Source organism: Rousettus aegyptiacus, unplaced genomic scaffold, assembly GCF_014176215.1.
Source record: "Rousettus aegyptiacus isolate mRouAeg1 unplaced genomic scaffold, mRouAeg1.p scaffold_m13_p_3, whole genome shotgun sequence".
In the NCBI taxonomy this organism is placed as follows: Eukaryota; Metazoa; Chordata; class Mammalia; order Chiroptera; family Pteropodidae; genus Rousettus; species Rousettus aegyptiacus.
The window spans coordinates 136,414,208-136,665,555 of NW_023416306.1; the positions used below are offsets into that span (position 1 = coordinate 136,414,208).

General features: G+C 38.9%; 3 protein-coding genes, 1 long non-coding RNA gene, 1 other non-coding gene and 2 pseudogenes across 13 annotated transcripts; 1 reads left to right on the forward strand and 6 right to left on the reverse strand.

Annotated features, from left to right (window-relative positions):
• The first annotated feature begins 9,154 nt into the window (after window positions 1–9,154).
• On the forward strand, window positions 9,155–35,978 carry ABHD12B (abhydrolase domain containing 12B). Its single transcript, XM_016145811.2, has 13 exons — window positions 9,155–9,291; window positions 13,428–13,555; window positions 14,411–14,513; window positions 16,191–16,310; window positions 18,223–18,253; window positions 20,580–20,625; window positions 20,731–20,860; window positions 21,289–21,326; window positions 24,202–24,281; window positions 32,173–32,255; window positions 33,383–33,461; window positions 34,052–34,170; window positions 34,282–35,978. The coding sequence occupies exons 1-13, from the start codon at window positions 9,230–9,232 to the stop codon at window positions 34,307–34,309; spliced, it is 1,047 nt and encodes a 348-aa protein (XP_016001297.2). The 5' UTR covers window positions 9,155–9,229; the 3' UTR covers window positions 34,310–35,978.
• PYGL (glycogen phosphorylase L) lies at window positions 34,775–69,289 on the reverse strand. The gene is made up of 20 exons (XM_016145810.2): window positions 68,887–69,289; window positions 64,161–64,262; window positions 61,785–61,863; window positions 58,763–58,866; window positions 52,671–52,802; window positions 49,388–49,499; window positions 48,869–48,951; window positions 44,519–44,662; window positions 44,228–44,320; window positions 43,329–43,475; window positions 42,819–42,982; window positions 42,218–42,332; window positions 41,544–41,645; window positions 41,268–41,415; window positions 41,097–41,155; window positions 40,853–40,994; window positions 39,250–39,457; window positions 38,205–38,339; window positions 37,695–37,761; window positions 34,775–35,119 (listed from the first exon to the last, which is right to left on the reverse strand). The coding sequence occupies exons 1-20, from the start codon at window positions 69,127–69,129 to the stop codon at window positions 34,943–34,945; spliced, it is 2,556 nt and encodes an 851-aa protein (XP_016001296.1). The 5' UTR covers window positions 69,130–69,289; the 3' UTR covers window positions 34,775–34,942.
• An 18,949-nt stretch (window positions 69,290–88,238) lies between these two features.
• Window positions 88,239–187,936, reverse strand: TRIM9 (tripartite motif containing 9). 9 transcript variants are annotated; one of them, XM_036239222.1, is made up of 13 exons: window positions 186,673–187,932; window positions 135,686–135,781; window positions 133,315–133,437; window positions 121,958–122,068; window positions 120,708–120,861; window positions 112,495–112,652; window positions 111,154–111,292; window positions 98,975–99,163; window positions 96,384–96,425; window positions 95,943–95,966; window positions 94,847–95,096; window positions 92,160–92,322; window positions 88,239–90,300 (listed from the first exon to the last, which is right to left on the reverse strand). In XM_036239222.1, exons 1-13 carry the CDS (start codon window positions 187,492–187,494, stop codon window positions 90,238–90,240), a joined length of 2,334 nt encoding a protein of 777 aa, XP_036095115.1. In that variant the 5' UTR covers window positions 187,495–187,932; the 3' UTR covers window positions 88,239–90,237. The 9 variants fall into 9 exon arrangements, with proteins under 9 accessions (XP_036095115.1, XP_036095113.1, XP_036095111.1 ...); XM_036239220.1 differs by having other exon boundaries at window positions 94,793–95,096; window positions 186,673–187,931; XM_036239218.1 differs by having other exon boundaries at window positions 88,239–92,322; window positions 94,793–95,096; window positions 112,495–112,640; window positions 186,673–187,936.
• Window positions 114,957–115,075, reverse strand: LOC118600573 (annotated as a pseudogene).
• Window positions 187,937–205,579: 17,643 nt separating the features above from the next.
• TRNAA-UGC lies at window positions 205,580–205,653 on the reverse strand. The gene has a single exon. It is a non-coding gene; the product is annotated as a tRNA-Ala (tRNA).
• A 50-nt stretch (window positions 205,654–205,703) lies between these two features.
• Window positions 205,704–208,306, reverse strand: LOC107521619. Its single transcript, XR_001599602.2, has 3 exons — window positions 208,228–208,306; window positions 207,488–207,601; window positions 205,704–206,564 (listed from the first exon to the last, which is right to left on the reverse strand). It is a non-coding gene; the product is annotated as an uncharacterized LOC107521619 (long non-coding RNA).
• A 4,778-nt stretch (window positions 208,307–213,084) lies between these two features.
• LOC118615101 lies at window positions 213,085–220,222 on the reverse strand (annotated as a pseudogene).
• Window positions 220,223–251,348: the final 31,126 nt, after the last annotated feature.

A 251,348-nucleotide genomic window follows, 5' to 3' on the forward strand; every position in this document is an offset into this window, starting at 1 on the left:
CACAATGAAGAACGTGTCAATTTGCTGCTTTGCAAATAAATGGATGGAAAATCCCCACTCGTCTATTAGCTCCCATGACAATAAATTGTATGAAATTAAAGCAGTGTTTTCACTTGTTAATGAAAGCTGTATAACGCAGGTGAGTTTTCACCAAGTCTTTCATTTTAGAAGACATCATTATATCACCTTTCTCTTTCTCTTTTTTGCAATTCATTGTGACTTCCCTGAAGGGATAAATTTAATCCTTAGAGGGAGTGGTTATGATCACATTAACGATATAAATTCTACTAATGAGACTCCCTTCCAGAGAAACCATGTGACTTATTCATTGATATGCATTAGATGTTATTTTATTAGCATTCAATAAAAATCCTATATTCATGGTGATTGTAAGTTTGCACAGAGTCTCTGATGTGTCATGATTTCTGGTGCATGGCTCAAACAATTCCACATCTAAGTGCAGTCTCCTCATGTTCACCTGCTACCTTTGTCCTCAGTAAGCAGATTGGATCCCCATTTTGATGTGAAACTAGCTACCTCTGTGGGTTTGTTTTAATTGCCAGTTCTTCCCGTTTCTTGCTTGTTCATGTAGTTTCTTGGATTCACTTCTTGTTTCATAGAAACTGAGACCACACAGAATATCACGTCGTCCTGGATGGAATTTAGAAAGCAGCCTCCATCTTGAATAGATCAAGGGGCTGCTCCCTTATGCAGAAAGGTTGCAGCAGGCTTCTCTTTGGCATTTTAGAGGAGATGGCCGCTTGCTCCTACTACTTACCCCAGAATCTTTCTACACTGCAGTGGCAGTTTTGGTGTCACTTCCCGAAGTCACCTGCTAAAGCAACCTCTATGGTTCCCGAGTGCTCACCTATCGATCTTATTGATAGGTAAGCACTGACCTTCCACTGTTTAATCCAGAAATAGCTCTGAGGGACAGAGCTCAGGCTTTATCTCCTGCAAAGCAACCCAATAACTCTGGTCAAATTCTGTGCCTACGCAGGACCCATGTGGGCAGACTCTCTTAGACCCAACACCATGTCTGCTGCCAAAGCAAAGTTGTGAAGGGCAGGGTCTGAATGGGCAGTCAGTATGACTGAAAGTAGAGCACTTGGTGGGATGGTCACTGTGTTTCATCATTCCTTCAGTCACCTGCCTGAGGCTTCTGTGACTAGATCAAGATTCACTTTATGACCCGGGACGGTAAGGCAGAGATTCTAAGATACAAACTGAGATACAAGTCCCGTATTCCTCGGCCATTTAAATTGCTCTGAACAAAGCCTTCCCTATAATTCTTGTGTTATTACAGATTCGGCTCATCTGTAGACATTTAACTCTAAGAGTTAAGGTGCCCGTCAACATCTGCAAAGGCAGCTGAGAACCTGGGCAGTAGGGGCTCCGGAATTTCTGTGCAGAAGGAGTTTTGGGTTACTATCTGATTGAATGTAGGGACTTTTGAAGAGAATCAGTCAGTCCTTCAATATTTCAAAAAATATGCTTTTTCCAAGTATAAAAACCTGGTGTGAAGAGTTTAATCAGCCCAGGTTGAAGTCTCTTCAACAGAGCAAGAGATGTGTGATTGCTTAACAATTTTAGAAGTCTCAGAATTGTCTGGGACAATGCCACCTGGACTTCAGGCTTGGCAGCTCAGCGTGGAGGAGTCCATTTCTCCGCCTGGAGGGAGGCAGCAGAAGGCCCGCCCCCCAAACTTACCTTTAGCCTTGCACCTTTGCCTTTGCCACTGGCCTCTGCCGTGTCCTCCCTCCTTGCCACTTTCCAGTCAGGGCCATGATGTTTTAATCGCTGTATGTGTGTCCACAGAGGAGGGGTGGAGAGAGTCAGGGCTGAGTGGGAGTTTTTTGAAGCTACAAAAGAAATAGAGCATACCTTCTTGGATTGTTAGTTTTATATGGTACAAGATAGCTGCCGGAGAAGTAGGCTTTAAACTTGTATTCCAGATAGCAGGAAGGAGGAAAGGATGTCCCTTTAAGAACACTTCTGGGAAGTCACATATATTACTTCCTTTATGTTACATAGCCACAATTATCTGCAAGGAAGACTTTGAGAAGTGGTCTTTATCAGAGGCAGATATACGCCATCCGAAATCTGATAGTCCTATGGCTTTAAAAAAAAAAAAAAGAAAAGAAACGAAACTGGAGACTAGGGGTTATTTTTAACAAACTCGCAGGTGATACTGATGCATAGTCCATAGACCACACTTTGCGTAGCAAGGGGCGCAATTTTGCATGACCTGGCGACTTCCTACCTCTCCAACCTTTGTTTCTATCTCTGTCCCCCTTATTCCCTATGCTTCCTGCTGAGGTGTGAGCACTTCAAGCTTGTGTTCCCATCTAGGTGACTTTGAACTTGCTATTCTCTCCGGCTGGAACTCTGCCCTCAAATCTTGTTACTAAGATCTTAGATAAAATAGTTTCTCTATGACCCGATTTCATTTTAATAGCACTTATTTGAACTTACCTTATGTTTTTTTTTTTTTTTTTTTGTATGACTGTTTTTTTCCTCCACTCTCTAGAATGTCAGCATCATGAGAGCAGGGAACTAACTTATTTGTCTTGGTTAACATTGGATTTCCAGCACTTAGAAGAGTACTTAGCACAGATGCTTAATATGTTTATAGAATAAATGAAGAATAATGCAGAGTTTTCCTAACTATAATATTAGTTCTTGATATCAGGAGCCATAGCTTATATTTCCACTCTCCTCCACAATGTCTAGCATGATATAACATATACAGTTGACATTTAATAAATGCTTGTTGGGCGGGCTTGCACGAGTGAAGGGATACTTGTTGAATCTTCAGATAGGTCAAAGGAAGAGTAAGGCAGGATCCCACCTTTACATAGAGCATGCTGGCTATGCTACGCTCGGAAGTTGGTTCAGGCTGGAGAAGGAGAGAACAAGTCCGTGGACCCTGCAACAGGCCTCCACAGTAGCCCTTCCAGCACTTTTATTTTTCTTAGGTTCTTCTTTCCCATCATCATGCAGTTCAGATTTCTGTAGGTGTGAATCAGAGCGTGCCAGAGGAGCCTACAGAGAAAGCATGTGATGGAGAGATTGGAATTTTGTGTCACTGGACTTGCTGCTGTACAGCGCCAAGTTTTTCAATTATCCATTCATCCTACAAAATACTTATTGAGCACCTGCCTTGTGCCAGATGTTATGCTAGGTGCTGGGGATACACATAGCTTGCATGTATGACATTTTCTCCCAAACTTGACAAGTAACACTGAACACAACAAGGACTCCTGACTCATATAGTGCAAGACTCTGGACTGCATGGTACACATTAAAGCCCTTCTGCCTAAAAATTGTGTAGCAGGTCACCTTACAATGCTACTCAACGCTCTCAGATGCTACTCAACGCTCGCATCTGGATTAACAAGCTGGAGTTTGCCAAGTAATTTGTGAGGTCCGGGTTGTGAGGAGGGCTCCTTTGGGAACTCCTTAGCAGGCCGGAGAAGGAAGAGCATCCCCATCCCCACCTTCTCACATTTCTTTGTCTCTCGCACTGTAAGGAAGGGAGGGGGCAAGTCTCCTGCTGATATCAATTTTTAATTCCTTTTGATTAGTGGTGAAGAAGAAAGTAGCTGCATAGCCTCCTTGGTATATTAGTGTATGCATTCGTAGTTATTGGTAATTAAACTTCTACGTTAGTCTATAAGCCATAATGCTGATGATTGTCTTTTTAAATGAATGTGGCTAGGAGCCTGACAAAGGCAGTATCAAACATATTCAGTAATAAAATAACATCACTACTGTGTATTTGTAGGCTGAGTTTTTTTTTTTAACTTCAAAGAAGAGCTTTCATATCTATGATCTCACCTCGCACTACATATTATTATTTTAAAACCCCTCTCTAGGGGCAGGTTGTTCCATGCGTGCAAAACCAGGTGGGGCGAGGATAATGAAGACCCGCCTCAGGCTACCCAATACCATTCGCAGACAGTTCAGCCCACACGCCACAGAGGCCCCGGGAGGGCAGGGTTTCTCTCCCTGCTTGTTTAAAGACTAAAGGCAAAGATGAAAACATACACTAATTTCGAGCTGTGCTGGGAGCACACAGACACTCAGGCCGCGAACAGGGGAACTAAGAAAACGAGGCTACTTTCAGGAACACCTTCGGAGATTCTACAAACAAGGAAGAATGGATTACTTCAAGCTAATGTCAGGCATCTCTGTATAGCCCAGAATGGGGAACCTTTGGTTTCCTGGGACCAAGAAGCCAGTTCTGTTTACTTTACCTATGAACGTGACTTTTTCTTGTCTTCCACAATTTCTCCATGCATGAGCTTTCATTTTTAGGAAGATTTTTAAATCTATTCTTGTGTAATCTTTTAGCTATTCTTGTTTGACTTCCTCCAGGGTATAAAAACAATGTCATTGTTTTCCCTAGGGCTGGACTGTGTGGAGTATGGAGGTACAACTACTCTGAATTTGTTAGAGGGACATTTTAAAAAATAACTCAAATAGAAGTCAAGAAAAAAATAATCCCGGATGGTGAGGCACTCTGCCTACCTGTCTATATTGTTCCGCTTCACAAAAATTCAGGCTGTGTCACCTTCCCTGGGGTGGACACTGCAAAGATTGCTTCAGAATATCCTCCCTGGAGATCCGAGGAGATGAATGGACACTGTAGGCGGTGGTAAATTCTTCCACCCTGATTACTCACAAAGCAGAAATAACTAACCTGTGATTAACTATTTTAATTCTCCTCATTTTAAGGGTGAGTGGAAGAACTAGTAACCCAGTTTACAGCTACCAGTTCGTCCCATCTACTCGCACAGCTCTGGCCCTGGGAATGTTTGACACAGGTAATTTTCTTACTAGATACCAGGTGCCCTTTGACAATTAGTCTCACCTTGCCTGCTCTTTTGCATAAGTGTAGCCAGTGCTGTACCTTGTATGCAGTGGGCACTCAATAAGTACTGTATAAATGCAGTTTATCATCTGTCATTTGGTCTCTCTGGGTCTCAGTCTCCTCTGTGTAAATTGAGAGTACTGGCAAATGATCGCTTATATACCTTCCAGTTTTAATATTCTATGGGTCCTTTTGGATAGCCTTTTAAAAATATCTCCCATCTCCAATGCTGTTTCTAAGCAACAAAACAGTACTTCCCTGGCCTCCTTGCCTGACCTCTTCAGCCCACAGAGATGTTTCTCACTAAGCCCGCAGCAATATGTCATCCGTAACACACATTTATTTATTATCTGGTGTTATTTAGCTTTTCATCTGTGTAGATTCTATCCTTACGATTAGAGTGTAAGCTTCCCAAGCCAGATACTATATAAATGTGCTCAGCAAATATTTGTTAAATAAATAAATAAATAAATAAATAAATAAATAAACAAACAAACCAAGAAATAGCCATAATTCTATCTAGAGGGAATTCTGGGCTATGGGAGCAGAAGAATCAAGGATGAACCCTAAGTTTGTGGTTTGGGACACTTGGGGCTGATGACACAGTTCTTTTAAGGTAGGGAATCCTGAATATGGAACTGGTTTGAGGGAAGGAGAGGGGAGGCAAATTTAGTGAAAAGCTGCATTCTCTACCTTTTTCTTGGAGATTCTCAAAGGATATTAGCCAAGTAATATTGAGACATGAGATATTGGCAAAGGAGCACATTTTATTGAACTTAGCTCAAAGCTTCCCAAATAACTAAACATGATTTTGGAAAGACTGATGTAACTTAAGAAGAGAAGCAGGGCTAGGAAGAAAGGCTTCAGGACAACTAACTTTTAAAGAAGGGCAGGAGGAATTTGAAAAGCAGTGTGCAGAAAGGTAGGAGGGAGTTTAAACCCCTGGGCTTTAATCCTGGCTCCATCTTTCCACTGACAGAGGAACAAACTCAGGCTCATCTCTTGTCATGGAACAACAAGGCCACATCTTGAACGTGCAGAATTCTTTGGAGAAAGAAGGCACTCACGAGCACTCCTACATTCAACTCTCTCATCACCCTTTCTTCCCAAAAAAAACACCTTTTTTTTTTTTTTGCCAAAAAGAAGCCTATATTAACACTCTCAAGTTCAAGGACCCAAGAATAACTCAACATCTAGTCTTGTAACTATAATGAATTGTCTTATATTAGATCTCATATAGGCAAAGACAATACAAAATCTTAAAACAACATGGAAGAAACAAATGTTGAGTTAGTTAGCGTGCTCACTCCCCATCATCTGGGACTATGCTCAAACTTCCCTTTAACCTTTCATTTCAATCTTGACAGCATCAATTTTTAAAAAATTCTTTATTTGTGTATGGAAAGCTGAGAAAGGGTAAAAAAGATGACGAAGGGAAAACACAAGGTACTAATTTCCATTGTATTCATGCTGGTGGGGTTGTGCAATGGGGCTGCCACTTTGAAAAGCAATTTAGCAGTTCCTCACAAAATTACACAGAAAATGACCGTATCACTCACCTGAAACTAATATAATATTGAATGTCGACTGTAATTAAAAAGTAACACAAATTTTTAAAAAGAAAATAAATAAATAAATAAATAAAAATAAAAGGAGTAAAAATGACCATATGACCTAGCGAGGGGTCTGGGGCTTGCTTTTGGTGTGATGAAATGTTCTAAAATTAAATAGGGGTGATACGTGCACAACTCTGTGAATCTACTAAGACCGCTGAATTGCTCACTTTGAAAGGATCAATTTTACAGTGTGTGAATTGTCTTAATAAAGCTGCTATTCAAAAAAAAAAAAAAGAAAACAAAACAAAAGAAAATGCAAAGAGGATGAATACTTCTTTTTCAAGATGAAATTTTCTCCAAATAGTAAAAAAAATCAGTGATTTGTTGTCTGTTCCTTCTTCGTTCCTCAAATGCTTTATTTACTTCCACAGCTATGTAGCCCCTGAGACACTCACTCTTATCCCCCATTCCTTTTTTCCAGAATATTTTCAGCTGGTAAAATTAACCCGTCTTTAATTAAGGTATCTTTTTCGATTTGAAGCTCAAATAACATCCTATCTTTGGTTTCTGACATGTTTGCACCCATGTAGAGCTTCGTCTTGACATTTCCATGATGTTACACAGAACGTTTGTTTATATAATTTATGTGTACATTTCTTAGATCACTTTTCCAGGAGTCAGGTTGTGGCGGTATAATTCACATTCAGTCAAATTTACCCTTGAAAGCTTTCCAAGTCTGTGAACTTTGGTGACTGCGCGTAGTCTGGTAACTACGAGCACGCTTGAGATATAGACTATTTCCATCACCCTAAAATGCTCCCTTATGCTCCTCTCCCAATATCTAGGCCCTGGCACCTCTACTCTGATTTCTGCCTTTAGGACACTCTTCAATTTTCATTCTGTGTTTTAATGATTTGTTCTGAGATAAATCTCTCCACCAGGCAGACTTTGTATCCCTATAGTACCCAACGTGGCACCAGACACCTAAAAGTTGTTCAGTGAATAGATGTTGAATAAATGAATGAATCACTTGTTTTTTAGATAGTGTCCAATCATACCAGGGACTCTGGTCTCTGATTTCCAGGATGTTCCATTTGAAAAGAGGCTATTAATGTGGGAAAAGCTTTCTCTTAGCATTTAATTTATACAGTCTGTAAAAAAAAAAAAAAAACAAAACATAAGCCACAGTGATTTCCAACTGCAGAGATTTTGCCGAGCATTTCAAACATTTCCTTAGACTTGAGGCTTACAAGTTTGTTTGCTTAGTCAGCATGCGAACTTCTATCCTCTCAACCTGAATAAACAGATGGAAATAGAATCTGGGACCAAATGCAGCTGCTGCTCTCTCCTCCCTTATCTACTGCTCATCTCTGATCCTTCCACCTCCATCCACATAGCATGGTCCAGGCTCTCATCCAGAGCTCTTCTGAGTAAGTTCTGTGAGATTCCAGACCCACTTCATGAACAATTCCAGCCGTGGAATCTGATGTCTGCTGGAGCTGGACTTTAACCTTTCTCATCAGTCAAGATGTGGCCCTGTGAAAACCCTACTGCAGCTGGCTTGTCAGTCAGGCTGTGGTCCCTTGGTCCTTCTGATTTGATTCCTCTTTTACCTCGATGTGAATTAGAAAATCAACATTCCCAGAGCAATTACAAGCGGCAGGGAATAGAATTCCCCCTTGCCTGACCAGTTCTGTGAAATGGCCTAGTCCTTGAAGAGAACTGCTGTTTCTTGAAAGGTGTGGTGCTTTCTTCTACACTAGCCTACTAGCCCCGCGCAGATGGGTCCCTAGGCACTTTCTGTGGGTTGGCAGTCCCCTGCTGTGTCCTTCGCCCAGCTGGCAAAGCCCAAACAGCACAGGAGCCACTTGATATCTGGGAGGTTGCAGCTTGCCCCCAAGATGGAGACTTGATGCTGGCATCAAACTGCGACCAAACCTCATTCAGTCTCTTCTTTCTTTGACCCCGCACTTCGCCCTGTGGCTTCCCTGGAGCAGCACTGGGGGAGGACAGTTCCTGCTCCTAGGTGGCAGTGTATTATGAGAGCCAGTGTCCTGCCAAGCCTTTCGAGGTGTCTCTTGATGCAAGGGCGGGGTTCTATTATGTGCGTCTCAATGAACAAAACACCCAAAAGGAGTTAATTGTGGTTTCATGGAATAGCTGTGTAGTTCATAAACCGTGGACAGATAAACCATTTCTCAATAGAAGGGAGCCAAAGAAATTCTTTGTACAGTAATGATGATAGGGGTTGTGTGCTTGTGTGAAAGAAGTGGGTAACTGGGGATGAGGACACCTCCAAAAAAAGAGAAAGACGGAAGAAAGAAAAAAAAAAGGTCAAAGTAGAGGAAAGTTTATATTCTTCATGAAGATCTTCTATAGCTGTGATTATTAAACTTTTATTTTATTACTACCATAGTAAAAATACATTTTACTTCGTCATGCAGGGTATGCACACACATATACAGATGTATAAAATAAAATAGAAAATAAAATTATGTAGAGCTAGCTACAGGCACGGGAAATTTGTTTCTATTATACATCTGTGTCAGAGAGAGAGAGTGTGCGTGTGTGTAGAGGGCGGTGCCCCGCGAGCAGCCCCAAATCCCGCTCCAGGCCGTGTCCCACTTCCGCGGTGGGATCAGGCCGCCTCCGTCGCCCCGCGGTTGCCGCCCTGCCCAGCTGCCGCCCCGCCGCGGGGCTGGCGGGCGGGCCGGCTCCGCGGGGGCGGGCGGGGCGCGGCCCGGCCCGGGGCTCCTGGCGGCAGCTCTTTCGGTGGCTGTTCGGCACACGGTGCGGGATGGAGACCGACGAGCAGGACTGCGTGGCCGACTGGTGGGACATGGTCGTGCGGAACCTGCGGTGAGTGCGCTCTGTCCACCCGGGAGCGCAGGGACAGCTCGGGCTGCCCCGGGATGGGGTAGAGAGGGCGGGGCAAGAGGGCCTCGGAGGCCCTCGAGCTCTGCGAACCCCAGGGCTCTTTGGATGAACCCTCTTCCTCAGCCTCAGCCCCTACTTTGGGCGGGGAGACTCGCGGGTTTGATTTTTTAGTAATATATCCCTTTGGGTCGTCTGAAACAGAGATTCCAGAAAGATGGTACAGGTTGCAAATAGCTTATCTGCCGTGACCATTTTACTGATATGCAGGACAAATTGAAAAATACTAGTAATAGTGATAATAATAATCTATGTTGCAGTCTGGGATGAAATCCTTTTAGGTCAAGGACCTATCTGGTGGATGGAGAAGGATGGGAAAGACAGCTCCCTGAGTGTGGACTCTCTGGCATGCGTTTAAAAAACGAACACACCTCCACAATGCCGGAGAGGAATTCCAGGGCCTTGAAACCATAACCTGGCATCGCCTGGGCCAAGTTCTTACATCCTTTAAATCTGAAATGTCTAAGTCAATGGATTCTTTATTTTCTTCCTCTCACGGATCCTTGGCCTAAACAGCAATCTTAAACTACCTGGATCCACCAGCAACATCTCACCAGTCTTGTTTGCAGTGAAGCCAGGTATTAGTTGGGGACACTGGACCCAGGAAGTAGGGTATCTTGTTTTGTTTCGTTGGAGTGGGAAAGTATTAGCATTTTTGTTTACTTTTCTTCTTGCTATTCCTTGGTTTTTGTTTAATTTTTGCTGATTACAAAATATGCAAGAATTGTATCCAGGCACAGGAGACTTCACTTTGGAATGTCTGAGTGGTGAGGACAAACACCCGTCTCCTCTCTCCTATTCCTTCTGCAGCTCAGGGCAGGGAGCAGAGAGCAGCTCTCCCTGGCCCCACAGTGCAGATCCAAGCCCCGCTTCTGGGTTGGGTCTGACCACTACTCAGACTATCCTGACTGCTCTTTTCAAATTTCACATTCATGGGCCTTACTTCCCTAATATGGCTGGTTGTCCTGGCAAAGCTGGCATTTACTGACTTCCTCTCCTGTGCTCTGTAAAGCAGATAGCTAATTACTTAACATATATTTGGCAGAGAATCAAAGTTGCAGTTTGTGCTTTTAGAGAACGACTCACTTTGTTGATAACGGAGTGGGAAATCGGGAGTTGGGGACCCTCTATTACTCGCCTTACTAATTACCGAAACTTAAGTCTCAAGAGATGCTTCTTGAAGGAATAAAATACTAGTGCATTTCTTCATCCGAGCAGAAAATTACTGATCTAATTTAAGACGTGCTGAGGCTGATATCCAACATCTGGTATCCTTTTTTGTTCCTTGGAGCCAAGTTAGTTTAGGTCAGCATACATTGATGGAGGGCTCACTGTGTGCCCTATTTTTCAGCTCCAACATGTTGCTCAACAAATATTTATGGAGCTTATCCCTATGCTGGACCCCGTGGAATGTAAAAGAACCATTACATGCCATGTGGTTCTTGTCCGGGGCCAGGCGTAGAGTTGGGACGACGGGGCTAATGGTGAGAAAACAATCGGAAAATAAGTAAGGGTCAAACTGAAGCCCTGATTATGATTAGTGAGAGGGACGAAAAGAGAAGAGCCTCTAGAGAGGCTTTGACACATGAATGGATGCGAAGGAAAGGGAAGATTTGGTTGGGAGGAAAGAAGAGGGGAGAACACAGATGTCACTTGGTGCCTGGTGATCAATACATGCTGGCTGAACGAATAAACACAGAGGATGAATGTGCAGCATGTCTTAATATTCGGAGTAGTTGTCTTGCCAAATGCAGTTAGATTTGGGTTTCCTGAAGCTGCTTTGTAGATACCTCTGAGGATGGAGCATGAATGATTTGCCCTGTAGCACTCAGGCTCCACCAGGTTTCTCCAGGAAGAATCATCCAGCTGGGTTCTGTGGGCCCTGCGGGATGCTGTGCAGTTATAGCCACAGCTGATCAAAGGGCAGGCAAAGGAACACCGGAACATCAAGGTGGCCATTTGATGTGGCTGGCCGTTACTGGGGAGTGGACTGAAACTGCACCCTCTGCGCAAATAAGGTCTATTAGCCACTGGTGACTTTTGATCCCCTACTGATCTAGGAGAAGTCAGATTGACACCTCCCTAGTTGAAAGAAGCCGCTGTGCATTATTGATGCTCTAAGGAGTCCGGTTGCTGTTTTCTTCCCACAGTGCTTCTCAGAGAAGTGCCTTGAGCTATTTGAGAGAAGAGTCCTGTATGAATTATTCTTTAAAAACAGAAACATATTTCCTTCTACTGCCTCTGCCTCCTAAGCACCCTGCTACCTTCAAAAGATGACCTAGCGGGAGCCTAACAGGTGAGGTAGCTGGAGTTCAGAGAGGCAGGAGAAAGACAGCCAGAGCCGGCCAGCTGGAAGGGAGCAGAAGAATTCAAACTGTGTTCAGTTCTGCCCATTTTGGTTTGATCTGTGGGTTTTGATTTCTTATCTCTAAAATCAGAACAACAATGTCCTCTCCTTCCTATCACCTTCGTGGAGGCTATTTTAAAGTATTATGCAACAAGCATTTTCATTCCTTTCTTGCTGATTTCATGAGTCGGCAGTTGCCCATGTCTGATGTATTTGAAGAGCTATTCATATCTTTTTAGCCCACATATCTGTTCCACTCCCTGCAGAATAGCTGGAAATTCATCAGAGATTCATTATCTTCTCCCTTCATCCCTCTTCCAAACATACATAAGCTCTCTGACCTTTAAGTGATTAACACTTGAGGGAGGATTTTTTTAGAGGTCTTTCTTGGATACTTTGGTATCAGAAAGCTCCTGAGAATACAGGAGCAGGAAAGGGGTGGGAAGTGGGATGGAGGAGGGACTCTGACAGGGCAAAGGCACGGAAAGGGACATGGGTTTCCTGAAACAGCCTCCTCTCAGAGCCGAATTTGGCGGAGAGCATCCTTGTTCCTGGGGCTTATTTTTGCTTGCATGGATGGCAAGTTAAACTCACCAGGAGTATGACAGCTCACTAGGGATCATCAGAGAACTCTGGGGTCAGACAGATCTGGGCACAGGTGGCTCTGCAGTTCACTGGATTTGTCACCCGGGGAAGATTACTTAACTTTTCAATCTCCTCATTTGCAAAGTACAGGTAATAATAATAGTTATCTTCTAAAATGCCTATGGTCTAGCAGAGAAATCAGGGCAGGGGAAACAGTTCATCAAAAATGCTTTCCAGCCCCCCACAACCTCACAGTTTGATTACGTTGAACAGTGTTCACATTGACAGCTCCCAGTAAGGAAAGGGATTTGTTTAATGGATGATGTGGACAAAACTGGAAGCAGGAGATGGAGACACTAACCTCTTGTATCCCTTGTTTCTCAAAGGTAGGAGATAGTCAATCCTCATGAGAGATATGGCTAGAGACAGAGGTGGCATTAGTGATCCCTCATGGATCATAACTTGTCTACCGATGGCTCCCAGTTTGTGTCTCAGGGAACAGCAGGATAAACAAGGTGTGCATGGGCCCGCTGCGTCCCACTCTCTGGCCCCAACTCTGCTGTAGCCAAGCTCCAGGTCCTCCCTCACTCCCTACCCTGCTCTCTCCAGGGATGTCATACCCGGAAGTGGATGTTTTCTCTCATTGGCTCATTTATTCCTAAGACCCAGGCACAGGAGTGGGGATCTGATGATGATTCGCTCATTGCGTTACTACTACCACTAGCTCACACATACAGCACTGAATTGTGATATGATTGAAAACTGTGGCAACTGTTAGATCGAATCCTGTTTCCTGATGACTTCAGGTCCAGCCTTGGCCTTCTATGGGGCGGCACTAAGGGAAAAAGCCTGACTGTGGTGTATCCATGTTCCCTCCTCCCCTGTCCTGTCACGCTTGGGCTGTTCCAGCTGCTGGTTGGAGCCATGTCTTCTCGCTTTCCTCACTTGGTTGTACCTGAGTGCCCAGTCCTGATCTGCCCTAATTACATATAGTTCTGTAAATTCTTAAATGCCAAATCACCTATAATTCCCCACGTTAGTCTCAGAAATTTGATTTAGACCTTAAAAGAGAGAGAGAGAGAAAAAAGATTCATTTTGAATATCTTGTTTGTTTCATAATATTTTGCAGATCTTTCCCACAATGCTGCGCAACACTTGGAAGAAAAATTGCCACTCAGTACAATAGCTTTACTAGTAAATCATTAAAAGAACACATTTTCCCTCCTCTGATGGACATGCTAGTTTTTTTAAATTTTTGTAAGTATATACCCTTCATGAGAGTGCCTATATATATTTTCCCAAACAGAGAACTGACTATCCTGAAAGTTGTGGTACAATGAAAAAGACATGTCAGTTATAAAGTTGTGGCTAGGGTTAAATGTAGCCTGAAATCTATGAATATTGACTTTGGGCTCTAGCATGGGTCCTTGCAAAATCTGTTGTACACAGATAGAAAAACTTGGCCTGTGGGTAGGGTTTCAGTTCCGGGGCCCAGTCTTCAAATCGTCTAACCGTATTCTCTGCTTTTTTACGAGAGAGAGAGAGAGAGAGAGAGAGAGAGAGAGAGAGAGAGAGAGAGAGAGAGAGAGAGAGAGAGATAGAGATAGACTATTCGCTTTTATGCTTTTCCCACTGAGTGCTGTCAGTCAGTGTGAGCCACAGTCCTTCCAGCACATGTGTAATATTCTCACCCGCATGTCCTCAGGTATACGTTTATCCTGGACGTTTCATGGCTTGTGGCTAATGATTAGGTTTCACTTTAAAAAGAATGCTTGACATTAGCAGAACACTCATTATTTGTTTCTAGGTCCTCTTACCTTTTTAGGGGAGTGGTCTCCTCTGCTTTCAGCTTGAGATAAGGATAAGGATCGAATAAACTATTATGAGCTACTCTACTGGTGCTATTTTAAAGTCTAGTTTTAGATATATTTTTTTTTGGCAACTCTTCTGTGGGCTAGCCTAGTTTATAAAATATGATACTTTGCTAAGAATTTAGTGTAGTAACTTGCAACTGGGAAACATGTTAACTGTGAGGCTAATTACTTCTTTTTGATTGTGATTAAAAGACTTAGAATGTGATTCTGGGAGTTGATAATGATTTCTTCTTTCCAGTCAAAGCACCATTTCTTGTGGATTTAAAGAAACCAGAGCTGAAGATACCTCACACAGTGAACTTCTATATCAAAGTTGAACCTAGGGTGATTCTGGGAATCTGGTGAGTGCCCCGATTGGATACTGGGTAACTTGATGGATGGAGTTTTCAAAGTACAAAGGCAAGGGTGAGCAGTGCTGTGTTACTTGCCCGTGGAGAGGTTGGGGTTCCTTGGAGGCATCTGGAAGCTACCTATACACCTTCCCTTTGTACTGACATTTGACCTGCTTGAATTTGCTTTTCAGGGACTTTACTTTGGAGTTTTAGGTGTTGCCTTGTGCTTTGGGTCTTTCACAGGCCGGAAGGGCCTGGCTGTGGCTCACTCTCCTGCTTTATTCCACACCACCCTTCCTACTCTACTCCAGACCCACTGGTCTCCTTGCATTCCAAGCCACTCTCACAGGACACACTGTCTGCAACAATTCTTTCTACCCTCTGCTTCCTCTGTGTCCGCCTTCTGCCTAACTGCCTACTCATCTTTTGGGTCTCAGACTGGTAATTTTCAAGGAAGCTTTTCCTCATCCCCATTTTAGTTAGTGGCAATTTGTGTTTATCTCTTATGGCATTTCTTCCTATTGTGATTAAATAAATGTTTGTGTAATTGTTTGGTTAATATTTGTCTTTCTTATGAGACCATACTTTTGAAGGTGACTTTGCTGGTGGGCTTTTACTGCTTAGCACAGTGCTTGCACAGAGAAGGCATTCAATAAATATTTGTTAAATGTAGTCATGAGCAAGCATTCTATTATCTTTTTTTGCTATGCTAATCTCAATATTTTCTTCTCTTTGGTTCTACTACTTTTTCTTGGCTGCCAAGTTTCCAGGGCCTTGTTTTATATTTTGTATGATCACAGGTGATCATAGAATGTTTAGGAACCAATATTGGTTCATATAATTTCTTCCTAATCTTCAGGGTACAGTTCAGCTAAGAATGTGGAAATTTGAAAATTTTTTAATTCTTTGCTCTTGCCCCATTGGTCCTTGGTTTGGTGAGTCAGCCATCTAGGTGGCTTATCTAGCTGGCAGTGATGCCTGTCTTCTCAGCACGGAGGCCCTGGGATTTGATGTCAGACTTAAAACCCCTAAAGATTGAAGGGACTGAAGACTTGTCATCATGTGGCTAGTTCTCCAAGTCACCTTATGACATGTCATAGGGCAGTGCTTATATATTCAGCGTTCATTCATTAGTTTAACAAGTGGAGAGACGGGAGCTCAGACAGGTGTTTAAAACCACAAGGTCGCTGGATTTCTTCAGTAGAAGAGCTTAGTTTCATGTTAAAGTTCTTATTTTCTACCTAAACTGGCTTCCTTTACATTCTATCCAACTTATCTGTTCAGCCAAACCAACAGTAAGTGGCAATATCTATTATCTTTCACTTGTTTTTCACTGCATTTTGATGGATTGCATTTAAGGATTGCAGTGTTGGAAGATTATGAGGCGTAGGATTCAGAAGTAAAACAGTAAATAGTCCAAAGGAGTTGTCTCTGTGCATGGGGGAGGTGGGGCAGGGCAACGGTGGTTTTCATTACAGACGTCTTGTGGTATTCTGATTTTTACCACGTGTGTATATTCCTGCGACAGTTTATATCTATAAATTTATGTAAAATATATTTATATCTATCTCTCTATCATCTATCTATCTATCTAGCTATCTGACTGTGATAAGGAGTGTTTGGAATTCAGCACGGGTAGAGAATTCTCTCTGTACATGTTTGTTAAAACCTTTCCTTGCTCTTCAGGCACACAGTTCCCAGCTGCCGGGGGGACGAAGCCAAAGGGAAGGATCGTTGTTGGTATGAAGCCGCCCTTCGTGATGGCAACCCAGTTGTTATTTATCTTCATGGCAGTGCAGAGCACAGGTCAGAGCCTTCACTTGGATTTTTTTTGTTTGTTTGTGTGTTAAAGAGAGAGCATTTCAGCCCTGTGGGAGAGTGAAAGGTTTTCAACTCTGTAAGCATGTCTCCACATTTTTTTTTTCCTTTAAATTTGAGGGTGTTCTGGAGGTGGACTTCTCCTTTAAAAAAATCTATGTAGTCTATATGTATAATAATGTGGATCCTTAACTGAGAGGGGCACTAACTTCCAAAATTTAGATATTAATTTCAAAGAAGGCAGTGGTTTCTTTACTAGCTAAGAGTGTCTGAAATGATGGATTGAACCCATGGATGACAGGAAAGGGAATAGGCATGAGATATGGGGAAAGGAAGAGCAATTTACATATCAATAGCGTTTTCACAAAACTACATGGAGATTTCTTTATTGAGCATGAATCCCTATGAGAGATCACCTGGAATTCTGACTGTAGGTACTGGGGACCATCTGACGAATTCTCATCTAGAATACAGATGCCTCAGCTTACTCTCTGTGGTCCCAACCTTGCTTTGTAACAAAGAAGCCTCCCAGAAGCCTGGCTCTCCTTTGATGTGCTGCCAGATCCTTCAGTGGGGCCTGTGTCATTATGGTGGGTGATGATTATCAGCTCTGACTGCCTTGGGGGAGGGGCAGCATGCCTCAGAGACCCACAGACCTTCTTCTATCTCTGGAGGGACACTTCAAACTATGTGACAAGCCCTGGAATCTGCCCCTGGGCTTCCTTGCTTATGTCTCTTTTTCTCACTGTCTTTTTCTGTCAGATGATGGCTTTCTCAAGGCTTGCCTTTGCTCAAGGGGCTGTCTCGAGATGTCCATTTTAGAGTCACATTTATAAAGATTTCTTATGAGTTTAACATTTCCCACCATTGTTTAATATTGTTCAGGTAGTGCAAACTTGGATATCGTGTTTCAATGTCCTTATTTAAAGAATCATGTGGACCACGCATTCATGTGTGCCCCTTTGTGTGAATCTGCTTGTGCATATTTACTGGCTCTGGGGTGAGCCCCGCTTACTCCTGTCCCCACCTGGAAGTCTCAACTTGCTATCAACAGTACTGAGTTGAAAGGAAGCCAAACTGGAGGTAATGGTGAACCTTGTTGAAAACAGTGGCTCTAGACTTGGGGTCCACAAAAGCCCTAGAGGGTCCATGAACCCCCTCACCAAATTTGTACATAAAATTTGAAGTATAAATACACTTTTTCTGGGAAATGTGTCCATAGCTTTAGCCATATCTTCAAAGCCTTCATGATTCACTCAAGTTTAAGAAACTTGGCTCTAAGTCAATATTCAAATGGTTTTTGAAACGTCCGCTGCCTTTCGAATCATCTTTGTCTCTTTTTTATTAATGTAGTCAATACAGTGTTGACAACATGACTATTTTTGGAAAAGCATATTTCTTGAACCTCCAGTGCTATGAGTCTCTTTTTTCCACTTCGGCTCATGCTTAATGGCAGAGTGGACATGGAGCAGGCAGGTCTTAGTTTACTGAACGTGACTGCATCATCTTTTCTGAAAAGTCACTTTATGGAATTTACTCTCCTTTAGCTTCTAAAAGTATTCTTAGAAATAAGTTTTACTGCGTAGAAGTGTAGGGGATGGACTCGAATGCTTATTCATCAAATGCTCATGTTGAGAAGCACAAGGGGCCTGCGATCCAGCACTCACTCCGAGGAACAAGGCAGCAGTGGGGAGCCATCCATCATTCACCATGACACATCCAAGTGGGCTGTGACACCAAAAACATTTCCCTTTCCCCTAGTTATTTATTTCTCTAACCTGAAAAAGATAGGTGTGAGATCAGATGTCTGCAACATGATAGTGATTTTTATTGGACTTGTCATCCCAATTCCTAATTCTTGCTCTCTCTCTCTCTTTTTTTTTTTAAACCTTTTTTACAGGGCAGCTTCTCACAGGCTTAATCTAGTCAAGGTATGTCTGAAGGGGCCTTGAGGCACCAATTTTATGTCTCCATTTATTCTCTTCTGGGCTACAGCCATAAGATCTTCTTCAGCATGGTTATCCACTGAAAGCTCCCCATAGTGGATTTGATGTCTGGGGCCCAGAATCCCAAGAATGGGCTTCTCTTCCTGCATTGACCATGGGGGATATAAATAGATGTGAACATCTGAGTCCTAAACACTTTTATAAACTTATTACCTTCTTCATCACCAGATGGAGTTGAAGACATGTTTATTGCTTTTTCTGAGGAATGAGGGATGGGTTAAGAGACTATCCCTAAGTGTGAAAGTCACTCCTTCTAAGAAACAACTTTTTTTTTTTTTCTTTTGTGGTATAGGATAAAAACATAGAATTATTTGCTTTTAAAAGTCATTCAGGCTCTGGCCTCAGCTCCCTAAAAGGTTTTGCAAAGTGGAACGGTGGCCACACTTTGCTCTCCTCACTAGCTTGCGACTCCAGTTTGCTGGGGGCAGCCCCTGCATTTCCAAGTGTGAGGGACATGGCAGGCTTTCCACTTAGCCATCTCTGAATCAGAGCTGGCCAGGCAAGCTATCTGTTTATCCTCTCCCACACTCTAGTTAGGTAATCTGCCATAGATGATCAGGCAGCTTGTCTAGTTACTGACCACAGGACAGGATCTCTCCTCCCACGAGGCAGCTCTCACCTCAGCCCTTTCCTGATTTAACAGGATGAGTGGGGCCCAGAACCCTTCCAGGCCCAGCATCTCCAGTAGCTTCCCTGTTCAGACAGGAAGCCCCTCTTTCACCACAGCCTTGTCAGAGCTGACTCTGGATGAGGAGTGATGGTCCGGATGCAGTTTTGTCTAAGAGGATGATGCTTGTATTTTTTAGGTTTGCTTTCTGTTCTGTACCCTACTCTTTGCACACTCCATGTGGGATGGTGGTGAAGCCGATGTCCGTGACAACATGTATTTTTTCCTCCTCCTACTCTTGGCAAAGCTGAATTGTATGTCCCTATGTGCACAGAAAGAAGAGTTGGAGGAGTAGGTGTGAAAAGTGGCCAGATCATCCTTATGGTAGTTGGGATGGGTGGAGAAGGTATGATAAGACATCTTCCCTGAGGCAGATTCTGGATACCACTTACCACACTATCATTTCCCAGCCCAACCAACCCAACCAAACTTCCTTAGCCCTTCCTTGGTATTGCTACAGAAAACTTTTAAGTATTTAGTTTATTCTTCTTTGGGGATTTTTTTTGTTTTCCCCTAGAGATAAATTCTTAGGAGTAGGATCTGTTGCTGCTATTCTTGAGCTGTATTGGCAAGTGGTCCTTCAATTTACAGCACCACAAACAACACACATTTTCCTGGATGCTTAACTGCCATTTTTGTCACATAACTTTTTTTGAAGGGAATATAGTTTATATTGATATTAATGAATTTTAGTTAGTTCCTCATTATTAGTTCAATTTGTATTTAAAAGTTCCCAATGAGATTTAGCCACCTAGATCTATGGTGTGGGAGAAGCACAGCATTCAGACATAGGCAGACCCAAGTGTGAATCTTGCTTGGTTCTGCCTCTAACCATTTGGGTGACCATGAACAAACTACTTAAACTCTCCAAGGCTCAGTTTCTTTATCTGCAAAATGAGGGATAATACCTGCCTTATAGGACTGTTGTAAGAGTTTAGTTTTAAAAATGTCTGCACAGTAAAGTTTGTCCTTTTCTCTCTCTTCTCTTTCTCTAGCTATATAATTAATTTTATTTAAAATTTTGTTTCTTATTCTTTGCTCGTTAATCTGCCTGGAGCTTGGAAGTGGTTTCACATATTCCAGTGATGTCTGTATTTTCAATATTTATATTTAATATAAGTATCTTCCCATTCTTTAATTGCCTCTCCTACAATTCCATATAGAGTTCTTACTCTCAAAAGAATTCTTAAAAAAAGACATTTACTATGTACCAAGATATTTTAATGTCATCTCATGTAATCTTCCAAAAATCATGAAGGCAGTTACTATTGTTTTTTTACTTTTCAGAATAATATTCACATATGTAAATGTTAAGTGGCTTGTCCAAGGTCACACAGCTGATAAATGGCAGAGCCACAGTGCGAACCAGGCTGTTCGACCCTGCTCTGCCATGCTGCTTTCCTTCCTTCCCCTCGAGTCCGATCTTCTAAAGGTTGAAGTCGAACACCAGATTTCAAAAATATACCTTCTCCTTGCCTATTAGACCGTCACAGCTAGGGTTATGGGACTGTCGAAGAGGTAGGTTATACCACTTTTTCTTTTACATCTTCTAATTAAAGTGATAACAGCTCCTTTGTCACCTAGGTGCTGAGTGATGGTGGCTTTCATGTCTTGTCTGTTGACTACAGAGGTATGTGTTAAGAACAGTGTTCAAAGACTTTTCAAGAGGCAAGAGGCTTTTGATGACCCTCACTTCTGAGGCGGTGATGCTGTGCTTACCTTTCCTTACTGCCAGGGTTCGGGGACTCTACGGGTAAGCCCACAGAGGAGGGACTGACTGCGGATGCGATATGTGTCTATGAGTGGACCAAAGCGAGAAGTGGTACCACCCCTGTGTGTCTCTGGGGCCACTCTCTGGGCACAGGGTAAGTGGGGTCTGAAGCGGGTCCCCAGGTGGTCCTTGAGGCTTTAGGCAGCAGTGCACAGTGGAAGGAGCACTGATCTAGAGACGGGGACTCTTTTCTGGTCTCTTTCTCTTCCCACATGTGGCTGGAGTCCCAGCCATCTCTGTGTCTGTTTATAAAACAAGGGAGGGTCCCTTCAGCTCTATGGTTATCTGTGACTCTGAAGCCTATTCCAGAACTCTCCTTGAGAGTTTTAGAGGAAAGGATTCTTACTGTAGGGTCAGTGGAACCCCCTGAAATCCTGTGCAAAATTTTGTGTCTATGTGCATTTTCTAACCAGAGGGTCCAGAGCTCTCATTAGATGACCATACCGGATGCTGAATTTTGTACTATTTACTTGACTGTTAAGTCACTGCTTCATAGATGTACTAATTTTTATTGTTTTACAGAGTTGTAACAAATGCTGCAAAAGTACTAGAAGAGAAAGGTACTATAAAATGCTTACATGGTATAATTTCTTGGCTTGAGGTGGGAAATTACAAATAATCAGGAGACTATTGTGCACACTTTGAACACAGAGATACCTAAAACACTCCAACTTTAGACAGTTTCTGATAGTGAAACAAACTTTCTTTTTTTCTATTTAATATAAAACAATAACTGCTTTTCAAGATTATGAAATTAAAAATAAATACTAAGGAAAGAGTTAAAATTATTTTTAAAAGAGCCCTCATTGTGAGGTGACAATAAACGGTATTATGGAGTAATTTGGATTATAGGAGAGGGCAATAATTATGAAATAATAGGAAGGGCTTGCTTTCTGCAGCCCTTCTTACATAATATTTATGTTAGCATTTCTCAAAGTATGCTGAGAACTGCCTGTATTGGAATCTCCTGGGGGGTGCTTTTTTAAAACACAGATTTCCTGGATCCCAGCTATTTTAATAAATTAGAATCTCTGTGACTAGGACAAGATGATTTTGATGTGCATTAAAAGCTTGTAATCTCTCACATTATATCAGACTTTACTTGGCAATACAGGTCAACTGAGTTACGTAAACATTTTAAAACAAGTCACCTGCTATACACCCTTAATCACTTACGTAACTAAATTAAACATTATTTCAATGCTCCTTTAAGCTCTCATAGCTCTCTGTGGACATTCCCTTCACAGTGCCAACAATGCTGTCTTATCTGAACTAAACACCTAAATGAATACTTTGCTTCTTAGACAATGCCATGACTTTGGAACACTTTAATTCCATTTATATCATCAACTTATGAACTCTTGCTATCACGTGTTTCAATTTTCTCAATATTGCACGCTCCATAAAACATCATTATTCTTGTGTTATAAAGTCACTATTTAGATTTACTCTTTTTTCTTTGCTCCTTATTCTAGCACTTCTGCACTTCCATCTGGGATTTTTGTTCTGCCTGTCTGTTGGTGATGAATTCTCTAAGTTTTGGTCTGAAATGTCTTTATTTCATCTTCATTTTTGACGAATATTTTCACTGGGCATAGAATTCTAGGTTGGCAGCAATTTTATTTCAACATCTTGAAGATGTTATCCATTTTGTCCTGGCTTTCACTGTTTTCTTAGGAAGCCAGTCTTACTGTTGTTCATCTGAAGATAATGCTTACTTTTTTTGGGGTTGTTCTTGAGATTTTTCTTTTTGTCTTTGTTTTTCAGCAGTTTTACTATGATTTTTCCAGGTGTAGGTTTCTTAATACTTATCCTGCTTGGGGTCGATAGCGTTTCTGAACTCTGGCTTGATGTTCATCTAGTTTGGCAAAATGTTGGTCACTGTATCTTCAAATTTTGTGCTTGCTCCATTCTTGTCTCCTCTTCTTCGGGGACTATAATTATATGTATATATTTTTAGCTCTGTTCCCATGTCCTGTATGTCTCCAATGTTCTTTTCTGGGTTTTCCAAACTTTTTTCTCTTTGTGCTCTAGTTCAGGTATTTTCTTTTGATCTATTACACAGTTCACTAATTCTTTGCAGCTGATTCTAAACTGATGTTTAACTAATCTGTTGATTTCTTAATTTCAATTAACTTGTATTTTTCAGCTCTAGGATTACTATTTGATTATATAGAATTTATAGGTTTCTTTTAAAATTTTTCTTGTCTCTGATTTCATGAATATAGTAATCACTAGTATATATTTAAATTATGTGTCTATATATGTAATAAATGCATGTAAATTTGTGTAAATAATTTTAAATGTGAGACTTTTAATACTTTAATATCAATATAGTAAAGCTTTAGTAATTATTACAATTTTAATAATTTTACTATTTGCCATTTACCATAAGTTATTTTAAAGTCTATATACAATAACTCTAATATCTAGATCTTTCATTGATCTATTTCATTATTGGCTTTTTCATTTTGGGATGGCTATTTTTCTTTTTTATGTCTAGCTATTTTTAATGAAGTGGTAGCCATTGCTTATAGAAAATTGTAAACATAATTTGAGGCTAGGGGTAATGTTATTTCCAGAAAGAATTAATTTTTCTCATGAAAGTCAGTTATAGTAGAAAGATATTACTTTAATCCAATCAGAGATTGAGCTGATTTTAAGCTGGGTTTCAGTCTTTATGAGGGCTGGTTTCTTTCTAGTTCACCATTACTTCCAAGGTGTCATCCTTTGAGGTCAAAACAAAAAGCCTGAGAAATTTACTAAGGCTCTCCTCCTTGTCAGATCCTGAACTCTAATTTTGTGTTTTCGGTACCATGAGAATGCTGAAAGTTCTGTCTAGTTCTAAGCCTCTTGGCCACCATTGTTGCTTTCAAAATTTCAACTGCTTTGAGGGACAAGGCAGCTCAAACTCTTGACATTTTCCTTTTGGTATTGGCTCTCCAAAATCTCACTGATTTAGTAGCTCTCAGATGCCTTCAAACATACACATATATATATACATTCACATATCTCCCTCTGACACACATTTTCTAATTTTTCTCAGAGGAAGTGTTGGCAAAAAAACCAGCCTACTCAGGCTCTGGCACATTCTTAACAATAGACTGTAGAACACTCTTCCTTCCCATAGTTCTTTGCTCTCTTAAATGATCCAAGCCATGAAAATTTGGTTGTGTTATAGAAGTTAGTGGTTTGCAACTACCACATACATTAAAATCTCTTGGGTGGGTGGGTGAGAACTTGTTAAAAACGTACTGAGATTCTGAGTTCTGACTTGATAATTCTGATGCGCGGTCTGGGAATTTGCATTATTAATGAGCTTCACAAATGATTTTGAGACAGGTAGTTCATGTACAAGACCTTGAGTGCCCTTTATTAAGGAAAAGTGATATTTAAACATAATAGGGGAATTATTTCTTTTTATTTTTTTTCAAGGATCCCCAGTTGATGCTATTGTCCTGGAATGTCCATTTACCAATTTGTGGGTTGCAAGTATCAATTATCCCTTGTTAAAGGTGAGGCTCTTATCTTTGCAAGATGTCAAAGTATTTCCGCACACATATTTATTAATTACTTTCCTTTTCTTAACAAATTTTATATGTTTCTAAGTTATTCTAACTTGAGACAGGTTATTAGCTCATTGCTATTTAAGGATGGCACAATAGATTTTGGGTTTGGTAGTCCTTTTGTTTTCTTCTAATAGATTCAGTGGTTTATTAAGAGCCAAAGCTTTATCTCTTATCTTTTACAATTTTTAAGTAGATAAACTTGATTTAGGTTTATTGTTGTTCTTTTTTAAGTGCCAATAAACCTCTCATACGTCATTTTGGGCCCTATGAATTTTAGCCATATATCTTTCATGATGTTATGATAAAAAGTCTCTATAGAGAATTCAGGGAAGCTGCCGAATGGTTTTACACAGTATCCGAGATAGAGAAGACAATCTTTCTAAGAAGATAAAGTATAAAGAATTGAGTGACAAGATGTAGTTTTTAAAAATCTGTTGTGTAGATTATCCCAATGTTATAATTTTATTTTCTTTTTTCTTTTTTCTAACGTTATAATTTTTTTCAAGTCTAATGCTCAATTGCTTATAATCATACCTCCATATGAATGTCAGAAATGAGAGACAGTCACACAGACACACACAGACACACAGACACAGACATGCGCGTGCACACACACACACACACACACATTTTGGAAGACATCATAGGAATATTTTAATCCAACTGTCAACTTTTGGAATCTTTTGTATAATAAAACATCTTAGAACTTCTTGGAATTTGCTTAACTATTTCAGAGAAAGTTAGCTCACTACTTCTGGGACGACTAGTTCACGGAATCATATAATCCTGAAAATGCCTGTACTATTTAAGCTCCAACTCAATACAGGAATTCTCTCTACAATCTAAAATACTGAATGCTGACTAATTTAAGATTTAATAAATAAAACATTTTCAAACATGGTTCTAGACAATTGGATATTCACTTTAAGATAACCATTAGTTGAGCATCTATTATATTGCTACAAGCAATTACTACTAAATTCACTGATGTGTAGGTATTTAACAATTCAGATATGATCTTTCTATTTACTTTTCTTTTTTGAAATTTTATAATTTAAAAAATTAATATAATAGGGAAATACATGATTTGACAAATAACTATAAACTGAACATCATGTAACCAACACCTAGGTCAAGAAGTTAGTATCAGCATCCCAGAAGTCTCCTAGATGTTACTTCCCAATCCAATAAATCTCATCTTAGATATAATCCTTAGCCTGAATTTTATGGTATTCATATCCATGCTTTTTTTTATAGTGTTATCACCCATGTGTGCACCTCTAAGCAATAGTTTTGTTTGTTTTTGAACTTTAAATTAGTAGAATTACGTAAGATGTATTCTATTTTTTTTTATCCAACATATATTAATAGGATTTTATCTATGATGTATTGCTGCAGTTTGATCATTTTTGTTGTTATACAGTATTTCATTGTATCAATATACTACAATTTATTGATCTACTGTCTGTGGACAGAGTGGCTTTCTGTTTGTACAATTAACAATATTATTGTTATATATTCTTGAACAAATATTCTGTAACATGTACATACTTCACTGGAGTACACCCTGGGAGTGGAATTGCTGGATAAAAAGGTGCACATATGTTCGGCGTTAGTAGTTATGGTGCCACACAGTTTTCCAAGGTGACTTTGCCACTTTACTCTCCCACTCACTGCGTATGAGAGTTCCAATTGCTTAATATCCTTGCCTCATATTGATATCTCATTGTGGTTTTAATTTGCATTTCTCTGATGACTAATGAAGCTGGGCATTTTTTCATATGTTATTAGCCTTTTAGATATCATCTCTTATGAGATATTTGTTGATGTCTTTTGCTCATTTTTAAATTGTCACCTTTTTATTTGTAGAAGTTCTTCACAGGAAGAGTCATTAAAGATTTATTTGCACTATTTTGTTTTGCCTTTTTACTCCCTTAATGGTGTCTTGTAATGAAGAGATGTTCCTAAATTTCATGTGAACCAGTTTACCAACATTTTTTAGTGGTCAATACTTTTAATAAAAGTCTCCTGTTTAAAACTCTGCTCACCCCAAGATTATAAAGATACTTTTCTATGTTATCTTCTAGAAACATTTATCTTTTACATTTAGAGCTATATCATAGGTATGTATTTTTGTATATGTAGGATATGGCTATCCACTTGGCCCAGTACTATTTACTAAATGAACCTTCCCCGCCATTCTGGAGTGCCAATGTTTGTATGTATCTGTCTCTCTGTCTCTCTCTATGTATATATGAATCTGTTGGTAGATTTTCATTTCTTTCCATGTCTATCTGTCCATGCTCATATGAATACTCCATATTTAATTACTGTAGTTTTATAATATGTCGATATCTGGCTTTATAAGTTCTTTAGCTTTGTTCTTTGTATTCATCACTGTCTTGACTATTCTTGACCCTTTGCATTTCCACATACATTTTGAAATATACTCGTCAATTTCTACAAAAAAAAACTTTCTGGGATTTTAATTGGGATTACTTTGGATCTACAGATCAATTTTGGGGAATTGACAGCTTTCTAATAATGAGTCTTTCAATTCGTGAAAATGGTATTTACAAATTAATCTTTAAATTAATTATTTATTATTTGGCTTTTTAAATTGCAGTTTTAGGTCAGGTTCTACTAGTAAGCAGAGCCTATGGCAGAGATTTGGTGTGTATGATTTATTGAAAGAGTACTCTTCAGGAAAACCTACAAAGTCATTTGAATGAGGGCTGTAGGATAGGAAGGACAAGATGTAACCTCCGGTAAAGTCTAGCTTTGGCCTGATCTACATAGGACTCTAAGGTTTGAGTAAAGGGAGATAGTGAGAGGGTTGGGGGAAGGTCACATAACCTCCCAGAAGCAATGGCTTCTGTCACAAAAGGGCAAGGAGAAGGGGGGCAACCAAAGCTTATAGCAAGAGTTAATTAGTTTGTTTCAAAGAACCACTTACACTTTGTTGATCATCTGTTTTGTAGGCTATTTTTATTAATTTCTGATCTTAACTTTATTATTTCCTTTTATTTTCATTAATTTGTTGTTATTTAAACATTTTCTTGAAATGGTATTTGGATAATTTGTTTTCAGTGTTTTCTCTTTCCTAATTTATGCATTACAGGAGACTCCACCTAAGCCACTCTTCAATGGCATCTCACATTTTGAAATATATTTTAATTATAATTTAGTTCAAAATATTTTATAATGTTGTCTCTTCTTTGATCTATGGGTTACTTAGCAGTATATTTCATAATTTCTATACATTTGGGGATTTGATATTTGTTACTGATTTCTAGTTCAATTCTACCATCATCACATTGAGAATATACTCTGTATGATTTTAAGTTTTAAAATTTCTTCCGAGTTTTTTTATGTCCTGACATGTAGGCAATGTTGGTGAATGTTCCATATGCTTAAAAAGAATGTGCTCTACTGTTTCGGGTATAGTGCTTTATATGTGTAAATTAGGTCAAGACTGTTGATCATATTATTTAATTCTATATCCTGATTTTTTTTGACTAGTTGTTTTATCAGTTACTTGTGGGGAGAGTATTAAAATAATTACCATAATTGTGCATTTACGTCTATTTTAGTTGTCAATTTTTGCTTTAGATTTTTTGAGGTTATATTATTAGAAACATATATCTATTAATGTAATTTTTATATCTTTCATGTGAGTTGATCTTTTTTTCATCATGAAATACCCCCTTTTGTGATTAACAATGCTTTTCGACTTAAAGCTAACTTTGTCTGATATTAGTATACTTTTGTTTTGAATAGCGTTTGCATGGTACATCATTTTCCATCCCTCGACTTTCAATTTTTCTGAATTTTTATATTTAATGTAAATCTCTTATAAGCAGCGTATAGTAGGGTTTTGATTTCTTTTTCCAGTATGACAAATTTTTGTCCATTAATTATAGTGTTGAGTCTGTTTAAATTTAATGTAATTATGATATATTTAGGTTTAAAGCTACTCTCTTACTATGTTCTCATCTATTTGTGTCAGCTGTTCTGAATTCTTGAGCCTTTCCTTTCTTGCTCTGTTCTGACTCAGCAGCTGTGTCTAATGGAGGACAGAGGCATTGAAGGTCAGGCTTAACCCTCTGAGCTTCCCTTCTCTCTGGGATCTAGACCATTCAAGAACTCACTGCCTTGGTAGGCCTCTGACCTTCAAAGAAAAGTTTCAAAAACATCTTTTCCAGCTTTTCTAGTTGTCTTTGGCACAAGATTTGGTCTGTAACAATTCCTGTATTATTAGAAGCGAGAAATCTCCCATTAACTTAAAGTTGGAATTTAATTTTAAATGCCATAAAACCTTAGTTTAATTGGCACTTTGTGGTGGAGAAGTGTTGCACCCCTGCAGTAGTGTGCTGTCTGTAAGAATCATGCCTCTGGTGTGACACTTCCTGGGTTTGATTTCCGGGACTGTCATTTAACAGCTGAGTAACCTTAGGCTAATTATTTTTGATGCTCTGCTTCATCTGTACAATGGGGTATTAACAGCATTTAAGATTGTTGCGATAATTAAATGAACTAAGAAATGAAAAGCATTTATAATAGTGCCTGGCACGGAGTAAGCATTCAATGGCCATTAGCTGTTTTTATTATCAGTGGAGTGCCATAACTCTGAATGTTACTGTTAAATAGGAAAATGTATGTTATGGGAGACATACAGATGTAGTAAAAGGCATAGATCCTTACCCTCAAGAAGCTTCCTGTCTAGTTGGGGAGTAGGAAATTAATGGGGGATATAAACCAATGACAGAGATTTCCAGGTGTCACTTTGGAGTCAATTTCATTACTCAGAATAGGAAGGCAGCGTGACACAGTGGAAAAACAGCATGGGCTATGGAGCCAGAAAGATCTGAGTTCAAACTTGGCCTCTGCCACTAACCAATTATGACCTAGGTAAGTTCATACTGATTGATAGGACCCTAAGCTTTTTTTTCTTGAAGGTGAGGGAGAGTAGTTAAGTAACATAGAGAGGAAGGGAGAATGTGAGTCAAGGCACATGGCCAGAATGGGGCAATTATATGTTATAAGATAGCTGAGAATCATATAGGCCTTTCATATAAGCCCTTTCACACTTGTTACCCTTTTACATCCTCACAGTGACTCTGTGAGTCTGGCATCACTGCCTCTACTAGAGCTGAGGGAAATGGAGGCTCAGAGGCTTGCCCAAGAGCCACGTACCCTTTTAAAGGAAATGGGACTCAGTCTTGCAATTTCTAACCTCAGGCAGACAGACTGAAGGTGTATAGTCTCTGGAATGAAAGACTGTGGCCAGATCTGGATGGGCCGGAGCCACGCTAGGAGTTTGTTTTGTTTTTTTAAAGTACTGTAGCACTCCCAAAGCTTTGTAACAGATTTTGTGTAACTGTAACTGGTATTTTAAGAATATTTATCTTGCAATAGTCTAGAACAGAGAGGAGGCAGGGAGACCAATTAGAAGCCCATCGCTGTGGTCTGGGCTGGAGGGGATGGCATGACCTCTGAGTCTCAAGGGGCAGCCTGGCTGGTGAGGAGTGAGGAATACGGGAGTAGATTGACTTGGGCTGGCCTTCTTCCTACTCTGTTGGAATTTGAGATGAACTGCCGAAGGGCTTCTCCTATTGAATTTCCCTCAGAGGAGTCCTGATTCCAGGTGTGGTAGAATCAGAAGACAAAGAAAAAAGAAAACGAAACAAGAAATTTTGCTCTTAGTATGGGTAAAACGAGGAAAAAGAAAGAAAGGGAAGGAGAGGCAGTGTCGGGATCTATAGATGGCACCTGAATTAAAATCTATGATGCCAGGGGAAAATATGCAGACCAGACAAACCCCGACACCCCGGAGGTTCTTGGAATCAGCAGGCCGACACCAAAACCGAAGCAGAAGCCTGTCTTTACTGGCCCCAACCTACAGATTCTGTACCCAGTTTCCTACCGAATTCCCTACAATGTACCAGAGCTCCTACAATGACATGAATCACCTTTTAAAATCAGAAAAAAGGTTTTATTCTTTTTAAGTTTCATAGTGGAAGACTACAACAAATGACATGCTATAGCAACTATAATTTCTCCATAGTCATAAAGGAGCAGTGATATGCGTAATCTAAAAATTGCTTCTACAGTGAACGCAATTCTTTTCTTTTTAAAACTGTGAAGCTGGTGCTTGCTGGCCGCAGCCTACCTATTCTGTACCCATTTCCTTCCCTAGGCAACGTCCCATTTACTACACTTAACTCTCTCCCCACTCCCCTCTCAGGCACAACCAGACATGTAATGCTTTGCTAGTTTTTCCTCTTTACAAATTTATTCCAAGGAATAAAATCTGAATAAAATTCTGTCACACTAAGATAAAAATGACTGATAATAGCTTAAAGTTTACACCAGGGTTATTTACATAACAGATTGAATCCATGTTTAGCAAATATTTATTGAATGTTCATTAGGTACCAGGACCTCTTCTAGGTTCTAAAAGTACTACAGGGAATAAGAAAGTTGCGGTCTGTCCTATGAAGTTTATACACTGGAGAGACAGAGAAAAGACAAGTACACAGTAAGAGGAATTTCAGTAGTAAGAAGTGCTGTGAAAGTAATAGAATAATGTGGTAGAGAATGACTGGGTGGTGGGAGGGTAAGTTTCAATAGCCGGTTAGGGAAAAACCTTTCTGAAGAAATATCACCTGGGCTGAGACTTGCATGATAAGGTGGTCTTGGGGTGAGGGAAAAGCAAGGGCAAGGGCCCTGAGGTGTGATCAAGGCCGATGTGTTTCAGGAGCAGAAGGTAGCAGTGCCCGAGCGTGGACAGGAAGGCGTTTAGTGAAAGGGGGCGAGGCTGGAGATGGCAGCAGCAGCTAAACTGTTGGGCCTTGAAGGTCAAAGTGACATTTGAGTTTAATCCAAGTACCTTCAGAGGATGTGAAGCAATAGAGTGATAGGATGTGATTGGCACGTTTCATCACTGGTTTACCTGTGGGAAACAAATTATAGTAGGGCAAGGGTGGAAGCAGGTGGCCACTTGGAATTGTTGGTGTAATCCAAGAGATGAAGGGTGGGTTAGGCTGGGTGATTATAGAAATGGAGAGAAGTGAATGGATTTGGGATATAGGCTGGAGGTAGGATTGAAATTTGTGAGGAAGGTGCAATATTGTTCAGGGTTTCTGTTCCTTCCTCATTTTCAGTTGAAGTAGAGGTTTTTAGGGGATATAAACCAATTTACCTATTGACTTAATAAACATACAGTAAAAGCTGATTTAATTAGCATTCTATTTACTGGAATTTCCCATAAAGAGAAAATTCAGTACCTTTAGAATGGTAATTGTGGTCATTATTAAAATCTAAAACACCTTTAAAATAAAAACATGGCAATATTAAGTCCTAGTTAACATTTTATAATGTTTAAGTCCTACAAAACCAATGATCTATGTATTGCATACGTTACCAGAATTTTTAACTAATCAGAATATTCTCTCCCCCAACTAAACCAGTTAATTATGTTCGCTGTAGAAGCAATTTTTAGTTTATGCATACCATTGCTCCTTTAAGAACATGAAGAGATAAGTTAGTGGTGCTACTTGTATTTTAAAGAAAGATGGTAAGTAAAAACAACAAAATGTTATCAGTGATAGTCTATGGATGGTGGGATTATATGTGACTTATTTCTCTTGTGTTCCTTTCTGTATTTCTCAAATTCCCTACAGTAACATAAATTACTTTTAAAATTATAAAAGTTTTTTTTGTTTTTTTTTTTAAAGAAAAGTTTATGATATTTTGAAAGGTACTACTCCCTGTATCACCATAGCTCATCATGGGAAACTATAACAAATGACATAATTTTTTTCCTCTTTAATAGATTTACCGGAAACTCCCAGGATGTTTATGCACACTTATGGATGCCTTGAGAAAGGACAAAATAGTCTTCCCTAATGATGAAAAGTAAGCTAATGATAAAAAGATGTCTATTATTATATTACCATATGTATAGGATTCTGGAGGGTAACTATCATGTGACCTACTGGATGGATAGATGAGAAGTCTGAAAGAGTAAGTGGGTACTAGGATTTGGGGTAATATATCTACACATTTTTAGTATTTGATATTTTCTTATGAGTAAATGATGACTTTGCAGATTCAGAATTGTAGATGTAGGGCCCATTGGGACCTTGGAAAGGTCCTCTAGGGACTAGCCTAACATTCTTCGGGCGAATCCCCAACTTCTAGGTCTTATGTCCCATGTAACCATCTGCTATCCAGTCTACTAACCTGAGAGCAAGTCCACTAACGAGAATTTGGCAAGTTACTCTCTTGCAGTTGGAGAATTTGAGTGATTGCAAACAGGTTGTCATTATCAGTATTTTTTTCCATTTCAACACACTTGAGGGATGTGCCATTACCAGGAGTAACAGTGCATCATGGTGGCACAGATGGATGGCTATTAGAATTTGGGTGGGGATTACTGTTTGAGAATGCCACTGAAGGGAGGAATAAGCCATTCTTCATGCCACAGTCTTTTTAAATTACCATCCTAGGAGGCTGACCAGGAAGCTAATCAAATCTGTTTCTCGTATGTTCATCCTGTGCATTTATGGGGAAAAGTAAATAAATTGCCACAAAGCATTCTCTTTGGTCTATGGTAGTTCTTGTTATTTTGGGGTTTTGAGTTATTTTGTTGTCTTGAACAGTCTTAATTACAACATCCCAAATATTATGAAATAAGGTAGAATAAGGAAAAAGATGAGGTTCCTCTAACTCTGAACAAATTCAGTCTTTCAGTGTTTTTATTCATTATTCAGTAATAAAAAATCACATAGAAGTAGATTAAATTAAGTAAATACCTAATAAATTGTACAAATAAATAGAAGAGGGAGGGTCTTATCTAAAAGAAAAAAAAAGTTTATTATATATGAAGTTTATTATATATGAAGTTGTTATTCTTGAGAGGGAAGGAAAGAGCTCTTGTATTCTGGGCAAACCTCATTTTTTTGCTAAAGCTTTAACTTAGAAGAGGCAGAATCCCAATGTATAATTCTTGAACTGAATGCTTTTCTTCTACTTTTTCCTAGTGTTAAATTCCTGTCTTCTCCCCTTCTCATCCTTCATGGTGAGGATGACCTCACAGTGCCTCTGGAGTTTGGAAAAAAGGTAAACCAAGAGCTTGGTCCTTACTGAGACATACTGTACTTATTTCACCATCTTCTCTTCCAGTCAAACTTTGATTAGAGTCCAAAGCAGGGTCTTTGACAGGATACAGGATTCTCTACGGTCCTAAATAGCCATGCTGCCTGGTGTATAAGCATCAGTGCCCTTGCTACTCAGCTCAAAGGAGCGTCTGTGGTGGACCCTGGCTCCTCATTTGGGGGTCTGTAAATCTACAAGTGTCAAGAAGATCCCACACTGCTATGGGAACCTCCACGTAGTCTCTCCTGTAGTACCTCTAAAAGTGGGGATGCAGTTTCTTTTCTTTTAACCAAACAGAATGGGTCCATCGCAATTTCCTTTCTATTTGCAGGGAGGTATAGGCAGTGGAGGGACGAGGCTCTATCATTATTCTATATTAGTTGTACAGCTTTTAGTTCTTTAGGCAGTCAGTTGGGAATGTGGAGAGTCCCCATACCTCTGACTTAATGGGACTAACTCCACAAGTTGGCAGTTTCTGTACCCTTTTGGGAAATAAGATTAGAAAAACAACAGCTTTGATGATCAGCCTTTGTGTTTCTTTCTGTCCCTTGCAGCTCTATGAAATTGCATACAATGCATATAGGAACAAAGAGAGGGTCAAGATGGTGATCTTTCCTCCTGGCTTCCAACACAACTTGCTTTGTAAACACCCCACACTGTTGAAAACTGTGAGGTAAGAGTTGCTTTGCTAAATGTGATCTTTCCTTAAACGCAATTAGGGTTGTCTGGCTTAGACCATGAGGTGGGGAAAGCATATGAGCTGATCTAGGTCCTTTTTCTGCAGAGATTTCCTGAGCCAGCAGTGGGGCTGAGGTCTGAGGGCAGTGGAAATCTTCAGTGAAGACTTGGTCCAAACACCACCTGTGATGTTTATTTTTTTATGTAAAATTCTATTGGGGTGTTTGGATGAGCTGAAGTCATTGACATCTCTACAAGTTACTTGACATCTACAAAGCATGGATACTAGGCTTTATGGAAAGTTCTTTAACAAAGTGGAATATGCTGAAACTTCACTGTGGAATTTGGTAAAAATTGGATCCCATCTAAAACTCTGTAGTTACCAAACATCCTGGATATTTGTGAATAAGGTGGTCTCTGGTTTGGACTTAGCGGTGTAAGAAAGGTGCCCCAAGGTAGTTAAGTAATTTATATTTTAGTTTAGTTAACTAAATGGCATTTAAAAATTCCAAGCAGTTTTCTAGCTTTCTGAATGGCATCAGGGAGAGTCCTAGCACGCTACTCAATTTGTCATAAAATAACACATTTTGGTACTCATGTAGCCCCTGGAAATCGACACTTTATTTTTTTAGCCCTAATATAGTTACACATTTTTCCCTCCCAATTCCCAGAGATACTTAACTAGATTATTAGCTAACAAAACAAAGAATGTTGCAAAAATGTTCAAGTCCAATAAGAAGATATTTTTCTTAGAGACATTTTACAACTTACTTTCCATTGGCCTTGTACTCCCCATTACTAGATTCATTAGATAAGGAAATTTTTAGATCTGAAGGCTCCATGTTCCAGATGTCTCTGGCATATTCCTTAATTGTTCGGTCGCTGGAGAATTTGCCCGAGGCAGCTATGTTTTTGAGTACCATCGTGTTCCAGGCTTTCGGATTCTGTAAACAACACAGGAATATAAGGCCTAGAACCTGAGCTTAATGACAAATATCAAGCCAAACATATCCAAGCACATTTCATGGAGAAAATGACCAGAGTAAAATACAGTGAATCATAAATACATTTGCTTCACAGTTAAGAACTAAATAGGGCAGATTGTGATTTTCTCCTATTTAGAGTATATCTTTCTCTAAAGAATGAAAACATATTTTTTATTTTCAGAGAAGCCATGGACATAAATTATATAATCGATAGTTTTTGCTATAGTTGCAATATTTTGGCATGTAAGTCATATTTCTCATGCTTTATTTTGAAGGAAGACACCTTCCTTTAAACTACAGGGGAAGGGAAGGGACTACCATTCATTATCTGCTAGATGCCATGTCAGGAGATAAACTCTGTGACTCACAGAGTTTGAAAAACAGTAATCAAGAATGTTAGCTGTCAGGCAAACCATCCAATGAGAGACTTTATGGACCTACTTCTCTTGTTCTTTCTGAAGGAAGATACCCCAGGAGGGTTATATTGAATCCCAAATACTCCATTGGAGTTTCAAAACAAGATCAATTAAGGCTTTATCTTTAACAAAATACTGTACTATCCAAATCTCATAATTTTATAGAAAAGAACATAAGAAATGATTGATTTCACAGCCTCATGATTTTGTAAAGAACTCTTAAGAGTTCATTGGAAACGACCAGAACATTATTCAAAACCAATAGCAATGCATTGTAAGCATTTGAAAGAAAAACTGAAACTACCATTATTCCTTACGGTACTGCAGAACAGAGTCTGAAATCAGTTTATTCAGATTCTGGAAACTTGCTAAAATAAGAGAATAAAAGCTTCCCCTCTGCACTTTCTTTAACTGTTTATTTAAATGTTGTTAATGACTAGACTTCCCAACCACGTGGGATTGTTTTCTAAGCCTCAATACAATACAATTATTGTTAAGAGTTAGAACTGCAATTTGCACTAATGAACAAGAAAGACTGAACCAGATGCTTGGCTTCAGATGGGTGCCCTTTGGATGGGGGCCATCATTTTAACAGAAGAGACCCATTGTACAAATCCAACATTCACATGTGTGCTTGCCCATGCTCATATTTTCCTTTCCTGCTGTTTCATTTCTATTTCTTTTCTCCTGTAGCCTTTCTACATACAAGCATGGGTTGAAACCAAGAGAAAAGAGCTAGAGGCTGCCATTTTTTCCCCTCTGTCTTTGTGTTCTTGCAGGCTGTATGTGGCTGCTCTCTGCAGTACTCAGAAGCAGGGACTCAGCCCCGCCGCTTAACCGTAGTACTGCCTCTCCTTGCTTAACTTGAATTTACTCTGATCTGTACATTTTTGGCGGACTGGATATGACTTTACTAGAAGATCCTAGTTTTGAACCCCGGTGGGATACCCGGGATGACTTAGGAACTACCCTGTTATCTACTTTAGGAAAGGAAAGAAGAAACATTAGTAAAGTAGGTTTCTGTTCGAAGTAGTTACTGATGTGTCCAAAGGGCAGAAGGTGGTGATTTTATGGAACCCTGCGGTTCTGCTGTATACTAGTTTTCTAGTTGGAGGGAAAAATGGAGACTATGTGGGCAAAGACAACCATGCCCAGAAGGCTCAAGGACACTGACCTCAAAAGTCTTGGCACAGAGCCAACCTCTTCCGGCATCTATTCTGTTCACTAAAAGTCTCCTGTCAGAGATAATCAACCTTTCCATGTGTTTACTAAATGCATGGAGGACTGCATTTAGTAAATAACTGAGATGTAGAACTTTGCCTGTGAAACGTTACTCACATGACTCTGGCCTTTTTCTTTTCTTGTTTTAGTATAGTCTTTTTTGTTCCTTTCCTTTTCTTTCTTTTTTTTTTTTTTTTGAATCCAAACATGAAACTTCCCTTCTTCGTATACATTTACAGTCTATTCATATAGCCCCATTCCATGGGTAGTCGAGAAGAGGTACTTAATTTTGCAATTTTCAAAGACTAGGGGGTCAGTCTTTATCCCAATAAACTAAGGCTCAGCCTTAGAATCATTTTAGCAGGTTTTTCCAACACTGGTGGTGATCCTGCCCACTACTGGGTTAGGATCTCTCAGAGAGGGGCTGGCACCTATATGTATTTTTAAAAAGCTGCCTTAGTGATTCTGATGTGCACTAAACAGTTTCCTTGAGGTAAGGGAAGGAGGGGCTTGACTTGGTCTAGGCTGGGGTCCCAGTGCCCAGCACAGTTCCTGACGTGGAGAAGGCCCCAATGACTCTCTCTTGAATAAATGACTGGGTAAAATGGATATGCCTGCTGCATGGTAGGTGCTCAATGAGTATCAAATTATTTGTGATTTTTTAATTTGGATTTAAAAAAATTTACAAGTGCTACTGAACTGTCAAGTTGGGATCTGAACTCTGCCTGAACTTGGGAAAAATCAAGTTTTGATCTGAATAACCTAGACAGTTGCCTCGCTTCCCTTATTTGATTGGTCAGTGGGGCCCTTTTTATTTAAAATCAATAAAAAGAAACAAAAGTTTTAATTAAGTATAATAAACTGGTTTCCTTTATAAGTCTCCGCAACATACTCACCATGTAGAGCTGACTGACTTTTTCTTGACACTTGACATAGGCTTCATAGTCTGCAAACACTTTAAACCTGTGTGTGTGTGAGAGAGATTGGAAAGAAAACAAAACAAAACAAAAAACATAATTAACTGATATGAGCTAAGGTTCCATTAAAAATTCTCCTTTGCTTAACATCAGGCATGGCTGGTTCACCAAACTCATATTTCTATTGACGAGAATTTTAAATAGCTCTCAACCTTTCTATGGTTCTTCCACACATAAGAATGTCATCAAATGGATGCATCTGAAAGCTAGGCACACCAGTGGGAGGAGAAAACGAATATAAGATTTGTAGGTCTTATTCTTAAAGCTTCCTAGCATTGCTAGTGGAAAATATTTCATTTTTCTTTCTACACCTAGGTTAGTTTATCAAATCACAGATCTTTGTGAATCTACATAGTTGGGTTGTACCTGGCTTAAGATGTTCCTGTCCCTTTTTCATGGCCCAAATAATATCTTCTTGGGGGAACTCACCTATCATGATAAAACAGCATGTTGATTAAGTCTTTGAAGAGGTCAGGCTGCTTGGGAGAATAGAAACCATTGTCGATCTGATCAATGGCCAGCTTCAGCTCTGGAAGTGCCTCATAATATTCTTTTGCCTTGTACCTGTGGGGTCAGGGTGTGGGTGCGGGTGCAATAAGGAAAATGTTCTGTTAGTCTTTGTGATTGACAGCACACTAGATACCACATTAGCTGTGAAAAATGCATTCAGAAATATTAGCATTTATAGAAGTTGTTGTAAAGCTCAATATGGGTATAAATAATCTCTGACTAGATCCTGAAAATTCCCCCCCCCCATTAAATTTGATTAGTTCTTTGTAACTGAAGACATTAAGGACAGTAGATAATAAAAATTCTAGTCACAGACCAATAGTCTGTTCTGGTAAAATATAATTTTCCTTTCAAAGCAGACTTTACTGCTCTATACGAGCATTGTGTTAAGGGGACCATTTGCCCTCTGGACCCCCAAATTTGTTGCTGAGTAAAAATTTACTTCTAAAAGTCAGGAAGCGTATCTGACACCCTCCAAATTTTGTGATCCCTATAGTTCCTTTGGTCAGCACTCTTTATTTCTTATCTGAATCCAGGTTAATAAACTTATTCAGAAATTAAGTGAAATGAGTATTCCTGGGGCTTCTGTACATCCGTACCATATCCTCTCCCACACTTCAGACCATCTCTTTGCAATTTTAAGGGGATACCAAATGCTTTAAATTATATGCAAAAACTTCTATTAGAAACTGGTTCATATTTTGATCAAAGTAAAAATCACAGATGTGGAAAAATGACTAGCTCCTCAGGCCAGCTCTATAATGGCTGATAACACAGAGCGATAACCCCGTGCACCTGGGTCCAAGTTGCTTTTTCTCTTCACTTGCTGGGTTTAATAAGACTAATCTGTGGCCAGGAGGCACCCCAGACTCAGGGGGATGGTCTGCTGCCACCTTTCATGTGACTCCACCTGGACGGGATGCCTGGGTGGGCAGGTACCCTTCTGGGAGAGCTGTTTTCTCACCCTTTCTTGTCCAAAGCAGCCACGTCATTTACTCTCATGCCAAAAATGAACAGGTTCTCTTCCCCAGCTTCCTCTGCCATTTCCACGTTGGCCCCATCCATGGTCCCGATAGTCAGGGCCCCATTCAGCATGAACTTCATATTGCCTGTCCCTGAGGCTTCGGTGCCGGCAGTAGAAATCTGCTCCGACAGATCGGTGGCTGGAATGACTGCATAAGCAGGCGTGTTAAAATGAGTGATTCTGTCCCTCTGGATCTGCATATATTGTAGCTGAGCACTTATCTAGCTGGCCTGTTTTGATTACTGAAGTAGTATTGTCATCACGACAAACAATGAAATGGTGAAGGACGGATTTCACTCTTCCTTTTGTCCGTTTCTGATGTGCTATCTTGGTGGTTATGGCCACAGTGCTAAATAACTATATGCTTATACTACTCTCTCTTGTTCTATAGAGAGCAGCAACTGACTCTGCTATAAAAGTGGACACTACATTTCTCTTCTCCTCTTTCTTCCTTCCAGTTTTTGTTATAGTTTGATTTTTAGTTCTTCTACTTCTAACTATAAAATTTAATATATTGAAAATTCTCCTTCTTGATCCTTAAAATTCAGAGTCTCTCCTGGCTCTTCTTTTGCAATCTGAGGGGACTGAATTGTCTATGTTCCTTGCACTTTCACTGCAGGGACACAAGCCACATGCAGTTGAAGTGTGTCTCGGAATAGACACCAAGCCTCTGACTTTTCAGCCTGATTTACACACAAATTAGTGCTGCTTGCAGCCTCCTACCCGCTTCCCTTTGACTACAAAGGTCAGGACAAATTCTCTGCTTTACTCTGACAGCTTGCTTGTGGATTACATAAATCTTCATTTGCATCCATAGGAATCTAGCTCTTTTTCCTTCATGCAGACAGTTCTTAAACAGTAACATCAGAGGACCCAAAGACACCTCAAAGACAGAAAGGTCCCTTTTCAATTTGGGAAACACGTGAATACACAGTTGGCATTGGCATAGGGATGGGGCTCTGTGAGCATGGAATGAAAATAAGCAAAGGTCGCAGTGGTAGAGAAAGGGACGTTGGCTTCTCGCCAGTCTGGCTGTCCTCATGAGGGAACTCCATGCTTGATCTCAGAGTGTCCATCTGAGGCACATCTAAGCCTTGGGCTCTGGAAGCCTGACTTCATCCTCATTTCCTGTTGCCATATGAACAAATGACAGCTCTTCCTTCCACAAAGTGACCAGAGGAATATCTGGGGACTGGGGAATTGGTTTTCTGTTGCAAAACTGGGGCTGGGAGCGGAAGACCTTTTTTTTTTTCTTTTGTAGAGTACAGTCTGTATCAAAACCTCAGGGCCACTCCCCAGTCTCACTCTCTCAGAGGAAAATGTGCTTACAGATGTAATCTGTGATATTGACTCTGAGGAAAGCAATCTCATTGCTAGCTGGGTCACCTAAAAGCTCTTAGCTGAGGTCCTTATGCTGCCCAGCAGTGACACCTTCTATCCCAAGTTCCTGGCTTCCTGAGCTCAGCCGTCCCATTTTTCCATACTGTATAATCCTTCCCTAGAATTTGACCTGGCCACACATGGTTTGTGGTGAGAGCATTACCTCTTTCAGCAAGAGACACTCTGTAGTTCTCCAAGAAGATGACTTTCAACTTGTCTCCAACCACAGGGTCATTATTCACCACATCCGCCACTGAAGTGATCAACTTTATGATCAGTTTGGCCATGTGATATCCTGGGGCAGCCTTGGGGAAGAATGTCAAACACAATGACAGAATGTAGGCATGATGTAGAAAAATGACAAGAGATTAGAGGCCCCGAGTCCCCACTGAATAGACTCAACTTACTTTGCCACCAATTATAACTGTTCTGGGCACAAATAACTTCTTAGGGTCTTTCTTAATGCCTAAAAAAGATGGAGAAGTGGATGGAACAGAGGATGGCCTGGGGTGGCGAGATCTGCACCCAGGGGGCTGCTTCTGCCTCCAGGGGGGTTGGTGGCTACAGGGCTGACTCACGGTTGTACATTGTGACCACATGCAGGCAGTTCAAAAGCTGTCGCTTATACTCGTGGATCCTCTTCACATGCACGTCAAATATGGATGATGGGTTGATCTTCACTTTGTACTCCTTCTCCAGAAACTGAGAAAACTTCAGCTTGTTCTCCTGTGGAGACAGTGTACGGGGCCAGAGCTCTTTTGACTTAGGAGCATCGGGTGGTCTGTTTTTAAAAAGGTGAGCATAAACCCTCAACGCAAGTGCTGGGGGAAAGGATCCACATAGAGAAGCCTCACCTGCTTCACATTGGAAATTTCTCGAAGGAAGATGTCATCACCCAGGAAGCTGTGTAACTTTGTCAGCTGGCTCAAGTCTTTCACGTAGTCTTCCCCAATTTTCTTTTAGTTTAAAGGAAGAGGTAACTAATCAGCGATGGCAATCAAGCCCAAATGATCATTTTTTGTCACTCTGTGGCAAGTGCTCATGCTCACCTACAACAGGATAGCTCACCTACCACAGAGTACACAGAATGGATTTATTCACAGAAGAGGCTAGAATTGCTGTGGGGGAAGAACACTTTGCTAGTATCTTAAATGTATTTCAGTGGTAGTAAGTGTTAAAAACAGGACATCTACTTAAAGAAGGTGACAAAGAACCCAGGTTCCACTAGCTATTTATCTGACCTTTGTTTCCTCTTTACTAAACAGGGTTACCTCTTCCATTTATGAGTCTTACGAGTACTGTTAGTGAGGACCAGGTATATAATTTGTGGGGCCTCTTGATCAAATACTAAAAATTTCATGGTGGCTACATCAGAGAATTAAATCAAGCACAGAGCCTTGTGGGGCTGCACAAGTCACATGCTGATGAAGCTGACCCTGCTGCAGATAGGATCTGCAAATTTGAAGTGCATTCATATGCCTCCTGCATTCCAGCCAGGCTTCCCTGCCTCTCCACCCTTCTGAGTTACCTCTGCTATTAACTCTGCAAGCCCAGGGTTGCAGAGTAAGAGCCAGCGCCTTGGAGTGATCCCATTGGTTTTATTCTGAAACTTGTCTGGTTCTAGCTCACTGAAGTCCTTGAATCTGGAGATAGAAGAGACACACCACTGAATTTGGCTGAAATGGCAGGTTCCTACATGAAGTAAGTTGAGTTACATTCAAGAAGCCAAGTGTAGGTTTAGAAACATTAAAGAGAGGTGGAAGGAGGGACTGACAGCAGCTACAGCTGTCCTTCTAAATAGAAACCCATTTGCAATTCAAAGCAGTTACAAGAAAAATTCCAAATCTAATCACCTCCATATGATTTCTTGGCACTGACATATATACCAGACTTTTCAGCAGAATAGTTTGTTTTTGTTTGTTTGTTTGTTTTTGCTCCTAAGTCTAGAATTAAGATGGTTCAGAGAGAAAGGCTTTTTCTTTTTCAAGAGAAGGGTACTTTGTACAGAAGAAAATACTTTTAAATATTTTGATGGGGCCTTGCCTCATCTCCAAAGCAACCCTGTGTATACCAGCACTATCCCCTACTGGAGTAACGCTAGACCCACAACCACAAAAAGGAAAGCTCACACTTGGGTCTTCACAATGTCTGAGTGGATTTTAGCTACGCCATTCACAGCATGGGAGCCCACAATGCAAAGATGGGCCATGTTGATCCTTTTGCCTCCATCCTCTTCTACCAGAGACATCCTTCTCAGACGGTCGACATCTTTAGGAAACAAGGCCACGATTTTCTAGCCAAAGGAAGAGAAAGAACTTACTGGTCACTTTCAAAGTTTAAAGCAACACTGGGATAATGCTGTTCACTTTCCAAGTAGAATCTTTGATGGAGTGAATATAAAATTCCCCCGCCCCTCACCCCCCCAGAGAGGTTGGGTTAGCCTTAGGGAGATGCCATCCTCTATTGTAGTGCTTTCAAAAAGGTGCCTAACATAGTCCCACCCGACTTGGATACTTTTTGATGTATCAATGATTGAAAGATGGCTGGGCCTCAAGTTTGGTAAGAGGGAACATCGTGGCCACCCTTAATATCTCAAAATCACATTCTCAAAAGGAGTAGAATCTCTCAAAACGACTTACATCTAAATGCTTCTGATTTATCTCATAAATAATTTGCAAATGTCGAGGAAGCAACTTCTCCACCAGCTCTACAGGCCAGCGCTCCAGGGCTTCTGGGAGCACTGTGTGGTTGGTGTAGGCGAAGGTCTTCTGGGTAACTTCCCATGCCTGAGGGAAAGGGAAGGCTTGGCTGCTTTCCTCTGCAAGAAAGACTGTCCTGCAGGTGCACACTCCACCCCACAGGGCCAAAAATTTCCTCAGCTCTCCCGGTCCACAGCGGGACAGGTCTATGTGCTTCTATACACGCAGACATACTCGATTCCACCAGGTCCTTGAATGGTCCAGAGAGTGGAACGTGTTTTCTTTTGTGTTTTGTTTTTTTGTTTTTTTGGTTTTTTTGGAGGGGAGGGGAAAGGTAGCTCTTGGAAAAACTAACTGATAAAACTTAAGACAGCATGCTGAAAAGTCTCCTCTACTATTCTAACATGTCTTTTGTTTATTAAATAAACAAAATTTGAGGAATAAAAACTTAAGGAATATTGTGAGCAGGTACAAAGTATGTTTAAAATGTTGACTCTCAAAGCAATGGAATGCTTTCAATTAGCTGTAGTCTGAGGTTACAGAGCTTAATTTAGAATCTTTTTAGAGACAAAAATGGTAAGCACAGTATAAGCCGCAATACAGCTAGTGAGCTGAATCCCATTAGGAATGTGTTTATTTCTTAGCCTTACTCCTTGTAAAGCAGTAAAGACAGAGAAATGTCAGCACCAGGGTAAATTTTACCGTTAACTGTTGGCAGTTAGCTACAGTAACTTATTAAAAAAAAAAAAAAAACAACCCACAAAAGGAGCTTTGGGAAAAATCTCCCAAGCACATATATTTTGGTTAATTAAAAGAAAAAGAAGCCAAACGATCCAGACCTTGGACCAGGGCAATTTTTCAATATCCACAAAAATCCTCATCAGCTCAGGGATGGCGAGTGCGGGGTGCGTGTCATTCAGCTGGATGGCCACCTGTGTGGGGAGAAGATGTCGACATGAAGGTCTGGCTTCCTGGACCGCATACCAAGACCGAACAACATGCCACTTTCTTAGGAACGTTTTAGCCTTTTATACCTACTCAACATTTTTAGACATGACAGAGGAGTAAATCTGATCGAAGTCCTCGTCCCCTCGGCTGTCCCCACCTGTATTCACAGATTGAACACTTGCCTGATCTGGAAAGGCATCAAATGCAGTTTCGGCATTATTGGTGGAGCCAAACTTGGATGACTTGAAACGTCGGATGATATCTTGCAAGGTAGCGGCCACCACGAAGTACTCCTGCTTCAATCTTAGCTCCTTCCCTTCAAAAAACTTCAAACAAGAGACTGAATGAGCGTGGCTCACACAGTTAGATGTGGCCAAAACTTGTTTGGTGTCTCCTGTCCAGAAACCCTTAAGGCTAAAACACACTGGGCTTCTGGTGGAAGACGGCAGGCTGGACACCAAGCATTAGCCCTTGCTCCTTTCTGACAGTAAAGAGATTTTAAAAAGGCATACTGATAAAGGATGAAGGGAATGGGAGAGAAGACAACAGCAACAACTGTTTAGAATGTGAAAGAAAGGATGAGTGATAATTGAGCCAGAAGATCCAGGAAAGCTGAATACTGATCTGGTAGTGGAGAAGAGCTCCTAAGCAACTCAATTTAGACACTGAAGCCCCCAAAGGATCAAGAAATGGCAGCACCAGTGTCTTTGGAAGTAGAGGTGAAAATGGGACAAAAGGTCAGTTGAGAGTCTGTCTGAGATACAGTTGGCTTTGGACCTCATCCCAGTTCCCTCGGCTGAGCAATTTCCTTTCCCAACTGAAGCAGAAGCTGGAGGTATATTTTGTGGACATGGTAAAACAGGGGTCTCTGGACTGGAAGGCAGCAAGTACAGGTGAAGGTGGGGTACCACACTAGACTGAAAATGGGGAAAAGGGGGTTAAAGTAAAAGTTAATAGTACTGAATATGTTGAGACTCTCAGTCTTCTCTTAACCAGATTTCAGAACATGGCCAGCCAATATTGATTCCACGAGGAAAGAAGCTGCAAGAGTCTTCTCTAGGGAATTCGAGCAGCCCAAGAGGGAGACCCAGAGACAATGACATGAGGTGCCACCCCAGGACATGGCTCCACAAGATCACAATAGAGTGAAGCCCAAATAGATAAACCCCACTCAAGTACAGGGCTACTCTAAAGCTTGTGGGTACCTCCCTTATACTTTAGTGGGCAGCTAAGGATCACTAGACATCTAAGAAAATGTTGTAAAAGAAAGAGTTCAGCATAAACAAACAAAAGCCAACTTAGAGGAAACAGAGATTAGAACAAAGAGTATTACAAGAATACTATCAATATCCTCAGATAAATTAGAGAAGATATTGTATTCAAGAAGTAAGATTAAGATGCTTTAAGGAAATATCTAGAGAAAAAAAGATTACTTCGAAATTAAAACATGATATACAAAATGAGAAACCCAATAGAAGGATTGGAAGAGAGATTTGTGATCGCCCAGAAAATTGAGCAAGAAGACAAAGAGATGATAAACATAAAGAAAAAATGGTAAGAAAACTAAAGGACTTGTTGAAGATGTTCAGTAATTCTAGGCCATTTCTAAGAGAACTGTAGTCCTGTGTTCCCAGAATGAAGGATACCTAGGCCTGATGGGGGAAAACAGACTCACAACAAAGCACCCCGCGCCCCATTCAGTGCACTCGGCTGTAGGTGGCTAAGGGAGGGATACAGGAGGAGGTGAGAGAAGTGGAGGGAGTGGGGTGTAGAGTGATAGAAGCAGACAGGAAGCTTTCAAAAGGGAAAAAAAGTGGGATTCAAACAAAAGATCAAGAATTAGAATTGCATTGTGCTTCTTAGCCACACTGAAAACTTGAAGACAAAGCAAAGAATCTGTTCTGCATCCAGGCAAACTATCAATGTGAGGGCAGAATAAAGACATTTTCCAATACGCAAGGTCTCAGAAAAATCGACCTTACATACATTCTTTCCCAGGAAGCCCTTGGAGCATGTGCACTGCCAGAACAAGAGAGTAAACAAACAAAAAGAAAGACATGAAATCCAGGAAACAAATGATCTCAGAAAGTAAATGAGCACTGGGGTTCTCAGAATAATGGGGAAGAAGATCCCAAAATGACAGTGGAGCAGGCAACCAGAAGAAATTAAGAGACTTTTCAAAAAGACCTGGTTAACAGAATATCTAATGTGTCGAGAAGAAATTTCTGCAGTTGAGGTAAGGTGTAGGATAAATTAGGGCAAACTACTCAGAAGCTTAAGCAAACAAAATAATTACTAACTCCAGAAAAAACGAAAACTTTTTAAGAAAAAATAATCATTATATGATGACACATATATGCACAGATCAGGATCCTGAAGCATTTACGTAGTCAAAATAATTTGAACACTGATTAAGGAGCTACTGAAAATTATGCTATAATTATGTTAAGAGAATGGGGACAGGAAATATGTGTTTGTGTGGTAGAGGTGGGAGTGTATGTGAAGGAGTGAGCTATAGTTTCATCTTCAATAGTGGCATGTCAACAAACAATTGTAAAAGCAGGAAAACTGAGAAGTAATAACAGCATGTTATTAGAACTATGGAGGCAAGAATCCAGAAAATTAAGAGCGAAGGGATGTAGCTTCTGGGAAGTGGGAAATGGAGACTGCGTTATTATATAAGCCTCACAGAACTGTTTTTCTCTTTAAGCTATGTGTACATATAACTGATAAGAATTTAAAAACCAAACTAAAAATTAGAAGTCATTAATAGGAACTGTTTTGATTGATATCAGCAATGGGAATTTATATGTGGAGCTTGGAAATTTTTTTACTTTCTTTCGATCCTTTTTATATTGTTTACATTTTTTTCTAATGGTATGCATCGTGGTAAAATTATAATGAAATCATTGTTCTAAAAAAAGCATTATGAATCCATCTAAAATACAGTTAAACATTTAGGGAATTTTTAATGTCCTAGAAATAAAATGATTAATTAAATAATCACTGACCTCAAAAAGTTCAAACTAGTGGGTAAAGAGTGATGTGTAAAAAAGGCTTTAAATAAAATGCAATGGTTTTTTTTTTGAAAATTAATGTTATAGTTAAGTATATATACAGTATTTTTGGAATCTGAATACTCAGGTAATTCTTTATCTGAGCCCTGAAAGATGAGTAGGAATTTGTCAAATGAGCACAGAGTGCCAGAGTATTCTCTGCAGGCAGAAGAAGCTTGGGCAAGGCATTCAGGTAAAAAGAACAGGGCAAACAGTCCTGCACTTCTGGGGCCTCATTGCCAGGGCCAGATCATGGAGGATGCGTCAGACAACTCATGCCCATGTTAATGAAGAACTTAGGGAGCACATCTAAGATTCTGTGTTTCTCTCACATGTGATTAGAAGCCTTTAAAGAACTTCAAGCAAGAAAAAATACCTAAGTATAGTTGCAGAGGGAGGACAGTTGCAAAATTCTTGGAAGACAGACTAATGTCTGGACTATGGCTATGGGTAAGTTGGGCCAAAGGAAAGAGTTTGTTCTTGTAATTACAGTACCACAGTGATTTATCAAGTTGTACTTAAAAATAAGCATGATCCCGAGAGCTACCTTTTACCCAATGAATTTCGTCAACTTTGTTCTCATGTTAACTTCGTATATGCTATCAGTAGCTGCAGATGATTATTTCCAGGTAAAGTGAGGTTTGGTGCTTACTAAAGAAAGGAAGATGAAGTTCAAACCCCTTCCAGTTAAAGAGTCCTGCAGGCTGGGTTTGGCTATGCATAATGGCCCCAGACTTGGAAGGATTCTTACTTTAACTGACCATGAAACAGAATAACCTTTTGCTTTTGGGTTAGAGATTTTTCTGAAATTAATAAAGTCACAATGTTTCTCCCAAAGGAAAGAATAACATATAGCATTTTACCCATATAGAAGTCAGAGCTAAATATATTTAAACCAGCAAAGAATCTACAGCAATCATCTGAGATCCATTTCCAAGTGTTTTTACTTTTAGCTGAACTATTGTTAGTGTAAAATTGGGAATAATCACCTATAAGAGTAAGTATAAAGAGATGAATAAGTGGCATAAGGGTCCACTCTGAAGTTCATGGCCCCACCTCGCCTAGGGGCAGAGGGCTGGAAGAGCCCTGTCACCAAGAGGAAGAGGCCAGGTGGGAAACCTCCAGGGACTCTGAGTGTGGATGAAATTTCTGTTTGGAAAGGAAGTAGTGCCTTACCTCATCTTTTATATCCAAGTTTGTTTTGAAATACAAAGAACTGGTACACAGACCTTGCCAATTAGTCATGGGGTCACTAATCAAGGGCATAATACCAAGTCTGATTTCGTGAATTACACAAATTTGTTTTCCTTACTTGGTGGGAGGGGAAATCTAGACAATTCCAGAAGAGATGTGGAGATTATTTTGTGCTGAAAAAAATACATCAACATTAAAGCTGTGCTTTATAGGGCTACTGAATAGGTGCCTCTGAAATAAGCTGCTTCTGTTTCCACTGAGACAACAAGCTTGAGCACTCACGTTATCATTGGGATAGAGGACCCGAGAGATGTTCTCGGCCAGATTTCGGTCCAGCACAGCCTGAATGTAGTCTCCGACGTTAACTGAGGGAATGTTAGAAAAATGAATAAATAGAAAGGCCAGCCATTGTTATCAAAGTCCCTTGATCTCATCTGATGCTTGCTGTCTAGCATGTGGGATTCCTAAAATTCCTAAAAATCCAAAAGGATTTCAACCAATTTCAACAAATCTTCATGGTCTGATTCACAAGAAAGTCTAAGAAGGCCAGATGGAAGGACTGCTTTAAAAATGTCCTCCATACTTGCTCCATAAATTGGCTCTGCTTAGTCACTGAAGAAACTCAAGGCCTTTTTTTCAAGCTCAATTTGGTTCTAACTAGTGTTCAAAAAGAAACCAGTGATGTCGTACTTCCCAAGACTCTCTTTCTGTGTCATCTTTGTAGAGCGGAGTACTAATTTGCATCTGAGATAAAAAGATTAACCATACACACAAAGAAACAAGAGTCCATGCTGTACTCACAGTCTTGGAGATTAAAGTCCTTGGGGGCCCGAGCAGACCAGAGGCGCATGGTGTTGACGGTGTTATTCATATACCCAGGCACTGGGGTGTCATATGGCAGGGCCAGGACCACCTGTGGGATTAAATCAAAGCAGCTGCTCACTGTTTCCCATGTGTGATGATGTAGGTTGAACAGTGGGCTGGGAGGTGGCAATGGGAATTCTGTTCCTGGCTGTTACTGATTCAAATTGTGTGATGCCTAAACCAAGACAAGAGTCCCAGGACTGGAGTGATGGGTATAAAAAGCCATTGTGCATTCTCCTCCCACTGGAAATAATCTGATGGCTGGAACCATCTAGACTGATGGTCTACTGTATCATTTTCATGTTGACTTCTTTGTGTCCCTTGCCTGGATCTGGATGCATATCTTTTATGTTTCAGATCTAGCCATTGCTTTAAGAATAAAATATAATGTAAAAACCAAATGAAAAATGTGAATCTGTACTCATTAAAAACATTAATCAGCATAAATTTAGTGTAAGTTATTCAATGATCTGATTACAAATATGATAAAAATCAATGGAACAGAAAATTTGTGAAGATAGATTACATATGATGTTTAAAATGCTATGCTAGATTTTTCAATGTTGCATGATTTGACAAATTAGCTGATAATTAGCAGAGATGGGTCTAAGAAGTGAGCTTTGGAAAAACTAGCTCAATCTTTGTGATAGTCATTGAAACAGAGAACAGGAAGATGAACTGTGTTTCATGTGAATTTAAAATTTATGTGGGAAAAGACTCATTTCTATTCCCTGCCTCATCAGAGTCAAGTTCTAAGGAAGATAATTGACAGGTTAATTGAACAGGAGGATGCTAGAGATCATTTAGTGTAACCTACTCATTTCAAAATTGAGGAGAATGAGGCTGAGAGTGAAGTGACTTGTTCAAGGTCACAGTCAGTGTTAGGGTTGAAATCTGAACACAAATCTCTTTAATTGAGTCTGCTGAATTATGAATGAATGAAGCATTAAAGCCTATATCAATCAATCACACATATTCAGTCATGCTTTTATGAACTCTATGACCCTGAAGTAATAAACCACCCTCTTTGAATATCTTTCACTAGGAAATATGGGTCTCTAGAGATTTTTAAAGCAAGTTGTGATCAATCAGGAAAAGTTGTTTACAGAGAGTGGGTTGAGCTGGGTTCAAACCCTTTGTTCTCCTGACCCTTAAAGCATAACTAAGAAGGCAGGGGGCACATAGCTCAGATGTCCCTTTAGAGAACTTCAGGCATAACTGCCATATCTGAACTCCAGCCAAGGCCATGCTTTCTCTGGGATGCTTCTATTGTGAAACATGAGAGCTGGGACTCGTCTCATGAACAATCTTTCATCTCGGACCCCGTCAGCCTGGCCGTTTGCTCAGAGCTACACTGCTGTCTGAGGCTCTTTCAGAGAATCCTCCTTCTTTCCTCTTTCCTTTTCACTGGTGTCACATCTGCACTGCAGTCTGAAAGACTTGCTTCTGCTCCCTCTCTCTTTATCTTGGCTTTCTCCAATATACAACTTACACTTCTAATTCTCTCTGGGGTGTGCTTCTCAGAGGAACTGAACTGACACAAGAATAAACTGAATTGCTCAGTCTACTGGAAGCTGCCCAGAGCATGCATACACCACGTCTGACCTCATGCTTTCTGACGTTACCAGTTACAAATTTGGCATGTTGCATAAATCCATAAAGTTCTGCACTGCCTGGGTCACTCACCTTATATTACATCAGCCCCATAACCTTGCCTTGTGGGCACATAAAAACATACTCTCCTTAACTGAATTTCTGGTTTTATTAGGAAAATGTTTAGAGGTACTCTGTAAATACAAGGGAACTCAACAGTGAGAACTATAGTGCAAACAGAATGCTCCCAGGGTTGACTGTGCAAAACTGTATACATTTAAACAGATCAGAAGTTACTGGAAATTTTAGATATCAAATCTATAACAGGTACCTGCTAATTTAATACCAAATATATGTATGAATTATTTGGGCATATTAATGACTGATTTGTTTGCAGCTCTCTTGGTCATATTTGTAACCACTTGTGACTTAGATTGTTGCCTGTATAACCAAAATAAAAAAAAAAAAAAAAACAGAAAGAGACTTATCTTGGAATCACAGTATTATTATTCCTTATACCATTATACTATAATGACCTATTTTAGCTTCTAATCTGTTATTTCGTATGCTGAATAAATTCTTGTTTAGATAGGAAAACCCTTTTTAAAAAGTCTTTTTTCTGAACTGTGACTAGCTCTACATGGATTAGCAGAATAGAGCATCATTTTAAAAAGTCAGCTATAACATGGGTCTAGGCTTTTCTAAGACCAAATGAAGCATTTATTCATGGAGAATAATCCACAGACCAACTGAATTTAGCATTACAATACTGAATTCCACTCCTGATTTTGGTTTGTAAGAACAACATTTACTTGATCCTTACCATTTTCTTTAAGATTTTAGGGAATGGCCAATGATATATCTTTTCCAACCTGAGGCCATATTTATTAAACAAATATCTCAGGTGGAGCCTTCAATGACTGGACACTGCAGTCCAGTAGTTAACAGAGGTTATTTTTCTATCAGGAAGTATGAGGGCAGCAAAACACAAACCACCTTTGGGCGTGCTGAAAATGAACTGTTCAGAGACAGGGCAGCACTCAAATCTAGTGGCAGGATAAATCTACTGACCATGAAGTAAGTATACTTGGATTGATTAACACTAACATTGTTTCTCTAGGAGTGATTTGGTACAAAATAACAGAGTACGTTTCGCAATATTTTGCATTATTTTTCTTTACTCTGCAATAACTATGAGCTTTGGAAATTCTTCAAATAAATACTTCATTTTAAAAACACTTTTTAGAAGTTACAAGTAAATGTACACGTGGTGGTGGAATGAGGAAAAATATTTAAATTTATTCGATCTCGGTATCAACAACTTTATAGAAAGTTGGAGAGCTAAACATTCTGGGATTACAGAACTGATTAATCTCTGGCAAAGCCGATTGCAAAATGCTCTGGTAAGTCACTGACCCTGGGAAAGTTACTTCTCTCTTGGCATCAGCATCCTTGTCTCCAAAATGAGTGGGTTGCACTAAGAGGAATAACACATCTATTTATAAAAATGTACTCTATTATTCAGTACACAACATATTACACTCAATATCATGTACACATTACACTCTATGCTTTGTCTTCACTGGGCTGTACTATGGAAAATGCTCAGTATAAGGACTCTAAGTACCTGAGTGTCGACCCACTTGGTCCCAGTCTTGCTGTTCTCCACTTTTCCGTAGAAGTGCACGGGCAGCATGAACTCAGGGCGGGCTTTCTCCCAGGGGTTTCCATGCCTGAGCCAATCATCTGCCTCTTCCACCTGCAAAAAGAATATGCCTTAGAATTTGTTTTTCAGGAGATCTTGACCTAGTCTTTTAATTAAATTGAATTAAAAATATCTTTAACTGAATCAATTTGAGAATACTGTTTTGGCAAGAAAGTGTGTGTTCTGTCAATCTCAATTCACTGTTCTTATTGGCTTACAGCCTAAATCAACAACGATAATACTTGTTAATACTGTTCTCATGTTTTATATTTATTATTACATTTAATCCTCAGCAATCCTATAGAAGGAAACTATGATTCTCGCTTTATTTATTTTTAAAATTTTTAATTTTTCAATGAGTTGATATACAATATTACATTAATTTTAGGTATACAACATAGTGATTAGACATTTATACAACTTATGAAGTGATCACCTCGATGAGTACTCATCTGACATCATACACAGTTATCACAATATTACTGACTATATTCCTTATGCTGTACTTTATATCCCCATGACTGTTTTTACATATGATTCTCCTTTTAAAGATGAGAGAATTGTAACTTGCTCAAAGTTGCACAGATAGTGAATGGTACAGCTGAGATTTGACCTTAGGTCTATGTGTTCTAGAGCCTGTGTCTTAACATCTTTGAATGCAACTGTCTAGCTGGAGTGAAAGAGAAAGGCCCTCAAGGTTGTTTACAGTTAGATATCTGGACCCGATAAATCCACATGACGGTTTCAGTCAAGATTCTTGTCTATAATGCACAGACTGGTTAAGAAATGCTACTCGTAGAAAGCTCCCTTAATAAACCTTATTTCAGTATAGGTACAGAAGACTATTACATTTCGTTGTCTTTCTTTAATCTGTATGTAATTTTGATTTGTAATGACCATTCATTATAGTTCTTTTTGAAAATAACGTAGGCAGAGGTGATGAATTTAAAACATTTTGTTTATATCGACAATTTTAATATCTTATAGTTTGCATTGAGGGTACACTAAACATCAAATGAATTTTGGTTTGCAAAAAACAAACAAGAACAGCAAGAATAATAAAAAAAACATCCAGGGGAATGTATTTTCAGTGCAAAGATATCAGTGAAATCTTTACAATACATAAATTAAAAAAAATGGAATTGTGTTCTGACAAGAAGGGAGAGATACAAAGTACCCTTGCCAATGAAACAATGCACTATGGTTATTTTACCTAGTTGAATCCTGACTTTCTCCTCTGAGAAAACTCAGCTTTAATTTAAGATATTGCTTATGAATTAGGACACACCGTACCAGATGCCTCAGAACACCTAAATATAAGTTCAGTGCTTGTTCTAGGCACAGTGTGGAGAGAGAAACAAACACAGCTAATGTTTTTTGAGATATTAGACAAGACATTAATGTCAACAGCCAGATAAACAAATATTTATTCAAACATTGACCATAACTTTTTATCAAGAAAGCCAGTAAGCCAGCCATTAGTATTAACTACCAGCATAATGATGAATGAAATTGGGAACTCAGAAAACAACTTAAGGTAGAAAATCTGGGAGTTAGAGAACTGCTGGAGGCAGGAGGGTGTATCAGAAGCAGGATGAAGCCTAAGGGAAGGCTGGAGCAGATCTGAGTTAAATGGCAAATTGCATCTTGTTAAACTGTAGATTCTTAGTCCCAGAGAGGTCTGAAATTCTGCAGTTTAACAAATTCCCAGGGGCTACATGGTGTAACCAGGAACTACATGGTGATACAAAGTCGGTAACTGTAATTCAGAATTTAGACTTCCACTATCCCAATCATAAAAAGAGCGACAAATTTAATTAAAATTTAACAAGGAAATAACTGAATTTTATCAGCTGATAAGAAACTAAGTTAGAGTCCACTAGCACGTGTTAATAACTAGAGACTCCACAACAAATAAATGAGGATATCCACAAAAGATGAAAACATCCTCATTTACAAAACACTCTACGCTGCCCTTAGTCAAGGGCAGGTTTAAGGTTTTCAAAATCTGGCCAATGTGAACACTTCCTGTAACAGGAAAGGATTGTAAGGCCCGTTTGTCTCATTTCATCACTGGACTGTTGTAAAACACACCTAAAGGTAATATAGGAAACAGGAAGATGCTAAGGCAGGAACAGTTTTCCTCTTACAAGTCATAGGAGAATGGACAACATATTTTCTGCTGAGAAACGGAGCAGGCTCACACTGTTCTGCCCTCCAGCAGCTTGAGATGCTCCTAGGAGAGAGAATGGGCTCTGGGCTTCCTGCCAGCACTTCCAGCTTCCTACAGAAGTCAGAAGCTGCCCTCACTTTCATGAGGGTACACTGTTAAGTGACAAGGGACTAGTCAGCTGATTACTCTTAATGCCATCCAAAGTTGGTCTGATTTTTCCTTGCCAAATAATGGCTGATTTTAATGTCACTGGGTTAACGAGCTCTGTAGGAGAACCAAATGTCAAGCTTGCTTTTCTTAATTTTTCTCTCTTCCTGATTCAGCAAATAATCAGTTAATAACTCCCTCAATTTTACAAACTTTGTTTTTAAAGTAAATTGGAAAACAGATATTTCAAAACCACAAGCTGGTCTCAGCAGATCAGAGGAGAAAGAGAAAACTGTCCCCTCCCGCCCTCGCTATATCCACAGAAACTGCAGGATGGTGATAAACCTCCTGTACCTCGCTTTCTTCCAATGAATCAACAAAATGGTCTATAAATTTAGATTTCCATGTAGCCAGTGGTCCCCACACTAACGTGCTGAGCCATATGAAGGGTGGGGGCAAGATGAGAGAAGAGCTTTCATTTACAGCTAAGTGGGCTGTCGGATCTGAACATCCTGGGTGAAAGAGAGCTGAGACAAAGCTAGTGTGCCCCTGCGGAGTGAGGGACAGTGTGCCAGTCTAGGTGAGGGGCGGCAGCCTGGACTTGGCATCTCCCTAGAGGAATTACGCAATGCAATCTGTATTCCAGCAGTCATGGAAGCAGAGGTCAGCTTAGGGGGCTCTGCCAATCAGTGAATTCTAAGTAATGCTTTTCCCCTCAATTGTGGGATACACAGGACATGAGCAAACACCAGGAATAGTCAACAAAATTTGCTTTCTGATGGTAAATAATTGAAAAATGTTTCTGGGAACACCTAGTATTCAACAGCAGTAACCAGAAGATTGCTGGGTAATGGAAACTATGGATGACTAGTTATAGCAGGTTTGGCACAGGTTCTAAGAGAAAGAAAGGTTCAGTAGGTACTATTTGGTTCAGCTCCAAAATACCTACTTTGAGCACCTTTCTACGCAGAATGTGGGCATGTGATCGTCAAACTTTAATGGGAGGTTGTTGCAATCTTCTTTCCCCTTCTTCCTCCCAATCGCCAGTTATTTTCAGAGGACTATTACTGATAAGGTTTCAATCAATGATCCCCATTAGAGTTCAAGGTAAGTCAAGAATTTTAGCAATGAAATTATTTTACTTGCGGGGGTGGGGAGGTGTTGGTTCAAAATGAACATGTTATTACTGTAAATCTTCCTTGAGAAGAAATTTCAAAAATGAAAAGTCTATCAACCTTTAAAATCTCCCCAGCTTGTACAATTTTCCTCAGCCTTCTCTGTACCTGCCTTTGAGAGAGTAAGGACATATCTGATGTGAATGGGGCATGACTGTACCCTGAAGAGCCATGCTGCTTTCTGGGAAAATACTTTTTGTTTTTTCACAGAAATGGTTTCTTTTTTATGGTATGGTGTATTTTATGCTTCTTCTTTAAAACCCTATCTCAGCAAACAATGAATGTGGCAAGTAAAATTATGTGGCAAGTAAAATGTGCTTCTGACTCAATTTCAAGTCATAATGAAAGTGATAATAGCTAGGGAAGCTAGCTTTGGAGACTAGCAAAAGCCATTTGGTCTCTCCTTTATCTTTAAGAACACTGGATAATATATACTTTCTTGGTATGATAGGCGAGAAAGGGATGGTTTCTTGGAATAAAGAGCATTTAAGAGTAGCAAAGATAGTATGCATGGTTAATAGTGACCTTTTGTAAATTTTGAGGTAAATGAACTTGAAAAAAATCTTTTTGAGATTGCTGAGTTTCTTTTAAATCTTTCACACAACAGTAGTTAAAAGATAAAAAACAAAATCCTTCAACATTCTGGGGTACAATGTCCACTACACAGGACACTTTCAAAGATTAAGAACGGGTACCATGTATTGCTTAGTCAGGTTGTGTCAAAATGCTGGTCATACTGAAAGTGCCTGCCAAGCTAAGCTTCTCACCATGTAATTCTAGATTACTTGGTTGGGGGAAGGGAATCGATTGTTTTGTTTTCACAGCTCTTTGTGATTATAAAATACACATTTCTTATGGTATATGAAACATGTAGAAGTGTAAACAGAAGACAGTAAAAGCAACCTGTAATCCTATCTCCCAGAGATAATTACTGTTGGAGCTTTGATGTATTTAGTTTATATCACTTATATAAGTCTATACTTCCTTTTTTTGACTAACAGTTCTCATTTTATTAAAATTAATAAAAATATAATGTTACTGGCTACTTCACTATTTTATCATATGCCATAATTCATTAAATTATCCATTTTTTAGGCAAAATTAACATTTTGAGTGCCTATTTGTGTGCCGAACATTATTTTACATATTTTCATAATAATTCTGTGAAGCTAGTATCTCTATTTTTCAAATGAGAAAACTGAGGCTCAGAGAAGTTAGGTAACTGAATTGAGGTAATGTACTTCATAAGGGTAATGAATCACAATCAGTCCTCAAATTAGAAATTAAATCTCAAATTAGGGCCCAAAATGTTTTTTTCTACAGAATGCTACCACCTAATTTATTTAGGAGTAGCTAAAGATACATTGGCCCTTAGCAAAATTTGGAAGTTTATCTTTTAATATGTTTTCAAATGTTCTTCTGAGACTTTTTCCTTGGTGCATTTTCTCATCATAGCAAATCTTTAAGTGCCGTCCTTCTTCAGACCAGAGAGCGCCCAAATATCAAGGGAGGGAAACGAGGATAGCAGTCACACTAAGCTTAATGTCCCTCCTCTCCCTAGGTCCCCCCCATCTAACCCCTGAGCATGTTGCCCTCAGAAGGACTCTTGGAAGTGTAGGTGGGGCTTAGGGAACTCAGGTGTTCTGGAAAACGATTCCAGTATCTTTTTGTCGATGTTGTATGTGGGACAAAGGTAGGGAGAAAGTGTAAATCTAATTTAGCATCAGGGAAAACTGTCCACGGTAGGTCTCGCTGTAGACTCAAAGAGTTCCCAAAGATAACAGAAACAAATGCCTAAGAGCTGGTTTGGCTATATAAAACTAGAATCATTTGTATAGATTGATTACTCTTTGTACAAATATATAGAGCACTATAATGATATATATTAAATATATGCCAAATTTATTTGATATAATAGCTAACAAGATTGCCTTCTTTCACCTTATTAAAAAATTAGAACAATGAACTTACATATCTTGTAAGATAGGCATGTTAAGGAGAGCAAGACTGAGTGTATTAAAGAATACTGAACATGGCCCTGGAAATCTGGAGATAAATCCATGTTTGCCAGCAGTGTGATCCGAGGTAACCCCATTTCTTAAGAGACTCAGTTTTCTCACCTATAAAACAGCAACATGTTCCCTACCATGAAGGGTTATTGGGGGAAATCATGAGTTACAAGATGTGCTTCTCCATTTTGCATGCTGCAGAGAATGAACGTCACACATTATAGGTGGCCCACATTCAGACAGTCAGTGATAAATATTTTCAGAGCACCCTCATGAGTGAGGCACTGCATAAGATGCTGCGGATCTGGTGGTGAATGACAGTGGCAGGCTCTCTGCTTTCAGGGAACTTATATCTCAAAGAGGGAAGACTGACAGTATTCACTGATATCAACCAAATGCAAGAGAAATTAGTGGAGCACTATGTTAAATATCTGTAAATCATAAATCATTCAGAACACTATGAAGGAGAAGTATTTTAATGACAAAACTTAAAAAAGATGGCTCACATACCTGCCATCCATCTCGGATCTTCTGATTAAAGATTCCATATTCGTATCGGATGCCATATCCATAGGCTGCAAGTCCCAGGGTTGCCATGGAATCCAAGAAGCAGGCTAAATTAATCAAAAGGCAGAGTCATTAAGATTAGTCAAAATTTCAAGTCTTTCTTTAAAAGACATGGCAGCTGCAGATCATTTTTCTATAAGAAACCACATTTGTATTTTAAAGCACAGAGACTACTGCATAGTGGATATTAATTTTTTAAATAACATTTTTTAAATTATAAAAGGAATACTACAGAAAGGTTAGAAAATATAAAAATGTGTAAAGAAGAAAACAAACATCACTTATTACCTCATCATCTAGAAATAACCATTGTATACATGTTGGCATTTCATTTGAGAACCGATAAGGAAGCTGGCCTGCATTAGATATGTCCATTATTGTGTCTGTCACTCACACTGCCCTTTCTAAGAAAGCTGTCTGCATGGCTCCCTGCTTGAAAAGATAGCTCCAGAACAGTATAATTTACATGTGACCACCTGACTAGCTGGACATCTGTGGCAGGCTCTCTCTAGCTAATGAAATTCCAATGTTATTCAGATAGCAGGTGGGCATATGCTTCAGGGAGGCCGAACTAGAGGTGACTGACTCTTGCTTCACCCAGTCGAAGCCTCTACACAAATCATAGTAATTCTGTTTACTGGCTTTGACATGGATATGCAATGATGTTCAATACAATGAGAGGTACTAGAGGTCTGTTGGGTGCAGTGACTTCCTTGTTGCTGTCATCTTTTTCCCATGAGGGGAAAGCCAAAAGAACCACAGAGACCCAGAGTCCCAACAGAAATACCCTGCTGAATAAACTAATCTTGGAATGGCCCAACCTCTGAACTGCTTGTACTGTGATAACATATGTCCTTGTTGATTAAACCATTTTTTGCTAGGTTTTCTGTTACTTATAGCCAAGAGCATTAATAACAGAGCACCTAATCCAGAATGGCCAACCAACAGGCCGGGTAGAGATCTATCTTGTGGCCTGAGGCAACTGAGGGGTTATACTAATCGAACTGCCCACTCAGAAATTTGAACTGAGAAATACACAGAGAATAATGAAATATACAGTAGAATCTAAAGCTGAAAAGAACATTAAAAATTGTAGATCAAAGAGAAGGGGACTGAGTAAGGTTCATGGTGGAGCCCTAAAACAGAGAAACCCACAAAGGCCAATGGCTAATCCTTTAAGTTATTGCAACATCACAATGGTTTTCTAGTCCCTGTGTCACGTGGCCCAGCTCTGTTCTAGTTCCTGTTCTCTTGGAGCTGTGGCTATTCATCTTTTCCTGGGTCCTGATCGAATTATCCGTAGAGCATAACCAGAATGGGGTCCCAACATTTTCAGTCAGGTAAGAGATGAGGTCATCTAATGAGAATTACTCAGCCTCATTCGCCACTTCACTCTTTGACCTTATCAGCCAACTTAAAGAGCAAGATCATTAATGTCAGGCAGAGTCAGGTTAATCCAGCCAACAAATATTGAAGGTCTGGGGCTTTATATAAAAGGAAGGCAGGCTGGTTGTCATTTTTAGATGTGCATGCCATTGGCTCTGCTGTTCTTCCTACAATCCCATGGAAAGTCTATTAAATAGCCCAGTGATTGACTTCATAAGGTAGCAAGTATCCTGAAGGAAGTATTTTCTATTACTAATGGCGATGTTAAAGCACACTGCAGCTAAAACAGTAAGGATTAAATAATACGAAATACATGGAAATAGATTTCTAGTAACTTGACAGTGTGTGTAAAATTAAGAGATTTTGGAATCATTTTTAAAAGAGAAGGAATAGATATTTATTTTTCATAGAGTACAATCTGATACATACATGTATGGTGGCACATTTTTATTATTAAATTTAAATTCCACAAGTAATAGATTAATACATCTTCCTTATAAAAAGAATTAAAATGTTACAGACAGAACTAGCATTCCCCCTGATCTCCACTCCCAATTCTGCACTCCTCTCTAGGGAAGATCATGGGGACAGTTTAGTATTTCAAATTCTAGATTTTTTTCTATTTACATATATGTACATATATATACTAACAGAAGATACTGATTTTTAAAAAACCTAAAGGGTAGCATGTTGTGCGACTTTTAATGCAAATTGCCTACCACCTCCACTGGAATTACATATAGATCAATTCTATTCTTTTTGATTGCTGCATATTATTCTGACATGAATGTTTCACTACTTATTTACCTATTCTCCTATTGATGAACATTAGGGTATTTCAATACTTGGCTTTTACGAATAATACTATAACATTTTTTTTCACACGCCTCCTTGTGCACATATTTGAGTGTTTCTTCAGGAAGTAGAATTGCTTGGTCATAGGAATGCATATATTTAACTTAATGGAGTTGATATTATATTTTTAATATCTTCCTCTATATTTGTTGAAAAATAATTTCCTGAATTCCTCTATATTTGTTGAAAAATAATTTCCTGAATTCTTCTATATTTGTTGAAAAATCATTTCCTGAATAAAGCAAAACTCAAATTGATCTATACAAAAAAAAGAATATTACCTAAATCATATCAATAATATAACAAGTATATCATTACCTACTAGTCAATCAAAAAGCAAACTGTCATGTGCACAAAACAACACAATGGTTAAACAGCCCAGGTCCTATCACACAAGTAGGTGAATTGAGCAGCCGTGAACAAATAACCGTGAAGGGGCCACTTAGGAAACCCTTAAGTACACAGGAAGCATCTAGTTAACTTTAGGGTTTTAAGCAATGTCTTCAAGGGTTTTAAGCAATGTCTCTTTTGTTCAAGTTCCCTTCTTTGTTGTTTACTTAGAACTGATTAAACCACAGTGCAAACTCAAAAACAAATATTCGTGTAACCAAGTCACACCTTACACTTCTCCTAGGAAGCCTGTCTGGTTCTTAGCATGGTCATGTACAACATCTGAGACAGCATCAACGGCTAGACACTATAACACACTAACCATGTCACTTACCAGCAAGCCTCCCAAGACCACCATTGCCAAGCCCAGCATCTTCTTCCATTTCCTCTAACTCCTCCATATCCAATCCAAGCTGGGGATGAAAGGAAAACAACACTGGATATGGATACGACTACAGGCCATTTCAGAGAGAATAGTCATTTCTTAAAGCCTTGGATCAGGCATGCAGGTTTCCACGTTTACTCAATCCTATCAGCTCCCTTGTAACTTACTCTGGCACAGTTTGCAGATGCAAACTATGAGATGGCATAGCAGCAGCTTGGAGAAAAGCATGGGCTCTAAATGTCCAATACTGACTGTTGTTATTTCTCAGCTATATGATCCTCGGCAAGCTATGAAATCTCTCTAGGCCTCACTTCCTTGATTTAAAACATGAGGACAATAGTATGTATCGCATGTAGGGTTGTTGTGAATTAAATGGGATTATTTAAACAAACCATTTAAAATTTTTCCTGGGCAAATGTTCCTCAATAAATATTACTTACTATTATGTCTTAAAATTATTTTTTTTGTACTGATGGGGTAAAACCTCAGAAATAGTCTAGTTCCAAGCTGACACTAATTGGGCTGAAGGATTTTAAAAATTGTCCAAACATATGAGGTCAGATTTTCCAGGCTGGAGTAAAGTTCATCTTTTCATGACCAAACATATTTACTCAGTAGGGTCAACGGTTGTTAACCCAAAACCAGTTAGTGAGTCACCTGCCCATGACCAGGGGCCAGAGAGTAATCAGAAAAACTTCAGTCTTATGGTCTACCTGGATGGAGCTAAAATCTACTTTTCTTTGGGGTGAAAAAGAGGCCGTGGGAGGCCAAGGGGCATTTGTAAACTTGGGGATGGATGCAACTGGTTGCCAGTCAGCTCCCTGATCCAAAGTGTTGCGATTTGCACAGCCAGAGGCCACTAGCACCACTGTGGACTCACGTCAGAGTGCTGCAGCCCTGGAGATCAACCCTTTGGACTGCTCATTCTACATTGTGAAAATTGGTGGCCAGATAAATTAAGTAACCTGTCCTATGTTGACAAGACAATAATCTAGCCCATGCTTGGCTGATGATGGTCTGTTGTGAAATGACTGCATTCTTATCTGAAAGTTTAAAACGGAAATATAATTTGTACCTTTGAAAACATATGCATAAGATGAAGACATGTATAAAGTATGCTTGAAATTGATGCCCCAGTTTCCATGGCCACCTATTTGGATCCTTACCCTTATACAAAAAGTTGCTTTCTCACACAAGTTTGATAACTAAATCTTCTAGGCGTTCAAAAATGGATTTGCTTCTGTTCATTGTTGAAGGGGTTTTCAAATTTGTTCCCTAGTATGACTAGACTTTACTGGGGTCCTTGTGCAAATTAACTACTAATGTTAACACATTCAGGATTTTTTAAATTCTAAAAAAATAAGGTTAATGCAGAACATAAACCTTGAGCAAGTAGACATGGGTCACTTTATCCCACCTGGTTATATGCTAGTCCAAGGGAGGTATATTATTTTCAATTGATATCAGGGGAAGACAAGAAAAGGGAAATGGAGGGGAGCTACCACGAGTCTTTCATAGGAAACATTCTACCTAATCCATGTGAAGAAAAACAGTCCTCAGTGACAAGTAGCTGACCACACATGAGGGAACAATCTCATATCGAAGAAAAGGAGCAGTCTGAATAGTCTCTTATTTAGAATGTGTTTTTGCAAATATCCATTCCTTTCAACTACATTGAAAAGGTTAAAGACTATTTGTTTTTGGTATGGGCATCCCTGAAGTTCAGGGGAGAAACGGCTGACTATGTTCATAAAAACAAATGGGTATATTAATTTTATGGCCTGAGGCTTCTCATTTAAGGAGGAAATATATTTTATATCTCATTAAGCAATAGAGAAGGTATGATGATAGAATTTTAGGAGTTTATTATTTTCATATATTGCTTTGAATAACAGTTGAACTCTGATCACTTTTTAAAAGTAGATAGGATCCCAAAGCAAACTTGTGATTCTGATAGCAGGGATTCAAGCATTTATAAAAGGCTTGTTCAGATGCTAATTTCTAAAATGTAATTTGCTGGGGAATGCTGTCAGGAATGTTGACTGTAAAAAGAAAATTCTCATTAGGCGAAAGTAGTTCTCTAACTTTGTTTCTCTTAAATCGGAGATCACTAGTAGTTTATATTTCTAATATTTAACAATTTGTGATAGCCATGTCTATAGAAGCAGATTTTCTCCTCTCCTCCCCTTCCCTTCCCTCCCCTTCCCTCCCCTTCCTTCCCTCCTTCCTTCCTTCCTTTCTCTTTTGGGTGCTGTATCCCCAAGGTTCCTGAATTGAATTTGAAATTTAAGGGGAGAGAATAACAGAAATACAGAGACAATGTACCTGGTAAATGGCCTCATCACAGGCATTTTGCAGGCCAAGGTTGATCATGGTGTTCTGTAATGTTCGGCCCATGTAAAATTCCAAAGAAAGGTAATAAACCCTCTGAAACAAAGAAAAGAAAGGTCATGTTAACTTTATGAGGCCAATCTTACTTGTCAACATAAAAACTCAAGGTCATCAACGAGAAACACAAAGGCAGGACTACTTTGATACAGGTTCAAGTGAAACTCCTATAGCATACCAATAACTGGCTTTGGGAAAACCATATTATTCTATTTTTGGAAAAGTAGTTCGATGTCTTTTACTCCTAGGGAGAAAAAAAAGTAAACTCTTTAAACAAGGTTCAGTGTTTTCTGTGCTTTCTTCCTTCTTGCTTATAAGCCTCCTGAATTAAGCATATGTTTCAGACAAACAGAAGTCAGATTGCCATAGCTCATCTTTCATTTGGAAAACATTTATAGGGTGAGAGTCAGGTGGGGTTGGCTGTGACCATGTCAAGCCATCTAAGAAACACAAAGATTAACTCCTTCAAAGTACATATCATGGCTAGAAACAGTCAAATCCTCCTTCACATTGCCGTAAACAATATTATAATGAATTATTTTAGAATTAAATTATTTTAGAAAGTCTATGAACTAGCAACGACAACAGACTACCTCAGGTTTATTGATGTTTGTTCTTGATGAAATGAGAAATTTCTCTATCAACTTAGAAACTGGCTTTCACATAGTAAAAGCCAGCTAAATACAGTCATAGTTAAAAGGTACAAAGGTCAAAACTTTAAAATACGAGTGCAGTTTACCGTTTTTTAAAAGGGGTCAGTGAGTAACTTCATCATATCCTTTTACAATATTTTTCTCTCCATATCAGTTCCCCTTTTCTTTTCCATGGAACAGAAAACAAAAATCTATAAATGCATCAATATAAAGTAACCTCAAATTTTAGGGACTCCTCCATTTCCGAGTGAAAAGAACTAAAAAGTATTTGGTCAACCTGAAAATATAATTCAATATAACAAATGCCTGTTATAATATTTAATTCATTAATTATATAATTTTAAAATATTATATGAAAATGTCAATTTAGAAATTTCACTTTTTCCTACTTTCCTTTTATGAAACACTGAAATTGTCTTCACATGGATAGTCAACATCCATATTTCATGGGTCACCTAAAACTATTTTCCAGAGCACATCAATATTTTTATCCAAGTTGTTTGAATGTCTAGAATGCTACCATTAGGACCCTCATCAGCCTATTGGAGACCTTTGTATGAGCTGAGAAAAAGTATCTTTTCTGGGCAGATGTGGCCAAAGGCGTACGTGGTGCCACTCACTTCCATGGCTCGTGCCCTCGTACATGAGGCCACTTAGTCACAGGAAAGAGTATGATCTCAAGCTACAAATACCCATTTGCGTAACATCAGGGCAGTTTTCTTCACTTTTCCCTGGGTGTATTTTTAGGATCTCTATAATATAATCATTCTGTATTGCTTTTTACTTTTTAGTGATCTATAAAAAGATTGCTTATAAATATAGTAGACATATATTCCATACCTGCAATTGTGAAGTCATACTCCTTGGAATAATGTCTATATCTGTTAAATTTCTTGGTCTCCCTTTTAATTATTCCAAATTAGCATGAACTTAAGACGTTTTAAGATATTTCAAGGACTTCCTAAAAAATGTTGGCTGCTTAAACTAATTTACAGAGCACCTTATTATATGACAGACTTTACAAAGATGTGTATTTAAGATGATTCCCTATTTTTTCACAAATAACTTTTTTGGGGACCTCACTTTATATTTGGAGATATATAAGACCTCAAAAAGCAGATCTCCCCTATTCCCTGTGACAGAGAATAAATGTTTAGTGGGCTCTGAACATTTATCATATACTCTGGTGGTAAAATATTTGAACATCTATGCCGTACTTTAAAAATTATATGCAAAAAATAAATAAAAATTATATGCATGCACTACTACTAATAATCTATATATATTTTAGAAAAAGTGGACATTTTCAAAAAGCATACAAGGATAAAGATAAACATAATGAATATTTAAAAAATAAGTTTAATTTTATCGATAGTATTAACTAGAGGACTTGGGTACTTCTGGAAGACATATGGAACAGGCGGCAACAAAACTGAGACCTGCGGGACTGGCGAGAGCTGAGCATAGAGACGCAGACAGCAAGGGCCTTCCAAGCGAAGGGTGCAGTGCAGGCAGAGTCCCGGAAGCAGGAAAAACAGAGCATGGATGAGGATAGCACATTGGCTTGGTAAGAGAGCAAGGTAAGTCCAGGAAGGTAATGGGAGATAAGATGGGGAGTACAGGTTCACCTGGACTAAACCGGGCCTTAAATGCTTAAAGAGTGTGTCAGGAAGTGTGAGCCAATGATATGTGAGCAGAGGGCAAGACGTGTTGCTTTTTAAAGCTTAATTGGACTACAAAGTATAGAATGAGATAGAATTACAACTTCAAATACCTTCCGGAGCTAGACAGAGAAAATACTTGCGTAATGGAGGTCACTTAAAACAATGAATACTGGGTTAAGAACTGGAGTATACAAGTCCTGCCTGCCCAAAGGCAGTGAAAACTAAACTGCCTAAAGACGTCTTGCTGGCCAAACAAAACATGTCTGCTAGCCATATTTAGCTGCACACTGCCAGTGTTACCACTTCTGGGAAGCAAGGTAACCACTAAGAAGTCTAATTCATAGGCCAGTAGCCAGGGTCTCAGTTAGGCAGAGAACTGAGACTGCAGGAGAGAAATTTCAACGGAACCTACAGAAACCAACAGATTTGGCAACCTGTAGAATGAGGACTACAGAAGAAAGTCGAAAGTGAGACTAAAGTTTTGTGTCTGGGTGACTGTCACAATGGCACTTCCATTAAAATAAGAAACAGAAGATGGGGCAGGACAGAGGAATAATGATTTCGGTTTGAGGAAACAGGAAGAGATCTAGGTACGTTCACCAAGAACTTAGAAAAACGTAGAAACAGAGTTTGAAAAAGAATTCAGATTAGAGATCCAGATTTGGGATTCATCTGCATAGTTACTAGAGAGCAGAGGAGGTGGGAGAAGAGCTTGGACACACTGACTGGCTCTATGAGGGCAGGGACCTCCTGTTTAGGTGAATGACTGTCACAGAGTAGATACTTTATTATAACATGTGTGGAATGAATCTTGTTCACTGTCGTATCCCCAGTGTATCTCTATCAGAATAACTGGTTTATACCTGCACACGAGTAGAGAAGGAGAGCCCAGTGAAGAAATTAGCTAAAGAACGAGGAAAACTGTAAAGTACTAGAAGGGCCACAGAGAAACATGCAAGGCGAGTGCGTTCTATGGTACTTGGTGATAAATGCTGTGGAGGTGTGTGTATGTGTGTATGTGGGGGGGGGGGGCGGTGGAGATGGAGGTGAGGTTCTTAAATACGACTCATCATCTCACTCTCCAGCTTAAAGATTTAATAATTTTTAATGCAAAGGACAATCCCCTCTGTGCAAATAAAAAATACGCAGTAAATATATGTAGACACAATGTGTTTCTTTCTAAAGGATATATTTTAGCAGTTGCTACCTGAGGTAGAGGCCTAGGCCTCTGGAGTGAGGGAGAGTTACTTTTTATTTGAAAACTTTATTGCAGCTGCAGCCTCTTAGTACCAAAATTTACTTTCTTTTCCTCAGAGGTTCCTTGGGCACTGGGATTATGGACCATTCTTTTCTTTTTCATGTTTTACATATTTTAAAAAATTCCTAATGTATTTCTCACTGCCTGTTTCACCCTTTCCGATATGCCTCCAACCAGCTTTTCCAGTTTCCTCTCCCAACAGACTCAGACCCACTTCACTGCAGCAGCAGCAGGTACTCACTCACCCTCACTCTAACGACACAAGCTCTCTCCTTGCCATGTCCTCAACTTTCCCCATCTCGCCTTCCCAGATTGGCCAGAAGCTCTGTCCGCCTAAAAGCTTCCCAAGGAGGGTTCCACCCAGCCCGCGCGCAGTGGATTGGGATGACCTGTGAACAGCCTTCCTCAGCAGCTCCCAGGGTAACTCTCTTGAGTCCAGCGCATGCCCTGGCCCACCGCCTGTATCCCGCAGGAATCAAGCAGTCCAAGAACGCTGCATCCCACTCACTGGAACTGGGGGAAGGAGCGGGCTGAGTTCTGTCCTTGGGGTCACCCTCAGGCAGTGAGGCACCTTCTTCCAACTCCTCTTTTCTGCCCCGCCCCGGGCCCTTCAGTGCCTACTACCATTGGGTGAACTCTATATTCCTGTCTCCCCTGCCTAAATATTAAGCTTCTCCAAGGCAGGACTTTTGTCCATTTTGTTCAGGGTGGACTGCCTGAGGGCCTAGAACTGGGGAGTGGGGAGGATGTGTTAGAACTGGTCTTGGAATACAGACAGGAGGGCCCAATACTTCTCGATAAAATGTTGAAAGTAAAAAGAGTTTGTGAGATAAGTGGACAGACAGATGAGGGAGGCCTGAGCATTTGCGGTACCCAGGAGCGGACAGTAAAGTGGTTTGGATGGGGCTAGCTGGCGTCGCGAATGGGTGTTGGATCGCCGCACTGTTCCCTGGGCGGCCCCCCACAACGCCCAGACACTTCTCCCCAGACTTTGGAGGGCGCTTCCTCGCTAGGGGGAGGAGGGGTCACCCACGACGCGCGGCTGCTAGAGGAGCCCCCTCCCGGCCCCGCCTGGCCCGGGCCGGTACCTTGGGGCACTTCTCGTAGTAATACTGCTGCGTGCGGATCCAACGCCCCACCAGGTGGTCGCGCACCGTGTGCGCCAGCGCGAAGTAGTAGTCGCGGGGGGTGGCCACATTGCGGTCCTTGACCAGCGTGAAGTGCAGGTGCCGGTTGAAGCCCTTCTTCAGCTCGGCCACGTTCTCCACGCCCACGATGCCGCGGATGCTGATCTGCCGTCGCTTCTCCTGGTCAGTCAGGGGCTTGGCCATGGCGGCGGCGGGAGGCGCAGCGCAAAGGACGTGCGGCCCGAGGGCGCGGCAGCAGGGCAGGTCGGAGACGGCCTTGCGGCGCTCGACCTCGCAGCTTTTGAGTCGGAGGAAAGTTTGAACCGCCCCTGGGTGCGGCGTTGTTCTTGCTCCTGGCCTCCCGCTGGGGCGACAGGGGAAGGACCTGGCCTCTGCCCGCCCCCTGGGGCTGCGGGGCGGGCGCACGCCAGACCCCAGCCGGCGACCATTCGCGCCCGGCGCGCCCGGACGGGGCGGGACTCGGGGCGGGACTCGGGGCGGGGCGGCGGGGCCCCGGGCCCTGGCCCATCCCTCTCGGAGGTTGAAGGAGGAACCTTCGGCAGGTCACGTAGCCTCCAGAGGCTCACTTCGGCATGTGCGGCGTCTGGGAGGGCATCCTTTGTCCTGCCTCCCCACTCGAGGCTTTTGGATACTAGAGGATATCTGTGTGTGAAAGCATGCTGCTGGCTAACTTTGGTCGTACAGATATTTATTTGCTATGTCATTATTTCTCTCCTGGAATAGGTTACTATGAGCATCGCAAGGGAATCTTGAAGGGTCATTTTTCTTACTTCGGTTGTCCTACCTCCCTTGTCAGTCCTGGGCATTGCCTCGTTTTGGATCCCAGACCTCAGAAAGTAGTTCCTGGGCGTCCCCTTCCCTTCCCTTTCGTTTTTGAGGACTCAGGGAGTTGGGTTTCTTGACTTCTCACACACGCGCTCGCCGTGTCCAAGGTTGGTAAGAGTCAAGAAGTCCTGAGCTGGACCTTCCGGCCGACTGGGAGGGAGAGACTATTACCTTGAATAACTTTAACGGTAGCGGGGCAGAGTAGGGAGGAGAGAGAAAAAGAGAGGGAGGGAGGGAGGGAGAGGGGAAGGGAGGGAGGGAGAGGGGAGAGGGAGGGAGAGAGAGAGAGAGAGAGAGAGAGAGAGAGAGAGAGAGAGAGGAGAGAGGAGATTCACAGAGCCACTTGCCTCGTTTACACGAAACAAAGCAGTCTGTGTTAATTTGCAGTGCAGGCTGATCATCTTTTCAGAGTTCACCTCCAGCTTTAGTGGTATTTATTTGTACATGTTGTTTTCCCCCCAGACCTTGGCAAAAGCAAACACATGGTATTTTAGGATGTCAGAGGCTTTTTCTTTTTCAATAAGAGGTAGTATTAATCTATTATTTTAGAAACAGTTTATTGCCAGAATTGAGGTTTTGTTTTTTTTTAAATCTTAGTAGAACTGATGAATAGATTTTACTTTTAATAGTAAACCAAAGCTGATTATTTTGAGTTGATGCATTGGCGGGGATGGGATTATTTGACTCAGGCTAAATGTAACCCTCACCATAAAAATGCAAGTTCAGATCTCATAGATCTGATAAAATATTCAATCCCTTGTCCTCCCAGCTTCAGAGGTTTAGGACCTAGGCCTTTGGGGGCAGAGCTGAGATTGATTAGGCCTCATGCAATATCTGCAATACCGATGACTCACATAAAACAACATTTATAGGAGACATGGAGATGCAGATGTGGCCATCTAGATGAGGCCAGACATATCCTGAATTAAGAGTGAGAGTGGAACAACATCAAAACGATTGATCTTAAAAATAACTAGGTCTGTATGGTAACGTTTAGGGGCGGGGGACTGAAAGAGATGTTCCTTTGACAAATTAGATAATAAAAAATGTGCTTTTAAAAATCAGCTTTGAATCCCCCTTGGATGGTCACATTAGCCAGTTTTTGGTTATTCACATGTTGATGTGAAATAGCTCAATCAGCTTTAACAGCTTCAAGAATGAATGGGGTGGAGCAGTGGAATGGGGGGAGGGTTAAGCCTGAGCAGATCTTACTCCCAGGAAGATCTCTGAGCAGCAAAAGGCAAAATAATGTCTGGGCACTTGGATGGGCAGTAAGGAATTAGGGGGTGCAAAGGGAGAAATGGAAAACCCCAAAGGCAAATTTATTGTTTCTTTGTTTTGCTTAAGGCAGTTTCAAATAGGTGGATCCTAGCCCTGGTATCTACTTAAATGTAGTACTAAATTCTTGTTGGAAACCCAGGATAATGAGGAGCTAATAAACACACTATTTACTTGGTTCAGTATCTGGTCAGTGATCCAGTACCCCTGAGTTGAACATCTCTTGAAGGGGAAAAACTGAACTACGGAACATTCCAACTGTATAGAATGTGGAGAGGGCCCATCCAACCTCATGTTATGGAGAACATGATGGTACCAGGTGATTTGGGTACTCCATAAATCCAGTCTTAAATGATAATAAATCATATGGTCAGATGGTCAGAGAGTTGGTTCCTTTTACTTCTCTATTAGTCTTTCTGTAAGGTCTTTGGTGTTAGCCTGTCTTTAACAGTCATTAATTTGTACTTCTAAGCAGGCTCAGACTCTAAACTCTTTTCAGGTTTTAGCATCTAACTAGAATTTAATCACATTGTCTTCCTTTTACAGTAAATGATATTTTCCCAGTTAGCATTCTGAAATAAAATTTACTTTTTAAATGTTGAGTCCAAGTGAATTTACTTAAAGAAAAACAATGTAGTTTGGGTGGCACATGAGTTGGCCAAAAAGTATAACTGAAGTTTGGGAAACAGTCTTCCAGATCTTTTTGATATCTAATATCCACTTGTTCTGTACTGGTCTTAGGTCATTGAGGCCTAGAGAGGTTAAGTTATTTGACCAAGAAGATTATCTTTAAAAAACTTCCTTTCACTTGTCCCTGACCAGAAACACCAAAAACTGTGGTTCACTGGAAAAGCATGAGATAATTTGCTCACATCTATTTACACCAGCCTTACCAACAATGACCTGTGTTGTTCTTGTTTCACATCTGCTTCTTCCCTGGGATTACTGTGGTGAAACTGTACTTACGAATAGCTGAACAAGCTGTTCAGACCTCACAGGACAAGTATAAGTTGCCTACTGTTGGAAAAGAACCTTGGGAAAGTATGTTAGTCCAGGTCTTCAGAGGAGCAGATGCTAAGATAGCACTAAACGTGCCGGGATCCTATTAGCACAAATTCCTGTGGGAGAGAAAATGAGGAAGGAGCCAGGTTAGCCTGGGATAGTGTCCAAATGTGATGCAAGTCTGACCTCCAATGAAGGAGAGAGGGAGGGAAGAATGGGAGGGAGCAGCCCAGAATGCCTTGCAGTGCCAGGAAGATCCCCCAAGGCCACTAGGCAGCTCCTGAACAACAGTCAGCAGTCACAGTAGCCCCCATGCTCTTAGTCATTGGCGGGAGCACTCCCCTGGGAGGTGTTGCTTCTGCACAGACACAGCAAAGGTATCTGGGGCCCTTGGTCAGTTATGCTCCCTGCAGTTGGAGTTCTGTGAGGCCCATTCTAGTGGCCACCTCGGAAAGATTTTAGAGAAAGAAATATAAGTTAACAGCGACTGTGTTTCAAAGTAGGACTTATTGTGTTAGCATGCGCCTCAGAAGTTCATCAAAACAGGCAACTAGCACTTTTCAAGGGCTTTGGCTAGGTTCTTACTGTGCATTCTCTCTCATTTAATCCACTCACCAACTTTCTAAGGCAAGTTCTATTTTTCCTCCCATTTTACTGATGAAGAAACCAAGGCTTAGAGACATTGAGTAGCTTGCTCAAGAGCACTTAATAAGTAAGTGGCTGAAGAGGTTTTCAAATCTTTGCATATTGTTTTTCCCTCCTCTGAAACAGGGTTTGGGATCTGTTAAGTAAACCTGAATGCTATCTGCACTTCATCTGATCTACTTACCCTGTCTACTAGGTTTGTTTTGAACTGTTCTCTGGCCTTTTGAACTACTCCTGCTCAGTTCCAAAATCCAGGGAAGTGCCAGAGGTCCAAAGTGGCCCCACCAAAAGGTCATTTGCTCCCTGGAGTTGGGCAGAGTGAAACATGAGCCGAGCTTTCTGTTGGAAGAATGCATTTAAGTATATTCCATTCAGTATATTTAATGTACAGATCTGTCAACCAAGGTTACTACCTAGGTACTGCTGTTTTAAATATTTAGTGAGATAACTGGAATGCTAACTGGATTTTTTTAATATAATTGAATACCTTTAGAACCTTCGACAGCATTGCTGACCTCACTGCATCTCTATAATTGGCTATGACTGTGACCATTCACTTGGTGCCTGAATATGTTTGGCTTGTCTTGAAGCAAGCAGGGTTTTCCTGGCATTTTCAGGTCCTGCCATATTTGATTTGCTCAATAATACAGTAGTTTGGCTTGTTAGGTGTGGTCCAGTGGGAGCTCCTGAGAAGCCAGAAATATTTAATAATCCATCTTCTCTCCGTCCCTCAAATCACTTTCAATTTTAATATGTCTATCAGGGAATATGCTGAGACTGGAGAATCACTTAGTGCCTCAATTCGATGTCTGCGTAGTAAGGATAATGCTCTCTGTTCTATTCACTCCACAAGATCACTAAGCTCAAAAAAGGTATGAGTGGATAAGTGCTAGGAAATGTTAAAAGCATTATTAAGATGTCAACTTTTGAGTTGAGATTATATTTTGAAATGTTAGCCAATGTTTGCCTTTTCTCTTGGTAGTTAGTTTACTTTTTCCCTATCTACCTTGAGAAGCCACTCTAGCGCTTGTGCTTATAATCTCTAGGGAAGGATGTGAGCCTAGGTTAATGTCTGGGAGACACACTGAGAGTGTGGGCCAAGGGCCTGAGAAGATGATACAGTAGGTGCAGTGGGAGTAGAGATGGCAGTGGTCGTAGAGGGAGAAGCCTGGAGCCTGCTTCTGTGGGGAGACAGTGGAAACACCAGGTTGCCCAAGTATGTGAGAACAGCCTGGGACTTTACTCTGCATCCTGGGAAGATCCAGAAAGTAACAGGACCCCAGGGAGGAAGCAGCTGCTTAGAGGCTCTCAGCCGTTGGGATTAGACATGTTTACAAAGACTCCCCATCCCCAGGGAGGCAAGGGGCAGCCCTTGGCTGAAGAGTGGGTGACTCAGAGAATATCCAAAGGAAGAGATGTTAAGGCCTGGGGCTTAACACCTCTGTCACTTGTGCCTTGGTCCTCAGCTGAATGGACCAGTTGGCTGAGATCACAGTTTTCCCCTTCCTGGAAAAATGAAGGTTCAAATTAGAAATTAAGCTGATTGCATATACACACACACACACGTGTGTGTGTGTGTGTGTGTGTGTGTGTGTGTGTGTGTAGATGGGTTGATAGATAGATAAATAGATAAAATAAAGCTGTGTTTTTGCACACCTGAGTTTATACATCATTTGTATTTGCTTTGCCCTGTAGTATTGTTACTCATGCAGCAAGACTTAAGTTTTAGAGAAAACTTTCAATTTGTTATGGAAATGAATGAGGATACTAATTCTGGGAAAATTTTGCAAAGAGATATGAACAAATGCTGACAGAAAAGGGAAGTGAGAAATGTGCTAAGTATAGTTTCAGCAGATGATCATGATGCAACAAGCGCTAGAGGCAGCCTCCCTGTCACCTTATCTCCTGGGGCCTTTGTCATGCAAACCCTTAGTAGGGCCCACGTTTTGACTTGCCCTTTGTGCCCCGTTGATTAATTGTGGGATTGACCATATAAAACATATAGCTCCCACACAAATATTGTTGGTTTTTAAAATTTTGTTCTCTTAATGGGTAAACCTAAGGAATCACAAACACCAGTTTTTCAAATACCAACTACTCTGACTTCTCTGAGCTGTTTAATTACCCATATTTAAAGCTCTAGAGTGAGATGTTAGATGCTGAGGGGTAACATTTATTAGCTTACAAATATATAATGCAGAGAAAATAGCTTCTATTTCACTTAGTATTTTCAAGGATGGAGCCTGGGATTCTGGATGATTTATTGAAAGCCGATCTTATGCACACATGCGGGCCTATCGTTTTGTATTTCTTGTTGTCTTAGATGGATTATAGTTCATTACATAGTTTTGCATAGCATAACCTATATCTATTTTTCACATTCAATGTTTTAATTTATTGATTTATTAGGAAAATATTTTTATTTGTTAAGCACCTACTATGGGTCCAGCATTGTGCTGGGCACTTGGAATACATGTGCAAACCAAATTGACAATAGAGTAGCCAGACACGTTGTTTCCCTAGTATCCTGTTTTCTGGGAACTTTCTCGTTCTCTTTATCTGCCTCCCATGCCCTTGTACTTAAATATAAGTTCATACACTTATTGTGCAAGTCATCATTTTCTAACCTGAACTAGGTTTTACAACCGTGACTAAAGAAGGACCAGGAAGTATTGGCCAACTTGGAAAGTCAATGATACTATCATTCAAGAGGATGGAGGAGGAAATAGAACTTCCAGGAAGAAAGAGAGACACCTGTAATCATTTGCCTTCAAGACAAATACAAAATGCTCTTTCCTTCCTATGAACTTATATAGCACGTAAGGTGTGAGCTAATTGCTTTTTTCTCTAGCATATTTTGTCTTGTATTTTCATTTGAGTATGGTGCCTCAACCTAGTTTAAAAGTTCTTGGTAAGGCAGAGAGCATGGCCTATAATTTTTGTACCATTAACAGAGAATACCATGTCTTCTATACAGTGGGAGCTCATTCAATGATGTTTTGTTGACATTTCCAGTTTAAGATAAAAGTGTGAAGTTCACTCAAAACTGTCATACATTTTTGAGGAGGAGTCGGTGTGAGAGCTGCAGAGACAGGCTTAGACCAGCAGGTGGGGGAGTTGGCCACGTGAACACCACATCTCGATCTATCGAGTGGTTCGGCAAAGGACATCATTGTAATTTCAATGACTGCTTTTTTTCTCTTTCTTTGCTCCAGATATTTATGCATCAAAACATCCTGGGAAAATTACCTACATTCTGAAGATGATAAATCAAAATTGATTATTCTCATCATTCTGGTTGGAGCATTAAGTAGATGCCACTTTCTCCCTTTCAAAATCTTAATGTGAAAGAAAAATCTTAGATGTAAATATATTGAAATCTAAATAAATAATTTGTCCTGATATAGAACACTGAAGAAACCTTAAAAATGAAAAAAGCATGGGATCTTAACACGCTCGTGCTCTATTTGTAACACACTCAAAGCTGGCTGTGCTGGTGGCTTGAGCTTCCCAGTCAACCACGTGAGTTTACAGTGCAGATTAGTGGGATCTTGGTATCGCTTTATCTGGGATCTATCATGGGTTTTGAAGCCTGTCAGGGCATATCTGTGAACTGGTGAGACAGGCCTGAGTGAAGTCAGTGTGCCCAGGGGTGGTTGGAGTCATCCGGAAAAGAAGTCAGGCCAGGCCCGTTGCCGGGGTTTGGATAAATATGGGCCTGTCTAGCAAGCCTTGGGTGGCTGGTGGAGGCTGAAGAGCTTCCTGGGTGAGAACTCACCCTAAGGGTGGAAGGAGTGTGGTGATTAGCTTGAGCTAGGAAGAAGCTTTATTTGTCAGAGGGAAAGAGGACGTCCAATTTGGGCATTGTAGCAGTTTCTTAATTCTGCTCTCTGGTCTAGGTGCCTAAAGCATATGTTCCATTGGAGAAAGGGGACTGTCAGTAAAAACTGAAAGAATCTTCTTACTAAGCTTTAAAAAATACTCAGATCCCAGAAACACTGTCTTACTTTGCAACATGAAGAGACAAGTTATCCTCTTGTACTTCACTCCTAGACAGCTCAGAGGAGGGTTTGGAGGAAGTGCTGTGCTCAGTGGGCTGAGGTGTTGCCAGCAGGACTGGGAGGACGGGGAGACACCTTCTGGAGACTCCCAGAAATACAGGACTTGGTGCCGATGGGTTGTAGGTGTGGTAACGCAGGCAAGTGGGAGCAAGACCAGTGACATTTGTGTTGGAGTTAATGAGATGCCCTCTGACTCAAAGTCTCTTACGAATTGAAGAAACAGGCATTACCTATATACTGTTAGGGTCTTAGATTTATTGAACACTTACTAAAAGAACTTTAATAACTATGCCTGCCTTTTGATGTATAAGCTCTTTGAAAATCCTTTTTTTTGAAAACGCTTTTTCGGGTAATATTTTTGTAGCTGTAAAACATACTTAGAGATAGGTGTATAAGTCTTAAGTTTGTATAGCAATGAAATTGTGCAAATGAATAACTTATATAATCTCCACCCAGACTGAGCTACAGACTGTGCTACAGTTGGAAGTCTCTCTTGAGCCCCCTTCTATTTTCAAGGTAACCACTACCCTGATTTCCAAAATTGCAAAATACTTTTGGCTGTTTAAATCTGGTATAAATGGAATTATGCGGCACAATTCTACTTTGCCTGACTTCTTTTACTCAACATTATGTCTGTAAGTTTCATTTATGTTCTTGCCAAACATCATGTGTTTTCATTGTTGTATCATATTCCATTTTATGAATGCAGCACCATTTTATTCTTGATAAATCCTGGGCATTTTGGTTTACTCTCCAATCCTCAAATCACTTAGTCTCAAGCATAGAGGCACTTCTCACTTAAGATTGGTACTAATTTATATAAGTTAAGGAAGCTTCTTTAAAGACTTGGCAGAGAAGGTGGTAATAGAAGAGAAATATCTCGCAACACAGGAAATATCTTGAAATCAGATATCAGACATCACTGTGCCCGAAGACCATTAGGCAAACAGTGTCAGAGGAAATTTCTTAGTGGCTGTTTCTTTCCTTGGGTCCTGGAGACCATCCTTTTGGAGCGGCTTTTTCCACCTCTTCGTTCCCTTGAAACCCCCAGCTGAAATCTCTGGGCTGCTAGGAGAAAAGAAAGTCCCTTAAAATGAACAAACAAAAAACAAACTCTGCCTATGACCAAACTCTGTCTACCCATAAACTAAATACTCATATTGTTGCACAGAACAATTTAGCTCCATGTTCACTCAATCGTTCTTACTGGGCTGCGCTGGGGCTTTCCTTTTACACGATCAGGGGTTCTTTTAAAGCATTTTAACAACAACAACAAAAAGGGCGGGGGAATAAAAAACAGTTTTTCCCCAAAGCAGTTGTCTACAGCGTTCTCAGTGCATCAGTGGCTGCAGTTTTAAAAATTCTTACTTTCTAGGCACTCTACTTTTAACTCCCTCTTGTTCCGTTTCACTGAGAAAGATAATTTTTGTTTTCAAAAATATTACCAAAAGACCCTGAGCATGGCTGGCCTCTGAAGACCTTTCTTCCTCAGCCCTCATGTGCCAGTGTCTTCTCCACGGCAAAGCATCCCCTCTGTCTACAGCTGTGGCATATGCTGAGAGGCATGGTCCTGAACAGACATACAAAGAGGAGGTGGCTGCCCTCTTGGCTACAGCAGGGCATTCCCTGGATGTTATTTTGTGCAGGTCTTGCATTTCTGATTGCAGTGCTGATAGTGGGGTGACTCAAGCTTCTTGCTCTTTCTTTTCCAGCTGACCAGATTGCTCTCTCCCAGAGGGTGGAGTCTGTTTATTTCAACAAATTCCCTTTGCATATTGGCTGCAGTTATGTTTTGCAGGCTAGCCTTTTCTTTCTTTCTCTTTCTCTTGCTTTTTCTCTTCCTTCCTTCCTTCCTTCCTTCCTTCCTTCCTTCCTTCCTTCCTTCCTTCCTTCCTTCTCTTTCTTTCTTTCTTTCTTTCTTTCTTTCTTTCTTTCTTTCTTTTCTTTCTTTCTTTCTTTCTTTCTTTCTTTCTTTCTTTCTTTCTTTCTTTCTTCTTCTGGCTTAAAATAATAAGCATTTATTTTTCCCGCATGGGTCTGCAGGTCAACTGCATCTTGGCTGGACTCTAGGCTTTGGGTTGCCTTCACATGTTTCTCATCCTCTTTTTATTTATTTGTAATTTTTAAAATTAGAAAATAATTTTAAATTTATTTTTCAATTACAGTTGACTAGTCCAGCCTTCTTTATGCTGACATTGGTCTAGAATTTTTAGGTACTGTCAAATGGTGGATAGGATTTCTCATACTGTCGAAATATTTGTATTTTAAGAAGCTTATATGGATATTTTAGTGGGACATCATAAGAAACTATATTAGGGATTTTCACCCTGATATAGCAATTATCCAGAAATTGAAGACTGGGAGTTTTGATTAAGGAGGTGAATGAAACAGTATGGCTCCTGAGGCTTGGGGTAAGTTATAGCTGTTAGAAGCTTTCAGTACTTTGGATACTGTATTCTGGGTGAGAAGTGATGGACACAAAAAAGAAAGCGAGAGAATGTCAAAGAGACCCCTTGTTTACTTTGGAATTTTGGAACGTGGAGTTGATTTTATTATCTATCTTCTAGGATGGTGGATGGGAAGTAAAGCCTAGAGAAGAGAGCCTCTGCCCACCAGCTAGGTGATGCTCCAAGAGGGCCAGGATCAAAGGTCAGATTGCAGGGAGGCCAGGGATCAGAATTTCTCCAGGTCCTGGACATAAACCTTTAAATTTTTAAAAACATTTTATTGTGGTAAGAACACTTAACATGAGATCCACTTTCCCGACAAAATTTTAAGTGCACAATATAGTAGTATTGTTAACTACAAGTACAATGTTGTACAGCAGCGATATCTAGAACTTATTCATCTTGCTTAACTGAAGCTTTATGCCTGTTTATTAGCAACCCCCCATTTCCCCCTCCTCCAGCCTCCGGCAACCACCGTTCCACTCTTTGATTCTATGTGTTTTAGCACTCCCATGTTCATTATAGTATTATTCACAATAGCTAAGCTGTGGAAATAACCTCAATGTCCATCTGTGAATGGATGGATAAAGAAAACACGATCTATACGTACAAAAGAATATTATTCAGCTTTGAAAAAGAAGTAAATTCTGTAATATGTGACAACATGGATGACCGTTGGGGATATATTCTAAGTGAAATAAGCCAGTCATATTAGGGCAAATACAGCATGATTCTACTTACATGAGGTATCTAAAATAGTGAAATACATGAACATACGCCATTTAAATCCAGGAAATGGGGAGAAGGCCTATTTTCTCTATTCCCAGATCACTGTCCAATCCCAGTTGATAATATCACCTTCGTGCCCCTCTTAATGAACAGATGTAGCTGAGAAGCTTGACCAATATCAAGTGTTGAAGATTTGTGCTCGGTAGTTGTGACTGGTTTGCTTACATGTATATGGAACAGCTTATAGGGAACAGTGGATATATGAAATAATATTGAAGAAGACATGATCCTTCTCCTCAAAGAACTCATATTCACATAAAGGATTTATCTAGTAAAACTTAAAACTTGAAAAATTTTAAATCTATTCTTGAGGATCCACAAAACACACGTAATTTTTAAAAAATGGAGCTTTAATTTGTTACGCCAGATCTCCAAAGGATAACTTCGTGTTTAAGCGGGGAAGCTGAGCAGCCCACTGAGTGTGCGATCGGTGCTTCTTCGCTAGTTGGGGACTAAAGCAGGATCATTAGGCATGAAGGCCCCAGAGCTGACATGTGGGGGTTCAGATCCTAGCTCTGTCACTTACTGGCTATGTGACCTTTGACAAATTATACAAACCTTATTTGCTTTAGTTTTCTAATTTTTAAAGTGGGGGGATAATAATAATGCCAACCTCAGGGTTGTTATATAGATTTGAGTTAATAAATACCAAGTAACAGCAGCAATTATTATTATTACTTGCCCTAAGAAACACTAGTGAACTATGCTGAAAGAATATCAGTCTTTTAACGTTATTCAAGCCCAAAACCCTTTGTAAGTCTTTTCTCCCCCTCCATGTCCACACTGAAAACATTCTAGAAATGTATATTTAATTGTATACTGACCATTCTCCTTTGCTAAAATTGATCATCCCAGTGAGGTTCTGTATCAGGCATTTTACTTATTTTCTAACTTAATTCTCACAATCACACTATCCTGTAGGCATCAATACCTCCGGTTTGTGACCAACTAAGGCTATTTGAGGTTAAATTAACTTGTCTAAGTTCATATCAAAGAAGCGGTTGACCTGGGCTGGAAACCTGGTTTTTGTGATTCAGAAAGTCCACGTTGAGACATTTTCAGATCAGCAATATCCAAAGAATGAATTTTTTTTCTTATCAACTTTGAGGATCTTTACGCCGTGAGAAAAAAATTCCTAGTTTAGTTTTGAGTAGAGTAGAGGCAGTAATTTCTTTGGTTCATTGCTTGGAAAAGATGTAGTAAGTAATATTGGCTGTGGCCCAGTTTTGACTTAGTTGCGGAAGCTCTGTTGTTTTTTGAGCTATACCAGTTATGAGTGTTTGGTATTCTGAGACATAAAATCAATATGGAAGAGAATTTCTCTCTTCACTGTTTATTCTCCGCTGAGATTGAAATTGAGGCTTTTTGCTTCCTGCCATTTCTAAAACATTTGCTTTTGTAAAACAAAGAACACATCCCAGAAATTAAAGGCACAGACTTAAACAGCACTTATTCATTCAAAGCATGACGCTTTGCTCATTTTGCTGCCAGTACCCATCTAAGTCATGATGTCCTGCCCTCCCTCAGCTGAAAGGCAGACACAGGACTCAAGCAAAATCAGACTCTGTCTCTCTGGAATCGAATCTGGAGCAGAGACAAAAGATGAGAAGGAGCTTTTGTGTGGCCTTGAGGGGTCTTGGAAAAGACGAATTGTTCACTGGTTCCTGCTTCCTTGATACCCAGAACTGCCCTGGTTCCCGTCTTTCTGAGCTACCTTATACCATTTTCATACTTTCCTTCTGTGCCTTTAGGTCAGCCAGAGTCAGGTTTGTTTTTTTTTTTTTTTTTTTTTTGTAACCAAAGACTCCAAACGGTGTACCTGGTCTGCAGGGGCCCTCGTGATATCACCTCCTGCCAGCCTCATCTGGCCCATTCTCCTCCCTCTCTCTCCCTGCAAAAGGTGAGCTGCACTGACGCTCATTTTGTTTTGGGGTAGAACGGTCTTTTATTATTTCTTTAAAGTTTGCCAGAGAGTATTTATTTGATTTTTTAAAAATTGTCTAGAGTAGGCAGAAGAAATTCATGATCCTGGAAAGTGTTTATCAGAAGGTAAAAGCTGGCCCTGCCATAACTGGTTGGTCAGGGAACAATCACAAATTGATCGAACATGAAAGATGTTCCTGCTTCCAGGCCTTTACCCCTGGCTCTTCAGCCCAAATGTCACCTCCTCAGAGAGGTAATTGAGGTAGTTGCTGACCACCCCAAAACATTCTATCTCATTAGCCTGTTCGATTTTTGGTTTGGTATTCATCACTATTTAAAATTACTTTGAGCTTTATTTATTATTTGCTTTTCTCTATTAGAATAACAAGTGTAAGAAAGTAGAGACCTTGTCTATTTTATTCACTGATACCCTTAGTAATTAACACTGTTTAGCACATAATAGATGCTCATTAAGTATTTATTGAGTGAATGAGTGTTTTGTATGTGGTATACCCTTTGTGTGGCAACTATGATGTCCTGTGGTTAAGAGCATAAGCCCTGAGTGAGGCTGTTTGGGTTCAAATCATGGCTCTATCACTAGCCTGCTGTGTGAACTCGGGCAAGTTATTTAACCTCTTTGTGCTTTAATTCCCTCACTTTTATAATGGTAATAGTAAAAATGCATAAATCAGATGAAGATTAAGTAAAATGATTTACATAAAGTCTTTTGTACATTGCATGGAAAACAATAAGATTCCATATATGGCTCTTAATATTATTTGAGTATTTCGCAATTGTAAAAAGTTTTGTCAGGTATTGTAAGATGCAAAACTGACTTAATATTGACTCTTTTGGGGGAAAAAAAAACCAAGTCAAATACAACATTAAATGTACACAACTTTAAAAAACTTAATTTATACTAATTTACATTTATCCCCACAAATACATCCTACTTTCCTCTTCAGAACGACAATCATGATTAGGGTCTAAAATGCTTGTATACCTGCCTGATTTCAAATTATACAAAGCAATAATAATCAAAACAGCATGGTATTGGCAGAAAAACAGACATAGACCAATGGAAGAAAATTGAGAGCCCAGAAATAAACCCCTGTATATTTGGGCAAATAAGTTTTGGCAAAAGAGCCAAAGACATACAATGGAGGAAAGAAAGCCTCTTCAATAAATGATGCTGGGAAAATAGGAAAGCTATATGCAAAAGAATGCAACTAGACTGTGATCTGTCACCATATATCAAAATTAACTCAAAATGGATCAAAGACCTAAATATAAGACCTGAAACAATAAATTGCATAGAAGAAAATATACTAAACTCATGGACCTTGAGGATTTTATGAATTTGACCTCAAAAACAAGGGAAGTAAAAGCAAAAATAAAAGGACTATATCAAACTAAAAAGTTTCTGCACAGCAACAGAAACCACCAACAAAACAAAAGACAATCAACTGAGTAGGATGAGATATTTGCAAACAACAGCTTTGATATGGAGCTAATATCCAAAATATACAAAGAACTCATACAACTCAATAACAAAAAAATAAACAATCCAATTAAAAAATAGGCTGAAGACCTAAGCAGACACTTCTCCCAAGAAGATATACAGATGGCCAACAGACATATGAAAAGATGCTCAACTTCAATAGTTATTAGAGAAATGGAAATCAAAACTGCAATGAGATACCATCTCACATCTTTTAGACTATCATCAACAGGATAAGTAATAACAAATGTTGGAAAGGTTGTGGAGAAAAGGAACCCTTAAAACTGCTGGTGGGAATGTAAATTGGTACAGCTACTATGGAAAACAGTATGGACGTTCCTCAAAAAATTAAGAATAGAATTATCATATGGCCCAGCAATCCCTTTTCTGGGTATCTACCTCCAAAATTTGAGAACATTTACCTGTAAAGATATATGCGCCTTGTTCATGGCAGCATTATTCATGGTGGCCAAGACATGGAAACAACTGAAGTTCCCCTTTGGTAGATGATTGGGTAAAGAACATGTGGTACATATATACAATGGAATATTACTCAGCCATAAGAAAAGATGAAATACTGCCCTTTGTGACACCATGGATGGATCTCGAGATTATCATGCTAAGTGAAATAAATCAGACAGAAAAAGTTCCACTCATATGTATATTCCACTCATATGTGAAATATACAACTAAAAACAACAAATGAACAAGACAAGCAAACGGACAACAGTTTACTACTGGTTACCATAGGGAAAGGGGGAGCAGGGGAGGTAGATAAGGGTAAAGGGGGTCAAATATAAGGTGACAAAGGGAAATTTAACTTTGAGTGGTGAGCATACAATATGCAAATGATGCATTATTGAATTGTACATTTGAAACCTATATAATTTTATTAACCGATGTCACTCCAATAAATTTAATTTAAAAAGTGTTGTGTATTAAGTATGGCCATAGCAGTTTCATGTGGCATAATGGTAACACTTGCTCATGGTCTGGACCTTGTTAGCAGACTTGTGATGCTACAGAATAATTTAAATACATATCGAAGAACACTGGGTTGTGTGCATTTTTGTTTTTTTCTATTTGAATTTACTTTTTGGCTACATTGTATTGTTGCTATTAATTGTTATAAATATAGGTAAAGAGTTTTTCTGGGCAATAGCTGGAAGCTTTTGACAGATTCGGACATCTGAATGGTGGTTTGTGACACATCAGTTGGTCCTAACAATTAAAAATTTGTGATTTGTTCTCAAAATTTTGGCAATTTTTACTTTCTTCAATCATACTATTCAGTGTATGATTATTAATTTTGTGCATATACAATACATTTTTTTTCTATTTTGCATTATAGTCATTATAGTGGAATCTTTTAAAAGATCTTTTAAATGACAATTATGATGTGAATTTAAATTTTCCAACTACCACTGCAAATAACTCCACAAAAGTAACAGACTGAAGAACCAATGCTCCCCTATTAATTTCCCAAATGTACAGGCAGTAACAACCATCTGAGTACATGCCACCCACTCATTCCTTACCTCTGAATTCTCAACCCAGGCTGCAGGTTGGAGTCAGCTGGGGAACTTAAAAAATCCCACATTCTCAGGCTGTGTCCCAGACTAATTAAGTTAGTAGCCAGGTATCAATATTTTTAAAGTTCTCCAGGTGATTTCAACGTGCAGTGGAGGTTGAGAACCACCATTTCATTAGTAGCTAATGAGTTTCTTTTGACACATGTAAGATGTATCTTCATTGCGGAGATATTAAAGTGTAAAAACAAAAGTCAAAAAATAACTCTTGCATCCGTGAAATAAGAAAAAAGGTATTATTGTTGTGGTTATTATTAATCTAGCCCCAGGAAGACTCAGAACTTGAAAAATATCATACTGGGTACTTGAAAAATATCATATTGGGTCAGACTCATTTTGTGGAAGAACAATGTTCCTTAGTTATCTTCTTTTACAGCATCTTTGAAAGTTTCCACTAGTAATGTGCCCCAGGGGTTATTAAGTTTTCTTTAGTTACTCCCAAATACCTGCAAGAGGCTTAAGCATGAAGCTTCTTAAAGAAAAGAAGCAGGTGTGAAATTCATCTGAATATCTTGTTATTGAGTCTGCCCCTGTGTACTTTTCTCTCTTGTTTCCTTTGGGCCCTTAATTTGACATCCCTATTGCCTATGGACTGGCTGTCAGTGCTTCATATACTCCACTGAGATTCTCTCTCTATCCATCCCCAAGGCATGGAGAACAGATGCTCAGATTTTCTTAACATCAAGTGTGCCCTTAGCTTGATGGGCAACTAGCTTACACATAGTGTATGTATTATAGGTGGTAACTACACTACATCTTAATTCTTGGTCGTAGTTGAAATCTTGAAGACATGGAATTTAGTAGTGATGTGAAGTTTTGTCCGGTCCTCAGAAGTTTCTAAGATTGGCTAATTTCTTTCTGATAGATATTTGTAATATTTTATGAGGGTATATCAGGTCTGAGTACATCGCTATACCTAGATAGTTAAGGTTTGCATATTCTGCAACGCCTCTGGTATTGCCAACTATGGAACCTACCCCTTGAGAAGCTGCAATTAACCCTCACCTACTCATCATTTTAAGCCTGCCCAACTGGTAAGACTGGAGACTTATTTCTTCACATCTGACAGCCACACAGCCTACCAGGCAATTAGGAAAATATATTGAGTGGTCTTCTCACAGATCACATGTGGAAATCAGCATTACAGAAGGAACTATTAGGGTCCTCATTTACCTCAGATAACCATTTCATTATATTTTTATGAAGTTTCTCTCATCGAGGCAATTTCTTGTGATTATATGCATTAAAAATCATGGCCAACTCAAAAGATGGTTTGTATGTCAGTTGTTATCAGGTAACTAAAATTTAACGTGCAGCCATGCTTATTAATGAAATTATCTTTTTATCTTCATTAATTTTAGAGAATTTTAGAAAAAATATTGGAAGAAGAAAGCAAAATTACCAACCAAAATATTAATCCTTTTAGACTACTCGGTGAATGTTTATTTTTGCCTGGTGGAAGAAGGAAAAAAGATGTGAACAAGATTTACAACCACTGGGGGTTATAAGAAGTATTTTGAATTGCTTCCTTAATGGTAGCCAGGTTTTGACTCTCTCCATCACGACAGCCCTCAGGAAAGGGGCAGGTGAAAGTCCATGACAGGAAGGCTTAGAAGGAAGTGTAGATGCGATCTTCACCATTCAGGAAGAGTGAGCAAGCCAAAGCCCTTCCACTGATTGAGGGAAGGTGGGAAGGGAAAGAAAAGGTAGGGTCTGGAGGTCAGCAATTCTGCCTTGGGCTTAGCCTCACATCATGGGTAAGGTAAAATAGGTACAGACGCCTAGGGACAGTGTGAGGGAGGCTATAAGGAGAGTCCTGGCCATGTCCAACATGACCTTTTTAAAGTGTACAATTCAGTGATTTTTAGTATATTCGCTAGGTCATGCAATCATCACCATTATTTAATTCTATTATAGCTAATTCTGTACCTGCAAGTTTTCTTAGCACGGCTGTGGCCAAGTGGAGCAGAAAATAAATTCAAAGGATCAGATTGTTGTTTCTGTGTGTTTAATTAGGTGTTTCCATTGTTTACTTTTATTCAGTACCTCAAATTCTGTGTGTATCTAAAAAGCTGGTTCTTCAGACAAAGACCAGAGTTAGGTAGTTTCAGTTATGTGTGATGTCAGACTCAAGTTTCCCTAAACACCGGTCTCGGTGGAAGTAGCTAGTATATATATTTGAAGAATATATACAGGTGTCTTTAGCATGCTCATATAAATTATATGGTAGTGTGATCCAAGAACTTCTTTGTTTAATTACTACAGTTCCTCTGATTCATAAGCAGAGGTCTTTATTCAACAGTAAGCCTTCCTTTCTTCCCAGTGAGTTGACTACATGGGCAAAAGATTAATGTATGCTGCGTGAGAGGCAGAAAAAAAGAATCTTGTTTCCAGAAAATGGGGTGATTTCTTGTAAATAACTTAATCACTTCTATGAGGAAACAGCAGGGATCAGAAGTTCCATGAACCTTAGTACCATGAAAAGAGTAAAAAATGGCTAAACTGTTCCATTAGGGAGTGAACAGAGGAGGAAGAAAACAAAACAAAACAAAACGAAAGAAAAATGGGACCAATAGAGAAAGAAGAGAAAAGCATCAGGATAGGGAGTGAGGGAAATGAGCAGAAACCTGAAGAGACGCAGAGCAGCAGCTGCTATCAATGTTTCGCTCTGAGATTATAACCTTGATCATATACCTCTCGGTGGTGTTTTTCTTTTAATCCATATCAAAGGTGGTTTATCTTAAAAGGCTATTCACAGCGTAAAGGAGATCAGTAATGTAATTATTTAAAAACAATCACAGGGTTTAGCTATACAAATGTACAAAACATAATTGTATTATTTATGTTTTGTACATTTGTATAGCTAAACATTCAAAGAAACGTTGAAGGAGCCAGGTTGAAATAGTCAGCGACGCCGTATTTTGTGGTACCAGTTTGTGGCATCTCGAGCAGTAGGTTTGTTAAAGTAAATCCCCCATGTTGGGAGGCAGACTCCAAAAGCATCCCAACTACGAATGTTGCTGCTAAGTTAAGACTGAGGAACTAAGCACCACCAAGAGACAGTTCCCGTGCTCTGGAGGTATCTGGTGAAGAACTCGTGCTTTCAAGACCTCTGGGGGATAGCTGTGTAGTTCCAGTTACACTTTACTAAAGAAATATCGCTCTGACAAAGGTAAATTGTCATCCCCAATAGGCAAAAAAGTCTAAAGAAATTCTAAAGAGACATATAATGTTCTCTCATAAAAACTATTTATTGGCACACCAGAAATATCATTTTCTTTTCTAGTACAGTAGCTGTATGCATTTCTAATTGTAATTCTGTGTAAAGTACATGTTACAAGTCACTAGAAATCTAATTAGCAGGATGAATTTAATAAAGAACAGGAGTAACTATGAGTCTACAGCGGCACAGCCATCAAGTCTCATTGGAGAGTAAATCAAATATCAAACTAGTGTTGCCCTGCAACAGAGTTCTTCTACAGCCGAGAAAAACCAAGATGAACATCAACAGGATAGCACCCAGTCAATAAATTAGATACACGTGACTAGAAAATAATCTAAATCAAGTAAGCACAAAAGTAAATAATTAGCTATTTACATATATTACTTTTTGCCAAAACTTTAATTCAGTAGCTTTCCCATCCTATGACTTCCCTTCTATTTGTAATTCTTGTTTTTGTTTGTTTGTTTTTCCTAGTGAATTTCTTAGCTCGCTGGCAAATATTTAGATAACTAATGAGAACTTCTTTTGAGATCCTACATTTTCTAAAATTTCATGTCAAGCTAAAGAAATTGAAGAGTAACTCATGTAAGCCTATCTCTATAATAGAGAAGTAATAAGCGTTATTATTCTGTTCTCAGTCTTAGCAATGACATACAGTTCCATTTTCCCCCCAACATTATTTGAAGTACTCTAGAAGGTTAGTTTGTAAATGGCAGCTGAGTAGATGGATTTCTCATTTGTAACAGGCACAGAGAGTATACATGGAGACAGGCGTGTTTATCCTGAGAATGTGAATGCTGTGGACTGCAACTTAAGATCCCCCGTTACTGACGATGGGTCCTTCTCCTTCTGGCCACTATCTTTCTTTCACATTTAATTTTAAGGCTAAGTATCATGTCAGCATTAACAAATAAGAATGCTGACATAATTTCTACCAAAGAAGGGCTCTGTGATGGATGGAGGCAGGTACCAGAATTAAAATAGCACGGTTGAAAAGGCATCGAGTTGGTATGTTTCTGGTGCCATGGCCAGAATAAGTGGATTTTTAGCATCATTCTAGCAGATTTAAAAGATCTTGTCAATGAGCCTCTTTGTCCCGTGTTTATTTCCTTTCTAGTTACAACAATTTGTAATTATTTTATTTTTGTTTGTTCTCTCAGAATATAAGCTCCAGAGGGCAGAAACCACACCTGTGTATTCACCGCAGTTGCTCCAGTATCTAGAACAGTGCCTGGTCCATAGTAGGCTCTTAGTTAAAAACTTGGATTAAGTAAATGAACCAAATTGTTAAGTCCCCTGGTCTGCCTGTGTCTAGAGATTTTCCAGTTTCACTGAGTGACCAGTGTTCCTGGTCCGCCCTAATGATCCTACCCACTGTGAACTTTTGGGGTCGCTGTGTAGCTGATACTTTTGTGCTCCGATGGGATAGTTAAAACTTTTCAATGCTACATTCACTCTGCCCACCTCCCAAAGATTAGTTATGCAGAGTTATTAACACTGCATGGGAGGTAACAGGGCAAGAACATTCTAGGAGGTAAACTGTAAGCTCCAAAATTCAGCTCATTCTTTCCTTCCTCTTCCTACAACCTCTTTGACAGGAGGTTCAAGAAAAAAGCTATCAGGAGAATTTCCTCTTGACACTGCCATTTCAGTAAGTCGCCAATAACATGATCAGAAAAGAACCAAATATAACTCACCCACATAAAAAATTAAGTTAAATAAAAGCAAAATCTGGGAGTGGAAACAGTGGCATGGTGGGCTGTCTAGGTCTTCTGTTCGTTGGAATTGCTGAACTTGGAAGCAAACGCAGGCAATTACAGCAGTAGAGAGGCTGGAAGAAAAAGGGATGGAGCTGTGGGGTGTAAAGACTGTAGAGGACCAGCTTTTCTCTCCTCCTTCTCCCTCTCCTTCCGGCTCTCTGGTGCTCCTCCACTCTCTGGCTGAACTCCTTGCTGTTGCTTTTCAGGTGGAGGTCAGAATAGGCAGCTGGCGCCTCCACCGCACGTCCTTAGGCGATTGATGCTCTGCTGGAGTAGAAGTCAGGGACTGGGAGCCCGGTGTGAAGCGTGACCTGGAGGGAGAGACTGTGAGTCCTGGAGGCACCCTAGAAAACACCCCTGCATCCTCCTCCCCAGGGCGTGGTGGATATGCTCCTACTTCAAAAGGGGGTCTGCTCACTTTAACATCTATCTATTCTAGAACACATTAAAGGGAAGTCTAGTAGAATTCAGCTTGTGCTAAGAGCCTGGCCACCATGGTGGGCTCCCAAATCCTGGAGATAATATGGTTCTTATCCACCTGCCTCTTTTAAGATTCTGGGGGAGACTGTATTCCTCATGACTGTAGATTCAGGCATTAATCTGCAGGTAGCAAAGCCTATTGGCCACATCGTAGTGATCACTGCCAAATCCATAGTTAGAGAAGAGATGAGCAGACAATGCTTCCTTTGTTATTTGTCCACTCGTTATTCCAATTAGGATAAACCTTTCATTTTGAGATTGCGTAGATGATTGCCAGCTATGAAGAAACATGGGCACTTATCCTGTTCACTGACTTCTGTCTGACCTCAGTGGACAAGGCTAGGACCATGAAACCACTGTCATCTCTCCCTTTCTTCCCCAGACCATCTCGGAACAGTTGAAAATGTGGAAAACTTTGAATGAGCTTTTTCTAAGATTCACTTCTAGAGTAATTTATGGTTTTCTTTCCTTCAATGTGAGGGCTAAACCTGATAGACTAGATTTCAGCCTCCCAGAAAACCCCAACTAGCTGCAGGAAGAGAGGAGAGCAGAGGTCACTGGGTTGATTACTGTACATACTGATTCTCAAGCCTTAACTAACTTAATTGCTGAATGAAGTTCACAGCTGACAGTGCAAGTTCCAGCTCAAGAGGGAAATGAAGCAGTGGCTGGCAGGGCGCATCCTTCCCCACAGGGCTCTGATCTTTCCCACTGCCCCCTACCGCCATCACTCTAGCCCATGGCCTTTTGGTCCTTCCGTGCCCATGTAAGGCCCCTCATGGCTTAGAAGCTTTGTCCTGGCTGTTCCTTCTGCCTGGAAAGTTCCACACAGCTCGCTCCCTCACCACCTTCAAGGCTCAGCTTACCTGTGACTACAATAAGGCCCACCCTCACTGACCACCCAATGCCCTCCCAACCCCAGCATTCTTGATCCCCATTACTCTCCTCCTGGTCTTTCCTTTATTGCACTATTGCCTTCTAACACACTATGTAATTAATGTAGCAATTGTGCTTCTTATTTGCTGTCTGTCTTGTACAACCAGAACATGAGGGCGAGATTTTTACCTGTTTTGCTTTCGCTGATAAACAAAAATACTTATAACAGTGGCTTACATATTAAAGGCACTCAATAGGTAATTGTTGAAGGAATGGATAAGAAGAAACTTGTTTTCTATTTTAATTTTCTAAATTATAAGTAACTAACTTTTAGGCAGGAAATGTGTTTTCTATCCCCGTAGAAGCAAATAAGAGTGCAGAGAAGACGCTCAAAATTTCTGATGAGGGCGTTAGTACTTCAGTCCTATACCTCCAGCCACCCCTCCCACGACTCCTCCTCCCCTGCCCCAGGCACTCATGGAACTTTGCACAAGTCTTTTGTTTTTATGCCAGCTGGTTTAAGGGTTCCATTTCTACTAGAGATGAAATCAAGGCTCAGAGGGACGATCATTAGCAAACCATGAATATAATTCCAATTTCCCACTTGCTGTTAACTAGACTGTGACCAAGTATAACGAAGGGGCTCAGGCTGGTTTGGAATCATGTCAGTTGTCAACATTGATCCCTCTCCTTCCTCCTACCCTGCATGTCTAACACGGTTGGCTTCCCTCTTCTCGGGATGGATTTGTTTACCTGCCAGGAGCAGCCTCTGAGACTCAAGCAGCAGAAGCCTCTTCAGGGGCACGGCGCTTACCTGCACGTTCCTGTTCAGGCTGACTGCCGGGAAGAATAGGCCCTCCACGTTCTCGAACGCTATGGGCCCTTGCTGCTCATCGTTGATAAAAAATGTCAAAGTTTTTCTATTTAAGTCAAGGAGGACCCCTATTGTGGCCCCTTTTGTGATCCCTCCCTCAGTTCTGTGGGAAAAGAAAACAATTAGGTTTCACTCGCCTGTCGTCCTTCTAGAAACTTCCCTTTTGTATGGTCAAACCAGTGTTTCTCAACCTGTTTAAAAGCATCATCCCCCAATCCCAGGAGCCTTTTAAAACATATTTTTTCCTAATCTCTCCTCCTCACATAAAATTTTAATACCACAGATATACTCTGTATCTGTTTATGTGCTGTATGTATATCTGTGCTTTATATATAAGAAAGGTAAGGTTTTGTTTTGTTTTGTTTTTATTTGTTTGTTTTTGTGCTCATTCTCCACATACAAATTTCACTCCCTTGGGGGAAGTGTTAGCCTGAGTTGAGAATATATAGGTTCAACCACGCTGCTGTGCTACTGCTGAGAGGGAATTCATTCATATAGAGTCTCTACCTCTAGACACAGCTCAGAAAACAAAACATTACAAACCAAGAAATGGGCTGTCAGAGTTCTGTCCATAGCAGTGTTATACCCCTCACACAAAAGGTGTGAATTAAATGTCATTTAATACAAAATGGTTTAATTTAAAAATCAAAATAAATAAGCACTTTAGCTGAACCTAAAACACATGCATGAAAAATTGGATTTGGAGGTTTATGCTACCTATTAAATAGAGACACTCATTCCAGAAAGATGGTAGTTTTTGACATGTTGAGTTTGAATTGGGAAATTGAAGGCTTTCTGTAAAATGACATCATTGAAGAAGAGGATTCTCCTTTATAAAGTAATTATGCTGTGGGAGATGGAGTGATTTTTAAAGAACCCACATTCAAATGTCATTTTACAATGAATTGTGTCTTATGCTTCAGTTGATGGTTTCACAAAAGCTATTAAGCATGATGATCAGATTTGTCTTTTTTCTCCTCTTTGTGATCTAGTACTATTGAATTTCTTCCTCATCTCAGCAGAGCATGGAAATTTAAGAGTGTTGTTCTGTTCCCTGGCATGCAGAATACAGACTGCACATAGTTGTTAAAAAAATAGGTTTATAAATTGCATCTTGTTAATTCACAGCTTCAATGACAGCACAAATGACATGCAGTTTGCATGCAAGCAGACGTGTTCAGGTTTAAGAATGTGTTTCTTTTTATAGCGTGAGTTTTGTTATTATTCGCTCCATCACTCCAAAATAAAGAAGCTAAAAGGGAAAAGATACATGGTACATAGGTGATGGCATCAGAGATCTAGTGCCAGAGGGTTCCCCCAAAATGTAAATCACTGAAGATAATGGCTTATCTAAACCTAGTAGGATTGATATCAGGCTTAAATGGTATGTGTGTTCACTTAGAGTGATAGTGAATAATACACACCGGAATGGAGGTATATAAAAAATATCCAAGGGAATGGAAAGTGGAGGACCTAGGAATCCTCCTGGCTGGAGAAGAGGCAGCAATGAGCATATAGAAAAAGCTGAAAGGGTTGAATTCACTGTCTTACCACTGCCTGACTCACTTTCCTTTGACTTGGCTGAATAAAATCGAATTTTTTTTTCAGAGACATCGATGAGAATGTACCCTAAGGAAATCTTCAAGAATAAAAAGGACCAGTGTTCATGAAAGACACTTATCTATCTAGGAAGGTTTTGAAAAATATATGTGAGGTAGAAAACCAAATGAAAAAAGGAAGTCTAAGGAAAATATTACAGTATGGGTTAAATTATAATTGCCTATATTTTGGTGTTAGAGAAAAACCTAAGGAGATCACTATGTTCTCTTTCCTCAGTCAACTGAATCCATACAATCATTAAGACAGCTCTTCAAGTACGAAGCTATCCAAATTGGTGCCCATGACATTTAGTCTATTAAATAGCTTCTATTCTGAGCAGTGGTATTGATAACAATCATCATAATAATAACAATGGCTTCTATTTTTAGGTGCCTCTGCTGTGAGGCATTTTTGCATATCCCATCTAATCTTGTGAATATTCCTGGAAAAATATTATTATCCTAATTTGGTGGATTTGAAAATCCAGGTTTAGGGAAACTCAATAACTTGTGCAGAAGTGCTTTTCTGATAAGTTATAGGACTGGATTTTAGAATCCTGGAATGTTTTCCTATAATAGATACACATGGTGATTCCTAGTTTCCAGCCATGGGTAGAATATAGCAATGAATAGCCTAGGAAAACACTCATGTCTCTGTCATTATGCAAAAAAAACCACCACCACAACAACAAAAACAACAAAAACCAAAAACAAAACAAAACAAAATGAAAAAACAAACAAAAAAAACAAACCAAAACAAAACAAACAAAAAAACACAACCTCCCCCAAACAAATAAAAAAACCCCTACTAAGATGGACTCAGTTAAGACTAGTAAGTAGACATCTGTTGCTACTAAGTGAAGACCGTCTGCCTGACTTCCTTAATGTTGTCTATTTGATAGGTCTTTTAACTTGGGCTCTCATTTTGACCAGAAGCCAACGTGAAGAAGGCTTGGTTTGGGGGCTATAGGGTACCTGTTGGTGTGCGAGTTGTTGTGCATGAACCAGCTCCGGTTATTGTCCACGTACATTGCCCAAGCTTTGTCGTCCTTTCCTAACATCACATCCTTCATCACATCCATGCGAGCCACGCCAAAAGCAGGGTCGGGGTGGTTGTCATAGCGATCCACAGTTAATTCCCAGTAGTGGACACCCTTGGAGAAGCCGGTCTTCCCCAGCACCACCCGGTCATCATAGCTACTGCAGGTCACAGTCAGGTTGTCATTGGAGAAGATGATGTCAGAGTGTGCCGAGCCAGGGTCAAAAGCAAACCAGGCCACTGGGAACAAGAGAAGGGAGTGGGTTACTAAGATGGACCCAATGAACTCAACACCATAACAGGCTCCTGGGTGGGAGAGGAGTGTTGTGTCCTGTTTTCATGCTGCTATGCAGGAAGGAGGCATCGAGGGCCAGAAGGGGCTGTGAGTGTACAGACAGGGGCCACCTCCTGGGAGTTGGTACTCTCTGTGCTCAGAAGCAGATGGAGGACACACGACTGATTCAGCAGGGGTTACCTGGTTCAGACTGCACTCCCAACCAGGGGATCCGGGAGTGAAGTGGCATTGATTTTGGAAAGTGCAAGTCCCTTCACCTGGTGACTGGCAGAACAGTGCACCAGAGACATAAAGGGAGAGGGATGTGCTTCGGGTGCTTGTGTAACCCTGGGGCAGGGAGGCTAGGATCTAGAGTCCCAGATGGAGGAGGGATAAAACACACCATGAAACCAGAAAATATCCATCAGCAGGATGCTAAAATCTAGTCATTGTGAAAACGTCCTCACCGTTAGTGAAAGCTCAAAAGCCATAAAGCTATCAGCAACATAAACGAATTTTCATGCGTGATTGCTGACTTGGACATAAGACAGGTTGCTTCGTAACTTGAAAATACAGTTTGTATGTTAGTCCTAACACTAACATGTAAAATATTTTGCTAGCACAGTCAGTATTTTGGACATTAGGTGCAAAGAGAATGATGTCTTTGTATACATTGTTATGCCCCGAATTCTAAATGCTGCCTACGAATAACACACTCTGGAAAGATGTCACTGCTGATTTATTGAACCTGTGAGTCACCTCACGTGCACATAGGTCTTTGTTATTTGTAACAGAATAAGGTTATTCCATACCTGCCAACAGCTTTTTAATGTCAACTGTTGTCATTCCAAGTGAAAGGCATGGGAGAAAGAAATAGGAAGCAAAATTGACATTGATAAGAAAACGGCTCTTTTGATAGGCTAATATCAAAAAACAAGTTTAATTTAAAACACTACAAACACTACAACAGATGGTCTGACTGTACCTTCACCACATTTAGCGCTCATAAAGAGTGCTTTGCATTGACATATAAGAAAACTGGGAGGAAAGTAATCTTCTTGAGGTATAACATTTAAAAATACAGGTATCTCTGATTTTTCTAATTATTTGAGAAGCTGTTATAATGAAATTTGAATGACAATTAGACAATTTTATTGACATAAAATAAGCTATTGCCATTTATTTTGTGAAGGAAATTGGTGAGCATACCAATCACATAAGTAAAAGATAACAATTACAATAGGTATACTTGCCTAATTGAGAGTAAGGTGCAGATTGTGTCTCAAAATTGCATCCTATAAAGAGATACTACACATCAAAGCTATGAAACAACAACCAGGTTGATAAAAATTATTTGTATACATTTACAAGCACCAGCTGAACAGAGTTACCAGAGGCCTGATTCATGAAAAACCAAAGCCCTTCCTATGTTAGTTTACTTTGCTGGGTAAAAATTGTTTCTCTGCCTTTTGAAATACAAAGTATATCTTTTTTTCCATTTTCAAATCCTCCTCCAGTTGATTCTAAACTGTATAGCTTAAATTTCCATCATCTTCCAAGTTCAATCTTTTCCACTAAAGTTTCCACATCAAGAAAGCTTACTGTTTAAAAATGAGAAAAATTCATTCAACTAAAATGGAGAAAATACTGGGTCTTGATAAAATTCTATTCTACATCACTATTCCATGAACTTCTAACTTGAATTATGCCAAAAGGCCTTCATTGTGACTTGGGCCCAAGTTAAACGAAACATATTTAGCTAAATGTAAATGTAATACATATGTCAATAAATATACCTAATGACTATTAATAATGACATGAAGTAAATGTAGTAAAAACAAAAATTATCTCATCTTCTTAGATTTACTACATCAATCCTTCTCAGCTAAGAGAGAGGAGGTGAGATGGTGGATGATGGGGTTGGGAGTGGTCCCAGAGATATATTAAAATCACCTGTGGAACTTTTTCAACCACTCTCCCCGCTGCTTTAAGATCTGGATACCCCTATCTACCCCATGAAAAGTTACATTGGGGTGGAAGAAGCAGTCTTGTCTTAAAATGCTCAAAGGTGTATAAACTACTGTTTCTAGTGGTGTCAGGGACAGATCTAGAAAATGTGTTTTTGTTGAACTAACTAAGGTATTCCCTGGAAAAGATCGCTCACTTTTTTTCAACTTGGTAAGGCCCTTACATGCTAATTTCTAATACAATTAAAGGACAATAAACTGAATTAAAAGAATTTCAGAAGAATTAAAAAAGCAATTTAAGGAGGTCTAATGATGGAGTCAAAAAACAAAATTTAAAGATTATGATCTTACTTTTTGGCTACTTCCTTTTACTCAGAGATGAACTCACAAAAGAATCATTTTCTCCCAACTCCATGGCTGAATTTTATGTTCAGTTTCCATCATCACTTCAATTCCTGTTCTTGAATTAGAGCTTAGCAAGTACAGAAGTTTTAAAATGGAATGAGTTTTAAAACTGGATCTCCTATCCACCTTCGAAAGTAAATTTGTAGAATCTGAATAGGGCTTTTAAAATTTTTAAATGAATCATGCCTTGTGCAAGTCTTTTTCAAAACAAATTTTCTGAAGTATTTTTACATTAAACACACCATCATACATTTAAGATTCAACAATACAGTGATAACAGTGCTGTCAAATGCAGCCATAAAATATCCCCAAACCCACATTTCATTTTATTCTTGAGACAATGTACATTACAAAGACTATTACAATATTTCAGTACATTAGACACAAGTGAAAAGGATTCCATAACAAAGCATGTTTAAAAGCCAGTAGTGCACAGAAAAACAATAAGAAACATAAAAGCACAAAGAAAAATGTCATTTTAAAGAGAGCTTGAAGTCCCTGCACCCTTTTTGCACTGCCATGCTGTGGCCTTCTTCATTCCAGGATGTGGGATGAGCAAAAAGAACAAAATAAAAAACAAAAGAAATCTTTGGAAATGTGAAATGTGCATCACGTGTATCCATGATTACAATATAGTCCTGAAGAGATCAAATAGGTTTGCACTGTAGATATTTAAAGATTCTGTTTGCTAGACAATTCACTGTATGGTAACACAAGTCTAGCTTCCCTGAAATCGGCCTAATGCCCTGTCACAAGTCATTTGCCTGTGGAAAACTTTGGGGAGGCCAGACTTTTCTATGATGCCGATCTTTGGGCCTTAGGCTAGTTAAAGGTTTCTGATTCAGCTAGTGGTGGTCCTGCCCCTTTGCTTGGGGAAAAACAGCCGTGAGCCAGACTGTCCTACCAGTGAGCACAGGCTTTGGCAGAAAAAAACTCATTTTCTGCTCTCTGATTTTTCTGCTTTGTGTGATGCATTCTGCTGCTGGTGGATTTTGACTTTTATTTTTTCAATAAAGATCTCTTGAGTCTATGTTTAATCAGACCACTCCAGGCTGGATGCACTGATCCAGTCTCCCAGCCACAGCTGGTTTCCTGGATACAGCAAGTGTTGCAAACCTCCAAACTAAGGCCTCACCTTAGCCAGCACCTGTGCCATGCTATGCCACTGCATGTAATGATAGAACAGGCTATCCATGGCAGTTCAAGCTTGTGCAAAAAGAACAACTTCACTCATCACTTTCCAATGCCATTACACATTGACCACAACTCGACGGTGGGTCCTCACACCACACAAACAAGAATGCCACAAAGCTCCGTCATCCAAATGCCCCTCATAGCAGAAGCAGGCCACAGACACAGAGACCAGCTCATCGCCCTCTCCACACACATGAATGGCAAGAACAAAACAGGAATTTCAGAGATGCCCTCAAGGCACAGAGATCAAGAAGAAAGGTCAGAGGAGCTCAGCTCACCCGGTGCATTGAGAGACTGTAAGGAGGAATGCAAGCTCAGCTGGTGGGGTGAGGATCGGAAATCAAAGTAGGATCTCCCGGGAAAGCTGGGTTGTAGATTAAGGGTGGAGGAGAAAGGACTCATTCTACGGAGCGGCATTCTTTCCGAAGGCACTGGAAAAGGGGGTGTCTGTTCTTCTGAATCTGTGTCTAAATGTAAGATCAATGCAAACTGGAGATCAGAAATCTGCCACTTGCCTGTGCACAGTCTCCCAAGACCTGCCTCACCAGTGTATCTGTACAAAGCCTCATCCAGCCCACACGTGACACAGGCATTTACTAATCCAAAGTGGCTTGGGACTGGGAGGGAATTCTTGGCAGGTCAGAACCCACGACCAGAGGACCCTTGGAACGTCACAGACAGTTGCGGTCATCTCCTCCCAATTTTTCATAGTAAGGAATGTATTCTGGAATGTTTTCTTTTAATTGAATGTCTTTAGAGTTGAATTTGGAAACTTTAGAGGGAAACTTTAACTATCGATGACCAAGAGGAGATTACTTCACTCCCTTCAGCTGCCTGGGAAGTTACTACCTGTCCAACAATGGCCTCGCAAAAGGTGTCGTCTATTTAGGAGATGATGGTTTTTACCAATCCCGCACTGTTCCATATTTTTCCTTTTCTCTCTTAATATATTTCCCATTTCTAAATAGATGAGATGATTTTTCTATACCAGCACACTCAAGACTTGCTCTTCGAATAGGAGAGGAAGAGAGGGCTGAGCAAGTAATCAGGGAAGGAACACTTCTTCTATTTCTGAATTAGGATCAGGCCCTAGGGACGCCACTTGAACATCTCTGGTCTAATAATTAACAACCATGGGCAGCAGTGAGGTGCGTTGGCAGCAAAAAAAAAGTATTTTCAGATATTCAGGTCTGGCATGAAGATCACTATTATACCAGAATAACAACTTAGCAATTGCTTGATACAGTTTTAGAAAGGCCTGTGAGGTAGTTTCTCTAAATTACTAAAATTACTCCTTTCTCTTTTGTCAGTCAGTAACTGGTTCTTTGCAGTAGCGTGGCCTGATCAGAGATAGAAGTTTTACTGATTGAGGCCTTCTCAGAACTCAGTTTGATAGCTATAATTTAGAAAATACAGACAATATGTCCAAAACCTCCAAGGAACTTTCTTTACACTGAAAAAAAAAATTACATTGGTGGCAGAGGGTATTCCTGGGAATATTTTTCTAGATTGAGTCTGTTAGCTCACCTTCTGTGTTGAATCCACACTTTATCCTTTGAAAATGCTATTCTGGGCACATTTGAGCAAAAAAAACCTGGAGTGCATGTGTGTGGAACATGATCCTACTTGAAAAGCTCAGAACAAGGGCATTGGCAAATTTTAAATTTAATATGCAATAGCTTGCCCCATTTTCATTTTTGAACTTAGAATATTAAAGTTGGCATTTCAGGCTTTAGACTTATTCTTGAGGGGATTTTTTTTTTTTTTTTTTTAAGAAAAGTATAAACCAACTCTCAGAGAAAGGGAATTGCTATTTATAGAGTTAAGGGGTTGTGATCCTAATAATACACATAAATTTTCTTCTGCCTAAACTTTGTATGGTTTGGATGACTTGACATATGTGATGATTTCTTTGTTCATAAACAGTAAATCAGAAATAATTCCCATTATAACTGTCTCATGGGGAAATTAGTCTTTTAGTTTAATGGAAAAATCTAAAATACAATAATATAGTAATATAGCAACAAACTGACATGAGCTTCTTTTAGGAAGAAAAGGCATTTACAGTGATATTTATGTCAATCAAAGATTTTATTTACAAAAATTGGCTTGGAAATGTATTTTTTCACCAGGTGGTAATATTCAATTAATTACATTGCAAATACTTGCTGTTTTAAAAATTAAGGGAAAGGATATATATAGTAAAATGACTTTCAGAGTATACTGAAAGTAATCATCTGAAAACCAGTGAAGAGATGTGTACTGAATCCAGACCTCGGGGAGCACGTACGAGCCCATTAGGGGTTGTACTTACCTTTTCTAGTCTCAGCACCAGGAAGAAGAACTTAAAGTCGGTAAGGATAGCACTTTGCGGGGTGGGCCTGAGGGTAGCTATGCTTATTCATGGGGCTAACAACTTGCCACTAAAACAGTTACTGTTTTTCCTATCCTTTTATGTGGCTCCATTGTGGATTGATGACCCAGCTTTCCTTGAGTCGTCTCACTCTTGAACTATGCCCTCTATTCAGGCGAGATTATTTAATATCTACGTTATCCAACCATTCCATTTCTGTCTTTGAATTTTTCCCGCCTATGGCTTCCCATGCCCTACCAGCTGGGCTCTTACCCCATTTTCTCAATCAGCTCCCAAATAAAAAAAAAAAAAAATTTTTTTTTCTACCTTGTCATGAAAACTTTCCAAATGAATTGCAATAGAGAGAGCACGTCCACTTGATCCCGGCCAGACTAAACAAACAGTGCCTTTTATGCTCATCCTCATGGCATATAGTGCAAACATTTGGTCAGTTGCCTATGGGTCATCTATGCCATTTGATATTATTTTAAATTGCAGGAGTTTTAGAAGACACTTAACTCAATAACATATAAAGAGCAATCATCAAGTTTCCCTTTGGAATCTCCTGGATCGAGGAACTCAAAGTTTAGGATTATTTCTTATATTGGTCTAGAGATACCTCTTTGGAAGCTCAACTCATCAGCTGGGGCCACAAAAAACAGATTGCTATTTCTTAAAGTATTTGAGGGCAGTCACCAATCTCCTTTGAATCTTCCCTTTTCTGGGATAAATAGAATCTATTTCCACTTTTCTTCTACGGTATGGATTTCAAATCTTTACTTTTGTTATGCCCCTCTGGACATGTTCATAGATATGAACAAAAGATGATAAGACAATATCAGAAACATTACTGCCGCTCCCTGGTTTAGCCAAATAACACAGACTCACACTGAGCATACACACAGCTACCCAAGTGTGTATCTGTGTTGTACCTATGGGATGCAGGATGTATATCCTGCTTCCTCCCCTCCAAAGTACAACTGCTGAGATCTGGAGAAGGCTATTAGTCAAGACAAGCAGGAACGAGGTTATTATTTTCTTCAGAATACACAATATGAAGCTATGTTTCAGTTCATAGCTAATATCCAGGATGATTATCATTAGTTTTTAATGTATAGATCATTAGAGAAAGACAAATATCTCCTTAAAAGATTTTAAATTTCTTGTCTTGTTTCATCACATGCAGTGATCCTGTCTGTGGAAGAGCTTGCTAAGTAAAAACAGTTTAGCAGGAAAGAGCAATGGAAAACAGCATGCTGGCTGAATACTGGTGTGGCCACTCTAGACATATCTGTAGCTCTGGGATGGGGACTGTCTTCATAACAGAGATCCGTCAAGACACACTTTCCGTCAACTCTGTCAATAACCACCATTTTCCTTTTGCCCTTGTCTGGGCTGTTTTCCTTTCCCACCTGGGATTCCTGGATTCTGGAGTTGGAGCCTCTATTCAAAAGAAGTAATCAAGAATTATCAAAGCAAAGGTTGGCTGGGGGATCTCACTTACTATTTACTGACTTTTGGGAGAAAAAAGAATATCTAGGTGGTGTACTCTGGTTTGGTTTACTGTATACTTCTTTTATTTGTTCGCTAGCTAACATTTATTGAACACCTACCATGTGCCAGACATTATATGAGAACCGAGCAGCTGGGAAACACATTCACAGGAGAGCTGATCATAAGAAAAATAATTTAGAAAAAATCTGTGTCTTACTGACTGATTTTTACACTCCTGGGAGTAGAAGTTTTTTTGACTGATTCCAACGTGCACAGAGTACTGAATATTTCTATGAATGTTGTAGAGTATTTTGGAAATGTAAAGTATGGTCTTTGAGGTGCTATTTTTGAGTTCAAAGAGGAAAAGCAAAGTGATGGGGGCTCCTTATGACAGCACACACTAATCCAGCTTCCTCTGTGCCCTGGTAAAAGTCTCGGTTGCCTTCCTGTCTGGTAGTGAACAGCTTCATAACTTAAGCAGCCCTTGGGCACTAGTCCAACAAGGTGGTTGTATTTCCAAGTGTAGTAAAGCAAGATATGTCACTAAGGGCTGCACGTGCAGCAGTAAATATGAGTTTCAGTTTAATTACAAACCAGCTGTAAAGGAATTTCCTTTTGTTGGGAAGATTTTAAAAGAGACAAAGAAATGAATGAAGAAGGCTCAGTTTCCTTCAGTGATCTAATAAGCATCTAAAGTCACAATTATGTCCGACTGGTACATAATTTACAATGAAAGGTGGTATTTTAAGCTTTCTTAAATGTGGCATTAATTGCAGTTGAGAAGTAAGAAACAAATCTGTTTTGAAAACCTCCCTTTAAAAGAAGAAATGAAACAGCCTCTTACCACCCCTGGGACAGTTACATGTTCTGTCACAATGTCCTCCACTACAATTTAGAATACCATGGCACTATTTATAAGGAACTATTATCAGCAGAGCTGAAAATTCCTATATTTCAAATAGATACAGGAGATTCCAAGGGACTAAACTGCTCCCCAGAGTGTCAATTAAAAAGCACATTCCCCAGAACCAAAAATAGGGTCTGGATCCAATTCCGTCCTATGGAAGAATTCAGGAAGTTCCCTGGGTTATCATGCACATTGTCAAAATTAAAAGGAACAAAATCTCTCTCTTTTCTGGGCTCTGAGAATTACCATCATGCCTTTCACCTTGGCTTTTTAAAAAAATCTACCCAAATTTGTTCAGGTATGATTTACTTCCCTTGAAGGATTTTTGTCCTGGAAATGCATATTTTTTTAACTACGTTATTTTGGGGGAGGGTGTGATTCTCTGGATCAGGAAAAGCGAAGTCAGAGGCATAGGAGAAATATCTCCAGTGGACCATATACTTTTTCTGATCTGATTCCCTATCAACTATTTCCTATTAGCGTTGAATTTTCTGTGTCATGGCAGATCTCTAAGACCCACTAAAACCCTTGGAGGAAGCAGGAGGTATCTACATCTATTCATAGTAGCTTTTTCTGAAATAGTTAACAGCTTTCAGCAGTAATTTTGGAGAAGCAGCAAATGAAAACCAGGGAATACAATTGTAAAGGTCTTAAAGATCATTTGCTCTAGGTCTGTACTATTAGGGACAAAAAAAAAAAAAAAATAACCCACAAAAAAACCCAATAAACAAAAAAACAAACTCTGAAGTCCTGAGAGGTTAAGGGACACATCTGATCTCACTGCCAGCTGTGGTGGGGCTGGATAGGAACCTTGGCAGGGTCGATTCCTGGTGCATAAAACTTTGGAGGTGACAAGGCCATCGCTGCTCTTTTATACCTTGGAAATGTACAAAAGGTAAAGTGCATGCTACAGGCCACAGGGCACATTTTAGTGGTCTCAGGGGTGACCAAGTTTTGCGTAGGTGACCTAATATCATTCTCTAAACCCTGTTCTATAATGAAGATGAGTCTTTCTTCTCTAGATAGAGCAGTTCCATGGACTGTGCTAGTCAGGGATTGAAAGGCAAACACATCACCCTCCCCTTTGGGATTTTGGCCACAGGAAGAGGGCGAGTTGAGGCATTCCCTGTTTTTTCTCTGAAATCAGATGAGGTTCTTTCCCCTGCCCCACAAGGTTACAGCTTCTCTGGGGGAGGCTCTCAGTACATCAGGGTTTAAGAGTATAGTACTTATGCTGGTCCAAAATCACCATGAAATATCTGCAGAGATTTTGGATAGATGCATCTGGGGCCATTCTGGGGCTATACTCTGTCTGCACCAGTTAATATTCTCTGGGTTATTTCCTTTGATGTGTGGGAGGAGCTATCACATGGGAAGGTGTAGTGTGATGCTGAGAGTCTAATGGGTAGAAAGAAGGTATTTTAATCTTTATGAATAACACCTTCTCTGCCCCCTTTTAGAAAGCAATTTCTACGATGTATCTTCAGGAATCCCAACCCTTTTATTGTTAGTAGATAAACAGTCCTGAAAAGTGCTGGGGAGATGGTGCCTATGGATAATCAAAGAAGAGGATGTGTGAGAGCACACTTTTTTTTCAGTGCTCTGAGCGCCTCCTTGCTGGGAATGCTGGAATTTGCAGCCTTATCTAAAACTGGATTTGCTAATTATCACTAGACCTTCTCCCTGATTTTCCTCACGGTTGAGATCTGAAGGGCTGAGAGCTTTTGTGAATAAATAGCTTTGTGGTTTCTACCCAAACAAGAGCTCTGAGTCCCAGACCTCATTTGGCATGGTCTTTCAAGGACCTTGAAGATGTGGCTCCAACATTCCTTTTCCTCCCCAGGTGGCAACCCATCACTGCCAGCCAAGAGCATCCGCTGGTACCAAATGAGGAGTAGGGGCTCTTTAGGTGAGCACTCATGCAAGGGTAGAGGTGGGGAGCTAGAGGAAGTGCAGACACGTGAAAAAAGGACAGGACCTGAGAAGGAGCTTAGGTATTATGCTGGAAATGACAGCTACTCCCACACCTCCTTTTTAAAAGCAGAATGCAATTCTTTTCAACAAAACTCTAACATGACTTTTTCAAAGTGCTAAATTTCTATATCTGGCTGGGGTTTCTGGATAACCTCATGAGGCAGCTACACACTACTGCTTCATTTTGACAAGATGTTTCAGACACCTAGCAGACAGACTTAGGGTAGTTTTCCCTCTTTCCTTCCTTTTGGTTGAGTGCAAATCGCACTGTTGTAATATCAGCACCAAAGTGCACTGCGCTGGGCATTGGAGGATGAAAGGTCTGGTCTGACATATTACTTAACCTCTCAGAGGCTCAGTTTTCCCATATATAGAGTGGGACGATGATAATTGATAATAGTAATAATAATAATAATAATAATAATAATAATAATAATAATAATAATATAATACTTTCCTCATAGAGTGTGGTAGGTGAAATAATGGCTTGCCCCAAAATGTCCACATCATCACCCCTAGAATCTGGGACTATGTTACCTTACAGGGCAAAAGGGCCTTTGCAGATGTGATTAAGTTAAGGATCTTCATTTGGGAAGATTATCTTAAACGATCCAGGTGAGCCCAAGGTAAAGACCTGCATCCTTATGAAAGGGAAACAGGAGGGTCAGAGTCAGATTGGAAGATGCTATGCTTCTGGCTTTGAAGATGGAGCCATGAGCCACGGTGGCTTCCAGAAGCTGGAAAAGAAAAGGTTGGACCCTTCCTTAGAACCACCTGAAGGAGTACAGCCCTGCTGACAGCTCACTTTAAACCCTTTTAGGATTCTGACCTCGAGCACTATAAAGTGATAAATTTGTGTTATTTAAGCTGCTAAGCTTGTGGTAACTTGTTAAAGCAGCAATGGGAAACTAATACATGGGATAAATCTGGCATGTTGCGGCAACAGAACAGAAAGGGGCTTAGACATGAACGATGTGTACAGTGGTATAATCTAAAGTCTATATAGCTGTAATTTTTCATGGGCTATTTTAGTGGACAATGAAGAAACTTAGAAGCTTGACGCAAAAACGGATTAGGGTTTATTATCATGGTTTTTTGGCTTATTTCATATTGTGATTCCATAAAGCCTTAGATATGCCTAAAATCCTCATTACCAAGGGTTCCAGATAACATACTGACTTTTAAATGCCTTAGGTGGAAAATTTACTAAAATGCATTATATACTTTCTAGCTTTCTTAATCAGAACATATGTCACAGAATGTTCTCTTTTTATTTTTATTTTTATTTTTTGGTCCATTCAGTTTTTCCAGTTACCTTCCCTGCTCAATGCTGCCAATAGCCTCAACTCACTTCTGTACAAAATCCTCCTTCTCTCTTCTAAAGTGATGGATTTAGTCTGCTGTGCTCTTTGCTCTTTGCAAGCTCAGTGGAACTGTGGGTAAACCGAGCTAAGTGAGACCAAGGGCTCTGCTGTGAGGACAGCGCAGGAGCTTCTATGCCTGAACTTTGTCTTTTTTTTTTTTCTTCTTCCAATCAGAGGTCATTGTGGCTTAGTTCTTAATTGTAAGAAGGCTATCTAGATTGTAGGGTAGATATTGTAGTTCTAGAGAGGTGAGATGGTACCACAGTATCTAGGCTCTTGGAGTCAGGCACCATGAAGTTCAGGAAGGAGGAGTAAGATCCATATGCTCTAGAGCCAGAGGGACCATACTTTATGCATCTCTGAGTTCCTTTTTCATATTTAGATCAAGGTCAATTTTGAAGTTTTTGCGTTGCAAACAGTTATTCCCTGTTTGGATCTCTCTCTTTCTCCCCCGCCCCCTCTGGAAAGTCTTCCTTCTTTAGTTTATGGTCATTTTGCATGCACCATGTTGTAACTTATTTCACGTAGCTCTTAAATATAAAACAACCAGAATATTATTCCTATGAAAAATAAATTTAAAAAACCCTCTTTTAGGAACATTTTTACTTTCAGAAGAGGCAGCTTGCAGGTCAAAATTAAACCCTAAATAGTAGAATTAAAGTGATAAAAAAAAAAAAGTGGTTCATACATTTCTGGTGTAAAATCTATCTGAAAAGCAATTTAAAAGTGTTCATACTCCTTGGTCTAGTAATTGCATTTCTAAAAATTTGTCCAAGGAAAATAATCCTTTTTACACAAAGATTTTTGCTAAAGAGTATTTATTGCATAAAGAGTGCAACCCTCCACGTTCTAATTCCCTGCAGGCTTAGTGAGCTGAGCTCCAGGTCTGCTGAGAAGGCTGCGGGAAGCAATTCCCTGGCTCTGAGAGCTGAGGCGAGTGGGAAAGAGACCTTCTCTTTTCAACCAGTTAACAGTCTTCATGAGTTATGTGACCCCAGGAATATTACCTTTGGTCTATTTCATTTTCGCTTCAGATTAAAGAAAAAGAGAAGGTATAGTCTGTTTAGATAGGCAGAGGGAAAATAGAGAAAAATAAACAGAAAAAACTTCCTATCTTGTTCTCAGCCTTGTCTATTTTTTTAAGTTGTAGTCTCCCAGACACAGAACAAGCCTAGAACTCCAAGGATTAGGAAGGTCTTGTTATATAATATTTTTAATGGATACTCTTTTGCAGATGGTCAAGGACTGTGAAACAGTCATAATGGCTATTAAATGAGTTGCTTTAAAGATATATACAATCAGGGTTATGTGCCTTATTTTAAAATTTCATTAAAATTCTTAATTGCTTACCATTATTTTTTTTCTTGTCAGTGTAATGTGGTTAAGACTATAACTGGCCTTATTCGCATAGCTGTCTTGGGTACGTCCCCAAGAATTTTGCTTTCAGGGAACTAACCAAACCTGAACTCACATAATAATGCATTTTCCTTTCCTTTTTTCCTTTACTAACACATTTTTTTTTTATCATTTCCATTGAATTAAATTAATTTTCATTGTTTTCTTGACCAATTCCCCTATATAAATTATGTCTTTCTGCTGGTCCCCTTTCCTTTTTTCACAGTGTTTATCATAATTCATAAACATGTGACTATTCGTGTGTCTATTACTTTAAGGCCTGTCTCCCTTCCTAGGTGGCCAGCTCCATGATGCCAGGGGTGATGTCTGCTCCACACTCCATATCCACAGCCTAGTACGTAGTTGGTTGGCGCTTTCCAACACTGACCAACAAACAGATAAATAAACAAATTTGCTTTTGAAAAAAAAAATCAGAATTCATAACAATGTGTATATTTGATCTCTTCTGTATAACATTACCTTTTGGTCGTCAGAAGGTTTTGTGATAATTTGAAGAGTATAAGTGATAAGCGATTTAAAACTTCAGACTAAATGCATGTAAATATGAGTTACACTTGCTATCACATATAATCATACCCTTCTGTGATACAGATTTTTGTTTTGAACTTTGGAAAGGAGTTAACTCTTGCTAAGAAGGACACAAAAGATTTTGTTACAGTAGAAAGCCAAAATCAACCACACATCACCCCCAAGAGCAGGAAAAAAAATCTCAAAAGTAAACCTTTCAAAAAACTGTAAGAAATGATTAATAGAGTATAAGTTCAGTGAATACATCAAAACTCCATTAATGGCATTTTTATCATTGAGTTCTAAACAATAACAAAAAAGATATATAATTTTAAAATTTTATAGGCTTTCTCTACTATTACAGGTTGATCAAAAATTTTTTTTTATTAAAAAATAAGCTATTCATTACATTCTTTCTTGCTCACTCTTTGAATGAATTAGAATGAGGGAGAAACAAATAGAACAAACCAAAGTTATGGAGAAAGTACGTGTGCGAACTTTATTTCATCATGAGAAAATCACTTCTGTGCAGTAACAGAGAATACTGATATCTACACGATGATAGGGTTTTCTTTGTATTTAGATACATACCTTATATTTGTACACAATATATAAAATTTATGGAGGAAGTTAATTTCTACAGTACAGTTTCTTTGTTGGAAGAGGACTCGTTTCGTTAGTTTCTCTTAGAAAACGACCCCCAGTTCTGTGACTGTGGTATCAAGGATCGCAGCTCCAATTCTGTAATTTATTAGACACCGTAATCTTATGAACATTAAGTGAAAGCTAGAAACTTCATCCTCCTGCAGGATGAAAGGAGAGACATAAGTGCTCAGGCTGCTATGCTAATAACTGATCTTTGCAGAATAGTATGATTTCCATGATGTATCATGAATAGAAAGAGTCTTCCCATTAAGTCTGATGACATCTTAGCAACACTGCTGCGAAGGGTCTCACTGTCCTAATGGCATGCACCTCACTCTTCAATCGAACCTTTACGCACATGGCAGACGAGGCCATCACCATGAAGGGCCTTCTGCATTGCATTTAGGAACATCTCTGGGAGGGTGTTAGTATTTAGCATGGTACTTTGGGAAATGAGGCCACTGCTTTGAAGCTGATAGGTCATCCCAGAAAGAAGGCGCTAAAATGATCATTACAGGGGAGGCTCTCGCTATCACATACTTGTAACCCGAATGGGAACGGGCCATGTGGGCATTTTCCCTTCAACAAATCCTGCTCCTTGAACAGCCTCCCTCACAGACTTAGGACTGCTCCCCACACGTGGTTTTCATGGCCAGGGGCCTATCAACCTTGCTGTGGGATTTGAAGTTGTGCTTGTTTGTAACCATGTGAACCATTTTAGGGGTGATTGGCACATGCCGAGGTTTGTGCGAAGTGGGGGGGGGGGAGGGGAAATACCACCACAGTTCTTATAGCTAATGCTTTGAATTTGACCAAAATCAACACAATTAGTTCTTGAGAGGGAAGTTATGGAGAATGCTGGTGGGGTGTGGTAACTTCTATGATGAAAATGACACCCAGAAGGTCTGAAATGCTTTGGCATTGACCACAAATATCTCTTTATAGGTTTAATTTCATATATTGCAATTGCTTTTAAAATGAAAATGTTGAAAGCCTCAGTGGTTATATCTGGCCATCAAATGCAAGCCCTTTTTCTGAGATGGATGGCTTGCCTTTGATGACCAAAAGATTTACAATATAGCCAAGAAGCAAACATTCTCTAGAGAGTGACCTCGTTAGGCAGCCTAACTGAGCCTATAGGGCACGGACAAGGTGAAAATGGCGAGGTAATGCGGAGTTGCCGTCTCTTCCTTCTGGTGCCCACAGGAAGCCTCAGTGCTGGTGCCGCTGGCCTGGGCTTTGGGTGTGAAAGGAAGCCGTCCACGCCGGTTAAGCCAGGAGTGGCCGACAGGCCCACTCAGAATGGCTCTAGCACCCCACACCCATCGGAAACACGGTCAGCGAGACAAATCCACAGCTGGAAAGAACCTCACCCCACCCTCAGGATCTAGCAAGCGCTACAAAGCAATTGAGAATCATCTGGGCAAAAGTGGCAAACGATGTGTATCGTGGAGAATGGGAGCCTGCCCTAGAGCCTAGATACATTGGTCTCACACACTGGGGGACATTGAGGCCTTCATTTTTCAGCTTCTTCAACTGCAGCTTATTTAGAAAGTTATCAAAGGAAGCCGGCGGCCCAAGCCATTTGCACTGCCGCTGTGGACTCTTTGGTTTGATCGCATCCACATACCATGGGCTCGCTAGCGGTGGGAGAGGAACAGCGGCTCTGCGCCAGAAGGCAGGGCAAGTCACGGAAACACTTCAGAATGTGGGCAGTGGTGGGGTTACCTCCGGCTCGCCAGCCGTTTTAGACGCCGCGCAGCTCTCGCTCTGAGGGGTACTGCTGAAGGGCCTTACCCTCGGACGTTTGGAGGACCAGGGTCTTGCTGTACTGGCTGACTCCTGTTTTGTTGAAGGCCTTGACGCGCGCGTTGTACGTGCTGTTGAAGTGAAGACCATCCACGGTGCACATTGTCTCCTTTCCAACATACACTTCCTGAGGGTCAAAAAATCAACAGGCCACCATTTAATGGGAATCCTTGTGAGGGGTTAGGAAGGTGGGGTTGCCCAGTGGTTAGGAGCAAATGCTTTGGCATGAGCCTAATCTGGATTTGAATCCTGTGAAATACTGGGCCATTTAATTGACCCCATTTAGTCTCAGTTTCCTCATCTGTGAAATGGGGACAGTAATACCCACCTTATGAGGTTGATGTGAGGCTTATATAGGGTCATAGGTGCAAACTGCCTAATTTAGTGCCTTGTATTTAGCGTGGGCCTGACATCTTAATGAATGGTAGTTATTAGTAGCGGGGCTAAAAAATTGAAATTGGGTGTTACAGTTAGCATTTTACTTATTATTATTATTATTAATATGGCATTTATACAGTGTATAATACCTATTCAGCTCTTTATCCATCTATGTGATTGGTAAAACCAGGTTTGAAAACATGAGGGTGGTCTCTATGCTGTGTTTGTAACACCACTAATAGCTTTAGGAACTATCACAAAGACTACACTCAAAGCCATGGGAGCATAGGTTTTCATCACAGTACAGAAGGAAGGGGGAGGAAACAGGGAAGGGAGGAAGAATGACATTTCAAAGCCTTAAAATAAATCCTAGCATAATCCATCTTTAGCATAGGTTAGGCATATGCCTCCCTCTTTAGCTATATACTTTGTACCATTATGCTGACGTAATGAGTAAAAATAATTTGCATTCAAAGCATGGCCTTAAAGTGACAACTCTCCAGTTGGATACCAAGAAGATCAGAGTCTGAGATGGCTGCATGCTAAGAATTCTATATGAATTATCTAATTGACTCTTAACGATCCATGAGGTACGTATAATTAGCATCCACATTTTACAGATGAGGACCTGAAGGCTCAAAGAGGTGAGAAATGGGCATGGTCACACAGCTAAGCGGTAGAGTTTGGACTTGAGTGTGGGCATTCTGACTCCAGAGCTCTCAATACTGCATGTACTTTCTCTTAAAAAGGGTAGGACAGTTTCTATTCAGAGATTCCTTTGTCCATCTTTGGTGGTACAAGAAGAGAGCAGGCCCCGGTTGAAAGGCAGGTTGGGCCCTGCTAGGATGGCCTGTCCCCAGGAGAGGTGGGATAGCTGGGCCTGAGACTCCATAGTGGGTCCTCTGAGGTGGTCACTGGTTTTGGTTAACAAGCAGTAGGATCTCTGCTTACCCGGAACTGACCACCATTGCCATCATCCAGCTCCAGAATGTATCCTTCAGCGGGCACGGTGGACAGAGGTGGCTGTTTCCAGGACAGCGTAGCGCTGTTGTTGTGGGTGCAACACTCCTCCAGCTGTAGGATGGGGGTTGCTGGGACTGGAGAGGAAGCTAAACAGAAATTAGTGTAACCCTGGCTTCTGTGTAGTTGTAAACATTTCAGCGTCTTGGACTGATAAACATGCAGCTAGACTAGGTAGCTAGCCCGAGGTGCATGGGGGACCCAAAGAGGATCTCTCCCAGTCTCCTAGAGTGGGGCTGGTTCCTGAGCTACTGGGCTGCGTTTCTCCGAGCCCTTGGTGTCATTTCCTACCTTTAATTGGAGGGGAGACAAGTGCTCTGTTGTCGACCCCTTGGGCATCAAAGACATCATCCCTAAGGGAAATGTTTTACATGGGGGATAGATTTCTAGTCCAGCCCACTAAAGCCTATTTCATCCAAAACACAGATGACAAATTTATCATAAAATTTAGTATAAGTCTTAAACCCCAAGTTTATTAAGTTAGAACTGCCTATTATGAGAAACAGCTCTGAAATCACCTTGTTGCTAAGGTCCTATTATGGTTTTTTTCCTATTATTTTTTTAAAATTTATTTTTATTTTATTTTATTTTTTACTAGTGATTCTACTCTAGGCCTATGTACATAAATATCTATAACAGTGGATTTTTAAAAATTGGTACCAAGTGACACGAACAATGATTTTTCCATTTCAAAACTTCTGAGGAACTCGACATCATTCTTTCAAGGTAGCTATACCTTGAAAATAGCACTAGCTCAATTTTATTCTTTCTGTAGGTATAGAATAGTCAACTGTGAGCCTAGAGAGTAGTATGGGAGCAGATGGGGCCTGGCAGGGGAGAGTTAAGGTGTCCTTGTGACCTTGCGAGAATCTGTCACATCACTAGTCACAACATCTCCCTGTCCCCATTTTGTGCCAAGAGTTTTCTGTCTTACTTAAAACTGCAGATTAGTTAAGCTTTCAGACACACAGGTATAGAAATGTTAGGTAATAAATAATCCAAGTTCCTAATATATAAACTCTCTCTCTCTCTTTCTCTCCCCCCACCCCACCCTATATATATATATCTGGGAACAATGTTTTTATCAACTGCTTAAAATTTTTTTGCCAGCCAAAGCATTAATTTTTTTTTGTAGCACTTTAACAATAGGAGAGAACAGTTTGGACCTCATCCAGGGATATTCAGATGAACAAATGCTAATTGTGGAACACCTGGTATGCTGTACCAAAATTGGACTGTGAGTGTCATGCATTGAGGTAAATCTGCTCCTTGCCAGTCACTCCAACTAAGAAGATGATTAATTTAACAACCGTTTCGGAAACAGGTTCTATGGTAGATAACCTACCAAACAAAAGCAGCCACTAAACCATGACAGATGTGAAGGTGAAGCAGGTTAATCATCTTACACTTAAGAAAAGACTGTGATATATTAGAGAAAAACCATGCCTGAGTTACCAGATCAAGCCTAATTAAATTAAAATTATGACCGGTTAATTGGAGGTGATCAGTTTAGGAAGGAACAACATGTTTCAAGTTTCAATGACACAGAGTTCAGGTGGAATCTCATCACGGAACAATGGCTTCTGCCATTAGAGGTCCCAGAACATCTGGATTCAGAGGAAAGGAGATAAATTCATTGCCTTGTTCAATAGAAAGACTACAGGACTGGATGGAGGAAGGAAGACAGAGAAGAGGTAATTCCTTCTAATGGTTTCTAATGATCATCTATACATAAATGGGCATCACCTAGGAGTTGTAATTAGAGGGTTAATTTTAGGTCATTAAACATATTAGAAACTTACTTTGTCATTTAAATACTTTTTTCTTGTAAAAAGAATACATCTTAACACATTAACTGTGGAGTAAAATGTGACAAGTTTAAGCAAATTATTTTTCAGAGGGCTTCTAGAGACACAGAGTGATTTTCCCTGGGGATATTTGCTCTTAACTGGCCTTATTAGTTAGAGCTACCACAAAACAACAATTCCTAGGACTCTCTTTATCTCTTTAGCTCCGACAGCAGTCTTCATTTTCCCTTTGTTCACGTATCAGGCAACTCTATATTTCATCAGTTTTAAAATCAAAGAATAAAGTTACAACAAGAAATCAGTAAGATGGTTTCAAATTGAATCATACAAATGCTTGCAATGTCTCTGATAAGAAACTCAAATTTCCCTGTATAGACATAGGTATAACTAAAAGATTAATTGAAATACATGGTGTCATGTGTAATTAAAATGTGAACTTCACTAATAAATTTTCAATGGATATACTTTATTTATTTATTTATTTATTTATTTATTTATTTATTTATAGGCAAAGCAACCTTTGGTTGACCTCACTGATTGCAAGAACCTTGTCAGCTTACTATCTCTTATTTTTCTATTTTTTTACACCTACAGAACCTGGTCTTCCTAGGTGGTCTCCCATCCAAGTTCTAACCAGGCCTGACCCTGCTCAGTTTCCGAGATCAGATGGGATTGGGCTTGTTCAGGGTAGCATGGCCATAGACTACCGTGGATATACTTTAAAAGACAATATTAAGTTATGAAGATCAGTGAGTGGGAAAAGTCTCACCGCTCACTGATCTTCATATCTTAATATTGTTCCTAGTTTAAATAAATAAGTAAACAAACAAAGAAATAAACAAACAAAAAAGCAAAGGGAAAGAGAAAGAGAGTGAGAGAGAGGAGAGAAAACTAAACGAAGGAACAGAGAGACTTTGCATGTCCAAAGCTATTTCTCAATGTGCTCAGAATTATTTTTTTCTTTTTCTTTATTTACCCTAAAGTGATATTGCATATAAAAGGCAAATGTGACTACATTAAGGCTGACATTTTAGAAACACATTTTATAGTGGGTGTTATGTTATTCCATTTCACTTTATTATGTATAAAAATAAATGGTCCATAAGAATTCAAAGTATTTCCAAATTAATTTATCTTTTGTGTTTTGGAAATGAATAACATTACAGTTCCTGGGCTGAACTATAAGGAAGAATGTTTTATTGCAATTCCTGTCACTAAAGCTGCCATATCTACCTTAATCTTAACACTTTCATGATCATTCTTAGACACCGTTTTTCCTAAAGGTCTAGTTTCTCCTATCTCATCAAAATGTTAGTACTTAGCATCTTTTAGCTTATAAAATCAAGCTTAGGGCTGGAACTCTCCTCTTTGATACAGGAGGCAGCTGTTCTTATGGACTTCCTTGAAGGGGCCTGGTGAAGCTATGGCTCAAAATTAAATTTTGCAACAGTGTCTTCTTATAACAAAGTTTTCAAATGTTTTACCTTTTTAAGGCCTTTCTAGTTCAAATCATATCTCACACTTTTCATTTAATTCCCCCTTTCCCAAATCTTTCCGACTGTGAATACTCGCAGCCATCCAGAATTCCTCTGTGAGAGATATCAGGAGTATGGCGAGGACATGCGAGGAAGGGAAATTGGCCTCTCACCCTCAACATGAAAAATAATGATAGGTGATACTTTTGAGCACTTACGGAATGCCTGACAGTGTGGTGAGGGGTTTTATATGTATTCACTCATTTAAATTTTACAACAACCCACAATAACCACCAGTACTGTTACTATCTCAATTTTGTAGATGAGGAAACTGAAATACAGAAAGTTTTCATGGCTAGTAAGTGGCAGAGATGGGATTTGAAGCCATGCCTGGCTCCAGGGGCTGTGTGCTTACGCTGCATTATACCGCCTCTCCAGTCTGCTCTTTAGTAATAGTGTACTAGAGGGACATCACCACACCTAACTCCAAGGGGAATGTTTCTTTTTGGTTCCTAAATGTGAACAATCAATCTACCCAAGAGTTGCTGGTGTGGATTAATGAAATAGTTCGCTGCAGGAGCTAAGGTGGTTGAGAATGCAGGTTCACTGAGTCATCTTCTCTGAAGGTTTCTTTGTGAACGATCATTCATTCCTTTTTATGGTGGCTGAACAATACAAAGGAAAGTTTAGACTTTAGAAGACCAACAGGTTGTTTCTGGAAAGCTGCCCCTAGCACACTGTTAAGGATAAACATGAACACAGGTTTCGAGGACCAGCCTTTCAGGCCCCCAAACCACGAACAGATCATGTTCACAAACAGCTTGCAAGCACGTCAGTGTGTGTGCTCATGCCCATCTCTGCCAAACCTCTGGGCCTTCTTTCTCCATGATTTAAAGGAGAGTCTGTTTAGATTACACTGTCCTTGCTCATGACCTTGGTGCATACTCAGGGCTCTTAACATTCGCCACTAGTTAGTGAAGATAAATGTGTCCTTAGGTGCGTAGAGGCACTTAAGAGGAGGTGTAACAGCTATTGGTCTATGTGCTAAAAAGGTTTGGTGGAGTGTTAGGTCACTATTTCATCCTGATTCTGAATGAACACAATGGTGTTTCATTTTAGCACCATGACTCATGAATCTTAGGATACTTAGACAATTCTGGGGTAATATTTTTCTGGGTGGGGGTAGGTACCTGAAATCTATTCTGAGCCAAGCAGCAGAACCCTTGATGGACTAGGGAAAGCATCTTAAAATTTCCTTCCCATGACCTGGGAAAGACTTGAAAATACCAACTTAAAATTAAGGAAAAAGTGATTCCATTACTCTCTAACAAAAACAGGAAAAAAATTTAATCTGTTGATTAAAAAAAATAGTGTGAGAGATCAAACACCATTCCCAATAGTCTTGAAAGAGGGCAATATGATTTTCCAAAAAAAAAAAAATGCAGCCAGAAAATATGTCATTACAGTTTAGGGATGTTTGAACTAAGAAGGTACCAGCATTCTTTACTTAGATCTCAATTGCTTAGGGGGTGATATGGAATCAGAAAGAACAGATTAGTTAAATCCTTAGCTAATAAAATAATTTTAGGCAGTGAGTTCTTGCTGGCCTAAGAGGAAACATTTAAAAACTAACATCAGAACTATCTTCTTTGATATTAAGAAAAAAAGACATCAAAGATGAAATTTTAAAACCAGGGAGTTGCTAAAATTTTGATGCAAGATGTAAGCAGATATTTTAGATTGTCAGTTTGAGTCATAACTTTAAATGCATATTTTAAGTAATTTTGAAAATATTTTTGCTTTCTACTATTATCCACAATTAGAATATAATTAGAACAGTTAGAAAAAATCACATTACACATATTATTAACTTTACAGTGGTCAAATTCCTTTAACACCATTCCAAATGCTACTTAAATTTTGTCCATTTGTACGGGAATATTAGAGAGTAGTTTCTTGAAATATTTTTAGTGAGAAGCTGTGAAAATGAAATTTATTAAACTGACTATGAATATTCTATAAAAAAAAAAGTTTACCACTACACTGGTTCAGTCATATATGTGTTAACATATCAAAGAGGCCAGTAGAAATCTTAACTACAGCCAATCAAGCTGTACTGTGTCATTACCTTGTGCCTTTTTCTTTCCATTGAAAACACCTGACAGATAAAAATTATTCAGATTCTAAGAGGAACTAGGCTCTCACTGAATTAATTAAGCTTAATGAGCACAAGACAAAGCATATAAATTAACTCTGCAGAGGGATACCAATCAGAAGTAAATTAAATTAAGATGAAGTGTTAAAAAGAAAAGAAAAATGGAATAATACCAAATGGCCTGTTATATTACCTTCATAAATAACTGTCCTGGATAATTTTGTATTCCAAGTGAGTTCTGCTGTGAGAGTGTTCTGAATTTTGGCCTTTAGAGTGCTTGGCATTCTCTGCTGTGTGTACAGACTTTAACGGATTGTACACACAGCCGTGTCCATGCTTATTTCTGTGTGCAGCCCTCAACAACCAAGTAACAAAGCTTTAGGAATGCAGTCTGGGGTGAACGGTGCATTAACCTGCAGTTCCCATGCCAGATGAAGGGCCTGCTCACTTCAACACAATTGTTACCATCCTGCCAACGGGCCTGGACTCAACGGTGGGCAGATGGACATGACTCAGAATGACAGCGAGTGGGGGAGGAGTGGACTCTACCAGCTGATGAAAGCATTTCAAAGTCCTGAGGCTTTTACCCTCTACCTGTCCTTCCTCCTGCCCCATCACCAAGGCTAATTAGGTTGGCTCATTTTTTTCTCTTCCACCAAAGCCCTTACATTGCCCTTTTGTGACATACTTTCTCCTTTGAGCTACTTGTGACATAACCTTTCGATGATTTTATCTCATTGAAAGAATTGGGGACAGAGCGGGGCTGATGGAGGGGGATTTACCTGGGGCTCTATACACTATTCAAATGGCTACATTTCACAGGCTACTGTGTAGGTGTTAAAGAGAGAATTTTAAATAGAGAGAAGGGATCGCTGCGACAAAAAATTAAATTTCTTAAGTTTAAAAGAGGAGTTTAGTTATCCTTTGAAGAAGCTGCTTAGTGAGGATCTAACTTTACAGTATAAACCAGAAGTTGTAGGTCTGGGTTCTAGAGCTATGCTCCCTGGGTTTGAATCCCAGGCCTGGCACTCACTAGCTTTGGAGCTCAGGCAAGTAACTTAGTTTTCCTGTGCCTCAGTTTCCTTGGCTGCCTCCCAGGGCTGTAAGAATGAGTTAATCTATATCAAGCACTTAGGAGAGAATCTAGCTTGGTAAGCAGTCAATAATGTTAACGGTTTTGTTACCGCAATGAAGTATTTTTATGTACTTGACAAATGAATTAAGGTATTATCCCAAAGCAATATATATTAAACAAAAAGTGAGAAAACTGATAATAAAAGAGGGCAAAAATCAATGAAAAGGATGAGAGAAGTACATGTACCAGGTACTGGGTGAGTGTAGCTGCACGATATGAGCCAGCAGTCGATAGCCCTAAAACTTGCTGGGGTATATGGTTCTGTGTCTGAGCAAGGGAAGTGTTTAAATTTTTTCCAAGAAACAAAAATTTTAAAGCACCGACTTCTAAGTCATTATTACATGTATGCTTAAATTGGGAGACGCAAAGAACAAATCAGTTTCTTTGGTTTTAAAAAAGACCAGAAAATGACAAAATTATTTAGAGATGGAGAACCGATTCATGGCTGTCAGGGATTGGAGATGGTGGAGGGGAAGAGGGGTGTGGGAGTGACTATAAAGGGGCAGCACGAGGGAGGTCTATGTGGTGATGTAATAGTTCTGTGTCCTGATTGCAGTGGTGGTTACACACCTGACAAAATTGCACTGAACTTGACACATACACTGTGCCAATGTCGTTTTCCTGTCTTGGACATTACATGATAGTTATGCAAGATGTAACCGTTGATGGAAACTGGGTAAAGGGTACATGGGATCTCTCTTTACTATTGTTACATCTTCCTACGAATGTATGATTATATCAATTTATAACTTGTTAAAAAAAACTATGAGAAATATTTTTCAAATGAATATTATTTATACTGCCATTAAAATATCATTGCATGGGTTGGCCTGAGTTTTTATTTTTCTTTGAAAAAGTTATTTTCCTTAAGATAAGTTTAAGGACTTGAACTTCCCCTTAGTCGCTACTACATCTCAGAGAGATCTTGCTATATTTTTCAATCACATAAAGCAAAAAGTTAAAAAAGTTAAAAAGTTTATTTTAAACTTTCATTTTTTTTCCGTATCCAGGGTGGCATTTTCCCGACCAGTACTGGCAAGCTGACTCTGATCCTCTAAATCCACACTCCCACCAAATCCTCCCACTAAATCCACACTCAGCCTTTTGCTCACTGTCTCTATCTGGGTGGAATCAGCTGTTTCAGTTCTGAACAATCTCGATTTATATCAATACTTCTGGGTTATTTTTATCAACATTACAAGGTTATATTGACATACAGTGATGCTCGTTCTCTCTCTTTTCTTCTCTCTTTTTATGTCAGCTATTCCCTGATGCCGAGCACGTGAAATCTCTAAGACTCTTAAAGTGGCAAGCCTTGAGTTTATCTGAATTTATCTGACTTTCAGGGACGTAGGTTACACAGCTACTTGGGTATGCTTCCATTACCGGGTAAGATAGGAGACACTCCATGTCTTCATAACACTAAACAGAGGCGTGTGTGTGTGTGTTTACTTCCCCACCTCTCAGGTGATTTATAAACCTGGCAGCTGCCTTTTTGCCTTTATCCTGCTTTAAGCACCAGTCTCCCCTGGAGGAGATGTTGCTATGATTGGGGGGATGTGGGGACATACCTTTCATCTGCACGAAGTCGAGCTGGTGAATGGATTGCAGCAGAGGGCTGTTGTCCAGACTCAAGTCGAAGTCCGTGGTCATCCTGGGAGTGAGCGTGCCCTTCCCCCACTGATCCTCAGTCAGGTGCACTCTCCTTATGAGGGCGTCAGAAATCTAATCACATCAAAGACCACAGCCTAAGAAATACAACATCACGCTGGATGCAGAAATCTACTCCTCTACTCTGCCGGAGTGTGACCACCAAATCACCTTGGGACTCACAACGTCCCTTCTCCAGTGAGGAGCCTATTAGGATAGAGGTGACCCATGATTTATCACAAAAATCTGGACACTTTTGTGAGTCACAGGGGGCACTGTAAATAATTAGCAGCTGTTAATTGCTCTAACAGACAAACCTAGATATATGATCATGCTGTTTATGACTGATCAGCTAAGAGCCAACAACATTAAGAAATGATGTGTTGGTGATTAACTAATCCTACAGAACCAACCACCCTGATTCTAATATGAGGTGTGGGTATCCTGTCAAGACTTGGAAATGAGTTTAATGGAAGAGTTTAGAGAGGTTACATATGATAATCTGTAAAACGAAGTTTCTTATACTGTAAACCATCATCTTCATGTATCATTCTTTTCTTTGGTAGAGAATGTTTTCATTTCTTATATTTAGTCTCCATTATTCTTGGACAGTTTGGTAGAAAGTGAGTTGCAAGGGATCTACATATTCTTTAATAAAAGGTCCCTTAATAATTTACATAGAAACTTAAATAAAATTCAGCTGGCATCATAACATCTCACTCAAACAAATAACACTGAAGAAGTCATGAGACAATAAAAAAAACTTCACTTTATTTAAGAAATCACTAACTTACAGGCAGTGAGAGGTATCAAGAAGGTAGAAAGAGAGAAACCTTGCATACTTAGACATTCTAGCTCATAAAACTGTCCAGGATCTATTAATGGAAAAGAACCCAATTCTTAGGCAAGGCAATAACTCTGGTTTGGAAGAACTTATAAAGAATTATGTTTTCATCATTAAATGCAAGAACAAAAGCAAATAAACGAATAGGCACATGCGCTTCTCAATCTTATAGTACGTGATGGCAGAGACTTCCAGGAAGTCAGTGGAGCTTAGCAGACACTCACGTACACACCGCGTGTGAAGGCACCAGGGCCATTGGGAGTCTGGCCTTGGTACACTCAGTCTCATGGGACATTAAGAATGAAGCAGACACTAATTAATACTTACCTGCAAAAAGCCACTGGGATCATTTTCCTTAATCACCTCCAGGCAGTATTCCATGAGACCCGTGGTCTGGCGCAATTTCACTGTGCAGTGAGAGATCTGATCTCGAACCACCTAGGGATGATGAAAGAACAAAATGGTCCAAAATGGCAGCAAGTAGAAAAGAAGCAAACTGGGACTTCAGAGAGCTTCTTCAAACCAGAATCCAAGAGCATCGTGGAATGGAATTAAATTTATGAGGCGATTTTGTGACAATGTCTGCTGTGGACAATGGCTCTAGAGGACAGATTGAACTTGTAACAAAAGGACTCATCAGAAAGGTGTGCAGACTGGAACCATGGGAAGATGGTTACCTTGGTGCCTCATGGGACATCTTCTACAAGTTCCCCTGTCTCCCCTCTTCTAGGAAGCTGATGACCCTGCTCTAAGTGGGAGGTCGTGGGAAGTCTTAAAAGGAGCTGAGCAACCTGATGTGCATCTGCAGCTTCTGCTCTGTGACACAGTAGCCTACCTTCTCCCACCCACTACCTGTCCCCCTCAACAAGACATCACCATCTGAACCCAGTTCATCTCTCATTCTGATTTTCTTTCTTTGGGTAGGTGATGGGGTGGGGCTAGAGGTGGAAGTTGCTGAAAGACAATGAGCTAATGACAAATAAGCCAGAGAAAGATGGATGCGGAATTACGTTTTAAGAATAACCCACTTAGAATTAACTTATTTTGGAAGACAGTTTTAAAGGCCATTCTATTTGGCAAGCTGTGAGTCAGCTTCAACCTAGAAAGGCAGTTTCTACCTCTGGGAAGTTGTCTTTGCCCAGTGTCAAATGCATGACAATCCTTGAAAAGTTTCTTTCTTCAGAGATGTTAGTCTTCTGTGTCCTCTGCTCAGTGACCCAAATCCTGAAGTTATTTTTGAAGCATAGAGTTGAATGAGAATTATCTAGGAATCTCAATCACTCATATCCTAGATATTTATGCTATTTTGCATTTCCCTAATGATGAATGATGTCGAGCATCTTTTCATGTGCTGTTGGCCATTTGTGTATATATATATATATTTTTTTTTTTGGAAAAATATCTATTTAACTCCTTTGCCAATTAAATAGGGTTGTTTTTTTCTGTTGTCTTTTGATGCACAAAATTTGTAAATTTTCATAAAGTCCAATTTGTCTACTTTTTCTTTTGCTGCCTATGCCTTTGGTGTCATAGCTAAGAAATTATTGCCGAATCCAGTGTTGTAGACTGTTTGCCCTATGTTTTCATCTAGGAGTTTTATAGTTTCAGTTCTTACATTTAAGTCTTTGGTCCATTTTGAGTGAATTTTTACACCTAATGTTAAGTCCAACTTCATTTTTTTGCATGTAGATAGCCAGTTTTCTCAGTATCATTTGTTGAAAAACAATGGTCTTTCTCCATTGAATAGTCTTGGAACCCTTGTCAAAAATAATTTGACCATATATATGAGAGTTTATTTCCTGGCTCTCTATTCAATTCCAGTGGTCTATATGTCTGTCTTTATGCCAGTACTATGCTGTTTTGATTATTGTAGCTTTGTAGTAAGTTTTGTAATCAGGAAATATGAGAACTCCTATTGTATTCTTTTTCAAGATAATTTTGGCTATTGGAGTCTCTCAATATTTTGACAGTTGATTTGCTATTGTTTTTAAATTTTTATATAATTAAAATAAAGAGCAAATGTAGCATATAAAACCTCTATCAGAATTGTTTTGTTGTTTTGGTGGGGAGTGTGGAAGAGATCAAATTTATGATTCACCAGTTGATTTATTTTCTTCTGGCATCTAGTATGTTTCTGTCAAATCGGCTGGTCTGGGCTCAAGGAATGCAAATTATTTTATTTCTTAATCAGAAAATAAACGGGAAGGTTAGGTTTCTGTTTCTTGGGCAGGGAAGAGAACCACCTACAAGGAAACTTTTAAAAATGCAAGGCAAGTGGCCTCTAGCTAATATGGTACTCCTCTCTGCTGTAGAAGGCTTAACTGAATTGTTCTCAGAAGGTATTTCTATATTTTGGTAGCCAGTGCATCAACATTGCTAAGTAGCAGAAACCTCAGCAGTCACCATGCTCTACCCAAATGGCGTCTGCCTTAACACTCTGCCTAACTTTTTGGGCCCGGAAGTTCAACTAACAAGCACAAACCAGATCTGAGCACAGTAATCCAAAGTGAGTCTGCTTTTGAGGCAAAATAGACTAAATTGTTGTGTTTAATTTCCAGAGCATTCAGCTCCATGATAATTTTATGACAAAAATGTGGTAAAATAAATACAATACTCAGGCCTCATAAAATTCTATGTCTGTTTCTACAAATTTCCTTCTCAAGCAAGGTTTATATGGTGCCAAAGGAGCTGTCCAAGTGTCAGGGCTCTCTGGCTACTTTTAAGAAACTTAATTGTTATACTGCCAAAGTGTCAGAGTTTCAGCGGGGGGTTGCCATTGGCTCCTGAACTCCACAGTTCAAGCTTCTTGGAAGGATTCTATACGCCTGAGTTCCCGGCTCTCTATTCCTGCTGTTGGCAACAATGGATTCCGGTTTATCTTTATACATTTTAATCAACCATTTCACAATAATCACCATAGCCTGTGATAAAATCACTGCTAAAAATTAGCCTACAGGGTCCCAAAAGCAGCATTTTTGGGTGTGTTGTATTTGACTTCTAGTTCCTGAATTAATTTAGCGAGATTTCCCATCTTATGGAAATCAGCCAAATAATTAGAACTTTTAAGTGTATGAATATTTTTTCTCTAATTGAGTGTCTTTATTAGCTATCTTACTACTTTCTTCACCCTATTATTTCTACTCATTATTATTATTTATTTCTATGTTGTTTGTTTGTTTGTTTATGGAAAACGATTCCTAGGAATCCAGGCCATGTTGCTTTTTCTTTTTCTTTCCACATTTCTGTGCTGTGGTTCTGATGCTCTAGAGAAACCCTTGGCACCCTGTTTGCAGCAGCTGGCTGGACTTGGGAGTGCCTTCTCTTAGGAAACATGCGAGTTGCAGGAATGACACAACAGGGACAGGAATGACACAAATAGGGACTGGGAAACAATCTTGCTGCTTTCATCTGCATTAAAGCCTAAACCATCTCTTCTGGGACAAAGAATTAATTTGTGTTCCACAGTTTCAGAAAAGGCTTTTACCGTTTTATCAGTATTCACCATCTGTTCTGGATGGTAAGTGCCTATTAATCATTTGAACAGTTTTATTTTGTTAAGTGGAAAATTTATAAAGGTTATTTCTTGGGTCAGGATGTGACACTAACATCTATGGAAAAGGAGAATCTGAGAATGGACTATTGTGTCCCTTTGAATGCTCAGACTTTTTCAATATCATAGAGCAAACTATGATAGGTTTTACAATACAAATACAAAATTTTGTTTTGCCTTTTGCCTATCTACAACTACATTTTCCCATTCTACCTCTAACAGACCAATCTCCCTCCACTTATTTCATATAATACATCCAATAGCATTAACCGAGGTTAATTGAGGGGAATTTCATTATTAATCTAATTTGACCTTGACAACCTTCCTCTGTTCACCTCTCTATCATACATGTGGCTCTTTAAATTTTTCTTTATTTCTTCTTTTTAGTAAATACTTTTTCTCATAGCATTCTCTCTCATCATGGTATCTGAAGGAATACCACTAATGAATTTTGAGGCTAAGTAAATAACATTGTCTCTCTATTTCAAGAAATTCTTTTAAAATATAATCAATACCTTCCAAAAACAGTTGAAAACAATTTCCCCTAATTATAAAGTAATATATATTTTTTCTGTTTGAGGTACAAGTACTTTCAAGATGCAAGCTTGAAGAATTTATTCATTCTAGGTCCTTTTGGTCAGTAGAGGGAGTTTCTATGTGTTCCAACATATTTTGAGGCAAGATGACCAACTAATGTTTGGAATGGACTCATCTGTGAGTTCCAGGTGAAGTGCTTTGGCCGTCAGATTCATCTAGTAAAACAAAGAAATTCTCCTTTTTTTTTTTTGTTTTTTTTTTTTGTCCTAGAGTAGAATGGTATCTCTTATATTATCATTACAGTCATTGAAACTTAGAGTTATTCTAAATTAAGAAAGAACATCTTTATTTTCTCACATGCCACCATCCTCTCACATAGTTTTAGGCAAATATTTTCCCCATTCTCTTGATATCACCCTCTGTACTTGTGTTATTCATTCATGCAACATTGGCAACTAATCGTTTCAAAGACATGTCTGGGCTTTGAGTTTTTAACCAAGGAAAAGATCATTTAGGCCTAGTAAATAAATAAAGAAATACCTATTTAGAGGAAGCCTTGATATTTTAACAGTAAAGCTGTGAACTTTCTATCCTAGAAGTGTGAATGCCACCAACAGTCTCATCAATAAACATTGAGTGGAATATTCAAAGCATGCTCTTTAACGTATAGGATACTGTACCCTTGTATGAAAAAGTTAATGAAGAAAGAGATACAAGCTATTTGGAGAGATAAGCATGTTAGTGCAGCCCTACCCACACAAGAGAACATTTACTACTTATGTTTGGCCGTGGTAAAAGTGATGTATGCAATATGATGTTATATAGAATGTGAGGCGTAGTGAGGTACAGTAGATTACTCCATCATTTTTGAAATACATGTAAAGTCTTCCGGAGGTACAGAGTGTCACTCATGTCTGGGTTTAGGCAAAGGGCATTAAAGAAGCTTTGTAACTGTCCTTCACTAGGATTGCTAAGATGGGTAGGGAGTATTCAGAGGTGTGTCCCCTAACCTCGTTGAGCTCCAGCTGCATGCAGTGGCATCTTGGTGAGGTCATGGGCACCCTGGGCACTCTATTCCATACAGACCTTCTGTGACTGCTCCTACATGATGGGAAGCAGAGGACCACAGAATTTTCCAAATGAAACTGTGAGGAATTCCTCATTAATAATGAGCTTGTCATCAATAAAAAGTGTGGCTAAATGATTAGAGTTGGCCCTCTAGAGTTCTGCTGAGGGCAGCTGAACATTTCGAGTTACCTCAATGTGCTTAAGTTTTCCAAATGTCCTCATCGTAATAGATTGACTAAATTCCTCGCTGGTAGTTTTATTGGGATTGAGCTGATTATTGGATTGTTGCTTTATTTTTCTAGTAATGGCTGTAGCCAGTCAAATACTATTTAATTCTTTTAAAATTCTCTGTGAACTTGGGCAGGTATTCTTCCTTTATTTCCTCCCTTCCTCCTTCTCACGCCCTCTTCCCTCCCAGCTTGATTACTTACCTATTAGGAAGCAATGGCAAAATAGCTGAAGTAAGCAGTTAGACAAGCCAATAACATTCCTAGTGTAAGTTTGCACTCAATGATATGGCTATATAATTAATTTTTTTTCCCAAACATAATGGGAATATAACAGGCAATACAGAGTAAATAACAACAAACGTAATAATGACAATAAAAATAATGATTCTAATGAAACCCAACAGTACAGTAGGATTCAAAAATCAAGCATTCTATAGGTAACTACAATTGAAACATGGAGACCCTCTGTAAATAGGAAAAGCTCTATAAAACAGTAAGCTTTATTATTTTCCCTCAGCATTCTTACTGAGTAATTTTGTTGGTATGTTAATTTACCAACCACACATGGAAATTAAAGATTAAGAATATTTTTGGATAACTATAACTTTCTTTTTCTTGGAGTTGAAAGGTAATCAAAAAGATATCTATCAGATACTATTCAACATATGAATTCATTCTAAAATATTGGAGAGAGAACACATTTAAGATGACTATAGGGTTATTTCAAATTCTGAATATTACATAAATAAAAATAATTCTCAGGTGTTTCTTTGGGCTTACCAAAAAAAAAAAAAATGTCATTTGTAAAGTTCCTGAAAGAAAACATAGATCTCATTAATGCCACAGATTCCTTGTGATAATCACAGACAGAGAGGATGATTTAGGGCCTTACTCAGTTAAGGAAGACCTGAGGAGGAGGTTAATAAAACATACAGATAGGACAAGAAACCAATATACTCTGTTGGTCATCGGGATATTGCCCGTTAGTTCCAAATATGACTTAGTAATGTTTCTTGAAAGTGCAAAAGCATTTTTTCTCTCCAGTAGCTTTCTGACATTTGCTTTAGTTCACCACATCCTAAAAATAGATATTTGGCTCCCAGTGTTTTTTTTTTCAAACCACAGAATAGTATTAACTGTAATTTACATTTCCAACAGTGTTCCTAAAATACAGTCACATCTGCATATGTCTCAAAGCCTTTTTTTAGCCTTTAAAAATAGCTTGCCAAATTTTGTAAACTATTTTGTAGGCTGATCAATGATAAACTCAGTCCACTAAGACAATGACACCCTTTTATAAGCTAATTCTACACTATGAACTCTGGTATTATGGAAGATAAGCCCAGAGGAGCCCTTCTTCACTGTGCTGAATGAAACCATATTTCTGGTCTTCCTCTCTCAGCAATAACATCGATAACAATAGCTAATATTTGAGTACTGTGCTCAGTGCTTTATAATGCCCTGTGAGGTGACAACTACTTCTAGCTTTATTTTACACACAGGTGAAAGAGATCAAGACATACACTTGTCCACAGTTAGAGATCTAGTCAGTGAAAAAGTGTGTCCTCACTTTATGACACAGAGTCTAGGCTCTTCACCACTTAGCTCCATCTTGCCTCAGAACCAGAACTATTCAATCTGTTCAAGTAATCAGTGGTTTCAGAAAGGGGCATGAGTAGATTATAAAGACTGTCTTTATACACACTCACTTTCCAGCATCCCTAGCCTTTTGGATTGCTCAAGAAGAGAAAGTTGCCAGAAACACACACACACAACTCTCCTCTTTGTTAGCAAAAGCAGGCCCCCAGAGAATTTAGCCAAAGGGAAGCGGAAGACCATAAGATTATCCCCGCTGGACTGTGAATGATGGGTTAGCCAACAAAGAGAAAGGACTGTGCTTGGCAAGTGATGTCTATAAAATGCCAGCCTTTTTTCACAAATCCGAGTAGCAACAGAAGTGACAAGAAGGGAAAAGACAGGAGGAGAAAGGCAGAGGAAGGGAGACTTGGAGGCTGGCATCAGTAGTCACAGCATCGGCTTTGCTGGCTGTTTTTAGAAGCAGTGACAGATACAATCAGCTGAAACAACAGAGAAACAAATCACTTGAAACAGAAGTTAGAACAGCTTTGCTGCCGTGGGGGACAACCAGCCACCTGTGTCTGGTTTCTGTGGCTCTTTGAGGACTGGGGCAAGGAACTGCACTCTGGGCAGGGTAGAACGAGGCAGGCAGCTGCCTCTGCTCAGCGCCCCCCAAGCGCATGCATGCACTCTGCAGGGCAGGCTACCAGGACCGATGCACAGTCATGGCACATGGAGTCCCGGTGATGCGTTAAAGCCTTTCCTGTCCACAGCAGAGCTCATCGCTGATTGTCATACGGTCCCATTGTGCAGAGGCAACACTAACGAGGGAGACTGGAGGGCTTTCATGCTCCTCTGCCACTTTTCGACATCAATAAATAATGCTTTCTCAATGCTTAATTCCCTCTTCCGTCCAGATTCCCGCCCTGTGTCTCTCTCATACAGGACACTTGGAGTTGCCTCTACAACCACATCCATGCGACTTATCACAAACTGTTCACTTTAAAGATGTTCTGTTTAAAGATGCCAGAAAAGTGTCTGCAATATTTTTAAAAAGAGCCTTCCATTGAGAAAAAATTAAAATTTTATAACTACATACTAAAATGTTTGGCCCACTATTTAGAGGGAAAATCCCAGTTGTCCGGCTCATTTCCTAAAGACAAATGTGTTTTTATTTTAGATCATTCTATGTGACCCAAATGGTATTTGGAGGTCCACTGTAACAATAATAGTTCCAGGTTTCTGAAGCATGCTAAAATGAAGGGCTATAGTGACGATCTTTTAGTAATGTTAGAATAGGAGACAGAAACAGAAAACATCCCTAAGTCCTCATGGCTAACCGCATGGAGTAAGACCAGGGTGCACTGTGCTAAGCACTGTCTTCATCCCTCACAGTTGCCAAATCCTGCAGGCAAGAATGTAGGTCACCATTAACACACACATCCCAAAGTTTGTGTGACTCCAATGCCAGTTCTTCCACGACGTCTCTGTGACCCTTTCAGCTGGACATAATTTTACCTTCCTCCCAACTTTTATGGCATTGTCTGTCTCTCTCCTGGAGGTTCGCTTTCTACCTGTGTTGGAGTCCTTTGTGGATATGACTTATCTCACCCACTGAAACGTAAAGCTCAGAAAGGGCAGAATTCATCCTGAGTCACCTTCATGACTCTCTCTTCCTGTACTCCCCTGCCCAGCACTCAGCCCCGAGCAGGTGTGCATTAGGTACTGGCTGACTGATAAAAGGATGAGAGTGAGGGCAAGCCTTCTCCCTACATTCTACCTCTACAAGCCAGAGGAGGCAGAGTGCTGTGGTCCAGATTCTGGGCTCTAGAGCCAGGTTACCAGGACTGGAATTCTAGATCCTTGGACTGATTCTTAATATCATGACACCATGGTTTCCTCACCTCTAGAATGGGGATAATAGTAATAATGGCCTCATAGATATGTTGTGGAGAATAGAGGAGTTGATCCCTGTAACACAGTTCATACAGCACTGCCTCAAAGAAAGTGTCCCCAAGTGTTATCTATTGCTGTTATAAAAGCCAGGCTCGGCTGCCAAGGATGCTCATTCTGTGTTGCTTGCTGGGCAACTACAGAATCACATCTCTGAGCATATCTGGATTTTAATTCAGATTTTGTTTTTTTTTTAAAGGTGACTCTAGAAGAATTTTTCATTGAGACCAACGTGTGATTATCTTGGATGAACATATTTACAGAGTAGAAACATTTCCCAGATTGTTACAGCTAAATGTATAAGGTGGATATCCACGTGGTAAAACTTTCAGGGAACTTTTTGGGTAAAAAACAGTGTCTTTAATATGGCTCCCACTTTCCTCCTCCATGTTTTAGGAATTAGTATATAGGTTGCCATGAGACACAACCCAGTGGGGTCCTTCAGGGAATTCAAAAGCAAACAATTTGATCACAGACATTAAGAGACTGGAGCCTGGAAACCTATGAGCTAGAAAAAGCCGTGTAAATAAATCTCACCATTATTCAGCACTTTGTGAATTATGCATGACACAGGCCACTCAGGGTGCCTCCTTTGAAAGCTCAGTGTCTTCCTGATTGCCTTCAGTTCCAGTTCGAAGGCTCCATGAGGTGGGGGTCAGTGTGGTGGCCCCCAGGAACTTGAGCTCACTCTAAGATAAACTTAGAGGGTCTTCTAGTTAGACTTACCACTAGGAAACATTATTGGCCTCTCTGGAAGGAGTGTTACAATCCCCAGCTTTGGTTCACTATCTACATCAACAGGCTGAGGCACTTTTCTTTCCAAACTCCCGGTTCATATTCAATATCAAGATGTGCAGTTTTCTTTGTCAAGGAATCTGCGGTGCCTCTCCTTGATAAAATTGCACTATTGCTGTCTCATCAGGAACACTTAAAGAGACCTAGCCCTGATACAGGGCAAACTGCGTCATGGGGCACAGCCCTCACAGGCAATTGGACCTTGTTGTCACAGCTCAGCCTTCCGTCTGCCTCCATTTCACAGGCCCCTTCAGAGCAATGGCTGGGCAAGTCACAAAGGCAGGCGAGAAAGGTTTATATTCCAGCCATATTGCCCTGGCTTTGGAGAAGGAAGAAGCAGGTGTGTGGCTCTGAATGTGTTTTGAGGAGCAGCAGGTGGGTCATTGGAGGAGGGTGCCTTAGAGCGGTGGTCTCCAATCTTTTTGGCACCAGGGTCCAGTGCTCCTATGAGAATCTAATTCCTGACAGTTTGAGGTGGAGCTGAAGCGGTGATGCTAGTGCTGGGGAGCAGCTCAAATACAGATGAAGTCTTGGCTGACTCGCCTGCTGCTCACCTCCTGCTGTGCGGCCTGGTTCCTAATAGGCCACAGACTGATATTGGTCCAAGGCCCGGGGGTTGGGGACCCTTGCCTTAGAGGATGCAGTTAGAGTGGGGGTTTTCTTCACTTTTGGAGAGAATTTCCCCAAGGAAATGTCGCTGCCTGGCTCCCTGTCCTCCTGGGCCCTGGGCCCTGGTGTGTGGATGGGCACAGAGAAAGGACTGGTGACTCTGCCGCTCAGCGCTCAGCATTGCCAGTCTTGTTGCAGGTCTTGCCCAGGTCTCGTGTTCCCCTTAGCAACTGGTGTCTTGCCTTGTTTCTGATAACCGTGAAGTGGGTACTGGCCCTGCTCGAAGCTTCCCTGCCACAGAGCTTTGGCCTTAAGTCTTGTAAGCTGTGTTCTCTTATTTCTTCCTTGGTTCTCCTACTGGAATTCTATTCTTTTTGAAATGGGACCTTCTCTTGTCCTTCAGGGACTAGAGCCTGTTCCAAAGCTGCTGGGGATATTTGACGCTAACTGGATTATTCGCCAGCCACCGGCTCCCTCAAGGTAGTGTTCACTCACTGCTGCCCACTATTAAAGCTCCCTGATGTGGACTGCCCAACCCTAACAGAGAGCCTATGGTCACTTCTTCTTCCACCCCAATCCCAACAATGCACACTATCCATCTGCCACCCACTGACAGCTACCCTGAGGCTTACTGGCCACAAATGTGGACCTCTGCTGACTGCCTGCTTCTGAGCTCCCCTTGGCTGGGCTCCTCTCATGCATCCAGCCTGCTCTCAGATGTCGATGCCTTGCTCCAATGAGGTAGTGGGTGGAATGCCAGATGTCTCCAGGAGGACCATTCCTTCTGCTACTAGGGACCCAGACTTGTAATCAATAGATTCCATTGTGTGATGACGAAAGTCCATATAACTGTCCTATTGCACAGTTTACTTTGAAAGTTGAGGCAAATCTTGTTTGCTTTCTGGAAGGTATAGATTCTATCTTCCAATTAAACAATACATTATGCTTCTGTATGACCTCTCTGACCACCTTGTCTAAAATTTCAACCCCCAACTCTAGTACTCCCTACCCTTTTTATTATTTATTTATTTTTCTTAGCACTTATTACTTATATACTGGATAGTTTACTTACTTATTTTGCTTATCGTTTATCCCTCCTGGTAGAATATAAACCCCATGAGGGCAGGGATTTTGATTTATTTGATTATGCCTAGCCCCAAAGAAATTCCTGCCCCAGAGGAGTCACCTAACAAATATGGTAAATGAAGGATTGGGTGCTGAATGAAGGGGTATGCCCACTCTTTGCCAGGGAGGCCGCTAGCCACCCTAGGCTATGGGCATCCTGCCCCTTGTCTAGCCATTTCATCATAGCCCTAGGAGCCAGGGTTATCGGCTTTCTGCTCCCCACATGGCACAGCACTCACCTTTAGCTTGTGCTCATGCTCCTTGTTGACGCGTGCAAGCAGCTGGGCTTTCCTTCTGTTGAGGGCGTCGATGAGGGCGTCACACTGGGCCACCAGGCAGGCCTCAAACTCCACGCTGTTCTCCTGCATGACAGGAGAGCACACTTCTCAGCCACAAGATGCCTGGGCACCTTGGGTGGCCAGAGAAAACAGAGCTGCCCCACGCATTTGTGGGGTGGAGATCCCTGCTGACAGGGATGAAGAGGAACTCTGTGCAAAGTGCGCATTCGGCATCTTAAAAATAGCTGGAAAAATTTCATTCTACGGTGGTAGTGTTTTGCTTTAAATTTAGATCAAAAAGGATAAATATTACTCAACAAACTTATGTATATCAAAAGGAAATTGTCTCCAAAGTTTGATGTATAGTAAATAAAATAAAGCCTTGTTTGCACAGTTGGACATGAACCCTTCTGAAAGCTGGGGTACGTCCAGCTGTGTATGGTGGAAGGTGGCATTCAGAGAAATGCTGGTTGACCAAGGGAGTGGGGTATTGTTGAGGTTTAAGAGATAAAAAAAATCAGTAAATTCAGGGGAAGAAAGAAAAAGGAAGATGGCAACAGTCTTCAATATTAAACAATCATCCCATGACAATGGAAGTTTATAAGAATAATCATGGGCAAAAGCACTCGCTCTTTTCATTAAGGAAAGTGAAGTGAACACAGGTAGGCTGTAAAAGTCAGACGTGAACCAATAACTTGAAGAGGAAGGGTAATCATTTTCTAAATGAATGATAGCTTCTCCGTGATGTTCAAATTGAATGCTGAATCTAAATTTTTAAATTGATCTAAATCTGTACTTGCCACAGAATTTAAGTGATTTTTCTCACTAAATTATAAGCATCCATTAAAGGTAATCCTTTCATCAAGTTACATATATAATCTGAAAACCTTGTAATTTACATCAAATGAAAGCTAAATACTCACATAGCACTAAAAAAAAAAAAAAAAATAGCAGCACCCAACTGAGTAAACCGTAAACTTCTGGGGGCTGGCAAGGAAGAAAGAGCTTAGCCTATCAAATTTTAATTTATTCCCAAAGTCATAAAGAATTGTGTGTCTCTCTAAAGAAAAGGATCTACTGATAAGTATTTGGTAACTTTTCAAATGCCAGGCCTTCTTCCTATAAGGCATGCATTAGGAATCACTTCAGCGATGACTTCTACAAATGTTAAGTTTTGACTTTCATGGCAATTGCTTTGTGTTCTCAGAGAAATCTCCTGAAAAACATCATTTAAGGGCTCTCTATATCCCATGCAGGGCAATTTTGGGAGGGAGCAGGGAGCTTTCTCCTCATTGGCTCTGATTTAGACCAGAAAGAATGCTTTGCTCTGATGAAGAGACAGGAACAGAGGCAAGCCTGGGGCAAAGAAGGGACTGACTGATAACCTCTATGGAAAACAGAAGGAAGTGTACAACTGTTAGCTATAATGGAATCAAAAGCTTTAACATGGGCATGCATGACAACGACAACAAAAAAAGGCAAAAGAAATCAGCGTGAGGTGCCTTGAAAGGCTGCTTTACATTTAAAAAGCCATTTCTGCCTTGACATGGGTTAAATATTAACTCAGAGAGACACTTTACTGGGAGGCCAGAGCTAAGATTTCTGTGAGGCAAAGCTCAAAACATAAGAATGGTAGAGTGCAAAAAAGTCATTCTTTTAGCATCTTATACAGTTTATGGATTCTCCTCTTTAGCTATAGTGGAAAATTCACAAGCTTCCAAATACTGGCTGGTCTCTCGATCATTGTGTCTAGTTTAAGCAATCTGAAATTGTAGTCACCAGGAGATCATGGATGAAAAATATTTAAGTATCTAAATAGAGGAGAAGCATTACTATGAGGTAGGCAGGAAGGAAAGAAGGAGGGAAAAGGAAGGAGGAAAGGAAAGAAAAAGGAAGGGAGGAAGAAAAAAAAGAGAAAGCATGACCTGTTTGTTACCATCAGATAAGATATAATTATTGCAAGGTGCTTTGGAAACTATATATTTAAAAAAAAAACCACTCAACAATAATGACTCTGAATTCACAAAGAAATAGGCCTCTTTCTAAATATACGGTAGTGCAGAATTAGGACCTTTGTGTGGAAGATACAAACCACTTGGAAAACCAGGCTTTTTTTCTGGCTTGTTGGCATATGTAACCATCTCAAGAACAGGTATGTTCCAAGTGGGTCCATATGTGTGTTTGTATGTATTAGAAGAGATAGAGCATAAAAAAGTAAATAGGAACTTCCCCACAACACATAAAAGTAAAAGAGAAGAAACAGACAAACTCTCCACCACGCAGTTTCATCTTAACCATGGGGTTTGCTCTCTGCTTCAGGTGCTGTCGGTACCTGGATCTGCTGGACCATGTTGCGCAGCTGCACCAGAAACTCTTTGGCTTCTTTGGCCCTGTCCGACAGCCCGTTCAGTGCCTGAGAGAGCTGGCTCTGCAAAAGAAGAAGAAAACCATGGTGTTATCATCACATGAAGTAGCAACAAGACCACACAGGGCCATGTTGACCTGAGACCCGAGAGTCCTCAGCCTCCTAGATTCCTCTTATCTGGGTTGGGGCACTTATCTGACATTCATACATCTAGATACTAGTAACATAGGTGTCTAGATACCTTTCTCCCCTGGAGCAGTAAAGACTTCCAGCCATTGAAGTCAAAGGCTCTCATCGGCTGATATTTGCTTGGAATTTTCTCATCTCATCAAGTAATTCAGCAATAATTTATTCAATGCATATTATTTGCCAAGAATTGAAAAACAAAACAAAACAAAACAATAACACGGAGTCAGAAGATTGGATAATTAGCAACATTATTTAGCCCGAAGGCTAAATAATTGGTCTGGGTTTGTGCAGAAAGAATAAAGATTCAAGAACAGGATGAAGGAGGGAAGGAAGCATCACAGGTGTGATGCTCTGGGTCCATTTAAATGAAAGACAGGTACAAAGGGCACCACAACATTCTTCCTCATCAATATCATCCTTCTCCCAAGTACAGCCCTATTGCCCTAAGTCTTCTCTACACCAGCATCCTAAACAAAGGTGTACGTTTTTGTGATTTCCTAGCTGCACCTTCCATGTGGGAATGCACTTCTGCTGGGTGGGCCACACGTCAGGGGAAGCACTTGCATTCTCAGCCTCCCTGTCTGTTGCAGCAGCCATAGGACATGCTGCTGATTGACAAGACCTAAGTGGAAGGTGGCTGGGGCTTCAGGGGAGGGGGTAGGAACTGGGTCTGAGAAAGCCTCTGCTTTTTTTTTGCTAACATAGGACCAGCGTGGCTGTTGCATTCCTCTTCTCTTTTGTTCCTAACTCTATGGCAAATGTCTTGTGAGTCACATGAGGAGAAGACGACATGATAAGGGAGCAGGGGTGGAAAGAGAAAGAGCCCGAGTTCCAATGGCATCTTTGAGCAGCTGAACAAGCACTTGAAGTCTCCTACCACTAGGCTTCTCATGATGTGCAGTGAACTAACTCCTCATGAAGTCCCTATACTGGAGTTTTCCATTACTTGCAGGCACTATCATTGTACTTGATACAAAACTCCATGTCCTAGCAGTTTGGGCATATCCTTCCATCAGGTCCATGGATCAGCCCTGTAAATTTACACTAGAACACTGTAGATGCAAACTACAGAGACAAACTCCCTTTCCCACATGCTTTCTTTGAAAACTAAAGCCCACACTCCTCCTTGCCAACACAATGCTGCATCTACTCTTTCCTTTCAATAAAAAGACAGAATCTTAAAATTATATCTCTTGGTCCTATGAATGTTATTCTCTTAATATTTGCACTATTAAACAGAAAGTTGGGCACTCAGTCTTTTTAGAATATGCATGCAAATGCTTGGCGTAAGCAATGTGGGGTGGTAGAAAGAACACAGGCTTGGAAGCATGCAAATTTTGGTTGTCCCTTATAAGTGTGACCTTGAGAAAGTTACCCTCTGCCTGAATTACTCCAATGGACAAAATGGGAATAATAATAATAATATTTTGTAGTTGGGTTATTGTGAAGGTTAGCGTATTCATCAATGTGAAAGCTCCTGATAGATAATGGTAGTGGTTAAGGGAATTATTCTGTATTCATAAATGCTGCCAGTTACCGGCTGTTCAACCTTTTACACGTAGTTTTACTCATCTACAAAATGAGAAGAACACTGCTATTCTTGGGTGTCGTGGGCACTGCATGATATATCATATCTAAAGCCTAGAATTCTGCTGGCGCCTGGCGCATGCTTAATACATGTTGGCTGTTATTTTAATTCCTGCTCACAAATACCTGCTGACTGACCGGGGTCATCTGAAGGGGAGATTTCTGGAATGGGATCTGTTGGAGAATATCCTGTACCACCTGTGCTCTGATCTATGTACTCAAGACTCTGGGAGGCTGGACCAACACAGCTAAGATAAAGCACAAAAAGCGCCTACACTTGCTGAAACGGTTGCTCATTCATTACTAGTTCCTAGCTGCACTATAATTTGGGGTAAATGTTTTCCCCTCAAGAACTTTTCCCAGGAGCTCTGGGGATGAAGGAAAGAGGGTCTCACTTGGAAGAGTAGGCAATAATATGTGAGCCATATTCTGAAGGAGAAGTCCTTTCATTGTTACTTTAAAATTCAAAGCCCTTCTTTTTCTGAATGAGCAAAAGCTGGTTTGGCTACTACAGTTTTCTTCTATTATAACATATACCTTAGTAGTATTTGGAGGCTGGAGTACAGAAGCCAAATTTATTCAGTTACACAGAACTGAAGGTACCTAATTTCTTGTATTCTAGCCTTGCAACTAATTGTTTGTATAATGTAAGTCAGACCTGACCCCCACAGAGAATTGTTGGCCATGTGCTTTTATATACTTGAAAAAAATTATTTTATAGTCAATAGAGTGCTGGTCTTATCCATCTTTTAGGATTTTATATGACAAAGCAATAAGTGAACTGCAGAAATCTATTTATTTGCAGATTTTTCTCCTTGCGTCTATGTTCAGTCCCAAGAATGCCTTCTACCTGGCAAATGAGTGTTCTGGTATTTGATACACAACTGCATTATAAGATAAAGATCTAGAAACCTTTCTCTTAAGCTTTGCTAACTTTCAGAAATTGAGCAGGAGACAATGAAAAATCCTGGAGACTACTTATCACTAGAAAATGCACAAATATGTGTGTTGCTTTTATAGGATAATCTTTTGATCACATTTATAAACAACATCTAATGTAGAAGGACATTATTATTGATTGATTTTGTTTCCCAGAAGCGTTGAAATTTCTGTTTTGTGCTAACAGTGATGTTCTGTATTCAGGACCACAGAGCAGCCCTGTAAATTTATCTCAGAACATCGAAGATGTGAATATTGAGTGTGTGTTTCCATTACGGCATCTTGGCTGTACCTGCCATTAAATAAAAGCTGTTTATAATGCCTTAGCAACGACATTCTGATTTCTTGGGTATTTGTTTTCCAATTTACTGAAAAGGTGTCATGGTCAGAAAGAGAATGAGAGTCGGAAATGATGTGGCCAGAGAAGCACTGACAAATTTCCTGTCAAGAGCTCAGAGCATGCTCCGAATAACCAAGACCTCCCAGAAAGATGCCAAGTTGTCGGGAGCTTGAGAAAAGAGAAATGAGAACTGTGCTTCCTCAACCTCTCATCTCCTGCTTTCCCCCTCCAGCTTCCACCTGGACTGGTTCTCTTCACCTCCCAAAGGATAGAATGTTACAGGGGATTAGGAGCTCAATCTGGGAGCGCCTGTGGGGGATATTTCAGAACCTGATATTATTTAGGTTCGGCAAACAGGTAATGGAATTTTATGCATCCTAACCCATGCGTCCACCCAGGTTTCGAGCATGCCCTGACAAAGATAGGGTCTCCTTTCCTTTCCCTGCTGTGAACGTGATTTATACATCATTCCCTCAACCCCAATTTACTACTATTAGGTGGAGACAAATTGGGGCAAATGGAAGGAAGCCTCCGAGCTGTCTGGGATCTCAAGGCACAACCTTGCTGCTTCCCGGGGCAGCTCTGTTATAATGCATGCTGCTCAGAACTGCAGCCCATCCTACTTTCTCCCAAGGTACCAACACAAAACACAGCAGCATAGTGACAACCCATGCAATGTGATTCTGAAGGAAGATCTGCCTGCCTCCCCAGGAAAATAATAAGTTTTCTTGAAGAAATACTGATTTTTGAGTCACTACTTTACTGACATTATATAACTAAAAAGTAAAAGCAAGAAATTCTAATAGTTACAATATATTGGCTATTTCTTATAACTCTGATGGGTGGTTCGAATGTGTATCTTATTTAATCCCAATCACCGCCCTGCCATTTCGCAGAGGCCCAGGGAGGATATACTTGAGTTTAGGTTTGACCACTCACATGTGGAGGAGATGGAGCACAAAGTCATGCTCTTTGCTTCAGCCTCCCAAAGAAGTGAACTCTTCCCCCACCCATGCACAAAGGAACAAAACAACCCATGGTAAGAGCATGCAAACCAAAGAAGGTGAGTTGATGAGAGGATTATGATTGATTATGAGGGAATTTGATTATGCTTAATAATTAGACAATATATAAACCATAACATGGCTAGTTAACCTATGAAATGTTTAACCTCTTTTTTCTGCATAAAGTTTTTTTTTTGGTAAATATGAAAAGGATCTCTGTTAAAGGGAGGGGTCTCATGGGAAAGGTGAGAAGCTTTGGATTGGGGTCCAATGCTGGATTTATCATCTACTGACCTAAGAGCCTGGGAGGAACTTGGGCTGAATGTGGAATGAGGTAAATAATGAGAATTCACTGACTGACTATTACTTGAGGAAGCTTTGAGCTGAGATGCCCAAGGGGCCCAATTCTCCTAGCCGAAACTACTATTCTTCCTGCTGCACCCTTCCTGCCCCCACAAAGCGATCATTGCTCGGGTTTATCTGGTGGTGGAAGTTCCTGGATCTACCCCAGCCCCAGCTCACTGTAGTTAGATGGGAAGGAAGCCTCCGAGGCTGGCCTGCCTGGAAATGCCACCCTGTCACGAAGCCCAGCAGTAGGGCTGGGGCAGGGAACAGGTTGTGACTTGCCACCTGAGCACCCGAGCCTGGGAACTGTGTGGCCCTGTGTCTGAGAATGTGTGAAATTGTATATGTGTTTCTATGTGTATACACGTGTGCGAGTGTGAGTATCAGTACAGAGTGTGTAAGCGTGTAAGAATATGCGAGACTATGTGAATGTGTGTGTATGAGAGTGCTCATCAGTGGAGTATGGGGAAGCTCCTGGCTTTGGATAAGGCTGGTATGAGAGGGCTCTCGGGGTTGGGATTTGGTCCCCTAAACTGCTATTTATTTCTTATTGGTTGTGACAAAGAATCTCTCTGTGGCCAAACTCTAGCCAGGCTCCTCTGAGCTGTCTTCTCAATGAGGCCTCAACTTTGGCCTATAAAGACTTGCACAAAATATTACCATAGTTTCTAACAGTTCAAGGCCACATCCCTGGGATGACATTAGCCCCACTTTAAAGTGCCTGTCTGAGAAAACTCAAGGCTGCCAAAAGATAAGTGCCACTTAAGAAATCCAGATGAGTGTCACACGGGCCAACCCCTCCCTCCCACTTTTTGTAATTTTTCACTTCTCTGACTCCACTGAGTTCTTGCCCACCCCATTCTACTCTTTCATTCTCCCTTTAAAACACCTGGTCACCTCTGTACAAATTGAAGTTGATTTCGGTTCATGCTGGATTCTATTCCCTATTACAGTAGTATATTACTGATAAAAATCTGTCCTTACCACTTTAGCGTCTGCTTTGTTTATCTTTGACAGTGGCAAACCCTGGCTCTGACCTAGCAAGAGCTGCGGGAATCCCTGGGCAATGAGGGGACCGTGCGGCAGGCCAGGTTAACTTTAAAGGTAAGTAAGGAAGCACATCACTAGCAAATCCAAGTTCCACTGCCTAAGCTGGCACATCTCTCATATACGAAACAAACCTCAGCATTTTCACTGTGAACCTGACTCTATAAGTTGTGCGGAAGACAGGAAGAAAGAAGACACTCTATACTTTTAATCTAATACCATTACACGTAATTCCCTTTCTTACTCCTCAGTGCTAGGCCTGTATACAGAAGCACACATTCGTACCCACAGCTAATGCATAATGCCATTTACCTCCTTTTAAAGATAACAATTCAAATCCAAACATTCTGTTTCAGTCACTTGTTAAAACCATAAATACTTTCCAGAAATGCCATTATTTCATTAGATAGTAGCAAATGAATGAGGTAGATAGGGTACTGGGATCAATATAGCACTGGGGTTAAGAGGACAGACTTTAAGGTCAGATGGACTTAGGTTTAAACTCCAGCCTTTTACTAGCCTTTTACCATGGACATGTTACCTAACTGTAGTAGATACTGTGGGGCTCTGCCCAGATCCCCTTTTAAAAGCAGAATCATCCTTCTTCCAGCTGCTGGGAATGTCACTGTTGACAGATTACACTAGGAATTGCTTTCGCTGTGCCTCCTTCCAGGGTGTCCTATGAGTGACTGCTGGGGGCGCCTTGCCTGAATTTGAGAATAACCCTACAGGGCCATCCCAGTTCCAGAACTCCCTGAAGGGCTCACTGAGGCCACCGCAGGCCACTGCTTTTCTTCTATCAATCCTGGCCTTCTCATTTCCTCACATGTGGATCTATTGGGACCATTCAGCAACTAACCATCCCTACACAACTCTCTGAGTCTGTGTGCAGGAAATCCAATCTAAAATACTAAAGTTTCTAGCCTTCAGTTTCCTCATCTGCAACATGGGGTTAATAATAATACCTATAATCACAGGACCACGGTGAGGATTATGTGAAATCATATATATAAAGTTCTTCTACACAACACCTGGCACGTTGTAAACATTTAGTAAGTAGTATTATTTTCACAATAATAACTATGTTAAAATATACACATATATCATTAAAACACTCTTGTCATACCACATGTCCCAATTTGAAATTTGGTTAATTACAAATACTCAGACAGTGGGGTAGATTGTTGTATTTTTCACAACTACTTGCTCCCCATTTTGCCACATGACTTGCAGGGCCTCCTGTAGATGGAGTGTGTGTCCCTGCTCCATTGTTGTCCTTGGCCATGTGATTTGCTTTGGCCTAAAGAGGCACTGTGATTTTTCTGCTAGCTCTTTATCTCCTCCTTTTTGTCACATGAAGCCAGTGGTGTGTTGATAAACGGGCTCTCAAAAAAAATAAAATAAAATAAAAATAAAAATAAATAAATAAATAAATAAATAAATAAATAAATAAATACCCATAGTTGATTTTAGGCTACCAAAACAACATGACTGAATTTGGAGTTGGGAAGAGATGTGCACCATCAACTCTTTTGAGCTATGAGCTGGAATGAGCCAGGTCAGCGTATCCCACGCAGTGTTTATGAGCCTCAGTAAGTAGACATGTAGGACAGATCTTCAGACAACCTCCTATGATATTAATATAAACAAGAAATAAACCTTAGTTTTATAAGCCACTGAGATGCTAGGGTTGTTATGCAGCAAAACTAATACAGGTAACAATGGTAATTTTTCCCTTCATGACTTATTAATTTAATAAATTCATGGGGTTTTTCTAATGAAGTAGAGGAAGCCTAAAATATTATAACAACCAGCAAACAGAAAATATAGCTCCCTACCTCTTAGGGAAAATGAGAAGTATCTGCTTTCCTAGCAAGGCCTAGCTAGTTTGGGCCAGAGTCTGAATCCCAGAGATATTCTAAGCAGCCTTTAAAGTCCACCAAACTTAAGATATTTCTCTGTCTTAAAAGGGAAACTCTTAAACTGGAGATGCAAATCACCATGGCAGGTATTTTTCAGCAATGAGATAGAGGAGCCACTTTTAGCTTCACAGCATAGGAAAATAAAACTGTTGCCCTCACCCAAAGTTCATAGTTTCTTAGGAGAAAATTGATTTGCCATGTCTCTATGGCTTTTGCTTAGAGTGCTGGAGGCTGTAAAAGAATTCATGCAGCGATTGTGGTTGAAGGCATGAAACTTTAATAAAGTGGCAGGCCTACTACCCAAGGCTCTGTCAAGAGAGCACGCCTTTCTATGGATATTCTGAACCGGGATATGTGTGTTGTTATGCAGTTACTAAGTATTTACAGCCGAGGATCAAAAATATGCCTTTCTTGGGCTAAGCCTTTATGTAAATATTGGATTTCACATCCTGGAGATGGAACTGGTTAGATTTCCTTTGTGCAAATGCTGCCTTTTCACTGGAGAATTCTAGGGCCCCGACCAGCAGGCTCCGAGTCCCTTTCCAGAAGGCTGTTTCTCTACCGATCCCTCTGGCTGCCTTTTACATTCACGGTTTATGGTCCACCATGTTCTTCCAGGTGGTATAGAATTCTGCTTTGTCCTCTGCTACCAGAGAACAGTTTTAGGATATGATTTGAGATCTATACATTTTCATTTCTCTAAAGTATGTAAGCACCTCAGATAGAAACTCTCAGTTCTACAAATAAAAGCTTTTCACTAAATAGCTAAAAACATGCTCTTAGAAATACATGTGATAAAGTGAAAGAAATCACTGAACTATTTTTTTCATATACTATACTTTTACTGTGCTCTTTCGAGACTTGGGTGTTAAATGCCAAATCGAAAATGACTTCTTATTCATCCCCTCAAATTTCCAGTAATAAGAACTAAATAGCTAGTATGAGCAAGACTTTCTATTTGTTTTTAAGAAATAACTTCTTACCTTTTATTTTAAAAGCAAAACATGCTCATTTCAGAAAAATTAGGAAAAAAAAAGACTTAAAAGAAGAGAAAAATAAAACCCTTGATCTCACTAGGGATACACTATTAATAACCTTGATAATGAACCCTGAAAACCTTATATAAATTTATAGGCAGATATGTATGTCTCTATATAATGTATATCAACAAAACAGATCATGATATATACCCACTGCTTTCTTAAAATCTACTCTTTCCACTTAATATGTTATAAATATTTTTCCATCTGGCTAAATATACTAGTACTTCCTTTTTAGTAGCTATCTAACACTAATAAAATTTGCTATGTGGTAGGCACTGTTTACATTGTTTTACATATGTTAACTCATCTTTTCTCACAAAATAAACCAGCAAAGGTGAGCATTATTATTTTTCAAATTTTTATAGGGGATAGAATTAAGGCAAGGGAGGTTAAGTGGTCCAATGTCATAAAGCTGTTAAAAAGCAGCGCAAGGATTCAAATCAGGAAGTCTCTGGCCAGAATCCATGCTATTAACTGCTAAACTGTAGAGTAACCCACTGTGTAGGTACAGCATAATTTATTTAACTAATCTTCTGTTTTAGGACATTTAGTTTCCATCTTGTTGCAAAGAGTGGAAATGAAATTCATGTAGTAAATATCTGAACACATTCTTGATTATTCCCATTTCCAGAAGTGAAATTTCTTGATCAAAAACTTTCAAGATTTAGAGGGTTTTTAAAATCATGTTATCAAAATGTCCCTGTGAGTGGTCATTCAATTTACGCTTCTGCTGAAGGTGATGAGAGTGATACTTGCCTGTATATCTCCCTCCAAATATTATGATTCGTATTTGCTTTTATAATTTGATAGGCAAAAAAAATGAAATCTTGTTTTTTAAATCTGCATTTTAAAATTATGAGGGTGGTGGGGATGTTTTAAGCTTCTTGTTGACCTTTTCCTAGTTAAGGTATAAGTTCTCATTGGTATTATTTGTAAAGCACTTGAAAATGGTCCTAGCTTATAGTGTTTGTTAAACAAATTAGTTTCTTCCCATGGCTGATAACTGTGGACCAGGCTGGCCTCACTACATGTTGTTTACCAAGAAAGCCTTAGGGTCTCAAAATAGGAAAACGATCTGGAAAATTCAGGCGGTCTGTTGGAGAGGAAGTGAAAAGTCAAATAGATTACTAGTTAGTTTTAGAAGATTATGGTCAGAAAGTCTGGTTCACAAAAATCTCCACTCTTTAAAATTTAAAATGTAATCATTTTGTGGACAGATGCATGTACATAATAGCTTCTGGTAAATATTCAATGGGTATAAGAGTATATTCTCTTCTAATAGGAGAAGAGATACATAATATAAAAATAATATTCATAGTATTATGTAATACATTTGTAAACAATTAAACTTTTTAATTGGGTTATTCAGAAACCCTGTATTTTTCTTTATTATTTGTCTACTGGATTTATAATATTCTAAAATAAACAGGTGATCTAATTTCCCACAAGCATTGTACTTTAATCATGTTCTCTGTTATTTCTAGGCATTTTGGTTTCTGTAACCTGTGCCTTTGTTATTCACATATCTTTGTGCATTCATTGTTTTAACATTAGATCTTATCCTTCTATATGTCACTTCTTTTGGCCTTGAACTCCATTTCATTTGATACTATTATGCTTACCTCTCTCTCTCTTTCTAGTATAACTTGGCTCATCTTTTATTTTAACTCATTCTGTTGGTTTTTTTTATCATAGAGAAATTTGAGCTACTCAAATTTATTGTGTTAATTGACATAGTTGGCTTTATTTCATCAATACTATTTACATATCTATTCATCTTGTTTTTTAAATTTTTGTGGCTTTATCACATTTCTTTCAATATCTTAATCCCACTCAATAAGTAATTTGGATTTTTGCTATGGTTTTCCATTTTTCAAGCTGTTACCTTCCCATCTTTCATCACTTGTGAACCTAAATTTGTCCATTACTAAGTCAAAGTTAACTAACGATTTTGATTCTCCTACTTCACCACATTCTTCAGTATGCTTCACTTAATATTTAATATCCTTTATAAATTAAAAAATGCCATTCTAAATAATCCCTAGATCAAAATGGAAATTAAAACCGAGTCTGTAAATTATCTAGATAGAGGAGAAACAGTTCATGAAAATATATTAGAAAATATATTGCTTTTTAAAATATATATTTGGTTAGCTAGGAAATCCAAATATTCTTTATAACATTGTTCCCACTAGAAATACTGTTCTTAGGTGAAACTTGAAAAACCAGGAACATTTTTTCCCTTCTCCCTATCCTATACCAATTAGACCCAGAATAGAATCCTTCCAACCCCTTATATACTTTCAAAGCTAAACCACAATGGTAACCAGATCAAGAATGAAAATGGTGGCTTTTTCGCACTTAAGTGCTTATAGCTAGGATGGCTCTGGCAGACTGTTCTCATGTTATTGACATTCAATAATTTCAGAGTGTCTTTTTTTTTTCATTATTAACTTATGAATTTCATAGCAAGATATAACAGTCTCTCTCTTTTAAAAATATTTTTCATAATATCAAAGAATAGACCATAGGAAACAACCCTGCATCTTAGATTGAAGTCACAAGTTTCCTTTACATTTTACTGGGAGGCAAATACAACTTGTGGCATTACTATAAATTGCTCAGCCTTTGAGACACCTTGGGAGGGATAAAAGCCACACTTGTGGCACCTACACTATCAAGCAGCATTAAAAAATGTTCACATCGAGGGAGTACCTCTGCCTCGGCAGCATCACTGAGAGCAGGGCTCAGCCACTAGAATCAGAATGACCAGGTTCAATCCTCAGTATAGATTCTGTTCCTTGATATAGTAGGCAAGATAATGGACCCCAAAGTTGTCCATACCCTAGTCCTTGGAGCCTGTGAATATGTTACCTCACATGGCGAAAGAAACTGCAGATATGATTAAGGTTATGGACCTTGAGATGAGAACATTATCCTGGATTATCTGGATAAGACTATTCTAATCAAATGCATCCTTAAAAGTAGAGGACCTTCTGAGCTGTAGTCAATGAGAGAGAGATATGACCACGGAAAGATTAACGAAGTCATATTGCTGGCTCTGAAGTTGGCCATAAGCGAATGAATGCAGGAAGCCTCTAGAAGATGGAAAAGGCAAGGAAATGAATTTTCTCCTGGAGCATCCAAAAGGGATCAACCCTGGGTATTGGGTTCCTATCCTATAAAACTATAAGGTAAAAAAATCTGTTGTTTTAAGTCACAAAATTATTGGTAAGAGAAACCTAGTACACTTGAGAAGGCAGTCAATAAGAGCTGGATATTTACTTCCTTTGGCCAGATGGCTTCACCTTACATTTTGTAAATCTGTTTAGAATTGCATCTTCTGCTCTCCCTTTGAAGTACAGGAGCTTTAAAAGGATGGTAAAATGTTCCCAAAGAATAAAAAGAATCTGACCGATTACAATCTGTGGACACATTTCAAGGTTAAGTGAAAGAACAAGAATCGGCTATTCAGCTCTTTTTCATACACATGTGAAGTATTTAAGGCAGCTAAACGCCTGATAAACTAGAAATTTTGTGAGATTAAACTGGCCCAACAGCGCTGTAGCTAATCCCAAGAGAGTGAAGCTTCCCTATCAGGCTGGAGAAAGCTATTGAATTTCAATGACTTCTTTAAAATAGGGACAGGGAAGAGATTTTCGGTCTCTTCAGAGTAGGTGGCTGTTCATTTTAGGAGGTTAAACTAAAGTGTGTTTGGGTAGCAAAGAGTTCCTTTTCTGTTTTGGTCATTAGCTTATGGTTACCCTGAAATTTCAGCTTACTCGAACTTTTATTTATCTCAGAAAAGTGACATTTTTTCAAAGGCATGGAGTCATTAGAGGGTGGGAAATGTTAATCACAATTTTGAATTTTAATTCTGACCTCAGGACCCCACTGCCATGTTGATGCTACCATCCACACACAGCTTCTTTAAAAACAGAGGGCACGCAAAGGGTGACCACTACACACCTGCTAGACTGACAAGCCTGAGTGCTGGTGAGAATGAGGAGAATCACACATTGTTAGTGGGAATTAAAATGGTAAAACCACTGGGAAAATGGGCACTTTCTAGTAAGGTTAAATATGCACCCACCTACATGACAGCAAAGGTCTACAAAAGACTTGATAAAATGTTCATGGCAACTTTATAATAGCCCAAATGTCTATCAACAACATGGCTAAATAAATTGCATATATTTATACAAGGGACTACTGCTTAGTGATAAAAAAAAAAGTATAAGTTAATGATATATGTGAAACATAAATGAACTTTTAAAACATTATGTTGAGAAAAAGAATCCAGACAAGAAAAGTATATATTGTATTTATGTAAAGATTAAGAACAGGCAGAACTAACCTATGATGATAGAGGTAGAAAAACTGGTAACCTTTAGAAATGGGGAGATTAACTGGGAAGTGTTGTGATGAAATTCTCTGAGGTAGTTACATGTTCCATATCTTGATCTGGGTGGCAGTTATATGTCTGTATATATACATATGGACAAATATAAATGGAGGTTTACTGAGCTGTATATTTGACACATGTTATTTGTATATTTTACTGTGTATATTTTATTTATGTATTTTATTGTAGATGATGTATGCTTTTTAAAACTTTGATACTTGACATTGGGAGTCCTCCGCTCAGAGGCCATTGCTGCCTCAGACGAAGACCATCATCTCCCCTGGTCTTGTTGTCATTTTTCTCCTGTTGCAGATACCCAGAGCATCTGGAATCCAGTTACATGGCAACTGCCGACTCTGCTCTGTGAGCTCTTTCACAACAATATAAATTTAAATTTAAAGATGTGTCTGGCTGATAGTCCTTGAGGAGGAAATGGCTGCCTAATTTGATAAGCGGTGATTCCTCAGAGGGAACAGGAATGATTGGGGCCACAGAGTAAGAAATAGGATGACAGACACTACCTCTGCCAGTACCTTTGCCCACCATCAGAAATGTTCCATCCTTTAGGAAGGCACAAATACCATAAGGCTCATAATATACATGTGCCTTTCCTGGACAGCTTATGATGTCATAAGTTTGTAGAAAGAACTTGTGTGCAGATATGGTTGCTTCCTTTACCTGGATTACAAGTTTGAGAGGCATGTGATCTTTTCATATTGATGATAATTTCACATATTCCTTCTCTGAGAGTCCTAATATTTAATTTATAAAGCCTAAATATAAGGAAATTAAATTATCTTTAGCATAACTCTCCCTCTCACTACCGTGGCTTTAATTACTCTGAACACTAACTAAAACACAATCTTATTATTCTAATACATGATCTTTACTAGCAAAAGAGAAACCTTTTGGGATATCTTAAATAGCTTTTTAAAACACGTTTAGTTTTCCTCTCTCATCCCCAGTATGGAAAGGTTTTATTAGGATCCAGTATTTATAGGTTAATTTTCATCCTAAGTAAAATTAATAGTGATCATCAACACTGTTCAGGAAAATGGATTTAAGCCATATCTGATTTCTTTCACCCTTCCCCTCCGCGTCTTTGTCAATCCATCTCCATGCAAGTGAATTGCAGCTCCAGCCTAGTGAAATGGGAATGGTTTCCATGACAACAGATTTTTGCTCTGCTAGTTAGAATCTGAGATTTGACTCCCATAGAAATAAATCTCACCATGGGAGTGGGTTGATTTTGTAAACGACTACATAAACTGTGCAATCATTTCCAAAGAAAAGGCTGTTATAAGCTTGCACGAGCAAAGGTAGGTTATGTGAGGTGACTGCTGAATCTGCCGCTAACCTCACACAGATAGAGCAATGTGCAGGAAAATGCTTGTTTTGAGCTGCAGCTTGCTTGCTCTGTTCTGCACCCGCCAAGTGTGGGCTGCACCCGCCAAGTGTGGGCTGCACAGCCTGGCCCTCCTTTGAATTTCAATGATATTTTAATCCGAGGTGGAGGGAATAGATTTTAGAGCATCTCATAGCAAATGACAAGTGTTCACCTTTAAATGTCTTTCCTCTTATTTCCAGAAACTATTAGTTCCTTGAAAAGATGAGATTCTCAGAGCTGTTCTTAGTGCATTCAGTAGGGTATGAATACAATTGCTTATTATCTATTTCTCTGTTAAAATTAGGTGCTACTATTGTACCTCTTTACCATCATTTCCCCTTCTTAGTAATTCGTCTTATCTTACTAATCAAAAATTATATAGAAACATTTTCAGGTTTTTTATTTTCATTTTAAAACCTAACATGGTGTTGTTTCAAATAATGCTTTGTAACATATTTTACTAATAACATTTATATAAATCATAATGGTTAATTCCAATTTGTAAGAAAAAAATTGCTATCAATCTAGTGGTGGATAATTAACAAATTTCATTAATTCCATTCCTGAATCCATTAGGCCACATTTCCTTCTGAACAGTGGGACTTCCTGCTGAAGCAGGAAGTTCTGTTGGAGTGAGATTGTGTCCTCAGCAGAAATCTGAGGAGAGAAATGAATGTGCAACCTTGAGTAAGGTTCCAAACGTACAAGACTGGGATGAAGACCCTCTGCAAAATGCAAACTTCATAGCTAAATCAACTCCCTCCCACCCCAGCTTGTGATACATTATGCTAAGTGAGCTGGTTTTTAAAAGCCATTGCAAGTATTTGACAGCGATCCGTCAGTACACAGCCTGTCATTGTCCACATCCAGCAGAAGATAACTATGGCCAGATATAGTAAAGTGTTGTTCACTTTCCTTGTCCCCTCGGTCTGTTCCCATTGCCAACTTTCAAAGCTTAGGAATGATCTGACACTAGTCATTTAAAAAGATCTGCCAAGTACCCCATCCATTATCCTTTCATTGAAATTCATTCACATTAAATTTTTATCTAAACCAAAGATTTCCCTTTTAAAGCTTTCATTTCGAGTTGTCAAAAGAAAGACTTCGTAGGTAAGGGAAGTTTTGCTAACGTTGAAAAAAGTAAGGACAGTTTGGGTGAGGAAAGGGGAATTTGAAATTATATTTGTTTTACCTGGCTGGTCACAAAGGCAAACCTGATATTATCTTTTTAGGATGACATTTCTCTTCTCCCTTCCCTCCCATTGGCCATCTTCCTCCTTAGGGTAATAGCAGCTCTCTGAGACCATTGGAGGCCTAGTCCTATTGGCAGGCAGGGGTGGTAGAACTACTCTGCTTGTGACATTAGCTAAGGAGTGCTCATGACAACACAGATTTCATTTTAATATATAATAGAGCTTTCAATTCTCAGCTCTCAGGGGGTATGATGGGCTGCCTAGAGAGGGGCTGAAGTACCTGACCTTGGAATTTAGGTGTAGGATGTCAAGCTTATATTGAACATTATAGAGGATATTCAACTGATGTGGGTTACCTGGAGGGTCCCTTGCAACTAGGTATCCTGTGATTCAAGGAGCAATGTAACATAAATTTCCATTAAAATATAGGACATGTGATGTTATTGTAGTTACGTTGTGGCATTGTTTGCCTTTACTCAAATACCTCCATTAAAAGTGACAGGGCAGATCTAATAATTTGAATATTCATTAGCAAGAGGATAGTGAATGGCCTTGATAAGGACCTTCTAGTGAGCTTGATTATAACAAATAGGTCCATTATCTGTACTAAATAATTTTTCTTATTTATCTTTCTTTGGTCATCAGAGCCAGACCCCAATTCAAGTGTGAAGAAGCAATATGTGCACAAGGACATATGTTCATGGATTGTGCATAGTGGTGAAAAAAAAGCCCTGGCACCAATGTACATCAGCAGAAGAAAAGGTAAATACTTCTAGGAATACCCACAGAGCAGTTACAACGAATGAACTAGAGCAACATACATCAACATAATGTATCAATCTTGAAAATATAATGTTCATTGGGAAAAAGCAAATTGCAATGAAATAGAGAGGTTAGAAATTCTGGCTTTGGAATGATAACATTTTAGAAATAGAGGACAATTTAGTGGTTGCCAAGGGTTAGGGATGGGGTTGAGGATGGGGATTGGAGCAGGTTGGTAGTGGGGAAACGAGAGGGAAGGTGTGGTTTAAAAAGGGCAACATGAGGAATCCTTGTGGCATGGACCAATTGGTCATCTTGACTGTGGTTCTGTCTAAAAAACTTACACAAGTGCTAAAATTTTACAGAACTTCACACACACACACACACACACACACACAAACATACAAGTGGAAAGTATAATTAGGAGATCAGAATAAAATCAGTGGATTGTGTCAATGTCATATATCAATGCGATATTGTGATACACCATTTCAGATGTGAAAAACCTGGAAAATATTCTTGATCTTCTGTTCTATGATAGAAATTAAACATTTTTTACTCTCGCAGAAAAACAAGATGATTCTCATTGATAAAATTACTTTGAAAGACAAGGGGGAAAAATCAGACTTTGGAACCAGACTGCCTGCAACTGAATCCTGGCTCTCCCACTTATTATCTGTGAAACCTTGGACAAAGTAAGAACTCTGAGACTTAGGTTCTTTCTTAGTAAAATGGGATAACAATGGTGCCCACATCACTGAGTTGTTGCAGTGACTACTTGGCTCAACATCTGTACAATGTTTACCATGGTGTTGCCACATCTCTAGTGCCCAGTAAATTGTTGGTTCGTATTATATAAACACTATGGTATCACTGGTATAAAGTTTGAAAATAGGTGATAATAGAATAGGGATTCATATGTGTAGAGTAAGACTATAAAGAAATACGTGAAGGTAATAAATACGAATTCAGGACAGAACTACCTCTGATAACGACAAAGGGGATGTTCCTGGGGAGAGGCACAGAGGGAGCAGCATTTGCGTGCACGGTGTATTATTTTCTCAAGTCCTGTGGCTTAAATATCACTTCCTCTGAGATGTAGTCCTTGACTGTCCCACCTGGACAGCCTTTCATCTACCTGTGCTGCAGCACTCATTCTTCCATGGCCGTGTTTCCCACTGGAGCTCTTTGATGGCAAAGGCAGCTGCATTAGGCAATGGTTGACTACTGAAGAACGATTATGCATAGAAAACCATTCTGTAGGATGATAGAATCATGAGACTGATTTGTTACCAAAGGTGTTGCAAAGTTAGGAAGCAAAAGAGGACAGTTAACCCTCTGCAGTAAATTATGTGATTAGTAATTAATTAAAATATTCATGATATTCCTAACATGTGTAAGGCACTAGTCCAGACCTTGCTGTACAAAGACAAAACAGGATAATGGACATATGTCCTAGTGTAGGAAAGACTCACACATATGATCTATATCTGGTAAGAAAAATGGCTAAAGAAGTGTACCAACCAATTGCTATGGGTGATCTGAGAGATTCTTTTTATTTTTCCAAGTAAGAATAATGCAGCATCTTAGAGAACAAGAAAAAAACTTTTAATGGAAATATATAGCTTTTAACAAAAACATATTCAATTCTAATTTAAAAAACACCTAAAAGAACAATCTATTTTAAGTATCTATATTCTTATATAATTTATTCTTTTAGAAAATCCCATTAGCAAACTTTATAATTGCACAATACATGCCCTGATTCAGGCATCAAAAGGTAACATTTTCCTTCCTGGTAATAGCTTGCTCCAAAAGGCCATTTCCTAAATTTTACTCATCTAAGACTCTGTTGTTAATATTAGAATAATGAATATCCAGCTAAACCAAATTAAATTCCCCAATTTTTTTTTGCAGTGCAAAAGTTTTCAGGGTTAAAATGGTTGCCTAGCAGCTTAGGAAAGAATCATTTCATGAGCAGTCTCTGCCTTGTGAATGCTTAACTGTACAAGCCGTGGAGGCCAGACTGAATATCACACTGCTCTGTCCCTAAAGGCCAGTCTTGAGAATTCTTATCTCATATACCTTACACACAAGAGCCATATTCAATGTGACAGTCCAGGAAGAGAGCCACCAAGCCTTTTCTCCAGTGAGTATGCTATCAGGATGCTGCTTACTCAGCATCTTCCTTTACACTTTCTAGAGCCCTTGTTAGTAGAACACTGTTATGAAAGTTCATGCATTTGTCTTTCTGCCTGTTCATCCATCAAATTATTCCACTGAGTGTTACAACATGACCCAGACTCTACTTTTGAGAAGCTGGTGATCCAGGAGGGGGCAGGCATGCAAACTGTTAAATAAGTACAAAAAGACGTTACAGTGATGAAAGGTATGTATACAGGGTACCATGGAGTTAACAGAGGGAAGCACCTGGGGTGGGTAGGCATTGAGAGAGGCCATAGAGAGGAGGTGAAGCTCAAGAGTTGTAGGAAAGAGTTGTTCCCAGAAGGAACAGAGCAAGCATAGCGGTGGGTCTGTGAGATGAACCGGCTTGGCTGGGCTTTGTGAGCAGTTCAGTATGGCTGCATCAGGGCAGTGAGGAGACATACATGGTCCAGAGGTTTCTTGACGCTTTCTCTATTTTCTGTAGTAAGCATAGCCAATACTGTTGCTAAAATTTTTTAAATTAGCAGGTGTGGGCATTCTGCTTGGCTTTATTCTGCTGGCTTTCAGAAAAGGTCTGGACTATCATCTCATTAGCAGCACAATTTACCTTGGACTCAGTGATATGTAAGACAAGATCCATTCATATGCTTTTAAAAACCATTATAGAGTTCTATTTACCCTGAGGTTTTAATCCTTTGGTATATCATCATTAAGATAGCACTACACTATTTCAAAAAGCCTGAAAGATGATTGACTTCAGCAAGAACAATCAACAAACTTAGAAGTAAATGGCTGGGTTAGATTCTGAATGCACAAATTAAAAGTCATTACAGCTTAGTCTTATTTACATTAATATAGTTTAGTGTAAGCACCATTCTGGGCTTTCATTCTTTCTTTAAGACTAAAAAGATTATACTGGGTCTCATTGTGACTTGCAGTCATGTGAATGCTTCTTAGGAGCCAGAATCTATACATGCAGTGGAGTTCTACCATTCCCATTCCTCCCAAACACAACTCGTCAGAGCAACTTGGAAATGACCTTCACCAAAAATTACCATCCATTTGTTTTTTCATTTACTCATTCAACACACACACACACACACACACACACACACACAAACACACACACACACACATGGAGCATCCACTCTGGAGTAGACACTGTCCCATGCATTGGAGACAGGGTGGTGACCAAATGAGCTCACATTCTTCTGAGAGGCAAAAGAACAAAGATAGATCTAGACAGAGGTAGAGATATAGATATGGATATAGATATAGACTGCATGACATTATGTACGTATATGTGAAGTTATATAGATAAATATATCTGTCTATCTATCTATCTATCTATCTATCTATCTATCATCTATCTGTCTATCTATCTATCCATAATGACAGGTAGTGACAGCTGCCTTGAACAAAAATAGAGCAGGTTAGGGGAGAGGGAGAGAGAGGGAAAGTGAGTATGTGCATGGGCACCCTAGTGTGGGGTCACAGGGAAGATGTTTCTCAGAGAGTACCTTTTAAACAGAGACCCATATGAAATAAGGAAGCTAATCATGTGAATATTTGGGAGAAAACCGATCCAGGCAAGAGGGAATGAGCTTGGCACGTGTAGGAAGTAGCAAAAAGATGAATGTGCAGGGAGAGGGGCACAGGTGGGTCAAGAGTGGTAGAAAAGCAGTACAGAGTGAAGGGTGAGATAACGTAATTGATTGGAAGCCACTGGACAGATTGATGTAACTGGTTTACCAGTTATGTAAAAGAGTTATGACAACCATATATCCACAGGAAACCGTTCCCGCAGAAGATTGTGCTCTCCAAATATGGCCATATCTAGATACTTATCTCTTTCTAGATGTACTTCTAACAATGTGACCCACCAATAGAAGGGTTTTGTGTTCCCTATCCTTAAATATGGAGAGGGGCTTGGGATTGTCTGCACCAATGGAGCATGACAGAAATGATTCTATGTGCCTCCCAAGGCTAGGTAGTAAAAAGGTTAAAGTTTCTACCTGGCTTCCAATCTCTGTCTCCTTTCCTCGCTCCCTCCTTCTCTCTCTCCTTCACTCTTTTCCTCCACAACCAGTTGCCAGGTTGCGAGGAAGCCCAGACCACTTGGAGAGGCTGACATGCAGAGGACCTGAGGCTTCCTGCAAACAGCCAGCACCACCCTGCCAACCACTTGAATGAGGCTCCTTGAAAATGCATTCTACAGCCAAGCCTTCTTCTCTACGCTTTCAGGTGACTTTGACACCAGCTAACGCTTGACTGCAACCTCATGAACCACCAAGCCAAGCCACTCTTGATTCCCGCCCCACAGAAACTGTGAGAGATAATGAATTGTTTTTGGTCTCTGAGTCATGTCTAAGAGCTAGATCATATTAAGCTTTGTATGTCATGGTAAGGATCTTGGATTTAATTCTAAGTATGAGGGAAGTATCATTGGAGAGTTTTTAGTAAGGAACTGATATGTTCTAATTTACCAGTTACAAAAACATTATCATAACCAGGTAACCACAGGAAACCCTCTTTATAACCTTCTTTGTTCCTGAAAAGTTTCTCCATCTTTTTTCATTCCTCCTATTTATCTCATCTCTTCCATTCTTGCTCTTTCTTTAATGTCTGTCTCTAGCTCTCTTTCCCTCCCCTTACTCCTTGTTGCTCTCTTTCTTCCTCTTACTTAATCTCATTTCCTCCTTCTTGGTCTGCCCAAGGCCAGCTGGAGGATCTGTGATTCTCCTAGTCACACCACTACTGTGGAGAAAAGATTGAAGAGGAATTTGGAGTGAGTGAGGTAAAGGCAGGCCTCTGCTGCACACTGAGGTTACAAATGGAGATTTTTATACAAAGCACGTAGGAAGAGATGCATTCACTTAACTTGCTAGTGTAGGTGTAATCAGGAGAGGAGTATAATGCAGATAGCTAAGTCGTTCTAAACTTGGATGGTTACTGAGGTATAAATGTGGGCTCCCCAAAGAAAAAGATGGAACATTCTAGCAAACCATCCTTAAGGTCTTTTATATGACAGGCACAATGAGTCAGCTACTGAATTCTATTAATATCCTTATCTGACTTATCATTAAATTAATTCTCTCAATACATATTTTTCCAATGGTAAAAAAAAAAAGACTTATAAATGTTGTAAAGCAAACTACCAAATTCCTAATACTTAAGGAGCTCCTTTAAAAATAGAAGAGCCAAGATCTGTGAACAATATTAGAAACTACTTTTTACTTAATAACGACTCTTCAAAAGCTTTTTACCTCCTATTGTATGTCTGCCAAAATTCCTTTTTTCCTGGGAATTAAATTCCATCATCAACAGTCTCTTCCTTTAGCACTATTTATTTCTGGCTATCTATTGTTGCTATTAGAAACATTTAACTTGTATTTGTTTAATCTCCACGAATTTAATTTTGAATGGAAAGAAGACAGTGATATTGATTGCCTGAAACAGCACAGTTGATCTTACATATCATCATTCTTCAATGCTAGGAGCCCTTGATTTCAAAATAAGAGTTCTGATGTAGGTGCAGAAGTTGCCAAGATTCTATGACATTCAGTTTAGCTGCTGCCACAATGTACTCAGAGCTTATTACTTAAGCAAGTTCCTCTTCGTTCCTTATTTTTGACTCAAGACACAGACATCATTGCCTATAACTCTCTAATTGTTGAGAGTTAGGGTTCAGCAGGTTGCATCACTTTATTGGTGCATCACTTGGATAAGCCCCACACTTCATTACCGACATTGATGGAGAAAACTTGTCATTTTGCTATATTTAGAGTAAAAATAAACAAAACAAAACTCAGAATCAAAAAGAGTCTTGAAAAACGCCTTACACTTTTATTTCATATTTACAAAATGGTTTTATTAATGAAAATAAGATGGGCTTTAAGTACTCTTGCAGTATTTATCAGCATCCCAAGATATGTCCAGTTTTAAAATGTCTATTTTCTCCTAAGTTCCTGCAGGAAATCCTCTGCTTCTTCCTAGAACTTTCTTTTAAAGAGCCAAGTCTTTATGGAGGGGCTGTCTCTAATTGCTGGGGAAGCGATGCACAGTGCATACTGACAATAGGTGATGCCTTGATTCAAATGCAGAAAGGCTCATTCATCAATCAGTTTGTAGTGCACACCTCATATTCTTTGGAGCATCTCAGACACACAGGCTCAATTGTAAAATTGACCAGAACAAGTATTCTTACGGATGAGAGAGGTTATAAACTATCACCCAAAGATAAAGACTATAACAAGGAAAGAAAAAATGTAAGGGCAAGGATGAATCTTCAAGGGTCTGCTGTCTTAAAATATTTAAAAAAGAAAGTTGTCAATTGAATCGGCTATCATCTCTAAAGACAGATGAATAGTCAACCTGAATTTTAAAAATACATTATCTTAAGATTTAGTTATTGAGTCCAGAAGCTATTGTAGAATTAACTAATCTTTCAGTAGAAATCACTCTGACATCATTTTGGGAGTATGATTTATGACTCACACAGAAGAGAAAGGATTGGATCTTATTTGCCTTATTGTTTTGAACTTATAAACTTTTATTAAGTCTAAAAGCCAATAATTGTAAGAAGTATCATTATTTTATGTTCTAATAACAAAGAAAAGCATTGCCAATTAAACTGTAAAACAATGTTTTCTTCTCACCCTGACTGCAAGACATATTCTGACTGTAGAGATCATAAAATGTGAAAAAATATGTATGGAAGGCAGAATAATGGTTCCCAAACATGACCACATCCTGATCCCTGCAGCCCATGAATATGTTAGGGGACATGGGAAAAGCGAGTTAAAATTGCAGATGGGATTAAGAGCGCTAACACGCTAACACGCAGATGAAGAGATTACCCAGGACTATGACCACGATGTACTCACAAGGATCCTTAAAGTGAAAGACAGAGGCAGAAGAGTCAGAGGGGGCTGTGATTATAGAACGAGAGTCAGAGAAAAGCAGTGTGCCTGGCTTCGAAGATGGAGGAAGAGGCTATGAGTCAAGAAATGTGGGTGACCTCTGGAAGCTAGAAAAGACAAAGAAATGAATCCTCGCACAGAACCTCCAGAAAGGAATGCGGCCCTGCTGATGCCTTGATTTTAGCCTGCAGTAACCCACATCAGACTTCTAACCTACAGAACTGTAAAAGATAAATTTGTGTTGGTTCAAGCCACTAAGTCTGTGTAATTTGTTATGGCAAGAACAGGAAGGTAATATAATGTACATCTTAGAATCCAAGAATATACTATAACTTGTACCAATTTGAAATTATAATATTTATATTTTACTAGATATATAAATTAATAATAATTATTCAACTGTTCTTGATAAATAAATAATTTTAGAAAATCCTGAAGAGATTACTATGTACTCCTTTGCCATAGGAAACAACCTTCACAGGATATATAAATTCAGAAAAGTGCATCCAAAAAACAACTTTACTACTCAATACTCATGTCTCTAATGTTTCATTCACTTCTATTTATTATAGGTGTGGAAAAGCAAACCTTTACAATGGGACAAAAATTAGGGCTATGTATTCATCATCCTTGATCCAGCTAAAAAATTAGAGTATTTCAGAAGTATTTAAACCTCTCTGTCTAGACCAGAGATTAGTTTATGGTCAGTAAATCTTTACCATGGAATGGTAAAGATATTAATATTTATTTTCTTTAAAAATTTTTTTTAAATATCAAATTTTATGTGTTAGCTCTCAGTCCAGCATATAAATATATTAATTCTAATATACAAATGCAATGTGCAACTATATTACCTAAAGCCAAAGCTTAATTTCTAAAAACAAAACAAAATAAATGGACTCATTGTGAAATACTCCCTAATGCCAGATATGCTACACTCTAGATCCCAGATCTCATAATCTCACATAATAAAACCTTGACATTAAACAAATGAGTCTAGCATTTTTCAGACAGTTTGGAAATGTCACCTCACATGTGCACGGCAAGTTATCCATCAGAGGGCACAGCACTCTGAATACAAAATAGGTGACTTGGGCAATTGGTTTGGATCAACAGCTCAGCAAACCACCAAAGATTATTTTGTTATCCTTCCTTACACAATTCCAGGTTTTTAATTGTGGCTGGACCAAGATCTTGCTTTTCTTTGACAGTTGTTTTCTTTTTATTTCGTTGTTTCCTCTATCATTGCTGTCTTGTCATACATAATGCAATTTGCCCACGCCTTTTCCTTATCTCCTTCATACCAAAGGTCAGCGTTTCCAGCTTCTGGGATCGAGAAGCAAATATTTATTAAGGTGAAATAGAGATTTAAGGCAATATCTTATACCTGCTAATACTCATTTGGCTTGGCTTAGCTTCTGCCTGTCAGATAAAAGAAATGAATTAACAAACCCACCTCCCATTGATTAACAGAATCATTCTGGAACCTTTTACTTTTTGGAGTATTCATAGATAAATCTCTGGGTAGCCAGCATAAGGCCTCAGATGTATAATATCTTCATGGTCACTGATGCTGTGCTTTAAATCTTCTGATTTTTATTTCATCGCCCTAAAGCCACACCACCTTTTAATAGATACTGCTGCTCACACTTTCAAGGGAAGCAAATTACTTGAGTGGCCTTGACTGAGCTAATGAATTGTTCCATTACTGCTATTAGTCCGATTATTAGCAGTGTCATTCTTTTGAAAGATTTAAAATGTTTCTATCTTCTAAATTTGCAGATATTCCTTTAATTGTCTTCAAGAAAGTTTAAAGGAAGTCATATTATTTCCTTTTATAGATCAAGGAGTTTGTTTTCTGGAAGTCACCATAATTAACAGTATTAAAACTTGAGTTTCCTATCTTTTATAGTAATAGTCTATTTGCTAAAATAAAATATGTTAAATTTAAAATACTGCTTTGTCATATTTAAAATTTTTTCTTAGATTTTTTTCATCTTTAAAATCTGCTTTTCAACTGTTCATTTGTGACCCACTAAAAATATGACCTACATGGGCAGAACAGCATTGTACATCAGCGATTATCAGAACATATGAAAATCATGTTTTTATTTTTGTTGTAAAATCGAAATCATGGTTTTAAAATCTGAATTTATTTTTCTTTCACTAGTGTAATCTATTGATGAAAAACTAGGCCTAGCTTATAAAATCCATAAATTAAAAAAAAATCTTTCGAGACTAAGCTAAATCATCTCTCTGGAATTCAAGTAAGAAAGAAGTTGAAACACAAGTTTAAAGATCAATTAAAGATAATCTACTAAAGGAGAGAAATTTCAGCCCTGGTTTCATGCCAATTTACTCTGATTTTAAATTAAATTGTAACCTTGATTATTTAGTTTCTAAGTCTACAACTCAAAAAGTAACATTTTTACAAACAGATTGCAGCAAGAGGCAATAGCTGATAAAAAGACTAAAAAAGCAAGTGAAAACGAAAAGTTCTGCAGTAATCTAGGGGCCTAAACTAGCAAATTTCAACCTCCCACAGTAGGGCTGAGGGCGTCCTTAAATTGTAGCATGGCACAATCACGCACTGGAACTCAGACCTGAACCTGGAGTCTAGTCCAGATGTAACCACGTCTCGTCCGAGTGCCCTAGCACTAGCTACTTGGGTGCTGAGAGCCTCTCATCCACAGAATGGGAAGAGTTATTTTTGCTTGCCTACTCTATCAATGTTATTGATCGAGAAGACTAAATGAGATCATGTATGTATTAGTCAGGTTATTGATTCAGCTGCATGTGAATTCTCTCCAACAGAATAAAGACTGAATTTTCTTAGCTTCTCTTGCAGTTGGATGCGGCCCTAGAACTAACTTCTGGCTATTGAGATGTGAGGGGTAGTCATATGTGTATCTTACAGAACATGCCCTCCCATTACATTTTCCTACTGTGGTGCCGAGAATGCAGGTGTGGTGGTGAGCCATCTGGCTATAAGGATAATAGTGACTGAAGGTGCCTAGATTCCTGATAATTGCTTCAGCAGAACAAATACACTCAGCTCAGACTTTTATGTGAAAGAAATAAATTTGTCTTGTTTAAGCCCCTTTGATTCAGATGCATGTGGTATGTTTCGATCATATTAATTGAGACTGACAAGTGTCACTAAAATTCTGGATGGGATTTGTTATGAGATGTTTGGAGAATGAGGAAAATATTGCTGATTCTTAAGCTTAAGAATTCTATTCTTAGCTCTCCACAAACAAGTTAGAATTCTCATGTGATGATTTGCATTTTTTCTTCAGAGACTGTAGTACGAAACAAGGATTTTGGAACCCTTGGCTGAGTATGCAGTTCTCCAGGTTCTCAGGGGCAGGTCAAAATACATTTGTAAAGGAAGAACTGATAAAATGGAGACTTATCGGTCAGGCCTAGGATCAAGCCAATATGAGTAACCCCCCAACCCATCCCATAATAGTTTTTGGGAAATCAATTCTTTCCTCCAAGGAGGGAAACAGTGGGGCACAGAAGACTGGAGAGCGAAGGAAGGGCAGAGATTTTGTTATTTACTTTAAACACCACTTCTACAACTTTGGCCATGTTACCATGGCTATCATATGACATATGGATTAATTTCTACAGAAACAGCAATTGTGGAAGCCGATTATCATAGCATATCATAGCAAGTGCCTTTGTTAATAATAGGAAATATAGGCCATCTACTAAAAATACACACGATGGGTAGTCTTTTCTCTCAACATTTACTTTTGGCTGTTCAGCAATATTCAAATTGGAGGAGAAGAATTGGGGGCATGATGAAAAGAATGGGGAAAATATACAGCTTGACTAAGGAATTTAATATTCTTTTACTTACGGCTTTGGACATTTAACCATCAGTATAGTGTTTTAGAACGGTTACTAGCAAGGCCCTACAACTGGCTCAAGCTAATGTTATTAAATGGAAAATATGAAATAAATTTTATAAAAAAACTTTCACCCCAATTTAAAGATTTTTATGGGTCTTTCATTTGAAAAAGAATTCCAACAAACTGGAATATACAGATGGATCGCCTCCTGCCTAGAACACCTCAGAAGTTGTAATGGATTTTCTAGCTTTCTATTTTTTCCTTGTATAAATCAAATTTCTCCTATCAGGATAATATTTCAGAAACAGCATTTTAATCGCATTATTTGCCTGTTAAGAATCTAAATACTATTACTTTGTATTGTCAACTCTCACTCCCTTAGACTACCCTTCAACATCCTGTATTGGTCCATCTTCCTGTTAACATCTAGCTAATCTCTTTCAACACTTTTTAGGTCAACGTCATGACATTCTCTGCATATACTATACTTTTATTATTTTCGTAGAACCATATTTATGTGTTCTTATGTGTCAGTTGCTTTTAATTAACAAAGCTTTTGAAATTCATTCATATTGTTAAATATATGATGAGCTCACTCCTTTGCATTGCTGCGTAGTATTCCACTATGTGGTTATTCCACGATTTGTTTATCTATGCCCTGTTCATAGACATTTGAGTTGTTTCCAGTTTGGGGATTATTATAAATATGACTATGAAAATTCTCGTACAAGTCTATTGTGGGAAATTTTTGTACAAGCCTTATACAAGTCTATTGGGTAAATACCTAAGAATGGCATTGTTTATCCATAGTGTGGATAGATGTTTAATTTTATAAGAAATTCTTGGTTTTCAAAAAATCATTTTATTATCCCACCAGTAATGAATGAAAGGTCTAGTTGCTTCATATCTTGCTAATATTTGGTCTTGTCAGTCTTTTTAATTATGTAAAATTATATAAAAGGTAATATAGTGTAAAATAATTATAATGTATAATGTAATATAAAATAATATCTTATTGTGGTTTTCATTCAGAATTGCTTGATGATTAATGATACTAAGTACCTTTTCATGTGCTTAATGGCCATTTCTATATTTTCTTTCGTATCATCTCTGCTCAAGTCTTTTGTCATTTTTAAGTTGGATTATTTGTTTTTTATCGCAGGAATACACATACCAGGTTTAAATTCTTTAATATGTTCTATTTTTCCTTTTCTGTCTTAATCCCTTTTGATTTGCAAAAAAAAATTGAAAATATTGATGGAAGTTAACTTACATATTTTTTCTTTTGTGGTTAGCACTTTGTATGTCCTCTTAAAGAATTTTTTGTTCTTTCAAAACTGAAAATATATTCTCATATGTTTTCTTCTAGAAGCTTTATAATTCCAACTTATACTTTTAGGTCTATGATCCGATGTAAATTAATATTCGTGTACAGATTAATGTAGCACTCGAGGTTCATTTTTTAAAATAACTAATTAATGCATAGAGTATGCAGTTGTTTTATCACAATTTGTCCTCCTTGGGTTTTTTTTTTTTTTTTTAGCTTTTCAGGTCCATGGATTGAAGTAGTTTCTACTTTAGAAAATTCAGACTTTATCTCTTCAAATATTTATTCTGTTCTAGTCTCCTTCTTTACTATTCTGGGACTCCAGTAGTATGTATGTTAGGCCATATAATATTATCTCTCAAATTTCAGATCCTCTGTTCTGTCCTTTTGTTTGTTTGTTTTAACTTTTTTTTCCTCTTAGTGTTTCAGTTCTTAAAGTTCACCAATTCTTTTCTCTGTTATGTCTGGTCTGTTATTAAGCCAAATTAATAAATTCTTCATTTCCAGTAGTCACATTGGCTTCCCTCTCTCTACTGAAATCACTCATCTGTTTACGCATGTTATCTAAGTTTTCTACTAAATAATTGAATATGTATATCATACTTATTTTGAAACCCCTGTCTGATAATGTCAATACCTGGGCCATCTTTGGGTTTTCTATGTTGACTGCTTCTGGTCTTGACCATGGGTCATATTTTCTGGATTCTCCATATGTTTCAAAATTTTTAAATGCATGCCAGATGTCACGTTGAAAAGAATAATTGAAATACCACTGTTGCTAATGGTGGGATAGATTTTATTGAAGGATCCCTCATACAAGTATTGATTATAAATCCTGTGTAAAATATATATTTAAAAAGTACTTAAAGGCACTATATCCACCAAAAGCAGATACAAACTAAAAAAATTACATGTAGATCTATGTTACAGAGATTTTCCTTTGGGGCAAGGGCAGCTAGAAAAAGCTGAAGTCTTATCAGCCTATAGTCAGGTAATACGAAGTTCATATATGCCAGGATGGCTGGAAATTGAGAGGGTAATATTATAAAGAAGAATGGTACAGAGAGCAGATTCCTGAAATCTGCATTTAAATCCCTCCTGAAATGCTTGGCTAATCTGGAACTAGAGAGGTATGGGGAAGACTCTGGAGCGCCTATGGGAACCTACTCATAGCTATAAGGGTGAACTAAATAAGCAGATATGTTTGAGTAATGAAAAGGATCTAAGAGGAATCTGTTTGAGTAGTTGGTAAGCATCTTGGAACGCTAAGCTTCTACAAGGTCAGAGTGATTACTCAGGAATTTATATGTGTACCAGGAAAAAAAAGACACTTTTCAGAGAAATAACAGAATCCAGAATTTCAAAAAAATATCATTTATAGTGTCCAGTACATAATAAAACATTATGAGCCATATGGAGAAATAAAAAATAAGATCCATAGTTGAAAAAAAGAATAAAAATGTGTCAATAAAAACAGAACCTGAGATAACCCAGGTGCTGGAATTGGTGGAAAACAACTTCAAAAACAACGATTATACATATGTTCAATGCCTTAAAGAAAAAATAGTCATTATGTATGAACAGATAGGGAATTGCAATAAAGAAATAGAAGCTGTAAAAGAGAATCAAATGGAGATACTGGAACAGAAAATTACAACATCCATAATAAACATCAATTTAAAGGGCTTCAGAGTAAAAAACTCAAAAATTATAATTTAAGAAGTTCAGTAAACTCCACACGAAATAAATTAAAAAACAAACAAATCAAACATACACATACCTAGGCACATGATAGTCAAACTCTTAAAAACCAAAGATAAAGAGAAGGTCATGAAATTAGCCAGAAAAAGACACACACAGTACACAGAGAGGAATGGCAATACAAGTAAAGCCAACTTCTCATCAAAAACGAAAAAGAAAGATGATACTAGAACAAATTTTTTAAAGTGCTTAAAGACAAAAAAAACCCCCCAAAACTAAAAACAAACAACAGAATTTTATGGCCAATAAAAATAACCTTCAAAACTTAGAGCAAAATAAACACCTGTTTAGATAAACAAAAACTAAGAGAATTTGTCTTCAGAGACTTATAGTACAGGAAATGTCATAAGAATTTTCTTTTAGAGTGAAGTATAATGATATTAGATTGCATCTGAATCTACAGAAAGAAGTAAAGAGCACTTGAGATGGCAGTATGTATATATATACACACACACACACACACATATATATGTATATATATATTTACATATATGTATACACACACATATTTATGTGTGTGTGTGTGTGTGTGTGCGTGTGTATGCCCTTCCCTCTTAATGTATTTAAAAGGCATATGACTATCAAAGGCAGAAATTATGACACGGTACTGGGGGTTTACAACATATGTAGATGTGATATATATGATAACAGCGAAAAGAGGTGGGGGAACTGAACTATATTGTTGCAAGGTTCTGACATTTTATGTAAATGTTAGCTCTAAGCAGACCTTAATATCAATTAAGGATATATATTAGATTCCCTTGAGCACCACTAAAAATAATGCTAAAAACTTCCATTAAAAACCCTATAGAGGAAAAATATTTAAATATTAAAATAATACCTCATGACCTCACAGAAAGGCAGGAAAGAAAAACAGAGAAACCAACCAACAAACAAACACTAAGCAGATGGGACAAATAGGAAAATGGTAGACTTAAATCCAACATTATCAATAAATAATTATATTAAATTAAAATCTAATAACCTTGACTAAAGGGTAGAAATTGGCAGACTAAATATTAGGTCTCAACTATAAGCTCTCTACAAGAGATGTACTTTAAATATTTGTATTTTAAACATACAAAGGTTAAAAGAAAAGAGATGGAAAAAGAAAGGAAATAAAGAGATTGAGTGATAATAAATAATAAAGAAAATTTTCTGTTTTCCTGCCATAGAATCAGTTATGGCTTAAAGGTCGAGAATAAACAATAGGGAACAATTTTACAGTCAGTAATTGTTTCTTTGAAAAATACTGATCAAGAAACAAAGACAGAAAAGACACAAATTACTGATAAAAGGAATGGAAGAGAGAATATTTCTTCCATTACAAATCCTACAAACATTAAAAGGATCATAAAGAAATATTGTGAATAACTTTATGACAACAAATCCAATGTGTGTTAGACAAGCTTCATTTAGGCATGAGTTATAGTGCTGTTGGCATGGGTTCACTAATAATAAATTAACAATATGTATAAAATAAGATGTATAAACAGAAACACAAATAAAAAAGGTTATATATTTATTGAGTGACAAAAATGTTGTGGCCAGAGGCTTGCAGAAATCTAACTCTGTGTTTCTCCTAGGAGCAAAAGTTCAGTGTCTGCTAATTCAGTGGTCATAGCTTAGAGAATTTAACTATCTCAAATAATGAGAATCAACTTATATGCCTTTTTCAAAAGTGGACAAACCAAAGACAGACCTAGGACCACATATTACCTGAAAAATGGGAGACCATATTTCTTTTTTTCTTTCTAAAGGTGAAAACTATCGCTATTATTCCTATCCCGATGGACTAAATATTAAATGTGCAAACCTTGCTATTTTATTTGTATCATCTTGTCCCCAAAGGCATTTGACTCACAGTCTTAGGCATATATTTATTTATTTGTGTGTGTTTATGGAGCTAGAAAGTGTCTAGAACCATGACAGAAAACAATGAGTTAGAGATTCAGATAATATACCCCCATAAAAGATAAAGTAAATAATCTTCAGAAAAGTAATACATTTACAATTTAAGGCTGATAGGAAAGATGGAATAACAATCATATCACCTAAGAAAGTGATGACAAGTAAATATCATCTTAAATACCAAACGTGAGAGATTGGTATTGGTCTCTCAGTGCACCATATAAAGAATTCTGAGCTGCATTTGAGTTATACCTAGACTAATTGAAAAAAAAAAAAAAAACTGCCAGGATTCACAGTGATGGCTGCCATGGAGCCAGAAGAGAGGAGTGGTAAGGCACTGTACATTTGCTAATCCTGGCCTCAGGAATGTGAGGGAGGACCATGAAGGGACAACAACAGAGAAAGCAGAGTTCACGGAGGGAAGTTTCCACTCTTTCCAGTTTTGCTCTGGGCTTCCCATGCCGCATACAGTGGAAAAGCACACACGGTATCACCAGGCCCACCCAGGCTTCGGAAGAGATGTGCCTGGACCTTCAGGAGGTTCTGAGACTATTTCCCAGTTCTTTCTGAAATATTTCAAGAAGTTTCTTCCTTCTTTTTCATAGGGAAAGTTAGCAGTCTTTATATTTTATCTTACTTTATTATATGAGAAAAAGTACTGAAGGAGGGTAAAGCAATCAAGCACCTATGAACAGCGCATTTGGCATGTTTGACCCACATCCATCCATCCAAGCAAAAGTTCCTTAACCTCTGAAATAGTCAACTGTTCTTTGAATTCCTCTATTTTCTTGCCATAGAATCATGTATGGATTAACAGATTGTATTCCCACATTTAATAAGAATTAAAAAAATAATACAGCTCACACGATACATAGGAGAAATTAAATTTTTACTGGACAAGGTTTAAAATAAAAAGACATAGATAAGGGAGAAGGTCAAATGACTCAGACTCCAAACAAAAGCATATTCAAATGACCAACTTACGAAAACATGCTTAAAGCCATTGGTTATCACTGTACTGTGATACCACTATATACCCACTAGAATAGCTAAAATGAGAAAGAAAAACACATATACTAGCAAGTGTTGGTGAGAATGAGGAATGCTGCTCGTGGGAACGTACTTCGGTACCACCGTTTGGTAGCACTGTTTGGAAGCATGAACTAAGGCTGAGCTTATGCCTACCCTGCCACTCAGCAGTTCTCCTCCTGGGGATACACCCAACAAATGCTTACCTTTGTGCTCCAAAGGACAAGTACTATAAAGTTTAAAGTTTCCTTGCTCGTAATAGCCCAAACCTGTAAACTGCACAAATGCCCTGGTAGAATGGATTAATTGTGAAATCTTCCTAAAATGGAATACTATAAAACAATGAGAATAAATGATCTAAAACTACATGCAGTAGTGTGAATGAATCCAACAAAAATATAGAGGAGCAAAAGAAACCATGTATAAGAGTGTGTGCTGTGTGGTTACATTCATGTGAAGTACAAACCCCGGCAGGATTAACTTGCTGTAAGAAGTCAGGATATGGTTCCTTTTGGCAGGGGTAGCTAGGGACTGTAGACTTGGAAGAAAGTATGAGGAAGGCTTCGGCGGGTAGGGGGAGCTGATAATATTCTGTTTCTTGATTTTGCGCTAATTACACAGATGTGATCAATTTGTGAAAACTCACTGAAGCTGTTCATTCCTTATTTCTGCACTCAAAATTTCTATAACATATCTTTTTTTTTTTGCAGCTGCAGACTGAAATAATTTTAGAAATAATTTTAGAAAACATACAATCCGGCAGTTCCACCCATCCGACAAAGCAGAAGAACTAACACAAGAAGTGGTGTGCAGGAGCTGGCTTGTACTGACTCTCTTCCCAACTCCAAGGTCAGTGCCCTCATGTCGGAGGAGCTTGAAGTCAGCCACGGCAAATGCTAAAAATCAGGACTTTACGTATTCACACCACTAAATAACAGCATTGACAACAACAGAAACGCCATACATCTGTTTCTTCTGCATAAATAATAATCGCTTGAAATTTAAGGAATCGCGCATCTAAAATAAACAATACATTGCTCCTCTGAGAAGTTTAGCACCAAACTGTTGCTCTTGCCTGGAGATAAGGAACTGCAGGACACATTCACATCCCAACTCAAGCTTCAGAATCCCCATGTGGAGAGCGTGGGAAGGCATAAGCGCATTTACCCTTTGTTTTCACCTTTTATCTCTATCAGTCAAATCTCACATCTCATTTTAGGAAGTAAATATTCAGAAACAGCTTTTTTTATTGCTTCTTGACTAACCCTCTGCCCGGCTTTTTCTTTCTCTGCAAGTAAGGGACAATGAGTGGCATCTGTAGACCAATCAGCCAGAGGGTTGTTCCACCAGGGATTTGGCAGCCGAGCTCAACGCGGGGCAGCACGTGCTCTCTTCTCCCCACTTCGCTGCCTCCTGCACCATCAGCTTCCCTCTCACATGGCTCTGGAGCTTCCGGGGCACGTCCAAGGCCAGGGTAAAATGAGGGGAATGAAAGATCCTAAAGCTACCTGTTTCATCTTCCTTTGATCTCCAAATGTTGAAGCCCCAACTAAGAAACTTGAAACAGGAGAAAAATTAAAGTGTTTCTCACAAAGACACCGCAGCAGGTAGCAGACGGTTTTATCCGAGAAACTCTCGTCAGGAACTAAGCCAGAGAAACATCAATAAATCTAGATTCCAATTAAACCTGCCACTGACTGGGACCTTACCTCTCATCTAATCCTACATCCTTATTCTACACAGGAGAAGCTGGGGGTCCTGAGGGGTCAAGTAGATTGCTTAAGAGGGAGACACAAGATTAGAACAGGGACCTCTAACTGCATCTCCTGCTTTTTCTATTACACTTGGCCCCTGCTTTCTAAGTTCCTCGATAGACCCCTCCCCCATTATTACTCCACATTAATGTTTTAGAAATTGGGATGTACCTGACAATTCTGTTTTTTCAATTATTTTTCTTGTTGATTTTTTTTCTAGAAAAATTTTTTTTAAGTCTGTTATTGTCAGTGACCTAGAATCTGGGCAATCTGGATTTACAACAAATACTTACATTTGAAAATACATACCAAAGATTTTTTTATATATATTGAAAATTCCTCTACTACATTTAAAATATGATTTGGTTTACACAAAATTTTTAGGAACGCATGCCCACTTGGGGCTGTATTTTGGAAACATTCCTTAGCATCTCGTTGCCTATCAATTTTTTTTTTTCATTTTTGCTGCCCACCTTGTAGTCATGCCCTGGATTCTTTGCAAACACCCAGAGATCAGTGAGAGTCAGGAAGCCTTGGAGCAGGTTCTGAAGAGGAACAAATGGCAACACAGATGGCTGAGCTGTCCTAACTCTCGAGACTCTTGGGGGAGGGGTCTAATCTACCCGAATTTCTCATCGCCCTTGGCCAATATCTAACTAACCCAAAGTGATGGTTAATTTTATGTGTCAACTGGACTGGATCGCTGGGTGCCCAGGTATTTAAACATTATTTCTGGGTGTGTCTGTGAGGGTGTTTCTAGATGAGATTAGAGCTTTGAATCGGTAGACGGAGTAAAGCAAATTGCCCTCTCCAGTGTGGGCGGGCATCATCCAATCCATTAAGGGCCTAAACCAAACGAAAAAGTGGAAGAAGGGAGAATTTGCTCTCCATACTTGCCTGCTTGAGCTAGGACATTGGTCTTCTGCTCTTGGACTGGGAATTACACCACTGCATCTCTTGGTGCCTGCCTGGGTTTCTAGCTTACAGATGGCAAATCATGAGACTTCTCAGACTCCAAGTGTATGAGCCAATTCCTTATAATAAATTATATAAATACATATATGTATACACATGAACACACACACACACACACATACACACACACACACACACACACACATATATCCTATTGGTTCTATTTCTCTGAAGACCCCTGGCTAATTTATCCACTTCTACCTCATTTGGTGCAAGGTTTGCATTGCATGCAAACAATTTTCATATGCTCTTTTGTCAGGGAACATATAATCTAAAAAAGGATTATAGCAAGAATTCAAAAAATGTTTCATTAAATAAACTTTAATTTATCAGGCAGAAAATTTTTAATCTTTTTCTTTTTTTCACTGCTGTATTGCCAGCACCTACAAGAGTACCTGAGCACCAAAACAAATTATTGAACAACCTTCAAATAATAAAACTATTAATTACTAAAGGCATGTCAATGGTAGGCACTTTTCAAAGACAATCTCATTGAGCTTGCCCTATGACTCAAGGAGGTCAATAGTGTTTTTACAGATGAGGAAACCAAGTCACAGATAGGTTAAATAACTTAAAGATAAACTCAAGTAAGTGAAGAAGGTGAGCTTTTCTGGCTCCAAAGCCTGGGCTCTTTCTCAGAATGTACTGTCCTCCTTTTTTCATGAAATGATATGTTCTCAAAGTCAGGAGTGATTCTAAGAGACTGTCATAACCTTCTGCTAAAATTTTCTGCCTTCTGGACCTTCCTTTCCTCTCTGTTTCTTTATCCTTCGCCTCCCTGTGAAAGGTATATATCTTTCTTTGGCTGTTTGACTTTCCCTCATTTCCACAGGAGGGACAGATGTGTAAAGGAATCAGCCATAGGGGTTTCAGTTGTCTTCTCTATGCTTTGTGTAGCCCTCCATCTGTATAGATGCAAAATCATAACAACAATAACAACAACAACAGCAACAACAAAAACCCCTCAGATTTATTACAAAAGGCTCTCTAATACATTCATTCTCTCATCTAGTCCTTATCACCACTCTAGGTCCAGGCAGAAGTTACCAGCCCTATTTAACAGGTAACACTAGCTCACATGAATTGTGTTCTTATTCTGGCCAGGCTCTGTTCCAAGGGCCCTGTGTCTACCATTCTGTTCATCCTCACGGTTGTTGAGGTTCGTCTGATTATTATCTCCATTTTACAGATGAGAAAACCAAGGCACAAAGAGGTCAAGGGACTTATCTAAGTTTACACAGCTAAGTGGTAGAAAAGCCAGGGGTTAAACCCAGGCAATCTGCTTCAAGGCTCAAGTTCTTAATTCCTACACTGTGTTGCCTGAATAATAGTAGACCCAGGAAGAGAACCCAGCTTTTCTGCCTCTGTACCAGTAAGCCGTATAACCATGTAGACAGTTCCCACAAAAAGGCCTCTTGAACTGTGCTCTGGTCCTTGGCCCTAACTCTCATTTTAGTGCTTCCTATAAAAGGGTTTAACCAGAGATTAGTTTTTGCATTTCTGCCATACTCATTCTATTTCCTGTTTCTCCTGACTATTTTATTGTCTGTTACTTGAATCTTGCTGTGCATTTCAGATTCTCCTCACTTATGTATAGTGTCAAAATGCTGTCATTTGCTCTTAGTCAACAAGGCATTGATGTGGCAACTTCACAATAGCATACATGATCAACTTTTTTAAGGAGGGTGGAAGGAGCCTCATATTTCCTCTAGGTGACATGGTGGCCTCAATAGGGTATTTTAAGGTTTGCTGTATGGTGATCATGAGCTGTCAGACTTAAGTCTTGACCCTTAGTCCAAGCTTCAACATGCACAAAGTCCTCCTAACACAATTCTAACAATCTTCACTGTTAAATCAAAGAAATAGTCATTGTGGACAAGACACTGATATGAAATCACATCTCGCAGAACAGTTCACACAGCAAATCTTGTTCTAGGAACAGCTGTTCCATGACCTTGGTTTTAATATGTTATAAGAGCCAGTTCTTCTCAGAGGCACTTGGGAATTAAAATGGTCACCCACCATTATCTGTGTAACCATTGATTCAGTCCTCTTTCTGGGTATATAAAAGTGCTTTGTTTATGTGATCAAACTGGAAATCTCTCTTACTGTGTGAATTTTCCCAGTTGAGCAGCTGAATAAAACTGGAGCTCAGTACCAGCTAAACAGCAGGTGGTCTCAGGCTATACCATCGGTACCCTGAATCTGAATCAACAACAATAAGGGCCCACCCAACCTGCATTGGGAATTGAGATAGCTACAGTGAGAAACAGCTCAGAATACAGATCGTCTAAATTCCTTAGCATGGCTGGGAAGATTAAAGAACGGTATGACAGGAAGGAATATAGTGGGTTTAATATACCACTGATAAACATAATTGAATCCCTATAGAAAATCAAGATGTAAATGAATACTAAATGAAATTAATTTTTAAATCTAATATTTATGCAAATTTTATACCAATCCCTTCAGACATACTAATTAAAGAATTTCTCTAAAAATACTGGGTTAATTTTTGATGGCTGTATCTCACAATAATAACCTTTTGTACATATAGTTTTAGAAAACTTAATAACTGACAATAACCCAAAGCCATCATAACATGCAAATTAAATAACATAAATGGCAAATTGATTACTTTGTTTTTGTAATAGTAAATAGAAGGCTTGAGGGACTGAAACTATAATTGAGCTATTTGGCTCCACTCAGAAGAGAATAATTCACCAGTCTTTGGCTAGCCTCCAAATTGGGTAATAATATTCTACCTACTAAATCATTCCTTCCCTGTTTTGCAGACAAAATTTATAAATAATTCTGTACTTTCTGCCCTCAACATAAGCAGAACTTCTAAGTTCTACTAAACATCTGAAATATTTCATTTCAGTGGTGGCTATATGTCAATGGATTTTGTGTGTGTATTTATTAAATCACTTTATGGCATGTTTCAAAAGAAAAGAGTTATGTGAGTGAATTTGTATATAGCCTAGATATATATGTTATAATCTCATTTTAACATTACAGGTGATCAGCCAAATACATTACAGTAATCTATTGTTGGGATCAGTGCCAGCCCTGAAGCTGCTACCCACAAGGTATGATCTGAAGAACTGTCAGCGCTTGGACTTTTACTGGGAAGGAAGCCAAGGCTGGGAAATCTAGTGTCAGGCTGGAGGCAAAAGATGCACAAGCCAAATGGACTGGGCAGAGAGAATCCCCAGAAGTTATTGGTCAAGGTTCTAGAGTCGGACAAGCAGACAAGACACACACTAGTCAGAAGAAAGCATGGAGATGATCAGGAAAAAAAGCACACGTATTGGAACCAAATCTGGGCTTACAGACTGAAGATTCACAGGAGACTACAGGTGTAGGGGAGGAGTAAAGAGCACTAGTGGTCAGTAAAAAGCCAACAAAGCTGGCAAGTAGTGCGCCAGAAGGGGAGAGGAGCAACAAAAGATTCTCTTCTGCTTCATCCCACACTTTTGCACTTTTGGCTAGAGCAAGAGCCAGTCAGCCAGCCAGTCAGCCGGCCAATCCAAGGGGACAGCCATACTGCAATGCAGCAGCTCTCCCTGTGTGAGGGACATAGCAAAACCTAATCTCTATAAATTCTTCCTTTTCTAGCCTCGTGCTGGAACTCCTACCATTAGATCGATCATTTGAGCAAAGGCACGATCTACTGAAGGTCAATGTTAAAAAATAAAATATTACTTATAATGAAGGAATACTAATTCAATTGTATAGACATATATAATTTCCCCTTAAAGAGAAAAACAACAAAAATAAGGCACGCTTTAATAGTTGTGGTCAGGTGTATAGGAAAAAAACCTTATGATTATAGTTGTCTGGGGGGCATAGGAGAGCCACCAAAAGAGAGATTTATAGTTTCAACTGAGCTTCATTAAACACACACACACCCACACACACTCACACACGGCAACTTATATAATTCCTTATATAAGTTCTAAGAAATCAAAGTTTTTTAGTAATACATACTGTGTAGTTTTGGTAATTTATTGAAGTGTTCTGAAATTTATTTTTCTGACTTTGTAGGGGGTTAGGCAAATGATCTCAAAGATCCAGTGTCCTTTCTATCAATTTATAACTCTTAAATGGAGTGAAAGAAGCCACCATCTTGACATCCTAAAGTGACTTTTTTGAATGCCACAATGGTAGCCTGTAAGTAACAGGAATCATAGCACCACTGGAACTTTATAATATTGTACTCTATTATCGAAGTCAGGGAAGGTGGAACTCGAGGTGAGAAGGCACAGCCACCATATCCAGAGACCTTGATAACAGAATTATTTCCCCTCCTACTTTTGGACTTTTCCATGTTTTCTATTTGTCAGGAGCCAATCCTGGCAATGCTTATTCACATTCTGTTTCAGAACTGGCTAATAAAGGTTTTGGGACAAGAAATTAGCAGTTAGTCCTTGTGGGCCAGACTTGACAAGTTTCCCTCACACTCAACTATGTATCTGCTTTTTATTTCCTGTAAGTACTTCTGAGAAATAAGAGGCTCACATCTCTGTTCTTGCCATTTTAAAAGTGACTAAGTGCCCAGAATATAAAAGGATCTCAACAATAAAAAAGAAGTAACCCAATTTAAAAATGGGCAAAGGATTTGAACAGATGTTTTCTCTAAAAAAGATAAAAATAGCCAACAAGTACATGAAAAGATGCTCAGTATTACTAGTCATTAGCAAATTACAAATCAAAACCATAATGAGATACCACTTTACATCCACTGGGGTGTCTCTGGTCAAAAGACAGACAATAAAAGGGTTGGGTATGATATGAGAAATTGAAACCCTCATACATTGCATAGCAGAATCTCACTATCAATTCAAATTTTCCACAAATTTATTATATGTAGCGATGAGAAGAATCAGAAATCCATGTCTCAATCCAGGTGTAAATGTGCTGATTTTGAAATGTAAGGGAATGGTAGTTATATTCTGAACCCTTACTGTGCTGGTTGAGGACAGCTTTGAAACTCAGTGCTCATACAGGTTTCTATTTACTATATTTCTTGGTCCTCAAACTAGAAAGTAGAGAACATTTTATGTAATACTAAATAATGTTTTAATTCTATTAATGTCAGATTTGCTTCCATAAAGGCAGAAGATGGCCACAAGTTGAATGTAAACATCAAGCTTCTTCATATTTCATTGATGGTATGCTGAAAGGTGTTTGTTATATTTCCTTGCCAAGTCTTGGCCAGATGATTGATGGTCAATAATATTGATAACAACTGCTCATTAAAAGTACCATAGATTTATCTGTGCCATGTAAGATTTATTAGATTGGATGGATGTCCAATTTTATAGCTGATTTATGTGGCAAAAGCTCTTGGGATAACATTTCACACTTGCGGGGCGTGGGAGATGGTAGAACATAAGCGACACCATTTTATCAATTTCATGAACGGATGTGTCTGGGTGATGGCACGAATATCATCAGTTGTACTATGTAATGGCCTACACACATCTATAGTAACATCAGCTGTTGGTTATTTGCACGGATGAAAAGTAAATGAAGTACAGATGATGACCAAGAATGGTAGATTATGTTATAGAGTCATTTCCCTTTGGCTTTTGGTGAGTTGTAATCATAGTTGAACCTGTGTATATTGACCTTCCAAACATTTTCTCCCTTTAAAGTTAAAAAGCCTTAGGTAGAAGCTGTTTAACTCTTCATATTCACATTTCTCTCTGCAACCTGCCTTGTTCATAGACTAGATAATGTCTTAGACTGCTGTACGGCACAGGTCACAGCAGGTTTTTGCTGGAGCATGGGAGAGAATAAGTATTTGGCATCAGTTATTTGTTTCTTAAAATGAAAACTGAGCAAAGTAAGAGCAAAGAAAAGATAAACAAAAATCTCAATAAAGCTGAATTGATGCTATCTGGCTAGAAAGTCAGCTTCACATGAATAAATCAGCAGTAGATGAGAATGAACTATCTATGTGTACTAGCTAATGACAGAAAGTGGCTTTTCCTACACCAAACAATAATGTTTAGCATTCTACTTCCGATTTCTTCTTTGAATAGTGCTATTAGTATAAAAAATGCATTTCTGGTCCTAGGTAAGATTTACAAGAAAACAATTTTATTTGATCATGTTTAAATCCATTTCTAAATAATAGGCTTTCCCAGTTCATATATTCCTTTTTATATGTATGGTAAAATGTGGGTCAGGTATATATTCTTAAACAGAGATGCACGAATTTTCTTTCAACTACCTTGGCAAAAGGTACAGAAAAAAACTGAAAGTAAACATAGAGCAGATACCTGCTTACAGGTTCAAACATATTTTTATATTTTCCAAGATAGACTTATAAATGTTTTAGATCTGCAGAAATAAAGATACTTAAAATGTCAAAAAAAAAAAACCCACCTCTATTTATTCCTTTATGTCATTTTGTCTATCAATTTTAAAATGATTATTTCATTAGAAGAGGGACAATGAAGCCATGCCAGAGCCGATATAACCTTCCTGCCTATCTGTCGCTTCTTGGGTTCTGACAGAGAGGCAGGATGGACCTCTCACAAGTAGTCTGGTCTTACCGGTGCACTGCTGATGATCTGGTCTATGGAATACTCAGCATACTTGTCTCTCCCTTCCCTCTGCCCCACACTTTCCTCTTTAAACTTTTTTTGTCACAAGAAAACTTAGAAGACAAATGACTTCTAATTCCTCGGTAATTTTCATACATGAGTACTAAGGGATCTCAGTTGTTATGTCATTGTGATGTATAAGACCATAAAACCGTGCTTTATATGTCCTATGTCTTATGGTCATCAGCAGGTAGGACAGAATAGCAGTTATCCATGAGCTGGAGCCAGACCGCCTGGATTTAAACCTTGGCTCTGCCACTTAAAACTGGAATGATTTAATAACCTTTCTGTGTCCCAGTTTTCTCATAGGAAGAGGTGTGAATTCTGAAAATTAAATGACAACGTGCCCAAAAAGGGCTTAGAACAGTACTTCACACGTATCATGTGCTCAGTACCTTTTTTTGCAAAATGTATGAAACAGATTTTCAAATTTAATTATTCTATCGGGTTAATATGAAAAACAAAGTATTGGGATATGTTGCTAATCATTAAAATTCTTACTAATTCATTCCTTCACTAAACAAATCTTTCTCTAACATCTACTAAGTGCGGAACTTGGGGAAACAAAGACATTTCGGAAACAGTGTTTGACTTTGTTATTAGGATCCAGTGGGAGATGCTAATGGTACAGTGGGAGGACGTTCAGTGTTAGAACACAGAGATGGGCACTTTGGAGGGGGGTGGATAGAAGACGGAGGAGAGTTTGAGACCATACTGTGAAAGGGAGGGGTCTGAGATGACCAGACCTGTTTCAGACATTCAGGTACAAGTGGGGGTTGTAACCACAGTGTGGATGAATCTCTCGAGATAGTCATGTTGAGCAGGAGAGAAAAGTCAGTGATGTTTATTTATTCATGACTAGAAACTCAAGAGATGCTTTCTTGCCTTTTTCAGTTTAAAATGATTCAGTCAAGATGAAGAAAACTCTCTACAGTTAAAAAAGATGCGTCCATACTCAAACCCAGCCGACGTGGGAGTGCTGCTGGTGCAGGGTAGCTCTCGTGGGTGGAGAGCAACATTCAGGTTCCTGGTTGGCAGGCTGGTCTGGTGCAGGGCTGTCAAGTGTGGCTCGCCTGAGCAGGCTTGGCCAGCTTAGTCAGGTAATCTGTAGGACTAGTCTAAGGAATTGGTGACAGGCAGGCATGGTGGATGGGAGTAGAGGGCTCACTGAGGAAGCCGGGAGGCCTTGAAGGTCAGGAAGGAAGAGGTAACTTGGGCAGATGGGACTATGACTAGATCTGTGGCCGAGATACTGCACTAAAAACCAGAAAAGTTAAAAAGATGGCAAGGCAAAGGCCAAACAGAAGTGAAATAAAATGATGATAATTTCCCTGACAATGACATCAAGTGCATTCTGTGCAATCGTATCGGATTGTTTTCTGAGTAATCTCTCTCTGAGATTGTCTCAGTTTAAGACAGGGGGCCAGTTTGGGGATAAAAATTCTGTGAGAACACCCCAGGGAAATGTTTTTGGCTTTGAGATGTCCTTTGGGATGAATTAGACATGTTGCTGACAAAACCTAGAAAGTGTCTAATGATCTAGCTACACTGCTGGTGGCCATTTTATAGCCACCTCTCCTTCCATAGTTAAAAATTGACCCTGAACGTCAATATGAAAATATTAGCAAAGCACTACTACTCCTTTAACTTTCACAAATTGTTGTGCTATGTCGTCACAGGAGCAACTTCGAATTTTAACCTTTTGAAATTCTCTCTTTTATTTTGCTTTATCAAAAGTACTTTAAAAACAACCTATTTCTATCCACCACAATTTAATGAAAACCTCAAACTAGTCTTTTGGTATTCTTGTATACAAAGCCTGAAAGTAGTTCAAAGTAGATCCACAGTTATTTTAATTATATTTAATCATATTACATTAGTATTACTGATGTCTAAAATAAAATTTAGGAGTTATTTGTAATAGAAAGGGAGGCAGCATATATTCAAGCCAATATATATTCAACATATGCATATAAATAGTACAAAAGCTTGTATTAATTGTTTTTACCTCTTTGTCTTTGTAGTATTTCACAATTGACATAAGATTTAAGTAGGCTTATTAGGGACATTTATCTAGAGGCTGGAATTTTAGAGTAGTCTGTTCTGCGTACATAAGAAATTAAGAACACTTACCTCCTCACTGACTTATTGGCTAATCATTGCCTGCAATCATGTTTCCCAAACTTGTGAAGTGCTCAAAAGTTTCCACAACCTAAGTGTTCATCAATGAATGAACAAAGACCACTAAACTCCACTGTTACTAGAGCTCTTTTCTTCTAACAAATACATGGAATTATTGAAATAAAACTACATGGTGCTATTTTCCTCCCAACCCAACTACATACTTGCTTCACCCAAAGTTAGGGCAAAATCATGTGTTGGCATCTTCTGTCCTACCTCCTTCCACTTATACAAAATCAAAGAGGAGGACTACTATCCTCTTACATGGCCACAGTCACTATACTACAGGTAATAGGAATATTCACAAAAACCACTTGGTGGTGGGAGCACTCCTGGGGAGAGGAAGCACTGAGCTACAGCTATCAGTGTTCTCTATACTTCTCTGTCTTCAGTTCCCATCATCAACAACTCTATTGCCTCAATCTCCAAGCAGCTCAAGAAATTAGTGCTGTAGCTAAAATGCAGAACATCCAGGTAGAGCAAAAGGGCTTTCTTCGTTCTGCACCCAGAATGGCTTCCTCTTAGACTGTAAGAGTGGAGCTCGTCAGTGCCTCCCTGCCTCCACTACCCTCAAAGGCATTCTGCCTTGGGCTTTCCTTCTGCAGGACAGCGAGAGTAGGAGCCAGGTCTGCATCAAGTGACTGTTCATCGGGGCCAGGACTAGGGTGAGGGGAGTGAGACGCTCTCCTCAGGTGCAGAATTTAAGGGGGTGCCAAAAACTTCCGTAATTAACAGATATAATATTTTAACGCAATATTGAAAAAGTAAATATCAATGTAAAAAATCCATGGTGAACAAAAGATCAAAATCTTCAACAAAGGCAGGATCAGTATTACAGATTTTTCCTCTTGACTCAGCCTCCAATATGGCTCCGCATGGTACTGTTACGGATCTTGTCTTTATTTAAAATGCTGAGAGTTTTCCCATTGTGGATTTTTTTGCATTCGCTTTTATTTTTAAGATATTGCATTACAGGGTTTTCTATCTCGATCACTGAGTTTTGGTGCCCTCTCAAGTTTTGCGCCTGAGGCGAATGTCTCACTTGCCTCACCCTAGTCTCCTGCACCCATCTAAACCAAAGGGGTGGTAAACTGGAAATGTGAACTAAGAGGCATTAGTTAGATAACAGTGAACAGTTGAATTGAAATGTCGTACTGAGTTGGGGATAGAAGAGTTGTATCAGGCCTTGTGTAGGCCAAGGAGGCCCATCCTGAGAGAGAAGTAGAGATGAGAGAGCTAAACATGTGGCAGACTATATTATTTGTTCAAAATAGTCTCTGCCCACCCTACAGGACTTTTCTCTGGTGCCTCTCTCTGTAGGAAGAGTGTATTTCCTACATCATGAACACCAGGTTTGGCCACAAGACTTGTTTTAACCAGTGGAATATAAGCAAAAGTGACATGTCACATCTGAGTAGAACCTTTAAGTGCCATTGAGCGGTTCTGCTTTGCTCTCTATCTTCTGACATAAAGTTGGCATATCTCAAACATGTTCTTTCAGTCTAAGTTCAAGAATAAGAAGGATATGGAGGAGGGCCACAGCTGACTCTCAGTGGGCATCAATATGAGTAAGAAATTAGATGCTGTTGTAATTCACTGAGGTTTGGAAACTGTTACTGCAGCATAATTTAGTCCAAGCTGATTGACACCGAGACGTAAATGTAGCTTCTGCCTTTCCAATTCTATTGTCCTTGAGAGCTGCTTTTGTTTCATTTCCCATGAAATCTTCTGAGATCACCTAAGTGATTTCTGTCCCTTACAGTCGATGATCCCTAATAAAACTGATATTATTTAGAACTATTTTGTTCTTAATGAATTCTATCCTCTTTGCCAAGGTTAAGTTATATGCACACACACTTTGAAAAGTGTTGAGGTGAGAGAAGTGCAATTAATCGTACTGATCATGAAGGTAATTTTTGCCTGTGTATTATTCTTATTACTTAATAACAGATGGTTGTGATAATTTTCTCTTACTTTATGCAAACTGTGATTTGACTTAAAATTCTAATTCACAGCATCTTTTCATGGCACATATATGAAGAACAATTTCTAAAACTTCAAAGTGACAACACTATTTCACTGCAGAATCTGAAAAAAATCTGAGTTATGTCAGCATCATTTTAGCTTTGTTATTGAAAAACAAGATATCTTTGTTCAATATATAAGTATATCTTTGTGTAGTGTTCTTATTCCTTAAGCTTAATTCAGCTGAGTATTCTCTCTGGACCTGTAATGATATGGCTCTTTTAGTTCACTTGTCAGAGTAGCCTTTATATTGCACTCTGTGCTCTGAAAGGAGCAAGAAAAGTACCCCAAACTGGGGAATGAGATTTTTATGTAGTAGTTGTTTACGAGTGAGACAATAACTTCTATTTTGTGCAAAAACTTTCTGTTGCATCAAACTGAAATTAGTAAGATATAAACACTTAAATCATTCTTTCAAAAATGGAGTTTTCATTCACAATATAGTTTTAGTTCCTTTACATCCCTGTGGATAGGAAGCACAGAGAGGTTATGAGACTTGCCTAAAGTTACCGGCAAGTAACTGGCAGCATCAGGTCTGGAATCCAGACCTCCTGTCATCTAGCTCTTTCCGTTATGTCTCAGTACAAAGAGGAATGATTTATTTCTCTGTAGCATTCTCCTTAATACTTCTAAGTATGTTTACATTGCACACAGACTGTTCTGATTGTACTAGAACTAAATTTTTTAAAAATTAAAAAACATGAACATATGCTACCAGAGGAACGTCTAGATTATCTTGTGTTTACTGCTGATATATAGTTAACTGAATATCATTTTTGTTACATTAAATAACACATTTTGCTGCAGAAATATTTGATGAGATGTCACCACACTAAAAAGCAAATATTTTCCCAGAATACTTTGAAAATGAAAGCATAACAACTAACAGTTAATTTTAAAATGTTTAAATTGCAAATCTTCATTAAAAAAAAAAAGACGATAAATAACATTTGAGACAGAGTCAGAATGAAAAGTCAGTGCTTAGGATACAAAGGAAGATTCTTGCTCAATAGCACAAACACAAAAAAATGGTTACAAATATATTACTGATTCAATGATTGATACACCAGGAATTCAAAGATAATGATAATTTAGGAATATGAATTGCTTCAATTACAAAATAATAACAATAATTCTAATTGTTTACTTGAAAGTGTCTTCAAAATCGTTTTTTGTGTGTAGCAATTCTTTATACCAACCTAAGTTGGATAAAGGAATATAGCAAATGCTGATACTAAGTAAAAACTTTTACCAGATATTTATCTTTGTAAGGCCACTTCATGCATTATTTTTCATGGATTTTGAAGGCTATTATATCTGAAAAATATTTTAACTTGGTAAACTGACAACTAATGAATTTTAACCGGTTGTTTTTAAAATCAATTAAAAAGAAAACCAGTCATTTTGTCTTGAGTGTGGAAGATAATGAATTAGTGCCCACAGAAAATATTTATTCGCAGGATTTCCTTTATCACTAGATAAAGAAAATGACTAATTTTCTAGAAATGGCTAATTAATATGGTAGAATATTAACGAAAACTTTCAGGTCTAATAATCGCATGTGTTGATAACTGATTGCTCAACTTTGGGAGAAATATTTAGTGTAATTCTTTGCTCTCCTATTTTTGAAAGGCATAGAATTTCTGGCCCATGAACTTTTGTGGAGATAAGGGGTATCATTAACTAGAAAATAAGTAGACTATGAGAAAATCCAGTGTTAACACATTTACTATCTTATTAAGGAGATAAGGTGGGGGAGTAATATTTGTTGTTCATCTAACAGATGATAAGCAAATGTTAAAATCTGTCATCCTTCTGTCTTATATTTTCTTGGCAGTTTAATAAGTCTGATATTGACTGAACAAAATTTGGGAAAAAAAATGTGCAAGAGATCAGAGAAGAAATGGCCTTAAAAAAGCAAAAAACAACATTCTCTTTCTAGCCTACTTTGTCTTATCTTTTTTAGCAGACGTCCAAATTTCAAACCACTCCACATCACAAGGTGTACTTATCACTTCCATTATGGATAAAACAAATGGTTTAACATTTCAAATCTACATGGGGCTAGACAAAGATTTAAAGGTTGTTTTTAATCTTGATGGATAAAGTATAGACTCTTATTCACAGAAAAATAATGTTGCGGTTTGACCGTCTTAATTAGTGTGTGGCTCTAAGTTCGTTTTCCAGACAGGATAATTAATTTCATAGTTCCAAGGATAGTTTTGTAGGGCAATTCAACATAGGCTATAGTTGGCAGTTTAAGAGTGAAATCATAAAATGAAATGAAAATTGGCCAAGAACTAAATTTTCGAACTTTCAAAATTATCATTTTAAAAAGTTTTAATTGAAGTATTTTCAAAATAGTGGCATAAGCCTTGGGGCTCAAATTTGTGCTGAATTAAATCTCTATCAGGACCGACATGGTTTAATGGGTTATGTGTGAGAACACAAATGACTGTAAACATAGATTACATTCAATTAATATTGAGCTGAGAAAACTTCCCTGAATGCTGAAAATGTTTTTTTTTTCTTTCTGTAAATAAAATTTCAATGGCCTCTCTCAAAGCCTAGCCTTTCCAGGCTCCAAGGAATGCTAGGACACCCAGAGAGGAGCCATAGCTGAGGCCTACACACCATCTTCACTACCCTGCCTTATCCTTGGGCTTGCAGTTAAAAGATGGGAAGAAACCCTCCCTACAATAATCCTGAACCCCTGCCCTTCACATCTCTAACTAACTAGATTATTTAAAAAATACTCTTCAGGAGTGTTTCCCTTCCTTCCAAGCTTTGTGGGCATAACATTATAAAGATCTCATCTCGTGAAGCTTATTTTCCACTGGGGGCAAGGGGGTGGAGGGAAGCAATAGACATAGAAGAGTAACATGATAATTAAAATATGTACCATGCCAGGTAGTGATAACTACTACTGAGAAGAATAAAGGGAAGGAACTAAGGAGTGTCTGAGATGAATGGCAGCAATTGCAGTCAGGAAGGCCTTATCGCAAAGGAGACATTTGGAGAAAGATCTTAAGGAGGCAAGACAGTGAGCCACTTAGATGTGGGTATATTTTGGGGAAGAGTATCTCAGGGTGAGGGAATGACAAATGTAAAGGCACTGGAGCCAGAAGGTGCCTGGTGTTGGTTGGAGAATGGCAAGAAGGACTTTGTGGCTGGAGCAGAGGGAATAAGGGGGAGGAAACGAGGTCGCTAAGGCCAAAAGGGAACAGGTCATATGAGTGTTGGTGGACCATTCTAAGGACTGTCTGAGAAACGTGAGGGACAACTGGAGGATTCTGAGCAGTGGAATGATATGACCTAACACTGAAGGCACTCTTCTTGAAGCTAGCTTTGGTGGAGGCGCCATCAAAAGAGACCAGAAAGATAAATCTGGTAACAGGTGTCTCAAAGTTTGCGCAGACAACTACTGAAAGAGGAAAAGGGTTGAATCCTGAACAAATGGCTGTGTGGAAGGTTAGGAGGAATGGGTTACCCTGGGAGACATGTCTGCCTAGTTTTCAGGCCGTGACCGCGCAGAAGCATCAGGTCCTGCTAGTCCAGCCACAGGTACCGTCGTGGATGATCACGATCACAGCCTGCAAGCCGTGTTGTCATAGTATTTGCCCACCAGCCTCCAGATTCCTCCGCCTCCTAGGCACACAGCACTGGGACTCGCATCCCCTCCAGCAGGTTCTCGAGGTCTGGACCAGCGCGGACTCATCAGTATTCAGCCCGCGACGTTTCTCCCGCGCTGGCTGTGACTCACGGCGCCTGCCTAACCAACAGCTCAAGTCCCGGGCGGTCCGCGCTACCCAACCTTCCCTACCTCCCCCCTGCGGACCTCGGCCAGAGCCCAGCCTCCTGATCTGCTCTGGAGGGGCTCTGGAGGGGCCCTGGAGGTACTGAGCACTGGCACTGTTCTGCCCAGTTCCGCAGCGCTTTCTCGTATGCTGGCCTCGGCCGCAAGCTACATACACATCCGCAGCGGAGAGGGGGCGCCCTGCGCCTGGCTAGCAGGCAGCACTCCCCGGGAGACCCGCACTAAAGCATCCCCGCAACAACTCTTGGGAATAGTCAACATCCCTGTGCGCCGTTTATGATCCCCTTGCGCTTCCTGCAATGCACCAGACAGCGGAAGCAAATATTGTAGGCACCTGCATTGCGCCCCCGCAGGGATGCACTGTGCGCAAAAGAGGACTGTATGATGCAAAACCAGAGGATCAGAGGCGCGGGGAGTTAGGGGTGGGTTTTCTTAGGACTCACCTTGTGCAATTTCCACATGGCCCCCAGAGCCTTGACTTCGTGACTAGAGTGTTTGCCCTCCTCCAAGCACTGGTAACACACGGGCATCTTGCACTGCACGCAGTACATGCTGTGGTTCTCCAGCTCGTGGTCTGTGCAGGTGGAGACCTTGCGCGGGCTCAGCCGCCGGCTCACGCGGCCCTGGGCCGGGGGCACCAGGCGGTGCTTGGCTAGGGGTCCCCGGGGCGGATGGCAGCGCAGGCGGCATGGATCGCAGTAGAAGACATCACACTGTTCGCACATGACGGTAGCCTCCTTGGGCGCCTTCTCGCAGAGCTGGCACTTGAGGGCCGCTGCTTTGCTCTGCTGGTAGCGGTCTATTACCCCCTCCAGGACGCGGTTCTTGGGGAAGCCGCGGAGCCCCCGGTCATCCAGGATGAGGCTGCGGTGGCACTGGGGGCAGGTGATACAGGAGTTGCGGGGCACTGAGGCCAAGGCCGGTGACAGGTGGGTGGCCGGCGGCGGCATAGCCGGGGGGAACACGCGGACGCCGTTGGGGGACTTCTGGCACGGGGTCGTAGGGGCGCTGGCGAAACCCCCGTAGGAGCCATAGCCGCTGTCCGCTTCGCTGTACAGGCTCATCTTGTCCAAGTCCAGGTAGTCATAGTCAGAGACCCCGGAGCCTGAGGCCCTACGGCTCTGGGGAGACTCAGACTCTGGGGTTTGCACCAAGATGTTGCGGGCACACGCCTGACAAATATTGTGAGAGCAGGGCAGGATGATAGGCTCCCGGTAGAAGGACCCGCACACAGGGCATTTTAACTCTTCTTCCATCTCTTCCATGGGGACCCGGCGGGAAGCGAGGCAGCGGCGGCTGCAACGGCTAACTGAGCTGGCGAGGTGGCCCACTGGCCTGTCGTGTCCAGCACCTTGGCCAGCAGCAGCAGCGGCGCCTTCCCGCGTCGCCTAGGCGCGGACTCCCTACGAGGCACTCCGTGAGCTATAGAACCGCGGCGCCGCGCGCCAGCCCCGAACCGCCCCCTCCTGCCATGCTAAGTCCCGCCCCGACGTGTAAACTACTGCCTATTGGACGACGGGCGGCAGAGCGAAGCTCTCATTGGTCACACGCCCCGTCCTTCTCCTCTCCTCCGCAGGCCACGGGGGGTTTCGTGGAGGACTCCCGAGGATGAACCGAGCCTTCACTCCCTGCTGCATGATCTCAGGAGGGGGCTGGCGTGCGTTGGCGAGGGGACCCGGAAGGAGGAATTAGGCGGGATGACTCATCCCTCGCTCTGCTTCCTTCCGACCTCCGGTGCAGTCACCCAGGAGCAGGGGGCGTGAGAAACCCCTCCCTGCAGCGAGTGGGCTGGCGGAGGGAGCTAGTGCTTCTCGCCAACAGTCTGCGTTTGGCTTCCAGTAATGGTCTCCACGCCGACCATAGCAGACCGCCCCCCCCCCCCGCCTTCTCCTCTTGCTGCTGGCAGCAGCCTTGGCAGGCCCGCACTCAAGCCTAGGTTTCTGCATGGCAGCCGAGCTTTTGTCCCCCTCATGAACCTGCCGAAGTCAGCCCCTGGCGCACGCCATCCCCGCAGTCTGACGGCGCTGGGCAGGAGCCCTGGCAACAGCTTCGTTGCGTCTTTCACCCTCAGTCAGTCTCTGGTGTCTAACAATAATATCGACTTCCTAGAGATTTAAAATAGGTGGCCGGTGTAAAGACTCAATATATTAGTTTAAATCTCTCTCTTTCATCTTCCGCTTTAAATTCAGCTGGCCTAGAGGCTTCTTATGGTATATGGTGTGAACATGCCTCTGTCCCCTCTTCAATCTCCCTGCCTCCCAGAGCTGTGTTCTCACCCTGCTCGCTCTCAGCATCTGGCTGAGCCTTCCTTAAGGCCAGCAGGACTTTTGGTTTAGTTGAGGCAGCAATGGGTTACCCATTCCTGGGTATGCATAGTTCAGTAACTAGCTCCAGATGAATCACTGTGTTACTAAGGAGTCTCAATATTTGACTCCAAATAGCATTATGCAATGTCACGTGGCCTGAGGATTTACCACAGCTTTGGAATGGTGGATTTCTTCTGTTCCCTTAAGTGATGGTGACGGGGAAGAGGGGTGGGGGTGATAGAGGGGTTCTAGTATTCTCATATATTGAGCACCCTTATTCTCCCTCTCCCCAAATACTGCTGGAGATATCTGCCCCTTGCCTACAGAACTGTTGATTTGATAATAGAGGACAAAAAGAAAGAAAAACCTTTGAGTCAAGTGACATAGCAACATTCTGAGGCAGTAACTTATTTGAAATAGTACATGGCTGCCTTTTGCTGAGTGAGTCATGAAATAATGACAAAAACTCTAAGTTCTAAGAAATCTTTCAATTTCCCGTCTTCCAGAAAAGAGATAATTTGATTATATGCAGCAACATTTATAATTTAAAACCATTTTACTGACCAGAAAAAAAGGACTTTTTATAACCCTGCCCTTGGAAAAACAGTCCCATAAACTAGGCTATCTTTCCAACACTCTCTTCAGTTGCAATGAAAACAGCAGTTGATCACTGTTTGGGGAAAAAAATTCTCATTGTTATTTAAAGTTACATTAATTGCAAGTGCTGTGATTTTTATTTTTAACTAGTTGAGTCCAGAGCATCCAAAGACGTATGTACTCTGTTTGCACAGAATTTCTTCATTTGGGTTTGGAACATTATCTGATCTGTAGAATACATCTAATTTAGGGGTCCCAAGAGAAATTGCTAATAAGTAGGTAATTATTAAGAAACTGTTAACAAGAAGTGTCAGTACCACTCACAATTTACAATCCTCTCCATGACTTTTGTATGCATTCGGCTGAAATTCACAGTAACTTTGGGCCAGGGCTCTGGACATTTCAAGGTGAGCAATTGTTACTCTTTTTTTTTTTTTATGAGTTTGAACATTATGCCATCTGCTATAGATTAAATGTTTGTATCTCCTCCAAATTCATATGTTGAAATCCTAACCCCCAAGGTGATGGTATTTGGAAGTGGAAACCTTTGGGAGGTGATCAGGTCATGAGGGCAGAGCCTTCATGAATGAGATTAGTGGCCATATAAAAGTGCTCAGGAAAGCTCCTTTGCCCCTTCTACCATATGAGGAAGCAGGCCCTTACCAAATACCAAATCTGTAGACACTTTGATCTTATACTTCCCAGCCTTCAGAACTTTAATTCCTGTTGTTTATAAGCTCCCTACTCTGTGGTGTTTTGTCACAGCAGCCCAAACGGACAAAGACACCATTTATGAGATCTGCTTACTAGCAGAAAACTTATGCTTAGTTCAAAATAAAGGATAGTCTTAGGTGTAATATACTGCTGGTTTCACATAGACTCAGTACAATACAGATGTACAGTACAGTCAATATTCAGTTTGATCTATAATGAGATATACTGAAATGATTTAATTGTTAGATCTCGGGAATTAGCCAAATCAATCCCAGGTGAATTCTTAAAATGACTGCTATTCGTCATGTGTTCTAGGCAGTGGTTTTATTTATATGCATTACCTAGCTCAGTAATAACAAGAAGAGGTAGGTACATTTGTCCCCATTTTGAAGATGAGTAAACTAAGGATAAGCATGGTCAAATATTGATGAGGCTGGGATTTGAATCCAGGCACATGTAAATCCATTTCTTTACTTATTCATTCACTCATTCATTTATCAACAAATGCTGAGTTCTACTCTCCGTCACATTCTGTGTGTGATAAAACACCCCAAATCATCTCTGTTAACTTCTATGTTCTTCTGCTTACCTTCCCTGAGAGTTTTTTTTTTTTAATTAATTTATCTAAAATATTTTTGTAAACCTTTGAAGATTTTCCCTTTGTGGCACACTATTTGGCCATAATGTATTTTAAATCCCCCCAATGAGTTGTGTTTAAAGGGAAACAAACATCTGAATGTAATTGATGCTATTATAGAAATACTATAGGGAATATCCTCTCTCTTCCAGCTGGTGATCAGATCAGCCCATGCCCTGAAGCACAAGGATTGATAGCTCTGTACTTTCATCGCTCCTGGAATGACTGCAGATGTTCTCATTTGTGTAAAGTGCCTGATTTTCCTCTGGAACTTAGTAAATTAGTCACCCAAACAATGTCCTTTAGCAATGAATTGAGCAAACTTAAAATGTTCTAGCAGCTTTTCCATTTTTTAATAAACATTTGTTTACCAATGAAAAATTAGATGTGTTCCTATTTACTTTTGACTACAATGCTTAATTTTTAACACAACAGTCCCTTTGATTCTGAAGAATGAACTCAGAGGAGAAAGAATTCTCGCTCATGTCCCACTTTCTCCTATAACCAACTATCTTTGGTTGTAGGGGGCGAAAATCAATGAAAGATGCTGATTCTAGATTCTGGCACGTAAGATTCTCTGATACATAGATAAAAATATTCTGTACTTAGTTTGTGATTAATGATACTGCCGAATGTGTTTTGTAAAATTTGCATCATTTGAAAAGTGATGGGAGTGATGTTCTATTTCAAAAGAAGTTTTGAGGAAACTTCTTTTTCTGGGGTTGTTAATATTTACTTTACACTTGCTATATCTGTACTATCTTTTAATAATTTCTATATTTATTTACTGTTGATATTCCTTTGTCTTTTTAATTATGCAATTATTATAGTAAATTAAGAATGTTTCGCCCATTTAGTACTACTAGAAGATGGTGGTACTAAATGTAACTATAAGTAATATATTGCTAATACTGTAGAAAGGGTAGACAGAAGAATCTGGGAAGATGGAGGTTTAATGAATCTTGTATTAAGGTAAGAGAGTTGGAGGATAAATCCAAGAGACCCGACTTGTGAATAATAGGAATCCCAGAATGGGAAAAGGCACAGATGGAAAAAAATCACAATTGAAAAAATAATTTTCCTGAATCAAAGAAAGATATGAGATTACAGATTGAAAGGATTTTAGAATTACAGATGATCTTGATGAAGAAAGACCCAGGCATATACAGATAAAATTCTTGAACTCTAAGGAAAAAGAGAAGATTCTCAAGATAGGTAAGGAGAATTGCTTGTATTATAGTTTCAGTAATTTGTGCTTTCCTCAGAAGTTGTTATTGCCCAATCTGGTAGCAGTTCACCCTATACATGAACACATCATCATATACCTTTGTACCAGGTTATTTCATTTTTCGTAACAAGCGTGTGTTATAATTTGGAAAACATCTAATAAACAATTTTAGAAGAATTTTGAGGTAATTTTGAAGAACTGTGAGCACTTCTACTTGTGATTCTCTTTCTCTTACTTACTCTTAATTGTTATATAGCAGAATTCGGAAGCATCTATTATGTTTCAGATCTTATATTTTGGAATTCTACTTTATATATGCTATTATAGTGTTAATCAGACCTATATCACTTACTCTATCCTTATTAGAAATCATAGCTACTTTCCTCTCAAGTCTTCCAGGACAGTTCCAATGCCATTGTTCCTTATAATGTTCTCTGGAGCTGCCTTCCTGGTGAATTTTTCTACATTCTGTAAGTTTTCAAATATTTTTTCCCTGCCTTTAAGAAGAAGGTAGTTTGCTAGAAAAAGTAACTTGTTGCAAAATCCTTTTTCTTTAAGTGTTCAGTAAACATTGCCCCGGGGCTCTTCTCTAATGCTTAAGTCTCAAAGTCAGAAGTCATTCACACCACATTTAAAAAAAAAAAATTTAGTGTTACTACTTTTGGTAATGCTAGATGACACTGAGTATAGGAGTTCTTAGGATTTTGACATCGTAAACCCGAAAGACTGAAGACGTTAGTTGAGTGGCTAAGCAGAAAGGTCATGAAGCGTACTAGCAGCCAAATTAGCCAATTTGGTTACAAGGAAGCTAAAGTTTTGAGGAATTATGTCTGGCATGGTAGACGTTACCAGTGCTTAGCAACATCTGGGTCTCTTTTCTGAGAGATGGGAGACTATGCATCTCAACCTTTTGTTGTTAGGCAAGACTTTGTGACCAGTTCTGGCCAAAGGACTATATGTAGAAATGATGTGTGTTACTTCTAGACTGAGTCAGTAAAAACCTCCTGTACCATGTTTTGAAAAATGTGTTGAGATTTTGTTAAACCATAAGATCAAAGCTGCCTGGATCACTGAATTGCCACATACAAAACAGCTATCAGAATTGTTGATTCACTGCCTGGAGAACAACTGAGGAGAAATTAACTTTTATTGTGTTAAGCCAGAGATGTGAGGGTTTTGTGTTACAGTGACATAACCTAACCCGACTAATATAGTAGTAAAGAGAGATGAATGGAAGAGACCAGCAGAGACCAGTCATGAGTTTGGCCCTCGAAAGAGACAAAGTAGCTGCATTGCTTCTTAATGGCTTGTTAGAGGTCCCATTAGACTTGGCATTACTTTATTTTCTCTACTTGTAAGCCCATGAGCCTAACGGTATCTTTAAAATAAATTTAATTTGTCTTGGTTATCTTAAGTTTGTTTTCTTTCCTTGCAATCAAAGGACTAAAATCAAATTATACAGTTAGTCATATTTTAATCACTTACGTATTCAGATTTCCATTGAGTCAGGTGCTGTTGGTGCTCTGTCCGTTTTTCCTTAACATGAACCTCTTCAGGCTGAAAGCTGCTTAGTGCAAAAAGTTGTGAGTTTTTGAGGGATTTTTCTAGCCAAGGGAACATGCTCAGCCAAAACCTGAGCAAGCCGGGAGTGCCGGAGAGTTAACATCCCTGGACGCAGCCCCAACCAATAATGCTGGGTAGGTGAAGGTTTTGGTGGATAAATACCCAAGTTCCTAACATCTCCTGGTTGAGATAATTTTGAGGCATGTTTCTCACTGTCTCCCAGAGTTCCGCAGTGGTATCAGCTCAAGTTGCCCAAAGCAGCTTGATAACTCTTCCTTTAGTGGTAATCTCTTATCTTTTCTTATTTCTCTTCCTTCACACAGATCCCTAGGATCATACTCCAAACAAAACAAAATACTTACACTTAAATTCATGTCTCTGAGTATGAGGAATCCAAACCAAGATAACCATTTTGTATGCATAAGTGTGCTATGATGGGAAGTTTTATCTCATGAAGTTGTTATTTATTCCTCTGTGTTTAGTGTTCTGCTCATTCTGCCTTTTATATTACTTAATTTCAGCTCCAGAATTTTCAGTGTTTTGTTGTTGTTGTTGCTCTCTCTTTATTTATAATCTTCAGAGGCTGATGAAGCTTCACATCATAAGTTTCTGTGGTTTATCAGTGACTGTATATCTATGAAGGCACAGATCACATTTTGGTATTTTCTTTGTCTCTTAGTCTGTTAGTGAGTATCTATTAAATGCTTATGGGGAGCATTGCACTATATTTGTTGCTTTTAACAATTTTTAACCTCTGCTTTTATGCCTTTAGATACTAATTTAGGGGAATTCTGTGATCGAGCTATTCATAATTGTATGCTCTGGTAGGTTCTTTTGTATGTACAATATAATAGATATGCTTGTGAAAGAATATGAAGATTTTACCAGGTACTGCAAGAGACATTACAGGACATTCATGGAAGCTGTCACGTTCAGTAGTATCAATCCGAATTCCTCCACGAACCACTTGAAAAAAAAATTCAGATTAGAATATTATCAGCTTTTGTCTTTTCTCATCATTATTACATAGCCTAAAAGAATTAAAAAATAAAAACACACTGACTGGTCAATAAAATTGACTGACAAATGGCAATGTGATGAAAGGAGAGAAAGAAGTCAGATGAAAAATCAACGATGTGGGGTATCACTGAATGAAAGACTATGGGTGTATACTTGCAAATCAAGTTTACCCATGAATAGCTAAGCTAGCCTAGGGAGTGAGGTCACCTGAACAGTGAGAAAAGTTTCTTGGAGATTCAAGGACACAATACAAAGGAAATCTAGTATGGTCCACTCTTCCTTCCATCCTCATGATTTACCATGAGCTGTCAACATAAAGAGATTAAGCCAAATAATTCTATTGATTTATCATTACTTAAGAAAAGCAAAAAACAAACACACTTTTACTGGATTCAGCAATGTAGTGGGTGAAAATATATATGTGATAAAATTTCACTTATGTCATTTATAATAACCACGGACTAGTATTTCTTCTCTCTTCTGGACAATGGAGGAGGTGTCAGGTTGACAGGAGCTAAGTGAACATATTATTGTAGTAATTTCTGTTTTGATGGAGATGTTGAGAAATAGCTTTCTGCAAGGCTCATGTAAATAGCCATTCACAATAAAGAATCTTAGTTCAATTGAAAGCAAGTCATCTTGCTAACATTCTTCTTGAAGAGGAAACCAACTATAAAAGAAGTCTAGAAAATCAAACCTTTGTTTATTTTTCTTTTAAGATCCTTCTCCAAAGATTTTAATATTTATTCATCTGAGGTCAATTCTGGATTATCAGGCTAATGATACATTTTTAACAGACATGCTCCAAGGACTCCCAGAGACCTGATTTGAGAATGGGGCCCAGTTGTCTCCTCTCAGCCTCTCTGCTCAGGATTTCTTGAGTCTGTTGCACAATGGGCTGAGCTGTGTTGCACAGGGAAGTAGATCCGAGATAGATAATTGAGATGGGGAGGGGTAGTGGGCTTTGGAGGAGAAGGCCTAGGCAAGGGGAACAAGGTGGACAGAATGGAACATACAGGTATAGAATGGGTAACATTACAGATTCAAGATGAATAAATGGAGACATCTCATGCCAGATTGTGATGGAGACAGAGAGAGGATAGCTCTCTGTTGCTGAAAAGGAATGGCCAAGGGTATCACTGCCTGTGCACATTGGGGACAAGTCTCAGAAGGAATGCTACATCTTTTTTTTTTTTTTTTTTTTGGTGTTAAGTACCTGGCTGGTTCAACCTCACCTTCACTTCCATTTATTGATAAACACTTGGGAAAACCCTTAAAATATGCATTGAATGCTAATGTGCTCATTTCTTAAATCCCTTAATCCACAGGTCCCAAATGGCCCTGTTCCTACTTCTTCTTGGGATGCAAGACAATATAACATATTTATATTGACTGTGTAGAATGCCTTGTAGGTAAACAATTTTGTGATCTGATTCATTCTCTTTTTGTAAACCTGTGGGGTAGGAGAAATGCTGTAAGCTTTAATGATGCCTTCCCTCCCAATTTCCATCAGAGCTATATCATCCAAAGTCATACATGAGGGAGCAAATCAGAGCACTGCTCACACTCTGCCTTCCAAAAGTCCTAATTTGTATAACCTCTTGGTAGACAAACCTAATGGGAGGAGAAAAAGCCTTCCCCTCTACCTTCACCTATCAAGAGCAGATTCTTCCATTCCTTCCTCTTCTCCCATGCTAATGAGTTTTTCCATAGATGTATACTGCTGAATTTGCCACTTGTCCAGAGGCAAAAATAACTACTGATTTATTCTCGGACACCAAGCTCAATGTTAATAATCCTGTTTGACAGCTTCTTAAAAGCTTCTGAAGTAGGAAGAGCTAATAGATTTCAATTTCCATGACAATTCCAAATGATTTATTGGTAGTGGCTACCTAGGTGAGGGTGGTGTTAGGAAGGTTGCGAGGATTTTTCTTTTTTTGTAATAAAAGAATGGTCTAATCAATTAGTGAGGTCTCCCACAGTAAAGGGACTAGTGACACAAGTGTAAATTTTCTTGCATCATTAATAAATTCAGAGTTACAATATATTGAGATTTTACCTTGTGCCAGGCACTAGACTCAGCCTGGTACATTTATATTATCTCAGTGAATCTTCACAACTCTTTAGGATAGGTGCTATATATCCCCTCTGTAAAAAGAAACAGACATAGTGGAATTAAGTAACTAGCCCCAAGATCACCCAGCTAGTAAGAGCCAGAGCAGGAATTTGAACCCTGGCATTAATGATAGAGACTCCTTGCAACAATACACTAAGGGTGTGGATTAGGATTTGAGCTGAAGCATGGAAATTGAAACAATCATCAGAAACCTACCAAAAAGTAAAAGTCCAGGACCAGATGGCTTCACCAGTGAATTCTACCAAACATTCAAAGATTTAATACTTATTCTCCTCAAATGCTTCCAAAAAATCAAAGAGGAGGCAATACTTTCCAACTCATTTTATGAGGCCAATATTACTCTGATATAAAAACCTGGTAAAGATAACACACAAAAAGAAAACTACAGACCAATATCTCTTATGAACACAGGTGCAAAAATCCTGAATAAGATACTAGGAAATCGAATACAGCAACATATTAAAAAGATTATACACATTGATCAAGTGAGCTTCATCTCAGAGACACAGGGATGGTTCAACATACGGAAATCAATTAATGTGATACACCACATAAACAAATTAAAAAATAAAATAAAATAAATAGGATTTGAGCTGAGGCTGCCACAGGCAGCGCAGAAGTGCTCTAGTCACAATGAGTCTGCTAGGCACCACCAAGGACCAGGAAGTGCCACTTACTTAGATATGGTCTTGGTACAGCCTTTCTGGCTTGGAGATGAAGGATAGATATAGAAGTGGAGTTTGGGGGAGGAGGAGTTTTTTTTTTCCAAAGTTAAATTCACACATATTTAATGAGCATCTGCTCTGTGCCAAGCATCTGAGGACGTTTCTCTGCCCTCAAGGGGCTTATACTAAAGTTAAGGGCGACAGATAATAAATACATAAGGTAATATCAGGCCTAGAAAATGCTGTGGAGATGCTTAAATGGGGTTACTGAGTGGGACTGAGTAGCAGGGGCTAACAGCTAGGAATGAAGGCTTCTTGAGAAAGAACCTGAAAGGTGGAAAAGTGGCAGGTATGGGGAAATCTGGGGACAAGAACCCTACACGAAATGACCTGCAAATGCAAAGACCCTGCCACATAAGGAACTAGTCATGTTGGAGGGAAAAAGGCTCATTTGCTATATTACCTTGTTCAGGACTAAAGACACGGCCATGCTACAGGGATTGTCTGGGATACTCCTGCACGGAACCACTCGACAGGGGAGAGATAGAGGCAAGTGATTTGCCTGCTCTCTCTCTTCTCTTTCCTCCCCTCCACCCTTTAAAAATGCTATGTCAATAAATCAGTGAGGGGTTACACATGCCAAAACCTTCAGCTTTGGGAAAGACTGAATTCGTTCACTTGGAAAAGAATAGGAATTACGGCATGTCTTGTAGAAAGTGTGTATTGATAATATAATGGTCACACACTGATCAAACTAGTAGTAGAGAAAACGTCTTTACTTACAAAATTTAGAGAGTTAATCTTTGTTAAGTAGAGAATAGGTTAGAAAATTCAAGAAGAGGGGGAGTCATTTTCACTAGTCCTGCTACACTAATATATTTCCCATTAAGTAGATTCTCCTTATTCTAGACACATGATCCTTTGAAAGAGCTGCGATTGGATGAACATCTCAGGTTTAGGGATTTAGTGAAAAACAGGGCTTTTTTTTTTGAGTCTTTTCCGACATTGATTTGAGGTTAATTTATATTAGTTTATGCATTGTTTTAAAGTAAAACAAAAACAAAAACAAAAGCGTGTATTTCATGCATTATAAAGAGAACTATTGGCTAAAAATCAGAATTAGCCTTTGTAAAATGGCTTAACCAAGCTTCCTCCTCAGATGAAATCTCTGGCATTGCTGTTCCCCATGCCTGTGCTTACTTAAGAAACATTTATTAGGTCCTAACTATGTGCCTAACTATATATCCAAATTTTATACCAAATACTATGAGAGATAAAATTGCAAGCAGAGGAGTCGTTGTTTGCACCCTGCAGAAACTTGCTTTTAGTCAGGGAATTATTTCATAAGTATTTGAAAGCACGAAGGAACAAATATAGAGTAATTCAGAAAAAAAAAGATAATAACTAAGATTGTCTAGTACATTATAGTTTGTGGATCATCTTCACATATCTTTCTTTTTTCCACCCTCCCATTGGTTTTTTGATAGTTATTAATATTTTTCCCATTTTACAGCTGAGGAAACTGAAGCTTAGAGAGGTCAGATGCTCAAGACGACTAGTAAGATCTCATTTATATGTGGAATCTAGAGAACAAAATAAATGAACAAACAAATCAGAAACACACTCACAGATACAGAAAACTGGTGATTGCCAGACCAGAGGGGACTGGGGACTGGGTGAAAAGGGAAAGGGATTAAGATGTGCAAATTAGTAGTTATGAAATAGTCACAGGGATGTGAAGTAGAGCATAGGGAATATAGTCAATAATATTGTAATAACTATGTATAGTGCCAGGTGGGCCCTAGATTAATTGGAGGGATCACTTTGTGAATTATATAAATGTCTAACCACTAGGCTGTACACCTGAAACTAATATAAAATAAGAGCGAATGTCAACTCTAATTGAAAAAGAAAAAAGATAACTAGTAAGGGTCAGATGCAGGACACTGTAGTGGTACCATGGGCTCTGGGGTCAAGCATATTGAATCTTTAATTTTGGCTCTAACTTATTAGTTTTGTAAACTTGAACAAGTTGCTACCCTATCTGAGACTGAATCAACTCATTTTTAAGGATGACAATAGTATTCACTTCCTGTAGGTGTTGTATTAAATGAGAAATGTGTTGATGGTGCTTAGCACAGGGTTGGGGCCACTGTATGCATCCCATGAATGTAGCCTTTGCTATGAGGAAGTGGTGAGCCAGGACTGAATCCTAGCATCGCTAGCTTCTCAACTAGAAGGCTCTGTATGCAGTGTGGACTCCGGTGTCTTCCTCTTTAAGTTCAAAATATGACCCAGACACTTATAAGTATGAGCATGGCCAAATTACTTAATTGTGCTGTTTCTGTTTCCTCATTCACAAAATGAGGATAATTTAGTGGCTACCTCACAGGCTGATATGAAGATAAAATGGTTTATGTATAAAATGATATATAGCACTTAGAACAGTGCCTGGTATACAGTAAGCTCCCTAAAGGATGAAAGATGGAGGTGGGGTGAGTTTAGCTAGGAAGGCTTCTTCCTAGCAGCATTTGTCACTTACAACTTGATGGAACAAATGTTAGCAAAACTGAAACTGCACATCTTGCTGATCATCCACCTTGCACAGCTGGGGGAGGCATTGGGGCTAGCTTTGCAAGCCTACCTCCACTGCCTCTTTGCACCTGTCAAAACTGCAGGGGCTGCTGAGCAATCCATAGAAAATTTAATTTGCAACGAAGTAATTTTTTTCCATATACATCTGTCCACATTTGAAGGCAGCAAAACACATTTGAGAATTTGCCATTCTGCATGAACTTGTCAGCTTGTTCTGTCAATAGGCTTGATGTCTGAGCATTGTTGTCATCCCTGCTTATTATCTGCCAAGCTCCATTGTTTCCCTCTCAAGTGGGAATTGGAAGATTCTCTAATAGAATTACATCTAACAGATGTAATTAAAAGCCACAGCCCTTGACTTTATAAAGTGGAAGTTTTGGTCTCTGTGTGTGCTCTGGTATGTTTGACCCTATGACCCTAAAGCCCTTGCCCATTTCTCTCATCCCTTTCCTTCGTTTTTCATTCCCCTTTTCCTTTCCCAAGTCCTGTCTAATAGGGGCGGGAATCAGCTCAGCTTTGCTTGCCACTCTGTAAGTATTTGTCAAATTAAGTTACTATTTATTGGACATTTATCAGGTGCTTACCTCCATGACCTTGTTTAGTCCTCAAATGACCCCCTGAAGATTTGAACATCGACCTGCCTGATGACAGAACCAAGAATTTAAACCATGATCCTTGTAAAGAGTTTGCCTCTTTTACCTGTAAGTCACGGATGTTTGATTTTTGTAATAGGGGACCATAATTTAATTGTATTACTTAACATTTTGGACAACTAAGAAGGATTAAATATAAGCAAGCTGCACATTTGATTCTAAAAAAAGAGGAGAAACTAATTTTAGATCCAGAAATAAAATTAGACAAATTCTGGGAGCTTCTGATATATATCATTCAAATGGGTTTTATTAAAATCTGATTGGGTAATAAGAAGAAATGGGTAGATCTCTGGCTTAGGAGTCAGACCTATGTAGGATCAAATTCTGACCCTGTATGTGATCTCCTTGATTAAAGAGTCTTAATTTCCTTAATTACAAAATAGAGATAATAATACTTAAAATTATAGTGTGGTTATGAGGACTAAATAAAATAACATAAACATATGTAAAGCACTTGGCTCATGGTTACCACTAAATTAGTTTATATTGGCCTCTCTTTGAATCACACCTCTCTTTAGTGGGCATAGAAGGGAAAATTTTTCAAAAAAAAAAAATGCAACACAAATGTGATTTTATTATAAAAGAAACAATAGTCTCTGCCATGACCTGTCCAGACAGGTAAGAATGAACTGCTTTAAAAATTAACAAAGGTGACTAGTGAGGATGTACACACACACACACACATACACACTAGTGGCATCTTGCCATTGAGTAAGAGTGATTTTTGGCCATCATTGTAGCCATTTCCATTAAATTCTTGGGAAACCATTGCCAAATAGCAAAAGAGATCAAATGAAATTAATAGAATGTTCAGCTTCTTAGAGGAAGCTCCATTGGTACATAGCATAACTGCCAGAAGTAAGGGTATATTTTAAATATGGGCAATGACCTTAAGAGATCCAGGTTGGACTTAAAGAAAGCAATTTGAATTTAGGCTCATTTTACTCTGAAGGGTTCGGGTTTTCTAACTGATGATGCTCAGTGCAAAGGTCATCTATCTTAGAAAACAAATGACTGAGATGTGGGCATCTTTTTGTTGCTTTGTTTAACACAAATAGTCCATATTCACAGCCATTTGTTGGTAACCTAAGAATACTAAAAAGTAACTTGGGAATGCTGCTTTTGCTGTAGACTGGCTTTGAGGATAGTTACTCATTTCGAGCTGTTTTATTGTAGGAAAAAGACTAAGTGAAAATGCCAATTTCTTGGTAGAAACAGAATCATATTTTAAAACAAAGATATGTTTAATAAAGATTCAAGAACTATTTTTCTTTCTTTAGAGTATTGTTTATTGCTTCTTTTTGGCAGCTGCTGCCATGTCAATTTTAAGAATAACATATGGAGAAATTATCAAATTTCATCCATTAGGTAAATGTGATTTATCTTTTAGTTTTATAAAGCAAATAACTTGGCAGCTTTTCACAAAGGGAGATGTTCTGCTTGTGTTAAATGACTAATGGTACAATTTGTTTTACATTACCAAAAAAGGAGAGCAATTGACTTGAGAGCTTGCTTAGAAAGGGTTTTTGAAGAAGCATTTCACCTTTCAAGAATGGGGCATCTGAGGCATTAATGAGAGTCCTAATCAATCCGCCTTTGTTTCAGATAATTGAAGACTATTTTAAAAAACAGTATAATGCAAGAAAAAGACAGAATCTAGAAAAGGCACTGAGCAGAAAGAAAAGGTAATGAATTTAAAAGTTCAGGATTTAAAATGTCAATATTTTCATCTTCTCTTTTTGTAATATCTTTTCCTTTTTAAAAGCTTTTAAAAGTACAAATGTGAGGACAACATGTTAAATCAATCCGTGTTATACATCACTGTAAGAAATGTTTGATGTTTTTTCAAGACCAAAATAAATATTCATCTCGATCTGAAAGGCTCCTGCTTTTTTTTTTTTTTTAACTTCTCTTACCATGGGTAATTGATGTACATACACCTCTTTCTCTTATATTTGAAACCAGTTCTGTGTCACCTGAGGTCCTGAGCCAGTGATGAAACTGAGATAGGATGGGAGAAAAAGGAAACATCCAAGTTTGTGACTTTAGGAAATCTTCTCTAAAGATTTTTCTCTTTCCTTTGCTCATAATCACTGTCCTCTGAATTGTCACATTGTTGAAGAGAATGTAGCTTAATTTCAAATAGATTAATGGAGGTTGATTTTAGAAGACTAAAAGAAACAACTAAATTCTAAAAAAAAAATTTAGGTTCATAGATGATATAATAATTGAATGACTATAAGGATAATAGAGTATCCTGAACTTAGTGATAGATTAAATTTTAAAAATATTTTTAAAGACAGTGAATGTTAATTCATAAGCATAAGTAGTTTGAGAAAATACACATATTTTTGGAACAGGTAAATTGGCAGAGGTCAGTTAGCTATTCCTGTATAACAGACAAATCCAAAATACAGTGTGAAACAACAGCCACTTATTATTTCTCATTAATCTACATGTTGTTTGGGTGGTTCTGCTGATCTTCGCTTAGTATGGCTGATGCTTTAATTTTAGCTGGAGCTTAATCACTGTTTTGACAATTAGCTGGCAGTTTGCTCATCTATGATGACTTCAGCTGGGATGACTGGACTTCATTCCATGTATTTCATCCTCAGCAGACTAGCCTACTCATGTTTCTTTGTTTTTGGCCGTCACAGGGGTCCAGCAGAAAGCACGAGTGAAAAGTGACCTTTATTTACTTTTATACTTTGGAACTTCTTTTAACTTATTTCCTACTTAGGCTAGTCTTCTTCTTCTCACCTTGCAAACTAATTAATTATTCAAAACCCAGCCTAGTCATCCTATCTGCAAAGGTTTTTCTACCCATTTATTGCCTTGCACGTCCTTCTATAAGTAGATTCATCACACTACACTTTTACATTTAAATTTCTATCTTCCTAAGTTATGAACTTTTGTATCTCTAATGCCTGGCACATTGCCTAGCTCATCATAGGCACTCAACACATATTTACTGACTTTAAGCTAACAGGATTTCAGTGTGTCATCAGGACATGTATCAACACTGACTCATAAGGTTGGCACTACTGGCAAACTTCCCCCAACCCCTTGAAATTAGGGGAAGTGACACAGAGGTCATATCTCTTCATAGATATTAAGAGAAGTAGCTTTATGGAAATGTAAAGTGGTACAGATGCTGTGGGAAACAGTTGGGTGGTTTCTCAAAAAGTTAAACATAGAATTATTATATGATCCAGTAATTCCACTTCAGGGTATATACTCAAAAGAACTGAAAGTAGGGACTTAAATGGATACTTGATATCAATGTCACAGTAGCACTGGTCACGATAGCCAAAAGGTAGAAAAAATCCAAATGTCCACTGAAAGAGGAAAAGATAAACAAAAATACATAAATGTGTGCATATCATAATATTAATGTAATTATAATTATTTTATGTTATTCAGGCTTCAAAAGGGAGGAAATTCTGACACATGCAAAAACATGGATGAACCTTGAAAACATTATGCTAAGTGAAAGAAACCAGACATAAAAGGACATATATTATATGATTTCACTTATATGAGGTACCTAGAACAGGCGTCAAGACAGAAAGTGGAATCGTGGTTGCTAAGGGCTGGCAGGAGGGAATAATGGGGTTATTATTGTTTGGGATGATGAAAAAGTTCCAGAAATAGATAGTGGTGATGGTTATACACCATTGTGAGTGTACCTAATGCCACTGAATTATATACTTGGTAAAAATTTATGTATACTTTGCCATAATAAGAAAAGTAAGTTGGTCTTCCCCAGGGTAGAAGAAGAGTAAAATTTATCTAGAGAGTGAACCCACATCTAAGGGTCTGGTCTCTTGTTCCCAGGAAAGAGGTGACATCTACAATCGGAGCCTAGTTTTCCTCTGTAAATTATTTAGAGAGAAATAAAGAAAAAAAAGAAATATCTCCTTGTTGCTTTTTCTAAAAGGAATTCAGATTCAAAGAACGTTCCCGTTTCATCTGTATTAGCCCTTAGTATTTCCAATTAATACTATAGCGACTGAATCAAGTTTGTTGTTAGATCAATCACTCTGCAGTAAGAGACTGGTAAATGTTACAGTATAACTGGAAATTTCAGCCAGCTGGGCTAAATCTCTGTCAGCGATTGGCTCGTGCTGCATTTCCTGCTCAGGCTGGGGAGGAAGACCTGAGCCTTCTTTGTTGTAGACTAACTTGAAGACCTGGGTCAGAGAACAAACACATCACACTCTCCTCTCCAGAATTTCACCAGAGAATTCTAATGCAAAGTGACAGAGGAAGTCGGAAAACATACTGTCTTCATTCAGCATGTGTTAAACACAGACAGCATGTGACTGTATTATAAACTCTTGAGACAGAACTGCTTCTGGAAACCTTTCCTAGTCCTTTGCTGCTGCCATGGCAACTGCTAGAGCTTTTGGTTGTGTCTTACCCCTTCCTCCAGCACTTGACTGCTGAAGCGTGACTTCTGTTTACGGCTCTAAAAAGTCCAATTTCATAGATTGTGTTGCAGTCTCTAAATGTCATAAGCGGAACTGCGTCTTCTATTTGCTGCTCAGAGCAAAGTTGCTATTTAGGGTCTGAAGTCCTCTATCTGTGGGTGCTGCTCAGAGGCTGGGTGTTATGTAACTTGGAGGTATGATGGAGTCTGCTCCTTTTTCACTGTAACTCCTACAATGGAAAAATAACTACGGTCATGGCAGTAAGTAGTGGGGGAAGCAAAGAACTAAATGACGTGCAACTGCTTGTTCTCTGACATCATATGGCAACAGTCTTGTTTTGGGGGCAGGGTTTCATGGGGGTGGTATCGCTATAAAGCTTCAGGATAGAAGCAACAGCCAACACTGAGAAATATCTAGCAACAATTTATAAAATGTTGCTTTCAATCTCCAATTACATTAACATGATTTTTGAAGTTAGTGGATTAAATACAATACACAATCTAACAAGTCGATTTAAACATTCTTTAGACTTTGTTTTAATACAAGATATTTATTGGTCATTGTGGTATGTGACTGTTAATTTTTGATGCTGGACTACTGTTCACTTATTTTTTTAGAGAGAAAAATGATTTTGTGAGAAATTAGGAATAAATTATTTTTTCTCTCCCTTTAATTGCCCCCGTCCCCACTTCCACCCCTGACCTATGGATGTTGCTGTTTCCCCTTAAGAACTGGATCTCTGAAGGTGGGGTGTCCCCTCCAACATGCTCACGGCATGCACCCACACCCAGGGCCTGGCCTGTGGCTCCACCTGGGGCACGAACCCAGGACCTTCTGCATGCAAAGTAGATGTGCTCACCACTACACTATGGAGCCACCCTTAAGAATAAATTCTTATATTTAAAACAATTCCTTTCATAGGAAGACATAAAAGGTACTGGGTCTAGGGCTAGTCGGATCTTAATATAGTAACAAGAAATTGGTTTTCTGCATAATAAGGGTTTAGGAATTTGTAATTTATGGCCTTTATCACTTTGCTGTGCTTCATAGTTTTGCATTGCTTCTTCACAGTTTTGCATCGCTGCTCAGGACCTACTGTGTAAGAGGAGAGAAGTGAAGATGGATTGAGTCTATTCTTTCCTTCCTAGGGGAATGTGGCTAGAATAGTAATTCACTTGCCTAGAACTGGCTGGCAAACATGGGAAGATGGTTAAAAAATAGGCTGGAAGGGAAGAACAGAGCATCTATATTTTAAAATTTTACTTATGTTCCAATGCACTGGAGAATGAAAAGCAAGGCTCTTGGCTTCATCTTGACTTCAGATCAGGTTGCTTCCGCTGGTGACTATGTAAATTAATTCATAATGCTTAACACATCCCAACTCATGGGTCCCTTCTGTTTTCTTCACACCACTTTAGAGATCTGCTTGTTTGTGTTCTCAGTCTCTCTGAGGCATTCGCCTCAGATGCCTTGATGCCAAATAGTCTTTTGATCAGAATGACAGAGGGTATAGCCCAGAGATGGACATCCTGCCCTCAGGGAAATTCTCAGCAGGGAGAATCCCAGAGAACCTGTTCCCAGCCCAGAGGCCACTTCTCCTGCAACATGATGGACCTTCCATCACATGGCCACTGGGAGTGAGGGCCAGAGCTGGACAAAGCAGTTGTCATGATGTGCCATCAGTTTATCAAATCCTCGAAAGTCACCACTGCTCTTCTGATCGGCCTTCCTCTTTAGAGTAAACTTTCTGTTGTTGCTTTTGTTCAGTAAGTCTTTACTGAAGATATCTGGTTACATTTTGTAGTTAAGTAAAATATCTGTTTTGGAACTGAGGTTCAATTTAACACTTTTCTTACAACATTCATTTATACCGAAAAGTTATGTACAGATGCATTTGCATATGTAGCAAGAAGAAAACTTTCTATTTTGAGGCTTGACAGAGAAATTAAGGGGGTGCAGGAAAAGGAGAAAGGAGAGAGATCTCTTTAGGGAAAGTAAAGAAAGAGAAGTCAGAAAAAGGTGATTTTAGAAACAGTGATGTCTGATCTGTTTAAAATCATGCACATATTTTTATACAAAAATAAAAAATTGAAACCTCCCTCCCACTCCTATCCCCAGTTCATACAGATTACCTCTCCCACTTTCCCTGCCCAAGTAACAACTGTTATTTTCTTGGTAAGCTTTCCAGAGTTTCTTTGTGCATATACAAGCAAATATGAACAAATCTATTTATTTCTTTGTTCTCTCAACAAGTTATCAAGTGTTCCAGGCACAAAGATTCCTGCCCCCCAGAAGGTTATATTCTAGGTGGAAGAGACAGATGATTAAGCGAGAGATGTAATGTGTAATATGCTTCTGCACTAGTAGGTTGGTTCAATAATAGATATGTGAGGATTTTGTTTAAAAAAAAGATATAATACATTTGAAAAGTGTATCTTCCATTACATTAATGGAGCAAAAAAAGAAGAAAACATTAAGGAAGGAGAATCGATATGGGGAGGTGGGTTGCAACTTTAACATGACAGTCAGAGGAGGCCTCATCGAGAAGGCGATGTTTAAGCAATGACTTGAATTGAAAAGTACCCATGGGGGAAAAAGTTCAATTCCACTCAAGATGATAAAATTGGTCATTTGTGTTTCTTATGTGCACAAGTGGCATTCCAAATTATAGTGGGGCGGCCCGCACATACTGCCGCACAGAAAAGGATACATATATTCCCTCTCAGTCAACCCTCCTCAGGAAAACTATCTCCTTCTTGGCATCTCACCAACGTCGGTAAGCAGGACTCATGCATATTACGTTGTAATACATAACTTTCTTCCTCTGGGAAGAAACCAGAAACTGCTGCATTTCAGCTGTGCTGACCACATCTATGAGGTAAAGCAAAGCAAAGCAGGAGCAGTGCTATCCCTTCGCTTCTAGCAGCGGCAGACGGTGCATGAAGAGGGTAATACAAAGCCCTTTCATTTATTGAGTACTTACTCCCCATCGGGCACATTACTAAGCACGTTATCTACCTCATTTGACTTTTACAACAGCCTTACATTCTGGTGGGGTAGGTATTTCTGTTCTATTTTTACACTTTAAACTTATAAATTTTATAAAAATTTTAGATTCAAAGTCACAAAGATCCTAAGTGCCTAGTTCTGAAGCTCAAGGTTTTCAAGTGGAATAGGCTCACCGCAGTCCTTGCTTTGCAGAGTAAATACCAGGCAGTGGAGTCATTTGCTTTTTTCCCCTTCAAGTTTAGAGAAGCTCGGTACTGGCTTTGAGTAGTATAGATAAATATGTACACCACCTCCTGGCAGGTCATTCTGTGGTTGCTTATGAATGCCTAATACTTCACATTCAGCTTGATATTTTCCCCCTTCTATTACACAATACCATAGCGAAAGCACACCTGCGAGGCCATCAAATGTCCTCATTGGTTGTCAGATCTCTAAGCTTACCTGTAGATTGTTAAGGCAGTTTAAAAATGAATTTCAGGGTTCCCACGTGGAACTCACAGAGTCGTTGTCTTGTCACTATGATAAAATAGTACAGTTGTCATTTAAAAGTTTTTTTTTTTTTTTTTTTTAAATACATACAGTACCTGGTATTCCTAGGTGGTCTCCCATCCAAGTACTAACGATGGCCTGAGCCTGCTTAGCTTCCAAGATCAGATGAGATCCAGCATTTTCAGGGTGGTATGGTCATAGACTAAAAGTTAAGTTTTAACAATACAATCTCACATAGCTTCCTCTGTAACACTATTTGTCAGGTTTAAATTCTTTGGCTTGTTGCTGACAGAGTTTACAGGAGAAGGAACAAGTTTTAGTTAAGCAGATCTATTTTAGGAAAAAAAAAACTGATCCTACTTTCAGTAATGTTTACATTAAAATTATATCTCTGATAGTTCTATCTCTATCTGAATTGTAAGTACTCATTAAAGACAAGAAACATAATGTCCTTATGGGATAAAACCTATCCTTAAGCCAATATAGGTGCCTTATTTGAGTTGCTGGAGCTAGATTGTCAATTTTATTGTTACAACATCAATATTTAGTCTTTCAAAAATGTGATTATTGTTCCATTTGTTTATTATTCTCTGTTTCTTTGGAAGCAAGACCTAAAATAAACTTTAAGTTTATAACCTGGATAACGAATTGACCCAAACACATCTCTCGGTCACTGAAGATGTATTTTAGATGTTAAAATGTCGCCTTTAAAGTATTCCATTTTGTGGAGAGGAAAGGTCTGAGAAATTTCTCAGTTCTATGTGTGCCTGATTTATTAATCAAATGCATATGTGATTTTAAAAACATCATTTTAAGAGCTCTATTTATTTTCTATCTCAGTACGCCACATATTCACTGTTCATTTAAGATGCTTCAACCATAAATGATGCTGATACAGGAATGATATAGGTGGGGACAGAGATAGAAAATAAATTTCTGGCATTCTGTGTTTTTTTAAAAATTATTTGGAAGTGATATTGAGAAATATCCCTTAAGCAGTTGCCAGCCTATACCTTGCAGTGCACTTTAGTTTGTTGTCCAAAGACATTTCCTAATAGGAGGAAAACACAAATCATAGGTATAGATCTACTTAGTGTTTTCTGGAAATTCTTGCAAACTGCCTAACTGTTCTATCCTTTAAAGCAGAAAACAAAACAACTGAAATCACATATGTGGTTGCAAAGGTAAAAATTTTCTTATCTGTTTTGTTGTCATAATAATTATCATTATTATGATCTTTAATACTAAGGTTAGGAAAATTGCTTTCTATTGGCTTTGGGTATATCTTTGGTCGCCTACAAAACCATTTTTAAAAATGAATAAATGATTGAGTGAGATGTCTATGCTTATGGCTGAATTAGGAAAAGAATTGGAGGATCTTAAATATTTTGAAGTTTCTACATGAGTAAGCATTACCACACCCATGTTCATCTTTTCCTAAGCTGCTTCCTGCATGAATCGTTCTAAAGTTCTCCCAGACACAGTGGGACTCCCAAATGCCTGTGATGTAAAGCCTCTGCAATGTGAGAATGTGTAGGAAGTGTTTTTAAGATTTTCTTCCCCAATCATCTCGTTTTCTGGCAGATGACACAATTGAGGTGCAATATGTAGGTGGACATTTTCTAAATTATAAAATATAGGAGAGTAGTGGGTGACTACAGAGGCAATGACATTAACAAAGTAGCAAAGAAAATAAGATTTGAGAGTTAGAAAAAGCAATACTTCTTTCACAATTAATAAAGAGCTATGAAATGTGATGCATATAGAAAAAATAAAGCAACCAAAAACATACACCCAGTACTCTGCAGTATAAAGTGCTAGAAAGACAAAGATCATTTTATTTTAGAACCAAAAACTTTTATTTTGTATGCTTTTCCACTAACCTAATTGCCTATCTTTGGATTTTACACACACACACACACACACACACACACACACACACACGCACACACACACACGCGCACACACACACGCGCACACGCACACACACACCTACATACAAAAGTATAATGTAAGCAAATGTGATTATTTATAAAACAAAATTAGAGCATGAAGTACCTTCCAAATATAAAATAAAAACCAGAAAACGTCCTCTTCGTGGAGGATTCCATATGGTAACATTGGGTGGTTCAGTCCCAAGCCACTAGACTAGGGAGCATGACACACTGTGAGTTTAGTAGCAGCAGGGGTTTTGATTCTCAGCCTTGGAGACTGACACTAGGTTTTATTGTTATACTAAGAGTGGATCCATCTTTCTAGGACTGACTGACTGCAGACTGATGTGTAAAATCAAAATGCCAGTTTCTTACTGTACCACGAATCATAAAACTGTCACACAGGCAGGAGTCCTCGCATTGACATGATCAGCTCCCTTTCTCTCTGTAGAAGACTAACAGTGGAAGTCAGGCTTTTTCAAGAAAATTAATAAATAGAGATTCTTACATAAAACCTTTTCATTTAAGAAAATGTTTCCAGTTAATATGAATATTAAAAGAAAAGCTACAGGAGCCAGACAAATCCATCTGTGAGCCAGGTTAGCTGTCCAGCACTCCAGATTGCAACCTCTGCCTTGAGTTTCCATAGACGGATGCATCTGGCTCAAGGAGGGGTGGTCTTGCTATGAGACTCGAGTGATTAGAGCTATTGGTTTAAGGCTCCTTGTCCCCTGAATAACGTTTAGACATCTATAGCCAACACTTGCCTTAATGATACTACTTTTCCTATATTTCTGTCATGGGCCAACATCACCCCCTTCCACACACCTTTGATGAACACATTTTTTAAGTATCATAACATATTCATTCTTTCATAGCCCAGTCTTGATGACCTGACAGCTGCTTAGTCTAGACGCGGATTTGCATTCTTAGCTCTGATCACTACATATTCATTGCATGGTTTAATGCTCAAAGTCAATATTCATTTCCCTTATATTCAAGTTCTGGGGAGAAATATCACTGTATATCCATGACCTGACACCACTGTCTTATCAAATGTATGTCATTTTGTCAGAATAATAATTCCAGTTTTTCCCATTTGACCTGGGATAAATTATTTTTCCTACCTTTCGATAGAAGCAGTGATCTCCTAGGTGGCTTGTTTAAGATAGAACCCATCAGATGGGCCATCTGTATGATATCTGTATTATAGTTTTGAAAAGACAGAATAATATTTGAGATCTGTTTAGGATAAAATAAACTGCAGAAATGATTATTAATGTTTTTTTCTAATCACAGCTGGCTCATTAGATATGTTATTTTAAAAATCAGTAGCACAGTCATAGAAACATTTTCTTCTCAATTTGCCACACCAGTAGGCATATGGTGCTGATGCCAGCATGACAAAATTAAGGCAGCAAGGCCTTAAAAAACAACTTGCGTTGTTATGTTTTACTTGCGTGCTAACTTGAGATTGAGCAGCTGTTCAACAAATGTGGGAGGCATTTCAGAGACAGATTTTAGATCTGGACCTGAGATTCTGCAGGATGGAATGGAAGGTTCCATCCTCTCAGGTGCATCAGTCTGGGCATCAGCTCCTACATTTACAAGTTAGCCTGTACATCATTGTCTCCAGCCCTCCAGAGAGAAATTAAAATGTGTTTTATTTTGTCAGTGTGATCTGAAAGAAGGTTTAGGTTGTTTGTTATCTGGGGACATTTTACCTGACAAATGACACCTGGCCCTGAAGTTTTAGTTTACTTAAACAATTATCTTATGCAGGGAGAATTTCCAGAGCAGCTAACTGAAGAGAGGAAGCTGTTTCAGCAGTCCTATAGAGAATCTACAGGTCCATCATTTTTCTTTTGCTTATGAACTACTTATCTAAATCATATCAATAAAAGAAATTTTTTGTTATGGAAATTTTCAAACATGCACAAAACTAGAGGGAATAATACAACGAACCCCCATGTATTCTCCAACCATTCTCACCAATTTTCAACATATGGTCAATTTGTTTCATTTATACCCCAACCTAACATTTCTACCCCCAATGGATTATTTTGAAGAAATGTATCAGTTAATCAAACAGTATTTAAAGTATTTCAGTGTGTATATTTAAATAATACTTTTTCTAAAACACACAGTAGCAGTCATATTAAAAATTAAACAATAATTCCTAAATATCATCAAAGATCTAGTTAATGTTCTAATTTTTCTGATTATCTCATAAATATTTTGTAATTGGTTTGTTCAAATCAGGATCCAAACAAGTTCCACATATTATATTTGATTGTTATTTCACATAAATACCATTATTTCTTTTAAAACAATTCTTTATTGGAATATAAAATAAAGATACAGAAAATTACACAAAACAAATGTACAACATGAATTTTCATAACAGTGAACACCTTAGTAACTACTATCAAGGTCAAAAAATAAAATGTTGCCTTCCATTTCAGAAGCTCTTTCCATAAGACTCATCTCAATGATAAAAACTTTCTTCCCCAATTATTTTTATAGTAATTGCTGCTTTGTAAATAGCTTTAACACTCGATTGTGATAAAATGACCCTGAACATTATAAGATAGTGTTGTCCATTAAAAAAAAAAAGATGTGTATTTTAAGTTTTAACCTAATCATTGCTTTCTTTTCCTTATATTCTATCTGATAGGTTCTCTCCCCTGGCAAATAGGACATGTGGGATTGGGAGGGACGCCAAGAAATCTTTGGTCCTATAGGGCAGAGGGTATTCTTCGGGTTAAAGGTTTGGAGGAGGGGAAAGGGTGGAGCTGCCTCTGTCCTTTAGTCCTGATGAAGGTGAGGAGATGCAAGTCCATTAAAAACATTCGCTTCCAACCAGACTCTGTTCTCAGTGGTGCGAGTCCCATTCTGTTTTCTGGTTTCTCTCCATGCTCTTGGCTCTTTTCTTGTTAACAATCATCATGCTGGTCCTCATTATGAAGCAGGCCCCAGTGCAGATTGTTCTGGCTAGGTGACCAGCTAGGTGACCTCCCCTGACACTCACACCATAGGACTAAGCTTCAATGCAATGAAGATACTTTTCACTGACAACCTCATGAGACTGTTTGATAATAGTAAAAGCTGTGAGCAGTATCTAAATGTCACTATAATCCCCTGTACTGGCTCCAGATATCACTTTGGAAATAAAATTGCTGGAAATCGTTGTTTCACTTGATGATCTCTTCAAATTCAGCTTCACTCACCATAGAAGTTGGAATGCTCAAATCTTGGCTGCCATGGAGGTTCAGAGGGCTCAAAGCCTTCATGTGAATATTTGGGGGAGGCTCCACTATAGCATTGGGCTGGACTGAGGTGAAGGGCAGGTGTACTGGCCCAGGGGGAGGTACGGCCAAATGAGGAGGTAACGGAAAACACATGAGATGCTAGCAGTGGATGCCAGAAGGAGTAGGGACTCCAAAGTTTGAGGAGAGAAGTGGTGGGGAGGGAAATAGGGGTGGGGGCAGATCCATCAGGTGGAGAGCTGACGGAGAACAACTGAAGTAGGTACAAGGTTCTTGGAGAGTATGGTTCATCCACAAGCAGAATCGCTAGAATCTCGGGCATGGTCCTGTGGAGCTATTCCCACTCGAGGCTCAACATATTCAATGTTTATGAGCCTGTGCCTCAAATTGTGACAGATTCTCCTAGGTTGCTGGACTTATGTCCATTTTTTTCTCCTTTAAGAAATTTTGCTGGCAAGAGTTCTAACAATTTGTGGACAGAGTCTTCAGAGGCTACCAACTCCCATACCCTTCAGATTGGCCACAGACTCTTACCAAGCAAATAACCTGGATCAGCTGCTGATCACACTAACTTCCATTACTTGTTTGCACTGCCATTTGTGAAGACTCGTCTTTCCTAATTATCATTCTTATTTATTCTGCATCTGACTTATTTTCAATCTGTAAAACATTAAATGGTTCTGTTTCCACCTTCGTCAGGAAAAAAAAAAATCTTTCCTGATTTAGCTTCCAGATCTTGAATCTCCCAGAGAGCTGGCAGACCCTAATTAACTATTTAGGGCAGACCCTACGTAACACTTGATTGGTTTCCTGGAACCCATTTCCTTCACATATCTTCCCTCTGAGGAGCACAATGTTGCCCCGGCTCCAGCCTCCCCAAACCCAAAATTCTTCAGAGTTCTCTTTTCCTGATCTCCTTCAAGAGACCCTCAGCCTCTGGCAGGCATTGGGATTCAGACAGGTTGTTCAGATATTCCTTTGTCCTCAGTGTTGTGGTTTTTCATTTAGAAATTCCTCAAAATCAAAAATAAAGTCTTTGTAATTCAGTTCCTAGCATAAGGCCATGCATAAGGCAACACTTAATATAGTTTTTATATGAAGATTGAACCAGATGTAAATTTAAGGAACACAGAAGAAAAATTTTAAATGTGGTATCTTGATATTTAACAAGTGAACAATATTTTTTTGCCTTGGGTTAATATTCGGTTTAGTGAGCAGTTTCACATAGCCAAATACTTCTAATACTTAGAAGCCAAAAGTAATTCAAAAACATAGACAGCAATAAGTTATATGAGTAAAAGAAAAGAGAGTCACAGGACAAACCATATTCCTATATAATGTTGAGTATTCTCTGTATAAAGATAGTAGTAATACAGTAATAGCCTAAGATCCATTACCAGTGGTATTCCTGTGTGTCTATACAGCCCTAAGAAAAATTATGGCACTGGATAGGAGTTAGGTCCACTAAACAGATATTTAAGGAATACTAAACATGGTGGAATGATAATCTATCTAAAGGATAATCTAATTCAACTCCCTGATTTCACACTTTTAGACTCTGAGGTAAAGAGACTCATATAGGACACCCAGCTAGTTAGTGTTAATAGCAAGTCTTCTGAGTGCTGGGCCCATATTCTTCTAACGTGCGATATAAATGTGGGGAGTAAGTTTGTTGTTTCTTCTTAAGCTGCAGGCTTATCGGGAAGCCAGAAAGGACTTCTAGGAATCCATATAAAGGGAAAAAATCTCAAAATGCAGACTAAATGTTTTATGAGCAAGGATATTCATTATAGGCTGTTTATAATAGCCAGAAAATGAGAAGTTATCTGAATTCCAAGAATAAGGGAATAATTGAGTAAATAACAGAATAATGGAATGAAAGAATAATGTATGATAGAATATTGTGCAGCTGTTACAAGTATTCTATGAAAAATTTTAATACCATGGGGGAAAGCAGGATAAATTTATATATATACTGTTATCTCACCTGTGTGTGTATGTGTATATTTATATATAGTATGCTTTTGTCTGTATTTTTATATGCAGAGAAAAATATAGACAAAAGCATTCTAAAACGGTTAACTATAATATCATAGAATCTTTGGGTGCTGGAACTAGGTGGTGGTTTTTATTTATTTTTAAATAATGTTCTATACTTTTCATAATGATTTTCTAACAGAAAAACTATTAAGCAGAAAAATTACCTAAAATGTATCAGTTAATCAAAAACTATAAATTTTAAGATGAAAGAGTTTTAAATATCTCTGCATTAATCTTTGAATAATAGAAGGTATATATCAGGAGAAGCCAGACTTTCTTTTCATTGTAATGTGCGTCTGTGGATATTTTTGACACAAATACAAAGGAAACAGCATCAGAGATTATCAATGGTTTTATAGCTAATTTGTGACCCTGACAAGAAAACTATTAAACTTTCAGATATTTTTTTTTTACTCTGGGTCCAGCAATATTTAAAATTCATTCATACACCATGGGTTACCTTGATTTTGCTTTCTGAGATAGTATAAAAATCATCGTCATTGTGAGTTTGGGTCCTCCAAGAAGCAAATGCCAAGATGGGTTAGATGTGCAAGAGAGGGTAACAACTGTGAAGGGTAAAGGGAAGAGAGTAGGAGTAGGCAGAAAGAGTCCTTGGTGGGAAACAAAGGTCTGACCACTCGGAAGCAGACAGGGAAGTAAGGTTCAGTAGTAAGAGTCTCAGACTACAGTGTAGTTCCAAGAAAGTTTCAGCCAAGCCAACGGGGAGTTTGTGAGCCAAGTTACTCATTGAAGGAGTTTCACGTTACACAAGAATAGCACATCATTTGTATTGCATCATGTTCACTCATTGACTAGGAGCGATCCGTGGGAATTGTGACCTTGGTGTAAATGCAGTGGTGCATCCAGAGGGGCGACTACTAGGACCATTGTCAATTATGCTCCTCATATCTAAGCAGCACGAGTTCAGGGCCATCATAATCATTAAGGTGCACATTATGGAATGATAGGCAAACGGTTCCCTAAGTCTTTGAAACACAGAATGAGTGACCTTGACATTTTCCTGAAGTTCATCACTATATGAAGATGTACCAAGAAGAAACATTTAAAGCAACTTAGAGTGAAGCACATTTGAATTTGAGGGCTGGTAATGCCTATCACTTTCTAATTGCCTCATAGGTATAGAGATAGATTATGTGCATATTTAACTTCTTTAGATGATCTGTGGCTGGGGACTGGCAGCTCCTCTATTCTGCTGTACTTTGGTTTTGTTTTTGCTAATTGTCTACTTCAGGTAAATATAATGAAGATAATAATATATTGTAAATGAGACACCAACTCAGAAATTTGCAGTTTTTCCTCTGGAAGTATTGGCTCATCAGAGACTATAATTACTGGAAAGCAGAAATGTAAAGCTGTCACGCAAACTGAATTGTTTCTACTATTTCTCTGAGGCCTTTAATCAATCAGCCAAAGCAATCAGCAAAACCAGTTGTTTATTATTATACATTGCAAATTGCCTAATGACTAAGTGGGTTTCTTCAGATTTAATTAACTAGATGTTGAACTGCTGTGATAACATAAACCGGCATGCCCAAATGGCTCTTAAGGTGGGAAGATTGCTGAAAATTTACTGCAACTAATATTAATGAATGAAATTCCTTTCAATTATTTTACATTTGAAATATTAAAAAAAAACTATTAAATCGTGTAATGGTCAAAATAGCCAGGAAGTATGGATAATATAATAAGTGCTCATTAATTTTTAAAATCACTTTGTGACAACCGAAGGGTTACTAGTTTAAATATTTGTCTGTGGGATCTTCTTCATTGGTGTGCCTTTGAGTTTCTGGGGCAGAACAAACCCGTATGCCCTGCTCATGACGTGAATTCAATGACTCTCTCTCTCTCTCTCTCTCTAGATATATATATATATATATATATGTATATATATATCTATATATATTTTTTTTTTTGTGGTAAGAACATTTAATATAAGATCTACCCTCTTAATAAAATTTTAAGTGCACAATACGGTATCACAATACATTATCAACTTGCTCGACTGAAACTGGATGCTTGTTGATTAATAATTTCTTCCTCTCCTCAGTCTCTGGCAACCTCCATTCTACTCTTTGATTCTATGAACTTACCTGTTTTAGATACTTCATTAGATAAATAGAGTCATGCAGTATTTGTTGTCTGTGTTTGGCTTATGTCACTCAACACAATGTCCTTAAGTTTCCTCCATGTTGTGACATATTGTGGAATTTCCTTCTTTTTTAAGGCTGCAGAACATTCCGCTGTGTGTGTGTGTGTGTGTGTGTGTGTGTGTGTGTGTGTATTTTCTTTATCCCTTCATCTGTCGATGGACACTTAGGTTGTTTCTACATCTTGGCTATTGTGAATAGTACTATAATGAACGTGGAAATACTAATATCTCTTTGAGATCCTGATTTAAATTCTTTTGGGTATATTCCCATAAGTGAGATTGCTGAATTTTATGTTAATTTTATTTTTATTTTTTTGAGTCATCTCCATACTGTTTTCCATAGTATGGAAAACACCATTCTGTATTCTCACCAATAGTGTGCAAGGGTTCAAATTTCTCTGCATCCTTGTCAACACTGTCTTTTGTTATTTTGATAATAGCTATCCTGAGAGATGTGAGGTGGTATCTCATTGTGGTTTTGATTTGCAGTTCCCTGATGATTAATGACATGAGTATTTTTTTTTCCATATTGGCTATTCATATGTCTTCTCTGAAGAAATGTCTATTTAAGTCGTTAGCCCAGTTTTTAATTGTGGTGGGGAAGTTGCTGTTCAGTTAAAGGAGTTCCTTATAAATTTCTGATATTAACTGCTTTTCAAAAATACAGTTTGTAGATATTTTTTCCCATTCTCTGACTTGCCTTACACTCTGTTGTTTGATGTAGTCCCAATTGCTTATTTTTGTTTTTGTTGCCTATGCTTTTGGTGTCATATCCATGAAATGATTGCATAGACCAACATCACGAAGTTTTCTCTCTGTGTTTTCTTCTAGGAGCTTTACAGTTTCAGATATTACATTTGAATCTTTATTTTTTTGAGTTGATTTTTGCATGGTATAAGATAAAAATCTAATTTCACTATTTTTGATGTAGATATCCGGTTTTCCCAGCACCATTTGTTGAAAAGACTATCCTTTCCCCATTGTGTATTCTTGGCGGTTTTGTTAAAGCTCAGTTGACCATTTATGTGTAAATTTATTTCTGGACTCTCTATTCTGTTTCATTGGTCTTTATGTCTAACTTTATGCCAGTACCATATTGTTTTGATTATGATAGCTTTGTAATATATTTTAAAATCAGGAAATGTGATGGCTCTGGTTTTGTTCTTTCTCAAGATTGATTTGGCTATTCATGGCTTTATGTGGTTCCATGTGAGTTGTAGAATTATTTTTCCTCTATCTGTAAAAAACACTAGTGGGATTTTGATAGGAATTGCACTGAATCTGTAGATTGCTTTGGATAGCATGGACATTTTGACGACATTAAGTCTTCCGATCCATGAACACAGGTGTCTCTCCATTTGTCTTCTTTCATCAATGTTTTGTAGTTTCACCTCCTTATTTAAATTTATTGATAAATATTTTATTCTTTTTGGTGTTACTGGAAATGGGATTTTTTTCTTAATTTCCTTTTTTAGATTGTGTGTTGTTAGTATACAGAAACAACTGAACTTGGTATTTTGATTTTGTATCCTGCAGCTTTACTGTACCAGTTTATTAGTTCTAATAGTTTTCTGGTGGAGTCTTTAAAGTTTTCTATATATAAATAAGATCATGTCACTGCAAACAGGGACAATTTTACTTCTTCCTTTCTTCCCCACCCCGCCTCCCTAATTGCTCTCATGAGAACTTTCAGTACTATGTTGAATAGAAGTGTCAAGAGTGGGTATCCTTGCCTTACTCCTGATCTTAGAGGAAAAAGTTTCAGTTTTTCAACATTGAGATGATATTATTAGTGGGCTTTTCACTTTTGGTTTTTATTTCAATGACTACTTCCTGATTTTATTTGTGTTACTTTAGAAAGCCAAAGAAACAAACTGACTATTTTAGTCTATGATTCATTCTAAAACTGTGGTTCCTGGACCAGCAGGATCAATATGCACCCTAGAACTTGTCAGAAATGCAGATCTTCCATGCTCACCCCAGACCTACTGAATCTGAAACTTTGGAAGTAGGGCCAGACATTTGTGTTCCAACAAACCATCTGGGTGACTCCAATACATGCTAGGATGAAATCTGGCTAACACTATTTCTCATAGTATATTCTTCAGAAAAGTATTCTGTGGCATATTAACAAGTATTTTGTGATAGAGGGGTTCCTTATTTAAGTAAGTTTAGGAAATTCTGGGCTAAAAAAGCTAAGTAGAGCCTATGGACCATAGCCCTTCATAGATGTCTCTCAAAGGCCATTTATCCTGATCTGTCACTATAAGCAGGCACATGATTATGCCCCCAAATGTCACATCCTATGTTCTTTCTCCCAAGAGCCTAGTGTCCCACCTCTCTCAGCCTTTCAGAGAGAGAGAGAGAGAGAGAGAGAGAGAGAGAGAGAGAGAGAGAGAGAGAGAGAGAGAGAGAGAGAGAGATTGAGACACACTATGCTCCTTCCCTCAGTCCAAAACTCACCTTTCTTTTTTGAACTCCAGAACTCCAGTCTGACTGACAGGTGGGAAACTCAGTGTGGTCTGATGCCCCATCCCTTCTATTGCAATGCAGTCACAGAAATTAGTGGGCAACATATTAACCAAAGTCTAGATTATTCAGTGCTAAATACCCTTTGGGGACATATTCCGTGTAGTTCAAATATATATTTAGAAAAATGGTATTTTTCTTCAAGGACACAATCTTGCTAAAGACACATTCAATTCCTATTTCTAAATTGAATGAAAATATCTTGGTCTGAGGCATAGATTTTGTTTTATTTCAGTGTTTCAGCAATTGTGCAAAATTAATGTGGAGTTATTTGCTTTACATCTATCTATAATGTAAAAACCTCATAAGGACTTGTCCACGTAATAGATTCCAATTTAGATTTTAATGTGAAGAAATTAGTTACAGACCCTTGGAGAGCAGTTTTTCAGTTTCAGCAACTTAAAATTCAGACCCTAGCCCCAGCAACAGAAACTGCAGGTAGCTTAAACACACTAGTTTGTCCCTGATATAGGGGCTACTCAGTAAGACTTAAGGAAGAAAGTCCAAATTACTTTTTCACTTATGAAAAAATTAATATATTCCAATGCTTTTACATAGTAGTTCGTTGGTTCGGTATCATAGGCCAAAGAGCAGAAGAACAGTGTGCAGAAAAATAAATTATTCCAGTTTCTAAAAATGAACAATACTGCATTTCTGGTCTGCCTTTGCTTAGGTCAAGATATATCCTCACATAATGAAGTACAAACGTCTAATGGCTTTGTAAGGAAGAAAGCTTCCCATGCCCGAACCCTAAAGAAAGCTGATAAAAATCTGAGTGAGACAGAATTTGGAGATTAATTCAAGCATGACTTCAGATTTAAAGCCTCTTAAAGGAAAACACCAAATTATGCCAAGCTGCTGGTGCCCAGCCATTGTAATGAGAACAATTCAATTCTGAAGGAGAAAGGGCATTAATTTAAGGGTTGTTGGCATGGCAAACAATAGATGACGTCTCATCCCTTTATAGTCTATAATAAGTGCGTGTCACCCCAGCTTCTCCTTTACTTCCTCTGACTCAAATTCATGCATTGTTAAAAAACTTATTAAAATGCATTGAATGAGAACACTGCAGACAACAAAAATAGAGGCAGTTTCTGATGCCAAGCCAAATAATTTTGGCTTTTCTTTCCAATGTGCATGTAAACAAACTGTCAGATACCCATACATATGAATGGACAATTATTCATAAAGGAAGATAATAACTGAGTTTCTCAGAACATTTACAACAGAAGAGAATTAATTCACTGGCATGTTGTCTGTGAAGGGCTGTTCCTTCACTTAGTGTCATGTCACATTAGCAGATATTTCATTTCATGTTGTCCATCACTAAACAAAAAACTCTCGTGTAAATTACAGTAATTAAAACTCAGGCCTTTCTAAGCAAAAATATTAAGTCTTTCCCATGTGCTGCTTGTTCTTTCTCCATGAAAAAAAGGAAATTATCTTAACATAATTAATTGTCCTGAAAGTTTGGAGGTCAAGTCATAGAAAATGATCATTGATAAAACAGTTACATCTATTAAACAAGGGGTATGGAGTACCTAAAATGCAAAAGGGCATCAGAGGAACCTGCGTCTAGGGAGATGACAGCCATAAAAACATAACTGGCTTTGAAATGTGCTAAATAAATGTATGTTAAAGGTTTCGTTTTGATTGGATGAGAGGTTACAGATTCCAATTAATCCTTGAAGGGAATCAGAAAATCAAAGTTTTAGTTATAGCAGTGACTGCCAGATGCCTCTCAATATCTGTCCTCCCCATCTTCTATAGTTATAGGATTTGTAGCTGGTACATGGCCTCTCAGTATGTCTACAGATCTCAAGCTCCCTTTTAAGACACATGTGACTTAAGACAAACTTTTGATAAAAGAGATGAGGGCAAAAGTGATACATGCATCTTCTAGGCTGTGTCCCTAAAGAGAAATGTGAATGAGGACGTAGGTACAGGTAAAGATAACACCTAATGAGGAGGATCAATAAGATAGAATCCTGGGTCCTGAGACTGTGGTGTTGTCAGAGCAGCCACTGACTGCTTACATAATCAGAAAAATAAACTATTTTGTTTAAGTCATATTGTTTAACTTACCTGTCATAGAAGTTAAATGTATATTCTATTAATGTAAGGTATTTTCGTTAAAAAAATGAATGATATAGAACATCTAATCTTCTACAACAAGAGTTGGTAAATTATGGCCACAGGCCGAATTTGGCCTGCTGCTTGTTTTCGGAAACAAAGTTTTATTGAAACACGGCCATGTTCCTTCACTTATATATTGTCTCTGGCTGCTTCCACACGATAACATTAGAATTGAGGAGTTTTGACAGAGACTGCTGGCATGCTGCTTGTTTTTGTAAACAAAGTTTTATTGAAACACAGCCATGTTCATTCATTTATGTCTCATCTCTGGCTCCTTCCACACCATAACATCAGAATCGAGGAGCTGTGACAGAGACCATATGGCCTACAGAGTCTAACATATTATCTGGCCCATAACAGAAAAAGTGTCCCTGCTGTAGAGAGAAAGAAAAAGGAAACCTGATCATCTAGTACAAGTTAAGAATGAGGGAGACACAACAGCAAATAGGAAACCATGAAAAAGAGAATTGAAAATAAGAGGCCAGGAATATGACTAAATATATTGGTGGTTAAAATAAATGTGAGTGGGCTAAAGTCCTCCACTAAATATGTTAACATTCGTCAGGAATGACAAGTCAAGCCTGGAGTTGTTAGGAGATTTGGAGGCATTCAGATAAGGAATAAGAGAATTTCAGGGAGCAACAACAGGAGGGATTTGGTGTGGGTAGAATTTTCCCAGGAAAAGAGGAACTTTAATATCAAGAAATCCTGTGTGAAAATTCCAAGTATCTGTTGGTAAGCTGACTGAGAGAATCAGTAATCATTTCAGCTGAACAGGAAGAGACGAGGAGAAAGGTAGTCTTATTTGTTCAGTGATCCACAGTGCCCTTGGTGAAATATTCTCAGGGCAGAGTGGCTCTAGGAGAGGTGGATGTGATGAAAAGTCAGTTCTACCAAAAACACATGCCAAGTTCAGTTAAATGGGATCAAGTGCTTGGAAATCACCTGGTTATTAGTATACACTATCTACCCTACTATTCCTTTACATTTTAATTTAAAAAATTGTCTGCTTAAGTATCTCGTGGATCTCTTACCACTGGAGAAATACAGAGAAGGAGCCATGATTCCAGTGATGGGTAAAAAAAAGAAACTCTCATCCTCTGGGGTTACCCAAGGCAGAAATAGTGAGGAAGCCTTCAGTGTCTGAGCTTTTCTGGGATTATTCTGTTTCTGTGGTGCCTGAAGGAGCATGTTAGCATTCTTGTCACTCACTCTAGTCTTGATCAGGGGGCACTTGACTAGACTTCTTTCTAATGCCAGCATCTGTTATGATGTCATCTCTCCAGCCTCAACTACTGGTACCAGGAAAGATTACACCAACTCCCTAATTATTTACAGAGTAAAATTAGTGGATGCTGACATGAGATGAGCAGTTGCTGGAGCAGACATGATGAAGGGGATGAAGATGCAGAAATGATACCTTGACTCCCCTCTCTATGTGTCTTCCAAAACTGTGATAGAGTAACGCTCTTTAAATCCAGTGTCAAGGTGATTTTTTACTGGATGTTAGAGGTTATACTTTGAAGAACTTGTCTTATTATTAGTTCATTCAATAAACATGTCCTAAATGTCACCTATAAGGTATTGTGTTAGGTAATGAGGATGCCAGGATGTACACAATGTGTCCCCTGACATTGATTAATTTACATCTAACAAAAAATCAGACAAAACTCTCTTCTTTCTCCTCCCACCACTTTCTCCTAATGTACAAATATATACAAATATGCATAACAGTGTGCTGTTGGTCATAAAATTTAGTTCTATAGTTATTACAATACTTAGGAGTGGACCCTAAAACAACATGGGTCCATGTGTGTGGCTAGAATCAGCTGTCTTTGAATGCAAGGGAACAAAAATAAGTTTCATACTGTTATAAGCTAAATCTCTTTCCCTGATATTTTAGTGTTTCTAAAATTTAGGTGTAAAGGGAAAATTCAGTCTGAGTTAAAAAAATATTTTGTGTCCCTTAAAGTCAGTATTGTTTGAGTAATATGAAAAATTACAACATTGCATTACAGAAATGACTTGAGCTCAATTTTCAAATGTTTTAGAGAGTTTTTGTTTATTTGTTTCTGGATTACTAATGGTCTTCTGAAGCAAACAAATCACCACCCAAAACTCTAATTTAATAAAAGGAAAAAAGGTTAATAAAAGGAAACTCTAATAAAAGGAAAAAAGGTCTAATAAAAGGAAAAAAGGTTAATTAAGAAGCTAAGTTTTGGGACAAATCAGAAGTGCGATTTTGAGACAACGGTTTTCCTTTACCACTTTCAGAGTCATATTTATTCAGGTTTTGGCCTTTAAGCTAATGGTCTTAGGAGAAATGTCTTTTTTTTTTTTTTTTTAAGGAGCCACCTCAAATTTTCCTAGAAGTTAGCAGATTATAAAATATAAATTTGATTATAAAAAGTCATTCCTCCCAGTATCACACAGAAGTGAATGAAAACACAAAGCAGTAGTTATTACAATAATCTCAGACATGACATGACCTTCCAAAAGGTTATTTTTGACTAGCAGTCTTTTGGTGTCCCCAAATCACACTCTCAGGGTGCTGCTTTTACAGGCCCACCCTTAGGCCTGGCCCAGGAAGACTCTGCTTGTTTAGACTATGTCAGGAAGGGAGAATTTGGTGCAAGCCTCCTGGGAGCTGGGATGGTTGGCTTAAAAGAGCTATTCAAAATGAATGTGAAAAGCAGCATATCAATTTATAATCTAGTCTAGCCTAGAAGGTTATACAGGAAGACCCTATGAGGGGAGGAGTTGGAAGAGAAACTTATCAACAAACTCCTCTGGTATAAATATTCAAACCTAGTTTTCATTGGTCTAAAAGCCTATTTTTGTGTCTAAAATTAGGTCCCGTGGGAAAAAAATCAGGGCAACTAGTGCATGCCTGTGAACACCTGGGACTTTATAATCGTTCTTGTTCTAAGTAAAGGTTCTGTTTCTTTTATTCGCCACCCCCAACCTAATTCCTGGCTAGGTCCCACTTAACTTAGAAGAAACCCTTCATTTAAAAAGCACCTTCACTGTGGACCTCTTTTACATGATATAAAATGGCCTCTTTTAGGATTTAGTTCTGCACAGCTGGACAAGCAAAGGGGCGATGCAGGTTGCCACAGAAACTGCTGTTGGTGCTAGGATTCTTTATACTTTGCTCCTAAAAATAAGATGTAAAATGTACTGAGGGTGTGATTAGCGCAGCACAGAAGGGAATTTCTAAAAGGAGAGCCAAGCCTCCCGCCCCCACAGGAACGGGGGTGTTCTTCATAGCTGGAGGACAGGACAGAAATCCAGGAGCAGAGGCTCACCACGGCTCCTCCCTCAAAAGGTGCAGGAAAAGACAAATGGGAAAGTGGATTTTGAAAAAGAAAAAAATCTTCAATCAAGCATAATTCATATAAATTTCAATGTTGGGATGTCCTGAAGTTACCCAGGAAAGAAAGAGAACAGTCCTCCCTAACCTACAAAAAAGCCATAGAAACTTGGCCAAGAGACTGGATCAGAACACTGCAGTCCAGTGACCTGTCCAGTACTGGATGCTGTCATACACCACCCTTGTCAGGTGGTCTCCCAGGGAGCCTGGACCCATTCAGTGTCCTTTAATTCCTTAGCAGACATCTGACAACTGGACTTCTCTCTCTAAATATTGTTGGGATCTGCCCTTCTATAACTTCCACTCTCTCACTTTTGTTTACCTTCTGGAGCAACCAAGAAAAGTCAATCACCACGTTATTTTTTGTCTTAATTCGATAATTCTTCACGTACTACGAAAATGAAGCAAGTAGCCCAGTGTCCACTCACAGTTCAGGGAGGCTGACCAAGTTGTCAAATCAGCTTCATAGATCTCTGACTTCAGTGTAAAATGAAACACCACAAAAACTGTTCATTTCTAGTTACATACAGAATATCTGTATGTGTCTCTAAGCACATCCGACATCTGCTCTTGCCAGGCACTGTGGTAGGTGTTTACATTATTTCATTTTATCCAGTTACATGAAGTAAGGACCTGTATTGTCCCCATTTCATGGAGGGAATTCAGTTTAGTCTGAATGGGAGCATGTGCACAGAGTACAATGTCAAGAGCATAGACTTCAGCAACAGAGGGGGTTGAGCTTGAACATCAGTTACTCCATTTGCTAAATCTGTGATCTTGGATAAGTTATGTAACCTCTTCTAACTTCCGGTTTCTCATCTCTAAAAACTGGGATGATAAAATGTCATGAGTCAGTAGAAGTAAAGAAAATTATATGCTTAATATGACAAATGTATAGTGGGTGCTCAATAAACCCTAGTTCTCCTTTCCTTCCCTTGCAATCCTAGAGATTCCTCACTATTGTCATGTAGCAGAGCTGTCAATCAAGTCACCTAGATCCATATGCAACCAAGCCTGGAGAAGCTACTTGTCTCAGTATTAAAAGTCAGTCTAAGCAAATAAACCATTAAATGACTAAATCCTTTGCAAGCAGAATAAAGTGAAATGACACGAGCGGTTAAAATAAAAGAATTAGCTTCTCCCAAGGAGGTGATATGGACATCTCACTGACTATTAAAACGGAAGGGAAAAAAGCAAACATGTACATACCATTGACCTTCAAGGCAAAGGTTAAAATAGTCTTACTGTGCTAGGTCTGAAATTCCCTGTTGTGACTGCTACTTCTCGTCCTTCTATCTATCTTCCTAGTCTTCAGTGTGCCTCGCCTGCTCCCTGGAGGGACTGACAGCCAATCCCTGGGCTCAAAGTCTCTTGGTCCTTTTTGCCCTCACTTTCTTCCTACCCAGCTGGACCCCACAGACAGTCTTTTCAGTGAGACTTAGACTCTTTTTCTCATGATTACTTCCCTAGGCCCCAGCTCTAAGATAATGCCATTTATTTCCTATTTCCTTGATTGCTCCTTTCAGTGTTAGTAAGAGCATAAGGGAAGCCTGGAATAGAAAGTGCTCTTCCTGACCTTCGAGGGATCCTAATAAATGTAAATTCTCAGGGATGATAATACTGATTAGGGTCTCATCATTTTTATATAAGTATGAAACTTGTTTAAATAACAAAGACGTTTGTATTTTGAAACTATGTATAGTTCTGTGCCAGACAGTCCTGGGTTTGAATCTTAATTCTGGCACTTTGAGTACAGATGTGGGTCAATGGCTTAATCAATCTGGGCCTTGACTAATACAGACATTGATTTCTCTTACAACAATGCAATGATGGTAGATGGGTTGTTCTGCTCCACAGAATCATCCATGGACCCAGGCTAGCAAGATGGCTCTGCCGTCCCCAACATTAAGCTTCAAGATAAGGAATTTCTGTTTAACCAAGTAAAGCCAGAGTTGTAAACATTGCTTCTGCTCTCATTCCAATAATTAACACAAAGTCACATAGCTGCATCAAGTTAATTCTAAGGGAGCTGAAAAAAATCTTTACTTGATCAGCTAAGTATATACCCGGAAAAGAGAGAATGCATGTGAGGAGGCAAACAGGACGCTCCACCATAAAACCCTGTAAAACAAACGAACAGACAAACAAACAAACAAACAAACAAACCAAGGCACAGAGACCTTAAGTAACTTGTCCAAGGAAACAAAGTTAACAAGGGTGAGGTAGGATTTGAACTCTAGGCAGGATGGTTCCAAACGGTTTGCTCTTATCTACAACATTCTTGTCCTCTCAGAAGCTACTGTATATTGTGGTCATTCACTTTTTCTCTCCACTGTTCTATAAAAGCTCCTGGAGGACAAGATCCCATTCATTTTTAAATTTATTACATTGTAGCTTTGCATATGAAGGGTGTGTCAGTTCTTAGTTGCAAGCATCAGAGTGCAAACTCTGGCTAGTTTAAGCAGAAAAGAAATGTAGTAAATGATTTTGGTTGCAAAGCTCTTCCAGAGGACCAGAGAATCAGCTTTAAAGGTTATACAGCGCCAAGCAACACATACATCATACCACAGGATGGTTCCGTGGAGTCACCAGATGGAGGCCATACCACGGTTCACTACTGCCCCTGAAAACAAACTGTAACTGGTAGCAGAACCTTGGCCCCAGCTATCTCTGGAAGCCCAGGTTTTGGCAGTCACTTTCCCCAGAATGAATTTGACTAGTGCTAGCTTAGTTAAGTCACCAGTTTCTGAACTGAGATGCCGCATGAAGGTGTCCGACAGTGTGGCTTCTATCACATGCTGGTGTCTAGTTGCAAGGGCAGTGGGAAAGAGTTTTGGGAAGGAAAGGATTCAAAAGATAGGGAATCTCCCAACATAGGAAGGGTGTTCCAAGGAGTAGGGTGGCCAAAAATGTATTAACTGTCTACTCTGTGCAGGCTTGAATAAATGGTCTTTTTCCTCCTAACTTTCCCAAATCCTTCCTTGCCTGAGAAGCGCAGTGCCTAAAATATTTCCTCTAGCGGCTTAAGAAGTTTTTAAAGTTCAGAGAAACCTCAGAGTTTTTAGCCACTGATTTAGTAGGGCACAGACAAAGGTAACCTAGCCCATTTAGCTGCTATAGGAAGCAATTAGCAACTTAAATTATTGCTGGAGTCTTTACACGGACCTCAGTCTCTTCTATGTATGTTTCACCTCACTCATATCTTAGGACCCTAGTGATCGCTCTCTGAGAGTAAAGTTCCATTTTTCTTGTTGATATCTTACCAATTTAAAATTAATCTAAAAAAGAAATTATAAGTGAAAGAACACTGAATCAGCATGATTACATATATAAAAGTTCTTTGAAAATATTGATAGAAATAGCAATTACTGTTGTCATAAAATAGTACATTATCAAAGTATAATTAAATAAGACTTATTAACCAAATGCATCCTAATAATCTATGATATTGATCAGAAATTTGGAGACAGAGCAAACTTTTAGAAATTTGACTGCCTTAGTCTGGGTTCCCTAATGGCAAACAATGTCTCAAGCGCAGGTAGTTCGATTCGGGAGGTGAAAAGAGCACCAAAAAGAAAATGAAGAAATGAGACAAAGAACGGAAGGCAGCCAATCAATGGCGTATTATCAAGTCGGCTACCAAGGTGGGAGGCTGAACTCAATCCCACTGGAGGAATTGGGGAGCCAGCTTAGACCTCACTCACACCTTGGAGTTATCCCACATACAGAGTGAGGGAGTGCCTGGGGGCTGCTCTCAGAAAGTGTCCATTTTCCTGTCTGCTGCCCATTACAGTGATGGTAGTAAAATTTCATCTCTCTGGTTCTGGCAACCAGAGTTCTTGTCCTCAGGTAAAGAAATGGAGGTGCTGGCAGTTGGAAATCATGCTATAGTAACCTGGTGAGGGTGGGGACGGCGGGCAGGTTACCAAGTGTCTGCTACCATGATTTTGTAATTGATCCAAACCTTTTAAAACTCGACTTACATAAGGTATTGACCTAGTAGTTAATTTCTTTATGTGTTAGGAGAAATATATGGGTCAGGTGTTTTCTAAAGTTTCTGTGATATTCTTCCATTTCCTCATTTGCTTGAAGTCTGTGGCCAGAGTTATGTTTGCTTATTGTTACTATTACAATATAAATGGAATGTTTAATGCTTCTGTTATGCAGGAAAACTTAAGTTCTAGGATACTATTTGTGGTATGTGGTACCAAAATATGTGGTTTCTTGGTAGGATGGTTTTTTTTTGGTGGGGGGTGGGGTGGGTAGAATCTTTTGGGATGTTATTATGATTCTATTCCACGACATTTTATTGCAATAATTTTCCTAAGCTATGAATAAGAAAAAAATGTTTGTTACATATTCAGAAAAGCTCATTTTGGAGAAAGTGGATTTGGGGGGATGTTACAGAAGCATTTTTCATAATAAGAAATCAGTCTGGGCCCATGGCTTGACTATGAAGTACAGATGTAAATGCTTGTTCAGTTACTTCCCTTTTGGGCCTGGGACATTATGTTTCCTGGATTCTTCATCTGATATGCATTTGCTCATAACTTTTGAGATGGGAGATATCTGTGGAGCTGGAGATGGAATGGCCATATAGTTCCCTTCTGGTGGGCTTTGGCTCCATCCGCTTCAGCTGAGTGGGTGACAATGCCTGTGTCCTCTCCTTCGTGGCTCCAACTTCCTTCTCCTCTTAGTTTTTCTCTCCTCTTCTGTCCTCTTCCTTTCTTATTCTCTGTTCCCTTCCATTACATTTCATCCTTCCGTCTTCTTGGCTCTTCCCTCCTTATCTCCCTCTATTTCTCCTAGAGTTGGGACACTTCCCTAGTCTATTTCTTTCATTTTTACCAGTTAATTTCAGTTCTAGTAACAACTGAAAAACCTCCCAGCTTAGTGCCAGCTTTTTGTCTGGGTTACACTCTCTTTTTTGGTAAAGTGGTTGGGATTGTTCTGTGGCCTTAGAAAAACAAGTAGATAAGAACTTATTTGGCTTCTCTTCTTATCTAGGGTTGCCACGGCTAGCAGATAAAAAATTTCAAACACATGGTTAAATTCTAATTTCAGATAAACAAAATATTTTTTAGTATAAGTATGTCCTATATAATATCTGAGACACACTTGTGCTAAAAGTATCTGTTGCTTATCTGAAATTCAAATTTAACTGAACAACCTATATTTTATTTGGCAACTCTGGTCTCACCCACTTCAAAATCTGCTTTTGCTTTTATTATGTGACTGGCCTACCAGCAATAACTGCAGTTTGATTTCCATTTTAGCTCTTAAAGCCAAGGAGATATTGGCATTATCTCATCATTTATGATGAAAGTGCAATTATTACAGCATGAAATACTTCATTTGAGTAAGTTTTCCTTTGCCTTTTTCTTTTGATATTGAAGTATTTCCAGGGTTATGTGAAATAATAAAATGAAGAGCACAGTTACTATGCTGTTAAGTTGTGGAATGGAAATTAAAAAGCTATTTCTAAAGGCAATTCTCATCCATCACATATGGCCTTTCTGATTACTTTGTGTACGTTTTGTGAACCCGAATATTTTGATATGTACTCAGGAGTTCTGTATAGTGTCTGTTACAATAATGATAATTTCATATTTTTCCATTTTTTATCTTTGCATCTTTATTATTTATTGTGCTTAATTTTAGAATTGTGATTGTACCAAGTAAGCCACTTAGGCTAGTAGGAGTACTAGTCAAGGATGAGGGGAAAGAATAGGTGGTAAAGGAGGATGGTAATGAGCATTGGGGATAGCCTTGGGACCAACTGCCACAGCAGAAATCTACTTTCTTCCTCTAACTTTCCTCTTGTAAGCTTGCCCAGAAGTTGTGACCAACTAGAATCCTGGACTAATTCTATCTAGATGAAGTGAACTTAATGTGAGAAGTCAGTGGATCTGAGCACTGCATGGATGGACCATAGTAGATGCTGCTGGTTCTCCAGCCAAATAACCTATAGCAGACCTGTGCACATGTCTTCTACCCTCTTTAAGTCCTATGGCTTAGGATGCTTGGGAGGCTATATATACTACCCTCCTGGGGACAGACGATGATAGGCTATTATAGTTAGGACAACTCTGCATTGTGATTCTTACACCATTAGCACCCAGCAACACCCTCCCTGCCCCCCCCCAAATATATCAGGCCAAGCCTAGACTACCTGAGATCACATCCTTGCTCAGCTCCATGCTCTTCTCTATCCTGCCTCCCTCAATCGTACAGGCTTTTTTTTTTTTTTTTTTTTTTTCCTTTGAAGAGCACTCCTTTGATAAAACACATGCCCCAAATCCCAATTGCAGGCTCTGCTTCTAGGACCCTAACCTGAGACTGTGACATTTCTGACTTTAGGAGGCAGAAACAATTTTTAAGTTGACTTAAACTAAATGGGAGACTAATTCAACCATGGGTAGATTTCAGAAGAGAAAAGAATTCCATGGTATATTTAGGGAAAATTAAAAAAAAAAAAACTCTCCCCAAATATAAATTTAAGATACAAAGTATTGGTTAAGCCTGAACACCGGATAAAAAAGAACCGGGTACAGCTGAAAGCAAAAGCCAAATATTAACTAGCAATGATAGTACTATTATTTAAAATATTATTAAAAACAGTGATATATTGAAAAAATTTAATATCTGAACAGCCATGAATAAGGCTTCTATTATTTTCTGAATTGGTCATACTCTTAATAAAGTAGTTTATCCTATTCGATAACAGAGAGTGTAGAGAAACTTGAGACCATGTAAGGTACAGAGACGAAATTGATTAAAGTGCAAACAGTAGAGAAATTACCAGGCTTGTCTTGGGCAGGTGCAAGATGAGTAGATTTCCACCCCCACCCTTCATGTGCCCAGTTCCATCATGCACCCAGTTCAGAGTGTCTCAACACCACATTTCTATCTCAAGGCTATATCCTTGGAGCAGCTTCTGGGAGCAGGGAAGGCAAGTGAGTGCACAGGGGAGAGGGTGAGGAGCCTCCAATTGCCCAGGTCCAGCTTGTGGTCAAACTGGTGGTCATATCTTTTTGATGAATTTCTCCAAAGCAAGTACAGAAATTGAGAGTAAGATCTTAGATGTTTTTATAGCAATTTGATTTTCCTAATATCGAGTATTGTTTTCTAGTAATTCATTTTAATTCTATTTTACAGAACTATGGGTTTGTGATAGTGAGGAAATAAAAAAAAAAAATCATCCTCACTATAGATACTTTGAGAAACATTAGTTTCTAAGTCCCTTGCTGAGTTACAAGGTATATTTTAAAAACATGCGAAATGGCTGGGCTTGAGCAAAAAATGAACTGGAAGTTACTAAAGTTGGTTATATTGGAAAATAGAATATTATATCGGGACAATTTTAAACATCAGATATATCCTGGAACAAACAATATGGTTCTTCCATTGTAAAGCTTATTAGTATGTAGATCAAGATATGAATATTTAGGTGGCTGGTTTCATTATTTACTTACCTGAAGGCAGTAGATTACAACCAGATAAATCCTAGGGAACAGTGCTCACCTTGAATCTTTCTTAGATCAGACTATGGGTAACTGGAAGGACTCCAGAAATAAAATTAGTAATATATGGATGATGGTGTGCAGAAAAGAGTAGGAGGAATTCAGTGTTCACTCCCAGAAGAGTGATAACTGGGATGACTAAGGCAGTATATAATGGAAGACACTTCCAACGGAAATAATTAGGAGATGAATGAAAGCGTCAGTCTCTTAGTGACGGAAATTTCTCTCTACCACAATTTTAGTTCTGATTATCCCTTGGTTCTTCTATCATTTGAAATCTTAAAAGCGTGTGGCATTTTCTTTTCAAAAATGCCACCAGTCGTGATTCAAGTAGCAACTTAGCTCTACAATATTAACTCTATGTTAGAACACAGAGTAAAAAGAAGGAATATTTATATCACAGGGGATTTTAAATCTGTGACTTTAATAATTTCTATAATAGATATTACACAGTATAATTATTAGTTATCTTCACCTTATTATTCATCCATTCATTTAACATTTTATGGTGTACTAGGAAATAATCTTTTGTCAAATGAATAGACTAGATGAATAGAAAATAGACTGGAATAAATTTAACCCTGAGGAATGCAAGATATTCTTGCCTATGGGAAAAGGGGGATTTTTGTTAACCGTTTGAATCTATTACATTTAGAAAACAGCCTGAGAAACCAATAGTTTCTTCCATTCATTCCAGCAGTCAATTTGGCTAAAAAATGTAGGTACATCATGGTCCAAATGCTTCATGCTTAGAATGTCTCTTATGATCACAGGCATGTTTTATTGGTTATTGAAAAAGAGAGATCAGAGATATTTCTTACATAATGATAGGCAGTGTACAAAACATTTTTGGTCTGATTACTCATTATCCAGTGTTCTGCCTGTAGTCAAATTGCTAGTATCATAAAACAGACTGTAATAGAAGTTATATTTAAAAAAGACCTTCATATTAGATAGCTATCTCATGATCTTGTTCAATAACCAGATCCACTGTATAATCAATCTCTTCTCCATTAAACTTTTTGTATGTCTAGCTTGAATTTTTCCAGGAATCATTGAATCGCCCGCTTTCTATAGTTTCTTTCAGGAACATTTTTGGTAAAATATGGCTATAGGGCAATGTATGGGACCCACATTCACAACTATTTGACAATTTTCTGATTGAACTTGAAACTTGCTGGACTTTTCTTACCCATTCATATACGATAGGAGGCAAAGCAGGACTCTTCTGAGAGAAGCAAAGTAGGAGCTGCAGGAAGAGACAGAAGGAGATAAAAGATGCTGGAGGTGGCTGTGTTTCCTGAGAATTAAGTCCCCATGGAATGCTCTAAATCTCCAAAGGTTTCTTATCCCTAATCTAGTACTCCCTTGTGGCTAACAATTTCTGATGGTTTTTCCTGCATCATTTCCAGGGGGAACATTACTCTTAACAGCAAATATGCTGTATCAGAAGAAAGACCCAGTAAAAATGGCAAGTGGGTGGATGCAGAGCTTACTAGCTCACACATTAATTATCCCTGGTGAGGTAAAGTGGGGGAGAGCTTAATAAAGCTTTTCAAAACTAAATTTCAAATGGCTGATAGATCTATACAGACTCTGTTGACACATATGCAGTGTAGGCATTATTTTCATTGATAATAGAATTTTAAGAATACGTTTTTTAAAGTATGTAGTGTAATATACTGGACATAAATGCATGATCCGATCTTCCCATTAACTATGCTAGAGCTCCTTCATGTATATTACTTTAAGAAAGTATCCTAACTTTGTGGCATTGTATTATAAAAACTTCTTTCTCCATGCAATGATACTGAATTCTAAGGTATACCAATAGTGTTGATAATCGTCATCAATTAAATTGTTGTTTGAGGCTCTATAAATAAAATATGTGGGATTTCCCTCCCATATACTTCAAGAAAGAATATGTAGGGTCAAAAGTTAGTGTAGAAAAGGTTGATTTTTGGTTTCTGCGAGCAGGGACTCTGGAATTTCTAAATAATCTCACTCAGTTTTGATATGTAAAATCTTAATCTTTATTTCATTTTACTCCCTTTTTGTTTTATTTTTGTTTTTGAAAATTAAACCTTTAAGTAAGTCCATATTTCTCCCTACATACTGGATTGAAAGTGGTATGTAACTATCCATTAAAGGATGCTCACTGTACTTCTATTTCTCTTGATTAATTTAATTGTTGTCTGCCACTGTTATTGTGTAGTACTTAAGCATAGAAATAAACCCTTGCATATTACATTTATTATATTTATTATATACAGAAAATGTCACCATTTACCTTAGAAACTTTAAAAAAAACTTTAATAAAAAGCATTTTAAAATAAAAGTTTATTTTAAAAGGCAGTTATAAAACAAATTTCACTTATTTATGAAAATTTCAAATATAAAGTGTCAGTGAAAAACATTTAGTCTGTATAAATTCCTTTTGTCATTTATGAAAAATTAATGAGTGGGTCATACATTTATCACACTTGGAGTCTAGCATGTTTTCTCCATAATGAGAAAGAAACATTCATTATTCTTGGCTAAATAGTTTTGCATACAGCATTTTTTAAAAAACAGAAATGCTGTACTCTCCAGCATGACATGCTTATTGTTGATCTGCTGATAGCTACTGCGTGTGTTCCCTGGTTTCAGTAGCACTTATGAGCTCAAGAGAAGTGGGGGAAAGTGAGAACAATATGCACCTCTGGATGGAATGGATGCCTCTGAGCATCCAGCGCATAACACATAGCAGAGGGCTGGGAGGCCCAGGGCCACCTGCTGCTCTGGTCCAGCCAGTCTCCTATAGAAGGAACTATACCAAAGGCAGGTCAAGAGAAGGGGCAGATCTTATTGAAAAGAGCAGCCTAGTTCCCATACCCTGGTAGTGCTAGTTCCTCTTGGCTGCTTTTAATATCATGTTCACATTTGCTGCACCAGTGGCCACATGGGCTGGTGGTGATGGAGGAGAAGGCTGTAGTAAGAGAAGATGAGGAATATAATAAAAAATTGAATGTCCATTCTTCCCAGGGAATGTGAGACTGGTCCCCCACTCAAACAAAACAAAACAAACAAAAAACAAAACAAAACAACAAAACAAAACCGGGGATAGGCTCTGCATTTCCTATTTTAAACACCTGATGCAATATTATAGAGACACACCTCTTGCGTTATTTCAGAACTTAATGCTAGTAGATAGCACCTCCTTGATATTAGAATCCAGTTTCCAGATTAATAAAAATTACCATATCCTTACACATCAATTCAAGTGATTCAATGTTTTTAAAATCAAAGGTTCTAGGTGGTCAACAGATCTCCTTTTAGTGGGTAATTTCCTTTGAGATTTTTTTTAAAAAAAAACAAAAACATATTGAACACAAACGAAGACAAAATATATTCACGTTTATGTCACTGGCACTTACAATTTATATCTGTTGGAAAAATAAGAGCAGAGTTATTTAGCAATGGTCATTTGAACACAAAGAGCCTGAGATGAGTATCGACCTTAAGTTACCTCACCTATTCATCTTATGGTCATGTTTCAATTTATATCGGTCTGGTTCCTGAATAGTTACGATTTACAGCTGTTTCATTGATTTTCTCTCATTAGTTTTCCAGAAGGCATGTTTTCTTCAAAAGTACCTCATAAATCACTTTTACCCATTCCCCCATTCCGGCAGGATATGTTCTTTTCTAATGATACATGTTGTGGCACAATTTGTTCTCAATCCAAATGATAAAAAATTGGCTGTGAGCTACTGCTCAAATTTCTATTTCTATATCTCCCCCTGCTTTTGGAAAAGATACCTCCTTTGAACACAGCTGAGATTTCTGTTCTCCTTTGTAAGATGCATGCAACATCTTAAATTCATTTATTTTTTCTTTTTAGAGGTATTTTTATTTTATCTAACTTTAATAATCCTTACATTTCTTCAGGGTGAACTAGAATTTCTGTAGAATCACATTACCTAACAAAGAAGCAGCTTACAAATCCTTAAAATATGATTTAACTTCTTATGAATGATGATTATGTTGAATATTGATTGTCATCATAGGCTGATGCTGTGAGAGGAAGCCCGGTGACTTACCAGCAGACTGTACCACTTTATGAAGAGGAGCAGGTCTTTATTTGGGTGTTTGGGTTTCAATATACACATGGAACTACAAATATGTTTGTTCTGCAGACTTTGTGTGAATAGCACTTCCCCTCTGGCTTGACTACAAGAACTCCCTTTCCTCCCATCCAGGATCAGGATGGGCAATTCCCAGGGATGGTAGCTGCTTGGCCCAAGCTTCCTGTCTCCTTCTCTTTTTTCCCTCCTCTCTCCATCCCAATTGCTGCTCCCTGAAGGGCTAGAGCAACTGTGTCTTAAGGCTCAGACTGATCAGACTAGAGTCCACAAAGCATCTGAATAGACAGGTAAAATACCCTTCTCAACTTGCCAGACCCCATAGGTCTGATTCCAGCTCCTGTGCCCTTTGCTGGAAGGAGAGGTAAAGCCCTAGACTATGACTTGGAGTTTTGAGATGGATTTGAGATGGAACTTGCAAAATGTTCACAATCCAAGAATAATACCAATGATGCTTCCAGTTTCTAGGGCTATTAGTACACTATTACAATTCACCTGTATAATCCCTACGAGAAATGGAAAGATTCAATAAGGGAAAATACAGAAAATTGTGCTCTGTTTTCCTACAACTTCCTTCATGGAGAAGAGACTAATTTTACTGAGGATTACCAAGAGCTGTCAACATATTACAGACCCAGTTGAGTCTAAGCTCAGTTTACATTTTCCAGTCTACTTCATATGTCTAAATTCTATTGTCCCTCTGGAAAGGAAAATTATAATCCAATTATAACATATTCCCCAGTAGCTGTAAAGTGTTTTCTTCAGTTTCTGTCAACTGTACTTCAAGATGGAGAGTGTGCTACTAGTAATTTGCCAGTCTGTCTGCAAGTCGTAAGAGTAGTAGACAGATCACTCAGATAAAACATAACATACTTCTAAAAGCTATATAATGGCTGCAAATGGTTCTATACCTTCTCCCCTTAAAAATATGAAGAACTTCTGTGAGACAGAAACATTATTCAAAGGAAGTCAAGACATGTAATGTACTTTGGATATATACTACATTCATGAAACAGAATATTGAATTCTATTGAATATTGAATTCTAGTAATACTATAGAAAATTCAGAGAGTCAGTCTTTAGTAAGAGATAATCTGATCTTGGGAGATATGCTTTTGGGTAGAATATTGCTTAATTGCATATATTTTGTAGAGGAGGATATTTAAATTTTGAAAGATTAATGTCATTGACTCTTCATGATATAAAAGAAAAAGTTATAGGTTTTATAACTTTACTCAGTAATAAGTGAATAGAGAGCTTATTACTTATGTTCCCAAATATGATATACTTTAAATCTCATATTAGGTCACATCATGCAGAACAAACAAGTTACAGATGAGTCTTTTTAATTTTAGTTTTATATCACACTGGGCACCATGTCCTACATCTATGGCATTAACATTTTTCATGTGATGAATTAATCAGTGACACCCTGATGTGTCAGGCAGCCAGCTGTACCCGGCAGGTTCCCATAGTTAGCAGATGGCCCACCATTCAAACACACTGCAACACCTGTTCTTCAGGGGACCCCTAACCCAGGCGTTCTTCCTTAACCCTAAGAAAATTTTTTCAACTATGTGCAGAAGTCATTCTATTATCTTTTGTTACACAAAAAGATAGTTTCATATTTTAGATCTCTATTGGGGGTTGGGCAGGCAGAGATGGAAGGGACTGTTTTTGAGCCTCCAGTAAAGAGAGAGGCATTGTGGTCTGTAAGCAGATGAAACCATGGGGCAGGCCCCCTACAGGTGCCCTCTGCTCACAGTACCATCTGCTTCACCGCCAGGACAATACCAGAAGCTGCTTCAGACAATTAATTTACTTCTGCAAAGAGCCACCTTTAACCTAAAAAGCAACCCATTGCCCCAGATGGTGGATTAATGCCAATCCATGGCCTCTTTAAGATGATTTGGGCAGCAAAATTTTTAGATTTAAAAAAACTTTCAAGAAACTTGTCATTAAAAGAAAGGTTTTATTTTAGAATTTCGTTTTTTATCTACAGTTTTTTAAAGATACAAGTTTACATATTTAGATAAGTTAGGCTCAGTGGTGTAAAACAGAGCCAGTTATAGATCCTGAACCATTTTTACCAGAAAGAGCACTAGGGAGGTCACTGAGGTTTGGGCAAAAGTCATGCATAAAAATCCCTTGGATAGTTCTCTCTAAATTTTGGAATCTATAAATGACTGTTTACTAAAAGAAATTTTAGGTAGCTATACCATAGCAAATCAGTATTCTAATGTGCTCAACTACAACTCAAAATTCAGACGTTACTATTAGTTTGAATTAGGGCAAAATGGTAACCTATAATTTAAAATAGAACACAGCCAAGACTGGTAAAACTAAATCTCGAAGTTATTCCTTAAAAGGCAAATTAATGAACACTGAATTAGGCCAAGGGGCAGAGGGATTTCTAATTGCAAAATGAACCAAAGCAGGTCATTCAATTGACAAACAGGATGAATATCTAATTCTCGAAACCAGGGCCAGTTTGATGACAATCACTGCATAGGAAAGCTCTTGACTAGCTGCCAGAACTAGGGACAAAGGAAAATCTTAGTAAGTTATTATATTTGCATACTTCACAGAACAACAGTCTATTGCTGTTTACAGAGCTTAAGATCATTTAATTGAATACACTTTATAAAACATTTTCTAAAACATTCCTAGAGAATCTTGCGGATGGTCTAGAGAAGGAAACAGAGGTGAGAAGCAGTAGCTCCTAACTGCAGCTTTGACTTTCTAGAACTAAATGGGTCATCATGGAGCCAGAGTAAGCAGAAGTGTGTGTCCCGCATACTTCTGTCACATGTTCCCTGCCTGTTCTCAGGTGGATCGACAGAGCAATGATTATTTGAGAGCTGCGACATGGCAGGTTCATTGCTTGGTGCTGGGGACCCAGTGCTAAATTCAGATATGCATAGTCTCTGATCTGGTGTGGGTAAGGCTTAGTTAAGTCTATAGAGTTTATGAGGAACGAAACAGGAACAAAAATGATTTCCAGTTATTGTCATAATCTCCCCATATCCATTGTTTAAGTTTTGTGGTTAGGGGAAGGGAAAGAGGGAAGTAGAAAAGAAGAAGAACTGAAAGAGAAAGAGAGGAAAGAATATAGATCCAAAAAATGAAACAAACAGCTCAGAGATAATGATGACTAACACATTTTGAGAACTTACAGTGCCAACCATGCTATTTTGTTTCTATACACACACATATTTACATTTTAATATGTAATACATATTCAATAATACATATTAATATATTTTTAGAATGCCTAATCCTAAAAAACACTATAAACAGTGACGTACTGGCTACTGATAAACGTTTAATAACCAGCACTCAGACAACAACAACAAAAACCCCTCTAGATTTGTAGTAATTACCAATTTCCATGTGTAAATACTCCCTCCCCACCGTGTCCAATTTCAGGCTACCAATGTGATGTCACTGAACGCAGGCACTGGGCAGAAAACTGCAGTAGCCTACGACTCCATGTTATTTGCACCATACAGGTACAATAGATACACATAACCTCAAAAACATAGACAACAGTAAAATGAAGTAATTAGGAAGTGATGAGTTTTGAGTATTTATTACCTTTAATTTAATAAATTATATAATTAAATTTTTAATAGGGGCTGTGTTTAACGATGACTTGCAAAATTTTGGAAAATTTAACAACTGACCTTTGCAAACAGATACAAGCCCTCACACCTTATAAGTACTATTATTATCCCATTTTACATTAAGAGGAAACTGAGGAAGACGGAAGTTTAGTAATTTGTCTAAGGTTCCTTAATTCATGAATGGCTACACTGGTATAATTCACTCAGGCTTCGAAGCACGTTCACTTCTCTGGCAGGGAAGTATAGTTTAAGAGAGACCCAGTGACCCCAAATTCATCTCAATTTTCATTCTAATTCCTGGTTGCAGCAAAAAATATTCTGTGGATCTTCAGTGGAAGGGGTAATTTTAGGGAGATGTGGGTGATTCTCCAGCCTGGATGATTAGAAGGCTGGTTAGAGGGAGACACCAAGGACTGTCGCTTCTCCGCTCTGCACCCAAGCAAGCATCTGCCGCGTAACTCAAGCTAATATGCAGACTCTTGTTGAATATTCTTTGAAGGAGAATAGTAATGAGAAATTACTTTTCCTATTACATTAATGTAAACATAAGATGTCATTTCTAGTTAAAATGAATAAATTTATAGAAACATAACAGTCATTCGGGCTAAATCCGTATTTTTTCCAGAATCCTTATAGAGATTTCTGAAGGGGTCATAATTCAATGTGAGAAAGACACAATATTTATGGGGGGGGGTAATATTCTCATTTAAGCAAAGAGTTTGCAATAAGAGTTAACTAAATATCGCTGGTAGTAACCATTACTAACACTAAACTCATACTGCAAATTACTTTTTGTCATGACTTTTAGTAATTCTCATTTTATGTGTACATTTCGAAATAATAATTATTATTCTAAAATCTAGAAGAATATCATATATCTTATAAATATTAGAAGATTTAGAATAGAATATTAACATTAAGCTTGATATTATATGTAATATTTTTCATTATAATTGCACATTTTAACGATCTGTAACTAATAAAAAGCAATTTATACCATTAATTGCTTTTTTGTTATAACATTTTGTGATGAATTAATAACTCTAGATTTATAAAATGAATATTTCATTAACTTTATTTCATATTTATAACCTATGATCCTGGACTGCCTATTTATGAAACTCAAGTAAATAAAAAAATCCATATTCATTTTGACAAAAATGTAAATCACTTCAAAAATTATTTGAGGTGAGTAAATGTATAAAAACATTCATTGCTTAGAGACTAATTCATTTGGGTTATGAATTTATGAAGATTGTGGCTCCTGTGGTCTCCATGGCAACAATCATAAAACAAGTTAACAGAAGAGGTTTCTCTTAATCTCTGTAAAAGGGGTTAAGGCCCTTTTATGACATATTCAAATTTAAACTATCAAATCAAATTTACATTCAGTCAACTTCAAAGATTAAAAAGGTGATCAATATATTGGAATGTAATCTTCAATAACCAAACAATCAAATTATCAAATTCAGTGCTAGTCTCAAGTGTCTTTTATAACACAAGGATAAAAACAACGTTTTATTTACTTCAAACATCACTAAACCATTCATTGATACATCTGCTTAATGAACCTATAACCTCATTTATTTTCTTGTTCAGTTTTTCATTTTTCTTTCTATTAATGAACACTGGCCACATTGCCCAAGAGTTCTCTGGCTGCCAGAGATGGAGGCCAGGTCACGCTAAAGGCAAGGGAAAATGAATTCAGACAGCTGGAAAGATGGTGGTAGAGCTCTCATTCTGGCATTTGGGCAGTGCCCTCAGTCCAAGTCAGGTTAATCTGAGACCCTGTGTCGGCCACTGCATATTCATTTTCCCTCTTGCATGCCCATTTACAGCTGCTGTGTGCTCTAAAGCCTCCCAGGGCCATATAACATTTGAGATTTCTCAATAACAGAATTCGCTACAGTCTATTAAAGGTTTGAAGGAGTGATGGAAAGGGAAGGATGCAGCTTGAAAATCCTGTGATCTCAAACTTAAATTGCTTCTGCATAAGGAAGACATGAAAGAGTTGCTGAAAGTAGCATCTTTCGCAGGATTACTACAATGGGCTAAGCAAGGACTGCTTGCTACATGTTCAACGAAACGTTTTCCTTTACCCCCAGGTCATACGGTTAAACAATATTTCTCAGCCTCCTTTGCACATGACTGAGTTATAGTCAGTGGAATAAGGGCAGAACCATTTTTAGGCCTATTATGCAAACTTCCTAGGTGAACTCCATATTTCTTTAGTCCCTATTTGCCAGCTGGATGCAGAGGATGCAGCAGAGAAGTCTCAGATCCTAGCAGATGATGAAGACAGGTTCCCTGAAAGACCATACTGAAGGCCGTCCTCCAACTCAGATCATCCTCATTAGACTTTACATGAGGGCAAAAATAAATAAATAAATAAATAAACTTTTAGTTTTAAGCCATTGACATTTTGAGATTTGATTGTTATAGCAGCTAGCCTTACTCACTCTAGTACAATGGGGAAGGGAAAGCAATTTTATACAAGATGAAACTTTTTATCCTTGATGCCTTTGCCAATGCTGACCCCTTTTTGTTAAAACTACACTATTTTCAATGGGGCAATAGGTCTTAAGGTTTATTGGGTAACTGAAAAGAGCTATTTTTTAATAGGAAAACAGAAGACATAACAGAGGTTCAGGGAAGAGGACAAAGGTACAGACAAATACATAAAATGTCTGACTTTTAATGGTCTTACTGCATAATAATACATAAACAAAGCATGTAAAAACATAAAAATCCAGGCAATAGTCTCGTCCTAAACAATGAATGGATGAAAGAGAATATTATCCAACATCTAGAGGAAACAAGTAGGCTAAAATATTATTATACGGGATAATTACAATCTAAACGCACAGTATTTTAAGTTATAAAATTAGAAGAGATATCTCTACTTACACAAGAAACCTCTCGAAATTGTTAAAGGTAAACATAAATTCTTAAAACAGAATAAATGAACCAGCAAACCACTTATGAAAAATCAGTTAATCAATAAAGTGACAGTAAACAACCTTTAACTGCTAATCTCTAATATACTTTTGTTTGTTTCTATAGCTTAAGGAAATAACATTAATGTTACTTATAGTGTGATAGCAACTCTTTCTCTCAAATTCCTAAGAAAATAGATTCTTGAAAGGTTTATTTTTGTTTCATTTTTAGAAAAGTTCTTAATTACATACATTCACATTTTATTGGCATCCTTAAAATGTACTGCCATACCAGACATTTAAGGTTAACCAATGTAAAGTTTGAATATTTAAAAGGAAACCGAATAAAAAAGTATTATTTTTGGAATTTTCATTTTGCCTATTATAATTTGAAAATCTTTATAATGAAAAATAAAATACACTAAAATGTAGTTTAAATAATAATACAAATAAGTATCACATTTAACATCCACCAAACTACCAAACTCCAGTGAACTGCCAATGACCATTCTAATCTGTTCACTTCTCTCCTTTCTCTTATTTCAAAGAATGCTTTCAAAGGTTAAAAAAGTTGATGTTTTTGAAAGAACCCTCTAAATTGTAAAGCATTATATGAATGTAGTATATCATAATTCAATCTAGATGATTTGAGGATAATGTCATAACTTAATAACATATGAGATGTAAGCTTCCTTCTTTCAGCCATCAGTCCCAGCTTCACATTCAGAAATATGAAGATTTGGAGACACTCTTTCTCTTATTTAAGTAACATCTGTGTAGGTATGGGATATGACCTTTACCCTCCCCCACTTTTTTTGTTCCAAAAAAGAAAAATAGAAAGGAAACACAAAGATAAAGACATGAAGTAAAACTTTACCAATTAGAAGCAGCCATATAAAATTTCTACATGATTACTGCCCCATTTCAGATTTATAAATATTCACATACTGCCACAAAGGTTAAATTAACCAATATTGTCTCCATAATCTCTCATTTTTCCCATTATTTCTTTAGGATAGTTATTAAATGTTATTTAAGAGGTAAAGAAAAATGATTCGTCTATAATGGATGCCTTCTGTTAGCTTGAGGCTTTAAAATATGGTGTATTTTTCTGAAGATGAGCATATTATATTGCAAAAACTAATTTTTTAACTTGTCATTTGATTTCACTTTATTTTCTACATGTGTACACTGACACTATTATAGTATTGTTCTGGTCAATTATATTGCTGCAGGGAACTTAAAAATTTGGGGCTAGAGAAAGATCTAAAAAACATGCTGGGAAGAATTGGCTTTCATTAATAAATTGCTTTTTCCTGGCATACAGGCATAATGGAAAGGATGTTTTGAGGAAATCATTTAAAAATGATTGTTAGAAATTGGGTTCAAATGGTCACTGAATGGGAAAAGAGATAAGACTTAGGCCTACACACGTGTAAAGTCCTTAATAAACTATTTCATAAAGTCCGTAAGGATTAAACTAAGATATTAATATGTCTAAAATATTAGAAAATATCTAGTTAATATGTGCCTAAAACTAATTATATCACAGAATGATTAATCCTACTAAAAATTTACATATTCTCCCAGTTTTGAGAGTCTATGGAGTGAAGTTGTTAACCTCTCAGGCTCTGAAATCCAACAGACCTGTTTGAATCTGGCCTCTGTTACTTATCAATGTTAGGCACATTGTTTATGCTCTTCGAAACTCAGCTTTCTCTTTGGTAAAAAGGAAATTAACAGTGTTTGCCTCCTCCGACTGCTGCTGTAGGATTAAACAGCACAATGTGTGGACACGACTTAGTCTGGTGTCTGGTACAGTGTTCATTAAATAAATGTGGTTTTGATATTGTGGTTGTTACTACAATATTGCTAATAGGCCAAAATTGCTAATTGCAGGGCCATGAGATCCTAGTGCAGCATGTTAACCTATGAAGTCTATAGTGTGATGCTTTTTGTTTTCCAAAACCTATTTCATACTGAAAATTGTTTAATGCTTTCTCATTGTTATCAGAAGCAGCACCCTCTGCCACCTAGTGGCTCCTTATGACCAGTCAAGAAAAACATAAAGACACCCCCTTCAATAATAATAATAGTAATAATAACCCACTATAGTTATTTTAAATAAAGGAATCATGCTGTAGATTTTCAAAAGAAGCAATACATAGTAGAAAGAAAAACTGCTTAAATTTAAAATATTGAAATTTTCCATAATATTATATTGGTCAAATTGCATTTGAATATTTAACTGCTAATAGCATCTCTGCACAGTGACTAGGAGTCTTTATGGCTTTCAGGCCACAATTAAGTTTCTTGGTTTCTTCATGGAAGAAGTAATCCATAAACATATGGATTTTATCTTCTATGCTTTTAAAACACAAAAAAATGTGGAGTGCTCAGGGACCTTCTTTTTCTGTTTCTTAACCTCGGGGTAGAGCATGTTTATTTTACTACTATTCTTTAAGCTAAATGTATATGTTTTACATAAGTGATAATTCACTGGGCAAAACAAACAAGGGTCATCTAGAAAGATAATTCACTGGATGCAAAGGCAGGTTATGTGTAAGAGCAGGTTTTGGAAGCTAAGAGCAAGTAATTTCATATGTTTGGGCTGTAAGGTTCACAGTGAAGAGTGGGTAAAAAGGTAGGTGGGACCGAATTCCCAAAGGCCTGGAATGTCATGTATCTGAATTTTAACTTGCAGGATATTAAGGGCCATCATAGATCTTTGCAATGAAAATTAGATGATGGTAACAGATAATATTCATAAAGATAAAAGCTAGCATTGAATTACATCCAATGCGTCAGACCCTTTTTATTCTAACTACTTTTATCTCATTCCTTACAATAATTCTTGAAACTTATTCCTCCTCACCTTACCTATTGGAAAAACTGAAGCTCCTGAAAGTTATGTACTTTACTTGAGGTCACACAGCCAGTAAGTGAGGGAGCCTGGATTCAAAGACAATCTATCTCTGAAGTATGAGTCCATTCCAGTAACCTAGAAGGCCTATGCCATGCTTCCTGATATGGTCTCATTTGTTTTAGGACAATAAATACTTTTCTCTTCTCTTGACAAACTTTTTGAAAATCAGGGAACATTTGGGGGTGGGGTTGTCTTTTTAAATGTTTTTGTCTACCACTGGGCACAGGAAGTGTTCAAGCACTCTTTGAATTACTCAATGTGGTTTGCCAGTCTCTGACTCCAGAATGGGTGGAAGGCATGAAAGTGAGGCATTTTTAGATGAAACTGCACTTTCATCCAGTTGTTCATAATCGCATGAGGAGGCACTATTTGAATAACCCTCCCAGGTTTTTTTGGCTACCCTATATTAATAAATGTGTACTGAGTACATATTACATGTTAACTCATGTTTCACTATAATCCAAGACTGAGACACAGAAAGTTTGCATAACTTGCCTAACATCTCAGTTTATTAATTGGTAGGTAGGATTCAAGGCTAGGACCTCTCACTTTAGAACTCTCACTCTTAAGCACTTTGCTATGTAGTGTGCTCTGTGTTAGCCTGCCTCTCAATGAAGACTTGTTCTACTCAACATGATTTAGCAGAGTAGTCAACTCCCAGGATGATAGTAGAGATAAGGGCAGCCTGAGAGCACCATGAAGGAAACAGAGACTTCTACTGCCTGCCACTGTGCTCTAGGACCTCCAGCCCAGGGGTGGGTGGGGCTCAAATTCAGCCTGTGTTCTATGGGCAAAGCCATGTACCCTGGCCATTGTCCCTACCACACCAGATCCCCTGTGGGGTTTCCTCTGCCAGGAGGAATGGCTGCCTTTTCCTAATTTATGTAAAGGTATTTAGGCAAGTAACTCTACATAGGGATATGATTTGCTATGGACAGTGTGAGTAGACAGAAGGGAAAGTGAGCGTGTAGAAAAACGTACTAACTTTATAGGAGAACTCCCAAAGTTAGAAAGTCATAAAACATGACCTTCTGCTTCAGAATTTGGCCTAGAAAGATCCAGGGTACTGCTCAATCACTGAAGACTCTTTAAAAAGTCAAGTCTTCAATGAATTAAAAATGACCAGTTTATAATACTTGGTTTCCCTTAGAACTGCTTATTTAATAATTGTTGGTCAGATTAAAAAAAATTGGAAAGAAAATTTGTATTAAAACTCAACTTGTCTGAAAATAGAAATACTCATAACTAGCACAGAGGTAGGAATTTAGAAGATTCTTTGTAACAATCCTGCATTGTATTATAGTAGCAAACCTGAATTTTTAAAAACCGTAGCCAATCATGATTATTTAGTAAGATCACCAATATTATTTAATTGTTATAAATTTTCTGCATTGGTACATTCCTTGAAGATTGAGCATTAGAGGTTTACATCTGATAGATATTAAATCTTAAAAGAATAAGAAAGTCAAACATGCAAACGGCTTGACTTAAAAGGAATGGCAAAAATTCAATTGACAGAATAATGAAGATGGCAGAAACACAGAAACACTTGGGAACATGCAACTTGTCCAGCTAAGCTAAGGCGGTGTTTTATAAGAGCCCGCCTTACTGCACCCCTTGTCCTATCTATTGGACACCAGATTCCTAACTACGATTTTCATTTGAGGCCCCATCCCCAAATATATCTTTAAAGGATTCTTTCACTAGATATTTTATGAATAAAACAAAATATTATGTTGAATAGAAATATAAAAAACCCAAAGCATATTGATTTGTTGACTATAATTTTTTAAAAAATAATTGTCCTTGTCTCCTTAGGCTGTTATAACAAAATACTATAGACTTGGTGGTTTAAATACAGACATTTATTTCTCGCAATTCTGAAGGGTGGGAGTCTAAGAGCAAGATGCTTACTGGTCTAGTTTGTGAGAGCCCACTTCTTGGTTGCAGATGGCTGCTTTCTTGCTGTATCCTCATATGGAAGAGAAAACAAATTCTGCTGTCTTTTCCTTTTCTTATAAGAGCACAAATCCCATCATGGTGGTTCCATCTTCGTGACCTCATCTAAACAAATATCTCCCAAAGGCTTCAGCTCTTAATGCCATTGCATGGGGGCTGGGGGGCGGGGTTAAGGTTCCTATATATGAACTTTGGGGAGACACAAACACACAGTCCATAACAGTAATTAAGTAGTCATTTTCTACTATTATTGAATTTCAGAGAGATACTTATATGTAAGCGTGGTATATCAGTGTACATATATAAAATTAGATACTTAACCTACTGTAATTAATAGCTAAATATAAGTTAATATGCAACATTATTCTGTATCAATTGCCAATTCTTATGGGCAGAGAAACTGAGACATACATGGTGTGCTTAGATAGCCATCTCTGTCCTGGTCTGGTTCAAGCATTTCTTGTCCTGACTGCAATATTTCTGATCTCTTCTATGTCTTGGGCCATCTGTGCAGGAAGAGCTGTTACTTGTATCACAGAGATTTTAAATCTAAGTGAACACACTTCTCTTTCTCTTTATAAAATTGATTAGATTTCAGAATTTAAGTCTGGTGTCTAGCTTTAACTTTCCTTTTGCCTTTTGGATAACTGCAGTGACATATATTAAGCTAATCTAAAGCTACGAATCCCCGTCACTTGCCAAGTAATTATGTCAGTGACTAGTAACCCCTCAGATAGCTAAATCTTCATTTGTTAACTCTAATTTAGGGTTTCACATGATAGTGTCCCTCTGAACACTTAGTATTTTCTCTAGCTAGATTTAAACATTTTATGCATGAACAAGAATATTATAAAACATTTAATAAGCTTTTTTAAAAGTTAAAATTTAAAGCCAACCTCATAAATTTAGAATGATCTTTTCTTTTCCCTTTCTGCATCCAGATGGGAAAGGAGAATAATTCATCTTCCTAGGCGTGGCTAGGAAGAGCCATGAGACCATCTGAGGATGTTATCTCACAGATAACAGAGTTGCTGGAGAGTTTAGCTAAGCTACTCCATAATATAGCTGCCTTGGCACCCATTTTGTGTGGGCCAAGCAACTCGCAGGGATCTTGAACTGACACTAGCCCCTTTCATGAACACATGACTAGATAACAGCTCACAGAGTCACAAGTAAATTTAAGTTCCTGATATGACCCCCCCTCCCCCAATGCCCTTGTGATTAACATTCTCTGCGCCTATGCCTCCTTGGGTCTTCACCTAGTAAGCCATTTCAATAAGACCCCTCCCTGTGAAGCTTACCAAAACCTTGCTCTTTTTGGTTTGAACTGACCAATCTGGCTTTAGCCTTGGAACCTCAAAGCTTGACCCTAAATGAGGCATTTGCTCTAGGTCTTCTTGCTCATTATGCCTGCACCCTGCCTTTACCTTGCTGTGTCAAGACCCTCCCTAGACCCTCAAGAGATGCTGTGTACTTTCTCCAGGACTTGTGAGTAACACTTCTCTATTTCAACTTTCCTTGTGGTCTTTTGTTGAACTGTGGATAACCATCCCACACCCCAGGGCTCAAACAACAAGTATTAATTTAACAAAGTCACAACAAGTAGCTTTACTAATATCAGACAAGATAGATTATAAAACAAAAAGTGTAACTAGATATGAAGAGGGAAATTTCATAATAATAAAAGAGTTAATCCATCAGAAATATTTAACAATTATAAAGATATATACAACAGAGCCCCAAAATACATAAAATATAAACCATTAGAATTGAAGAGAGAAATAGATAATTCAACAATAACAGTTGGAGACTTCCCATGTACAATAATGAACAGAACACTTTGGCAAGAGATCATCAAGGAATTAAAAGACTTGAACAATATTGTACACAATCTAGACATACAGATATCTATAGAGCACTCTGCCCAACAACAGAAGAACGCAAATTCTTATCAAGGGTTGAAACATTTTGGGGAATAGACCATATAATAGGAAATAAAACAAGTCTCAATACATTAGAAATAACTGAAATCACACATAGTATGCTCTTTGATCACAATAAAGTGAAATTAAAAATTAGTAACAAAAAGATTTTGGGAAAATCCACAAATATATGGAAATGAACAACACATTTCTAAATAACCAATTGACAGAGAGGCTATCAAAAGGGAAATCAGTAAATACTTTGACATAAATGAAATGATATAACATAATAGAAGTTATAGGACATGGCTAAAGCAGTTTTAGAAAGAAACTTAAGAGGTTCAATGTCTACATTAGAAAAAGAAAATTGTCAAATTATTAATATAATTTTCCATCTTAAAATACTTTGAGGGGAAGTGAGAAGCAAACTAAATCCAAAGCATGCAAACAGAAGGAAATAATGAAAGAAAGAATTAAAAACAATAGAGATAACCAATGAAACTAAAAGTGGGTTCCTTGAAAAGATAAACAAAATTAACAAACCTTTAGTAAAACTGACCAAGAGAAAAAGAGAGAAGACACACAATACTAAAATTAGGAATGAAA

Excerpts from the sequence above, each read along its gene's own strand:
- PYGL (XM_016145810.2), bottom strand. The coding sequence starts at position 69,129 with ATGGCCAAGCCCCTGACTGACCAGGAGAAGCGACGGCAGATCAGCATC. Across the intron at positions 41,416-41,543 it reads AAATTTCCAATGTGAAGCAG|GAGAACAAGCTGAAGTTTTC; the intron begins GTGAGGCTTCTC and ends CTGTCTCCACAG. Across the intron at positions 41,156-41,267 it reads TGTGGTCACAATGTACAACC|GCATTAAGAAAGACCCTAAG; the intron begins GTGAGTCAGCCC and ends CATCTTTTTTAG.
- TRIM9 (XM_036239217.1), bottom strand. The coding sequence starts at position 187,494 with ATGGAAGAGATGGAAGAAGAGTTAAAATGCCCTGTGTGCGGGTCCTTC. Across the intron at positions 133,438-135,685 it reads ACATGGTCCAGCAGATCCAG|GAGAACAGCGTGGAGTTTGA; the intron begins GTACCGACAGCA and ends CCTGTCATGCAG. Across the intron at positions 120,862-121,957 it reads ATCCCAGTGGCTTTTTGCAG|ATTTCTGACGCCCTCATAAG; the intron begins GTAAGTATTAAT and ends TGATGTGATTAG.
- ABHD12B (XM_016145811.2), top strand. The coding sequence starts at position 9,230 with ATGGAGACCGACGAGCAGGACTGCGTGGCCGACTGGTGGGACATGGTC. Across the intron at positions 21,327-24,201 it reads AAAAGTACTAGAAGAGAAAG|GATCCCCAGTTGATGCTATT; the intron begins GTACTATAAAAT and ends TTTTTTTTCAAG. Across the intron at positions 33,462-34,051 it reads CTCTGGAGTTTGGAAAAAAG|CTCTATGAAATTGCATACAA; the intron begins GTAAACCAAGAG and ends TGTCCCTTGCAG.